The sequence below is a fragment of the Vidua chalybeata genome, chromosome 5 (assembly GCF_026979565.1).
Source record: "Vidua chalybeata isolate OUT-0048 chromosome 5, bVidCha1 merged haplotype, whole genome shotgun sequence".
Taxonomy (NCBI): domain Eukaryota; kingdom Metazoa; phylum Chordata; class Aves; order Passeriformes; family Viduidae; genus Vidua; species Vidua chalybeata.
In genome coordinates, this window is record NC_071534.1 from 25,874,166 (window position 1) to 26,162,523 (window position 288,358).

Here is a 288,358-nt window from a genome sequence, read left to right on the forward strand (position 1 = left end):
CCTTTTCACAGAATCACAGAATCACTAGGTTGGATGAGACCTGCAAGATCACTGAGTCCAACCCATGCCCTAAACCCATGCCACCTCAACTAAACCATGGCCCCAAGTGCTGCATCCAATCTTTTTTTAAACACATCCAGGGATGCTGACTCCATCACCTCCCTGGGCAAACCATTCCAATACTTTATCACCCTTTCTGTAAAAAACGTTTTCTTAATATCCAACCTATATTTCCCTTGCTGCAGCTTAATACTGTGTTCTCTGGTTCTGTCAGTCGCTGCCTAGAGAAAGAGACCAACCCCCACCTGGTGATAAGGTTGCCTCTGAGTCTCCTTTTCTCCAGGCTAAACACCCCCAGCTCCCTCAGTCGTTCCTCACAGGGCTTGTGTTCCCAGCCCCTCTCCAGCCTCGTTGCCTCCTCTGGACATGCTCCAGCATCTCAATATCCTTCCCAAATTGAGGGGCCCAGAACTGGACACAGCACTCAAGGTGTGGCCTCACCAGTGCCGAGTACAGGGGGAGAATGACCTCCCTGCTCCTGCTGGCCACACTATTCCTGATACAGGCCAGGATGCCGTTAGCCTTCTTGGCCACCAGGGCACACTGCTGGCTCATGTTCAGTCAGCTGTCAACCAGTACCCCCAGGTCCCTTTCTGCCTGGGCACTGTCCAGCCACACCGTCCCCAGCCTATAGCATAGCAGGCGGTTATTGTGGCCAAAATGCAGGACTCAGCACTTGGACTTATTAAACTTCATCTTCTTGGACTCTGCCCATCCATCCAACCATTCCAGGTCTCCCTGCAGAGCTCTCCTACCTTCCAACAGATGGACACAAAATCCCAGCTTAGTGTCATCTGCAAATTTACCAATGAAAGGCTCAATACCCTCATCCATGTCATCAATAAAAATATTGAATAGAACTAGCCCCAGCACAGACCCCTGAGGGATTTTAAATCCAATTAGCTCACATATGTTGTGTAATTTAGAGAAATTCCATATAAATCATACTTCCAGACTGATTTGTTTCTGTTAAATTGGCACCAAACTTGTAGTGCTGCTGAAGAAATAACATACCAGCAAGACAGGGAAAGGTGGATGGTGCTGCCTGTTCATGCCATACAGAAATGTATATTCTGTGCCAGATGTTAATACAAACATTTCTGGGATATTCTGTTTAAAGTAAAACAAAAGCTTGCAGAAACAGCTTTGTGGAATGTTGAGTTAATGGTTGCTGTAGGAAAAGCTGTTGGGATGTGGTTGTCAATAATCATGCACTAGACAGGAGACAACAGGAAAGTGTGTCACGGGAAAGAAATCACAGGATAAAGATCTGAGGATGAAGGTCAGAGAACATATGCTTTTGGCTGCTTAGACATCTGTGAGATCTTTTAGCCTAAATAAGGAGAAGCTTCCTCTAAACTGCATAGTTACATAATAGTGAAACTTAAACATTTTTTTTCAAATTTCTTCCTCTTTGGTAGTGGCAGAAAGGAAAGAAAGAAAAATAAGGAGCTAAATGTATTTTACAAAAACTAACCACAAAGAAAAAAAAAAAGGGAAAAGGCCACTTCTCCTTCAACATAGATTGAGTAACTCTCATTTTTGAAAAGTCTAGTCTTATGACTTTAACCCACCACAGACTTGCTCACACTTTACTTTATCTACTGTTTAGTTTTGTCTTGTGCAAAGCCACATTACCTGTTACAATGTTTTGTGTCTAAAAATTACCAGAAATATTGTACTGTTAAATTGCAAGAGCATAGATGTTGAGGAATGCACGCAGTGCAGGTAGGTCGGGTTGCAAGCTGCAGGTTGAGCTCTGGGTGCTGGGAGCCCCAAGCAATGAGAAGTGACCAGTCTCCAACCCTTTGCACAGCAAAGGGCACATGTGTGGACATGAGGGCCAGCTGGGTAACTGGACAGCCAGAGGCACGCCAGGAGCCCAGGACTCAAAACCCCAGACTATAATGGGCTTGGACTGTGAGAGTATAAAGGCCCAGGGATTCTTTTGTTTGAGGTCCCTTCTTGGAGGCACCAGCTCCAGCTGTTACTTCAGCTTGTTTTCAACTTAATTGTTGCTGCACCAAAATTAAGTTACTTGAAGGAACCAGAGGCCTGAGGCTGTGAAGGAGCCTCAGTCTCAGCAGTGAAAGCCTCTGGTGGTGGGAGTGTGACTGCCAGAGTGGCTCCTGCATGGTCAGACAGGAATTTTCCTCAATGATATAGTAGCCTTGCATACGCTGAGGTTTACCCTGCAGGCATGGGGTGATGTGATGGACACACTTGACCCCTACCTGTCCTTTGGTTCAGACTCACCAACAACAGGCCCAATGTCCTTGGGGTGCTCATGCAAGCTGTTAAGCCCCTGTCTTGCCTACAAGGGAGTGAAGGCATTTTGAAAATACATTTCAAAAGATGGTTTCAAGACCCAAAGGTTCAAGATAACCAAAGGTACAGAACAAGATATCAGAGCTAAGACAGAATATTTTTCTTGTTATTGCTGTTGACTTGCAGTCAACTACTTCACTGTACAAGCACAGACAGCCCGTGCAAAGCTTTTATCCCTTCCCTTTGCTGAAGCAGATGGCATGGCAATGATACCTCAATGATACCTCCCTGAGGTCACTCCTTGGGCTTGAGAGATCCCTTACCCATGACAGGTTCTCAGGAAGGGACTGAGAGCATGCTGAACTCATACTGTGAAATATTACTGATGTGTGTAGGTACTCAGGTGTTTGAGTGTGGGTAATTCCATGAGAAGCTAACCATTCATGGAGTCTCAGACCAAGACAGGATCCAGCTCTACCTAGGCTCTGGAAAGGAGGGAAGGGATCTACTCGACACCTCATGACTCAACAAAACAGTCCTTCTTACTCTTCATACCTCCAGTCCCTGTCTGAGCCATTCTAACTCAATTTTTCTTTGTATGTCTCCTCCATGCAGTAATTAATAAAGTGAACTTTGCCATTGAACTTCGTCAAATTCCATCAAACTTTGTCAAAAATCATTGTTCTACCTCAATAAAACATTTTACTGCTTCTCTCTTTTGAGTGCAGTGCATCCTCCTTTCATGACAGAATCTGCAAATATTTAATTTCATTTTGGACAGTGGATCTGATTTGTTAGCCAGATTGTCTCTAAACAGATGTACTTCACTATTATTATGAGCACAATAAAAGCAGTAGTAGAAGGTAGACATTTTATTCACCCAATAAAATAAAGATTTTCTCCTTCACTGAAAGAAATTCTGCAAGATTAATCAATAAAACTGTAATCACTGAATTAGCAGAGCAGAGTTTATTTGGGATTATAATTAGTCCTTTTATTATTCTAAGTTTCTTAATTGCTTTTTAACAGTTACTATATATAGTAGCAATGGCTCAAAATGGGGAGTTGCTTTTCAGTAATGATCTGCAGGGTCTGGGTCACCTTGAATCAAACAAATGACACCTTGTAATGTGGGGAAGAACTATCAGTTTTATTGATTGTGTCTGAACGTCATCGTATGAGCACATGGAACAGATTTAGTGCCAAGCACCCATCTCCTGACATACTGAGTTTACTGCAAGTTCTGGGGTGGATTCTTTTAAGCTCAGCCTCTTTCTCTGCCAAGAAGGACTTTATTTCATCACACTGTTATATGCTAGAATGAAAAGTTGTACAATGGGCATCGCTATTAACTGTTTTTCACTGTAGCAAGTATTAATAAATAAAAATAATTATTATAAATAAAACAAATTAAAAATTTGTTTCATCGGGGTGCCCTTCTCCCTCATCATAATTTTCATCAGACCTGACTATAAAAATGTATATATTCAGTTTGTTGCCTGCAGCTGTCCTCCCTTTGCAGGCCCTGTGACTCAGCATTCAGGTCATAGCCCTCTATGGTAAAAGTTAAGATCCATCACAAGCCTGAAAGCAGGTCAGTTCCATTACCAGAATATTTTCCTCATTCAGATAATCACAAACAGAAGGGATTGAAAATACTGTTTTTGTGTGGTGTAGAATGAATCAGCAAGGGACAACACTTTGAAAGAGATTTAAAGTAATACAAAACTGGGCTATGTCAGATGTTGTGATGAGTGGATGAAATTAGGCAGAAAACAAACCCCCTTGCATTCAAGCTTGTCCTCAGAGATCAGAGGGGCTGGGTGAGGCATGTTTTAATTTCTGATTGTAACCAATTTGGCACTATAGGTCGTGTTCAATAAGAACTTTCATGATCACAGATTAACAAAAATGTAGCTCATTCAAGCAACAGGTTATGGATTCTTGTTAGATTACCAGTGATAAATGCACTATGTCCACAAAATATAAGTGTACAGTGCTGTGTAGAGATGTTCCCAGGTACACTTCAATGCAGTTTGGTGGAGGTGCAGAGCATAGCAAAGAGGTGTTGCTGCTCTGGGGAGGACGGACCAGCCAGCCCACAGTCTTGTCTGCAAAGTGGGTTCATATTCTTGTTCTCCCAAAGTAGAGGATTTGAAATATAAAATTCATACTTTTGGCAAAATGGAGATGTGACTGTAGTCAAATATGATTGGTTCAGGAACATCGAATCCTGCAAATGCAGGATTCAATTCAGCAACAGCTGTTTTCTTGCGTTGATATTGGTGGGGATATTTTTAATATTCAAATTAGAGACATTGAGGGTCTTTGGTTACCTTTGGTCAAATGGAGTTGCTATAAATTGAGGCGAATAATTTGTTCAGCCTTTCGAGAGTCAATCAGAAATTTATTGGTTACAGCAAGCGATGGCAATCAAACAGCGCTGGGTGCAGCCGGGGAGTCAGCGCTCCGCCAACGGCTCACACTGTTTCCCCCTTCCCGCAGTCTTTTTATACTCTTTCTTCTTCCGTGTCCGCTGTATCTCTGGGTGTACTCTGCGCTTGCGCCCTCTGTTGCTAGGGGGTCTTCTTCTACTCTCTGGTGGTCGTTTGAGGAAGGCTCCTCTCTTCCTCCTCAGTGAAAGTTCACGGCCCTGTAATGATCTTTTCCATATAAGGTTAGTTATATGCACCTAAGTTCTAGTTGCACAATCAGCTTAAGTAATTAACATACTATCTAGTTTCTGTCTTGTGGTTTTCTGTTATCTACACAAGGCTTCTCCTTTCTGTCTTGTGGTTTCCTTAATGATGAACAAAGAGTCCTTTCTAACTTATCACAGAGTTATGTGACTTACAGAGAAACAAAGACAGAACAGAACCATGACACTTCAGCATCCTCCTCCTCCAGCTGAGGCAGCAGCAAAGGCCATCTGACCTTCCCCAGAGAGTCTTTACATCCTTATCTCCTCAAAGGATAAGAGTAATCACAAGGCTCCCATGGATGGGAGGGATGATGCTGGTACAGAGACCCTGTTGTTGTTCTGTGCTTCGCAGAGACAACACTGGGCTGTGAGGCCTCTGCTTCCTCACAGACAATGTTCTGTTGTTGAGCCTTGCTCCAGCCAGGTGCAAGACAAGCATGGCTTAGCTCATGTTTTTGGTCAACCATCCTCATCAGTTCTTCATGAGAATTTTGGCTGGCAAATCATGGCGATTATCAATCCTGACATAGCAAACCTGGCAGATTTCCACAAGTATCATCTAAAGAGCAAATCAGAAGTGTGGATGTGAGCATTTAGAACTGTTATGAACATTTTACAGACATGATGTACGCCTTTTCTACCCACAACACAAATTAACCTATATGGGTATGTTTTTGAGATGCCATTCTGGCACAAAGCACAGTAGGATGGTTTCCTAACTAATTTTAATCTCTTAAAAATTAAATGTTGACATTTTGATATGTTGAATACCATGGGAATCAACAGAGTCCCTGATAAGAGATCAGCTTACAGTGGGTTTCAGTGAAAAAGATCAGAGGGATAATTACATGATTAATCTTTGACAAGGCTGATTGTCAAATTATTATAAATATTTTAGAATCATGATAAGTCATAACAAAGTGATACATCTGCTCTAATATTAATGTTTTTAATGTATTAAAGATGACCTGCACTAAAAAAAAACCAAAACAAACCCAGTAAGTAAAAAGACTCCTTGTGTTCTTTTATTGTTCCTTTTTTTGATATAAAGGATTTCAGAGTCCTACCAAATTTGTTGGTTTGGGTTTTTTAACCTTAATGTTTTACCTTAAAATTGTGAGATAGTGATGGAGAAAGTCACCTAGTCTCACTATCTGGACCTAACTTTGCAGGTTTTTTGTTGTTAATCAGTAATTATATCTAGGCATCTAGGATTAAGCAGCTACATTGTGAAATTTATAGAAACTTGTAGGCTTGGCTAATCTTTTGTTTTAAGGAAAAGGGAGAACAATCCTGAGATGAATGGGCTGTCTGGATGAGAGCCATCAGTAGTGAAGTCAGCAGGGCTAAGCAGTAACTGAGGGAAAAGTAGTTCTGGCAGGGGAATTGTGACCACGGACCCATTGACCACCTCCTCAAAATAGACCCCCAATGCAAATGGAGGGAAGAATTGTCCATGTGGACTAATCAGCATCAGAAGTGAGATTTACAAATTAGCAAATACGGATTTGAATGCTAAATACTGAAAAGCTATGTAATTTGTTACTACTTAATGCCAAATTGTTTGTTTGTTAAAATGTATAAATAGTATAAAGTTTTGATGACTGGGGAGTCAACCCTTTGGGAGTTACCACACAGCTCCCTACTTTGTGTAAACTACAATAAAGTAATAGAAATATTTCTCCTTGGTGTATGAATTTGAGTTGCCTACTGGGTAATGACCCTTCATTTGGGACAATAAAAGCACAATGAGGACACAAAATATATGCTAAAACTAATATTTAGGGGCATAAATGTAAAAGTTCATTTCTAGGAGTAGTGATGGTCTTGTGAGGATGGAAGAGTGCTCCTCTGAAGTCAGTTGAACTGGAGATAGTCAAAAGATTGGATTGACCTTAAGAGGGTTTGGTCACAGGAAAGACTAGTGCAGCATTGTATGAATTGTGTAGGAAATACCCTGGTGAGAACTTACGGGGGTGACTTTGTTCAGAACAAACTGAGACAAACATGCTTTCAGTCCTCCACACATGCACCAGAGGTGTGTGGCGTCCAAGGAGGCTACCCAGGTTCCACATACCAGGGCCTGGGTGTTCAAGCTGTTATAAATGAAAAATGATCCAGCCAAATTAAAAAAAATAAAAAGAATTTATTTTAGCAATAGAGATCTAACTTAGCCAGCCACAAGGAAAAGGACAGTGCCGAGCCCGGGATCGGCGCTGGGTGCGAGACACAGAGATCAGCCTCAGCAGAGGTTTCACTCTATGCTCCCAACCCACCATCCTGGTACAAGCGATTTTTATAGGGAAGATTTTGCCTGAAGCCAGGATTTCGGCATCCAGTTCTTTGTTTCATTCAGAGTCCCATAAGTTGATGAGATTTCCTTCTCTGCGGCAAGGCAGAACAATTCGAAGTCCGGTGTCCTTGAAACCCTTGATGAAATTTACGGGAACACAGTATTCACATGTCTCGGCCCAGGGGGGATGTTCCTGATGTCCATCTCGGGTCGTTCACGCGATGATCAGTGCCTGGGTGTCTCCATTTCGCCTCAGATAAGGCCCATCTCCTGGCGAGCCACATCCTTTTGCTTGTAAATTGGGTTTCAACACACACCTGGTTTTGCCTGAGAAGGGGGGGCTTCTAATGCCAAAGGGTACATTCTAACAACTATTTAATATTATATATTTCATGCAAAAAAATGGCACGAATTATACCTGTTACATATAACAAAGCTGTGTGACCACCAAGAGGGCACCATGACACCATCCAGGTCTTATATCCAAGACCTGTTGTGACAGGGAGGACAAGTGATGCTAACAAGTACTCCTCAGCTCCTGTGTGGTTGTTATGTTGTTGACCATGGTACATAGTTTTGTATCTTCACAGTGGTCAATTGTGTTTCTATCTCTGGGCATCATCAGGTACAGTTCTTTGTCTCCATGATCTGTGAAACTGGATTGTTCTTGATGAGCTGCTAGTTGGGTGCTGTTAACACAGGGTCTTCTCCCTGATCATTACACTTGGCTCTCTCCATACCCAGACATTCCCACTTATGTTCCATTCACACCAATTTTAGCCTTTCTATTACAGTGCTCATTGTTAAACACCGGGACATAGTTGTTGTCAGCTAATTACGTTTCAAAGATAAGACCTAAGGCCAGGCCTACATTCCTTTCCTTTGACCCACAGCAGTGTTCATCACCAAGGTGGTTTTATTTACTTTGTATACACAGCTGTATTGACAGAAACCAAGAAGCCTCAACTATACTAACAAAAGAGTGATCCTGCCAGCGTACTTATGCCACTTGAGGAAACCTATATGAACTAAGCATAATTGTCTTCAGCTTTTCTTCACCTTTCTCTTATTTTTGTAATAGCTGTGCCCTGCTTTTATTATAGTCACCACATAGTGTATGTATATCTGTTGTGGGAAGGATGTCAGCAGTTTTTTTCCTTACAGTGATAACAGGACACTTACTACACATAGCGATGCTGATCAGTATCCAGAGTTCTGCACACCCAGTCCTGAAGAAGACAGGAATCCAAGCAATGTTTCTTGCAGTCTCACACCCACACTGCAGAGGCACTCCCACCTCTGCAGTGAGAACAGTTGATTTTTCTTTGGGAGGTTGGGGCTTTCTTTACCTTGGTGTCCTGTTTATCTGTAGATCACCCAAGAGAAAAGGGTAGCTAAGAGTCTTCATGCATTCTTGCTAATCAAGATAAGTTTATTTACTTCAGATGCAGACTAAGAGTCTTTCAAATGTTACTGTAGGTGTCATGTTTTCCTAAGGGTGATTCCAGATAGCCCTAATACCTTTTTTGTCTTGTATAGCAGTTTAGAATTCTCAAATTTCTCGCAGTTCCTGAATATTCCAATTACACATCCTTTATTATTTAGTTTACAAATTAAGCTGCAAATGGCTGGCAAATACAAATGTTCTTTCTCCTTCCCTGCCTTCTGAACATACTTTCCTGCCCTTTACTTTTTAAGTTCATCAAACAAAGCTGTTAAAGGCAAGGGAAATTAAATTGCAAAATTAAATTGTCTAAAAACCAGTTTGTCTGGCCTTCCTTCCAAACCTATTCCACCCTGGTCATCCAGCCTTTACCTTCAGAAATAATAAACAAGAATGAGCTTTGCTGATGAAAATTCAACAAACACGTGTTGAAAAGTTAGTTTGTTTTTCCTAACAAAACTCGTTTATTGCTGCCTGCTGATGCATTTCTGTGGTGTTCTGAAATAACATACACTGTTTGTGCTTAAAGCAGAGGAAAAGGTATGGGTGGCCTGAGAGCAGAAGTTCGATGGGAAGACTGGTCAATGACAGCTCCAGAGGTGAGTCAGCCCACACAATTTTTTTTCAGTCAGTAACTTGAAAATAATTGAATGGGAACAACTCATGACATTACGTAGGATCATATCATCATACAGACACACACTGACCATGCAATGGGAAAAGCCAGGCACAAGCCCAGGCAGAGGTGATTCCTGAAGTTTATGAAGTGGTATTTGGGTGGGTAATCACAGCTTTCCAGAGAGTGCTTGTTTGCCTGCCCTCTATCGGGGAAGGCCCCTCAGACTTCCGGCAGCAAAAAGAGACTCAGCCCTTTTAGAGAAAAGTCCCTTGACCTCTGTAGGGACCTGAGGGACAGAAGTATGCTGGTGCTGTGTCCATCTGCTCCATTCCTGTACTGTGAATGCATCTGTCCTTGGAGGAGGGGTACCTTGAGATGCTGCTTGTCTGTGAGGCTCTGCTACTGCAGCTGTACCTGGCAGGCAGAGCCTTGCTCCTCAGTGCATGAGCATGAGTCCCACTTGGCCTAAAAACAGCACTCAGGATCTGTGGCTTTCTTGTGCATCAGACTGTGTTAATGCAGCCCTTGGTATAACCTTTTCTATATTCCCACTCTTGATGTCTTGTGAAGGCTGACCTAGAACAGAGGCTAGATGGAGTTAAAGAATAAAGTAGGTATTTATTAGGAGACCTCAATGTATACACCTTGGGCTCCACAAGAGCCCAGCCAGGGCTACACCCAAGGTGAACCCAAAATGGTCACAAAATAGACAACCGGTCATGAGATCTCTCACTTTTATAAGTTCTGGTCCATTTGCATATTGGAGTTAATTGTCCAAGTATAGCTTTAGCCCATGAAGTCCCATCCTTCTTGTTTTTCTCTCTTAAGTCCACCATTATTTATACTCTTGGGCCTAAAACTTGGATCATTTGTCTTTGGTCCCCAGCTAGAGAAGGAGTTTTGTCTACCTACTCTGTGAAGAGAGCTTACTGTCCCCCAAAATGAAGCTCAGAAGGACACACTAAAGCAGCACAGAATTTGAAAAATACAAAAGCTAAAACCCTGTGGCATCACTCTAAGATGCAATAAAAAGCTGCACTTTTAGGATATTTCCAGCAAGCCCTTTCTGACCGGAGTCTTCTTACCAGAGAGTAGCAAGAACCCAGATTTCCTCTTGGGGCCACAATGGATAATAGGCTGGATGAGCCTGGCATGTGCCTTCCTGAGGATTATTGTCCCTTTCAGAAAGAGATCAAAGTGTGTGGGGAATGGAGGTCCTTGAGCCTGCCATTTGTGTAATCCAAGTGGAAAGGAAGATCTTTGGGAATTATCAAAAAGACAAACATCTAGTAGAAATGAATGGCACCTTTCCTCCCCTTAAAGTTGTATATAAAGAACTGGACTTGCTGGACTACTTCTCCTAAGACATGAACCTGTATAAATGCGTGAAACATGTCACAGCTTTTCCATGTTTAGAAAGTTCAACCCTGAGAAAGAAAGTTCTATTAATCTGCTTTTAATTCAGTGTTTGTGTCACTGTGAGAATATGTAATGCATTTTTTTGGGAAAGATCCTTCATTTGGCATAGAGAACATGACTGTATACTGCCAGTAATTTTGTTTATTAGTTAAATGTGGGAGTAAAAGACTGTGAGAATACTCTCTATATACATTTTGGTTGGGCTAGTCAATCTTTAAAGGTCCATTCCAACCCACTTTGATTCTGTGATTTTAGCATATGTGCCAGGCATTCTGGCAGTGCATGACATTTGATTTAACTGGGTTAAAAAGCAAAAGCTATCAGTACATGGATAGAGTAGAAAACACAGTTTAGCATAGAATAATTGGCTACTTAATCAATGTTTAAATTCTTGGGCTGTTTCTCCTTTATACCCGATATGACCAAATGCTGTTTGCAGGAGAAAAATATCCAGCTACTGATTGGTATTATTTTGATAGAAGTGCCTCCCTAAATACATTCAGTGATAATATGTATCCAGGAAAACAATGGGATTTTGTCAGTTTGTTCCCATGAGATGCAAGTAAATCACAGCTTCTCTGTGTGACCTTGCCTCCCCAGCTTGCTTTTCATTTATCCAGGCAGAAGGGTTTACACTGTGCTTTAAGATAGCAGGTAAGTATGAATTAGCTTAGTTGTCTTTTAATGAGCTGGTTATAGTCTGGCAAAAGAGTAGCTATTCACTCATGAGATCACAACAGGGACCATTGCTGTCTTCAGCACTACAGAAAACACGAGCGCAATAGCAGAGCCACCTCTGACACAGAGTGGTCCCACCAAATCCTACGAATTCCTGTCTTTCCCCAGCAGATGATCTTGGACTGAGAGCCATGAGTACATTCAGAGAGTGAAAAAATAAACATGGTTTGAGAAAATTCCTTTTAAATCGTACCTTACATGCTTGGGATCTCTAAAGTCATGGGTAGCAAGCTTGCAGGTTTAATGTCCAAATTCCCAGTGAGACACATAAACCACGATAGTCAAAATCAGGGTCTTACTTGACTGAATCAAATACAGGAATATGAATGCACAAGAGTACCCATTTTGCTGCCGGGCTCCTTAAAAATCATTGCTGGTTTTATGGGTTAAGAGTTGCTGCTTGGTATACATCCAAAATTGCTGGATTATGCCAGAAGGTCAAGATGACCTAAAGAATCAGAAAAGCATTCAAAAGCATACCTAGGAGCAATGACTTTGAAAGCCAGCCTATAGATCTTGGCTTCAAGGCCCAACTTAAATCAAGAATATGAACTACATAATTAACTGCTTTGACTCAAAACTAATGTCCTTAAAGAAGAAGTAATTCCAACCTGCAGGACCAGCTAGCAAACAATGAACAGGTATTAGGGAGAGAGAGGCAGATCCAAAGCATACCGTTATATATATATTCTTCAGACAGACAGTGTGCTAGCTTTGTGGAATTACCTCCTAGCACCCAACCTGAGTCTTCAGTCATGTAACTGACACTCCTGCTCCTGTTTGATAGGAGCTGTTTATCTGCAGCCACCCAACAGATCCCCGGTTCCCCCTGATAAGGGCTTGATGAGCAAGCCCATGCACCCGGACCCGGATGTGGCTCACCTCACTTCTAGCTCCTCATTTTGTAACAGCTGGAGTCAAGGTCCATTGTGTGGGATCGGACAGACCTCCTCTGCTACCTTCTGCTACATTATGGAGCCTTTTCAGACTTACTTGCTTTAACAGAAAAGGGCTCTTCATTTGGAAGCAGTGTTTGGGGCAGCACCAGCAGAGAATGCAGGTCCTGGGCTGAGTCACGAGTAGTAGATGGCTGCTTGTCCTGGGAACAAAAGGGAGAATCATTCCCTTGAAAGGCCACTCAGGGCAGAGGAATCGAGCAGCTAACAGCACTTTCAGCAAGATAAAAGCTCCTTCTAGCTCCAGGCACTTCTGGGACAGTGCCTGGAAGAGGAACTGCAGTGTCTAGAAAATTAGAACAATGATGATGTTCAAGGGAGAGTGAGCTCAAAACTTATGCTGCTGCTTAAAAAGTAATAGATTTGTGAGAATGAGAGTATTTTCTTGGAAGTGGTAGATTTGCTTTTGATTCAGGAAAAGGAGTGTTAAGATCCACCAGAATGATATTAGGATTCCACTTCTGGAATAATGTTAGGGTCTGATAATTGAAAGATGCCTCTGCCTGAATTAAGGTACAAACAAGATCATATTCCAAAGTCAATGGTACAAATTTTACCTCACAATAAATGTGAGGTAGAGAGGGAGATAGAAATAGGAAGAGAAGCAGGGGAGAAAGAGGGAGGGACAGAGAAAGATTATAGTCATCTCCACATGGGTTCTTTCTTGGAAACTTCTTGCATGAGAAGCGATATAAAATACCTTTCCATACCCTCCACACAAACCTTCACTTGCTCATCTACTCAGAATTTTGTGCCTAAATCTGTTCAAGTTATGTAGTTAAAACAGGTACTTCGTTGCCAAATTTATCTGCAACAAACACCATAAGATTATTTATATCAAATGATATAAAAGAACTCATCATAAATGTTCTGTATGACATAATGTATGTGCACATGCTTCTAAAAACCCACAGAAGGGCAGGGAATTTACAGAAGCAGAAAGCTGGTTGTACTGGTCATATCAGATAGGAGTTAATCCAACAGTCCTGAAAATCCTCTAAACAAGCACTAAATACTTACACTCAGAAAAAAAAAAAGCCCTAAACAAACCAGCACTAAATACCTATGCTAAAGGAAAAGGAAAAAAAAAAAAAAACCACAAGACACTCCAATGCCCTAAGGCTTAATCAATCAGAAAAGCCACAGCTTTAATGAACCAAAGGAGAATAAAGATTCAGTACCACAAAACCCAGGGTCTTCACCATGACTTTTGCATCACCCATGCAGGGTTCCTGCAAACTACAGCAAGCAGAAATAACTATTTGTTTGTCTTGGTTGATGTCATTAACCAACTAGATTGAAACTCTCCCAGAAAAGGACAGCATGGAGGTTTATGCCCTTCCATACCTGACAAAATACACGGTTTCCAGAGGAAGCCCTTTCATAAAATCCACTAATGCTTCAGGGAGTTAGTTAAACTGATTTGTAAAAAAAAAAGAGGTTATAAAACACACTTCATAGTACTAGAAAATCCTCAAGTTAATGGACATGCAGAGAAATCAAATCAAACCATTGGAAAAACCTGAAAGGATACAGTAACTGCAACATTTAAATCACCACAGATCCCAGAGGCTGATTCTCTACGAAAGCTGCAGCCAAGCTTAGCCTGTCTGAATCAATGGCTGAATGGCAAAGGTATCCCCTTCAGAGCTAGGGTACTCCAGGCAACCTCAGACTCTTCTCTCAAGAGACCAATTTGCAAATAAACAGGGCTCCAAACTGGCCTTTGAAAGGCAGCATTCTGTTTAGCATTTAGGTAGAAAGGAAGTGTGTTTAAAGAGGGTTTGTAGTCAGCAAAGGGACAGATCTCGGAATTACCTCTAAACCTAGTCCTGAACAGGCAAGGCATTACCGGTCTAGCTTTGGAATGAAACATTTCCATCAGACTATATCGTCACTGGGACTCTTGTGAAAATTATAGAAACTCAAGAGATAAGCAGAATAAATGTTGGCTGGTGCTGTAAAAAATCCTATCTCTGCAAGATAACCATCAGAACCCAAGAGTCAAGGCCCCACTGCGGAGAAGTGAGAACAAGATGACACCATAAATCTGCCAAACAAGGAGATAACACTGGAACAAACTGTTGATAAGGCCAAAGAAGAATTTTGGTTGCACTTTTGCGCTAACCTTTAGTTATTTGCATAGTAAAATACACAAAATAAGCTGCAGTATCCCCTTACTCAAATAAGCCCCTTCCCCATAAAGCATGCATGGTAAAATAAATGGTGCTGTGCCTTTACACGAAGGTGGGAAGATGTGCTCACATCTTGAATGAGGATGAAGAAAGACTGTTGTGTGTAGGGAAAATGTTTCTCTTTCATAGTCTTGAGGCAAGGGGGCTAGAAATTAAAGGGTGATTGATTATGAATAGCTGTTTAGAGGATGTATATCTGCTGTGCTTAGGAAGACAGGATGCTTTCTAAGACAAGAGGAGAGAATGCAAGGATATTCTGATAAGAGAGGAACTACTTGCAAAAGCAGGATAGAAGGAATGCCAGACTTGCAAGGCTATTGAGATAAGAGGGGCTCCTCCAACCCCAAACCAGCCTAAACTAGCTTTGTGTTTTGAACTGTGACCAAGAGACCAGAGAACATGCGCAAGAAGAGAAGGTGAAAACTTCATCTCCAAAGAAGATGAGGAAAACTCGTTTGCTTTCCTCCCGTGAGACCACTGGACTAGCACCAGAGAGCTCTGCACAAGCGCAAAGGGATGGATAAGTTAATTATAATACGAAGAGGGGCTAGGCAGGACTAAGAAATTAATATGCATGGCTGTATTGTGAAACTTGATGCCTATGTAACATTTTGGGGAATAAATAGAGGGTTATGTTTTTCTTCGGAAGGGGCGCATGTCTTTGTGGAGATCTCACACAGGGGTCCAGCGCTGAATAAATACATGCCTACTTTACAACTTTTATGAGTTGTGGAGTTTTTCCCTGTATCAGTCTGAAGTGTATAAAAGCAGGTAGCTGGACTACTGAGTGGGTGCTAGCTTTGGATTTACTATGTTGTACCCATCTCTGAGCAGACAGGAAGTAAATATCTTGACTCTGTGAGAACTGGCTTCTTGTACGCTGGGTAGAACCCGTATTTGGGGCTGCACTGGGACTGTTGTAGCTAGCAGTCACGAGCTTGGTTTTGCTCTTGTTTTGTCACAAAATGCTCTGTAAGGTCTCAAGTTCTCTGCAGTGCTGTGCATGACACACATATCCTCCAGAGAGGTGAACCAAGAAAACTGTAAGACTACTTTTAGGGCATTTAATACGTTCTGTTCTTAAGACACTACACAGTCCTGGGTTGCTAGATCCACAAATACTGAATATGCCATAACAACTTTTAAAACAGTGTATTAACCTATACTGAAAGCATCCTTACTAAAAAGAAGAACAACTGGAAAGCGTAACAGACAATACACCTCAGAAGCAAAAAGTTTTCCTATGGTGAGTCCAGCTAGAACTTGTTTGACAACAGAATAGACAAATACAACTAGCAATTTAACATATATGCATGATATTAGTGATTTATGGCTCTCAAATAGAAAACAAGTTGGAATCCTAATCTGCAAATGAACCTCAAACTTTTAGTTGGAACTTATGCAGACATTTGCATCTTGAAAACTCAGGTTGTTCTGGAAGAGAGAGTGGAAAGGTTCTTGGCCAAGTGGAAACATGAGAAGAAACAGTAGAACAACTACTAAAATAATGGCATATATAGTTATCTAAGGTCAGAAGTTCACCTAGATCACAGTGCAACCTGTGAATGGTTTCATTCAACGACCAGAGAACAAGAAAATGAAACCATGAGATAAGATGACACGAGTATGAAGGAACTGGGCTGGAGCCAGAATGGAACTAGAAAAGGAAAACAAAAGCAAAACACTGACCCAGCAGTGTTGTCTGAGGCACATATGCAACAAAACTAAATACTGAGATCACAGTAACTGTTGACTCTCAAGGGCTAACCAAAAGCAATTTGTTTTTAGCAATGAAGAGGAACTTAGCAAATGTAGACAGGATTCAGTACTGGCATGTCCTGACAACATGTTGTGCACAAACTCTACTGGCCAGATTAACTGGACACTCACATACTGATACTTCTGCTGGTGAAAATAGGAGTAAACAGAGTCAGCTGATTCATGAAGCAGAAATCACTTTCCTTATCTGTAGGGACTTGAACTGAGTTTTGTTTCATTAACTGCAATAAAAGTTGGCAGAGAATCCAAAGTGAGAAGGCTAAGGTGGGCAAATACAAAATGTGTCTGAAAGCACCAGCAGAAACAAGTAAAACAGTAGGGTTAAAAGAATTGTGACTGTTGGCAGCATAGAGACCAGATTGTTACCAAGACCCCAGAACATCAGTGAGCATACTGGGAAAATGAAGGATGGAACTGAAGATGTGGAGAATGGCAGGAAGATAAAGAACAGTATTTGATCCATAAAATCTCCAGAGGGAGACAAATGGAGGACTGTATCAGCAAAAGTGGTTCAGGAAGATTGGACAGGATGAAAAAAACCAATTTTACAGTCACTGCCAACTCCAGAAGTAGCTTGAAGAGTGAAAAGCTCATTCAAAAACCACTTGTTCTTCCTCAGTCAAAAGAGACAACCACTCTTCAGCTGATATTCCCTTATCATATTCAAGTCATCTTGATCAGACCACAGACTCTCTTAGTGATCTGGCCAAGACAAATGAAATATGACAGACATTCTTGGTGGTTGCATGTTTGATGCTAGAAGACCATGAATGTGAGTTAAATCAGTATTGTTTAAATCTCATTCTCATTTTGCTACATTAGCAGCAACACAGACTAAGTGATGAATTACTGAAAGAGGAAGATAAAAGCTCTGGGCAGGTTAGTTATAGGTGTTGGCTGATAATAAATAGGTTTAGAAATAAAAAAAGATAAAATAGAAATTGTGTGGTGGCACACCAACCTGAATATAACTGAAGAACGGGGCTTGGTCATTGGACTGATGATGGCATGGCACACTGCACAGACCCTATCCATGGTGAGGGTGGCCAGCTCTGTGGTCACCTGTACACTCCTGTAGTCAGTGCTTTGCTCACAATGTCTTCAGTCCCAATAGCAATCAGCTTTGTGATGTGGATTTAGCTGTGGAAACTCCCGTGGCAATACATCCTAATATCCTTATTGCATTAATAATCATACAACTCCTAGGAAGAATAAATGCAACTGGTGATCAAAGACACATGGTGTTTCCTACAGCCAGAAAAATATGCTGCACATGTGCTCATGATTAAACACATTGATTAATTACCCAATCTTTAAATTACACATGTTAGGCTCATGAAAACCATGTGACCATTGCTCAATCCTAACATGCGCACTTAATGAGTGGGAACGGGATCCTGTGGGGCTGCATCCTCACCCCTTTTTCTCTGGCCTGCTTGCATCTGCTCTATGATCTCAATAATTGTGGTCTTGGGCTTTGTGTAAGAGCTGAGCAGTGAAGTGTCCCTTGATCGAACTCTTGCAAGGCTGGGGTGGGGGCAGCACTGACCCTACCAGGAACTGCTGCTGCCTGGCCAAGGTGGGAGAGGAGAGTGGGAATAATCGATCATCCCCTGGCAGCCCAGAAACAACCCTTATCTGAATTATAGCCTGAGTGGAACAGTACTACCCCTACTGGAATTTTGAAAATTTCAGTAATTGCCAGTCTTGGATTGCAACCAGAAAATTTATTGATGACTGAAGCCAACCATCTCATGACCCTATAAACTGCATTCCTAAGTAAGACCCTTTCAGCTCTTCTGAACTGCAGTGTGTTGCACCAGCATCTCCCTCTGAGTGGGACCTCTCAGAGTGTGTGAACTCCCAAGTTTGTGAAACTTGGAGGACCTTTGGCTGGTAATGGGACCTGGGCTAATATCCCAGCTACTTGAGGCCCAGCCCCTGCCACTGAGAAACACCAAAAGGCATTAAATGTGAGTGCTTCACTCATTCTTGACGGAATTTTTTAATAGGTGCGCCTTTCTACATAGATATATATATCTTTCTGTGTGTATTGACTTGAACATTCTACAGCAAATATAGCATATATGTTATTATCTTGAATCCATAACTGTCATTGTTGTTATGATTGTAATTGATTATTGATTAAGTTAACATTTAAGGGCTGCACATCCTTTAGACTTAAACCATTGACCAAGTCCAAGCCCAAGTTTATATCCAAGTTTGTATCCAGCTGCACCCAGACTCCTCTCTGAGAAGGAGTTTAGAGAGGGTCACCCTTTACCCTTTTCTTCCTTACCCCTTTTACATCCCTGCCCTCCATATAAATCACTCTAAATTGGTTCTATTTTGCTGTTTGTTTATATGTATTATGCATGTAATAAGTAGTAGGGTGAACTTTGCAATCAAACTTTGTTGTGCTTTTGCAAATTCATATTGACATCTATTTTCACCAAAACCTTTGATGGTGATTCTTTAAGTAAGCAAAACCACTCATTTTGTGACAGGTCCAAGGGAGGAAGAGGCTGTAAGACAATTGAAATTGGCAACTTTTCAAGCTGCAAGACTAAACACGACAGATTCAACACCTCCTTCTTAACCACCATGCCAACTGCATTGCCAAAGGCAATAGTCTTGCCACAAAAAACCCCATCAGAAATCAAGCTGATCCCAGCTACTACCCCCAGAAAACCAATCAGCTGCAAATCAGGTGATACAGTCCATGTTTGGAAATGTTTAGATATTCTAGTAAATATTTAAATATATTTAAATGTTCTGGGTATATGTGGTCAGAGATCCTGAAATCCCCCTTAAGGCATAGCTTATCAGATTGACTGGGAGGAAAAAGTTTATTTGATTTGTATTGCCTGAACAAGGAAATACTCCTGAAAATTAATCTCTTGGCCCAAACGGTTGCATCCATATTATAACAGGCTTCAAGTGGAAGTAATGAGAGACAACACAAACCTCAGAGGTGTATTTGCCCTTACTAAGGTAAAACTGAAACAGACAGCATGATTATAGAATAGTAGTGATTGATTCTGCACACCTGATTCTGAGACAATGGTACCTGTGCTATCAGTATTCATTATTATATTGGAGTTATAACTGTTACCCTGCTTGTGGCATGTGGGATTTGTTGCTGTTGTTCCAGTGTTAGGTGTACATCTAAAGATGGTTCCTGTTCTGATACCAGTCATACATATCCTCAACAGATCCTACTCGTGGTCATGTTACAGGTCCCTTGTGCAATGTTTGAATTACAGGGTTGTGGTTTTCTTTGACATTGAGCTGCAACAAGTACCATTTTTGTGGACTAAAGAACTATGTTCTACTAGTACAATTTATTGCTTGCATAACTAGTGTCTTAGCAGCAAAGCACTGCTGTCAGTCTGGTGAGAATGGCAGCAACATGAATAGTTTAAATAATATAATTTTTACAGAAAAAACCATATTAATTTGCAGTTAAAACAGCTGTATGGAAACTTCCTAGTAGCTGTCCTTGTTCTCTGGTGTTAGAATCACCCTCCCAGTACCCCTCTGGTCCCAAAGGTTGACTGTGAAATAGGAGATTTGTTGGTGTCTCTTGTTCTTTGTTGGGAGAAATTTGATGCTGGTGGTGGAAACTTCCTCTCTCTAGGGTCTGTGCTTGGGTTTATTTTTATATATTTTGTAACACGCACCACATCTTCCTCTTTCTTCATTGCTTCACAATTTCTTATTATAACAAAATTCAATGTCTGTGGTTTATTTTATATTATGTTTGACACTTGCTCTTTGTTCTCTCCCTTTTTTTTCCTTCTCTTAAAACTGGTTTTATCCAGCTCCCAAGGCTACATTCCTTTAGTGACAAATAACTGAGTAACAGTAATATGTTTATGACCCTGGGGTCTCTGGTATCATCAAGTGCCTGGACTTTCAAGGCCTCTGCTATTATCCTGCACTCCTACTCTTCTAGGCAATTCTAGGCCACAGACACAGAATAATGACCTATTTGCACTAACCATAGTTTCATTTAAAAATTCTATAAAAGTATAGTGTACAATTGCACAGTTAACTAATGTCAAAACCAGTTAGATAATACTATATGTAATCTGATTGTTAGGCAACTGCTGTTACAGCTAAACAAACAAATGCAGAGCCCCTTGCAGGCCAAAACAAGCTCAGATAAAGCAACTCTTGGCAAATCTCAGCCTTGAAGCAGTGCAGAACTAAACTGCAGCCTCCTGCCTCTGTACCAGCAAACACAACACCAGTTTACTCGGGCTTCAAGGCTACACCATCAAAATACAGTGTCCCGACAGCATTTTAATTTGTGACTCCATGGGTTTTACATCTATGGAGATACAATGCCCTGGCAGCACAGTTCATGTTTTCTCTGATGCAACTTGATGTACCTTAATATATGGTATCTTGATAGTTTTATCTGGGTGTAGAGTTTTAATAGTCTTAGCTCACGCAACCTTCAAAATTCACTTTATTTTTAATGGTAATACAATAAAGGCATACAACACCTTTTTTTCAACTGCTTTTCCTTAATATCTGCCTCATTATGGCATATTACTGGTATGAGTTTAAATTTGATTCCATTCAGGTTATGATTCCATGCCCTTAGAAAGGAAGGACCAAAACAAGAATGCACAACCACTGTGAAAGAATACCATGTGGGTAGAAGGCTTTGGAACATGAATTTATAATTTCAGCACAAGCAAAATGTAGCTGGCTGTTGGAAGTTCAGTGTTAAGTGCATTGGAAGTGCAGCTGTGAACTCCTGGGCAGATAATCCCAGAATGCAGGCCTGACAGTGATTTTCGAGGTCATGAGGTGATAAAAGGATGAGTGGTTTGAGATTCAGGTTATTGACTGCAGGGATTATGATTCTGGGTATTTGCTTGAGCCAAAATGCGTGGAGAGATGGGAAATGGGAAGATTATTTCAATAAGGATCCCTGTAAAGAGATTGATAAATGGATGAATCAGTCTAGGAACCATTTTTGGATCAGATGTGAAAGCTCATCAGAGAAACAGGATTAGGAAACTGAATGAAAGAATGGTGAATATGTCTGTTAGAGAGACTGCCAGCCTGAGGCATGTGATGTGGTCAGTAAAACCAAACATCGGTGCCCAACAGAAACAGGAAGATAAAGAAAACAGGAAACTGGAAACTGGAAATACACCCCACATGTGTGATTCTACAAGTTACTGACTCAGCTGGAGGCCCTGGCCTCAAGGGTTTAGTGACCATGACCAGCCTCCAAGGTCTGAGGGTGAAGCAACAGCTGCAAGTGTTGACCTTCAGCCATCTTGACTGCATACGTGGTACAGGAAAACTGTTACAGAGTTGGTACAACGACAGTAGATGAGAGTGGGAAGAGCTGAAATCACCAGTTATCCTTGATCTTGACAGTTTTAAGAAACTCAGGTTGATTGGCATTGGGGATTTAATTCTTTGAAACCCTTTTCTGCAATGCAGATGCTGTTCATTATGCACTCAGCTTCACTAGAAATATCTTCAGAGTGAGATATTCTAACCTGGATAACTGAGTTGCATCAGGAATGGCCAGAGATGCAAAATAAAATAGGAAAATGCAAGAATAGAAATGATAGAACTGGAGGTGCCCTTTTGAATATGCATATATGCAGCTTTGTGTTTGAATTTTTTGATAGAACACAGTTTTCAGGATAAAGGTGAAGGTCCTGCTGTGACTATAAATAGGATGGGTCATCTGTCATAGAAAATCAATGAAATGCCATAATGAAAAATGAGTACTTGCACCACAGTTAAAACGAGTAAACTACTAAAAATATTCTGCTGGTTTATATCCCTTTGATAGCTGTGAAAAGTGAGGTTCACTCTCCTGGTAAAATTTAGAAGTTTAATAAAGGACAATAGGAGACGAAGATGATAAAGCAAAGTTTAACTGCCGGGGGCTTGGCATTCAGCCAAGAGCACACCTGCCCTTGAGACACCCTTTACATACCTTTTCTATTGCGTCAGCCTACTGCACATTCATTTACGATTATGCATATTTAGACTTTTCCCCAAACTAGTTTACACGTTCCGAGAACTGTTTAGCATGGCTCCTCCTCGGTCTGCCCTTTTAGAATATGAGTATTCCTTGGCTGTGGTTTTAGTCCATTCTTGTTATCACCTCCAGCTTGGGCTTTGGTCCATACATACTTTCTACAGATGGTGGGTGCTGATAGTTGGCATATCAGTAGCAGAGGTCTTCATCATACATTCATTGGATATTATCCCAATCAAACAGGCAGTTCAATTACCACAAGCAAAACTATATCAGCTATTTCACTACTATGTCTAAGTTTAGTTAATGGCAGAAATAAAACCTGTATCTTTATAGCAAACTTACTTTAACATTATACATATAGCATCCATTTTAATACTTGTGAAAAGCCAATATTACAATGAGTATTTATGACAATAGCCATGTTATTCACTGCAAGGGGAGGGCTTGGAAATATTGATGAGGAGTCAAGGACAGGGCTTAGTGTTCACGACCCAGTCTCAGTTCACAAATGCGAACATCCTGCGCTTGCTGACAACCATCAGTTCACAGTGACCCCAGCTCCTAATTACTGCAACATTGAATTGGTTGATGTGCAGCTGTGTGGGTGTGATCATCTGCTGTCAAAAAGGAAGGAGTGTGTAACTGTGGGCAGGGACAATACTGAGCTGAACCTTGGATGCCTTGCCCAGCTGTCTGCTTTTGCCATGGCCAGTGGGGCAGGGCTGGCTGCTGGGTTGGGCACAGCCTCAGCGTGTCTCAGCAAGGGCCAGGGATGGACCCAAATAGGGCCGTGATGTGGATCAAGGTAATAAAAAATGGATAATGTTTGACAGCTGTTACAGTGCGCTTGGGCTATGCTATTTCCCTTTTCAGGGACCCCTGTGACTGGAATCATATAAACAGGGTCCCTTCCTTCCTGCTCCCCTGGGGTTGGTGGAGAGCAAGAAAGCCCTCCCTGTCCAGAGCCTAGATAAGGCCATGACCCTTCCTGTTCGGTCTCTTTTTCCCCTCCATCTCATGGATTAAACAAGCTTGGAGAACCACATCAGGAATTGGAGCCTCTTTTGTATCTGTGTCCATCTCCTGACGTGCCTTCCCTCAAGGCCCTGTATATCTGGGCTGGCCTGGTGATTCGGGGGGCTGAGAGGGTAGGCTCGTCAGACAGCATCTCCAAAACAAGCGAAACACTGTTTCTTTCAGTGAAAACAGAATTTCCACCTATTATTAGCGAAGATCACGGAAACAACAAGTGTGGGAGTATGTCTGGGAGCTTCATTATTCTGAGAATTCATGTGTGCCTTCACTATTCTGAGAATTATGGAACGTCAGTGCAATGGATTGGTAATGTGTTTTGTGTTTCAAGATGCAGGGAACAATACTGTTAATGACAGTGGGCTTTGATTGGAATAAAATTAACTTTGTGCGGACTAAAAATCATAGTGACCTGACCAGATTATTCAGACTCAATCTTGTCAAAAATCAATTTAATGTAGAGCAATTATAAACAGAATCTAAGCAGGTAGATTATTTGAAACACACAAATAAGACATGCCAAGGACTGCATGTGAACCCAAGACAGAATGGATACTGAAACCAGAACATGTTTAGGCCATAGTACTTCCATTTTAAAATGCCACCATTGGTAATCACTCCCAGTCCTAGTGCCAAATGATCCCACCCTTCTTTGGTTTTTACCTCATATTATATCTAATTATCCATTTGCTCTTTTCACTGTCCCTGCACTCACCTGCCTTTCTCTGCCCAAATGCCTCCCAAAAAACCCAACACTCCCAATAGTAATTCCTTCTAATTTACCTTAATTTTGCGACTCCTGATGTTCCTTCTCAACCTGGTGTTTCCAACACTGTTACCTTGGCAATTTGGCCCAATGCAGTGTAATGCATATAATTGCTGGACTGCATCAGCCTTTGAGTACAGCATCCTGACGCCACGTTCCAATAATTAATTCATGGTGGTTATGTGTCATGGACTCCTTTACTTTTGCAGAGTGCTCTCCTGTCCACAGTTCAGCCATGGCACACACCAGGGCTCAGTATACCCAATTCCTGCAGAGTACAAGGTGTAGGTTTCCACAAATCAAGCACACAGAGGGACAAAAAGTTATGTCTTTTACAAAGTAAAATTCACATGAACCCATGCATAATCTTTGCCTACCTAAGGCATATTCTTTAGGGGATGTGATCTTACACAATGCTTGAGTGATTTGGGTGAATCTTATCAGTTAAAAAAAACCAAAGTTCTTCATTAAGCAACTTCTATTGTAAAAGTTGTCTGACAACATAGTTATGTTTACAAAAGGTGAGAAAATTCAGCATGGGGAGCAGCTAACTTGACTCACAGAATGCTGGTCACACCTCACTGTATTCCAGTTCCTGTTTGCACAGGATACTGTGCTAGTATACATACTTTACCAAGGGGAGGCCGTGCCTGACAGTGGAGGAAGGGGTAGGGGTGCCACACCAACAGCACCAGGCTGGGAGGTATGCTCTGACACCTTGGAATCTGGAGAATGCAAAGGTCAAGCATTCCCAAAAGACTAGACACTGGCTGGCAAGGAAACCATAAAGCCTTGGGCAACAAGTAAACCAATACCCAATGAGCATCCCAAGTGCATCTGCTGCAACAGACTCTGGATAGCTCTGCTGTGATGGGGTGTCGTGAAGTGCCTGTGAGGGTGTGGGCATGTGTGCAAGGGTAATTAGAATTGTAACATGATATTGAGTTTGTTTTAATTCAGAAATAAGTTTTAATTCCTTATTTGCACAGGCTCTTGAAACCCATTTGGCATGTTGAAAAGGATATTCAGGTCTGTAGCAGCTGATTTTCAGATGACAGAATCATAGTATATCTCAAGTTGGAAGGGACTCATAAGGATCATCAAATTCAACTCTCGGCCTCTCACAGGATTTTCTAAAACCAAACCATATGACAAAGAGTGTTGCTCTTTGTCAGATGCTCCTTGAATTCAGACAGACTTGTAGCCACAAGCAATTCCTTGGCAAGCTTATTCATTGACTGGACACCCTTTCAGTGAAGAACCTTTTCCTAATGTCAAGTCTGGACCTCCCCTCACACAGCTTTGTTCCATTTCCCATTACTGGTCACCAGAGGGAAGAGATCAGCACCTTCTCCTCCACTGCTCCCTTTGGTGGTGCATTCCTCCCCTCCTCAGGCTGCTCTACAATCTCAGCAATTCTCTTTAGGACTAAGCCTTGAGGTATGACTAAGGCAATGAAACTTCCCTCAATCTTACCAGAAACTCATGCATGACTATGGTGGGAAGGCACTGTCCTTAACAGAAGCTTCTGTTGCCTAACAAAGGACAAGAGATAATCAGCCTGCCCTGACAGCCTTGGAACATTACTTGCCTGAATCATCCTGGAGATTGACAGATGCCTGAAGCCATGTATTTTGCAACCCTGTAAGTAGCAGTCTTAAGTGAGACCCTCAGAGCTCTCCCGGATGTCAGCAGGCTGTGTGTCCCAGCCTCTGAATCTATGAGCCTCTGAGTGGGACACCTCTCAGTGCTGCCATCTCTCACACTTATACCTGGAGGACCATCTCTGAAAGCTGACAAGGGGGTCTGTGTTGATACACCATTCTTCAAGGCTCAGGCTGCTGAGAGATGCAAAGGCATTCCACATGAGTATTTCACTGACCTCTTTGTACATGTTGACTTCTGTCTGTGTGTCTGAGTGTCTGATTTGCTTTAGATACCCTGGAGCAAGTACTGTATGAATAGTGCCAACTTAGATTTATGGTTCAGTTACTTTGCTTATAGCAAACTCTATTGAATAATTTTGTAAGTGTTAAAATTATGATTAAGTGTTCCTAAATCCTTTAGACATAAAACCCTTGAGCAAGCCTGAGGCTAAGTTTGGCAAGGGGATCTGTCCTGAATATTGTGACCCAATGGGAATGTCTCCCTTACTCTTTAGCACTCTCATCCTTTTCTAACCCAAAGTCTGTGATAATTAGTTTAAATATGTTCTGATCCAGTTTTTCTTTATATGCTTTATTCTATGTGGTAGCAAACTTTGCCACTGAACTCTGTTAAGCCACGCTTTCACAAATATATATTAAAACCTCCTTTACTAATAACTTTGGTGATGATTCTTTAAGCAGCCAAAATACTCATTCATGACATCTGCCTCAAGGAAGTTGTAGGCTGCCATGGGGACACCCCTCAGTCTTCTCTTCTCCAAGCTGAAGAAATCAAGTGGCTTCTGCCAATCTTCATAAAGATTACAGCTGAGGCCATTCACCATTTTGGTCACTCTCTAGTAATTTGATGCTACTCTTATACTGAGGTGCCTAAAACTCACATACAACTCTCCCTACAGAGGCGAGGTCGCACCAGTACAGAGTAGAACAGGACAATCACCTCCCTCAAACAGCTCAAAGTGCTGTGCTTGATATCCACCCCAGGATGTGGTTGGCCCTTTTTGCTACCTGGGAACACTATTGACTCATACCCAACTTGCCATCAATCCAAATCACCAGATCTCTTTTCATGGGCCTGTTCTTCAGCCTCACATCCCTGTTAGTAGTGAGGGATGACTCTGGAGTCAACTACATGGACTTTATTTAACAACAAACATGAGGTAGAGAGATAGAAAAAGAACTAGAAAACAGAGAAGAGAGAGGAGGAAAGAGAGAGATACCAAGCAGATTCACCATTCATGGAGTCAGAGGTGTCCCATTGGTCCTTCCTCACCCTGGGCTTCTTGATGGTGGGGTGATTCTCATTCTTTTGGTGGTCCCACTTTTATACAGTCCAAGTTCTGAGTATGGATGGAGGCGTGGTGTTCCTAATTTACATGTGAAGTGAGGTCGAGTGTGCCTTCATTATGGGCAAAAGTGAGGGAAGGCAAGGTCCTCCTGAGAATGCTTCCTCCAAGGTTTTGAGGGGCTTTTGTTGGTCACAGGTACTATCTGTCCATAATATGGGGTGATCTTTGTTTGACCAGTGGTATGTGTATGAGCAGTCGCTTCCTTTCACACAGCTTGTCACAGCAGAAATTTTTGTCTGGATGTATTGACCAGGATGTGCTAACCAGATAAAGCCTCCACCAGGCCTGGAATGGGAGCCTTCCTGTTGCAAATTCCTTCTCTTTTTGTTTATCTTATTGCAAATCCTTCCTTAGCCTTAACAATGTTTCAGATAGGCAACTGTGTTTTTTAACTCCTTCAGTCTCCAATTTGCACATATAACCAGGATTACCCTATCCCAGGTGATGAATCAAGCACTTGCTCTTGATATATTCATAGGTATGGATGATTGGCAAAGCTCTCCAGACAATCTAGATCTCTCAGCAGGACCTCTCTAGAAGTGGGTTGTGGGATTTTGAGGATCTTTGGTGGTCTCAATGCTTTGGTCAACAGTTCATGCCCGCTTCTTGACCTCATCTCGGTGCTTGCACTGTCTTTTGTGTGTGTAGTCTCCATGGACCAGAGCAGGGAAGTGGACCCCAGAAAGGTGCTGCTCTTCCTACATGCAGACTTCCTCTCCTGCCACATGCTGTTCTACTTTGCCCACTTGCACTATAGTGGCTACTGCTGTTTGAGACACAGCAGAACATTAACTCCTTGGTGCCCAGGCTTCTACAGAGACCTAGCCAGGAACAGGACATAATGCTTTACTAGTCCAAAGAAAGGAACAGTGCATTTCAAAGAAGCAGATAACACAATGTAAAAGTAGACACATAAGATGCGAAATGTAGCTGGAACCAGTGGATAAACAGATAATGAGGGATATAGTGGCTTTTGTGGCACAGCCATGTAACAAGAAGCAACAGCACATGCCCTAAGAGAAGGTCAAGACAAGGTCATCTCTAACACTGTGGGCACTTGGTGAGTAGGACCACCAGCAATCCCTTCAGATAACCCTCTACAATCATAAGATGACTTCCAGTAAGAGGCAGATGTATGGAAATTAGTTCTAGGAAAAGTGATGTTTATGTCTTAGCCAGGAAATATACTGTAATCCATGTATGAGCATGGTAGAATAAATGCTTTGTTGTAAAGTGTCATGACACACCTAATTAGAGGAAATACCCTCCAGGTGACTAGCAATGCAATAAAGAATGCCTGCTTTCTAATACTTTGAAACTGATAGAAAATTTCTTAAAAAAAAAAAAAAAAGGACCAGTTTATAAAGTTAATAAAGTTATTGACTGCCTATCATATGTTTCTAGGCCAGCTTGCTCAGCCCAGCAACTTTGGATACCTTATCTGTAGTACCACTTGTTGGTTGCTTTATAAGGAAATTTGTCTGCCACATCCTCACCTGTGCCATTGTTCTTCACATCCTCGGAATGTCGTACTTCAGCATTATCCAGTTATCACCAAAATGCAGGAATAAAACTCCTTAACACCAATTTAGTTTTAAGAAGCAGGCATTACTTCATGATGGTGCAGGATGCACTGGGATAACTCCAGTGAATTTTTATTAGTCTCCAGTTGTATGAGCAAATGACATGGAAAAAACTTATCCTCCATCAATTTTATGTTGATAGGAAAAATATGTGCTAATGTCTTCACAAACAACTTGATGGGTGGGGGTCTTCATGAATGATAGAAGAAATAGGGTGTTATTGTCTCCAGGAATGACTGAAAGAACCAGTCAGGTTCTGTAAGAATGGTATGGGGGCCTTTAGGGGAAATGAATCTTCATGTCTCTATGAGCATCAAGCCAAACAAGTTACAGAACCCAGGGAGTTGGACCCAGGCAGTTTGATTTTCTGAGCTTTAGAGTAATAGGAGAAAGGGGTCTGAACAAAGTCTATTGTGGAACTCAGAAGGCCTGAACTTTAGGGGGAAATGACCATGCATGTTCAAGAGGGAATTTGTAGTAGGTGGTTCAGGAAGTCCATGCTTTCCTAATACTTCAGCCAATGGGGAAAGGAACGTGGCAACATGCGGTCAGGAGTTTAGGATAAAATGAGGCTGTGCCCTCCAAAACCTTGAGAGACACTTCACAGGGGTATTGCCCAGTACACTCTCTCCCTGTATTGGAATAAATTTGCTGGAGCCCTCTCTCTCCTTTACAGACACTGGCTTTTCACAGCATGGCTTTTCCACACAATGTGAATAAGCAGACACTTCTTTATTTTGGTGCCAGGAACACAGGGAATTACTCCTCCAAGCATGTTCTACTCAGTAAACAAAATCCATCAATTTGATATACTTTTCTGCTGGGTCATCGTTACATAAGTTCTTTTACATTTTATGCATAATATGCTTGCTCTTAAATTTAACCTTAACCACGACTCGTTTTGCAAGTTAAATAACTTCATCAATATTCCTACCCTAAGACAATTGGGGCATCTCTACTGATTGGAATCCTTGATATTCCAATGAAGGTAGGAAGGGTAGGGGGTTTCCAAGCAGCATAACTGCTCTGCATGATGGTCTCCAGAGTTTCTTGAATAAAGCATAAGACATCCATTAGCTTCTTGGCGAGGTTTCTGCTGCATATATTAAACACAGCACTCCTGACATTCCTATACCTTATACTTCACAATTTTCTACTTGTAATCATAACTACCTCTTTTACATTATTAAATCGATTATTTTATCAGAATATTTATAACATTCTTCTAACTGAAGTCTCAATTGGTCCTCAGTTCGTGGGGGGAATGTGAAAGGACCACTCTATTTTTCTTAAAAAAATGTGACGCGCTTGGAGCAAGGAGCTGTGGGAGTTCTCTGGAGAGCTGAGAAGGCAGGAAGGGCGCAGAGAAAAGGGGGAGGGAGGAGGGGCTTAGCCTGGAGGGATCCGAGGAGCAGGAGGCTCAATCTATCGCCGCTGGCCGCGGGTGAGCCCAGGGGCACCGCGCTCGCCTCCGCCTGCGGCCCCGACCCCGCACACCCCGCGCCGGGCGGGCAGGACGCGCCGCCCCCGCCCCAGCGCCGCCCCGGAGCTCCCGCCCCGCAGCTCCCGCCCCGCTGCCCGGAGTCAGGGTCTCCTTCCGTCTCCCATCGGGGCCGACAGTCGGGGCTCCGGACGAGTGGCTGGCTGGGCTCGGTGAGGACGTGCGCGGCGGCGAGAAGGAAGGAAGGAAAGGAGGGAGGGAGCGAGCGAGCGAGCGAGCGGGGCGGGGGGCGGCGGGGGCCGTGCCGGCCTGTCTTCTCCTCTCCTCTCCTCCCTTCCTCTCCGGCCGCGGGGTCGGCACCCGGCGGCTGCCAGGAGCCGCTCCCCGGGAGCTGCCGGCCCCTGCGGCGGGCTCGGGGCGGGCGGGCGGAGCCCTTTCCGTGGCCGGGCCGGGGAGTGGGGAGGCCTCGGGGCCGCAGCAGCGAGCGGGGCCGCGCAGCGCCGGGGCGGCCGCGGGGCGCGGTGGGGCGGCGGCGCGGGGGACCCGAGCGGAGCGCGGGGCCCGGCAGCTCGTCCGCTGCTCGTCTCGCTGAACCAATTACCATCAATTAGCGAGAGTCCTGCGGGTGCCTGAACAAGGACAATGCGATGCGCAGGCTCCGGAACACATCCTCCGCCCCGATCACCTTAAGGACGCAGAGGTTTGTTTGCTGTATTTCTCTGCAGGGTATGACAATGCAGGGAGATGCGGTTGAAAGATACTAAAAACCCCCAAAGTACCAAACAAACGAGGAAATCCCTCTTCCCCCCCTCCCCAAAACAAAACTGACAAGAGAAAGTAATCACTGTCAGGGTTAAAGACTGGATGTTTTGAGTGTCCTGTGTTTAAATTCTGCGATGAAAGTCCAGCGTTAGTGATTTTTTTGCTTCAGCCTCTCAGATAGGCATCACAAGATGTGCGGTAAGGAGCCAGTGCTCTGCTTTGTGTAAGAGGCATGCCTGCAGTCGTGTATTGTGGTGGAACTGATAAAACTGTTTATACTATTAAAGAAAAAAGAAAACAACATATTTAAAGAGGTATAGGCTTGCTGTTTCTGCTTTGGGTTGTCTGAGTAGTGTAGCTGATAGAATTAACTTATTTATTCCATCTGCAGAGGCAGATGGAAATGTGAGAAAAAAGTGCAAGTACCCCTGTGTAGCAACTTTCTTCCTGGGCTTTGGAAGATGTGCTTTGTTTGTCCGTGCCATCAATGAAAACCGGAGGCATCAGGTAGAACAGGAGTAGGTTTTCTGCTGGAGCACAGGATGTGTTTCAGAAGCCCATAGAAATGCTGGCAGTTGTTTTCCTAGAAGTTCTTAGGAGACTGACTCAACTCCTTCTAGGAGCTCTGTGGTAACTTTGGGCATTTCCCTGCTCTTAACTAGCCTCCTGGGAGGATTTAAAAATAGAATAAAACAAAACCAGCTCATCGTGACGCCTGGAAAATATTTTCTCCTGAGAAAATATTCATCAGAGAATGATGGGAGTAAAACTTGTTACAAACATCAAAAACTTCTAACTGGGTGCTTATCACCCTGTTCCCTTGAACTAGCCAAGTGATGTCCCAAAACATTCAAACAGATATTCCTGGCAGAGAAAACAGACTTGTGATAATGATTGCTTTTACATTACTGTCTACAAAATTAAATCCTTTACTCTTGATGCCTGTGCCAGCATAAAAGTTCCCCTGGGTCTCAAGGTGCAAAGTCTTGGAAAATTTACTGCGGTGGTTCCCAAGATGTTTACCAGGACCCATTAGTTCAGTGTGTTTGTGTGGCTCACTGCAGTGAGTTGGGAGGCAGAGTTCAAGGATCCAGCTCTCTTTGTAGTTTAAGCTTAAACAGTATTTTTTTCCCAGGAAATATTATATTGTCTGATGTTTTGGCAGAAGACAAAAAACATTACAGCATGCTTTATGTCAAGTCTGTTATGGGGTTTCTTTCTAAATAAAAGCTAAAACTTTCTCCGGTTCATTGGTCTGCTAGATTTTTTAGAAGTTTTATTTTTATTGTTATGGTTCTGATTTCTATTTAAAACACAGGTGCTTTTTTGCTTTTCCCCCTTCCTACTAATCTTCAAAAAAATAGTTGTAAATCATTAAAATACTCTGATTTGCAGGAGGCTGTCCCTCAAACAGACTCTTTAGAAGCCAACGAATTGCTGACTTGGCTTGTTTTCTGCAGGCTAAGGTGTGTTGGTAGGAGACTATTTTTATATATTTCTAAAACTGACACAAATCAGCCTTTCCGAACTGTTTTATTTGCCTTTTTTTTGTTCGGCTTCATTTGCTGCAGCTATGAACAACATATCAGTGGGTTGGGGATGTGAGACTGTCATAGCATTTGTGGTCTTGTAATAATTAACCTGTTAGTTTGATGTTAAACCTTTCTTCTTTGTGTTGAAGATTAACAGTTGTCATACACAGAGCAGTACTCCCCAGCCCCTAATTTAAAAGGCATGGATGAAGACACAGCAAAAGGAGTAAAAGAGGGAGCAGAAAGCCAAGAAGGTGCAGTTCAATTCTCTTGATTCTTAGAGGAGCTCCTCCTTTGCTAAGCATGGCCATGAAAACTTGTGAAAAACCTTAGAGCCTGCTGTTGACTTAAAAGGAAAGAAAAAAGAAAAGCAAGGAAAAATGGTGAAAAATACCCATTTTGGTTTTTAGCATTAGGTAATGCTAATCTTTGCCTTTTTAAGCTGTTAAAGTGCACTGATGAAAGGAGATTGGTGCTGCACAGGAAACTGGAATTCAAAATCTGATATATTACTGGTAATCAGGACATAGGAGACTCTGGTGGTATTGTTGGTATAGGTCATTGCTCCTTTGGTAAAAGCAGCACTTAAAGCTCATGGACTGTTGTCCCTTCTAGGAGCCAAGACCAGTGAGGAGCTCCTGTTCCTCCAGGGAGCACTCCATATCTGTCTGAAGAGACACACAAGATTGCTGAAGTAATCTTTTTTTCTTTTCAAAGTGAAAGTGTGGATGCCATTTTATTGTCTAGTTCGGTTCATCCTGAAGCATCACAAGTGGCAGCATCCGTGCAACTGAAGAGGTAGAAATGGGGAAGAAAATAGGGTTAAGGAAAATACAAACTTACCAACCTGTCTTTGTTACTCTAAGCATTTCTAAGCCATATTCAATACTGTTACATGCAATTTTTCAAAGAACTGTAGTGCTTTCCCATTGCTGACAGGGAATGGATTTTTATCTTTTCACACATTTGATTGCTAGGCGTTACGATAATGTTTCTGACTATAATTTGTCTTTCTGATAAAAACAAGCAATTCAAGCTCTCAGGAGTTTCAAAACTTCATAGGGCAGTGGAAATGTAGGAATTTATACTTGGAGGAATTTCAAGGGAGCTAATTTAATGGAAGGATTGATATTGTAACTTATAACAGGCAGGAAACTTCACCAATCAGAAGATTTTTAAAGACTTTTAAAAAACACTCCTATGATCTTGAATGTAGCGCTATGCCTTCATGCTGGATATAAATGGTCTTCATAAAATGCAAATATGCCAAAGAGCTCTTGTAGTATGTCCTTGTGAAAGATTTCAATGACTGAAATTCAGTTAACTTCTTAATTTGCACTTCAGTCAGTACCTGTACATAGATTGCAAACTTGTCTCCAATGAGTGGTAATTAGGTGTTGTATGATTAGGGAACAATACTTCTAAAAGGGGATATCTACAACTACTGGGGATGTAAGACAGTTCTTTAAATGTGCATTGAAACTTGAAAGGAATTTGGAAATTCCTCAGAGGCGGAAGCATGTTCATGGTTTCTCTGCATTTCACTTGTTTCTGTGAAGTACTGAGGCCTGAACAATAGGCCCTGAGCTGAACTTGACTCTTAATGAACCTTCCAACCAAACATTGTATAATATTTGTATCCACTTATTACTGAAAGATGCATGATTGTTAGTGAAACATGTAGTGTGATAACAATGTATTTTTTCCTTGTTTGGAGGCCAGTCAGGGCCATGAAATCAGATACCTGGCCTTGTTTGGAGGTACATGGTCAAAGCCAAATCCCTTGATTCCTCCTTGAGCCCTGGCCAGGCTTTGGGTGGAACCCAGGAGGAGAATGAAACCAGATGTTCCTGCACGAGAAGATCTGGAAGCTTGTTTATTCACCAGCATAAAAGCTGGACCCTCTCACAGTGAAGACTGAGACCTCACCTGCAGGTGGATGTACCTGAAGAATTTCCCAGTTACCAGGAGTGGCTCTCCAGTCCCTTGCTGTGGCTGGAGCTCCCCAGCTGAAGTGCAGATCTGGATGACAATAAAATATTAGGTGATGTACCTTTCTTAATTACTGTAGGTAATCTTCTGTAGTAGTGATTACGTGCATTGCTTAGTTTATCCTTTTGTAATTCTTTGCTGGTTTAAACTATAGTAAATTACACTTATTTCTTAAAGTTGGTGTTTGTGTCTTTTGTGCTGACCATGTCCACTGGCAGACCAGTGTGATGGTAAATAGAAATTTGCAGTAGAAGTGTAGGGGTGTAGGTATTTTCAAAAAAATGTTGTTCCATCTAAGAAAAGGCAGCTTAGGACTCTGCCTCATCCTTAGCTGACCTTCTTCCATCATAGTAATATTCACAACTAGAAAAGCATGAGCTGTAGATAATACTTATATCTGTGTGCTTCAGTTATATACAGGAACTTTTCTGCAGAGGCAAGGATATTCCTGTATAAAGGAGTCTGATGCTACCATTAGAAAAGCTTTCATCTGTAGGATTTCAAGTGGAATATTTGGTGATGTCAATTCATCTGATGAATCCAGTCCCTGTTATTAATGCCTTTTCCCCACAAATCTTTTATGTTGAAAATTGCTTTCTCAGGCTTACAGCTATTACTCAAAAGTGAACATTTTTTTTCTCATTTATTTCATCAATAAATGCTTGGTTGATACAATGAAGCAATCAAATACAATCTTGAAGATTTAATTTTGTTCTGGACAATGGCATCGCTTTTGCTGGTGTTGGTGTGTTGCTTGGCACCATGGAAAACTAGAATGTTGAAATTCTTTGTGAAAGCATGGCTCCCCCAAATGCCTGGTGTGTCCATAGTGCTTGTAGAAGAGTCACTTTTACATTTTAGAATAACCTCTTGGAGCTCAGTTTTGATGTTGCTTATGACAAACTCAGATTTTTTTTTCTGTATTTAGTGCTTCTGGTTGTTGATATGTGGTGTTTGTCTGCATTAGCTCATTTGTGGTGAGAAGAATTACTTCTTTATTCTTGACCCGTTGACTATGACCGCAGTTCCCATGACGCTTATGACAGTGTTGCTGGGTGCAATTAGTAGCTTTAGGACAGTGGATTGGGACCATTGCCAGATGCCATGGCATGCCTTTTCCTTGATTTTTTGCTTTTTGTACTATCCCCTGAATAATTCCATTCCTAAAGTGGAATTACATAATTGTAATTTCTCAACTGCAGAATTTCTGGGTTCCCACTAAGATTTAAAGCATATTCAGACATTGATGCTCGTTTCGTTGTTTTTCTAAATTTGTTTTGCCATGGATAGGGTCAGAAAAGACACAGACACCAACTTAAGGAGTAAGGGTAATTTAATATAATATGAAACTGCAAAGAATTACAAAAATATAAGATAGGATAAGCATTAACTGGGGGAAGCCACTGTCACCACAGCAAAGGAGTGGAGAACCACTTCTGGTAACTGGGAAATCCTGCAGGTGTTTCCAGCCGCAGGAAACAAGGCTTCTGACTTAGCTGTGAGACAGTCCCATTTTTATTCTGTTAAATAAACAAGCTACCACAACTTCTGGTGTGGGAACATCTGGTTTCTTTCTCCTACTGGGTTTCTTCCAAAGCCTGGCCAGGGCTCAAGGACAAACCATGGGAGTTGTCTTTGATCCTGTACTCCCAACCAAGGCTAGATTTGGCCTTGCCTGGGTTCTAAATACTGAAACCATGTTTTGCCAATGAGCAGATACATATAATATTTGGTTGGAAGGTTCATCTAGAGGTCAACTTTGGCCCAAGGCCTGTTGTGCAGGCCTTAGTACTTCAACATTTCCCTGTTGTTACCATGAGGTGTAATAAATAGAAATCTGCAGCTGTAGTCCTGCATCAAACATCCTTATTGAAACGGAATTTCAAAATTTTTTGACATAAATACTAAAATTGGAAACTTGTGAGCGTAACAGGATGTTCTTTATGTATAAATGGGGGTGCAACAGCTTGAACTTCACCCTACTTGCAGAAATCACCAGTGATGGAGGGGGGATGGCCATGTTGTTTTTGATGTTGAAGAATGCTGATATCAGTCTGACTGAAACACCTCAAAATTAAACAATAGGAGGATGTGAAGAAACTGGTGTTTCCTGATGGGAACTGGCACTGGCATGGATGTGGGAGACAGATGTTTCCTGATAAAAGGAACCAATGAGTGGTAGTACTAACCATGTATTTGAAATTAATTATGTTCTGCTGAGCTAGCCTAGCAATGTAGGACTGACAATCAATCACATTATCCTATAAAAGCCCAAACTCTCTTTTTTATGGTAGGGATTTCTAGCACACCCCTTCTAGGAGAGTGTGTGGAGATTCTTCCTTTAAGTGGGAATGCTTCTTGTGGTAACTCCTTGGGGCCGAGTGAAAGAGATTTGCCCATGGTCATGAGTGTGGGTGACCAAAACCAATCTCTTCTTGACAATTATTAAGCTAGTTTTGAGAATACCAATTTAATAAATAGTGCACTATAATAGCAATTACAGCCTTTTGTACTGAGGAAGGTCATGGAGCAGATCATCTTGAGTGACATCACATGGCACCTATAGGACAACCAGTGAATCGGGCCCAGCCAGCATGAGCTTATGAAAGGCAGGTCCTGCTTGAACAACCTTGCTTTAAGACAGTTTAGGGGAACACTCTAAAATGAGTTACTTCCCCTTAGTTTTAACCAATCCCATTCCACCAATAAGGAGAAAAAAGTAGAGGAGATATAAGTGGAAAAATAACAGTTTACTTAAAAAAACCCCAAAATAGCAACGGGCAAAACATATCAGTAAGAGCACCAGTTTTTTAGGAAGTTGCTGAAATCTCCCAGACTCCTAGGGAACAAAGAGAAGCTCAAAATGGTGAAGTGATGCCTGCCATGGGGGGAGATAAAAAGAAAATGGTGGCAGCCCCCCTCTCTCCCTTTATCTCTCTGGTGGTGGCAACTCTGGTGGCTGGGACATGGTCAAGGGCTAGAACTTGTGGAGGGACTTTGCCTTCTCCATAGCAGAAGACAGCAAGGCAAAGGCTCTGGGCTGGTGTGACTCAGAGCCTTCTGGCCTCAGCCGGCACTGCTCGTGGGCTGGGATCACCACGCTGTTATAAATGGAGAGGGGAGTTTAAACCAGGCCCTGCCTCTGCCCAGGCCCTCGACAGTAGACAGTAATGTAACTGGGGTGGCCAACACATAAAACTCACTCTTGTTTCACAAGTTCTTAAAAATGGCCGATTAGGTCTATTGCAAAATGAATAATTAATTGAATAGACCAAGGAAAGCAGACATAAGACTTAACTCTCACTTCTTACCACACAGGATAAACAGAGAGACACTGCTAGTAGATAGAAAATAGAGCATGATTGACATACCTATATTACAGCTAACAAGGAAATAATATAGATTAGGATTCAATATATCTGACCATCCTTGCTGATGGATTGGATGGTAAGATACATTGAATCTTACATCAAATCTTTCCCGTCAATTTCTGGAAAAGTGTCTACAAAGATGTGCCCAAGCTTCATAGGAGAAGCTGCCCTACATATTTCCAGGGAGTGTGTGAGAGGTTTCTATCTCTGTAATAATTTGTGTCACTTTTGTAGTTGTAAAGAGTAGTGTCTTTTGGTCAATGACATTTACTTTTATTAATCTCTTCCCACATCTTCTCTCCAGACCAAGATGTTGATTCTTAGTTGGGGGTCTCAGCCCTTCTGGCACCAGCAGTGACCCCCTGCCAGGCCTTTGGCCTTGAGTGGGTTATCTCTTCCATAGGCACCAGCCATCTGGGGTAGAGAGGGACGTCCTGCCACACACATGGAGTTGGGCTGCTCTGCTTCTCTGGGCACAACACTGTGGCTGCAGACAGGTGTTGCAAAATTTGATTGGGAAATGCAGCTTCTTGAGTTGCCATTGTTGACAGTAGAGCCAAAAGGCATGCCAAAGGCAAGAGAAAGCACCTCAACTTTTAAAGACTGTGGGAATGAAGTGTATTCACTTCATGTCTAAACAAAAACCCCACTAACAAACTGAGAAATACTGTTTATTCAGTATTGGATAACACTGAATAAAATCACATTAAGAGTCCTGGTGTTGGGAAGAGACAATGCTGAAAACAAAAAGGAAGGCTGGGAAGGACAGCCTGATGCAACATGAAGGCTACAGGAGTAAAACATAACCATCCTATAAACATTTTACTGAAGTCCAAAAAGATTCATGTACCAGCTTTCCTAGATCAGCTAGGTGGGTTACCCTGTTGTAGAAGGAAATCAGGTGTGACAAGCTGACTTTCCCCTCACGAAGCCATGTGCTGGTTGTGACTGATGATTGTTGTCCTCTGAGTGTTTTTCAATGCCTTTCAGAAAAATGTTTTCTATGATTTTACCAGACACTGAAGTGACACTGACAGGCTTCTACTTTCCAGGGTCCTCCTTCTTGCCCTTCTTGAAAACTGGGACAACGTTCGCCAGCTTCCAGTCAGCTGGGACTTCTCGAGATTCCCAAGATAACTCAAAAACCATTAAGAGAGACTTTGCAATGACATCAGCAGCTCTTTAAAGACTATTGGATGAATCCCATCAGGATTTGTAAGAAGTTGATAGGTAAAAGGGGGAAATACACTGTTGGAAGTGGTGGAATGGGAATTTGCAAAGAGAAGTGACTACTAGTCTACATATGCTTAAGTTTACTGCAAACATTCTGTCATTGATTTGCAGTCTGAGATTAAGGCAATTTCCAACAATTTATCTCCAATGTAACTGCAAAGAATTTTGGGGCAGGAAAACTCCTGTGTGCTGGTGCTGTTGTGACATCTAAAATGACACATCTAAAAAGTATCTAAAATACAGTTATAGAGAGGGGAAAATGAGAATTATGGATATTTATGTACTCCTTTCTTTGTGTGTGTTTGGTTGATTCAGGCTGTTTTTCTATAACACCATAAATCAGATGTGCTGAATTAGATTTAAATACTTTAGGTTAAATGAGACATGCTGCTACAAGTCCAGAAGTAGAAATAGGAGAGCAAAGTTTTGCTGGCCTGCAGCTGAACTTTTGTCCTTTCAGTTCTTAGAATTTTCTGTTTGCCGAACTACGTTCTGCAGAGGTACAAAATAGCTGTGACCACAGTGGCTGGTATTGAAGTATGTATGTTTATAGAGTTTTGGTTCTATTAAAGGGAGCTTTTAGCAGTGAATAAGAATATTTTAGAGCTATTGTGAATGCCTCAGTTACACTTGTTGCTGGAAAATGTGGCTGAAAAAGTGGTTTTATTGAAGTAAATTATGTAAAAGTGAGGCTTAAGAAAGTGCCCTGGCAAGGTTTAATCTTACTGTACACATACAGTAACAGTAATAATTCAAAAGTATTAATACATTATCCTAATGCCCTATGATACAAAGTTATGAACAATATCAATCACCTGAGATCTGCAGCTGGTAAAGGGTCTTTCAGCCTCGAGGAGGAACTTAGAGGTGACCCAGCTCAAGGAGAGGTTACAACCATGCAGCTGGGAGAGATCAAAAAAAAGCTCACCTGGGCTTTCATATTTGTGGAATAAAGTGGTTGGCTCTCAGTCAAATTAAATGCCATGGAAAAGGTAGGCATGAAATTCCTTGCACCCACAACTTCATTTGTTCCTTAGTAATTAGTTCTGGAAGAACTACCTGCTATTCATGTCTTATTCACTTGGCTGGTGTTCCCAACTCTTATGCATCAAAGCTCTTTGTGTCTCCCTGTTCCTATGTGGGTTTTCAAAGAATAGGTTGGAACTAGAAAAGTCCTTGACCTGGTCATGGCCTAGGCCTTTACTTCCTTATAAGCCTGAGCCAAACTGTCAATAATTTGATCAAGGAGTTGAGCTCATTCTTATGACTACAGTCAATCTACTTTATTGACTCTAAGAGTGGTAGTACAGTTACCTCTTGCCTCTGTCATCAGTGTGTGTTGTATTGCACATAAGCGGTGAGAGTACAGTTATTTGATGAGTTGCTTAGCTTAATAATTATAATTAATGCTTGTTAGATACCATTGCACAAACAGATGCTGATATCATTGAATATTTTTAAGAGGAGGAATGGAAGTGTTTGTGCCTCGTACTCCAGTCCCGGGTGCAATGTGTGCACAGCAAGGAATAGAGAGAGTAAGCCCAGCTGACTAAGACCTGGGCCTTTCATGACGGAAGTTTAGAACCTAGAAGGCTCGATATTTGCATTTGGAGGAGGGAGTAGATTGGGTAAAGAAAAAAGACTGCAAGACACTTTCAGAAATACCTTTGGTACTGGCATGCAAAAAGATTCTCTCAAAAATTACCCCAACACTTCACATTCTGGGCAGGACCCTGGCATTTACCAGGAAGATAAAAAGTTCCTGGTGTTCTTTGAGGGTTGAAATTTGGAATCATAGCTTGTGTAAGAGTCCCCTCTATATGTGCTAGGAAAGTCAGCAAGATAATGGTAATGACAGACATCAGGTGTGGGAGAAATTTCAGCTAATACTGCTTGAGCTACCTTAGCATCAATGGCAGGACTATGGCCGTAGCCTGGAGGTAAATGAGTAAAGGTATAATTAATGCCATTCCAAGTACAAGCAAAGTGAGCTTGGTAGGCCTAGTGCGTGGGACACTGAAGGAATGTCTTTAATGTCCAAACTGACTGTGCATAGATAAGAGGAAAGGTGGATGGCACTGATTGTTTTGGCAGCTTTTGTGACTGTAGTACGAGGCAGAGAGGGGGCAAAATTTATACCTAGGTAGCTGTCACAGGCAGAATGGAAGCTTCACACAAGGTTTATCACATGTACCCTCCTGTTGAGTCACAGGGTGCAGAAAGGATGCCCTTGCTTTCTAACCTCTTCCTCAGAGAGGAGTCTGGGTGTGGCTGGATCCAGTCCTAGCTCCAGACTTACTCAAAGGTTTATGTCTAAAGAATTCCACCGGTGTAGTTGAACCTTTATACAACTTCATCCCACAGGATGGAGGAAGGCAAACCAATTTGAAAAAAATATTTATTTATGTGGTGTTAATACTGATGATAATATTGATCATAATACTAGTTAGACTAAAGGACCTTAATCAGAATTAATTATTAAGCAATATAGATAGTTAACTGTTATTACAGTGACAATAAAGCTGACAAAATAATCAAGTAGAGATTGATGTTGCTCACTCATACCAATGTCTGTGGGCATATCTCTTTAACTCAGCCTTGGGAAATAACCTTGGAGATGTCCCCACTCAGAGGAGGAATCTCCACACACACTTCTAGAAGGGGGTATGTTAAAAGTGTTGGAAGAACATATAAAACAGTCAAGCACAATAAAACAGTGAAGAAAATAGCAAAGCTCAATATGAGATGGGGCCCACACATCAGAGCATCAGTGATTAGAGCAGACGTGGAAACCTGATGGAGGTTTTTGTTGCCATGGCATCAGGTAGGAATGTAAAGTGGGAAAGGATCAGTGCAGTCTTAATACCAGGAAATGTTTTGTACAACTGCTACCAGGTATACCTCCTACCAAGAAATACTGTGTACGGCACAACCACCAAGAACAGAAAATTTGACCACCCACAGCACTTTGCACAATAATGGCTAATAAGGTATAAAAGGACCCTGATTTTGTGTTTAGCTGAGGGATGAAAATTTGACATGAAAATTGCAGGGACACATTTTCCTGGCCCTCTGCAGAAGGGGTGCCTTTTGGTAAGACTTGTCTCCTCAGCTGTGCTGAGTGTTTTGACGTGAGAAGTTGAGCTTGTGATTGCCATTGTATTGTCAGGGCTATATTTAGCTGCTCTGCAGTTTATGCAGATACTGCTGGCACTGCAAAAGAGCAATGTCTGTTGCATTTAGTAAACCATAGTACTTGTGAACCTGGCTGGTTCTTTTGAATGCAAATAGACTATTGGAGCACCCAGTGTCAGGCCTTTAACTATGTATTCGTAACAAGTTTCTGCTGTTAAAAATTGAAACTGGGTTTTTATAGTACTCCACTGTCAGTCAGATGTTTCTGGGCTGCTGTTTCAGCTCAGCAGCCTTTAGCTCAGCAGTGTCATGTAAATTATCAATACTGTCACTTCTTGGTTGCTTTATCATGAACTTTGTTACATTCTCACATTCCGTGCCAATTTCTGCCAGGAAACATTGTTCCTCACATCCTCAGAATGTTCAGCTTTGGGATTATTGAACCAGGCTGGTCTTAGCATTGTTCTACACCAAGTGCACCATGATCCCCCTTCTCCATCCATCACTGACAACTTTTACAATTGGGGTATTGTTTGAGCTGCTTTACCCCCACGGAGGCAGAGTGTCCTGCTCCAGTAGCCCTGGTCAGATGCCAGGACCCACTGGACTTGTGAGCTGACTGGCTGGGGCTGTTAAAAGGGGAAGGGGTGCAAGTGAATACTCACTGTTTTTTCAGTGCTCTGAAAAGAGACATGATGAATTTTGGGGCTTGCAGGATCACAAAGTGTTAGCCTGTGATGGGTCACTGGAGGGAGGGAAGGTGCTTCTCAGAGTCCCCAAAGTAGGGGGAGTTTGATTCAAAAGTACCAGGAGATTGTATCTTCCCTGGAACATCGTGGAAGGTCTGATCTATGAGTGGTTCTGTCTGTGGAAGTAAAAAACCTAATGCCTCGTAGGCATTTGTAGGCCTTTCTAGTTAAGAATAACTGCAGCATGGCCTCACTGAGTAAGAGTGGCCAAATTATTGGAGTGGAATACTTGTAAAAGGACCTACTGTCTGCAGCTTATCTGAAGCAATCTGTTTGTTACCATTCTTGCTGGTAGCTTACTGCATCTTGCTTATCTGACATGTACCTGTGGTCCTGTGAAAAACAAGGCATGTAACACAGAGATATATAAATACAAACTCTGTCACTGCTCCAGCTGGGCAAGGTTCAACTCAGCAGAGGCTGTTACTTGGCTGCTCTCTGTGGTGCATAGCTCTGCAGCTACATGCAGTGATAAACTGCTGCTGTGCAGACCTGAATAGAATTGTATTGGAGTTACTCCACAGCAGAGGTTAGAACCTCTCAAAAACAGATCCTCAGGCTGGCTAGCTCTTAGGGAAGTTGCACTTGACTGACCTTGGGATGGGCTGAAGGGGCTTCTGTAACCTGTGGGCTACTGCAGAGGGTGAGAGAAGTGGTCCCCTCCTTTATGGTCAACTGAAGGCAGAATTTTGACTGCCATGAGGACACACAGATGATGATGCCATTGATGGTGGCATCTACCTCCAAATGGGAAGTTTCTGTGAGGTGTGCCCTCCATGGCACCTGAGAAGGATCATCAGGTTCTGTCTGGGGTGCTAACTGTATGTCTGATAAGTTTGGGCGACCAAAGGCTGGGGGGTTTCCAGTTGATGAAGTAATGGGAGGGGCACTGGGGCCCTTGCTTAAGCCCTGGTGGGAAAAGGTGCAGCACAGGGGCTTGTTGGCAAAAGCTGGTGAAACAAGTGTTGGGGCTCTGTGTGCCTGTGGAATACCTGGAGCTAAAGAGGCTTTCAAGATTCCTTGGGTCAGGACCCTTTAGCACAGGCTTAAGGGAGTTTTTAACTACACTGACACAAGGGGTTTGGTGGTAACTGTGGCTGCATCCTGACAGAGGAGGCAGGATGACAGAACGAGCATAGCAGAAAATAGTTGGTGGTACATATATGTAAAACCTTATAAAAGAAAGGCTTCGTAAAACATGGTTTAGGCCTTGCTATTTTGGCTAAGCTGGCCTGTTGAGTTCTCATGAGAAAAGAATCATAAGAATGAGAATCAGTTTGCATAACAATCTATTTTTGTGAGAGAACATTTTGCACCTGCAAAAATAAGGAGTCTATCCCATGAGAGTCCATGAAGAAAAAATATAAACATACCTAGAAAGAAAAAAGTTTGATGGACATGTACGCTAGCTGTTACCAAGCAATGAACTGAGTTTCAATGATTTGCTGACCTACTAGATTCCAACATGGTGCCTTCTGTTAGAGATGAGAAGCTTGACTCAGCCAATATATCAAGCAGCAATTCAATTTATTAATTAATTTGGTAACTTAGGAGCAAAGACAGCGCTGGGTACAGTGGTGGGGGTTTTCCCCTCCAACTGCACACTGATTGCTAGGTGTGCTGGTATTTTTTGATCATAGTCATGCATATTCATAAGCTTTCCCCAGTAGTTTCTAGTTCCCATTTTTACGCGAGCTTGCAGCAGTTTTTATTTCTACCTTTTGACGTCACAATTCTATACTTTAGGATTGTAAATCTATGATGGTGATGTCTGGTTCCTTTCCAATTTCTATACTCTATTGTGATCTATTCCAGGTTTCAATATCCTAGGATGTACATCCCAGGATGTGTGTCCAGATGGTGGGGTCCAGCTTCTATTTTCTAGGATCATTAATCTATGGTAGTGATGTCTAGCTTCCCCTTTTGAAATCATTAATCAGCAACCTTGATGTCCATCTTCCTTTTCCAGGAGCTTGGAATAGGATCACTTCCCTTTCTGTTTAAATCCTGTATACATTCTAAAGCTACAGTTTAAAATCCTTAATACTAAGCAACATTCTAAAGTTATAATTCAAAAGTTCTTATTGCAAAATAGCTTAAGACTTAATTGCAAGTAAAAAATTCTTATCAAAAGCAACATTCTAAAGTTATAATTCAAATACTCTTATTACAAAACAGTTTAAGACTTATAATTGTTATTTGCAACCAAAAGATTGGTTCAAAAGCCTTCTTCCATGCTTTCCTTGGTTGTTTATTAGAACTCATCTTTATAACTGTCCCATGGCCATGTTCCACACATTTCACAATTACAATTACACAGGTTGCCTTTATTTACCTGACACAAAAGTTTGTATTTCACTTTGTATTTCACACTTCTGATACCATATAAAATGAGCTGTGTGCAATGAAGATGCAGCTATTCTGCTCAAAGAAACAAGTGTCTCATCCATCTCATTCCTATCTCTAACTCGTGGTCATAGCAACAAGTTGGGACTCTGTGGTGCTGGGCACCATGTTAGTGGGCTCTAAGTGGGCCAGGACTCTTTAACTAGTGGGTGCTGCTGGGCCTCAGATGGAAACTCACAGGACTTTATCTGGTACACAGGGGCTACATCTAAAGAATGATTGATAACCAGCCTACTTGTGTTTAATCCCAAATTTGTGGGACTGCCCCAGGAAATAGTCAGGTCAAGGCCTTGGTCATCTCAAGGCCTTTATCTTTGAACATATATTAGTGTAGTTTATCTCAAAACAACAGGACCATTCTTGGGGATGGTCCTGTGTGGTTCCTCTAATAGTAATTCCTGTAATACACAACTCAGATGATGGCTTACAAGTATTTCAACTTATGTCCATTACAACCTCCACCCCTGCTCCTTTTGGGACAGGTTATAGGACTTAACATTGCAATGAACCCCTCCCCTTGTCTCGAGCCTGGCTTCAGCAAGGGCTTCCTAATTTTTTTTTTGGTCTTGACAGTGACAATGATTGGATTTTACTCTTAGTGAAGTTGTGTGCTGCATGTAGTCAAAGTTCCTCCTCTAGCAAGGATTTTACAGTTACTGATGGTTGGTATCTTTGTCTTGTTTGCCTCTCTCGCAGTTACGTGCCCAGAAAATGTAAATATCTTAAGTTTCCTCACAATTTGTCTAATTCAAGGATGTGATTTTGTTTCATCCCCAATCATTTTTCAGGAAATACCCAGTGAAACATTAGCAGCCTGAAAGCTTTACCTTGGATGCAAAAGCCTGTTTTCTTCGCTGAGATTCCTACATCACTGTAAGTATTGCCTGGACACTGATGTTAATGTTTTTTATGAATTTCATATGCCACTTCATTTTCCTGTCTTCTTTTGTTATTGGTATCTTATGAGAGCAGAGAAACTAAAAGAGTGAAGAAAGATAGAGCTGTCTTTGAATCTTGAAAATAACACCTACAAAATTATAACACTGGGTCCTTTATTTTTTATATGTTAGATATGAGTGATACTTTTGATTCTCAAAATTGAAATTAGAAGAGTTTTAAAATCTAGAAGAGCCCATGACGGAAAGTTAGGAGCCTTGGTGATTTGGGAGAAATGGCATGAAAGATTCTGCTTAGAGACTGTCTAATACCCTGCACAAAGCAAGGTGTTTGTTCTGTGCTAGCTGGGTTTGACCATACTGAGAAGAGCTTGTTGAGATGCAGACAAACATTCATTCTTGTAGTTTGTCATGGGGGCTTTTGTGCTTTTTTTGTGCATTTTTGAAGGCTGAAATAGTGTTTGGCTTTGAAAACGCTGTCTCTAAAAACTTCACAGAGTAACATGCTCACCCATTTGGGTTTGTTGGGTGTAGCAATGGGGGACAAACTACGTGGACCGCCTTATGTATCCAAAAGAGATCAATTTATTGTAGAAATCACACCCTTTTTATACCTTTAATCTCTACCTGACATAACTGAAACCAATCTGAGACCTAAGAGAACTTAACAGAAAGGCGGCACCGATTGGCTGGCTCAGCTGCAGTGCTGCTGTCCATGCGTCCTATCATCCAATCAGCTTCCTGCTCATACGCTGTCCACGTGTCCCTCCAGCCAATCACAGCCTCGCTCCCAACTGTCACTCAGCTGCTGTGGCAGTGATATCCCCACTGCTTGGCCCGGCCCCCAGTGACAGCTGTGCTATGGCAGTGCCTGCCCTGGGGGAGCCGCCCACCTGCTGCTGGCAGCCTTGTGCCTCAGAGGAGTGCGGCTCAGCTGCTTCTGCTGCCAGTGGCCCCGTGCTCTGGCCCCGTGCTCTGGCTGCTGCTTCTGGGTGGATGTACGATACAAATGTTCCGGTGGCAGCCACCGGGCCGGCTGTGCTGTTGTCACTGGGCCATGCTTTGTGTGTGACATTGCCGTACTTGATGGGCTGGCAGTCCCTGATGTGCCTGTGGCTGTGCTGCCATGGGGATAGGGCTGCAGCAGAGGCTTGCTTGGGGGGCTCCTGGTGCTGCGGGCCACCTGCAGCGAGCCGAGCACTGCCAACATGCCTGCCAGGACTGTCCTGAGCCCTGCTCACCCCGATCCCTGTCCTGGGGCCAGCCAGCTCTGACCCCTACATGTGTGTCCGGAGCCCAGAAGTGCACAGCTAAAGCTGCTGCCAGAGAGTTAGTTAGTTATAAGCAGCAGTTCCCACATTTCGGCATGCTCTGACCATATCTGCAAATGTGTCACAAAGATCACAAATATGTGGATTATGAACAGCAAGCCCTGCTTTTCTACAATCTTCATTCGTGTTTATGAAAGCAAGTTGCTGCCACAGAATAGTTCTGGCCTCATCATTGTTGACTTGTTGGGAGAGCGTGGCATGCAGTCTGTCCAGGAGCTGCATGAACGACTCCGCTGGATCCTGTAAAATCTTAGCAAAAGAAGATTAGGATCAATACCCGTCCCCAGAGTCGCCGCAGGGCCTGCAGGGCTAGGTGAGCAATGGTATCACGTACATCATGTGGGTAGGCTGCCTGTGCTGCAGGGACTGCGGAAGCATTCTCTCTGCTCAGCTGCGCAGTGGCAATTGGTGAATTTCTGTCCTGCAGCACTTGGGCTGTACACAGCTCTCGGTAATCGGTTAGCCAGACTGCAAACTGCGCTGCTGTTGGGGTAATTTTCATTATGCTTTTCCAGTTGTGGGGAGTGAGGACGTATGTGGTACTGATAGGTAGGTTAGGGCGTGATGGGAGGATAAGCCACTTTCTTTTAGTAGCATCCCCACTTCTTTAATTACTTTATAGTCTAGCTCTCGGTACGCTGCGTGCTGGTTTGGCACATATATTACCGGGCAGGCTGTAGCGACTGCGAATTTGCCCTCCTTCATGGTGTCTTCCCAGCATTTTTGCCATCGCTGGACTACTGTGTTGCCCTTTTGGGCAGGGAGTGAGCCCGCTGCCTCCTCGCGATGTGGGAATTTCACACTGAGGGGCCAGCCACGCAGGGATTTTTATCGGAGTAAGGCAGTTCTGCAGGGCTTGGGTTAATCTCAGGATAAGGCAATTCTGCAGGGTTTGGGTCAATCTTGGGGTCGTCTATGGGTTCTGGTGGTGCTGAGGGTTCAGGGGAATCAGCTTCTGAAGCTGTGTAATGGCTGACATTCGTGTGACTTCCTTTAATAGCTGCTGTGATTGTCCCTGATGTAGTGAAAAGTCTCTGTCCTACCGCTTGCCAGGTTTCTGATTGAAGGGGTCCATTACAGGGAAAATGTTTAATGTGATTAGACACCCAGTCCAGCAGGGGGCTTAGTTTCACATCAGCCATATTAGCAGATTGCTGATGTAGGAGCTACCGTACCTGGCCCAAGCTCCTGCTTTGTTCCAGGGATATTCCACCTTCCGTATTTGCTTCCACTGGTCTATTCACCGTCCAGGTGAGGTGTGCATGCTTTTATATTCCTGTGTTCCTTCCTGAACTCTTCCCAGATCCTTCCCTGGATCCTTTTCTGGACTCTTCCCGGCTCGTTCCTTGACCTAGTGGGAGTTGCAGCTGGAGCAGACTGCACACCCTGCACCACCTTATAGGTCCCAATTTGGGCCAGCCATTTGTAGCAGTGGGGAACAAAGTGACACAGACTCCCTCATGCAGCTGAAGGAGATCAGTTTATTGTAGAAATCACACCCTTTTTATACCTTTAATCTCTACCTGACATAACTGAAACCAATCCGAGACCTAACAGAATTCAACAGAAAGCAGGCACCCATTGGCTGGCTCAGCTGCCATGCTGCTGTCCATGCATTCTACCATCCAATCAGCTTCCTGCTCATATGCTGTCCATGCGTCCTATCATCCAATCAGCTTCCTTCTCATATGCTGTCCACGTGCTCCCCCAGCCAATCACAATCTCACTCCCAACTGTCATTCACTTAGCGTATTCTGGCTCCTAACTGCCTCTCACCCCTACACCAGCTTCCAGCCGTCCTGCCTGCAGCTGTCCCTGTCCCACAGGGCCTTCTGGGAAGCATAAGCCTTAACCACTTTGATAATTATAGCCCCACATCCTACAGTTGGTAATCCATGTGCATTCTGGAATATAACACATGAAGACGTAGAGATATGTGACTGTCAGCTCTCGAAGGTGTAAATACTGCAGTAGCAGAAGTGTTGCTGTCATCTCCGTGCTTTATGCCTTCTCCCAGCTGAGTAAGTTAATGCTACCAACAGAATTAGGGCCTCTTTGCTTGTAGCTCACTAGTGGCACAGTCATACTTCTCAAAATTAAACTAATGGGCCACGTTGTTATGAGAGATTTTTACTAAACTGAAATTAACTTTTCCATTTATGTTGTTGTATTTAAAGGTGAAATTGAAATTGAGTCTTATTGTCTGAAAACCCTGGCCTATATTTTATTCTAGGAAATTTATTCTATAGATATAGTTATTTTGTTTAGCTCTTAAGTATTGTATATTGTGTCATTTTATACACGTGCCTTGGGGTTTTTTCCATTGTTTTTGGATGAAGATGGTAAATAACAGCAATCTATTGTTAAATTGAAAGGCTGATAGATAATAGAATTAGCAGAATAATGTGAAGGTTTTGTTAGTCATTAGATAGTCAATAGAGTTGTTAGTTGCTTTTCTTTTTATACTTTAACTGTGTTCTGGGAAACAATTCATGCAACTTGACATTGACAATATTGATGTCCATGGGTTGTGCTAGTGGGGTTACTCTCCTACCCAGCAATTTAGGTTCAACAGTTCTGTTCATGATGCATTCTAAATCACTTCTTAGTAAGTGAAATAGGTCTTGATCAAAAGGCTGTAATTTTGTAATTTTTTTTTTGTTTTTAGCATTTTGATTTTTCCTGAAGAAAAAGAAAACAAGAAAAGATGGACTGGAATGTAAGGCCAGTCCAGAATGCTGATGCAAATACAAACCTGCAAAGTGAAGGAGCATGTTTCACTCCGTTACTTCCTAATGGACATGCCTTTCCTCAGACAAATGCCAACCCCTCTAAAAATGCATGCACTCATGCTCAAAATAACCAAATAGTGTATATGCCAACTGTCAATGTTGCCTTCCCTGCTGTAAATGCTGAAGGATTTAAAACTTCAGATCAAACCTCACCAGGAGCATCTGTAACTGGTAATAATTTTTTCATGTCAAAATACTCAGTTAAAAGACATCAACAAATGTACGTAACAGGTCTAAAACCTCCCATTCAGAATTCACCTTTGCGGCCAGAGATGACACCAACTTCTTGGCCAGTCTCTAATCCCTACAATTATCCCTGCAGAAATGTACCCCCCCTGTCCTCTCAAATGAACACGGGAAATAATGTAAGGAACGTACTTGGAGAGCCTCAGTACACCAATACCAGCGCTTACACCATGCAACCGGAAATGCTGCAGCATAATTCCCTGAGACTTGGAACACTACATCAAGGTGGCATTCATCCCCAGAATAATTCTTTTCCTCTTGGTACTTCCGGGCAACATGTCCAACCCCAAATATTTAATTCCAATAATCAGTGTAAAGTTTTGTATTCAGTGAATCAAAATACTGGGACAAATGTACAGATGCCACAATTTCAGCATAGTCAGACAGCACCTGCTCTAGGAGCAGAAGCTCCTAGAGGATGTTCTGCACCGTCTTTGTTGTCTGCGAACTGTGTTTCAAGACCTGCTGCACAATCTTCAATGGGTGTACCACAGGAAATGCAAAATGTACCTAATGGATACAACATTAACCAGCAGAGGTGCTCACTGGATCCAAAAAATGCTCCTGGGTATAACAGTATTCAGCAACACTGTCAGCCGCAGCAATCTGGAGAAGTCAGTCAATCCGTCAGGAATGTCTGTAATCCAAGTGGAAGTGTGACAGAAAATCGGTCTTTTAGTGAAAGTTCTGTGTCATCTCCTGGCATTCCCAAAGAACTGCTTGATGTTGTGAAAGAAATAGAAGCTCTTTCTTCAAAGCCACTGAGTGATCCTGCTTCAGTTCCAGAGAGTCAGACTAGTAGTTTGATGAATGGGCCTGTTAATGCTCAGATTTCTTCAGCGGCAGCAACACATGGAGTAGGAATTACAAAGGAGAGACTAGCCTGGGAGGCTGAAAAGCTGAAATGTCTTAAAAAAAGGGTTGTCCTGCTTGAAACAGTTCATAATTATAAAAAAAAAATCTATCATGAAAAAAATGCTCTTCCTCTTCCTCCTAGTTATCCATGTTCTCCTTCTAATTGTCTTCCATGTGTACCCAAACAAAATGTACAGCCTTCCCCATCTGAAGCAGTGAGGACAGAGAGGCCCACACTCATGGTTTCACGTGAAGAAAGAAATGACAAAAACCTTGCCAGTGCTGATAACAGAAGATTGGAGGTGGCTCAAAGTAACCCTCAGGTGAAGCAGGGAAGTCTTTCATCAAGCTTCACTCCTATTCCCTCTCAGAGCAAAGTCCCAGCTCAATTTAATAATCCTGAGAGCACTGTGGAACAAAGAGATGTGCACGCCTTGGCCTCTTCTCAAGGAACTGTGACTTCCTCAAACAATGCTTCGTGTTTTACTCAAGCAGGGAGCTCTGTCAAGACTGCATCAAAGACTCTGCAAATTGGCCCCGAGAACTCATCATTTCTTCAGTTTGTATTGAGCAGCACAAATGTGCTGAAAGAGAAGACAGCTGGTGCTACCGCTGATAAAATACTGACGAATCTCCTGTGTAGTGAAAAACCACTGCTCGATACATCTGTCTCAGGTGGAAGCTTGTTAAAAGACACTAGTGAGAAGAACGTAGAAAGTCTGAAAGGTGAGCAGGCATCTGTGGCTCACACAAAGTCTCCTGCATCAGAAACATCTGCATCTGGTGATGCTCAATTGCAGACTGAGATAGCTCAGCAAAAAACGCCGTTTACTGAAAATGCATCCTGTAGCCAGAGCAATTGTAGTTACTCTATGGAAGAGCTGGTTGCATGCCTGCGCTTGTGGGGGAAGTATCCACCAGAATCTGTAAGTGTGGAAAATAAACAGTCAAATGAAAGCCCCACAGCAAATCAGGTTTCTCCCTCCAATCAAAACACAAAAAAGGGAGAAAAAAAAGATGTTCTGGCTAGCATGGATGAGGCTGTTTTGCCCATAACAACTACCTCTGTGGGACAAAAACTTGATACACTGACTCCCAATTTGATAAAAAATTTTGAACCTCAAGTTGCAGTTGTCTCTCCTTTAGTACTTTGTGAACAAAAAACATTAAATGAGCAGGCAGGCAAGATCCCAACACCTGAAGGTAAAACCTATCCAGCGATCAACTTGGGGAGCACATGTAGCTTGCAAGAAGAGGGGGAAAATGGTTTAAGTGTGGCAAATACTGCCAAAGGAACAATAGAAAATGCTTGGTCATCACCCAGTGATTGTGTTCTGGAACAAAAAGTAGACTCAGATTTGCAACAGATCAAAGTAGGTGATGAAACCCAAAGGAAAGTTAGTCAATCTGCACAAGATGCAAGAAGAAATCTGCAGCTTGGATTACAAAACAAGGCTCCTCTTCCTGAATCAGGCATAAATTTTTGTAGTCAAATCTCTCAAGAAGGTACAAGAGACCATGAAGACAAGCAAGGTGTGTTAGAGGCAGGAGATACATCCACAGCTGTGCTGGAAAATGACATGTTTTGTATTTCTAGTGTATGCTCTCTTGTTGAAGGTGATAAATTTTATAACCCACAAATAGCAGGCATGTTCAAGTCAATTTATGAGACACAGGCATCAGAAGGAAATGTGTCTGGTGCAAGGCAAAAGGAACAACATCCGGAATTGAATAAAATTGAGCTGAGCAATAACATTGCCCAAAGAGAGAGCTTGCTGCTAAAGATGTTGGAAGAATCATCAAGTCATTTGGAGAAGGAAAGCGGTGGCAATCCTCTTAAAGCAGTTTCTACCTCTGAACAAAACATGTCATTCAAGGCATCTTTCAAGCATCCTGAAAATTCCTTAGAAAGTCTTGCTAATATAAATCAGATGTTAGCTCAAAATTCACTGGATTCCTCTAGCAGCGTAACTGCTAAAACAAATGCACCTGCTGTTCCAGGAGGCCACAGTAAACAAAATTCCATGCCCAGTAAAAATAGCACGGAAAAGGATGTGAACTTTTTTGGAGCAAAACCTAGTAAATATCTAAAAGATCAGCTGCTTGCTCTAATGAAAGAGTTTCCATATGGCATTGAAGGTGCTGATATGCTAACAAAAGAAGCAGCACAAAATCGTTCAGTGGCTGAAGGGACAGAGAATCAGTCTCAAAAAGAGGTTAAAATTTGTGACAAGAATTCTCATTTGAAGGACCCAGTAAATCAGACTAAAATTGTAGCGTTAAGATCTGATCAGGTTCAAGAACTGTCTCCTGGGCACAACCAGTGTCCCTCTAGTGACAGCAAGAGAGAAGTGAGTCAACAGTTAGAAAAGGCTTCAGCTGACAAGGACAACCTTGAAGGCAGTATCCAGCCTAGTCAGGATCTATGTGAGAAGGAAAAAACCCCACAAGAAACTTCTAACCCCAGTGAAAAAAGTGAAGATCGCTCCTTAATGGGTGGTGTATCTGTAGCTTATAAAACACCACATTGTCCCTCTCAATTAGAAACATCTGGTTCAGAGAAAAAGGATTGTCAGCTTTCAAAAGCTGAAAATACTGACTCTGCAGAGACAGAAGAAAACAACCGTCAATCTGATACCTTGAAAAAGGAAAACCGTGCAGTGGGAGACCTGACAATTTCTGAAAAAATCCCAGACAGTATTAGCAAAAATAAAGATATTTGCAAATACACTTCTGAAATTAACAAAAAACCTATGTTGAAGGTGGATAATGAATGCAAACTGCCTACCACACAGCAGGAAAAAACTGGACCAGTTAATTCCTTTGAAAACCTGGATGCTGATAAATACATAAGCAGCAGTTCGAAGGAACATCTGCAAATTGACAAAGGAACCCAAGTGTCAAGTAAAGAATTTAATTTTTTCAAAAAAGAGCACCAGACAGCCTCCCAGGAGTTACCAGAAAAAACTGATCATACATATGCAGACACCATGGCAAAGTTGTCCATAAAGAAGGAGAGAGTTTTCAAAACTGAGTCCCTTTCAAAAGATACAACCAAATCCGGTTTGACCATGAAATCCAAAACAGACATTCACCAATCTGTGAAGTCAGAAACTGTTGAAATTAAGCACTCTGAAGTCAGTCAAGGGCAAAAAATTAAAACTTGTGAAGAGAACTCAGCTGAAGAACAAAACTGTAAGGAACAAAAGGAGGTGCTTAGGCAAGACGTAGGAATTAGTGTCAAAGAGCAAGTGAAATTACCAGCAGAAATAAAACATAAAAAATTGAGTAGTTACCGAGCTGATGCTGTAAAATTCTCAGATAGTAGCACTGTAGGCTTCAAATCAAGACACACAAAATATTCTCAGCATAAATCTGTGAAAGTTCATCCTTTGCAGGAGCAGCCATACAAACGGAAGTTGAAGGAAAATATGGTTGGGAAGAGAGAATTTAAGAAAGCAAAGCTGGAAGAGGAAAGACTGAAACAATCCGAAGGGAAGAGTTCTAAGCAGCTTGCACATAATTGCTTGCTAAATGCTGACAAAGTTAAAAAACTGAATGGAGAAAATGGTTGGAAACCAAGGAGTTCCTTAGCAGATTGCTCTGTGCTTAAACTGCAGAGAAAAAGGGCTCGATCTTCTAGCATGTCTAAAAACTTCTTTTCTAGCAAAGAAAGACATCTTGACGGTCAAAACAGAGACAAGTGCTCTGAGAAAATGTTTCCTGATAAAAATCTTCTATACCTAAACAGAAGAAATAACAGACTAAAGCTGCATCTTCAAAAGGAACCCAAGAAACACTACCTGAACAGAGTGGCATTTAAACGTACAGCACAGGAGCGCATCTATCTGACAAAATTAGAGACATCACCTGTCAGACCTGTCTGGCATAGAACCACCAAAGTGTCACAAAGCAGCGACTCAAAAAAAGATGTGTCTGTCTCGACAGTTGAGAAATCATGCAAACAGGAAGTCCTTGAGTTCAAGCTGTGTCCAGAGATACTGTTCAGAAATCCAGCCCCTGGTGAAGAAAGCTTAGCTGCAAAAACTTCTCCAGAAAGAGATAAAGTCGTTGTAGAAGGTATGATGGTCTCTTAAATATTCATTTGTAAGTAATAACTATGTATTCATTTTTAAATTTGTGTTGCACAAAGCTGCAGACAGTGAAAACATGGGACTGTAGAGGCTGAAGGCTGAGATATCCTAACTTGCTCTCTGACAGACCACAGCTGTGTCTTCAGCTGAAAAAGAACATGGGAGTTTTCCTTCCATTTTCTGTAAGTCTTAGAGAATGAAATTGGAATACTTTAGAGCATGTCAGTTTCAAGTAACTTTGGGAGAAGTCATTCTGCAGTACTTGTAGAAGTTAGCTTGATATGGTTGTAGAAAGTAGATTCCCTTGGCATAGTTACCAAAGGTGATCTGATCTGTATTCACTGTTCACCTGGTTGTGCATAATCTGGCTGGTCAGAGGAGGGAGAGATCTTCTGTGACACTGAGGAATAGAGTGGGCTTAGGCCAGACATACCCTGCCCATAGTCCCCATAATCTTTGCCATCTTTGCTTTAAACATCCATTTTCCCTTCTTCCCTACCGCGTTTTTCAACATTTTACATGGTGCATTCTGAAGCATATTATGTCAAATGTTGTATTTTATTTTTCTTAAGCTGCATATATCAGCCCTTGGAGTCATTTTCATACCCAAAGGAAATTTCCTTTTGAGCGCGCTAGTATATGTGTTAGAATTTAATGCTGAATAGAGGCCAAAACTTGTGATAAAGGAACCTCAGAAACATTTTTTTAAAATTTCTTTTTAGGTGTCAAGAGTAAAAAAGAAGATTGGTTAAAATGTGAACCAGTGAAGCAAAAGAAACTGGAAGAGGTCTCTACAGGTGAAATGACTTCTGAATGTCCCATTTGAAGTACAAGTTAAATCTTCTTTGCTTGGTTTTAGATGTTCCTTTACAGTAGTAAACTTTAATAAAGCATTTTAAATTATTATTTACTCATTCTCCTGATTAAATGGATACGACAGAATAGACTTAGAAGTCTCAAAGATTTGTGTATCTTTTTATTGCTTTATGAATATGTTGGAAATGTTGAAATTTTCCTGTGCCATTAACTTGGATGTAGCACTAGTAACAGCATTTAAATACAGTTTTAAATTGTATATAAAGACTCTTTCATGCTTTAAAATATAGAAAGTGATGTAGCAGAATCTAGTGCAAAAACAGAAAGTGATTTTTTAAATAAATCTGGCTTTCACAGTACGTTGCTGCTGTCCACACATAACACCTGTGCTCACAAGTTCCAGGACCTGTGTGTCCCAATAGTCTGGACAAGATAATCTGTATGACACCCAGAGGAAAAGTGGGGCCACTATTACATCTTCCTCATTTCTCTTGAATGGAAAATTGCTTTTTGGATGGTCTTTTATACCCTCTAGGAATCAACTGTCACAACAGTGGCAACTGTCATCTCAGGATCTTGTTTGTTCCATCCTTTGTGAATCTTGGGTGAGGTTGCTCCCAGCTGTCCTTGTTTCTTTGCTTTAGGTACCTCTCTAGCTCTAGTTTTGTTTTTCTAGTGGTCTAACAGGAAACAAAATGCATTCTGTAGCCTTGTTGCTATCTGCTTCTTAGCTTTAGAACAGAGGGCTTGCATGCTGATACTTGTGGTGTTGCAATTAACATAGTTTGCAACCTTTGCATCTTTTGTTGCTGTTGCCTGTGTCCTTGGGCTTTGGTCTGCCATCATTTTAGCTCTTCCTCTTGCTTCTTCTCTTCCTTTCACAAATGCATGTTTTCTGTCGTACCTTTCTTAATACTCTCCAGAAATCTCTCCTGTGAAGACACCCAAATAGCCAATTTGTGCTTAAAGATGCATTGGAGATTGTTTTAAATCTGGAGTGCCTGGTGCTTTAGGAAGGAAGTTTGTGGCATCCTTTTTGACACTGGAAGGTCTTAGGTGCCACATGCATAAGGAGTAGAGTCCTTTGAGACTCTTGCTTTAACATGCTTGTCCTGTCTTGCAGCTGAGGACAGTATTCCCCTTGATACAGCTATACAGATCCTGGAAGGAGATGGAGAGACTCTTCACATTCCTGTCAAAGACTCAAAAGAGATGTTTCAGACCTACAGGAAAATGTATCTGGAAAAAAAGATGCAAAAGTCTTGATAGCACTCCTGTATCAAAGGTCTTACTGAGAAAAAAAATGCCAACACTAAAGATGAATTTTTTTCTGTTTACTTCATGTTGCTTAATAATTGTAAAAGCCCACAGTTTTATGGTGGGTGTTAAAAAATTCCTTCCCTTTTTCCTCATATTTGTGAATAATTACCATCTTATTCTGTATTTATTGTCCAAATATCCTTTGGTGCTGTAAATGCTGATTTAAACGTATTGTTTCTTTTGGCATTTTTGATTCTATTTTTTTTTTTTAAGATAGAGTAGCTCATTGAATCTTGACCAAAAAATAACAAACTCATTTAAACTGTCATAGCCTGTTTTCTTTCCTGATTCTCAAAAACTTCTACTTATTATACTTTCCATTGCTGGCAGTGGGAAAATACTTCTGCTCCTAAGGGACTGCAGTGGATTCCCAAGCATTACGATTCTGTTTCCCACTCAGAGTAGTCTGATGGTTTTGCTTCTTAAAAAGGCTTTCTGTTTTTGTAGAAACTTTTTTTTCCTAAGCTGGGAATAGAAATATAAACCCCTCAATGCAAGCATACAGATCAGGGGCATTTATGAAGTATTTATGCTGCTACCCAGTTTTGTTACATTTGTTTTTGTGGAGCTTGTATGGACTGAACTCTGAGTTCTTAGTTTGAACACAGTGTTGCAGACCGTTAGTTTACTGAAGACTTCTCTTGCTTGTCTTTCTCTCTTTCTTTGCACTTTTATTGTTGAAGTGCAGGGAGTTCGAATTCACTCTTGTCTGGATTATGTTGTTGAGTTCAGCTAGACTGTAATATAATTTCTTTGTTTATAAAGTGTTAGATAATGTTTGCTTACACATTCACTGTGACATAACAGTTGTATTTGTCATTGGCTATCTTTTGTTTAAGTGCCTTTTCACTGTTATTCAAAATTTTAAATCAAATCATATTTTTACAGAGATTTGGTACTTGATTCTATCTTACTAAACCTTTTCGCTGAACAAAAAACCTGTAGATACTTTACTGAACAATTTTTATACTTGAAATAAACTTTTGAGGACTACATCTTGTCTTTTTTTTTTGTTTTAAAAATATGAAGTTGTGCTTATTGCAGTTAGTTAAATAGGCATTGAAGATATTCCTGTAAGGGAAATGCAGCTTTAAAATAAGTGATGGATCTTCCTTGTTAAAAGGAGGTAGTTGCAAGTTTATTAGTTTCTTTCTCTCTCTGGATGCCAAACTATTAGTCTGTGAGGAATGTTGCCACTGGAGGATTTTGTAATAATGTTGTCAACTCTGAAAAGGTTTTTCATTTTCTTGAGAGTTTAGTTACATGTATTATACTGCCCTCATGAAGGAAGATTTATTGCAGCCTTAAGTGTACCCAGTACAAGCAACACAGAATTCCTGTCAGGAATTAATTCTGAGTTTTGTTCTGCATACTGATACATGAAGCTGACATAAATGCTTGAGTGAATTCTTTTCAGTAGGAAATTATTCAACCCATTGACCCATGATGTTTATGTTCTAAATATTTGGAGAGGTCTTCTCACTGATCTTGTGCATCCAATAAGCAAGAATGCCAGTTTTGAGTCCCAGTGGAGGCAGCTGTGTCTTCTTCCTCCCTTATACCAAGAAGTAGATCTCTGTGACAATGTTTACATGGTGATTTGTGCCTACACTGATTTGGTATGGCTGGGATCTTTGGGATAGACTTTTTGCTGATACTGGAATCTCTTTGGTAAATTGCTGTGGTTCATAAGTTGGCCACTATCCATTCAGACAGCTGCTGGAAGGAAAACATCTGTAAGGAGCAGTGTTAGGGCTGCAAGGAGTACCTACAGAGAAAAGCCTGGAGACCATCTGCTCCACAGAATGAGCACTGTGGATCTGTGCATAAATGTCACATGTAAACACCAGACCTTATAGTGGTCATGCTGGCTTGACAGACAGATACAGAACAGATACAACGGTCTCTAGCACTGCCTGTTTCACCTGTGGGCATCTCCAGCAACTACAAGATAAATGGGCAGTCACAGGAGCCAACAAGAAAAGCTTTCCATATGCTGCATCTCAGCGTTTCTGCTCTTCATCTCATGCAGCTATGGTTGAACCTGTTCTGATGTGCAAGTACATCCAATGCAAATTTCACCCCTGACAAGACCTTATGTTTAACAGCTGCAGACAAGATGCATGAGTCACTAAACCTTAAATTTTGAAACGTTATGATAAAAATATACTTTTTATAGAAAGAGTATGGGAAAGAGAGCACAGGACAAAATTGACATGTTTATTATTTGGAGGTGGCTATTCAATAGACACGGTAAGTTCTTAGGGTTTAATGGCTCTGTAAACTTCACTGATTTTGTGGACTTGCACTCATTTAGTACTGTGATGATAAGTTTCCATACACAGTGTAAAGAAAGGCTCTCAGGGATTAGAAAGTGCAGTAAGATGAGTAGCCCCACTGCTGCCTGTGAGGGAGGCACTCTTCTGGGTTAGTGCAAGGGGCTTTCAGCTGTTCTGTACTCCTGGGAGGCTTTGTGGCAAGGGAGGTAAGAAACTGCAGAAAGCTGTTCCACAGTGTTTTCATGAAAGCCTCACTCACTCCATTGTTCTGTGTGTTGGGAACAGGAGAAGGGCCAAATGCATAGTTAATGAGGACTAGACATGGAAACCTGCAGGTGCTGTTTTCTATATGGAGCTGGTCAGAGGTCTTCCTGGGATTCCAGCAGAAGAAATCCCTGTTGTCTTTTTGTAGCCCTGCTCTGCCCATTGCCTCAATGAAAGAACTGAGTGTATTGCACCCTGCAGTGATTGCAAGAGGGGGAGAAGAGGTGCCTGGGGTGATGGAGTGAAGCTCGGCTGGAATGGGGGAAAAAAAGTGCACCTGTGCATAAATATTTGGGGTTTTTTTTTTTTTTTTTTTTTTTTTTAAAGAAAAATCAAAATCACTGCTCAAATGTTTTTAATAATTGGAAATTAATTAAGTTAAATTCCCTGAGGCAAGTTTCACCATGTAGCAGGATGCTCTGCCTAGAGTGTGAGTAAAACAACTCAAACATATTTGGAGAGCTCTCAGTGGTGAAGGCAGAACAGGGTGTCACACTGCTTCCCCCAAAAATGAGCTTAAGCACAAGTACCAAAGTAAGTATATCTACTTGCCTTACTTGGGAGACTTAGGCTGTGTATCCATGATAAGATACAGAAGGAGAATTCTGTTCTGAAATAACTGTTCTCCTGTCCTGACTTCTGTTACTCCAGTGACCCTTCCAACAGGGACAGGTTTCTGTTAAAAGCTTGGTGACAGGGTGGATTAGCTGTCATCTCCAAGAGAGTCGCTGCCTGTTAGCAAGGTCTAACACAGACTTGATTTCCAGCAGTTGTTGTTAGCTCCTAATTCTTTGTCCTTTTTGTGTCATGTCCTTCTTCATTTGCTTATCATAATTTGAATCTAAATTCTTGAAAATTAATTGCTGAAGAAGCCAATCCAGGTTTCTCTAGAGAAGGTTGACTGATTCCTGCACTCCCAGCTTTTATTTAGGAGTTAGCCATGAATGTGGCAATGGGTTTCTTTCCCTGTTACGTCAATACTGTGGCCTGTGGAAGATACCTCTCCTTTTTTTTTTTTTTTTTTTTTTCCCAGAGGCTCATTAAAATTATTATTAAACTGAAAATTTGTATTAAAAATAACCCCTGCACTCATTCAGGACGTTTTTGATAGAGCCTCTGGTATGAATGCAGAAGCACAGATGCAGAGAAGAAAAGCTCGTCTGGAGCGTGGTTTGTAAACTGTTAGACTGAATGTTTAAAGTTGCATTTCTCCTTTCTGCTGCACATCAATGGCCTCATGTCCTTTGTTTACAACTTCTGACAAATCCTTTTCCCTTCTCTCTGAGTTTTTGTAAGAGAAGCTGCAGGCAGTGGAGGGTCACAGAAAAGGGACCATTGAGCTGAGATGGGCCGGTGACAAAATTGCCAAAGCAGCACAAACATATTTAGCATTTCTTCTGTAGGACAGAGACTGGTCAAATCACAGACTTACTACAACTGCAAAACGGTGAGAGAATTGCTGACCTGGAGATAACATATTTAGCTAATTGCTGATTAAACATCTGGTAAGGCCATAGGGTTGATGTTGCAAAATCCTAGTGCTCGAACCAGCTGCAGAGCAAGAGAGAAGGGATCAGTTGTCTCTGGGTGAGCCTGGGGAGCTGACTCCTCAGGAAGGCAGCTGTGGGATGTGGATGGAGTGGGGGGCTGCCTTTGGGACAGACTCAGAGCTGACTCCCCAGGAATGAGGAGCAATCTGGCTCCATAAATGAGCAAGTACAGAAGGTCACAGGTCACTGCAACCTAGAGGATGAAAGGGAAAATCAAATACCAAGAGGTAGGCTTAGCAAAATAGGATAGCATTGAAAATCCCACTGTCTGGGAATCCACAGCTACAAAGAGAAACACCTCCATGCCATCTTGACACATGACCTATCATGACCTATCATGAGCATGGACCCAACAGCTGCATCTTGCAGACCCTCTTGAACTGGGACAACTCAGGATTTTGGGGTGCTTGTTATACTCCACTTTGCTAATATTTATCATACCTGGACACTGCTAGGTTTATCATAGTTCCATACTTGTTAGGTTTAGGCAAACATAACTGGCATAATTGTGTTTTCCTTGTGTTTGTAGTACTTGAATTTATCTGGCAGTTTCTCAGAGCAGGAACCTGCAAGCTGTGGGGCTGGAGCCTGGAGAGGCAGAGGCACTGTGTAGCTACAGAGACCCAGTGTGTTCAGCCTGTAGAGCTGTCTTTGAAGCCTGGAGGGGTATCAGAGGGCACTTACATCACTCATAATAAATCTCTAAGGGCATTTATTCTGCCCTGCACAGACAAGGAACATATTTCTACCCTAACTTAAGGAAAAGCTAGAGTCTCCTAAAAGAAAGGGAAATAGATTCTGCAGTCACTGGCTAGCAGTGGGGAAATAGTCTGCCTGGGAATTACAGTAACCCAAAGAAAAAGGCATTGTTGTATTAAAGGCTTAAAATTATGAGAATAAAATTATTGTAAAAGGAGGATTCAGAAAGGAGAAATCCCAGAAGAACTGGATGAGAAAAGGCAGAAAGTATACAGAAAAAAAAAAAAGTTTAAGCTGCTGTTATGTTCAATGAAACTACAGTGTAGTATTAAACTAAGCACTGGCTATCACCACTAAATCCACTAGATGACAGTGTGGAGACTGCATTCAGCACTACAGCAACATCTGTCTGTTCTTTAAGGGCCTGTTGTCACTGTCTCGCTGCTAGGAACCCAAAGTTTGCAGTGTGCCTCTGCTCCCACCCAAGGGCTTCACCCCTGTCAGCGGAGAGAAGGTCATCTTGGTCAGTACTGTAACACTGGCATGAAAGAATTGATCATCATTTCTCTGGCACTGGCTGTTTTTTCCAAAGCCTAGAGCTCCAGGGACTTGGATATGGGGAGTGGTAAAAGAAAGTGGTCTGAAGGATGGAGGGACACCTGCCATCTCTCTGCTGTGCCTTGCAACCACGCATGGAGGGGGACAGACTTTTTAGCAGAGCCTGTTGTGACAAGACAAGGGGCAAATAAAGGAGTTTTAAAGGGTTTTAAAAGGGAGAGGCTAGATTCAGACAAGATAAAAGGAAAAGATAAGCGTGGTGAGACACTTACATAGGTTGCCCAAAGAGGTGGTGAATGCCCCATCCTTGGAAACATTCAAGGTCAGGTTGGATGGGGCTCTGAGTCTCCTGGTCTTCGTGTGGTGGCCTGCCCAGAGCAGGAATGTTGTGGGCGGCACACACTGCTCAGAGGGCACTAAACCATCCCATTGCTGGCAGTGAGGCTTAGCTGATCAGCCCTTCCCTTCTGCTGGGTCTCTCCCCTGTTAAAAAAGATGCCTTAGTTTGAGAGATAGGAAATATTAATCTGTTGTGCCATTTATTCTAGTGCAGCTTACCATCCACTGGAACCTCAAAGTGCCCTGAATTTTGTCTTAGCCTCTTACAGATGCTTGAAACTGGCATTTGGCAGTTGTCCTGGTGATTTTATAACACCCAGGATTTTAGGATTTTTGATTCATATGCTGCATAAACTTGGCCTTATATGGGATAACATGAAATTCCACAAGTGAGAACAGATGGATTTTCTTTTGCTCTGCTTTTTCTTTCCATCTAAGGGAAGATTTGTCAGTCTAATTTTCCTTACTGCCTTTTCTGTGGCTAGAAAGAGGAAAAGAAGTGCCATGAGTGATCTCACTTAATAACAACCAGTCTTTCATGGCCTTTGTATCAGGCAGCTCTGTTGAAAAGGATTTAAAAATCAGCATGTCTGTGAATCTTTCTTTTCTTCTAAATTAACCATATATTACAATTTCATAAACAATTATTTCAGTCTCTTTATTTCTCAAACACAGTATTATTTATCATTAAAGGCTGCTTTGAACATAAAACTATTAGGATGCCCCTTATTAGAGTGGCTTACTGCAGCTCCCTTTCTAATGAATTTTTTGCTTTATGACTTGCTGGCTGAGTTTGGGCTCTTACTTTAAATCACACAATTGATTCAGTGTTCAAAGTCAGTTTATCAGACCGTATCTTCATGAAATTGCCTGCCAGGAGAGTAGCCAAGGCAATGAAAAATTAGGATGGAAAACAAAGTAACCTTGTTTTTATAAATTGTCAAATGTTTGGGCTTTGCTTCTGCAATCCTTAAACTCAGAAGGGTGGGGAGCTTCTGACGCCAGCCCAACAAAGCCAAAAACAATCCTCTGGAGTGGCACTGCTTCCTTCTGGAAGGGACAATGGACAGCCTGGGAGTGGGGCAGCTTCTCTGATGGGTTTGTCATGTGGCTGGCTCCTTTTTCCTAATTTTCCAAAGAGATGTCTGCAAATGCCTATGCTGTAAATTCATTTTGTCAGTGGAGTGTACAGGGAAGGTGTCAGGCCCCAGGAAAGCCATTGCTGATGCTACCAGCAGTGCATGTGAGTCTCCTTACCTGTCATATAAAACTATGTAGCAGCAAAATACACTTTACAAGATATCACAGTTGAAGTGATGATGAAAGTCATCATTGGAGAGGATGAGGTTATGGTGGATACTTCAGGAAAAAGGTTTGTCTTTTCTCAGCTAGGCTGGTCTTACCTTGGTGAAGCAGAAATCGAGGGATGCCATGAGGGAGACATTTAAAATTTTGCTGGCACAGAGCTGGGGTGGTTTGTACATCAGAGATCTGAAGTCACAGAATCATGGCATCATTTAGGTTGGAAAAGATCTTTAAGATCATGGACTTCAGCCATTAACCAGCACTGCCAGCCCACCACAAAGCCACGTCCCCAAGTGTCACACCTACAAATTTTTTAAAAATCTCCAGGGATGGTGACCCAGCCACTTTCTTTTGTTCCTAAAAGTCAAGGGCAAAAGCTCACCTGCCCAGGGATCAGACAAACATCTCATCACCTTGATAATCAAATTTATCTGCTTTTATTTTTCAGTGCATAAGTCACAGCAGCTCAGCTGGGCCAAGCTTGGTATTACACATACCTCAGTGGTTTGTACGCAGGGACAGAATCTGACCCTTTAAAATTCCATGATGTAAAATCTCTTGGTACTTATGGATTAAGAATTACCATGGTAAGTACTTCCTGAATGTGCAAGTGCTTAATTTGGGTACTTGGACAAAAAAATCCTTGCACTGTAATGCAGTATAAACTTACAAATACTTGACTGTGCAATGCTGCCAAAACAATTTGTAATTGTCCAGCAGAACAAAGAGTTAAATAAGTAACCAGGAAAAATCCTGATTTTGAAAGAAATATCTCATTTTGCATCTTCTTCTCAGAGAACATTATTCATATTAAATATATGTCCGATCTTTATACAAGTTTTAGTCACTTTTAAAAATACAAATATGAAGTGTTTTCCCTTTAGGGTTTTGTTCTGAAAGTGCTAAAAGTTTGCATCAAACAAAGCAGCTTGAAACTGAGCAAGGGAAACACAGTTTGCTCTGACTTTTCATGAAACTACAGTAACACAGACCAAATTTTGGTTTTAAATGAGGTAGTGCAGCCCCACTTGGAGTCAATTTGTTGTGACTGCTAACAGAACTTGATTCTATAACCAATGAACGTTGCTGCACTGTGCAATAATCACATGAATAACTTCATAGGACCAAGCCATATTATCTGAAAAATAGTTCTTAATTTTAAAAATACTTTAGAGTGATTTGTCACATGAAGCTTTTCCAACATTGTGCATTGCATCTTGGATGTTGCTTTTGAATAACCTGAGATGCTCACTATAAATATGGTCAGACACATTTTCCATAACGCTATGAAAATCCTGTGGCTCCCACAATGAAATATTCATATTTTTAAACTAAAGAATGCACTGGATTGTGTCAAGGAAACCAAGACATTAAGAAAATGGACATTGACACGCTAATTTGTATCATACAAGATGCTGCAATTGGCATTTGCAGTTAATTGTAGAAGTCCTTCAGAATGAAACATTTTGAGTAATTTGGAAGAAGTTGAAGTTGAACTTCAGTATATTCTTCATTGAGTACAATGAAGATAATATTTCAATTGTTCTAATTGTAAACAAAGTTTTCTTAGTGGAAAATTTCAATTCTGCAAAAGTTGTTTTTATATTCGGAAAGGAGCCAACTGTTTAATGCCAAAAAGACTTTTAATCAACTGTTCAGTACAGGGTCCATATGGCAGAAAATAAGACCTGTAGTCTTTGATCTTATTTGGGTTTCATCACAAAGAAAGAAACATATGATCAAGACTACTCTGAACTGTAATTAAATGTTGTCCTCCTGTTGACCCAGTTATCAGAAGCTACTTCTTCATGTGAGCTGGAAAAATCCAAGTCAGATTGGTGTGACAAAGTTATGCACCTGGGTTGGAAACAAGAATGTAGTAACTGTGCTGCTCTGATGGGCCAAAAAAGGGGCAGAGATGCATTAATTGCTACTTTGATGGTGCTTGATGAAAAATACATATAGCAAAAGCAGAAGGGGTCATAATGAATTACTTTTAACTGGAACCTTAGATCTTTGGGTGTTGCTTTAATATTTTCTGTGGAGCAAATAAACAAAGATCTAGTTAAATTAATCTGAATAACTTTGTCTCCCCTCTGGTAGAAGATGGCAGGGCTTTGTTAAAAAAGGAGTTGTTTGATGACTGATTTCTGAAGAGAGTAAGAAGGTAGAGATCTGGCCTGGAACTGGGTGGAACAAAGCTGAAGCTGCTTGCCCAGAAGTTGAGGACTGGAGGTGTGGAATATGGAAAAATGATGAGGAAAAGAATTTCTTGCAGGCCTTGCTGTTAGCAAGCCTTAGCTTTGTATAATTTCTTGATCCGTTTTCAGAGTAAATCTGGTGTTTAGATACTCCTCTGAAGGCTCTGTGAGGAACTTGCTCTACCACATCCCCCATGAACAAAAAAGCCAGACCCAGCCTGTGCTCACAGCCTGGGGTACCCTTGGGCTGTACAGAAGCTGCAGGTAAGATATGGATGAGCCAGGAGTTGCTTTCTAGGTCAGGCAAATTAAATACATCAAATTGGTGGCTACAGAGCATTTATTTGGCTTAGGAACTGAAAGCACTGGATCTGAAGGACACAGGACTCATTAACAGCCCCCTGTTAGCACAAGATACAAGGAAAAGGAAGTTTGGGCTCAGCACTGTAACTTTTGCACATGAAGCTTATCCAGGGCTTTACCAATTGGATTAAAGTTTATTAATTCTGGTAAGCAATAGTGGGGTAGATGATAAATGGAGGAAGAGACAGGAGATGGCAAAAAGCTATTAAAATCTGCAAATCATTATATGAGTGCCTGTTCTGGATTTAAATGTGTTAATATAAATTAATTATGAACTTGCAATCAAAGGGAAGAGTGGAGTATTTATGGAAGGGGTACAAAGTAGCATAATCTAAAAATAAAGTAGTTTGGGCTGAATAAGAGAAGAAATGGGGCCAAAAACCTTCCAGTCATCTATCTCCAGCTTCCATGTGTTGATGATAATTTGTCTGAGTTTGTTCTCCGGTGCTGCAGAATATTACAGGATCCAAAAGCCTGACCCATATGGAAATTTCTGCCGGAAAATAAAAGCTATTCATGTTGCTTTTCTGACATGAGTGAGGTCTGACAACAGTGCAAATCACAGGAGTACGGAGAAATGCAGCTGAAAAAAATATTTTAGAAGAACTTCTTCCTTTTCCCATAAGAATATACATGCACCCTTTTGTCTGGGAACAGACACCAGGATACAGGTCTTTGGGGACAAAAAAAAAAAACCATGAAAAAAAGCTGATGGAATTTATTAATTTTTAAGACTATTCCCGCTTAAAAAAAAAAAAAAAGTATACATGACCATCCCCCCAAGAAAAAAAATCGGAAACATTTCAGTTGAAATATGCTGAAAGAAAACCAAATAAAATATTTACCTCTACATCTAAGTTTTAGACTCTGGAAAGATTGAAAGATACACAGACATTAAATGGAAGCAAAACTGTCCTTTTTATCTGGGCCAATTAACTTGATGTTGCATTGTATTGAGACACTACTTAGATCTTCATATCTGGTAATGTGATTTAATTTTCAGTAAGATGTGTAATACCAAGAATTACAAATAATTACCACCTTTGAGCAGCAACATTCTAAAGTTGCAAGACTCAGTGGGGATATAAAGAATCTCTATATGTACCTGAATAATCTGCAATAATTTTTAGGTTGAAATACTTAATCTAGTTGTCCTGTGATTGGAGATGGACATTATCATCTTTCCTGGGCACGTATAATTTGAAGAGTCTTTTCTCAAAATCTGTTAAAGAGGTACTGATGTAACCAGTGCCTCTATAGCCAGTAAAACCAGTTCATTATTGTTGCTGAAGAAACAAATTTCTCTTCCAGCAATACTAATTTCTTACAATACCTATCTGCCAAGATGGTTCTGGTAATTATAGTTCTTTATCAAAGTGAAAACCAGGTCTCTTTTTGATCAAATTCTTAATCTATCTTTGGCACTTGCTGGGATGTGAGCTGGAAGGAAATTAAATGCTGATGCTTAAGGCAACACTTTGATTTAAGCCTGTCTCAAATTCCTTGGCATCGCCTTTAGAAACTATGTGAAGAAAAATGACTGGTTGTACATGAGTGCTCCATTCTTTATTCTTCTTATTTCTCTGCATTTCCTGAGTTTATATGATTTGACTACCAAATTCGGAGTTCAGTCAGCTTTTAGAAAAAAAAAGTCTAATTTTTCCTCCTACCCCTGATTAGGGAGAAAAATGACAGATATGCAAATGTCATCATTTTGCCCTATGGACTCCTTGCAAAATTTAATCCTGCACATGAAAACAATGCTGCAAACAATTGAAAAGCTCACAATTTCACTGGAGAGCAGATATCAACCTCACAGGAAGTCTACGTCATTGCGTTCTCCATTTTTCCCCTCACTTGTGTAAATTTCTATTGTTCTCATGTCTCCACTCCTCCAACTTTAAAAGTTTGTACTTTACGATTCAAGATACATAGATTTTCTTTAAGGGAGAAGTAGTGTTGTTTTTGTGTGTTTGATATAATTTTCCATTTCTCACTATATGTAATTTTTGTAAATAGTCATTCTGATGAAATAGAAGACAAAGAGCTGTACTATATACATATACCCCATCTGATGTGTTGTCTTTCTACTACAGCACTGATAGAAAAGAAAAAGTCATAAAAGCAATCTTGGATTCATATTTTTTCCAAGATACTTCTCCAATTTCTAGCAAGTTTTAGTTTAGAAACTTTCTCATCTAGAAATTGTATCTACGTAATGTTGTCTAACTGTCCCTAACAGACCTTTCCTTCTAGGAAGCCATCTAGTAGCTTTCAGAATTTATTTATACTTTGGGCATCCAAACAAATCAGGATTTTATAAAATAACAGGATGCTATGTCCTGCAATACAATTAGGCACTACATGTGCCAGTGTTTTTTTTTTTTCATTTGTCTTTGACCTGCTGCTTGATGGTTTCACGGAGTGCTCCATGGTTCTACTCTCATGAAAAATAATGACTAAGCATTCCCTCGCTACCTGCTCCACATCAGTTATGTTTTTCTAGACCTCTATCATGTCTTCAGTTAATCTCTTTTTTCAAGATGAGGAAACCAAATCTTTTTGATTTCTTCTATAGCAGAGATGAGTCAGAAATAGGAAACAATCTGACTCCCCTTATCTATATCCTTTCTAGTTGTAAAATGTCATTTTTGCAGTGGCCAGAGCCTCTCAAAAGACTGGGTACACCACAGCCTTATGGAGTACCAAAAGATAGTTTATATTCCATTCCTGGTCTTTTTGCTGCTCAGGGGATAGAAAGTTTCATCTTGCAAATGCCGTCTGCAATGACGTAGGAGAACGTCTGGTGAAAAAAGCTGTTGAGAATGTAGAATTAAGGTCACTTCACCGTGTGCACTACTCTGCATTCATCTGTGCTGCTTTTCTCTTGCTGGTTTGTTAGCTGGGCAGTCCTGCCAGATCTTTCTGTAACTCCTGGCTAGCAAGTTAAATGCTGTCTCTCTGAAGCATTAGCCCTCCTGGATAAAAAAAAACCCAAACCCAGCAGTGATAGAAGTTTACATGCCACATCTCTTTGAAGGTTTTTTTTGCTCACCCTCTGTTTGCTTCCAGTTGTTCAGCACCCTACAGTGAAAGAAAGAAAAATAAACAGAATAATTCTTTTTTTTCCAACTTACTTTGCCTTCCAAATTTTCAGGCAAACCATTTCCTTCAGTTATAAACTGAAGGCAGAGACTACAGGTAGGTTCCCTGACCTACCTGTCGAGTCTCCATGAGCAAAATTTTCAAAACCAGACTATAAAGACAGCTGTGAGAAATGGCAGAATAACTGCTGGGAGTGGGAGGTCTTTCTAAGAATTACTCTGATGTTGCAACCAGAAAAGCCTGAGACATGGGATCAATTTGTTCACAATGAGTCCTTGCTGGCTTTGGCACATTTCATTATACAGAGTGAACAATAATTGGTTTCATTGGTATATAGCTCTTTTATATGTGTTTTTAAGGATGGAGATACATCACATGTGTATTTTATCAGTGCTCTGTCAGCACATGGCAGCTGAACCCAGCAGCAATGACAGTATTATTTAGATTAGAGTTTTTATATAGATATGCTGTAAATTTTCACTTTATTAATGGCTTTGCAGGACTTCTTGTCTTCTATGCAGTATAAATATGAAATTAAATCACATAAAGAAGTGTAGCTTTTGTTGTACAACTTCATAGTATCAGTGGTAGGGTGGCAGGAGAAACCTGAGGAAAGCAGAGAATATAAAGGGGAATGGAGAGAGCACAAAAAGAAGAGGAATATGCAGAACAAAGTGCTACATAGTGTTGAAGGTGGATTTAAGAAAAACAAAGCTACTCAAAGACCAAAAAAGATTTTTTTTGATTCCCAGGGAACCAATTGAATCTTCTTGGGAACTACTGACATATAAACCTGTGAGGAAGAACAGAGAGCAGAAAAGTAAAACATCCATGCCTATGGCAAATAATTCTTGCAGTAGGCATGAGCTGGCCCTGCCTGCTGTTCTTTGCTCTTCAGAAATGTCTGCAAGTGATGCAGTGGGAAGTGCAGGAACACATCTGGAATGTACCACAGAAACCTGCCCTGGCCATTTGAGAAACCAAACAATCTGGGCACTGCACACCTCTGCTGTCTCTGTGTGTCAGTGTGGAGCTGTGTTATTGGTTAAGATGATGAAATAGTCTGTGGTGCAGGAAAATGTGATTTTCCACATGTATTGGCAGGTCTGCAACATCCAGCATGAAGGATTGTTTAGAGACATACTCATTCCAGATCTCATTCCTAACTCAAGGAATAAACACCATTAATTCAGAGGCATTCACTGAAAACATCAGTTCTGTGTGATGTGCAGAAAATGAAACAAAAGACTGCAGAGACCTTTATCTTTGAAGGGTTTTTTAAAATTCGCACTGACAGTCAGTACCTCACGCTCCAAAGACTGAAGCATTTATTCATGTAGAGGTTAAGTGCAGTCAGAGGAAGCAGTTTAGCCATGCTCAAACTAATCCAGAATTGGGACAGCCTGTCAGTTTAGATGGAAGGGTGTCTGGGGAGCTGTGCCTCGGGCATTGCCTGACCCCAGTGTCCCAGCATCCCCATCCTCCCGGCTCCCTGAGCCAGCCTGGCAGCTGTGATGCTGAGCACTGAACAGGGTCAGGGAAGTAATCCACCAGCAAATTTTGGGAACCTGTAATACATTTTGCTTTTCTCTTTAAGCAGATCACTGGTTAGAAGGAAAATCAGGAGTCTCAGAGTGGCTAATGTAACCTCTACCTACATTTATTGTATCCAATCATTACAACCACAGCTTATTAATAGCAATAATTGAAAAGAAACTTTGCTTAATAGTGAGGTTTCTTTTCCCCTTAGGCTGCCAAAAGCTTTCCCGTATATAATCTCATTTTTCAACATCATTTCATCTATCAGGCTGCCTATAATAAGTATTTTACTTCATTTTTTAGTGCTTAGTCACCCAAGTAAATTTTCTTCTGATATTTTTGTTCAAGCTCCTCTATTAAGACAGCAGAATCTGGAGCACACACAGACCTAGACTGAAGAGAGAACTGCACAGGGGAGCAGGCAGCTGGCTTGTCATCCCTAGCAGTTCCTTTCCTGACATCCATTTCCCATGAGTATGGCAGCAGCAAGGTACTGTTGGCTGTGTTTTCCGAAGGGACAGGAAGGGAGGACCCGTTTCACTCTGTGGTCATATCCCCAGACATTACTGACAAGGATCAGATGGCAGATTGCCATCTCTGAGAACAATTCCCTTCACCCTTGGTTCTGTCTCTGATCCACTGACAATTCTCAGCCAGTCACTGAAGTCTCACACATTTCCCATACACTTTCTGATTTTGTTTTTTTCTTATTGTCATATTGACAAAGACATCCTTCCATCCCTCTTTCTGTTTCCCCCCCACCTCCCACCACTATTTTTCTAGTTCCCGTCTACCACAGGTGAAAGAGAAACACCAATCTGATACTGTCAAACTCAGCCTACTTAGTTCCCCAAGCTGGGGACAGGCTGCATGGGGAAAATGCACCTGCAGGGCTCACACATGAAAATTATCTGGGATCTTCACCATGCCCAGTGAGTTGGCACAGCCAGTCCTGGACGAATGTGAAATTGCTCTGCCCAATCTGTCTCTCTGTTGGGCGATGGGTAGCACCTCAGTGTCAACATGTGATGGTCCCACCTGAAGAAATCTGCTTCCATGAGATGTTGGATGTTTTCAGAACAATGCCTCCCCTTAATCTCTGTTATTCTGTATTACGCAGGGACTTCTGGCTGGATATCAACATAGGCCACCAGCAAATTTCTCCATGATACCACCTTCCCAGCAGTTTCAGATACTGTTCTCCAGTGGCTTTTTGATCCATGGCCCATTACAAGGCTCACCTCACTATATTTGCATTATCCTATCAAGCTATCATAGCTCATGATGCTCATAGCTCATGATGCTCAGTAACTCAGCCCTCGGTCAAGGCAAAGTCATGATTCTCCTCTAATATCAGTATTTATAAACAAGTGTAAAAATAAATGTATGTTTGTGTGGGTGTTTAAGTCTTGTTTTATATTTACTTAACACCACATCTCAACTGCTTCTTGTAAAAGACAATGAAAAAAATATTCTCCTTGCCCTTTTCTTTGGATAACCCTGGAGTATAAGTGTGTGCATTCTGTTTCAGCTTTCTGTGGATTGGTGTCCAAGAATGCCAGCTAAGGGCCAGAGAAGTCATTCAAGAGACTTGACTGCCCTGACCATTCCAATGTTCAAAACAATTCCCTCATCCTGCTAATTCACTTTCAAAACATGTTCCTACTCTGACATGACTCTCTCTCTTGCAGAGAGAATCTGTGACAAGCTTGCAAATTAAGCTTCCCCTCTGCATCTATCAGTAAATTGTCAAATCCCTTAAAATGTAGCAGCTGCCATTTTCTCACAATACTAAGGAGAGGGATTGCTCTTAAAGAAAAGGAGAAGAGGAGGGTTATTATTTGATTTTCTCCTTTTAGCACAAGCACAAGGCACATGTGTTGCCTTCTCCATAGTGGTGAGTCTTCTTATGGAAGGTGTTTCCTATTTCTTCAGTTACCTGTCAGTGACAGCTTTGGGTGATCTGCAGCTGACAGCACAGCAGCTGTCAGGAAGGCAATCAGGTGCCCACATTTATTTTTCTGTGGTTGTACTGAATGCTCCAGACCACCATCTTTCTTACAGGGAAGTTGATGTCTCCGTGTTTGCAGACATTGTTCCATTCATATCCCATAGATAAATGTGATGATAGCAGCTGCCTGTGTTCTCAGACAGCCTGAAAAGCAGAAAGATTCATGAACTTACTAATTTTAAAAGGAATAATAAATGGTAGTTGTCAGGCATCAATGTTATGTAATATCAAGATATATTACCTCTGCTCATCAAAGCAGGCAAGAGTGAGAGGTGATCAGAGATGATGTCAGTAGCAGAAGTGAGCTGTTCTGCAGGACTGTGCAGCCTGTGGCATTCACATTCTCTGAACAGAGAGACATAATTCTCTCTCTCAGGATTTTTCCTGGAGAAGCACAGAGAGAAGGATCAAAACAATCCTTATCTCATTCGCTGTGCCTGTGTTTGTCCCCATGTGGAATGTGTTTGGAGATTGTTTACCCAAGGTGATTGCTTGATTGGATTCTGGAGATGGTTGTTTGGATTCATGGACCAATTGGATCCAACAGCTGTGTCGGGACTCTCAGCAGAGAGTCACTGGTTTTTCTAGTTAGTGATAGTTCTTGTTAGTGTAATATAGTTATAGTATAATATAGATTAATAAAGTAATTAATTAGCCTTCTGAAATCATTGGAGTTCAGAGCTCATTCTTCCCATGTGTTGGGTCGCTTTTATGATATGCTATCACAGCTACTGTATGACTTGCCTTGCAGCCAGGTTTTCACAAACTATTCTCACTCTTGTGTTCTATGTGGGACATCAGGGAGCAGCTGCTTTGCATGCTGTCCTATATAACTGAGTTGCTTCAACTTTTCACAAGCCTATTTTGGGACTTACCAAGAGCTGAGCAGAAGGATAGCTCTCTTCTCATAATGTCCCCTTCCACAAGCAGAACTACTCTCTCTTCCATCTTCTCCCATGCGACCCACACTCACATTTGCCTCTCACAGCCTGTTTCTGAAGCTTTTCCACACAGTATCTCTAGCAGCTCATAAGGGGGAGCAGTAGCAGATGGGTTCCTTGGTATCAAAGGAATTACCATCTGTTACTTCTCATTTTCGTGCACTGCTGGCAAAAATTTGACTGTTTCTCCTATTCTCCCTTGATCCTCTGCTGCCCAGTTGGGCAAACAAAGGTAGGCAAATAGCAGCATCCCTCTTGCCTTTTCCCCTACTTGTACCAGGAACTGTTGTGAGCAAGGGTAGCACCCAAAGGTGGCTATATCCCCACTTCATATTCTCCCCATGCCAAGCTCCATCTGCTGTGCCTTCAGAAACTGCTGATCATTGAGAAGGAATAAAAAAGCCTAGCAAGACAACCTCACAGAAACTTCCAATTAACTTTATCTCCCTCCCAAATGGTAGCACATATCAGGAAAGGCTCTGGCACTACAGGATTGGTTTACTCTCATCTTACACTGTATTAATGTTTCCCAGCTAGTTACATTCAGATAGCTAGTGTTAAATTGCAACACAACCTTCCTACATATCTGTACTGATGAGATTTTCTTTTGAAAGAAAAATTTTTCACCCAAAAAGACCTTACCATGTTCCCCTTCAGGAGACCTCTAGGAATTCAGTCATGTTTTGGGGACTGTAAGGTGAGGGTTGGAAACTGTTCCATGCTCATGATGTTTTTCTATTTTGCAGGTTAAGTTAGAGTCCATCTCTCCTGGACCTCAAAAGTTCATAAGTTCATTAAATAATCTGTTGGAAGTGTTTTGTTTGTTTCTTTGTTTTTGTTACTTTGGGTTTTTGGGGTTTTTTTTTTTGTTTTTTTTTTTTTTTTTTTTGGCTTTTTGGGGTTTTTTTGGTTTCGTAAGAATAACACTCTTGATTGTAAGGAAATCTGGAACAAAATACCAGCCAGTCTTGATCTGGCTCAGAAATCAAAAGGCAAATGAAAGTAGCCCAAAAATATTACAGCAAAGCAAACCACAAAGAAAATACCCTTAGAAAGTTTTATGGGTTTCAATTTTTTTTAAAGGGTTAGATTTCACAATACAGAATTCACATTAAATAATTTTATGCAGTATCTGTTTCAGCTATTGCAACCAGTGTCTGTAGGTTGAATAATGTGATTATTATAAGAAGAAGCATTTCTAGTATAAATGCAATTATTGAAAAAAGTTGTAGAGAGGATTTTAAAGTAGTTAAGTTTGCAGTACCCTGCTTTGTGATAGAACAATCATTTAATCCAAGATGCACCAAAAGTGATTAGGAAAATTCTCACGGAAGTCAGTCTCCAGTTCAAGATCTTAAATCTCCTAATTGGACTTTGACTCCTCTCTTAGCTGAGGAAAATAATTGTAGCTTTGATCCAGATGCCTTCTTTGTAATCCATTGTTTTAGTGCTTTGAATACACACCACCCATTCCGTATTAGGTATTTTGATAAAAACCTAACAAAATCCAAGTTTATAGGATAGTGCCATAAACCTGGCATCTTTCCCAAATGCCACACTCACTTAATAGAAATGTACTGTAATTTTCTTTGTGTTGTGTGCTCTGCATTCATTGTAATGTGTGTTTAGAAGCTGACTAATGAAATATTAGCTTAGAGCTCTTGAAAAAAATCACTAAATCGTATGCTTTTTATAGTATCTGAATCCAATTTTCTTCACATTATCAACACAGTGTTACAATTAGATTCCACATAAAAATTTCAGTTTCTCTCTCAGTGATCACTGTCTGTAAATGTTTTTAGTCATTTATACACAATAAGGAATGTAAGGCAAATGCTAGCTTTAGCAGAAATAAGTGCCTTTTGAATCTCTATTTAATAGGTGCACTGTAGATTCTAGGCTGTCAATTTCAAGACAAGGCACATTGTTATACAGAAATTCATTCCCCCACACTAATGACTTCTGAGGAGAAAAACTAGTCAAAATGGGATCATAACCTGCAGTCTGGTTCTTATTTTACAGTCAGATCACATTTCAAATGTGGGATCTACCTGTTATTCTGGTTTTGCCAGCTGCTTTTGCCCATGCTGTGGTGATAGGAGGAAGCTGAGGAACTGAGCAGCTCTGCACATCCACTCAGTATAGAGCTGTTGGCGGTGACTTGACATTATAAAAGGAAGAAGGAGACTGGAGGAATAATGTATAACTTCATTTCACTTCCCAGAAAGACACTAAAGATGACTGAGAAATTGATTTGTGAGAGTCTGGAAAAAAAACACAACAAACCAGAGGGTTTGAAAAGTGCCAGAATAGAACTGCCAAGAAAAGAGGGCATTGTCCTGTGCCTTTTGGCATTGAGGGCAGCAGCTGGCTGGGGGGGTAAGCAGCCATGAGAGGCTTTGGGCATCTCTGCTGGAGCAAAAAGCCTCTTCTCTGTGTGTTGGTGTTCAGGAATACATAATCACAGAATATGATTATATGCAGATTTGAAGAGCTCTGGGAATCAGGGGTACAGACCCAAATCTGACTCCGACATGGTTCCCAGAAGAACATGTTTTATATTCTATCGTTATATAACTACATATTAATTATTAAACTTATATTGTTCTATTGTATACATTGATCTCATCCAAGCATGGATTTCTTGTGATCCCCCCCAAACCCCTGAACATAGTTTCTCATGATTCTTGTTATGATTAAACAATAATTATATCTAATTACTAAGCAATCATCACATCTAACAATCATATAATTTATCATATAATGATTACACAGGTGCCTTTTCACATGATCTAGCAAAGATAAGGCCTAACATTTTCCCAGGGCCCATCAAGCCCAACTTTCCTTCCAACTCCCCAAATTGCCCATGATTTTAGAAACCTTTTTACTATCATGTGGAGGGACCAGGTGTTCCAGACAGAAAACTCCCCTGGTCATCCCCACAGGTGCCTTACCTACCTCAGGAGGGTCCTTGCTGACAGCTTGGCCACAGTGTGACAGCTTTACCCAGGGTGTTTGGCAGCCCCTAAGTGCCCAGGTCACTGGTTGGGGGGTGTCAGTGGGGCAGAGCCCCCAGGCTGTAGCTGAGCTGATGGAGACTGAGAGAAGATGAAGTGGGAGGGAGTGGCCATTACAAAGCAAGGAGAGCCAGGGACTGTGGCCAGCAGGAGGACTCCAGCTACTTGCTGTTTTTGGAGTACTTCTGCTCTATATCTGAGATAAACCGTGTTCTCCCTTCTCCTCCCAGGTTTACATCTGTTCAGTAAGGAACACTGTGACACTAATTTATCTAGGCTAAATTGCTGACAAGTTGTTTGGACAAAGGATTCTTAGTGGGCAGGTCTTCCTTGTGTCACAGGAAAGTGCTTGGTAGTTTAAATAGGCATAATAATCCTTACTGTGCTCCTTTCAGCCATTTTTTTATTTGTGTTCTGAGTCTCTGCATAGAGTGGAAGAGCAGTGTCCTGAATCTCGAGCCTGGGGGCAATGCTATCCATTAAAAGACTCAACTTACATTTGTGGAGCTGAACCAAGACTCATGTGCAACACTTGCTGAAACAACACCCTTTCAGGCTAAAATTATTTATTCAGTATAACAGTTATAATTCACATTCTTTGCTGCAGTCTGTGGGTTTTCTATATGCAGTTGGCTGTTTAGTTATTGCTGACTTTATTTTCTAAATGTCCTTATACTTAATTTTTTGTAGTTTTCTTGTATAACTCATTTTTGATTCTCTAACCCCTGCTCATTACACACAAAACATCCTGCCAACCATTTTTGTGCAGCCCTTTTCCCCGATTTCCTTGTTGAAGTGTTCTGTTTTACTCCATTTTCCTTTCAGGTTCTATATGTTCTACACAAGTGGTTTTCAACCTCCAGCTTTTTGGAGCCCAAAATTATTCCGGTGAAATTACGGTTTCCTGTTTATCACATTTAAGTCCACCTGATAATAGGCTTAAAAAATTATGTACCTTTTCAGATCCTTTAAAGGCAGTTCACAGAGGACTCACATAAGGACACAGCTGTTTGAAAGCCTCTCTTCTGAATGCTGACACTCATTAATCAGAGAAACATCATTACTTTTTATTATATGCATTATTGCTTATTAGCTGCTGTGTTTAGTTTCTCTTAACATTCTCCATAAACTAATTTTCTTAAAACCTATTACCATTTCTATTGGACTAGGATCTCATAATATCTTTTTAAATTTCATTTTCTTTCCAATGTCTCCCTTTTATCTCTAGGCTGACCATTCATTACAAAGGTGGTGTTTATATTCAGTGCTGGAGAAAGATAAAGCTTTGGCAGTCTAACAGCCACTTGTTTATTTCCAAACCAGACCCAGCACAGTTCCCATAGAGACTTCTCTCAATGCTTTTCCCTTCTTTTCCTCTTCAGGAAATCAATGCTATTTGCATTAACAATGACAGAGTGGTCCTCATACCTTTCTTTTTCTTGTTGTTTTTTTTCCCCCCTTTGGCCACTCTGGTGAGCCTGCCAAACAGTGCTATTTAGCAGTTGCTTAGATTTGGGCTCTGGTGCTCTGAGATGCTCCATACAAATGGACTCACAGGGATGTCTGTGCATGCTGCAGGTGCAGATTCAGCCTTCTGTCATACAGTACAGGCTGCTTTTTCAGCTGCATTGTCACTAAGACATAGAACCAATCATTCATTTTGTATAGGTCATTAAATGCTTCTTAAATGATATGAAATTTAAATAATCTCTTGTGTAAGATTTGAATTGTGTCATTTTCCCTGTCCTGGAATATCTGATTGGTTAAAAAAATGTGTAATCAGTACTGGAACCTATTATCCTTGGTTTAGGAATCCATTAGTATCACATGTCAGGAATTCAAAGGAATTCAGTTTCATGCCCATGAAATGGATGCAGTCAGAAGGAAGCTTGTTTTATGAATGTATGTGGAATGACATGTAGACGAAATTACTTGAGACTTGTTTGAAATATTCACGTGAAGGTGGTGCACAGGGCAAAATGAAGGAGAGGTAACAATGTAGAGTGATATGCCAACCTTTATTAAGACCAGGGCATGCTTTTTGAGCTTGGGGAGGCAGAAAACCTAAGAGCATTGCAGCAGGACTTAAACCAATGTGAGGTGATCACACAAGGGCAGTGGAATTATTTAAAATGCCAATATCACTGTTTTAGGGCTAGCTGCACTGAGGAGTGAGCTCCTAAAGGTACCAGAATTGTGACTGAGACCAGAGCTTTGCTGGCACCACTGTACAGTAACTTGATTCCATAGTTTATCACAGGCACGCCAGAAAGCCAGAGATCTCCATCAGAGGAGGTCCCACTGCCTCTGTTATGAGATAATCCCTAGGGAATGACCAGCTTTGTGTCATGCTGCAGCACCTCCTTCTTTAATGAAGACTTTGGCTAAAACTTAGATGCTATTTATAATGTAAGATCATCCATCTTTTCTCATCTCCACAGAGTCAGAAATGAGGCGAAACCAGAGCTCCTGGTAACAGGGAAAGGACCTTGAATATTTTCCAGATCCATCAGTGATCTTAGTAGTCCATTATAAATACAGATGGAGGATCTTGACAACAGAATGTAGGTGCTGGTTTTTAGGCCTAAGAGAGATAGAGAAGTGAAAGGTGGGATTCACTCAATTAAATATATATGTCTGAAGGCATCCACATGTGTGCTGCCCAGCCCAGGTGTAGTCAGTGCAGAGAAACTGACAACTGACAACAAAACTCCCCTGACAACTGGGGACTTTTCAAAGAAGTCTTTTAAATAAGTAGATTTTTAAAAACAAAGACAAATATCACCAAAGAATCCAGGTTTGATATTGCTTACATTCAGGAGGCAAGCCCTTGGCTTTTGAGTGAGATTGCCAATCAGATGATGTTAAGTGGAGTTACACCAAGGCTTGATTAGCTGTAGGCATCCTGTTGCTTCAGCCAGTTTCCACACTGTCCTTGACTCAAACATTCATTTTTAGCACTGGTCTCAAAGATGTTTGTTTTCTGATCCATTCCTGTGGTCAATAAACATTCCCTTGCACAGTGGCTTAGGTGCAAATTTGAGAAAGACAACTAGACTAGAACTTGTAAAAGCTCTTGAGACAACATTTTGCTTCTTTCAGTTTTAGGCTTTTTTTTTTTTTTTTTCTTCTGATTTGTGGAATCTCTCATTGTCTTTTAAGAAAGGGGTGTTGAGGTTAGCTCTATAATGGGAATTACAGGTGGGAAACTGGTGTTCTCGTCTCTTTTGATATTCAGTCATCAATGAGAGCCACTCACTCTTCTCATATATTAATATTCACACTTGTTTCTTTCATATTAATATTCACACTTGCTTCTGCAGTAGAATTTATTTAAAACGTGCATTTTGGAAGCAGTTTTCAAGCTAAAAATTGACAGAACTTCCATAACTATAATTGCTTCTTCCATGAATGCTCTCTAGTCAATGAGAAGTGTTTGTGCAGGTTGGATTACAATGTATTAGTTATGTATGCATGCACATATATTTATAAAATTGATATATGCCATATACTGTATGCATATATTGTATAACTAGTGCTAGTGCTTCCATTTGCAGATCTCAAAGAACTTTGCTGAGCAGTCTAATCATTTTTACCTATTTCTTAGTCATGGGGAAGCCATGGTAGAAAGAGGATGTGGCTTGTTTAAAATGACATTATCAGGTCAGCAAGAAAGGGAATCTCTGATTTCCAGTACAGTGCTGCATTGGTGGGCAGTGACATCCATCTTCTTACAGGCAATTTCTATTTAAAACACTTCCATTTGGAAATTCTAATTCAGTTGTCAACCTCTAAAGGAGTATATTTAAAAATAAAAAAAGTCTGTAAAACGTGAAAAACAGGTCCTGCTGGTACTTAGAGCAAAACTTGACCAATATCAATTCAATTCTATTTTCCAGGCCATAGTTTGAAGAAACAGTAAATTGGAGTCTAAGACTCCGAGTATTAAAAAAAAGGCTATGACATTGATCCAGGATAAACTCACTCTTCCACTTCAAATATGTAAAATGTGCCTAATCTGGTGTGTTAACTTTTTACTGGCAGGCTTTGTAAGAGATCAGTTACTGTCTGTCTGCATCATTCCAATTTTATGCTGTACAAATAGCATCTGTCTTTCTGCAGTCAGGATAAAGCCAGCATATAACTGACATAATCTATGCATCAGGTCCTCCGGTTAATTTGACAGAGAAACAATGGTGTGACCGCATCTCAGCTGAATCAGTTTTGTCCTGCTGTCTAATCAGTGGCACCGAGACCTTGTGCTAATGGTGATGGAAGAGCAGCCCTAGCCCAATGCCCCGACCCCGCGGCTGTTTCGCATTCAGGCTGCCTTGATCATACCCAAACCCACTCATTCACCGGGGGCGGGGAAGAGAGCAGGTAACTCTGCTTTCCCAGTTTCCCGAAATAGCAGGGGAATACTTGCTGCCGCCCCCCGGCTCCCGCAGTTTGCTGGGCTGCATCTCCCTTTCTATTGATACCCGCACCGCCACCGCTGCGGCCATGGCTGCAGCACGCTGAGCAGAACCGAGAGGCGCTGACACGGCGGCAGAGGGGCGGGAAGGGACCGGCAGGGAGGGGGCCCGGGCGGGAGCAGCCCCGCAGGCGCAGCGCCGACATCCCGGCGCGCCGGGGCCGGGGCCGGCTCCGCACCGCTCCGGCAGCTCCGCCGCTGCTGCCGCGCCGCTTCCCCGCCCGCCCGGCGGCAATGCCAGACCTGAGGACGCTGTCATCTTAAAGAGCGCAGGGGAGGGACCGTGTGGAGGGGAGGCGGCGGTGCCGGCGCCGCGGGAGGAGGCGGGAGCCCAGCAGCAGCATCTCCGCGGGAGCCGCCGCACGAAGGCGCGCTCCCGGCCGCCCCGGCCTCCAGCGCGCCGTCGCCTCCCCGGGCAGCGGGGCTCGCCCGCCCGCTCGCCAGCCCAGGCGCCCCCGCCGCCGGGGCCGCCGCAGGGCCGGGGAAGACGAGCGCGGCCTCGCCGCGTCCCGGGCGGCCGGCGGGGGAGGAGCGGACCGCGCTCGGCGGCGGCTGCCGCAGGCGGCCCCGACCCCCATCCCCGTGCCCGGCGCCGCCGCCGCCCCGGGCCGGCCGTGCCGGTGTCGCCCCTCGGCCGCGCCCGCCCCCTGGCTGCCTGCTCGGCGGCGCGGCAGTGCCGGCGGGGCTATGGCTGCGGAGGAGGTGCTGCAGGGCGCAGACCACTACAAGAGCGAGATCGAGCGGCTGACCCGGGAGCTCTCCGAGACGACCCACGAGAAGATCCAGGCGGCGGAGTATGGGCTGGTGGTGCTGGAGGAGAAGCTCACGCTCAAGCAGCAGTACGATGAGCTGGAGGCGGAGTATGACGGCCTCAAGCAGGAGCTGGAGCAGCTGAAGGAGGTGAGCCAGCCGGGGCTTTTGTCTCGCCCCGCCGCCGGGGGCTGCGCGCAGGTGCGGGGCGCCCCACGCGTGTCCCTGCCCGGCTCCGCGCCAGCCCTGCAGGTGGGCGAGCGGGGACGCGATGCGCGGGCCCCGGAGCGGCTGCGGGCTCCGCTCTGGGGGTGGGGAGGAGGGGCTTCCCGGGGCCGAGGATCGGCCGGGACCGTGGAGCTTAAGGACGGATTACACGAGATCGCAACCTCCTTGTGCTGAGAAATTTCCCCGAGGCCGCGCTCCGGCTGCTGCCGCCGGCAGCCTCAACTTGTGAGAACAGGCGTTTGCGGCAGGGGAGGGTCCCCCCGGTCCTACCTGCACCGCATCGCCCAAGGCTTGTTTAGGAAGAGCAAAGGAAACAGTAGGATGCGAGCTGGGCCAACGCAGTGCATAAGGAGTCGGGATCTCTGTAAACAGCTGTCTGCAGTGCGTGAGGAGAGAGACAATTCCTTTTGAAGTTATTTATAGACCCGCTTTAGCCTGTCAGTGAGGGGAACCGCTGCCATTTGGGCGGGGGGGCGGGTATACAACACTCTCGAGATCACCCATCAGTGGAAATTAAACTTCTGCGTCATGCTGAAAGGGTGAAATATTTCACTGGAGGAGTGATTTGGGGTTATCTTTCAAATGTGTTTTTGTAACACTCAAAGTATGAAGTAGGTGGGTGTTACACCTTGCCTTTCAGCTCTGCTAAACATAATTGACTCCGAAAAATCATCACCCTCCATGTGTTCATCTTTAAGTGGAGTAACTTGAAGCTGATAACAGTGTACGTACATGGGAGCTACGGAAAGGCTGTATGTGCACACGTATGCAGCACTCACAGCTCTGCACTTCGTGCTGTTTCTATACCATCTCAGAATGTAACTGACTAGGCTTTGTAAACAGAAGGTAAAGCATCAAGCAGATATTCCCCCAAATTTAGAATGCATACTTTTGTTCTAGAAAAAACCCAAAACAAAACCTCCTGCTATATAGAATGTGCAGAAATTCTGTTAGAACTAATGACATTTCTATTAGAAGCCATGAACGTATTCCACATGGAGGAAATCCACTTAAAAAACTTGGATTATTTATGTTTATATACATTAGAATACTAACTGATGCCCTTTTAGAAGTGTTTTTAATAAAATAAGGGTTTCATTTTACTTGCAGGTAAATGAGTTATGCTACAGACTTGGTTCAGTGTCCAGAAGAATTGAGAACATTTTATTTTCAATACGAAGAATAAAGCTGTTTTTCAGAAAAACGTACTGATCTCCTTAATCTTGATCTCTGCCTCCCTGCCCCCCTGAGCCTTTGGAGTAGGCTCAGGACTTTTGAAACCAGTAATCACAGAGTGAGGGATAGAGATACGTAACTTGGCACTGGCATGAAGGCAGTGCTGTTTGAAATGACCTGACAGTAATAGAGGAACAGAATTAAAAGGGGAAAGTGCAATGCAAATTTTCTAGGGAAAAAAAAAAGAAGAAGAAGAAGATGATGAAGAAGGAGATAAGCAAGGCTGCAGCTAGCTGTTATTTCACCATAATCATGTATAAAAGAAGACTGATGAGAAGCCAGGATGACACACGGGTGCACATGGCCACAGATAGAAGAGACAGTGCAAAGAATCGAGTAATAATGAAAATTATGAAACTAGAGGGATTAGTCAATGCAATTAATTGAAATCAAAGATGGGCACAAACTCTCTTCCTGTTTACCTCCCCTTGAAATCAGTGGGATTGCATGCCCTGCAGCCCAGAATATCTCCTGTGGGGCCATGCCTTCATGCTGTGCCAGCCACAGCATGGATACTGGAGGGATATTCACAGAGGGAGGAACAGGAGAAATCCCTCAGCTTGCCTGAGGCCAAGCAAGAGTGGAGGTTCTCCAGTTTCCAGTCCAGACCCAGGGCTCTCAATTCCAAAGCTCTCCTTGGCAGCAGGTAGGGCATTTCCATCCCCCACCTAGGCTGCAATCATTTCCTTGCTTTTAACCTTTATAGCAGAAACCACACTGATTCTTACTGCACATGCACTCTGCAGAGGAGAATTTTCTCTTAGCCCTTCCTGTTGCTGTAATCTATTCTCTACTTCTGTGTTAGCACCTCCATTATGAGAGTTCCCTCAGCACAAGTCAGACCTGTAATGGTGAGACACAAGCAAATGGTGCTTCTGACAACACCAGTGAGGCAGAGTTCAGGTAGTGCAGGCAAATTGTCCTGTGGAGTGTAGATGTGGGGCTGTAGAGTTCTGTTTGAAAGTCCTTAAGGGGGCAGAGAAGTCCAAAGAAACATTTTTGGTTTAGTAAAGCACTATCCAGAATGTCTGGAGGAGGGTTTTTGTATCCTTCCTCCAGCAGGCCCTTGCAAGAACGTGCTGCCCAATGGTAGGAGATCAAATGCCAAGACTGACTAACAGGAATCTGTCCTTTGCTCTTACTTCACTGCATTTGCATCCTCTTGGAAGCCATTTTGGGGCATAGGAATTAGGCCTCAGGTTTGTGCTAGAATAAAGAGTTTGTCCATTCCCAAGGAATAGTAGATGCAAGAGGGTGGCCAGGATTATTTTGGGACAATTCTCCTGCAAATCTCTGAACAGATTCAGTTACTGGGATTGACTTTTTTTTGAGACAAGTCTTAATTTTTTAACAGTTTTGTGTTCTGCTGTTAGGACCTCGTTGTATTTATTACTCACTTGAAGAGCTGCCTCTCTTTAACTTTACTCAGCTGTGGTTTGGCAGACTGGGATCTGAAGTCTTCTCCTATCCTCCTTGGCAATCCAAAACTCTAGTGGACTTCAGCAGTCCTTTTCCATATAAATGTCAATACCTCAGCTATACAATAATTTCCATCATTGGAGAGTGAAATGGGAAACTAAGGCCATTATAGGATGTTGACGTAAAAGAAAATTATAATATATTATATTAAATATTAATACTTGTGTACAGGATATATGCTATCCACCCTGCAATATGTGTTTCTTCTGCTGTGTTCAGAGGTCTCTGCTTTAGCCCAAGATTTTGATGTTTTGGGCCATGAGATAAATTTATGTTGCAAACCTACTATTTTTATTTAAAACTTTTTAAAATTTTCATAGGGTTTGGATTGGGGTTTTTTTTTCAGCCTGAAAATGATGTTTCTCCAGTCCATTACATCTCAATCTAGTAGAATTTCGGATCTTTGGTGAAACACTATAGTTTTAGGGCCCCTGTTATGAATGTTACTCTAGCTGATGTGCCTCTACAGTCCATAAAAATCCAGAGACTAGGACTTGTTGCTATTAGTCATGGGGTTGAAGGTAGCTTGTTTTCATTGTCTTGCTCAGTTGGGAGTTTACTTACCATCATATTTTATGTTAAACATCTTCAGTGGTTTTATTATATCTGGTCTTACATGTTCACATTGCATTTGCTGTGAGAATAATGTGTGGTGTTAGTTCTATTTCTTTTAATGGAAGTGTAAAATGGCTTCATATTGATCTTCTTGCCTGTTCACTGTAGTTGTCCCTGCTTTAGCATGGGGGTCCCTTCCAACCTCAGCCATTCCATGATTCGCTGATCAGCCATTGGACCCTGGTGGTCCATAAAGTTTTTAAAGCAGAGAAATATCAGTCACATCTGCTCATGATTAAATAGGGATGGAAGGCTTTGGAGTCCAACTCTGCAAGAGTTAGGCCTGGGAAATCCTAGCAGAGATTTCTTTTTGGGAATCAAATAATGAACATGGCATCTGTTCCTCTCCTTAACTCCCTCTCTGACTGACTAACTTAGACAATATCTCACTTGGCTTCTTGGCTTTTATGTATTTCATTCTATGGAGACAAACTCTTCTGCTGGGTTGCACATGGCACTGACTATCTGATTTCCAGGCAGTTTGGTGCTTGCTTTACTTAAAAGCAAATTATCCATGGTAAATGCCTGGAAACCAGGCTAGTGTAGTGGTGAGTAGCCCTGTCCTTGGCAGGTGTTTGTTTTCTTTACCTCACAGAAATGTTGTGTCATTTACTATGAAGTGCTTACTCAGTTTAGTAATAGGGCTTCCAGAAGTAATTCTTGGTCTGTGTCTGAAAGGGTTTTTTGAGTAGAGCTGAATCTCTGGCACCTTCTTTTGTGTTCTGCTCTTCCTTGCACTATTTCAGCACAGGTGACACAATCTCCATCTCTCTTTTGAGGTGATGCTGCCCCTCCAGCTCCCCCACTGTTCTCCAAAACCTCTCGCCCTCCTGCTACTTGAATCACCTCTGCCTCTTCCCTCTTTGAAGTGTACTTCTCTGGATCCAAAAAGGCCGGAGGAGAGGTACACTCCTCCCAAAAAGTATCTCAAATACAGCCCTCTTAAATATGGATTCTTATACACACTTGTCTACATCACAGGATGCTTAGGAAAGTGTGAAGTGGCTCATAAATCCCACTGAGATGTTCTAAATTCTCCCCAAAGCTGAATGTGTTCCAGATATGGAGCCTGGGAGCTGTGAACTGCTGCCATCTCAGTATATCTTTACACCTCCTTCCAGTGACAGCATCTGTGGGCTTGTGTTGGATGAGGTGAAACATTTTCAGTACCTCATCCTGATCTCACCACTTTGTGATCCTCATATCACCACTTGGTTCCTGCTCACGTTGTGTCAATCAGAAAGGCTTTGCTGCCCAGCACCCAGCTCAGGGATGAGGAGTGATTCAGGCTGGGGACTGACTGACTGACTGGAGGTCAGGTCTGTGGCAAAGGATTTGGGAATCCTTGAGGACAATAAGCTGATTGTTGGACAGCGGTGTGTCCTGACACTGAGAATTCTACTGGCATCCTGGACCTTCAGTAGCAGAAGCAGAGCTGGTAAATTGAGAGAAATGGTTTTCACTTTCAAAGTGGCAGTTGTTAAACCACATCTAGAAAACAGCATCCAGTTTGAGTTTCTTCAGCCTGGAAAAGAGAGGGCTGTGAGGGACCCAGCATCAGCCTGTCCATACACACAAAGTGCATTGAGGTATCAGAGCCAGGCTTTTTGCAGAAGTGCCGTCTACCTCTAGTTGGAGGCCTGTCACTAGTGGTGTCCCCCAAGGGTTAGAACTGGGCCCAGTATTGTTTAACTTATTCATCAGCGACTCAGATGAAGGGGCAGATGCTTCCTCAGCAAGTTTACTGCCGACACAAAGCTGGGAGGAGCGGCTGATATCCCAGAGGGGTGTGAGCCCTTCAGAAGGACCTCGACAGAGATGGGAAAGATGGGCACAGAAGAACCTTCAGATCTTCAGAAAAGGCAAGTGAAGGATCATGTACTTGGGGAGGGATAGCCCCATGCACCTGGCTGGGTGCTGACCTGCTGGGAAGCAGCTCTGTAGAGAAGGACCTGGGGGTCCTGCTGGACAACAAGCCATCCATGAGCCAGAAAAGTGTCCTTGGGGCAAAGAAGGCCAGTGGTGTCCTGGGGTGCACTGGGAAGAGCACTGCCAACAGTTTGAGGGATGGGATCCTGTCCCTCTGCTCAGCCCCAGTGAAGCACATCTGGAATGCGGTGTCCAGTTCTGCACTCCTCAGAAGAATACAGACATGGAGCTTCTAAAGCAGGTCCAGCAGAGGGTGATAAAGATGAAGGGCCAGGAGCATCTCTCTTACAAGGGCAGGCTGAGGGAGCTGGGTCTGTTCAGCCTTTAGAAGAGACAGAGAAGAACTTATCAGTGTCAATAATATCTAAAGGGAGGGTGTCAAGAGGATGAACCAGGTTCTTCCTGATGGTTCTTGAATCAGCTCTGCATCTTCCATCTTTGAAGTGTACATTTGGTGAGACTTCTCTGGATCCAAAAAGGCTGGATAGTATCCCAAATACAGCCCTCTTAAATGTGGATTCTTACATGCACCTGTCTACAGGTAGTAGAGGCAATGGGCAGAATTGTTGCACAGCAAGTTCCACCTTAACTTGAGGGAGAACTTACTGTGCAGGTGACCGAGCACTGGAAGAGATTGCCCAGAATGATTGTGGAATCTCCTTCCCTGGAGGAAGGGAGGCTGGACTAGCTGACCTCCAGTAGTCCCTTCCAACTGCAGCCGTTCTGTTATTCTGTGAAGAGTGGGAAGACAAGACATAACTGACATAAATTGAAACTACAGAGGTTCAGACTGAATTTAAGGTAGATCTGTTTCCCCATGAGCATGGGCAGTCCCACAGGTTGCCCAGAGAGGTCATGCAGTCTCTTTCCATGGAACTTTTCAGCCCCAGCTAGTTACAGCCCTGAGGAACCTGGTCTGAGTGCAGAGCTGGTCCTGCTGTGAGAGGAGGTTGCACTAGGGAAGAAAGGGGGCAGACAGCAAGGGGCCTTGAGCTGTGCAAAGTCTCTTAAGGTGCCCACTGTGCACAGTTAAATTCAAGGGGCATGTTGCTGTGAATTACCCTATACGCAGTCACGTCCTGCCTGGAAACAGTGACTGTCAGCAGGCCCACAGCCTCACTTCGTGCTTGAATTTCATTTTCTCTTGCTTGTTATTAAGTCTGCAGTGACCTGGGGTTACTAAGGGTGGAGTTTGATGTGCTCATCTCTCAGCAAGACAATCCTACATCTCCCTCTGTCATTCCTGCCCCTGTTCTGGCTCTCAGCTATGCAACTGTTCATACTGTCACAGCAGGGTAGGAAACTAGCCTCAGTTAAAAATAATTGAGGATGGGTTGTTGCTGTCTGTAACCCAGATTGGTTTCTTCATCTGATTCACAATACCTCCCAGTGAACTGTTTTACCTTTGCCTAAAAGTCAGCACCAGGAGAGGAATGCATGCAGAGGGAAGAGGGGGACGGGATGAGCTGCTAAAATGGGTACTGATGTTAGGAGAGAGGCTCATCAAGTTACATCAGGATTGCTTCCTCCAAGAGGAAATGAATCCTGTGCATTAGCCTACAGAAAACATAAGCAGCTGGAATCATGTTAGGGGAAATTAGGACTATTGTTGGAGCTTTGGCAGCATGCAAAGAAAAATGTAGATGAAGCTTTTGGGTTTTTTTCAGGAACCTATATTCCCAGTTGCTCTCAATAATTGTGTTGTATCCTTAGCAGGCAATATTAGTCCTCCTGTAATAGCCAGCCCTTTAGCAGGCATGGTCAGCTTTCAACACCAGGGGCTCACATATTCACAAAATAAATCTTAAGACACTTCAGTTTGTTTTTTCCCAATAGTTTTTTTTTATTTTATTTTATTCTTTCATCAAATAAATCTCTCTCTAATCTGAGCGATTCTGATTGAATCAGTCATCTGGGTCGAACTCCTCAGAGATAAATGAAAGTTACAGCTGATTTTATGTCACGGAAAATTTCCGTAGATTTTCTAGGAAATACTGGGTTAGTGCCAACTCTAATTTGACTGATTGAGGTGTTAATGGGTGAACCACACATTATCATTATCAACTACTTCCTGTGTAAGGCTTACAAATGTAAAATTGGGGGTCACAGGAGAGATTTTAATCTGAAGGTCCACATCTGTTTGGAATTAGGTCTTTTTATAGTGGATTAGAAAAGAAATAATTTGCTACCATCTTTTGACCTTCCTTTAGGTGAAATACTTTTTCCTTCCCTTCTGTGCTGCCTAGTGGATTTTCTTTCTCAGGGTGTGTGTGTGTGCACAACAGCATTCAGGGCGAACACCTGTCTTTATTGAAAGTGCAAGAGGGGCAAAACAATGCTGGAGAAAATAAGATCTGGCATAAAACAGTAATTTGTGAGCATTCATCATGGTAAAATGAGGAGCATCTTCAAAGTCAATTTGCACCTGGGCAACTTTTATATACCTTATGCAATTGGCAGTTGGAGGAAAGTACATGCAAAATAATTTTCTGGATGTATTGAGGGCTTCTAGAAGAAGAGCTTTCTTCTTGAGATTGAATGTGGTTTTTCTTCAGTACCTTATTCTCTCCTATGTTTCTGTATCAGGGATTTTTCCCTATGGACAATGAGAGTAAAATCCGAATCTCCCCTTGCTCCTGCCTCCCTTTTGCCTCTGTTATAGATTTCCCTTCCCTCTTTGCTGATACCTGAGGGGATAATGTTTAATTCAGTACAATTCTGTACTGTACTTTTTTTTTTTTTTGGGGGGGGAGGGATGATTTTAAATTATAATGGCAGAGACTGAAAAGCATGCATTCATTTCTGCTGAACTGTCTTACATTCATTTCATGACTTTCATAGCCTTCTTTCCTCATTTCCTTGAGAAATCAAAAACACTCATTTTATGTGGGAGGAGAGAGAGTATTTTCCTAATTTAGAGGAATTGGTATAGTGTGTAGAGACATGAATGTGCCCTTTGTCCCTCTATCACTTGCATCTCTCACAGCAGATAATTATGAGGAGAAACCAGCAGTTTTTTGTACTATACTGTGAATGTAGTCTGTGAGTACAGACCAGCTACAGATGGAAGTAGCTGGGACTAGTCAGAAGGTGAAAAATGTGCCTGAGCAAGGGCAGGTGCCTAAAGCTGAAGTCGGCAGGTAGAAATTAAGCTAGGTTGCAGATTAGTGTTTTGTTGGAGTTTCTACTTCTCTGCAGAGGGTAGTATTAAAAATAATTTTGAGATTATAATATTTATGCTTCTGAATTTCTTTTACCATCAAAGTTTAATTAATTTGGTAGTTAAAAGAAGGAGCAGGCCACTGTCCTAAATCTATGGTTTTGGGACAGACCTATGAGACACCAAAAGGCTTTCACTAAGACTGAAATGCATCCAGTCCCATTTTCTTCATCTCTCATGGGGTTCCTCCCTCTCTCTCTGCAGCCTGGTTCTCATTCTTGTACAGTGCTTGTCTCCTGCTCATGATGGTTTATGTACTTTTACATTTTTTTTCAATCTTCACCCTATATCTTACTTAGTGTTCACTTGCTGGTCTCCAAGATATGGAACTGAGTTTTTTTATATTAAAGAACCTTTTTGTCATTGTGTGAAATTAAGAAATCTGGCCATTTTTGGTAGATTAGACCTTCCATACTATGCTCAGATATAGTAAGGACATGAGGGGTTCCTAGAAATACTTTGAAATGTTGGTTTAGCACGGACTGAAAATGAAACAACCAAGGATTTGTCCCCTCTGCTTTGCAGCAGCCTCACCATTAAAATCATCCTTGGAAAGATCACTTTTAGGGCAGCTTTAAAATCAGGTTGGCTGTGTGGATGTGAAGGAAGAAGACACTTTTCCATAAGGCTTTAGGAAACTCAACCCTCTTTTAAAAAAATAAATATTGTATGGTTCCTGGAATTATTGTTTAAGCCCAGACAAGACAACTGATGCTCAGTGAGGTTAGATAATGCACTCAGACCTTTTGATCAGCACTGGGAATGGGACCCATTATCCACATGTTGCTGCCATACCTTCTCCACATCCTTGCTCCCCTGAATCACCCCTAAGTTACCTCTACATTGTCTTCAACCCATCTACACAGCCAGTAGTCCTCTAGCAGTGATGGAAACACTATGCTGAGCCAAGAAGCATGAAAGACATCCTCAGTGAGCAGAGTTGGTCATCTTTCACTTCAGTCAATCACCTCTGGGGACATTCCAGCTAAATTATATAAACTTCACTTCCTGGTGGTTTGGGGTTTTTTTGGTCTGTATTTGTTTGTTTTTAATTCTGTGATCTCTCAGAGCTCACAGGTAACACAAGGTAGCAGGGGCAGTGCTGTGCATTTGATTTGTACTCTGGGAAGTCTGTCAGCACCAAACAGGCTTTCCTTGGATGCCTTAGTCACTGGATGGATTTAAATGTCAGTGTGCTGAGAATGAGCTGCACAGTGCTGTTTGTCATCACTGGCTAATAACTAATTCCCACGGAGGGAAGCTGGAAGCTGCTAATAGCTGCAGTTCTAACTTCTGTTTTGGATACCTAGAGGGGGAAACCCAGCTCCTAGTAGTTGTAAAGCTCAGATAGGAAGACAAAAGCAGAATTTTAATGATAAAGATAGGAATTTGGGTACGGCAAAAGGAACAGGTGGCTTGGTGAAATAATTAATTTATAAAAGCTTGGCTGTTGGCCAAACATGAACACAGCTTGATTTGGATTTTGTCTTCTCAAATGTGAGTGGAGTATTGTCTACTCACACCCACAAGGCAAGGTGCAGGATGCCAAACTGCACTGAATCCTGGCCCTGTCCAGAAAGGTAGAACTGTCAATCTTTTGGCATTTGAGTGTTAAGAGAACTGGAGCATTTAGTCTGGAGGCAGATGGAGAGTTCACAATTGGGTTAAAGAGTCTGTGTAATCATTGCCTCTGGTTCTCAATTTAATGGCTAAGCCAAGATACTTAAAAACTGTATTGTCCAACTTGAATCTGTGATTCTTTTTATTAAATATGGGCTCTCAGTAGCTTGTAGTTTCTATAATAAATAGTATTAATAAATTTAATACTATTAAATTTATTTTTAATAATAAATTAAAAATAAATTTATGTGGGGCTTTTTTTTTTTAGGTGAATAGGAAAAGTTTTGATCATACCCTGAATACCTCATAGAGTTTTTACAAAGCATTAAAAATTTGCTTGGTTCTGGATAATTCCAGGTGACTGCACAGCAATGACAAACATGCAGAGCTCACCTAAGTTTAGTTGAAGGGATTGTCCTTTCTTTGGTAACTGCTTGCAATTCCCACCTACAAACACTTAGGAAAGGTTGGATTTAAGCATCCCATGTGAATAATGCTATCTCTAACAATGTATTCTCTATTCAGGGCTGTGCCTAAGGGTCATTTACAGCAGGTATGACTCAAAGACCAATGCTGAAGTCCTGCCTCCATGGGTAAGTCAAAGATAACAGGGGGCAATGATTTGTTGTTGAATCTCTGCCTACCACCTGCTGGCAAACAGCAGTGTCATCAAGATACAAGTGATAAAATGTGTTACAAACTGAGAATTCAATTTGTTTCCCAGCAAAGTGGGGAAGAACTGACATAATCATTATTATTGTATCTCAAGCATGTGATCTTGTTCTTGCAGTTTAATGAGTTGTCATAACTCTGCTGTGCTTCTGTGACTGGTCATGTGCATGCACTTGACCAGCCCCAAATGTGTAAGAACAAGGTGAAAAAAAACCCACAGCCAAACACAGAACACAGCAGAAATCTGAAGGAAAGAGTTTTCAGCTGACATGGATCTTCCATCTGCAGTAAGCTAAAAATGTGCACTAGATCAATTACTAATCCATAAAATCTTGGTCATAAATCTGGGTCCTTGGTGACAAATTTTAAAGTAAATTGTAAGGATATGGTACCAAGGACTCCTCTGTGAAATAAAGTGTATGATATATAACTTTACAGAAGAGAAACAGAATTTAGATGGAATATAATTGTCTGTGTATACCAATTAGGGAGATGGAGGCTTGTGGCATTGTTGGGAGTATATTACTTTGGGCATTAGGTAATTCCATTTCTTGGGCATTAGGTAAGCCTTTAATTTCTCTGCCAAAGAAGGGCTGATGGTTGCCATCTGATAATAACAAAACTTTCACTTAAGATGCTGTAAGCTCAGCTATGTAAAAATAGTAGCAAATCTGGAACAACACAGTTTTTCCAAATGTGCTGAATTTAATTTTACAGTGATGATAGATGCTTTCTATTCACAAAATAAAATCCATATTAAAGTAACAGAACTGATTTACCAAAGTCTGTATTTCATTTGTATTGGGAAATACTGGGTTTGCTTTATTAAGCAGGCTGAGCAACTTTACATTGAAACCTATAGGACTTCTTTTTGCCCACATACTTTGAAATTACAGATCACATACCTGGGTAATTGATGTAATACACACATAGGCTCCTGGCTTTAAATACTTTTGCTGTAGTTAGTTAATACTGCATCATGATTTGTAATTTAAAGTATTTTCTGTCTAATTGCTTGTGGAGAGATATTTATTCAAGGAAAGAAAATGCAGTGATACCTCGATTATAGTTTTAGCACTTGTATTTGAAAAGTACTTTACTCACTGTTCCCTGGGCTGATGTTTGAGACACTCAGAGTCATGCCTGTGTTTTAATGGTTGTTGAATTTGCTTTTGTAGCAGCTTAGACTGATGGGAAGACACTTAAAATGAGCCTTTTTTGGGTATAAATAACCATTTCCCTGGGTATAACAGGCAGAGTTGCAGGTGGAGACCATGCTGTGCTCACTTTTTATTCTATAAAGGTCTCTCAGTTGCAAGATGTCTTGAAATGTGCTGGTTTCTTAACCAGCCTGAGGTAGGCACCCCCAGCTGATGCTGGGCTGGGTACTGAGAGCTGCTGCTTTGTTGCCATTACTCAAGGATGTGCTTGTTAAACATTCCAGTCTGAAGAAGTGGGTTTGGGAAGGGGGATCCTGCATTCTTCCCCAAAACCCAGCAGCAGATATTCTTCTCCTGCCATCAGTTATTTTTGTAGCAGAAAGTAATCTACCCCTCGAAAAGGTGTCCAAAATCTGATAAGCAGCACTTTTAAGAGCCTGCAGTCCTATGGTTTGTGCTGTCTACGGAGGAAGGAATTGCAGCTTTGCAAGTGACAGTGTAATGAATAGTCAAGCACTTACCAGAGCACTGGCACTGGATGGATGCAGGGAAAAGCCAGAGGGAGTGAGTCAGCATGACCTTGGCTGCTGCCAGAGGGATGAGTATCACATCCAGCCCTCTAGGGACACTGACATTGGTTGGGGCCTTTAGTGGAAAGAGACTCTGGTTATAGTAAAAATGTGGTGAGCCCCGGATGCGGGAAGAAATTATGATGTCTGCTCCAGATCAGAAGGCTGAAGGATCTGCTTTATTAAAACTATACTATGTTACATTAATATACTATTTAAAGAGATACTGTACTATTCTACATACTTACTTCTTACCTAACCAACAAACTCGTGACTCTCTGCTGAGAGTCCGAGACACAGCTGGATCCGATTGGGCATTGAACCCAAACAACCTTCACCAGAATCCAATCAAGCAATCACTTCAGGTAAACAATCTCCATACCACATTCCACATGGGGAAAACAAAGGAGCAGAGATAAAGATTGTTTTCTCTTCTTCTCTCTGTGCTTCTCCTGAGAGACAGAATTATGTCTCTCTGTCCAGAGAATGTGAATGTCACGTCTGGTGAAATAAAATCCGCTGCAATAATTAACCACTATTCGTCTGAAAAGCGTCACTCGCACACAGAGTAGTGTGCAAAAAAAATCAACTTAAACCAGTTGTAGTTATTCAAAGGTAGTTTTGTTAGTAAGGAGGTCTAGTTCTTTTTTACCCTGTGACAGCACAGGCTGCACTCTAGGAAAGCAGAAACAGCCTGAAAATTCAGAGTGCTGCTGGTTCTGTGAGCTGCAGTTTGGCACACTGAGTCCCAGCAGGGTGGGATAAATTGTTATTTATTGCATGAAGGTAACATCTGGGCATTCTGCAGTGAGGCACAATGAGTTGCAGGTGTATAAATAGAAGAATAGAGATTTTACTGTGAAAGTAGGACTTTGTCAGGGATTTGGTATTAAGCTATAGTAATGGGAATTTACAGATAAGTAATATAGGTCCAGAAGCTGTGGCGGGGTAGGTTGTTCAGCCATAATTTCAAAGGAAATCTGTGAATAAATAACAAGGAAAACATGGATTTTTCTCAGATTCAGTCCAATCATTTATCTTCCAAATCCTTCCATTTAAAAAAGCTGGTCAACCAGAAAGCAAAAGCAATTAGCTGCCTTGTGCTCACTGACCAGGGTGTACACTGGCAGTGTCTCCCACTGGTGCCAGGGTGACTAGTAAGGCCATTTAGGAATGGTGTTGGGTAGTTTAGTTACTTTATCACAATCAAAACTAAAGGAAAAACGAGGATTAAAAAAACTCAGATAAAACTCTTCAGTTTCTCAGTTCATTATTTGGCAGTGTTTCAGTGGCAAAAGCCCTTGTCCTTAGATCACCAGCACCTCATCAGAGCACCCTGTCCCCTGTGGGCTGTACCATTCCTTTGTGGTCCCACTCCCACATACTCTGCTGATCCAGAGCACGTGTAAAGTGCTGCTGTCTGCTCCTGGCTGCTGTCCCACAATTTGTTACAGTCTTCCTACTCCTTCCCACTTACCTCTTCCGGAACCACAACTCTTCTCTGCTGGGACATCAGCATTTACTAATCCCAGCAGCTGGTTGAAACTCTTAATTTTTCCTTTGCTCTTTCCATACACCTAGTTGTTCAATGCTGGTGGGAGAAACCGAGTTCCAGCCACCTCTCCCTGCAAGGAATGCATCTCGCCTCTCCTTGCCTGCTGTCTGTGGTAGCCTCACCCCACAAAGTATCCCTTGTGCCTATGGCTGCATGGGGAAAAGTTAAGTGACAGGCTTTACTGTAGTGAGATCCAGGATGTGGGATGACCTTTACAATGGGAATACATGGGAAAATCTTCATTTAAATCTGTGAGGTGTGACTTTTGCAGTTCTTTGGGAATTCAGGCTGGCTAAAATCTCCTGGGGTGTATTGAGCACTAGATGAGGCTTCTTGCAGAGCTGGCAGTGGCTGACGTGGAGCTTGGAGCAGGAGTTTGCAGAGGGTGAGGTTCTTGGGGCAAGGCCTGCCCTTGCCCTCCTGTTTGTACTGAATGAACACAGTGAGCCTCTATTCTTGGCTGGGACAATTAGGTTCTATGGCAATATGAGTAATTAATAATAAAACGGGGCCTCTTCTGTGCATGGGCTGTTAGAAATAATTTCTTTCTGCCAGTTACTTCTCTAGAATGTGGTTTTGAACTTTGAGACCTGAAAGAGATAGTCGAAACACAAGCAGCTGTCACAAACCTTTAGCTCTGTTTGTGTAGGCAGTGGTGGAAAATCACAAAACTAAATTGTTGGATGGTTCGCTGGTTTGTGCGTCTTTTGTTGTATCATCAAGCTCTTATGCAATGGACCCCTGTTTGATTAAAGACTCTTCTCACAAAAAGTGGGTTTCAACTGTCCAGATTGTTAATAAGGTGAAAAGAAGCAAAGCAAACAACTGATCTCCTGGTTGCTCTTCACCCAGTTCATGTATGGCACAGACAGAATCAGCTGTGCTGTGCTGGATCAGGGTGATCCAGCTGCTGCAGCTGCAAGAGGCAGGCTCTTGTTTGCAGGTGTGGTGGATCTGAACCCTGCCTTCTCCCATGTGCCATCTGGGGCCGAGAGGTGGGGGGGTGAAGCGTTTGGTTGCCTTGTCACATTACAGTCCTTCAACAGCTGTTCCTCATCCCCTGGCAGCAGGGGTGACACCGATCCTCCTGTCCACATGGCTCATCCAGGGCTGAAGGCTCCTCCTGTTCATTTTCTTTCCCAGATATCAAGGAAGCTGAACTGTAGAGGCCTTCAGAGGCTTCTTTCACAGTTTTCTTTTTATTCTTTGCTAGACTTCTGCCAAAAAGATGGTGATGACTCTGAAACTTAAACTTAGGTATCCAAGGCTACGTTATTCCTCCAAATTTTTTACTATGACTAAAAAGAAACTTCTTCCTTCAAAGCTGACATTTTCAGGAAGCTGACAGCTGCTGCCATGATGGTGAAGATGACTGACTGAGAATCTCAGAATGTCAATCATGATTCAGGGGTTTAGAGTACTGGGCTTCCACTAAGCAATGCAAGAATGCATTGTATCTATGGTAGGTTGTATCTAATGAGGAGGATATTCATCCCTGAATTGTTTTTTTTAAATTAATGTTCTATTTCTACTCTGGTAGCCATAGTAATTACACTGGAATTTTGTGTTTTAACATATTCATGCCCAAAAGCTCTTCTGGTGGTCAGTGTATAAAAAGGTCATGTTGTGGCCTGCAGCCAAAAGCACTGGTGCTAACACAGAATGTGATTTTTATCTGTTCTCACTAGGTATGCAGAGCCAATTACTGTGAATATTTTTTCAGATTGTTTTTTCAATAAGTATATTGGTCTCTGTGACAGCAGTGTGAATTATGATCTGAATTCTCTGCTGCAGCACCTCTCCTGAAATCAACAGAATTATGCTGGCAAAGAACTTGGTTCTTCATAGTGTCAAGTCACACAGCTCTGACAGTGACTTCATTATGGCATTCCCAGAACTATAAGGTGTTTTGATGGGAGGACTTGGCAGCAGACTGGAAGCACTGGTGACTCAGTGCACAGTGCTCTGCCTTCTGAGTCAAAAATGACCTGGTGTCCTGGCAGTGTAGTTTGTAGTTTGGTTTTCTTGTTGTTTTTATGAGATGTAAACCCCTCTGTTTTAATGAAATTACTGCATTTTACCTTTTGAAAAGGAAAATTAATATTCTTGTTGCTTGTTTTGGTGGGGGAGGAAATTTAATATCAAGATAGCTACTGTTGGCTATCTGTTTTTACAGAGTTGGTAGGAGCGATTAATCACCTTTGCAATCCATATCCTTTAGTCAAATTTGGTCATAATTTGCCATCAAGATGTTTCAAGTTACTCCATAGGAACCAGGGTAAGAATTGCTCTTTGTTTGCACTGGATAGTTAGGCCTAAATTTGTGTTTCTGAACTTGGCTCACCTTCCATGCTGAAATGCAGATGACCTCCACAAGTCCTTTCCTCTTCAACTGTGGTGTGAGTCTGAGTAAAGGAGTTCTTAAAAGTGGCTTCAAAACTCACTGTCTACATGTGAAATCTATGGAGGATCTTTGCTTCTCTGTTTGAATTGAAGGTGAATTAAAGGAATGTAGAACAAGAGGTCAGATTTATAAAAGGAGCATCTCACCAGACAAGGCTGCACGCTGGATTATCCCTAGCAGAGTTAACTTTTAATACCTGTGGAAGACCTCCTGAACTAGCTGGAACTGGGATACTGGTGTTAGATGAACACAATAAATTAAGTGGTTTTGTTTTTATGAACTCATTGCTAAAGGTTGGTTTAACCATATCTTTGATGGAGAGTGCTGGGTGTGTCATTTTTCCTCGTTATGCAGTAAGGAGTGTAATCTAAATATGAAACTTGGATGTATGCAGGCCTCTTATCCTACAGGAACAAACAGCATTCATGGACCAACAGGATCCCTGAAATCTCCATCCTTCCCCCTGAGATACACAGGGCTGGATCTGCCGTGGCTGTAATTTGGTTTGTTCTGTGAGGGCTGTGAACCACCAGGAGAGAAAATGGACAATGTTGGTTCTCCTTCCCTCAACAAGCAACAGTAAATAAACAGCAGCTCTCCTATCCTCTCTGTCTCCATGCACACTGATGTATGGAAGTATATAAATGCCAGCAGGAACTGGAATGAGATGGCACCTCAAACAAATTTAAAAATCTTAGTTTGCAGCAGTTGCTGTTGTATTTGTGGTCACAATAACTTTGGCCATAATTTATGAGTTAGACTTGCATCTGTAACTGACTGAAATGAAACAGTTTCAAAATTAAGCTTAAAACAATTTGAAATAAATTGTGGTTTTGCCTTTCAGTTCCAAAGGAAGCCTTTTTTTATTTCCCAGGCAGTATCAATTTTGTGTAAATATATATGTCATTCAGAGTCAGTGGGTTTCTATCTTCTTTGTAATAGCAGTACAAAGTAGTTTGAAAAAACATGGGGGGGGGAAGGGTTGCAGTAGGTATTAATTTCATATTAAACAATTATTTGTATCTTCTGCAACATTTTTTATTTATTTTTTTGTTATGTTTCGGCCATAATAATGTAACACATTCCCAGAATATTTCTCTGTGTTTAAATAGTTTTAGAGAGTTGTGAAGGAAAGTGAACTGCATTGCAAGGCTGTTTGCTAGGATAGTCTTCATCAGATGTGCCGGGGAACATGCTCTGTAATGGATACAACAGAGGGCAAGAAAGCAGCAGAAAAGTAGCTGTAATTTACAGCTGGTAAATTGTGCTGCCTCTGTCAGCATCAAAAAAAAAGCTGGTTTGTTTAATATCTGCTAAAGAAATAATCTAATCAGTTACAGTCTTTATAATATTGACATTTTAGTGAAGCATTGCTCTGTAAACATCACATTTTGTGCAGTGCTGCATACCTGTAGTAATTACCATGGCTTAAAGAAGTCTAGTTCATAATTTATGAATGGCACAGACATTCCCACAAATCCTGAGTGATAACATCTTTGATTCGAGTTATACACAGGCACGAAGAAGCTCATTTTGAATTCACAGGGATTCAGTACTGGGTAAGGTGACAGTTTTAGTGCCAAACATGCCATGAAACAGGAGAATTTTTGTACATGGGTACCTGAAATCTGCTGGTGGCTTGTGCTGCATTGCTGGGTGCCTTACTGGAGGTGAAACCATTCATGTGCTGCTAGGGCTGGGTCCCCCATCTTCTGCATGCAGAAATAACTAAAGAGATGTTGAATTTTGACAGCATTTTTTCCAGGGAAAGCACCTCAGGATAAGAGGCTGGTTTGGAGTGTTTGAAGAAAACTGGGCTGACCCAGTTTTTCTGCACATTTGGCGTTTACAGGAATGAATTTACAGCAATCCAAAGGGACCAGGTAGTCTCCCTAAAGTCCCACCATGAGAGCACAAGAATAATTAAGCCTGCAGCCATACACGTTATTCCTGCTGTTGTTTTGCCAAAATAAGGGATTACTGTCTTTACTTGCTCACCCTTACCTATGGAGGTCTTCCTTATTGCCCACTGCTGATTGTTCTTTAATGCAATTCTGGAAATATCATGTGAAAAGGAAAGTCTCCAGTTCTTAACTAAAAATTTTTAAGTAATATTGTGTAGAAAAGACATATGTAAGAAAAGAAATATGTAGGGGATTAATTTTTTTTTCTTTTTGCATGGCTTAGCAACAGGATCAGCTGCAAAATAAAATAGGCTATAAAGGAGAAGGGAAAAGAGGTAGGTCTCGAGGGGCAGAGATGTCCTGTGGTTACAACAGAGAAGTCATGGGGATTCTGATTAAAGAGCTACAGACTGATCCTAAGTAATATTCAAGGAACTATTTCGCTGCCTTATTTTTCACACCAGAGTTGGTAACTACTTCTTTGATCTGTATGTTTCCAGTGCCATGCAAAGTAGAGAGCAGCTGGGTTTGAAAGCTTCAGGCAGTCTGTCTGCTTCAGCTGTGTCCCTGAAGGCTGGGCCAGCTCAATAAGGGCCAGCTGACAGCACAGGAGCTGTGATCAGGCTTTGGCTAAGGGTCTGCTATGCTTATTCTGAAGGTTTCTGATGCTTCAGGGAGGTTGAAACAAATAAATAAACAACTCTGCCGTGTTTGCAGTAAAGAAATGAGATGGACCATCTCCCCAGCTGCCTGTTCCTGCTTGACCTCCCCCTGGCTGTGCTGGAGCGATGCTGCCTGGCAGGGAGCAGCATGCCTGGCTCCTGCTGCAGGTGGAAGTGGGCTCACACTGATGAAGGGGGCTGTGCATTCTGCTGTCCTGGGGCAGGGCTCTTGGGGCAGTTGTGTTGGTTGGCTGTGCCTGTCCTTTGAGGACCTATTTCCCTGCCAGAGAAGAGGGGAGCGCCCAAGGAGAGTGGTTGGGCTGGCCAAGCTTGCAGCTGGGTGAGTGCCAGGGCAGAGGGGTTTGGCTGTGCTGGGATATCTGGGGAGTCTTTTCAGGGTTGATTCCTGCTTACTTTGGGAGGAGATTCTGCATTTTTATCAGTGTGTGCTTACCTGGCTTTGTATTGTTTCCTGTGTGGTTGGGAATACTGGCTGTGGGAGCTGCCTGGTTGTGTGTAGCCTTTCTCTTTGCTGTGCTGTGTGTCTGTCTTGACTGCGTAAAATGTGCTGCTTCTGCTGGTGCCTCCTGAAAGACATCAGAATATTCTCAGCCCTGGTTGGGTAAGCAAGGGCTTAAATAATACTGTTTCTTCTGTCCTGCAGTTTGAGTAGCTCAGCATGGAACTGTAACTTGGGGGTGGTAACTGAGCTTCTGGAATCCTTTTTTTCTGCAGCTGTGTGGGAAGGGGTGAACTCTGTGACTTTCTTATCTGTTGGCAAGTGGTTGGGAATGGTATTTAGAGAAGTCATTTTTTTCTTGTTAGCTCTCCCATAAAATTCTAAGTATAGAATCCTAAAATGTCAAAGTTTTTATCTCTTTTCTAAGGGAAAGACAGACAACAGTAGAAGAGAAGACTTGGTAATTTCAGCACAAAACTATGCTTTTATTTTGGCTGCAGTCTGAGTTGATCCCTGAGTTGGGCTAACCCAGGGAATCAACTCAGATGTGATAGAATTGAAATAGAGATTGACTCTTGCTTGTTAGCTGACAATTTAGTGATGTTTCTGTGTCAGGCAATGCAGGAATGTGAACACTTGTAGCCTACTCTACAGGAGTGAGTGTATGAAACTAAATATTTTGATGGTGTTTCCTTTCCCTCCTGCATTCTCCTGCCTTAATCTGATGGATGACGCTTCTGTGTTCCTTAAGGTGCTGGGTGGGTTGGTCAAAGGACTCGAGTTCAGTGTTAAGGGTTCTGTGTTGTGTACCTCCCCTTGCCTGAAGAAGTTGCTGGATGCAGCCCTCAGTTCATCATGGATGGTCTTCAAAGAGATTTTAACTGATAGTTTAGGGTGCAAAATTTGTTACAGACATAAAGTAGCCTGGTCTTTAGGCCTCAGCCTTTTACGATCTGTGCTGTTTGTCTCTGCCTGCATCTATATATTAAATATGTAAGGTTTGCCTTAAGGATAACACAGGCTGTTAAGTTTATGATGATTTTTGTGAAATAAAACAGGATTGAATGCTTATAAATATTTAGGTTTATTGCCTAGCAGCAAATCTCTGTGCTAGTGGCTCTGATTAAGTGGAAATTGTGCTGAAAAGAATGATCTTCTGCAGTCACATTAACACATTTCTTTATTAAGAAACTTCTTGATTAGGCAGGGTGTTCCTAGTAGCAATCATACTGCCAGGTTATGGTTTTATTTTCCATTAATTAGACCTGTGTTTTAGGAGGATCGATAGGGAAGCTTGAAATTCTAGTCTTGTCCTTACTATTTGCCTGGGTGGATCAAACTACTAATAGAAACCTAAAATGCCATTGTTGTTCCAAATTATTGTTTAGGTTTAAATGTCAGGGGGCACTATGGAGGCCACTAATACTGGAGGTATGAATTAAATTTAAATTCATACTGGTTTAATTTCAATTGTAGCAGGTTTTTCTAAACACCACCTAGCAGGCAATTTTTCTGTTCTTGGGTGTGACAGTATTTCAGTGCATTGTCTGAATTTTTTACTACCTCTCAAAAGATGAGAGTTTGTGTGCTCAGTGTCAGCTTATCATCTTGTCACTCTTTTCAAGCTACAAATGTATTTTCAAGGACTCTAAGAAATGTGTGGATTTTTGTGGGTGTGAGTTCGTCTGGTTTTTTTTTTTTTTTTTTTTTTTTTTTTTTTTTTTTTTTGTGGTATTTTTTTTTCCCCCTTAATTGTAGCTGTATTCCAAAGCTCAGGGACTAGAATTAAAGAGCCTTCCCTGCATGGGTGCAGAAATGTGCCCTCAAAACCAGGGGACTGTTAACAGAGCTGAGCTTAACGGATAACTGTAATTTTCATGTTTCAGACCTTGCTTCATTTCACTTCCTCTGGCCAAAGACAGACCTATAGCATGCTCATTTTCAAACTTGTAATACCCTCTATCTGTCCTTTGAAACGATCTCTAAGGATCATATAAAACATGCTTCTTGCATGGTTTTAAATCACAAATAATTGCAGATGCATGTGTGTTATCTGTCCTTTCTTCCTGCTGGGCCACTTCAGTCTCTCTAATTTCCTGTTCTTTAGTGGCTTTATCCTTTTTTTCCAATTACTAGGATTTTCTTTCTCAAGTGTCTGGAGTAAATCTCTGGAAAACTGCATCATGCACAGGTATTTAGATTTTCCAAAATATTTCTTTGGCTTGTATTCAGATACTATTTAAGTGGCAAATAAATTAATGAGATTCTTTAAGAAGAGGAAACATTTCTTCACTAGCTATTTTACATATGTAAAGGGGTATTTAAATTTTTGTGTTTGTCTTCCTGAGCTCTGATTGAAATGAGTAACCAATTCATGCTTTTGTCTTTAATAGTGTTACCTCCTGTCATGAAAGCTTCTGTTCCTCTTGCTCACCTTCTTCCACCCAAATGTTAAGTGAGTAGCCTTTGGGGCTGCCCCCTTACCTAATGGAGGTAGAGGGAGGGACAGACACTTGGGCTGCAAGAGGTCAGTTCTGGGAGTGCCACTGCTGTGAAGAGCTCCTGGCTTGTTTAGGGTGGCAAACTTTTAGATGAGTTCATGTTGGGGAAGATAAATCCCAGCTGAAGTACTTATAGCTGCACCATTCAGATTTTCTCTTGTCTGGGTGAGCAAATTCATGGAGTGCAAGGGTTAAAAAGTGCTTAGGGCTTGTGTAGTCTGACCTGGGGAGTAAGAGCTGGAGTGTAACTCTGCTTTAGCTTTGTGCTGAGCCCTATGGTTTGCATTTCTCTTGTGGGCATCTCGTGAAAAGGCATCCAGTCTGCATGTGAAGAAATTTAAATGAAGACTTGACTGTTTCCTTGGCAATTAATTTTAGTAGCTTACTCCCTCTGATTAAAAACTCTGTACCTTATCTCAGATTTCAATGTGTTTGGTTTTAAATTTAAATTATAGCTGAATTTTTTATATGCTTTTTTTTGCTTGAATAAAAAGCCTCAAGGACACTTAAATTTCTGCCCGAGGTGATTTTCTTCTTTTTACCTGATGATGTAGTCATATCACCCAGCTATCAGCTTTCCTCTCTGAAACAGAGCAAGCTCTTTACCCTCAATGCTGAGTTTTCATATAACCTTGAGACAGAATTGTAATTCTCTGCATCATCTCCTAAATTTTGGTGTCCTTTTTAGTGAATTATTGGGACTCTTGGTTAATCCTACATCCGTGCAGCTGATAACTCAGTAGGGGAGAAAAATTGCATTCTTGCTTCCCAATTCCGTTCTGTACATCCGAGGATTATGTTGGCTCTTTCCTCACAAAGAATCATATAGAGACTTGTGCTGACTTGCTCATCCTCTGCTATGTCTCATTTCTCTTCAGGGCTTTTGCAGCTGCTGGCATTATTCATAAAAATACTGAGTAGCACCAGACCTGTGCTTTGTTAATTAGGAACAGTCCCTGCAGCCTGTAGTCTTCAATAGGAAATGGTGGTCAAAGTTTAATGAAAAAGCATGTTTGACCCTCTGTTTCATCTCTTGTATATCATCTCCCTGCAGTCACGCAATTTACCCTGGATAATACCATAAAATTGAGGAAAAATGAAGATTTTTGATAGCTAATTTCCAAGATCTTTTTGTTGTTCTTCAAAAGACTGAATTATGAAGATAATAACTGCTTCATATCTGAGATCTAATGGTATGAATCTTGCAGTAAAATCTTTCAAAGAGCAGCATGAAAAATACTGTTTCATGTCTTCATTCTTTCTCATTCCATAGCTGCAGATAATGATTTTTAGATTTTTTTTTAATAATATTGTAAAAAGGTTGTATGTTGTAGAGTTTCTTTTGTAAAGCTACACAAGGAATTAAAAACCACACAAACCAACCCTGTAACCTCCTCCAAAACAGTGGTGTATTTATCTACACCATTATATCACTGACAGTGTATCACACTAAGTTAATTAACTAAGCTAAGAGGAGCTTTTTGGGTACTAATGCACTTCTGAACCAAATCCCCTTTAAGATGGGGGTGGTGGTGTGTATCTAAATCTGTGTGTTCATATAATGTCTTTGAATGTCAGTCTAAAATAATGAACATTATCTGGGGCTGTTTGGACAAAAGAATTCCATTTTGGGAATGCTGAAGCTTAAATCAGGACAAATCTGAGTTTTCTGAGCAGTTAAATTTATTTAGCTGGGAGAAAAAATGTCAAGTGAGCCAATGCTGTCATGGCTTCATCATTCCCAGGTGATCTGAAAGGTCTGGAATGCTACACTTCAAAACTAAGCAAAATGCCATTGCTATCCCCTTTCATTTTCTTTGTTTGTTTGTTGTTTTCTATTGTTTTTGTGGTTTTTTGGGGGCTGGGAATCACCTTTTACTGAGGAGGAGAAGAGATGAGCTGAGGGCTGAAAGAAGTTTTGGCAGCTCTTTAATGAGCAACTTTGTGAAGAGCAGGTGTCTCAGTGCTCTTAAGATGCAAAAGTCATTTTTCATTGGCACCATATCTGTTTCAAATCAAATCTGCCAAATTAAAAATTATGGTTATTTAATCACACTTTCTTAAGCAGCCATTCTCTGTTTTTCTGAGAAGAAATGAACAGGAGCACAACTTGCATTGTATTTACACTGAACTCCTTCAGTGCAATCTAACTTTTCAGTTTCCTCTAGTTTTACTCCCAGCCAGCTTGAGTACTTCAAATCAATGGTTATGGTAACTCAGGTGATTGTCAGGATTCTCCCAGAGGGTGAGTAGCAGCTTACTGATCGAAACCCTGCACAGGACTAGGAGATCATTCATGTCCTTGAGATCATAGAATGCTTTGGGTTGGGACTTTAAAGATCACCTAGTTCCAACTCCCACTGGATCAGGTTGTTTAAAGCCCTTTACAGCCTAAAATGTGCTTCCAGGGATGGGGCATTCACAGCTTCTCTGGGCAGCCTGTGCCCGGCCCTCACCATCCTCACAGGAAAGAATTTCTTCCTGACGTCTAATCCAAACCTTCCTTCAGTTGAAAGCAGTCAACCCCTTGTCTCATCACTCCACACCCCTGTAAAAAGTCCCTCTCCATCTCTTGTAGCCCTTCAGGCACTGGAAGGTGCTCTAAGATCTCCCCAGAGCCTTTTCTTCTCCAGGCTGAACAACCTCAGCTCTCAGCCTGGCTCCATAGCAGAGGTGCTCCACCCCTCTGAGCATCTGGATTTGCTCCAGCAGCTCCATGTCTTTCTTAGGCTGGGGGCCTCAGGGCTGGATGTAGTGTCCCATGTGGGGCCTCACCAGGGTGGCTCTTCAGACTATGAACCAATGGTGACAGTTTTAATGGCTCGGGTTTTTTTGTATGAAAACACTTAAATTTTGTTGAAATAGTTGGATGAACTGGAAGCTGAGAGGAGTCTCACTTAAAGAGAAAAGTGTGTTTTCATTTGGAAACAAATTCAAGTATACATTTGATTTAGCAGCAGAATAAATAAAATACATTTTTACAGGCAGGCACACAGGTGTTAGGGTTGGGATTCTATTGAAAAACCTTTTTCAAACTGATGCTTTAGTTGCAATGTCACTGCTTACCCCTCACCAGCATCACCTTCCCTAGTCATACTATTTTGTCCCAAGAAGTGAATGGAAGGCTGCAGAAAATCACTTGTCCTTGCAGGTCATTAGAAAGTAGTTTTTGTTTTGTTATGACAGGAATTTCATCGAGGCATCTGTCCTGTTTCACAAAAGTTTGTCCAGAGAGGGGTGTGTAAGTTTGTACTATCTACTTTGATACTTAGAAAACTTAAAAATAAAAGAACGTGCTGTGCAATCTAATGCAGAAGGAAGAAAGAGGAAGAATCTTGTGTAAATTTAGAACACAATTTTCCAGGGTAAAAGGCTTGTGGCCATCATTAGTCAAGGTGTAAGCGTACTTGGAGAAGGGGACAACAAGCTCAGTCTTCATGGAATTCCTATTTGGATATAATGAAGGCATAACAATTCCATTGTGCTTTCTGTCACGGGACAGCACAGCTGGAAAGAAATGATAGGAATAATTTGGCTCAGATTCCAGGAGAATTTTCCTGTAAGGGGCTTCAGATGGAAAAATTATTTGGAAAGTGCCAAGAGCTCTTTGGGAAGATCTTTTTTAAGTGACTACACAGGAGCAGTTGCTTCCCTGCCTGAGTTGTAGAAGGGGATAGAAGCAGAAATAAATCTGTAGAGTTTATGAACCCCTGATTATTTACCCCTTTGAGTACTGGTAGTTCTGTACTGGGATAGCTCAGGTTTGACAGTGCAACCCAATAAATTTATATGCAGGTGCAATTTAGCCTGTGAGTCTAAAGATAACTGCCTGATTTGCTAACACCGTGTGGAAACTCTGGGATGTTTTAAGTTCTGTAGCTAATGAGCTTTGCATTCAGACCATAATTTAAATCACATAAATGTTATCTTGTGGGTATTTTCATGGGATTTTTTTTGTTTGGTTGTTTTTTTTTTTTTAAACCTAGCATTCAAATCTGTCATTAATTTAAGCCTAGCATATTAACTAGAACACTGCTCTGTATAGCCTGTAAATCATTATTTGCTAAAACAGGATAAAGTATTGCAATTGTTTTGCTTCAGTAAGGATGTAAACAGTCTAATTAGAAACTAATTTCTAATAGAAACTAATTAGTTACTAGTTTCTGGGGTGATGTGTTGTTGATCAGTTAGCAATCCAAGTGCTGCTATTTCTCTACATTTTGGTTGCTCCCTGATGTCCTGGAGATTAAATGCAGGTGACCCAGCGTACACCTTTTTGCACCAGTAGTTCTTCATGTGTCCATTGTTTCTAAAATATCTTTTACAGGTGAGTGCTGCATACATATATTAATTAAAAAATTAATGTTGAGTGGAAAAGTACTCTTCGTGTATGTGGGTTTTGGTGAAGAGGTTTGATGTACAGCAACTCTTCAAAGGATTTCACTGGCCATGCAAACAGGAGTTGTTGATATGTTTGCAACTCCTTTGTTGTGACAGACAAGAGGTGCTTTAGCTTCTTCAATTGAGATTACCTCAATTGGAAGTAGCACATTTGCTGTTTTTGTTTGGTTCAAGTGCAGCAAAAGGAGGTTTCACCTTGGCTGGTTTAAAACTTCAGAATATTTTAATTTGGTTTTGATTTTAGGGGATGGAATGGTTTGCCAGTACTAACAAGCAGCTTTCTGTCTTACTCCTAAAATAACATGGTTATTTCAATGACTAATAGCATTGCACAGTCTGTTAGAGTGATAACACTGGGCCACGTGATAATAGTTTATATTTTTTCTTCTGCAGTTTCAATGTTTCTGTTTATAATTATTTTTCCTTTCAATTTTCTTTTATGGAGACATATGTTGCTTATTAAGCAATCCACTACGCAGTTAAGTACAGAACTTGATTATTTGCCAGGTTTTCATCAGCAAGGCTGATGTTACAAATATTTGTTAGGCAAAACTACTGCGAGCTTATTCTTGCTACCCTGCTTTGACAAAATTAATTCAGTAGCTTTGCCAAAACCTCCACAAAGAGCTGCAAGCTCTTCTGTTGGGACTGTTTATCTGCTTAAAGGTTGGCTTTTATTGAAATCTGTGATGGATGTACTTGAGGCAGAATAGAAACTGTTATGAAAATAAAGTATTAAAGCAACTGCATGCTAGATTGTATACTGTAAGTTAATACAAAATGAGTCTGCAGAGCAAATGGAGATTTTGGTACTGTGAAAGGAGAGAATCACAAAAGGGATCACACATAGGTGTGGTGGTGGTGGCAGCATCTAAATAAGCAGGATTGTATGCAACTCCAGTCCTTCCTTCTTTAGGCTTTGGCCAAACTGAAAGCTTTTAGCCTGTGAGGACCATGCCATCATCATTTAGGTGAGAGAATTTGTCAGCACCAGGAAAGACTCTGGTCTGTGAGGCTATGCAGTGGCTCTGTTTTGAAGGGTGGTGTGAACAAAGTGGAAGATAACAGGACTGAGTGAGTAATGTTTTAACAAGTTCGTATTTTTTTTCTTTAATCAAGACAGATGATAAAGATGCTCTTTTTTGTGTGTGGGTGATATTGTATCATTTCTATGCTGGAAGTTCTCATGCATCCAGGCAGAGGAAATGGGCTCTAATGAGTAGATCTCCAGTCAGACACTGGCTTAATGGCTCATAATGGGAATTGAGTGCTTCAGATTTCTTATGGAAAAGGCAGAATCTGTAACAGCTGTTCTTTGAAATACAATTTTTCCTTCCAGCAAGATATGAAAGAGATGAAGAAAAGAATGTGTGGAATCAATGCCTGCCAGTTCAATCTCATCTCTTATTGTATTTTTTTCTGTATTGAACACCTTTCAATGGATGGTTTATTTCTCCAGCATAGCTGCACTCTTACATTTCCTCCCCAAGACTGTTCCTCTGTGGAAGTACCCCCCTCTTTCTATCTGTAGCCATGCAAATGGTATTGGAGGGATAAGTCAGGAGGAATGTCTGAATTCATGGGAGATGGATGGGACAACAAATCTGCTTACAACTCCTTTAATCAAGCAGCAGATGGTTGTGTGATGCTGGAGCCAGTGGTTCTGTGTGTCTGCATGAGGCTATGGAAATGGGGAAGGTAAAGCAGTCATGGCAGCTTAGCCTGGCAGTAGGTTTTCTATTTCTGTGTTTCCTACATAATTAACTAGCTCTGCCTGGATCTCTGCTCAGCATCTGAACAGCTGATTTCCTGAAAATGCTTCCAGTTTTGTTCCAGACACCTCCAGCTCTCTTGTTTAGATGTTTTTGGAAAGGAGCCCTGCCCTAAGCAAGCACTTTAGAATTAACCGGAGTGGTGGTGGTGGCTTCCTGCTGGCACTGGAGTCCTCCGTGGTGACTCCTTGCTTCCCACACTTTCAGCAGGCCTTTGCCAAACAAAGGGACAGCTCCATAACACTGCAAACCTGGTCTGATCAAGCTGCTCTGGAACAGAGCAGTTATTCTGGTCCTGTGATGCCAGCTGAGCCAGTCACAGGGTTGCATGAAGGAAAAAAAGCAGCTTCTGTCTCATGGCAGCAGCTTTTTCCATAGAGCATGTGCCTTCTGCTTTTTTACAGACTGGCTTGTGGAAAGAGGGAGAATTCAGCAATAACTGCCTTGTTTACCAAAAAGTATTCATGTATTCAGTTGTTTAAGCCATTTAGACTCAATCTGGTGAATGAGTTGCTTGAAGGAGGATGATGAATGTATGTAAATCACATGGTCCGGCTGAAACTTGTTTACCACACTGAAATGTCAACATTATTTTCTGCTGCTATCTTGGAATGTTAGAATTTCTGTCTTCATACAATGCAACGTTGCTGGAATACCAATGAGGAGTCAGAGGACCTCTGAAACTCCTTATATAAATCCATGTCCTTATATAAATCCATGTGTAAAATTCACTTCATACCTGTCATTTTGGGAAATAATGAGATTTTGGTGCATGTTTATCAAAATACGTGGTTTTCTCTTCACTATTTCAAGTGTCTTTATCCACATAAGAAGGAGTAAAAAACTTTATGGAACTTGTAATTAGTTCTTAACTAATGGATACTAGGATGTGACTTACGACTGACAAGTGGGAAAATAACATATTTGTTTAAAATCATAGATACTACCAAAAGTGTTTAGAGTCTTAAGTGATGGTGCTGTCTGTGAAAATCAGATTTTTTTGTGGTGTGGAACAAGCCAATAATTACACACTGGAGAGAAACATGTATTATTTATTTCAGAGTTGTGCAATCCAAAGTGCTTGGTGGATTTCCACAAATGAAGCACATCAGCTATCAAAATGTATTACTACTTCTACATTTTAGCAAGGAAAGAGCAGTAGTTATTAGGAGAGCTATGTAACTTGTAGCCAATGAACACTAATTCCTGTCACCTATGGGTTAATGATTCTCTTGCTTCTCCTGCTGATTAGTCCACGTGCTCAGTCTTTCAGTCCTCTTGGGTTGGTGGTCCTGCTCTCCCCCTGCTGGAATTACCTTTTACCCAGTTGCAGCTGATTTTACATTGATTTTTTGGAGTACAGTTGTTCTCTTGGGTTTATCAGTTTCTTCCTTATCTTGAAAATTCTGCCTGAAGACTTTGTGGCCCATAAATTCTTCATGTCCACTATCAGTGGTCATCCTTTTTCCCAAGGTTTGTTAACCTACCCCTAGATCTGAGGTCACTGAAGCATATCAAGCCTTGAACTTTAACAAAGCAATTCTTCCAACAAGTAACTTGTTTTTTTTAACACATGGAAGTCACTTAGAGCTTGCTTGTTAGCTGCTGTTTCATGGATTAGATCTCCATTCTTGTTGATTAGGCTAGTAAGTGTGCAAAGATCAAACAAAGAACATCCTTTCTTAAGAAAATTTTTACATATTCCCAATTTTGCAACAGTGGAGGTTTTTTTTCATTTATTACTTTTAAATTGAGTCTTTACCCTGGTTTTAGTGACAAAACACAACTACTTAAGCCTGAGCCTTGAAGATACAGCCAGGATATCTGCAAGTACTTGTTTGCGGCAGCAGAGTTGGGAACTTGTAAATATCTTAAGGGCTCAGTTATTTAAAGGCCAGCCACTTTTTGACTTGTCAGTGCTTTAAAACTCTGCCAGAAGTAGTTATGCTAGTGAATGTTTGGTCACAAAGGGTGACAGTAAAATCCCAGTATGCACCAGAGCAGTTGCTGCTGCTGTAACCAACTTGTCTGTCCTTATGGATGCAGAGGGAGGTACCATGGAGTGTCTGTTGGAATTTGTTGATATCCAGATCCCAGAAGGGAGAAATGGGGTCTGGGGACAGCGCCCCATGAGCCTGGAGGAGCATGGCTGGGGGCAAAGGCTGTGTGTTGCTTCCTTGCCTGGCTCTCTGTACTAAAGCCACCCCAAGAGGCAGAGCTTCTTGCTTTCTGGTTTTTACCTCAATGCAAAAAAAAGAACTATTGTGGCAGAGTGGGTGATGTGTGCACTTGCTGCTCATTACCAAATAAGAGGCCAAGGGGCAAATGTGCCAAGACCTAATGAGTCAGATGCACAGGGAGTCAGAAGAATGGGTACCTTGAACTGATGGGAAATAATATTTCTGGAGATCAATGCTTTTGGGAGGGCTGAATGGGAAGTACAGGCTAGAGAGGAAGCATCTTAATTAGCTGGGGTTTTCTGTAGATTGTTCAGAAGCTTTGGCTCTTCCACAGTGCTGGATAATTTTCTGACATCAGCCATTACAATAAGGAATTCTTTGCTGTGTGATATTTTAGGAGAATTTTAAGCAATATCAAAAATTAATGGCTCATCCTCACTTTTAATTTATATCCTCTATAAAAGCCTGTTATAATAGATAGTTTGAATTCTAGTCACCCTCTAAGATGTTTTATTGTGTATCTGATCTGGGGGATAGATAATGATGGTTTGTACCGACAGTTGTTATCACCTGTATCTTCCAGGCTGATCTGGAGGTGAAAATCAAAGCGGTTTGGAATTTTCTGATAAGGGTTTTGGAAAAAGGAAACCACATCTGAAGGCTGAGCTGAAGATTTGAGCCCAGTCTTATCCACAGTGTATTTTTAAATCATCTTGGAGCTGTTTACAAGAATGGTAATTGTAAATTTACAAGCTCTAGTGCAAATGGCTGTATGAGATTTGGTCCTCTGCCTCCAAGTCCTGTCCTAGGGCTGCAGGGTGAATCCTCTACCTGTAAATAACACTTGTAAAGGGAGAGAACAGTTGGAGAACCTCAAAATCCCACAGACAGCACAGCACCTGTGTTCTCTGGAAAATTCCAGACTTGCATTATGTGATCTCATCCTGAGCTGGGGTTTCCTTGTGTGTGTGTGTGGTACCTGAGATGAACCTGGTGCTGCAGAGGAGATGCTGGAATGTGGTTTGAGCAGCACAGCTGCTCCTGTAGCCCTCTTCAGGTCAGTCTGCTCCATAGCAATCTCAGATGTTCCAAAATAAACCCTGCTGGACCACCTTCAGCTGAACTCAGCAGTTCTAAAGGCTCTGAGGGTCTCTGGTAATGCTTGTTAGCTCTAAAGAGGATTCTTGATTGCTCAGTGCTTTCACTGCTTTTGTGCTCTTAGCCTGCAAGCCTTACTGAAAGGACGGGGTGGGGGGGGGGGAAGGTACAGCTCAGTCAGTGAATTAACTTAGAAAATGCATATTTAAGAATGATGGCTGTCAGGGAAACCTCTGCCTCTTGGAAAAGTCTCTTAGAAATCTCCAGGAATTGCCACTTCAAGATGTTTCCACTCTAATTGTGTTCTGTCCATACTTAAACCTCAGCTCTTGCTCTTAGGTGCTTTCATGGTCATTTTAGGCAAAAATCAGCATATGTGAAATTTGGTATTCTATGCAGTAAGGAGAATTGTGGGCTTCAGTGGTCAGAAAACATTGTTTGGTTTAAACATAAAGATTTCATGATCCTTCTTGGATGTACTATTGTTGCTTTGTTTTCTCTGTTAGCCTCTATATTTTGATAATTCGTAATGAAACATGTGATGCTTTGTAGCTTAGTATTTTTAAAGAGTATCTAGCATAGCAAGAGCTTTGGTGTTACAGTGATATAGCTAGTAACAATTAATAAAACTTCCTGAGGTTTTTCCAGCTTCTCCTTCCAAATGCCCTGAGAGTCTGAGCCTTTTAAAAACTCATTTATGGCTCCTTCTTCCATTATTCTTAATATAATATGCCTTTGCAATTAGTAAATTGTTGTCGTTGTGGCTAGAAAATAAACTGATGAAACAATTCTTGAATTGTTGATCTGCACTTGGCTCCTCTTGGATAAGTGAGTTTGCTTTTCTGAACTGGAACATGGAATACCCGCCCATCAGAAAAAAAGAAAGGCAGGAACCTTAGGGATGGTGGCACACTGGGATTTAGTTTGCTGTCTAAATCAGGATATCTGCAATATTTGGGAGTTTGGATTTGAAGGTTTGATATACACTGGCATTTTAAACTAAAAGACAGAAAATATGAGGAACTAAGAGGGAGAATCTAATTAATGTTAAATCTGAAGCATACTGCTGTGACTAATCCATCCAAGTTGTGCATGTTTGGGTTGTTGTGAAGTGACTTTTACAGCATTTGAAGGGCAAAAATATTTGGAAACAATAATTAAAGCTTTATATTGTGTTTTGGCATACCTAATACACTTTTAGTTGTGCATTGACTTTCCCAAATGAGCTACTTTCTGTGTTACCAGCCAAAAAAAACCTCTTCCATGGCAAAATTTTCTCTGCTGCTTATTCCCTGTTTTCTTGAAAGTGTGTGGGTTTTTTTTTTTTTTTTTTGTGTTTTTTGTTTGTTTGTTTGTTTTGTTTTGTTTTTTTTCAATTAAGACAGAATTGGGTAATTTTGTGTCGGCTACAAAGGGTTTGGCCCAAACTACCTAAAGGTTTGATGGTTTGCATTCAATGCAGCTATGTGTGGTAACCCCAAATGCTAGCTTGGGGAATGGATGTGTTGCAGGCAGAGTGGAAAAGCTTCACAAGTTCATCAGGGAGAGCCTCCCACTGAGTCATGAGGTGCAGAAGGACCCTCTTGCTTTCTCAACTCCTCCTCCTCACAGAGCAGTCTGGGTGCAGCTGGATCCAATCCTAGCCCCAGACTGAGTCAATGTTTATATCTGAAGAGTTGTGGAGTATAATTGAACCTTTATACAACTTTGTCCTGTAGGATTAAGGATGGCAAATCAAATACTTTTATATAAATTATTTCAATTGACTATGATAATGATTAGACTAAAATATGTTAATCAGAATTGCAGAGCATCCTGCTGCAGTGTTGATATGCAGCAGGTGATGTGATCTGTTTGTGCATCTGTCCAATTATTTATTTAAGAATTGTAATAAGCTGAATGCAGCTTCCTAGAACTCCTCTGATTTTCAGGAAATGTGGCAAAGAAATTGCTACTATGAAGCTAAACTTTATAAGTAGTCTTAAAAAATAAGTAATCCCACAGTGAGTGATGCTTATGCTTCTGGCATTAGCCATGTGTGCACTCTATATCCTGACCTCAGCAGTATTATTGGATTTGGAAGCTGCAGAAAAGAGCTTAGAATTTTTAGTAGGTTTTCAAAGTAATGGTTACGTTGTAAGGCTGTAAGAAGTGAGGCAAGGGAGGAAATGTGATAACTCTAATAAGAGCAGAAGAACAAGTGGTGAAAAGTAAAGAAGCTTTTCAAGGCAAGGAAGATACTTGTTTCATCTGGCTATATTTTGTAGTGCTCTGGCAAAATCAGGAGCTGTGCTGAAGTCTTTATTGTAGACTGCCTTCATGTGGCCTTGAATTTGATGTTAGCTGAAATCGAGGTAATATTCTCTCCATAAGAATACGTGAATTTATTAAATTGCATTCATTTAATAAAAAAATTAAATATTCTAATACACCTAGGAAGCTTTCAGAGTATATTTAGATTTGTTGCACTTTTTATGATGTCCATAGGTGAATTGGATAATGTATGTTATGCTTAGATGTGTAGTTAATTGAGGAACCTTGTGATTGGTCTGAATAGGAAATTTTTAAAATGGGCTTCTAGGATCTAGGAGAAAACATTCTTGCTTACAAGTATATAATAAAGCCTGGGCAGAGAGCAAAGCATAGTTTGTGTTCTGGGTGGTTTTTTTTTTTTTAATATTTTTTTTTTTTTTTTAGAGATGGCAAGAAGAGATGTCTTAAAATTCCATTAGTTTACATTTCTGCCACAAATACATGTAATTTGTGAAATTCCAAATTTGTCACTAGGTCTGTTCCTAGGCTTTCCAAGGGTATTGCAGCAACCTGCAAAAAAAGCCATATACCTCAAAAAAAAAGACTTTGTCAACCCTGTGAGCATATTACCAAGAGACTTTAACCCAATTGTTTGGGTTTTTTAAAAATAATTTTTGGTACTGTGCCTGCACTTCTTTCTGTGTGGAGAAGTGATAGGTGGAACTGTAGCATGGCTGTCATACAGGTGCAGCTTGTGCTTCCACATTTCTTAGGTTGAGCAGAAGCCCTCTGGAAAATGAGGTTCAATCATTTTATAGCCTTTGTGTTTAACACATCATGTTAAATGTATTTGTCCCTGTCCTTTTGGCAGTGATAAATGGCTTATTGGATCAGAGGTCTGGGATAAATCAATAAGGAAACTTCTCCTTCAGTATACACGTGTCTGCTGGTACCTGAGGGATGTCACTGAGTATCAGAGATGAACTAAAGAACTCTCTAACAAATGGCAATCTGCTGTTTTTATCAGATAAGCCCCCAAGAGTCTCGGAGTTACAAAAATTTAAGCAATTTAGATATAGAATAGGTAAGTAACCACTTCATGTGCCATCTATCCAAGGGTAAGACTTCTTGCATGGATCTAAAAGCAGAGGTTCAGTGTGGCTAGTGGGGACTGGAAAGCATCTCATCCAAGCAATCACCTGTGTCAGCACCTCTTCCTGCACTCAGTAGCATGAATAATTTAGTTCTTTGTTAATGTCAGTAAGAACTGCTTTCAAAGATTCTTTTACATTCACTTTCTACTCTTGGTACCTGGGCTTCCCTCCTGCACCCCAAAATGACTTACATCCAGGGGATGTCCTTTCAGGATAGCATCATTGCAGCACCAGTGTTGCAGAGAAAGAAGTGCAGTGACAGTGAAGTAAATTCCACTCCCATCCCTATTCCTCCAAATTCCGATGGCAGTGAAGAGTTGTTTTCTTACAGCACCTTGACCATGCCTGTACATTGCTCCTTAGGATGATGTGTGGAGGATGCGTTGCTGTGTGCTTTTAGGGTAGTTTTATGTTGTTCACAACGATGGAATGCCCCTGTAATTTTTATGAAAGGTTCAGTGTAGGGTGTCACTGGGGATTTAGGAGTATCTGCTGCCAGGCAGAATCAGGGGTATTTAATCACTTCCATGTTTGTGCTTCTCAGTTTCCTGCTCTGACTTTGCAAAACATGGTTTATCTTTGCTTCTCAGAACAGCTCAGGGCTCTGGGAACCAAAGCTCTCCTAAGCCAAGGGTGGCTGATGTGAAGGAAAGCTGGGGAATGGAGGGGCTCGCTGACACTGCTGTTTCTGGAGGTGGGGGCTTGCTTTTGGGTCAGCAGTGCTGGTGCTCCTGAGGGAAGGGGAAAGGAGCTAAGGGCCCCTATGTCAGGGCTAAGGGATCCTATCTCTAAAGCAGCAGGAGGGTGGTGATTTGGTGGTGAGGCAATTGATTGTGATCATGAGTTCTTCTCCTTGTAACAGGTGCCATTGGACTGAAAATATATTCCCAGATTTTTGAAGTAGAATGAAATACTAAATTAAGGGGAAAATATTAAAGCCAGCTTGTGTTACTCAAGAAAGGGCTGCCTGGTGAGGCACTTGTTGGGCACTGGGGTGGTGGTGGGCATGACAAGGTGTTTGGACAGGCTCCTAGGAAGGGAAGAGGAGCACTCAGTGGTAAAGACATCTTGCCTGTATCCATGGTGCAGTGAATCCAGGGATTCTCGAAACAAACCTTAGGCAGTAACTCCTCAGCCTTGCTCTGTGTAGGTCCTGTGTTGTCCCTTACCAGTAACTAGGTAGGAAACAGAAGGGTGGAACCCAATGAAGTGCAACTTAAACATGCACAGAGGAAAACAAAATGAAAATCTTCTGATACATGTCATAAGTATTTCTGCATTAATGCCAAAAGCCAAAGTACTAAAATGCACAACTAAATGTTTTTCTTTAAAAGAGAATACTGACATAAAATGCATCTTAAGTGTGGCAGGAGGGTGACAAATACTGGGATGATGCAGTGGCAAAGTACAGAGAGAGCTGGGGTAGGCTGAGTTGGCAGAGCATCTGTGCTGTATTTTAAAGCTTAAAGTCAAGTCAGATCAGCAGCCTGACATAGGTATCAGAAAAATCCCAGTGAGTTCAGGCATAGAAAAGAAAAAACACGGTAATAGGGTTGTGTTATCACCATCAGTGCTGTGGAGGAAAATGGGGGAGACTGTAAAGGGATGGGGGGCAACAGCTGTGTCCTATTGCAGGATGGGATGCTGCAAATAAGGCTTTAAACACTGTCAGTGGCTGCTGCATAGATCAACTAGGGAGGGAATTTGTAAGGGGAGAGGCAGCATCTGGTTCCTGAGCATGCACAGCAATTTCGAAATGTCACAGTAAAGCTGCCCTGTGATAGTAGCTACAGTGTGCATAAATTCAGCATCTCTGCAGGAGCAACAGAAGTGAGAAGGCTCCCCCCCTCCAAAAGCTGAAGACAACTCTGAGAGAGCAGAAAAGGAGGATATTTGCTGCAGGAGTTGTTTTTGGTTAGTGGTGTTTGTTTTATGGTTGGTTGTTTTGGTTTTTCTAAACAAATACTGAAAGGAGTAGTTAAGGGTCAGATCTTTGTGGTCATTTGAAGACATAGTGCAGGAGACTCCAAGAAAAAGAGTTTATCTAACAGACCCTTTTCTGTGATGTGCATATCTGTTCTTTTTTTCAAACATATTCAAAGAAGTTGGTTACAATAGTAAAATCAAATTATTTTATCACTTTTGCCATCCCAGTCGAGAATGTGGGAGTTTTAAATACCCTGAAATCTCCCCTATGAGGGAGGCAGGTACCAAGGGATTTGTCTTGGTGCCTGTAGAAAAGGTGACTGGAGGAATAACATAAATAAAATAGATTATGACATATTACTGTAGTGTGGTTTGCCTTGAAGGACAGAAAAAATTACTTGTGATCTGTAACTGCTCACTTTAATATGATTCACTTAATATGATTTTGCACTTTCAGAGGACTGAAAGGATGGTAAAAGGCAAGAGGGAGGCAGTTTCCAGGGAAGCCCAGAAAGCCCATTGTCCTTATCTGGCAGATTGAGTTTACTTTTAATAATAGAATTCACCTTTGGGTGAACATAATAGATAGCAGAATAGTCAGTATGGCTTTTGCAACAGCAAGGGTTGCCCTATTTGTTTACTGGAGTTCTTTGAAGCACATGGTGAACATGTGAACAAAGATGATGGTCAGGTGAGGTGATATATTGGGATTTTCCATAGGTAGCTGACAAAATCACCAACCACACTTCATTTAAAACAAACAAACAAAAAAAAAAAAACACCCAACTCTGCAATAGACCAGCAAGGTAAATCTTCAAATGAATTAATAATGGATGAAAAATGACAGAATGCAGGAATCAGTAAAATGGGCAAATCTCATGGTGGAAATCAAGCCACCAGTAAAGGATTGCAGAGGTCTCTGCTGGAGCCTGTGCAGTTCGATATATTGATGGGTAACTTGGAAAAGACAGGGAACAGTGAAGTGAATGAGCTGCTGATGATACTTAAGCATGCAGGGTAGCCAGACTGGGACCTAACTGAGAAATTGCAGGCAGGCTTTATGAGGTTGAGCAATTGGACAGCAGAAGGTCATGGGAAAATCAATGTATTGATTTGAACTGCCAGTTTACCTTCAGCAGTAATGCCTTAAGATTGTGAGAGACATTCTTATGAAAACAGCCTCTCAGTAGTGGTCAGAAACCCCACCCCAAACCTGCAATCAAGAGGTGTGGTCATCTGTAAAATGACACAGTCTAACTGGAGGAGATGTAGACAAGAGCAACAGGGGTGATTAAAGCAAAGAATGACGTCTGAAAGTGGCATGATGAGCTGCAATTAATTCTTCAGGCTGCAAAGGAGCTGCAGTGGCAGATATGATGGAGGTCTGTGACTGTCAGGCAGGGGACACCTGGGGAGTGAGTGGTGCTGTGCTCTCCAGCAGAAGCGCTGGCAGTGTCCAGTGTAACTGGTTGGCTGCAGGTTTAAAGCACAGGGAAAAATGGTTTTCTGCGCAGTGTAGCTAGGCTGGGTAGCTGTCACATGGCCCTCTGCATCGGTTCACAGAGTGACAGAATTGGTTTCAGGAACATCAACTGGAGGCTGTTAAATAGGGAAAGGGTATTTCTGGCTCAAAGCCCCAGCCTCACCAGTTAGAGTGTGTTCTGAGGACATGGTGGTGCATGCTTTGCCTCTTTATGAGCAGATTCCTTGGGGCTCTGCTGCTGCTGGCTGTTGGAGAGCAAAATAGGCTCTTGCCTGGCTTGTACAGCCTTTCATACCTCACTGAAAACAGAAACCAAGCGATGTGTGACAAATACCTGTGAATTACACTGCTATTCTTTAGACTTCGGTTTATAGTAGTAAATGCCAACAAATCCTCTGGTCATCCCTTGTGTTCCTAGGGCTACTTTTAGAGCTGCTGGCTTGAAAGAAGCAGGTGAGAGCTGTACTTCTTCGTAGGTAAAGCAGGTACGGCTCTAGACCAAGCTTATTTGACCTCAGCAAATAGTAGAGAGGATCACTGGTGACTGAAAAGGGAATTTAAAGCTTCTTTCTTTCGGGTTTTTTTTTTGTGTACTGGGTTGGCTTTTTTGGATCACTTATCTGGCAGTAAGCACAGTTCCATGCATCCCACTGGTGATGGAGCTGTGGTGGAAGAGGAGGAGTATGACCAGGGAAGGCTCTTCATGGAAGCAGATTGATCTTGGCTTATTCTGTTAAGCTGAGCACCTTGGCCTGCTTGTGGATGGTACAATCACACAATCTTTGCTCAAAAGTTGTATTTATTCAATCAGAATTGCTTTGATTTTTGAAAACTGGTATGAAATAACAAGCAGGGTTTCATAAACCTATCTGAACCTGTTGGCTACTGGCTTAGCTTACATTAGCAATTAATAGCTCTAAAACATGGCTTAAAAAAACCCAAATTATAATTAATGACAAGAGGTTTTGCAGCAGTTTTACAACAGGAGTTTTAAAATAAGTAATTTTTTTTGTTAGGTTTTAAATACTTGGTGTCTGTATTGCCACAGGGCTCGGAAGCTTCAGGAAAGCTTCTTTAGAAATCTTTTATGCCCTTTCGTTGAGAATGTGACCTAGCAACCGTTTAAAGAGCTGGACTCTTTAAATGATTTCTATTTGGAGTGTTTGCAGAGCAGAACAGAAGGATAAGCTGGTACCAGGAAATAGAGGAAGAGGCAGGCCCCTTATTTCATACAAAATAGGTCAATGCTCCCCACTGCCCCGGGGTTACTCTGGGTGCCCCAGAATATCAGCTGCAGAGAGGATGGGGGTGTGAAATGTGCATCTCCCTCTTGGCCCAGGGACTGAAGTGGCTGGGAAGCAGAGAAGCTCATCTGAGGATGGGTACTGCGTAATGGAAGTTCAGTGGTGAGCTTAAAGAAAAGTTGAGATGGACAGAAAAGACACACTGAGAAATGTATCAAAGGCTTTTTTTATTGCTGCCTGTTCTCCTTTTTTATACATTCCTTAACTGACTGTGTTTCTTGACAAAGTGTGCAATTAAATCATTGGTCACAATAAAAATCTCATCATGTTCATTGGTGCAAAGCCATCTGCGTGAACATATCTGGCAAGCATTTACAAAAATCCTGAAGGCACGTGTTAGTTTTGTTTCTCTAACTGCAAATATCCCTTGCTTATCTCTGTTCTCTTGGTTCCCATGTGAATGACCTTGTCTCCTTCCTTTCAGGGGTAAACATGAATTTTTATCTACCTCTTCCGCTAATTTGGCTCACAGACCAGCTGTGAGCCCCCCAACAAAGTTGTATGATTTACTGAACCTCATAGTGCTTAGCAGTGAAGCAGCTTTAAATAATGCAAATACTGCCAGCAGCTAATTAGGAATGGTGATGTATAAAATCATGTTTTTTATAGCAAAGTGTTTTCCAGTACAGCATTGAAAAGCACGTTGTCATCCCTCAAACACGTGGTAAAAGTCTGTTCCTGTTCATATGGCACATGGGAATTTAGGGTGCTGGAAACTGACCTGTTACATGGTATGTATGTGCAAAATGGACAAGCTAAAAATCCTATTTTTGAACTAACCTAATCGCCATAATTTGTTTATTTGAAAGAAAACAATTAAAAATAATATGTAGCTCTTCAAAAGCAGAACTTTCAAAGTAATGCATAAATGCAGATAGCATTTACTTAAAGGTAGTGCTAATAATGAAGACCTACAGAAGAAAATATTAATTGTCCAGATTTAACATCATGAATTACTATAATGATTATTTTAATGTTCTTAGTAGCTAATGCTTGACATATAATCAGCTTTTTTGTGGTTTTTCACTAATTCTCCTAGCCTAATTCTGTGTATATTTAATTGAGCTAGCATAGCTAATTCAATTTTTTATCAACTCTACCCATGGCAAAGGTCTGTTAAGCTCTTTACATTGAGGGAGACCTTTCCCTTTCCATAACCTCATGGGTTCCTTTACTACTGCAAGGTGCCCTGAAACCCATTACTTGTGCTGCAAGCTACATCTGGATTGAATTACGCTGCTGACATTTCTGCTTATCTGAGCTCTCTTGCTCCTTTTTTGTTGTCCTGTGAAACTATAAGAAATATTTTCAGGTTTTGCTTTTTCCTTCCCCTTGAAACTGTGATTAAAAAAAAAATTATTAATCTGGTTGCATGTAAAATCAGGGAAAAAAATCTAAGTACTGTGTGGCAGGAGCTACCTGATTGAAAGGTTGAAAGCAATGGAAGCTCTGAGGAGTTAAATAGCAGGAGTGAAGACTGGTACTGCAGTAGATGGATTTTTTTTTTTTTTTAATTTTTAAGTTAGACTTAAACTTCCTTTACTATAGAAAAACTGTGACTCAGCTTCATAAATCATGAGGGATTGAATTTGTTTATAGAATATTCTTGAATAAAGGTTCTTGTTTTATGAATGACTTAATTTTGCTCTAGGTGTGCTGACTCTGTCATGACCCAGACAATCCTTTGTACAAAATAGTCCAATTATTTTTTCTTTTTCTGTGCTCACTTCAGTGAAAAGGAAATGGACTCTTTGAAACACTTGAGTTGTGATACAAAGGAAGATCAAATCTCACTGGTCTAACTAAAATGGAGAGGTGGAGGGCATCTGAGGAATCACTGGTGCTATCTCCTGCACAGCTGTGACAAAAAGCCCAGCCCAAATCAAAGCACTAAACTATCTTCAGGTAACTACAGATCCTGGAAGCAGAGATGGTAATTTGTGAATATTAGGATGTTTTTGAGATTTTAAATTTTCCTACTGAGAGGAAAAAAAGACTAAAATGGTTCAATAAAATCACTTTTTCTGGACATCACAGAGGATCTGTGGTTGCAGGTTTTATGCTTGCAGCATAAACCTTTTTCAAATGCATCTTCTCTACAGCATCTTCAGTGATAATGTAACAATTTGGATAGCATTTAAACAACAAGGCAGCTATTTTTTCAAGTGTTTCCTAAAGTGTACCATATCAATATTAATACTTTTACAGCAGGAACTCCTGGGAGTAGTGAGACTTTGATGTCCATAAAAACAAGCAAAAAAACCCACCAAAACTTCCTTGTGGTTAGCCAAAAATCTATGTCCTATGTGAGAACATGCTAAAATTTGACTGTACCTGATCATTATTCTTCAAAATTGTCTGCATGCATTTCTGAAGAAAATAGGACAGCTTATGAACGCCATAGTCTTTTTTAAGTACGCAGAAGTAGTTGTAGAAGAACATTAACATAGTTAACTTCCCTCAGAGGTGAAATATGTCTAACCCACTGCATCTTTCATTTTGGCCATGTGGCAGAGGTCCCTCTACTGATGACCAGTAATGGTTTTTACCTCCCAGGCTTTTACCTGTTGGCAGCCAGGTAAAGCATAAAGAAAACCAAGTAATCTGAATTTGTTGTGAGGCATCATCAAAAAATAGTCTTCTGAGCTGTAGAACAAGGCAGCTTACAATTTTAGAAGAGACTTGGCAGGAAAGGAAAGTTGTGTGATTTCTAAATGAAGTTTCCTGGCTTTTTGACTCTGACAGATGGGGGTATCATTTTTCAGCATTGAGTCATCTTGTCTATTCTAACTATAGTTATAACACTTTCCTGAGAGGCATTTCATAATTTATTCACTGTCAGGAGTTATCACAGCTGTCTGCCAGATGAAGATTTTTCTCAGCACTTAAAGAAATAGTTGCCCCAGTTTAAGTGGGATCCTGCTCTGGGGCCAGCTCTGGATTTCAGAAACAGAAGCAGGTGGACCATGGGTGCATTGCTCTAGCTCCAAGCCTGCTGTGGTCTCTGCTGCTTGCTGAGAAGGCCAATGAGAGGGGTAGCATGTATCAAATGTGGGGAAGGAAGTAGGGAACAGCCCCAAATACATCATAATGAGATAGATGGGATTAAGCAGAAAACTGGTGAATAACAAACTCATTTGCTTGTGCTTACAGCACAAAAGGCAAAGATGACGAATAACCACAAATGCTGCTGTCTTTAAGACCTAGAAAAAACACCGTTCTTTAGATGCTTGATAGGGTTGCATCAAAAAAAGTTTAACCTCTTTTTGTTATTAGAAACAATTCTGTTTAATAATGATGATACAAGGTGCCTGAGAGCTGGCTGTGATTTGAGGGAGGGAAAGGAATTGTACTACTAAAGTTTGTCGTTGTCCTACGTGGGATTGGGAAGAAAAGGGTTTGGGTTTTGGAGTTTAGTAGCAAAACCTTTTGCCACCAGAATTTGCTGGATCTCTGCAGTTAGTTCTGAGCTTCCTGTGTCTGCAGTGTGATGACAGAAGTAACTTGCCTCTCCCCAAATTAGTGGAAAATGGTGACTGTTCAGCATATTTAAATTGGGCAATCTTAAAATGTTATGTTAGCCATTTGATGGAAAAAATAGTATTTAACTTGCATAGTGAGAAGAGATGGAAAAAAACCCAAATATTCTGACCGCAAGAGCCCTGAAGTGAGAACTGAAATGTTGATTTAGTGTTGCAACACCTGTTGTACCTCCAGCAGCTCTGCTGGCCTTCCTTGCCCCCTATCTTAGGACATGCCTGCCATGTGGAGGTGTCTGTTCCTTCAGTGATGGAAGACCAAATGACTCAAATTGGGCATGACCAGCTTTTCTCTTAGTGCCAGTAATGTTAGTGACTGCCTTTGAATGCAGGATTTTAAATATCTTTCCTCCTTAAAAAAAAAAAAGGCAACAACAAAATTCAAAAAACACCCCAGCAACAAAACAAAACCTTCATAATGATATTGGCTGTTGTCCTGCATGACCCTGAGTGTAGTTTAGTATATAACAAATAAGTATTTTGCTTCCAGATGGCAGCATGGAGGAACATTAGCGAAATCAATATTGCATTAAAGATTCAGGCTGCATTAGGTTGGTATGACAGATTATTTTCTCTGGCTGCTGACATCATGTTTCGTTATGTCTGTTCCTGGATCTCCATGAGGTAGTGTTGGAGCTGACTCAGCCCTCCTGAGAAGTTCAGTCTCTCAGGAGATGTCCTGCCATGGTGCTGTACTCACCAGTGCTATTGCCTGGTTATCTCTTCAGCCATGGGGGTGTCCTGGCACTGCTGTCTGCCCTGGCCATGGTGCTGCCTGGGGTGCTCCTGGAAGGCCTTGACTTAGCCAAAAAGGGGAAGGTAGGTGGGAAGAGGTGTGTAGAGAGCCAGCAGAGGAAGGGTGATGCTGGGGAGATCAGCAGGACAGGGCATTTCTCTGTTGTTGTATGCCAAGGTGTGTTGCAACAGCAGGGTACTGGAGTGAGACTGAAGAGCCTCAACTTTGCTCCTTAGTTACACCTCTGTCTCTCTGTGGCCTTGACAAATTTGCACCCAACTCTTCCCATAGGTAAATCAAGAAAATAATGCTTATTTATCCTTTTATGCTACTTTGAGATACCCAACAGAAAGGTGGTGAGTATTGTTATTCATAGACTCACATCTTTTTCCAACTTCTTGTATTAATTTTTGCTCCTCAGAATTAAATATTTACATCTCCTGGTCTAGGAAGATTAATTTCCCACTTAAAGGTGATGTTTCATGCTTGCCAAATTATTGCTTTAATGATAATTATTCCAACATGCATCAAAGGAAAATGCCAACATAGTTTGGGATTCAAAGGCACAATGTTTTTTACTGTGTTGTGTACAGTGGCTGGTAGGAAGGGACATCCCAGCTATGTTTATAGGAAACTGTTGGTCTCAATCAACAAAGTGCCTTCAAAGCCCAGGAGTTAAAATTTGCATTGTTGTTCATGCAATTAAAGAGTTTTCCTAATCACATTAGCACATCTTGGAAAAACTTGGTCAAGTAGGGGAGGTAAGGTGAGAGTTTGTAAAGCAGCTGCATAACTCTTTAGTCTTCAGATCAATGATTTAAGTTTCTAATTTGATTGTTTATACTCTCAGTATTTAATTTCGGATACACCATTATGAAACTTGACTACAAAATGTGATTTTAAAATGCCTAATCAGCTATTCCTCCTTGAATTTGATTCTCCATCAATGCAGAATTACATCTTCCCCTCACTAATGAAGTAAATAAATCAATACAAATAACTTGCAGTCATAAAGTCTGCTGAGTTATAAGCTTATGCAGCACCACCAAGTCCATAAATGCACCATTTTAGTGCCTGATCCTTGGCTTATAAAGCAGCAAGTTGAAAAGGGATGTAATAAGGCTGGTGGGAAAGTTATTAAGGCAAAATTTCCGTTCTGGAACAGTCCATTTTGGACTCTTTGCTGCTGTTCTGTTTGGAACATTCTCGATGGGATTCCCAGTCACTGCTGTCATCCTCCACAGGGAGTGTGGGCTGGGGCTCCCAGGTCCAGTGGTGGTTTCCACACAGACTTGCCAGCCCTCAATGCTCTTGTCCTCTGCTCCTGCTGCTTCTGCCCTCCTGCTGGCAAGTGTGCTTCTTTGTCTTCTTAGCTCCTGGACTTTTCTGTCACTTTCTGCTTTTGGCAGCACCCTTAGTGGTTTTTCCTTTGGAAAAAAGGAATTGCTTCTCTACAGAGAAATGGATTTAACAGTCTGGAGGAAGCAGGTGACCAGTCACCTTTATATATAGTAGAATGCATATGAAACATATGTATATCTATGTAAATGTTATAAGTTCTAATATGCAATATTTATAAAATTGTAGATCATAGGTGTCAAATGTGTATGGGCTGCATATATACAAGTATTTGTATAGATAGATGCAATATTTATAAAATTGTAGATTATAGGTGTCAAATGTGTATGGGCTGCATATATACAAGTATTTGTATAGATAGATGTACAGTTATGCAAATATATATATATATATATATATATATGCTGTATATAAATAAATAGAAGGTTTTAATCCTGTGCAGAAGAGGTTTAAAAAACTGCTCAGATGAAGACTTGTTCTGTGATACAAGTTATCATTGTATTGTTAATAATGCATTTATTTTTTGTTGGATCCTGCAATCTCTGCAAGTTTATGGTGTTGTATAAAATAGATGGTAATCCCTTCAGGACAGAAATGGAATAAACAAGGTGAATTAAAGGCAGAGGAGAAGTAGACATGGAGGACCTGGACTCTGCTGTTCTTTGCTTACAGCTACTTGTTTTTGTAGGTAAAAACATTAGCTTCCCAAAATCAGAATAAATCATAATGGGTTGTAATATGGTAACAATTCTTTACTAACATTTTTCTGTTGTAGTAAAAGGGATGTTTGGTGGTGATTTTTTTTTGGCTTTTTTTTTTTTTTTAACTGCCTGTCAGTAAAGAAACAAACCCCGATGTTTTGGTTTTGGAGAGCAGTGTGTGTTACTCTGCTACTTCTGGCTTTAAAGACTAAATCAATGGGAATTATGTTGTGCTCTTCGGATCTGATAGCTGGTAGTAGCCAAACAGAGACCTAAAGTCTGCCCAAGCAGTTTCACACCTGCATAAGGAGGTGGAGCAGTGCTGGAGGTGGAACCCAGCAGTGAGGCTGTGGCTGTGTGGCTCTGCTAGTTGGTCATGGTCTGCTGGATTTCAGTTTATGTCTAGATCAGAGGCAGAGCTGGGAAGGAAACTGACTTTTCAGTCTCATTCACTTAGGAATCTTCAGCTTGATAAGGACTAGGAATAGTTGGGAGCTCATTTTGACTCATGTTCTGATGGAATCAATTGTTTGATAGCCTTGTCTGAAGGCAAATTCTCATTGGTTTAGCATGATGTGTGCCAGGAGAGCTTGGGCTGTGACTGCTGAACTGCAGCAGCCCTACTCACTCTGTCTGCAGATGAGCTGCTGGCTCCTCTAATTTAAATTACAGATTTTGTTTCCTGAAATAGATGTTCCCTAATTTCCTAGGGCATGGTTGTAGGAGTTGTTGAGAGATGCTCCTGTTTGGCTGCCCTTTGAGTTTCTTCCACTCCATGGCACAACAAAGTTTTGTGGCCTCTTGTACACTGCCACAAGAACTAAACCAGACGACAAATTGAAAAGGAATGCTGATTTACTGAATTCTGATTAGGAAGAGAAAAATAAACCTGGGATGCAAAGGAAATCACTCACTACCTCCCACCATCAGACTGATAAGTGATGGTTACCTGAGGCAGACTGTCCCCAGCTTAATCCCAGTTTGGTGTTCTGGGGTCTGGGTTACTCTTTGGGTGGTTGGGGTCAGCTGTCCCAGCTGTATTCCCTCCCAACTTCTTGCCCACCCCACTCTCTGAGGTGGAAATTGGGGAAGAAAAGGTGACCTTGATGCTCTGCAAGCACTGCTCAGCATTTGCCAAAACACTGGTGAATCACCAACAGTGCTTTAGCCACAGATATAAAACCCAGCAGCATCTGGGCTGCTGTGAAGGAAGTTAACTCCACCCTAGTGTACCACAATAGGGTTAATTTGAAGATACATCTTGTATCAGCATCTCAAAGCTAATATTTAATTAAGGGCAGTTTTTAATGTTAATGAAGTTTCATTTCACTTACTACATGTAACTGTGGGTAGCAGGTAAAATGAAAATATGTCCATTTTATTGCTCTCTGAGATGCAGAATTGAAGCAGATGAAATGTAAATATTAGAAAGAAAAACTGTTTCCTTTTAATAAATGCAAGCTTCATACTTTTCTTTTGCCTGCAATTTTATTTGCTGGAATATTTTTTCATTCTTCTTTTTTTTGGTACAGATGATATTCAGATGGTTTTGTAAAAGACTTTCGTGTGGAAAGGTTCAGATGCAGGACACCTATAACACCTTCTTTAACACCATATTAATTCACTAGGATGGAAATTTATCATGTCATATAAAATGAAACTTCCTCTTGATGTACATTCCATTCATGGTAACACCTAATATATTGTGCTTCAGTGACAGCTTTAGTGGGAGTCTGTTTTCACTCTTCAGTTTTCAGATGATTGTGGGTGTTACAGCTCCCTGCATGCATTCACTAAGAAGCTAAGATGCTGTGGTCTGACTCTGCTTCCTTGGTTAGACACGGAGTAAGAGTTAAATTGGCGTTCATTGACGCAGAGGATGTAATGCTGTGTTCAGCAGCTGGATAAACGTTTACTTGGAATATTGAAAATGTTTTCTGGAAGATACCAGTATGCTTTTCTCCCTTTTATTGTTTTTGCTTCTACTGCAGTAAAAAAAGGAATTTGCATAAGACTTCAAAAACATCATGATAGCTCAGAATTTATGTGAGTTTGGAGAGTGAAGTTGAGGGTTTTTACAGAATTTTGCTTGCTCTTTGATCTGTGTTTCTAAAGATGATCTTAAATGCAGCAAGTGCCGTGTCAAAGGAAGCATAACCTGTTGTCTGCTCCTCCTTGTTGCACTCTTTTAATTCTCTTTGGCCACATCTTTTTAGGCCTCAGGGATGTGAATGGGTGATTTTGACGTGGAGAAAAGGTGTGTATTTTGTTTAAGGTCTGTAAGAGAAAGCTGCTTCTTGAGAAAACAAGAGGAGGTTGTGGAAAGGGAGGAGGTGCATTTAACTTCCTCCCCTGCCTGATTAGGGCTACAGGGCAGGCTGGTGCCCTGTGTGTGCAAGAACCTGTTTTCCTACATCTGTCCTTGCCCTGTTGTTCATTGTTTTACTACTCTTATGTGAAGGGCTCTCCAGACTTTGGGGTTCTTCATCTGCTCTTGGGAAGACTAGGGAGGACATCATGTGTGTCATGGGCACTGCAGTCTGCAAGAACAGTTCCATGGAGGAGGTGATTTTTAATACAAATTTGGGGATAACACTGTCTTGATGGCCAGTCCTACAGATTGACTGAGGCAAGATCTGGGTAGCTGAGTAGTCTCTCATTTAACAGACTGTCTAGCACTTCCTCTGTTGACCTAGTACAGAAGAGAAATGATGTAGGAAATACAATGTTGATCTAATAATTATATTATTGATCTTCTAACAGCAAAGAAGTGACATGCTGCAAGATGAGGAAAAACGGATGCAGAACTGCTGGAAATCTGGGTTTAGCATTCTGATAGGTCTTGGGAACATGCACTTTGAAGGTTTGCATGCTTCTATATGGTTCTGCAAATCATTTAAGAAAAATTGATCAGCTTATTTTCAGTACTGTATGTGTGTAACTGGTTCACTGTAATGATGCAAGAGATTCCTGGAAATAAGGGCTGGTTCTGCATCCACTAAAGCAAGAAGAACTTAATGTCAGGATCTGTTTGATACATTTCTTAAAGTAGTGCTTTGAGTCCTGTGGAAAGATGGGGGCAGTATAGCAATGCAATTAACGGGAGAGGTAGAATGATAAATTTCGCCTGTTTAAGGATTTGTGTAAGTGTTGCTGGTGAGGTGCAGCTCCATGGTTCTCTGCCATCTATGATATAATCACTGTGCTTTACCATGTGGTTGGAGGAAGTCTGCTTGTTATTTCAACTTCATGAGGATGTTCTACTGCTACTTCAAACCTTGTATCCTCAGTTAAACATGAGAATTTGTTCTTCTTGCAATCATAAGGTTTAAAATGTTAATCTTCTACGTTTTTCTTCTTCTTTCCTCTGTAGTCAAGTTCATTAGCATTATTCTTGGCAATTAACTGTTTTATTAGTAGGCTTAATGAATGCCCTTAATTCCCTTTTAAGCAGAAACAGAATGTCCTGGTTTGGGTTGGGACAGAGTTTTTTTCTTCAGAATAGCTGGTTTGGGGCCGTTTGGGTTTGTGACCGGAGCAGTGGTGATAACTCAGGGTTACTGCTGAGGAGGGCTGACACACAGTCAAAGCCTTTCTTGCCTCTTGCCCACCCTCACTGGTGAGTGGGCTGGGCTGCACAAGGAGTTGGGAATGGACACAGCTGGGACAGCTGATCACAGCTGACCCAAGGGTATTCCAGACCATAAGGCATCATGTTCAGTGTATAAACCAGGGGGGAGAAGCAGCAATGTGAGGGGGAGGATGTTCAGAGTGATGACATTTGTCTTCCTAAGCCAGTTATGTGTGATGGAGCCCTGCTGTCCTGACCATGGCTGAACACCTGCCACCAATGGGCTGTGGTGAATGAATTCTTTGTTGTGCTTTGCTTATGTGTATGGATATTGCTTTAGTTGTTAAACCATCTTTTAACTCAACCCATGAGGTTTTTTTTTCCCCTTTTACCCTTCAAATTCTCTCCCCCATCCCACTGGAGGGCAGTGAGAAGGCAGCAGTTTGGGATTTTGTTGCTGTCTGGGGTTAAACCATGACACAGTCCTAGATTTAAAACTGTAATGGCAAATAATAGAATTAATGGGAATTCATTCCTTCTGTCAAGGGTGGAATGATTTGTCTTTTGGGATAGTCAATAATAATGCTGTCCCATGCCTTCAAGTAAGTTTGAGGTGGTCAAGTATGGAAACAAAAGTCCTGCCTCCCTTCCTCTCTATCTGTGGGAGTGCTTGGCTGAACTTCATCCACCCACCACTCTTGTTGGCTCTGCCTCTGAGGACAGCTTCAGGTGATGGGACTGAGGTAAAGGCTGCCTTTCAGGATTTAGTGGTTTGACAGTTATTTTGAGATTAAAGTGCAAATTTGACTTTCTGACATTTTCTTGTGTGTGTCACAATGTTCTCATGCTGAAAAGATGCAATCAAGCTAGTCTTTGATCTCAGACGTTGTTAAAGCAGATGGAAATTATTCTTTTAGGGGAAGCTGGGAGTTACAGGAGACTAGCTGTAGGTGAATATACATTTTGCATGTGTGTGTTCTTTAAACATAATAAATTCCATTTTTTAATACTCTGAATAGATGTTTTTATCTGTCATCTGATAGCCAGATCTCTCCATTTCATCTGTTCAGCTCACCTGCTGGCCAGAGCCAGCAAATGAGGATATTTGCAAGGACAGCACTGAGGCCTGAGTTAAGATTGTCCAAAGTAAATCAAGGGGTTCCTGCTGGCATCCACAATCTCTTCATCAGGGTATATGCAAGCAGTGGTGATATATGATGTGCTCTAGATTTAGGTGAAATAAGTGGTTTCAGTGGCATTTTGGAGTGCACCTTATTCTGTATGGCTGAAATTTGGGTTTTGTTTGTTTGTGTATGTGTGCACAGACACTGTTGCGTATCTCAGTACTGTTTATACTGAAGAATCTGGGTCCAGTTAAAAATGCTTTTAAATTGAGCAGACAAGTTCCATAGCTCAGCCCTTATTTTAAATTCTAGTAGTGTTTTTCAAGTGGTTAAAAGAAAGAGAAAACATTTTCATTACCGTGGCCTGAAAAGGAAAAAGTAATCTCTTGATCTAAAAAGAAACAAAAAGATTATAATCAAAATCCAGTCATAAGTAAGTACAAAGAGCTGATTTTCATCTCTCCTGCCTTTTTAAATCAAAACTATTTTTGCCTGAGTTCAGTCACACACTTCTACAACAGGAAGGACAAAAGGATCAGGCTGAGGACAAAGTACTGAGAGTGTCATGGGGTGAAATCCCTGAAGCAGCAGAAGCACTTGAGGTGCTCTTGTGACAAGAGAAGTCCTGAGGATTGGCAAACTTGGAGGGCAGGGTTCAAACTCAGGCAGGAGCTAAATACAGATTGGCAAACAGAGCAAGCAAGAGATAATTGGAAGCTCCAGGAAGGGTAAGGGCAAGGGAAGGCAGGAGCAGTGTAGGACTGGAAGGACCCAAGGGATGCAGGAGTCCTTCTGTCTGAGGGTGCTTGGAGCAGCAGAGCTAACATCACCAGGGCTGCCAGCTCAGATCTGAGGTCCCGAGATCATACCATGCCTGGATTACTTTGTCACAAGCCATCACTGCAGAGCATCAGGAGCTGAAATTGGATTAGCATTTTGTCTTTAGTGAGACTGCAAGCTTGCAGTCCTTATGAATGTGAAGATGGCTGGGACTTGGGATGTGGAGAATATGCAGGAAAAAATAAAAATACTTCCTAAAGAACAAAATGACTGGATTTTAGGTTGGACTTCAAGATGGTTTTCCATGATGGTTTTTGTGACTAATTAATGTTTTTAGCTGAGGGATCAGTGAAGAGCCAGGTGGAAGCCTGCCCTTGTCATTGAACAATCCTTGGCAGGGCATTTGATCTTTCCTTAGTCTGATTTCTATATGCTGTAGAGGAAAAGATTTCCAGTAGAACAAGAAGGGACTCAGAAGACTTTTTTTTTTTTTGAGTGCCAAATCTATCATCTGCCTTATTAGTATGTCATTTGCTGTGTTTACTGAAAACTTCAGCCATGCTGGGAGTTATCCATCCGATATGATCCATGTGCTGTGGCTCTTTCTCTGACTAAATGTGTTTTTTATCAGCTCTGTTTGCAAGATGGAAAAATCATGCATCTTCTGCTGAAGCCTTTACTTTGAGTGTCTCAGTCAAGGTACTGGAAATACCAGTTCTGAAAGGATCTTCAGGATAAAAAGGAAATATGAATTTTGTCTTTAGGATGAGATAAAAACAGAGCTGTCAGAGCTGCAGCTAGTATAGTTTATGCATTTTTTCAGAAATAATAACTAAGAGTTTAGACATAAGAGGGTAACTGTATGGGAGAGGGCTGCATCTTCAACAGACTGAAAACATGTCTGTATTGTCATGGAAAGAATCAGTTTGAGGAAACAACAGGCTTTGAGAGTAACTTCAGCTGTATTCCATTGTCATGACCCCCTGAAACATGTAGAGGAGGGAAGACTGAAATACCCAGCTCCTCATCAATAAACTAACTGCAATAAGAGTAACTTGAGGGATTTTTGTGCAAGAAAGTAATAGCTTGTTTTATTTTTTCATCTATGTTACTCCAAGCTTAAGTATTCAAGGACTGTCTTTCGACTTCAAGACAGATGGGGCTGCAACTCCCTTAAGGCAGGAGTTTATGCAAGACAGTATGTGTGAGATGAGCCCATCAGTGCTGTCCTCATAGATGTGAATCCCAATTATAGAAGGGATTGATCAACCACTCCACCAGCTGTGGCAGATCTGTCCCCTGGACAAAGACTGCAAGGCTTCTTCCTTGTGTGCTCAGTTTTGTGCTAGCTCAGGATAACCCAAGGATCTTCACCTGGGCTGTAATACCCTTACTGCACTGCTTCCCTCCTGATTGCTATCTGTGGGTTTGGACACTTAAGTTTGTTAAATACCTGACACAGCAATAACCTTATCTCACCATCAAAACCTTGGTAACAGAAAAGCTCATTATTCAGTGTATTATCTCCTTTTTCTTCCAGACAGAAGCACTGCCTAGGAGTTTCTTGTTTCATGTCTCTGTACTTACCATTATGACTTCTTAAATCTTCCACTTCTGCCAATTAAATCAAGGTTTATGTGTACAGCTTGGTACAGGGCTCTGGGTGCTGTAATCAGATCTTTTTTCCTCACAAGAATGAATTATATTTCCATCCTTATTTCTGTCTAGTGCTTAGACTTGTCACAGAAAGGAGCTGACAGGCAGAGGGCACTTTGCTGCTGTGTTTTCCTGGCTGTAATTGAATTATGTCCTTATGAAGTAACTGATGGCAAAGAATCTCTGCTCCTTGTAATCAACAGGTGTCATACTGAGTGTGTCTCATGGATGGTATCTGCAAAAACAGATTGTAGGCACTGGGAGGGGTTATTTTTTGGTGTTTTTATATAATCTCATGTTTCTAGCATTTTCCTCCAGATATTACCTGTATATAATTTTCTTTTTCTTAAACTGGCTATTAATACAGATGTGTATCACTTTGAAGTACAGAAGATTTTAGTTCTATATAAATGTGTAACATGTTTGAGTTAATAAAAAACTTGTGTTCTTGACTTTGAAATTAATTCCACCCCCTAAAACCCCCACACCCTTATCTTCTGTTTACTAGCAAATAGTAACATCTTAGTTGCTCACGTGTCTCAACAGTGTCATCCTGCAACTGTTGGCTGTGGCCAGACTTGGGGGCCAACCCAGTGCCTTGGCTGGAGTTGGCTGGCTGTAACCTTAGGTCAGAATTCAAAGATGGGTTAAGAATAGCAGTATAGACTTTTATTTCCTTCCATGAGCCATAGCAGTAAAACAATGAATATTAGTTATGTTAATAAAGGCATAAAATGTTTGCAATCAGATTAACCTGTTTCTTGTGAACTGGAATGGTGAAGTATACAAGAGTATTTGAAATGTAATAGATGCTTTTGGAGTATGTTTGACTTCCAAATGAGAGAAATGGGTGCATAGGCACTCTGTTACTTGTTCTACACTCCTGAATTAAAGATGCAAATTATTATGCTTATGCCTCCTTGGAAATATTGAGGGATGGTGATTCATTAAGTGTTTTCTGAAGAGAAAGCTTTTCAGATTAGGCAACTGTCAAACATATTGTGTCTCTCCTGAAAGAAGTTGCAAAAAAAATTACTTTCACTCATGTATTTTGCTGCATTTTTAATCAAGGAGGGAGAAGAGGAATTGTAGACATGTGCCAAAAGTATGCAAGTTGAGTGAAACATCCTGCCAGCTGACCAGAGGCTTTCTCTGATCCTGCTGGATGTGTATTAGTAAAATCAATGCAAATATATTTCTCATGCAATTCTCTCTCATAGCCTCAGTTTCTGTGATTTAGCTGACTGGAACACTGGAGCAATTACAAAAGAATAAATTGGACCAGGGAAAAGCTCTCATCACAGGTAGTGTTAGTTAATTGAGTGGTGCAGCAGAAAGAATCCTTGGACCACGATCTCCAGGCAGTGGCTGTCCTTTATACTCACCCTTATTGATTCACAGAGCTACTACATTTTCCACATTGCTCACTTTAAATCTGCTGTAGTTTGGCCTGTAGGAGGAGTAAATAGATGACTGTACCAAAATAAGGAACCTGATGTATTTTATTTTTTATCTTATTACAGGAGAAGTGATTTCAGGTTGTGCATGGAAAACAGGAAGTTTCACTGAGATAAACAAGCTTGGATTACATTAGAAATATAAAATATTAATTGGCTATGTTGATGTGGCTTTATTCTAGGGGTTTATTCTGGATCCCCCAGTAAATACATAGTATTCACAATGAGATTTTCTTGATAAAGATAATGTTTGGAATTGTTTTTGTTACATACAATGCTTCAAAGTACTTTGTTTATTGTTCTTACTGGAAGAAGCCATAGAGGAACTCTTATGCAGCTCTCTCCTCAACTGAGAGCAAAGTACAGAGGTTAAAATAACCTTTTGTGCATTTGAAGAGAAGTTGGTTTAGATTGGATCCAACAGCAAAAAGCTGTCAGATGAACATTCCTAATAACAATTTTGAGTCAAGATTGGGAACATAGCAGGAATTTGTCATGTTTAAAGAAACAACAATTTACAGGTATTTATATACACTGTAACATCCAAGATTTTTTAATAGACACTCCCAAAAGTCCATGCAGTTTATTGCACTGTGGTGTAGGTGCTTCTTTTAGTTACCACCAGAATATCTGTCTTTGTTTAACAGATAACCCAAGTTCTATCCAGCTGAACAGTGCTTTATTAAATTTACTGTCCTGGTTAGACAATTGCTATTGATTAAGTTTTCTGGGGTGTGCAAGCCTATGAAATGGCTCCCTTGATGTACCTGCAGTGTATTAATCAAGTTTTCTGGGGTGTATAGTTTTCTGTGACTTTAACTCACTCCAGATCTCTCTTGTTCTATGATACCTACTTCATCTCTAGTTACATGACAACCATTAAACAGTTCTTTATTGAATTTTGTTCTTTGGCTATTAAGTTCTCTAAGGGGTATGGGTCCATGGAGTTCCTTTCTGCATGCAGTGAGGCAATTTCTCAGGGTTTTCAACTGACACTCAGCAAACACAGATCTAAATCAAAACCAGATTTAATCAAAACCAAATGTTCTTTAACTAATTAAACATAGTTCATTATAAAGTTTTTAAAGAAAGTCTGTTTCACTTTTATTTCCATTTAGCATATCTGCTCCTGGGTAGTGTTTTGGGAGAGAACTGAATGAGGGAAATTATTTGGAGCTGGTTGGCAGAGCGAGGACCCTGAAATAGTGCTTGGCTTTGGCTGTGATGGCACAGTAGGACAGGGTGGGTAGAAACTTGAGTGCATGTTTTGCTCAGGATTATACATTTCCTAAATTTGTTGCTGCTACTGGAGGAAAACAAATTAGCTTGTTTTGAATTTTTATGTTTACACGGCTTCAGCTCTTTCTTGCAATGGAGCTGTGCTAAGTTATGCTTTTGATACTGCTGCAGATGGCAAATAAAGCTCAATTAGTCAAAAAAAAATACCATAATCTTTTGAGATGATTCCCTAATTTGCTAATGGCATGGAGTTTTGTTACAAAGCAGGTGTGCATTTGTCTCTCTGTATTACACTGAACCCTGTGCTTCACTGGAGGAAACAGATCAAGAACACATTTCTTCTGTGAAATATTAATTACTGCCTATTGCTGTCTCTAAAACATAGCTGGAAGATTGGCTGTTTTGAAAGTAATTACCCATTATCTGATTCTTCAAAAATACTACTAGGGTAGATTAAATATAATAGAAGTACTCAGAATTGTGTTACATCACCTTGTTTTAAATGCCTTAAGAAGATTGTTTATAGATGTCACTGTGTTACTGGTGCATTTAGAGGTGATGTGAGTTTCCCTGAAAACTTAGTTATCCCCTGTAATAACTAAGAAATTTTCAGTTTTAGAATTCTGAAAAGCACCCAGAATAATATATTGGTTTGCATATCTGACTGATCTTTTTTTCAGGCAATAGTGTATCTGTCTGTGAATAACCCAGATCATATTCAGCCTGAAATAATTACTTGAGTAACTGCAAGGAGAAAAGGAGTTCTGTCCCAATGCAATGAAACATCTTTGTTATTTGTTCCGTGGAAACCTGGAAGCCTATTTACATGCTAAGGCTATCATGTGCTTTCCTGGATTTAGAGCTCTTTTGCATCTTTATTGAAAAACTACTTAAAAAACAACTGGATCAATCTCGTTGCCATTTTGGCTCCTAAAACAGGTTTTACAGTGCTGCTACTTTTGCTCTACTAATGCTGGATCTTTTTTGCACTGCTTTTATTGTTCTTTGTGACTTGAAGTGAACCTGATGCCTATTTTTTTCAGCCCTTTTAGGGTAACATGGTTTGCTTACACTTAAAGAACAATAATATTGCTGACAATGTCAGTGCAGGGAACTTTTTTAATGTTTACATTCATCTAATATGCTGAATAAAATCACTACCACTTCATATGGCCATTAAGTTTTTATATTTTATCAGGTAGGAGAGTAAATCCGCATCTTAAAACATCAGCTGAGACGTTTTGAGCTTCCATTTGAATTTGATAGGGCTGAAATTTATAAAATCCACTTTAGTCCTGAGATGCTTCAGGATAGTTGTCATTCTCTACGTCCAGGTTAAGATAAAAATCATGTTTGACAGAAACATTAGTTGTATTTGGGGCAGAGGAAAATGCGGGATGAATGAAAAGAAAGAATGTTTAGGTTTTCTAATGTGCTTCTTAAGGACAACATTTTACAAAATTAATGTGTATATACTTATCCTTACATCTTGAGCTGCTAGGGAGTTCAGCAGCTGTTTCACTATGCAAATTCAAAGCATAAGTAGAGTTCCTAGTCAAGATTTCTGAAGGGTGTATGTGCCCTCACCTGTGATTAATGCTGGGCCTGAGGCAGTGGGATGAATCCAGCTCCCTCTAAAGACTTTGATCAATGTGTTTATTTAACTGAGTGTAGTAATTGCTATGTCTTTAGGAATGAGGTTTTTGTATCACAAAAAATGTATCTGTAAATCATATCTATAGACTAGGGGCTGTTAGCAGTTTCTGTAATGCAGAAGGAACGTCTTTAATGGAAAGTTGTATGATGGGAAGGTGTGTTTGTTTGTGGTTGGGGATTTTTTGGAAGGGCTGAGGTAAAGGTGATCTTTCCCTTCGGGGAGACCCTGCCTCTGGAACAGAATTAATCATTCTTTAAGTTGTGTTACCTGACCTTAGAAATTATTCACAGTCAAACTTTGTTTCATGACCTAAAGGAAAACATAGCAAGATAAAATCTGTGGATCCCAGTAACAACTCTTAAAGTCTGTGTAATAATATTTCACATAATCCAACTGCCTAAATGAGAGCTTGTGAGTGGCTCTGAGTGCATGATGTAGGAATGTCTCACTGTTCTGAAATTACTTCTCTTAAGGGGTGAGTAACTAACCTAAATATAGCCTTGATGTCAACTGACTTAAATTCATTCTGCAGCAAAGTTCTTACAGGTACCTGGAAGAAGAGAAATGCAGGAAATTATCTAAATTGATTCTCTGGAATCTCAGAAACCCTATGGGTAAACCTCTATTCCAAGATAGCAGTATGTGAGGGATGGTAAAAATAGTCTTGAATAAGCAATGAAGACATAAAATGGGCAGATATTCTAGTTTCTTGTGTTGGATAAAGTTCATATGACTATGAAATCCATTTTTTGGCAGGGATGTTTTCTCATGTAGGAACAACAGCCGCCTAGTTTGATTCTCAACCTTCTGTCTTGGCATTCTAGAGTGAGTTGGAAAAGCTTTGTTAGAGACATCATTAGAAATTATCTTGTTCTTTCCTTGCCATTACCTTTAGCTGTTCTGTAGCATAGATGACTTCAGGTGGGCAGATGCATTTCCTTTTCTAAGGTTAGGCATCTCAAAATCCATGTATTCCTTACCCTGAGCTCTGTAAATGCAGGCTGTAGGTATGAAAACCTGTAGGATTTATATTTTACTTGAAACCTACTTTACCCAAGAACCTGGAAACATCTGAGAGTTGGAGGGGGAACAGTACAACAAGCAAAGCTCAGTTTGGTGCCTGAGTGTCTTGGTTTGGAAAGACAGGCATCTGCTAAGGAATGAAGGAGCGTCCCCTGAAATAGAAAAAATGTAGACACCCCCCCTTCCCTCCAAATTGTTATAATTTGGAAACTAAGGGGGCTCTCAGGCAAAGGTATGGGAGCAGGAATAACAGTTCTTTATTAGGGAATAAAACAAAAATAAAATAAACAATTCAGTAATACAAAACAACATTGAGTCAGAATGCAATCTGACACCCTGTTGGTCAGGGTATTGGTAGCAGTCCCATTAAATGGTGGCTGCAGCCCTCTTGGAGTGGCAGATGTGGTTCTGTTGAAGCAGTGAGCCTGTAGAAGGGTGTAGTCTTCCTCTGAAGATCCAGTTGTTGTGTAGGTGGGCCTGGTGAATCCAGTGGAGAAGACAGCTGCTCCTCTGGGAATCCAGTGGAGAAGCCTGCTTGTGGTCTTCCAGCTCTCACAGTATATCCAGGTAGGAATGTTTGGTTCCTCCCTCTAGGTGGAGCATCTCACAATGGGATGCTGTAACTTTTATCAGCCATGCAGTGACACTCACTGGCCCATTGACAGAAGATGTCTCCCCGGAGGGAGGATGGGTTGTGGAAGAGATAAAACTGCCCAATTAAGAGAAGATAACTGCCCCATCAGATAGGAATAAAATACACCCCCCATTTCCAACCTAAGAAACTGAGCTAGCTTATTCCCAGCTAACTGGGTGCATCTAAAACACTGGGCAGTGTTTTATATCTCACTTTGCTGTGTGCTACAAGTGATGTTCTCATGGACCCCATCCTGTTGGTGGAGGCTGATACAAGGACAACCTGTCTCTTTGAGCTGTAAGAAGGGCTTTTGTGTCATTCACAAGGTAGCTTTTATCTTTTTGTCTCTGAGATAATGTAAAACAATATAAGATCTCAGAACCAACAGCAAACGAAACACCCAACCCAAAGCAGAAAAAGGCAAGTGTTTTTTGCCCAGACTCTTCTTTTCTAGCTAAGAAACTGTACTTTGAGCATATTGATGTTGTGCCAGATTTTTATCTGTGGGTGGCACTTCATGTTCACTCTTCCCTTGGAGCCTGGAGAATGTTCTTGGAGGCTGCAGCTGTTGCCAGTGAGGTAGGTCAGTCTGCTCCTTGGCCCATGGGTCTCCCTCTGCCTGCCTGAGGAGGCACCTCTCTGAGCTGCTCTGGGTTCAGTCACTTGTTCTTCCTAGAAACACTTCTTGTTGGAGATGTAAGCAGTAGAGCCAGTACCCCCTCCTCTAGCTGTGTGCTTCTTAGTCCACCCATGGCCAATGCTGCAGCTTAGAAGTAGGGGACTGACAAATATCACAGGCTGACCTTCCTCCCCTGGCAGAGGAAAGGCTGTGCCCTCTCTTCATTTAGCACTAAGATATGTGAATTAGTTACTTTGTAACATTTTTTGATTCAGAGCAATTGGTTTTATTTCCTAAGTTGTACAGAGCTATTTTTTTTAAAACTGCCTAATTCACTGAAGTATCATGTTGGTTTTGTCATCTTATTTCTTTAGCATCTATCAGTAAAGAAAATAATTTTCTTTGCCCTATCTTCTTTTCTGCAATTTATCACAAAGGTCATTCAGTCATGTTTGGTATTGATGGCAGCCACAATTCCCAACTGCATTTTTTTTTCCCCCTCCTACTTGTGTCCCTAGAGCTGGTCTGTAGCTGAACAGAAGGCTGATAATTCCCCACTGAATTTCCAGGACTGCTGAATGAATAAATTGTGTAGGGGAGTGAGTGGGAGGGAAAACGCTTCTTCTTTGTTGTGGCTTTTTTTTTTTTTTTTTTTTAATGAAAAATGTATTCTTTAAAATAGCCAAGCAAATAACTATAGAAGTGAGCAGCACCAACTATAAAATGGGCTTGAAATGTGTAGGATATAATGTCCAAGTAGGTTTGTTCTGTAGATAAGCCATATGATTTATTTTCTTTTCCAAAAGAAGCTAAAAGCGATCTGTGCTTAATATATGCATGGAAAATAATCTTTAGTATTTCATTAGGCTACTTTATATTACAGGCTGTCAACTTGGACAAAATCCAAGCAGGGAGGAGAGTTCTTAAAAGCAGCCCTTCCCCTGCCTCCCTCCCCCATCTCAATGAAGTACAAGATCCAACTACTTTAAATGTGCTTGCATGCTCACTGCATTAAATATCCCTATTTATAATTGCTACATGTGCATACATATCAATGCATAATACCATCTATGAATATTGGATAATGGTATTCCTTACCATTGTCATAAAGCAGCTATGGCATTTCAGCACAATTTGACGCTCAGAAAATACAGGCTGTGCAGGCATGAAATAATAGGAAAGACATTTTGAAATAACAGGTAGAAAGGGATAGGTGATTCAAACCAGCTGGTTTAGTCAGGGAAGATAAATTCAGCCCCAGACCATTATAGAAGATGTTGTGAATAAACCCAGAGGCTACCTGCAAAAGGAAAGGAGATGTTTTCTGGCTGATAGAGTAAGCAGAGTAATTAGGTGTGAAAGTAGACATATCACAAAGTAGCTTGAAAATATAATTGATGGGTCTCTAACTGGCTCCTAGCAAGGAAAGAAGGGACAGTTAATAGAAAGCAAAATACCTGATTGTTTTCGGTCAAAGATGTTCTGATTTTTAGTGTTAAAATGATAGATTGAGGCTCACTTGCCCAATATGCTGACACTGTGGGCATATGTTATATGTGATAATTTTCCACCTGACCCTGATATCAGATGCAGTTTTAATGTAGGGGAATGATCATCTTTGTAGGAGCTTTTCATTTTCCTTAGTGTACTGTGAGATTCCAGCTTCATGCAAAGTCCTTGGCATGCAGGAACTGAGTGGCATTTCATCAGTAAAAGCAGAAAATTGGTCTGCAATTGTTAGAAATGTGCTTAGAATTACTGAATGTTTTTCTCCTTATGTTTTTTTCTTTTGGTGTTTTCAGAAATGTGGTTCTGCATTGCTTTTCAATAGGCTAAAATCAAAGTTGAAACCTAACCAGCCTTGAAACTGAATTTCCTTTAGCTGTCTCTATCAGCACCTTGTGTGCTTATAAGAAGCTGCCTAGCTCCCCATCTCTCTGAAGTGTTGAGATGCTTTTGTGGATGAAGAAATGTGACTTTAACTGTTTGAGCCTCATTCCTTATTTTGCCTCAAAAGTAATGAGTAACCTTTGCTAAAGAGGGATTAGGTGTAAAGAAGCAGTTCAGGATATTTCCTTCAGATGCAGTTTTAGAAGGGGCAGCAGCTTTGTTCAATAGCATTGATCAGGCTGTTAGAATGCACAAATATGCTGCTGTCTCTGCCATGTCAGGAGATTAATTGCTATTGCCATGGAAGAGCCTGTGCAAGCTGGACAAGCAGTTTGCTCTTCTCCAAAATGGGTGTTAGATGTTCTATTAGTGAGAAAATGGGGAAAGCAAATATCTGGCCTCTGTAAATTCAGTGAACCTTTCTTTTGAAGTCAAAGCTCATTTGGGTTTCTCACAGCACCATGTATCTTGGGACTCTAAAATTAGGATTCAGCTTGCTCAGAGCAGATATCACAGGAGTGAAAAGTTGAGGATCCAAAAGAATCTCTGTCTTGCAGTACTGAGGTTCATTTCTTCTCTTCCCTCCCAGCTCCCATAGCTTTCCCACTGATTTGTCTGTTATTCCTGCTACCTTACAACTGATAGAGATAATTTCCCATGGGACCAGGAGATCTGGGTTCTCCTGCCATGGTCACATGTGCTGAGAAGAAATTTGGGCCAATGCTATTGATCCTTGTCCATGAAGAGATAGAAACTAACAGTCAAAATGTATATATTCAGCCAAGCAACCTATTTAAAAAAAAAAAATTATTTGCAATCCTAATGAAGAAAGTGAGGCATGTCTATAGCTGGCACCCCTGGAACTCTGTCCTGTTAATAGGTTCAGGCTTTTGGCATTAACATCTTTTTAGCCTTCTAGAAATAGATTTACATGGGGGTATGTGTATATAAATACAACATTGTAGTAGCATTATCTAGTATTTAAACTAATGCTAGTTTTTTAGGCTCTGATTTTTGTGACTACTGAATACATGGCAAAGACTTGTGCTAAAATATTTAAGTATGAAATATCATTTATTTTTTCCCCATTCCCCTTTCCTCATGACTATTACCTATTGCCTTCTTAGTGAACTACTTGGAATGAAAATAAAGCAATCTAATGCAAGAGGAATTTAGTGAAAAAGAGACTGTGTTATTTTATAGAATAATGTCCAAAGATGAGTGATGGAAACTAATTTCTGCTTACTCTACCTAGTTTTTGGGGTGCTTTGTAATTTCAGCTGTAAGCTGTCCTTCACCATAAACCGAGTTAATGTCACAGAGCTGGCTTTTAACACATGCTGTCATCTCTGATCTTTCAGGAACCTTTGTAAAGCACTTTGAGATTGCTCTAATGGGACCTCCTTATTACAGGTAGTGTCTTATCTCAAAATACTTGTAGTAATGTACTGTTATTAACATAAGGGTTTCTGTCTGGTTCAGCAGAAATAATAGGACAAGCACCCTAGCCATCATTCACTGTCAGTGTTTTAACAGCTTAAAATCTAATTAGTTTATCTCAGAACTGCTCTCTGTAGTAGGGATTTGCCCATTTGAGTTCTGTGTACAGAAATGCACTAACCCTTATGGTTTGAGTAATAGTCACAGCTGACAGGCACAGTACTTCGGGGGAAAATCAGGGATATTTTCTGCAAATTGTGAGGCTATTTCAGCAGCATTAAAATTGGCTGGATAATTTTACTGTTGTGTTTTTGGGGTTTCTTTTGCCTACTGGGACCACAGCTATTTCAACAGAGAATCACAATAACATTTCTGTCTTTCTTGATTTGTAATTTACCCTCAAAGATTTGTGGATTTTTCTGAAGCATTTTGAAAAGTCAGTAAAAAGACACAATTGCAGCATCAACATGACATACACACATAAAGTACTTAAAAAGTAACATTTTTTTGTAATTAGAGGGAACATAGTTTCTGGCTTTTTTTTTTTTTAAGCAAAATGGTTTTGCTATCTCACTCAAAAAGAGCCTATAACTATTCCTTTAGTGTGTAAACACTTGTAAATTGCTGTCACTGCCATTAATAATCTTTATAGCATGTGTCTAGTCAAAAACAGGCTAAAAACTTCTGTTTTGGGACTGTCCTTAACAGAAGTTCCACATCAAATTAAGCAACCAGTTTGAAAACATTAACCTTGCCATATCCTGTTTGATGATTTGAACAACAAAATCCCAGTATCTGATAATGGTATCACCTCTTTTGAGAACTAAGGAAATGCTTACACAGCCACAGATTGTCAAAATGAGTGTGGAGAATGGATTTGGATTTTTTTCCCTTTATCAGATCCCAGACTCTTCAGAGTGAAAGGTTAATGAGTTTTTTCACATTTAAAAGCAAGAAGTGTCCTAGATAGAGAAGGGTTTCTTTTCCAGTTTTTGAGGGGAAATATTAACTAGCATTAACCTTTCCAGGAAGCTTCCAAAATAACAACAGCAATTAATTACTTATGAATGCCCAGTTTGAAACAGGTTCCAGGGGACTTGGTATTTAGAAAGCACCGAGTGCCTGGCTTTTAAAATTCAAAGGCCTTTGAGGCACAAATTAGATACTTGCTGCTCTTTGGAAAAATGTTGGGTATTGCCTTTGCTTCAGTATTGAAAACCATTATCCAAATGATGTGGTGATGTATAAAGCCATGATTGCTGTGGTACCTACTTAGTGTATAAATTAGACATTGGTCAATCTCTACCATCCTTCTGACCCTATGAACACCACATTCCTGTCAATAGGTTATAATTTATTCATACTGAAGTGGTATCTCTAAGTTGCAGCTATCTGAGGAGGAAGAAGTATTTTTGTTAGTTAATGAATAATTAACTTCGTTGAGTAGTGGAGAGGACTGATGCACACAGAGTGTGGTGCAAAATGAGTGTGGTTACAGAGGAAGTTTTCCTGCATTTACAATATAGTTTCTTATTTCTTTTTTGCTTAACTTGTAACTCCTGTCTCACTTTTAACTCTCTTCTGTGAAACTCATGGATATCTGATTTCTACATGGAAAGCATTCTTTGCTGTTGAATTATCTTAATATCTCAGCTAAAAGATAGGCTTTTGAGGATAGTGACAGTGTCAGAATAATTATGATATTAAACTGTTACTTTCAGTTAACTGGAATCAGCTCAGTAGTTACCAGTGTAGGTTCTTCAGTGTTAAATTTATAAGAAGAGAAAGGTTAATGAGCTTTATACAAGTATGTTTTCAAAAGGCCAAAACTTCTCAGAGATGAAGCTCTCTGTTGGCTGGAAGAGACTGTTGTATCAATTTTCTCAATTTGCTATTAAATACAGGCAATAAAATTTCATAGTAATTTTTTTTCTATTGAATTTAAAAGCTTATGTCTGACTAATGTGTTCACAGTGATTTAGCTGCAAGTCAAACTGTTTGTGAAGTGGAAAGGTTTAGGGCTTGTTCTATTGGATTTGGGACTATTCTGTGTATTTTGGATTCAATCTCCTGCTTGTTGCATCACTGACCAGACTGCAGAGCTGTGTGTGATGCAGAGCTGCTGCCTGAGCTGCTTTCTGTAATTAACTGCAGTCCCTCCAGCTCTGTTAGGTACCTGTAGTGGCACTGTGGAGCTTGACCAGTGACAAGTATATATCCACTTGGACACTCCCACCTTTCTGTTTCTTTTGGGTTGGGCACTATTATTGCCGTATTTGAGTAAATCACAGAATCTATTGTATCTATTATAATAGATTATCACTTGAACAGGCTCTTGTTCATCCTTTTGAAAAAAGCATACAAAAATTCATCGCAGTCTTCCTGTAAAATGTTTCAATCTTTCAGAAATTATCTGTAAGTTCACCCAAGAGAGCTCCTTATATCTGCTGGAGTAATGGTCACCTTTAAAAGGTTACTTTGTCCTTCTTACACTGTTACTTTGAAGCTGTCTTAATTTTAATTATGTTTCCGTTTGGTTTTGAGCACAAATGCAGCTACAGTTCCCAGCAGTCACTTTTTTTTGTGAAGAGCAGTAAGAAAATGTGAGATCTGAGGGATGTACAGCATTAAAGCAATCTTGATATTATAGCCAAGCCTTTAAAACACTGCAGGACTCATCAAGTCCATCTTATTAGCTCATTTTTAGTTATTAGATTAGCTTGCATTTCTGAATTGAGCCCAGCCCTGTCATCTATTATTCTGGTTCCTTGAGCAATTTGATTTTGATCTGTATTTTACCTTTCCATTGCAAATCACTCATGTCTCCCTGTTTAAACACTTAATGAAATTTGGTGCAGTTTTAACTGGATTAGCATCTAATTTCATTTCAGTAATAATTTGCTCGTTTCTGCTTTGCTCATGATCCATGGCTGTCTGTATTTAATAATATGCTCTTTCACAAAGTTTTTGCATTTGGGTTATTTGTTCCAGTGGTGTGTGGGGAGAGCATGTATGCTGTAAAGTCCTGCAAGGTGTGATGCATTTTAGGTGTTGCTGTTCTAGCTCTTTGAATTTCCTTTAACTTCTGTTGCTTCTGTTCTGAAGCAACTGCTGTGCTTCTAATGGAGGATTTATTTTGCCCTTTTTCTGAGACAACAAGAAGGGGACCTTTCAATCTGCATTTTCAGGGTATTAGTGGTTAGGTTACTATCCCCTGGGTAATTTCGTAGCGCTCAATCATGTAGATTACTTGAATGTTTCCAAATACCTTGCAGCGAAACAGTGAAAGCAAAAGATTATAACTAGTTACTTCTATCAAAGCAGAAATGAAAAATGGGCTTTTCCTTGTTTTTTTCCATCCCCTCTTTCATACAGTGATAGTCACGATACAGTTGAAAAGTTTGGGTTTCTTTCAGAGGTGTGATGGACAGAAGGTGGCCAGTCACAGGACCTGAGTGACCTCTTCAGTCCATTTTAGGGACTTGGCCAGGTCCCTGCTGAAACAGGCTGGTAATTCATGTGCAGTGCTGCTGTTTCTTAGAGAGATTGAGTAATGTGTTCCCAGGTATTTAACTTGTCGTCTTCCACAGCAAGGAACTAGTGTTGCTGGACAAACTTGCTGTCATTGATGACCCCTCTAAAAGAAAGCTAACAAATTACTTTTTCATTAGAGGTGCACTTCTGTGCCACCATTTGAAATCTTTTGTGTAGGAAATGATTCCAGAAATATAGGTTACAACTCTGAGTCATTGAGTTTTTAATAGTTGCTACAGAAGTTTGATCTAATCTTCTGCATAGCATGGGGCATATGAAACCTTGCTCTATGTTGAGCACATAATCTTAGTCTGAATAGAAGCAAATTTTATGCTGATATCACAAGATGAAATCTTGACATTTCTGTGATTTTCAGTGTTTTTTGTTATGAGAAGCCCAGCCCAGCTGAGCATTCAACAAATGGCATTGCAGTGTTTCTATACAAAATATGTTGTCTTCTTACTCTGACCTTGCCAAAATCCTTGACCTTCCTCTCTCACATTTAACTGAAGTTAAAAGCTCAAATACCTGTTTTTCTCTAGATACCTGTTCTTTGTCAGTGAGGGTTGCTGTGTGCTGTCATTCTAATATTTGTATTCTGTGCTGCATTGCCAGGGTCAGCAATGAAACATGAATATCTTGGGATCTAATGAAATAGTTTCCTGCCTCCTGTAATTATCACAGTGGCTCAGACATTTAACCTTTTCATCCCTTGGGACTAGCCTCATAATAAATATACTGCTGTGACAGCAGAGCTGTCTTGATTGCTTGCTGTATTTACAAGAACACAGATATTTTAAACACTTGAACTTTTTGCTTTTCTTTTAATCCCCCCGCATGATGGGGTTTTTTTTGAGCACAGCCTAATAAACATGTGTTCAGTTTCAGTCTTAGTATCTACATGAGTTTTAGAGTCATAAATTGCAGTATGCCAGGTATTGTCTGGAAGAATTTTTAAAGGCAGGAATTCAAATATCTTCTGTTATACTACATGACTGCTGCTTCTTTTTTTTTTTTTTTTTCTTCCCATTTCCCATTACCTTTGTTATCTTTGTCATTAGAATGTTGTGGGTTTTACCCTAGACATGGCTGTGATGAGGTTCTGGATCCTTGATTTCTCTCCCCTTTGTGGCTGTTCCTGTGATGTCTCTGGGCATGGTTTCATCATGTGCCTGTGTTTCTCAGCTGTGAGATGGCAGTGCTGGCCCAGCTGAGCTGTAACATGCTGCTACCAAATAGACCTGCATGAATTTACATGGAGCATGTTAGTAAAAATGGATTGAGTAACCCTAAAAATACCCCAATGAGTTGCTACTTTCAAAGCAGTTTTAGAGTTTTGGACAGTCTTCTAAAAAAAAAAAAATAGTTACCAAAAATTGGTAAAAAGAACTCCTTGACACTAATGTCGCATTAAGAAGCAGGAATTCTTTATTCAGTGCTGGATGCATCGGGGATATTTCCTCTGTAATATTGTGCATGCTGAGGCCAGAAAAGGCTCCTCTTCCTGTACTGTTTTTTACATACATACTGATAGATTTTCCCAGAAGAAACATTCCTATGATAACCATTTCCCCATTGGCACATGTGTTCCCTTTTCCCAGGGATACCTCCAGTGGTTCCTGGTGACCCTGAATTTATACTTTGACAGCCCCATGAACTCAGTGCTGCTTTCCCAATTAGGAGAAAAGCTGGCGTAACTGGTGTAGTTCATTAATTTGTGGGTCCTTAGATCAATGAAGTGTCGTTTTACTCCTTTCCTTGGTAATGTTTATCATGGTTTTGATTGTATGGTTCCACAGGCTAATGATTTTGCAAAATGATTGTTATATTAACCCACCAGGTGCAAACAATTCTTCATCTGGCAATAAATCAATCTCCATCTTGGAATCTTCTAAAATCACCAACACTGGTGTGCAATTAGGTGTATGTGCAGGTAATTACACAGCACAGTGTCTTTGTGCTATTTCTCTCTTAAGCAGCAGAGTCATGATGTGTTAAGTTATCTTTTTTTCCCCTTGGAATTCTGTCCTAATTTATTTCTTTTCAGAGATCTAGCACTGTAAGTCTGAGTTCTCCATATTGACAGCCTTTTAAATTTGCATTAGGGCAGAAATGTACGGTAACCTTATACTAGAAATTTATGAAAAATAGTTCATTCTGTTCTTCTTTCCCTGATGTTTTCCTTCTAAATTATGCTGATTGTAGTTCGACTGAGATGTCATCTACACAGATTTTTGTATGAAGTTACCACTGTTTTTAGAAGTCTAGCTTACAGATTCACAACACTAATGGTTGTTGCAACTATATTTTGACTCAAGGGAGTATCTATAAATGCATTGCAAAAGCAATATGTGGTTTGATGACACTGTATTTTCACTTAGTGCTTCTTTTTCTAATGATGTGTGTTCCGTACAAATTAACTCATAGATGTGCTACAGTTCAGAGGTTCAAGTTTAAGACAAACCAAAAAGAAACCATCAAATCTTTCAGGAATTGTCTCAAAGTGGGAGTCAATAGGGAGCTCTTTGTCCCTCTCAAATATAAAACACTTCAATTAACTGACATATCTTTCCAATGTGGATTTGTCTGACACTCTCAAAAAGTTCTTTGTAAAGCACTGAATTGAAAATGAGCATCCCTATAGCAAGCTGCATCCCTGTCAGGTGTCATGTTGTAATAGTATTTTTTCATCTAAAGAATCACCAAATGTGATGCAGTATAAATTGCAAATGTAGATTAGAAATGCTTTTTCAGTAATGGAAGTGTTTCATAACACAGAGTATGAGAGGCTAACAATAAATGGAAGTTGCTTACAGCTTGTTTTGCACTGGTTCTTTTGGGATCCAGGTAAGAAATATCAACAGCCATTGGGGTATCTAAGTTATCCAATGACAGATGGGAATGATGGTGAGTGATAAGAATCTTGCATCCCTCCTGATGCTGGGACCCTGCCTGCTGTGTCATTGGATGAGTTAGGATGGCACAGAGCATCCTGTGTCCCTTCCATCCATGGTGGATGTCGCCAGCCTTTCTGTTCACCTGGAATTCTTAGGGGGTCTTGATCATAACACATGTTCATCAATCACTCGCAGTGGTCAAGGTTGGAAGATGGGCTTTGCTTTGAAAGGTCTCTTGGATGATTTGCTCCACTATCTTCTATCAGTAGAATGATAGCTCTTGTACAGGTGCATACAATATTTCAAGGACATGACAATGCATGTACATAGACTTACAATTGGGTATATATTGTACATATGCACATTGATTTTGTGTGCTCTAATTATAGTATTGTGTAGAGCAGCCACACAGTATCTGAGGCATGCACAGGAGCAGCAGTGGTGGTTGGTCTCCCATGGCAGGGTGGTGTGATATACCACAGGGACCACACACATGTGAAAAGGAAGAAAAGTTGTGTGTCACTGACTCAGATTACAGTTTTCCAGCTTCACCACTCACTAAATCACTGGAGAATGAATAAAACTTGTGAATTGTGAGGTGTGCTTTTGACAAAGTACTCACTGTGTTACCTGCCCAGTGAGACAGTGTAGTTCTGGTAGTATGAAGAGGTCTTGCAGTGGGTCTTTATGGTTAGAGAGATAGACTTTTTTAAATTTAAAAGAAAGCCATATCCCAAGTGAGGCAAACTATTTGTCCTTTTGGAGACCTTCTGGAGTGTGTTGGTGTTGCTAATTTTACAGAATGAATCAGATGTCTGACTTCTGCCTTCCTGCACTCCTGTTTTTACAGATTTCATTCTTTCAGATTCTTATACATTCTTACTCTCAAGAACATGTGTGTGCACAGGTGGTTACATCAGGAGCATTTGTGTGATAAGGGACAGGGGACATCAGGTCCTTAGCAGGTGTCTTACTGACTGCTTATGACAAACTAGTTTTGTGCATCAAATGATGAGTTTGATATTGTGCATCATATTTCATTTCATACCTCCAGAAGAGTGAATTTCGCGGTTGTCTTTATGTGGATATTTTATGGTTCCACTCCTGCTCTTCATTATCTTAACACCTTATCTTTGGGTCAGCTTGTTCTTCCTTTTCTTTTACACAAAATCACATCTATGATACTGTAGCAAATAACTGCTAACTTTCCTTTTAACCCCTGTTCTGCTGTTTTCTTTGGTGTGCGTGTGAGCACATGTGCAGACATGCATAAATGTCTTTTTGTACTTCATTGACACTGATGTTAATAGTTTTGCTTTAAGTCTCTTTAGAAAAGCAGGAAACCATACACCTCTATTTGTAGGAAGTGTTGATATTTGCATTCTGCTGTTGCAATTGTGCAAATGGCCATCAACCCGTGCTGTGATGCATTCTGTGACAGTTTGCTAAGTATCAAGTTCAGAGACGTGTGAAAACTTCCTTTCTGGAAAAGAAAGGGACAGCTCCCCATCCGGCGCCGGGGCAGATTTAGGCAGCCAGCTAAGCACTCCCTGGCTGGCTGCTGACTGAGGTGTTCTCCTATCTGTGCCGCTGATCCTCTGCTCTGCGGGCCACCAGCCACATTCCTGTGGATAGGTGTAAAGGGAGGAAAGAAGACTTCCTATTTAATGAAAACTGCTGCTGTGAAAAGCAAGATTGTAGAGGGAAAATCGTGGTGATGCTGAAATGGTTTGAAAGCCTCTGAAAATAAGATGGTTACTGAAGGAGCCGAGAGTGACAGGTTTTGCTGATTTTCAAAAGTTTGTTGTTGAAACGGTTTGTAATTTGCTGGCAACTTTCACGTGAGCAAATGCAGTGAATCAGGAGCCAGAATACAGTGTCAGAAACAAATACAGAATCTAGAAATAAATACCCAAGGAGAAAATCTGGGCTTCACTGAAGCCAGTGAAATCTCTGGTTACTCTTTCAGTAGGACTGGGTAAGTCATGGATGCTCGGTTTGCAAAGGCTTCTGCAGTTGTCTTACAGCTGGGAAGATAAGTCACCCTGAGACAAAGCAAAAGCATATTATCCTCTTAAACTTGTTATCCTTTGTTTTTATTATTCACTACCAGCTTGACTTTGCTTAGACCATTCCTAAAATGCTCTAAAAATGTGCTCTGACTGTGGAATGTGAGTTTACATATGGGGAGTTAACGTGAAATAACTAGAATGTCCCAGCAGGCTGGCAACTCTTAACTGGATTTTGGCATTAATGCTTTGCTGCTTTATTCAAGCAAGCACAGGAGAGAGAACAACAATTATTTCAGCCATTTCATAGTTAGAAAAAGAGAAGAAAATCACTTAGAAAAGAAAAAAAATGAAATTTTTGTAAAAATGGGGTTTTGGTGCTCAGTGCAAATGTAATAAGTCCTCCATGGAAGGCTGGTTTCATCTCTGCCTTCAGGCACTTTTTGTTTAAAGAAAATTTAAAATCTCTTGACAGTCTTACATGCTTGTTCTGGTAGTGCTTTTATTAGTTTTAATTGACATTTTGTAATAGCTGGGTGTTGGTCTGATAGTAATTTGTGCAAAATTGTAAGCCACCTTATGTTTCATTAACAAGATATGAATTATTTTGTTTATAGAAATAATTTAATTATTTGCCATAGGAATTTTGAACAGAGCTGCTTTAGCATTACCAGCATGAAACTAATTTGTTGTGTTGTAGATAAGTGGTGCTCTTTGTTACAAGCTTCCCCCTTCTTGTGTTTTCTGTGCCTGGAGGGAATGCTTAGGGCTGGGGAATTGAAATCCCCATCTAGAGTGCAGTTAAAGGCAATTAAATGGAAATTCTTATTCACTCTCCCTTTTGCTGGATTGCAGATGAACAATGGATGTTGGCATTGAATGTTCATTTTCATGGTAGTGCTTTCTTCTTGTCTATAAATATTTCCTAACTATCACATTTAGGAATGGTTTTGTTCCTTATTTATAAAAAGGCAAAGTGGTTGCCTGAGGCCTCACATATTAATGAAAATCAGCACACTGTGTACTGGGACTGCAGAAGCATGGCTGTGTCTGTAGTTGAGCTGAATATAAATTTCTCTGTGTTTTCTGAAGGCTTTGTTGATTAGCATCTGATATAAGAATTTCAAGAAGACTGTAGATACTGAAGAGATCCGCTGAGAACAAACAGAAGCATCTGTGTTGTTATTTTACCCAAATCGTCCTTGGGGAAAAGCCTATGAATTGTTGACATTTGTCCTATTGCTCTACATCAGTAAATAGACTCAGGATTAGTTATGTTTTCCATGTGTCTGATCTCCTTAGCATTTCTGGGTAAAACCTCCATCACCTTGGCTTGCAAGTCCCTTTTGCAAGTGAAATCTCTTATGCAGGTATTGACTTACATGACTTTATCATTGCAACAGCATTTGCATTTTTATTGGAGAGAGTTGAATTAATAAGCTGGTATTTGGAGATAAAGCTAAATGCTTTTTGCCTTTAGGTGGTAGCTTCTTCAAGTATCCTTTATAGATTTCTCAGTTGCCTGTACCATGATCATAGAGTCATTAAGGTTGGAGGAGATCTCTAAGGTGAAATCCAAACTTTGACCAAACGCCGCCATGTCAACTAAACCATAGCACTGAGTGCCATGTCCAGTCATTTCTTAAACACTTCCAGGGATGGTGATTCCACAGCCTCCCCTGGGCAGCCTGTTCAATGCCTGACCACCCTTTCAGAGAAGAAGTTCTTGATGTTCAATCTGAACCTCCCCTGGCACAGCTTGGGGTGATTTCCTCTTGTCCTCTCACAACTATAGTATCTTTTATTTCAGATCATGAATGGATCTATTCTAACATCCTTTTCACTCAACAGCAGATACTCTCCTCTACACTTTTCAAATGGGAACTTAACCTTCCTCAATCATCTGTAGCAAAGCATGAATTGAAAAAAACCCTGTCCTTTAAAGTTTAATTTTCACTATTTTCAAAAGGCAGAATGCTTGCATGAGAACAAATAAGAAGCCCCCAGTTTGTTAGCTTGCTTCATATTGACTGCAAAACATTTAACCTTTTTTTTTTTTTTTTTCTGCAAGATGGGGCCTATGAAGTAAAAGGTATGTTGTTACATTAGGAAAATAAAACTGAAATACACAATCATATTAATATTTTGTTCCATAGAGCATAAAACTGATCATCTTGAGTCTGGAATTTTGAAACTACCAGTGCTTAGCCAGGTGCTTGGGTACAATGAAATTTTGATCAATTGTCTCATTCCTTTTGACTGGGGAACAGGTTAAGTCTAGGAATCTTGTTTCATGTTCTGAGCTGAAAGCTAAATTAGTGATGAGATAGATGCTCAGTCTTCTGCCTCCCCAGAAGAGTTCAGTATCCTGCTTTGCTGAACACAGGAAGAATCAGACAATCAGCTGTTTTCAGCTAGCCTGCCAACCCAGAAGTTCATGATCTAGTTTTCTTGCCTATAAACCCATGCTGATTCAGGCTGTAATCTCAATCTGGTTTTGAGTTTTCCATCTGCTTCCCTGCATGCGCTGTCCATCTCACATGCACTATCCACACAATGACTGTTAATTTTTTTCTTCTGTCATCAAGCATAAAAACTCTGCCTGTGTTTTGATTGCAATATGCCAAGTATTTGCATTTGAGAACTTTAATAACTTCAGTATTGGCTTCCAAAAGGAAACTATTGACCTGTCTCAGCCATCTTAAATGAACATGAGAAGGTCGTGTCAGCTGCGCAAAGATTTAGTCTACGTTATGACAAAATCTAGAGGTCTAAAACTTGGGAAACTTTTAAGAAAGCAGATATAATATGACTAGAAAGCATCAGTCACCTCTGCTGAGAAACATGTTGGATTTATGGTGCCACATCATGAGTTATGGAGGAAGCAGCTTTGTACCAACTGGGTTTGAGGGAAGGAGCAGATCCTGCTCAGATGCTGCTCCTCTGCTCAGCCTTCCCTAGAGGGGATTTTCTCACAGACCTTTGTCTGCCACTGATTGGTCCTTAGCAGAAAAATTTCAAAGAACCCTGAGCTTTTTGTCAATGAATTTTGAAAAAAAAAAAAAAAACCAAGAAAAAATCCCATATATAGTAAACTTAAAAAAAAAGTCTTATCTGAGGGACACAGAATTGCAAGTGACTAAAGGAATATTCGGTGATAAATGGGCATTCAAGTTGTGCAACAAAATAAGGCCTGTTCCTGGAATTAACCCATAGCAAAGATTTCCATCTGTAATGCCGTACTGACATTTGATGAGGAAATATGCTACCCTCTTGGATAATCCAGGCTGTTCTTTTCCATGCTTTTATGCTGTGAATGTGGAGGTAACTAATACATAATACATTCTGCTTTGCATCAAGTTAGCAGCTCAAATATGTAATCATTTGAACAAGTTCAGTGCTGTTGCATTATGCATCAGAAAAAACTACAGTCAGCGTCAAAGCCATAAAGGTAGGCTGCCTGCTTGTCCTGATAGCAGTCAGGTTGTGTTTACTGCTTATTAATCATTCCAGAGTAGAAGAATGAATTTCTGTGAAGCATTTCAGAATTCCAGCCCCAGGAGGTCCTTAGTAAAAGTGAAAGTGAAATTCAGAAATATCAGCCTTCATTACCTATTTAAGTTTTAAACTAACCTTTTGCATGTGTGTGGCTTTCTACACCTAAATTAGAAATCCAGCTTCTCTTTTTCCTTTGTTTCTTGAAGTGCTAAATATAATTTGTTTTAGACATCATTTTATATCACTGCACATTACCTTTCTACTGCTGTTTATATTTATCATATGAATATGACATGTCTGGAGCAGTCATTTTTCCTTTGATCCTTTGTAGATCTGTGCCCATTTTGTTCACAGCATTATTTGTGTCACACTTGTTTGCTTCTGACACTGGAATTCCCATCTGGGGTTACTTAGAGTTCAACAGTAAATGGTGTTTTTCCTCCAAAGTTACTCCTTTCTGCATGATCAAATTTGACCTCTTCCCTGTGTGCACTCACTTTTACTATCCTTTATCATGACCTCAAATAGTGATCATTATTTTATTGTTCTTAAAGTTCAAATTTTAAGGTGCCTATGAAAAATCATGGTAGTGTTACACAGTTCTGAGGTTTCAGGAGATGCATGTGTATACATAGTTTAATGGTGTCTTGTTACTTGAGTTTTACAACCAATTTATAAAAAAAAATCATCTTCTAACTCAAGAGCATCCTTTCAAACAAAATCTTGATGGGACCAGTGTAAGGTGAAAATCTGACTGCTCTCTGTTAGGACAGTCTTTATTGAAGCAGTAAACTTGCCTCAGTCAGTCTTTGTAGCTGATTTGAGCTATTGTGCCTACTCCTACTCTGGGAGGGGGTTTCTCAAGGAAACAGAAGCCCTGAAGGACTACACAGCCCCTTCTGGGTCCAAACTTGAATCTGGAAGATGTCAGGAAATCCCCATGCTGTGATTACTGAACCCAAGAGCCAACAAGGGACCAATAGTGATTTCTAAGTGGTTTTAATGAGGAGTCCCACCAAGCAGCATGCTGAAAGGAGCAGTGGTGATTAACTGATACATCTGCACAGTATGGTACAGCACCTCCTCAGAATGCTTGAGAGCATTCTATGAAAATATCAGGATCTTATTCAATGGTGAATACAGGGAACATCTGCTTTGCTTTTACTTTGTTTTTCCTCTCCCTTGATGTCATGCCACAGGAAAGCTGTTTCTCCACTCAGGCTTCCATGGCAGGCTGGCATTCCCACATATATCATAAGATCTATTCAGCAAACGAGTTGGTATCCAGCACATGACCTAATTGCAAGTGAACTTCTTTTTACTTGCAGTGCAGGTCATCACCTTCTCATGTGAGCGCAGTTACTTGAAATATTTCACATCATAGCAAGGTTGTAAGGTCTTACAGATAAGTAAATGTATTAAGCAAATTATTAGAACATAAAATCAAAATAGAACAAATATTTGGCTACCAGCTGAAAAGTGTTGATATGTGATATAATTTAAAAGTGATCAATCTTGTGGAAGACTTTAAGTGGACATGTCTGGAAAGTTTAAAAAGTTTTTTGGTGTTCTGTACAGACTATGAAATAGATAAGCAGAACTTTTTGCTTGCTTATAATTAGAAGGTATTTAATGTTCGTCTCCTTGTTGGATAACTACCATCAATATCAAGAGTGAACTATGCTTGCTTGCTTTCTTTCCCCTGATTTTAACATCTTGATGGCAGTTTAAGAAAGAAATTAAGTATTCTGATATGGATGAGTTGGGACAGGCTTGACCATCAAAGAAATGAGTAAGAAATTCTACTGTACATGTGACTTAGCACTGGGACAGATTGCCCAGAGTTTATGGAGTCTCACTGGAGCTATTCAAGAACTATCAGGATGCAATCCTGTGCCATGTTCTCAGGGATGACCCTGCTTGAGCAGGGAGGTTGGACCAGATGACCCACTGTGGTCCATCCCAAGGTGACCCATTCTGTGATACAGTAACATTCAAACTGGTTTAATAGGAAAAAGTTTATGTATTTTCTGTAGTCATACATACAAGGAAATGTGGAGTGCACAGTGATTTTCTACTATGTTATGTACCCCCCCCTTAAAACCTATATTCATAGCTGTTCTCAAACATTGCACATGCTAAAAGTGCACCTTCGAAGTACACTAAGCAAAATCTGGTATGCATGTGGAAGGCTGTCATCACTGTGTACTGGTGCTGAACTCTGGTTCTCTGGTAGAGAGTGCTCCAGGTAACAGTTATTCATGAGCTTCTCCACCCCTGCAAGTCCTACCTGCTCTTCTGCTGCGTTTTGATTTTACCTCTGGATAAGTGGCCTTTACATTTGTCTTGTAGGGTCTTTATTTGACTGGTGCTTTTTGCTCAGTCTCAAACTGGGAAAAGTGAGCCATAAGTATGTAGAGGAAGATAATTTATTAGCAGTGTTCCCAAAATAGTTGTCTTAGATTCACAGATATCAGTGCTTAACTGCTGGGTTAATACATTATTGAATATTTTTAGAATCCTTTAATGCTGAGTTCACAGGATTCTCCAAGTGAAGTAGACTTAAAAGTTGAGAAGTTTTTGAAGAGAGTTTTCCTTTGAAGTTTATAAGGGTTGCTTCAGTTCTACTGCCAGTGAAGCTTAGAACGTGTTCTGAAAGTCTATAAATAGCAGCAGTAAAACAATGGATTTAATTTGGCAAGGCTTATCGATGGGAAGGCAAAGGAGGCCACAGCTCACAGTGGGTACAAATGTGTGCTGTGGTTCTAAAGAATTGGGTAGGTATGAGGCTTCTAGGGATAATTTTTCATTGAAATAGCATGTTACCATACTCAAATTCCTCTCATGTATTAGGAGAAAAAAAAAAATTGTGATTTTTCAGATGTGTTCACTTGGATTTAAGATACATGAGAGAACTTCTGCCTGTGTTAGGCTAAAGATTCTTCACATTAGAAGCCCTCTTTGGTCTTTCTCCAGAATCAGGTCATGTCATTTTCAACTAAGTGTCTTTTTCTAAAAGGTAATACACTCAAATCAGATTTTGCTTTTATTTTATATTTTATTGCTATTTTTATTTTTTGTGTCAATTATTTTATTACATTTTTTTGTTTGTTTTATATTTTTGCTGGGTTTTCCCCCATTTTTTGTAGCTAAATGATATCTCCATCAGGTCGACTATCATGGCTTGTAGATTGCTTTCTTTCAGGTTGCTCCAGAGCTGTCCAAAATAACATCAGAAATTGTCACTAAGAAATACTGTCTTATTAAATTGATCAGTGTAAGCCAGTAACAAGAAGACAGGCACTGAAGTTATCTCTCTGTTTAAACACTTCTCAAACAGTTAAATATCCAACAGAAGCAAAAACACTGAGTATAAATGAAATTAAGGGGCTGACACACTGTGTTTAGCATCCCAGAGGTGTAGATGGCCACTGCTTGGTTCTCAGGTAATTTCTTTTTCTTCCAGGTTTTAGGAACATTTTTCCATATCAGGAGATGAGCTCCTATAGGAAAAGGTTGTTGGAAATGGAAAGCAATTCAGTGAGATTTGTCAGCTATTTATGCTCTTTAAACCAAAACAAACCACGCGTTTATTTTGTGGAACCAGAGAAGAAAGGAGTTGATGAATTATGGGCTGGCCTCCTGCAGGAGGATTAAACATTGGCACTAATTAATGGCCAGTCAGCAGAGCACCATCTTGATCTCAGTGGAGGTCGACTGGATGGGGGCCATAAATCCAGACTGCAAACGGGAGCAGCCTCAAGATGCTTCTTCATTCCAGCTAAGTGGGATGGTGGCCCTCAGTTGCTGGGACAGTGTTTAATAGGTCAGAGTTTTGGATTTGCAGATCTATCCCATTCCTGCTGTCTGTGCAGCCGCTCAGTACTGTTGTTAATTGTTCTAGGGCTTCAGTAGGTTTTTACAGTGCTCTGTTTTCCCCTTGCAGGCTTTTGGCCAGTCCTTCTCTGTTCACCGCAAAGTGGCTGAAGATGGTGAAACACGGGAAGAGACTCTTCTCCAGGAGTCTGCATCAAAGGAAGCCTATTACCTGGGCAAGATTTTGGAGATGCAGAATGAGCTCAAGCAGAGCAGGGCTGTGGTCACCAACGTTCAGGCAGAGAATGAGCGCCTCACTGCTATTGTCCAAGACTTGAAAGAGGTAAATGGGGCTGAATTTCTTTGGCGTATCATGGTGTCTTCGTTTGAAAAGACAGGTGTCTGCTAAGGAAGGCAGGAGCCTCTTCTGAAATGGAAAAAAAGTGTAGACTCTCTCCCTCTGAATGGTTATAAATTTGAAATTAAAGGGGGCTTTCAGGCCAAAATATGAGAGTAGGAATAAAAGTTTTATTAAGGAAGAAAATAAAAAGATAAAATAAACAATGCAGTGAATCAAAACAACACTGACAGAGTCAGAATAAAACCTGACACCCTGTTGGACAGGGTGTTGGCAGCAGTCCAATTGGAATTGTGACTGCAGTCCTCCTGGAGTGTCAGGTGTGGTTCTGTTGGAGCAGTGATCCTGTAGAAAAGGTGTAGGCCTTCCTCTGAAGAGGAAGCTGTTCTTTTGGGCAATCCAGTGCAGCAAAAGCCTTGCTGGTATTCCAGAAACTCACGATTATATCCAGTAGAAATGCTTGGCTCCTCCCTCTGGGCAGAGCATCTCACAATGGGATGCTGTGACTTTTATTACTCATGCAGTGACATTCAATAGCCCATGAACAGAAGATGTCTCCCCTGGGGGAGGATTGGTTTGTTGAAGAGATAAAGAAAACTGCCCAATTAAGAGAAGATAACTGCCACACCTCTAACAGATGACAATTGAATACATCTTGCCTTGCAATCTAGCACACATGGATAATATGGCTCTGAGTAAACAAAATATTACAGGAAATGAAAATGCTCACCTCCCTATCTGTGATATTCCCAGAAACCACATGGCCTGAGAAGGCTACAATTTAGAAAGGAGAAAATATAACTTCCATTGGTTTTAAACAACACCACCACCTTACAAATATAATAAAACCAATTCAAGAAGCTGTAATTGCCTAAGCACCCTTAGCATTTTGCACTGTATTTTATAGTACTGAATTTTACATCAGCACATTTTCTGCACACTTCTGATATTTATGCAACTTTTCTTTCTTAGCATTTACATAATTTCACAGGTATTCTGGACTGCCTAGAATTAAATGAAGCTTTTGCTGGTTTTCTTCTACTGTAAAGCAAAATTAAAATTGCATGCTCATGTTGAGAAAATGGGCAACAGTAAGGAAGTCAGATGTAGTTATTGACCATGTGAGACATCAAATAATTTTGATGGAGAATTAAGTAATATTTAATAACTTTTTTTTTCCCATTGGAATCTGGAAATTATGGAATGTAGCAGAACAACTACATGCAGGGGAGGGCAGCACTTGGAAATGAGCCCACATCTTGCCTGCATTCTCCAGGAATGTTTAGACATAAGGATTCTCCCTACTGTCCAGCTGCTGGAGGAGATACTTCCTATGTGATTCTTGAAAGTGATTACTTAATGCATTAATTTGTTAATATTAATGGTTACTATGTTTTCTGTAGCTGAATGGAATAGCATCCTATTAGCATACAGAAAGCCCTGGAACAGGGTGTCCCTGCAACTGAGGCCTTTACTCCCATTGAACATTTTTATTGTACTGGACTTGCCCATAATACAGATCAGGTTTCAGGAAGGAGTACACACATTCCAGTTGTTCACATATTCCACTTAAAGTATGTGATTGCAATTGCTGTTGCAGGGATTAACAAAAGAAAATCAAATCTATTTGTAATTATTTTTGATCTACTTGTCCTAAAATCCTATCTTAAAATATTCTTGGTGGCAGGCAGCCAGCTGCTGACAGCCCTACCTGCTTGGTCTAGCTCACAGGTCCTTGATGACTTGGGGTTCAGATACAAATGAGCAACCAAGTTAGAAAAAATGCACATTTGTCTTTCTACTCCATTCTTTTCCTCTGAGATTCCTTCAAATGCAAATCTCCCTTCCATTTTCTATGATGGTTATTGATCTGCAATTTGTTCAGGAGGCAGTTTCATTACCTGTCCTCCCTGGAATATTGATTGTCCTCATTTCTTTGCTGATAATAGTAACCCCTAGTGTGAAGCCAGCTGCAATTATTTCCTGCTCTAATGCTAAATAGAATCAAGCCATAGTAGTTAATTAAAATGCAGTAAAGGAATTTACTTGAATAAAAATAAGGCTGATAAACTGATTGTTATTACTAAGATGATGTTGTACTCCAAGTATCAAATCCTTGACTATGTGGAATTTTTATTTTGTGTTACTACAATCAGTGTAGGCAACATAAATAGAAATAGTGCAGTCAGTTCATTACACCACACACTATTATGATTAATTACTTGAATAATAATAATAAGAGATAGAAGGTGATTGGCACTTACTTCAGGCTCTTTGTGATTTTTTTCTCACTGAATTATGCTGGTATTTCAACTTGTGCTCAAAAAAATCTCACTTGTGCCCAGCCTGGTATCCCTTGGTCCTGTAGCTGTCATGTCCAAGTGCCTGCAGAAAGGACATGACCTTCTCCTGTAAGTGTTTATGAATTTGTCTGCTTGGTTCTGCCTCCTGCAAGCAGGAAAAAGCAGACTAAACTTACTCCAAATCTTGACAGCTAAAAAGGTGAGGAAAAAAATTATGGAGTGTCTGGTATGTTTTGGGGTAAAGCCAGAATTAGGTGCTGCCATGGGTGGATTGCTACAATGAGGAAGCAATTTGTCTCTTTAGGCAGTAAATCTGGAAATCTAATTAGAGAAAAAAATGAAAGAAAAAATGTCATTTTTATGTGGGTTTCTGAACTGAGTGATGCAAAGGTAGATGGGTAGATTCTGGACATAAGTAACCTGATTGTGTCCTGTCTTTTCCCCTCCTGCCCATTACCTCTTCCCCTCAAGAAAAACACGCTTTATGGCTGTGTTTTAGGCCTTAAGATATTTAATAAACTAAACTAACAAGCAAAAAAAATAATTCCTTTCACCTTCAGCCTTACATAAAGGTTTGAATAACAGCTGTGTGGTTCTGGGCATAGTGTTTTTGCATGGATGACACAAATGTATGGTAGTTTCTCCATGCACTCATCCACTTAGGGTACTGAAGACTTATCAGTCTTCAGTAGATAGGTGGGTTTTCAACAAATGACCCCTGTTATTGGTATCACACTCCTAAATAATACACTCAGTGCTTCTCCACTCTGCAGCTTGTCATGGGAGTTATCTGATGAATTCATTGTGCTCTTTGAATTTGCACAGAAATCCATAGTCATATGAATGTGTATGAGCATTTTCTGAACCATCAGAATGCACTTACATGAATGCTGATGGCTTTTAGCAACCCTGGGAATTCCTTAGCCCTGGAGTTTAAAAATTCATACATTTTAGCAAGTATCTGCCTTACAGTCACAGCTGATGTCTGCAGGGCAGCTTGACCTGCATCTCCCTTGCTATAAAAGGGAATATATCAGGCTCAAGTCTCTGGAGAATTATGCACCTCAGACTGCAAAAACAAACAAACTGATTTCAGTACCCATATCTTGGAAAAGGTGCTTTTTTGAGAACTTGATCATGTGCTTCACCCTGATGGGCATTAATGAACCAGGAATCTCTGAACATAGATAGCTTTCTACTTCATGTTAAAATGATTAAAAGAGTAAAACACCACCAGCTTTATTTTTGATGTAATAAAAATCCCTAGAATGTTGGATAGGAATCCTATTAACTATCACCTAACTAAATAAAATATACACTTTGAAAAGCTGGTAGATTTTTCTTCTCCCACCAAGACCTCAGATAGGGAATGTAGGCTGTTTAATTTGAACCAAAACTATGCAGATTTTAAAACTGAGACTAGAGATACAATATTTTAGCAGTGAGAGACTAGATTTATAAAATCTGTATGTTAGGCATCACACAGTTTATGATGGTGGCCTCTCTGTATGGTGAGATCATTATGGTTATTAAATCATGTAACCTTCACTAACAGTATATAAATTGCCCTCATTTATTATAAATGTTTAAAAAATACTTTGAAAAAACATGTCTTTAAAAGACAATATTTTATCTTTTTCTAATTTTCTGGAATCTGTTTTTCTCCTGTTTAAAAGCACTGTTCACTTATAGCTGGGAGATGAGTAACTTTTTCTCATTTGTGCCAGTGAGAAAATCTCTTCTCATGATAACCATAACTTTTATTGGTGTATAGAGATGAAATCACTACCTTGAAGCTGATAACTGGCAGATATGGTTATGAAAGCCCAGATGACCCAGCTCAGAAGCTGGAGCAAGTTTTTCCATGCTCACAGACAGGAAATCTCCATATAGAGATGATGTCTGTATATACTCCTCCATCATGGGAAGGCTGAACACCTTGGAGCTGGGCATCTGACTCAAAACAAGTGGCAACTGGAGGGGAAAGAGAATGAGGTAAAGATTGAAGCAGGTGACAGTGTAGAAAATGGAGATGAGTGGTGATACTGTTCAAGATTTGTAGGTGTTATGAGATTAGGCTGACAAGTTGTTTGGGGTGGGTGGGTGAATGTCTTGGTGTCTGAAGGGGCTGGCAGGTATGGACCAGCTCTTTCTTCCCATTAAGACTAGTGAAAAGGAGAAAACCAGGAAGAAAAAGGGTTAAAACTCCATAGGCTCTCTACAAAAAGCCACTGCAGCAGCTGCATGAATTGCAGAAAGAAATGGGCACCTGGGTGCCTGCAGCCCATGAGATAACAGATGAACAGGGGGCTTTATGTGATGACAATATTAATGGGCCATGGAAACAGCACACACCTGGGTTTCTGGAGGGGAAAAACAGGAAAGAGGGCAGTGGAAGAGTGGGTGGAGAGAAAAATAGAAATTTGTGATGTATTATTTGCCAAAAGCAGGTGAAAAAATGTCTAAGGTGAAGTGCTGCCCTGCTGCCCTTGAAATCAATAGCTAAACATTGATTCACTTCAGCAGTACAAAAATCTTGCATTTCATGCTAATCAGAAAATGTGTGGCCATGGTAGCCTGGATTTTTTTGAGGGGAACTAAGGTTTGAAAACAGAAAAAATTTACAATCATTGTCTTCAAGCTGGCTTTCATCTAAAAAGTTATATATTAAGAACTGGACTTTCTATATTAAACGTGGCTTAAATCAAAATCTGCTGTTTCCTATTTAGAAATTACATTCTTTCAATCTGAAAAATTAGGGTTTTTTTGTCTTTTACAATTTTAATTAAAACTTGAAACTTTTAAATGTGAACACATATAGTCAATATGCCATAGTGGTGCAACCAGAGCAAACACACCAATTTCAGATTCTTGTTTTTCTGCTTTGGGTTTAGATTTGGGTACATAGTGTATCCTGTATAATGTAGGATGCCCTTAGATCCTTTGTACATTCAATTGTCATCTACTGCTGGAAGCTCCCACAGGTATTAGGTGCTTCAATTTCTACCTTTTGTAAAATTTTGTGTCCATATAAAGGTATGGCTTGGCCTGAGGTCTGTCACTACCCTGTTGAGTACAGCTGTAGGAGCTACTGGGGTCTTCCAAGGAGAGGTTTCCCAGCTGGCCACCTCACTGAGTGATTTCCTTCTATCTGGTGATTGTGGTGGTGAAGTTTGGGTCTCCAGTTTATTCTCTGTCCTGGGATTTGTGAATCTACTTTGTTCTCTGAAGAAAGTGCCCTAGCAGGTGGTTGGCAGGCTCTTTGTTCCTGCAGATGAAGCTGTTCCACATTGTTGGGAGGTAGTGTTTTGTGGGCCAGGAAGAGTGAGGCTGAGCAAGCTGATGAGAATGACTGTAGCCTAAAGGCTAAACCACTCAGATGGGAATAGGGAACAAATTCTAGTCCCCATATCAATTAAAGTTGGATAAGAAGTACTTAATATTAATTGGGTCAGAGAGCAGAATCGCAGCCTCTACTCTGTGAGGTGGCAGCCCTCAGCACAGGCTGTCTCCATCCCTCAGAGAGAGTGTGGTCTGCAGCCTGGCCCTTCCACGGCAGGTGGCCTAACTGCTGAGCTCTTGGAGGGAGGTACTCTGGGTAACCAAGTGAGGTGACTTTTACCAACTCTGCATTGAAAAAAGACAGAAAAGCTAAGTCTGGGAGAGGAATCACTGCTAGGAATTATGTGCTGCAGAAACACCTTTTAGCTGCTTGGCTGTAGTGACAAAGCTAGTGAACTCTCTTCACTTTTGTTAGCTTGCTTTTCTTGTAGTTGTCTAATTTCCTTTGTGCATAGAACAGGAACCCTGTGGTTGTGCTCTGGTGTTTACCCCAGACATTGAAGTGATTTAAGTGACTGCAGTGTTGATTCTGACCATGCAGGATCCCTACATGATCTCATCTGCTCCCTTGTGGTGTTGTCCCGTGCTTTCCAGTGTCTGCATGCACAGCCTTATCCCACTCAATCTATGTGGAGTGGAAGTTTGCTTTGGCATCTACGCCAGTCAAAGAAAACTTGCATTATAAATATTTATCTCCTTGCTGATATTAAGGTGGCACTTGCAGCAAGAGCCTTGTATCGTGACCTGGACAAGGGGATCAAGTGCACCCTTATCCATTTTGCAGACAACACCGAGTTGGGCAGAAATGTTGTTCTGTTGGAGGGGAGAAAGGCTCTGCAGAGAGATCTGGACAGGCTGGGTTGATGGGCTGAGGACAAAAGAATGAGGTTCAACAAGGCAAAATCCTGCATGTGGGCCACAACAACCCCAAGAATCACTACAGGCTTGGAAGACAGTGGCAGGAAATCTCCGTGGTGGAAAAGGGCCTGGGGGTGCTGGTTGACAGCAGCTGAACGCGAGCCAGCTGTGCCCAGGTGGTCAAGAAGGCCAATAGCACCTGGCCTGTACTAGCAATAGTGTGGCCAGCAGGACCAGGACAGGGATTGATCCCCAGTACTCAGCACTGGTGAGGCCACACCTTGATTCCTGTGTCCAGTTTTGTGGCATGAAAGATGTGACAAGAAGGACATTGAGGTGCTGGAGCAAGTCCAGAGAAGGGCAGTGGATCAAGGGTCTGGAACACAAGTCCTATGAGGAGCAGCTGAGGGAGCTGGGGGTATTTAGTGTGGAGAAAAGGAGGTTCAGAGGAGCCTTTATCACTGTTTGCACCTTCCTGAAAGGAATTGTAGCGAGATGGGTATTGGTCTCTTCTCCTAAGTAACAAGTGGTAGGACAAGAGGAAATGGCCTCCAGTTGATGTCAGGGGAGTTTGGATTGAATACTAAGAAAGAAATTCTTCCCCACAAGAGTGCTCAAGCATTGGAACAGGCTGCCCAGGGAGGTGGTGGGGTCACCAGCCCTGGTGGCATTTAAGAGACACATGGCTATGTTATTTGTGGATGTGGTTTAATGGTGCACTGGACATGCTGCGTTAATGGTTGGACTTGATGATTGAGATATTTTCTAACCTGAATGATTCTGTGATTTTTAGAAGGAGTATAATTAAGAAAATATGCTGAAGTATTCAACATGGACATTGTTAATGGTGTTTTGATCCTAATGGACCTTAATGCAAGCACTGCTTTTTCAAAAAAAGCTGTAGGAGTGAGATAGAGTGAGCTCTAGTGCTGCTACAGCAGCCAATGGTCATGACTCATGGTCAGCCTCATGGTCAATGAGGGGTGGGTGTCAGGTGTCTGAGAAACAAAGTGGAGCTGGGTGTGATAGAGAAACGGCAGAACTGTTCTGCCTATCAGGAGAGTGCTCACATCTCAATTTAGGGCATTTTCAGCATAATCAGTAGAGTTGACAATATTTACATTCCTTTGTTTTGGAAGTTATTGTCAACTGGTTAGAACCAGCTCTAAATTAGGCTTATAATATGTGTTATTTTGCCCACTGAGAGGTGTTTTTATTTTCTCTCACCTGTATTTAGAAAAGCCTGCCATAGGGAGATTCTGCCAGGCCACCCTCATAAGTGTTTCTCTCTTCTTCGCTGATAGTGTTAATGGGTGATGTTTTTGCCTTAAGAGGCTGCAAAAATGGCTAAAAATATATTGTTTCCATCTGCTTTCAGGAAAAACTTCAGATGGAGATTAGTCTGAAAGCTTGTTACATGGTTTCCTCTGTACATGTACTTTCCCTGTTCACAGGACTTCTGGAAAGAAACAAAATAATTTTCTTTATCTTGGAGACAAAAAGATACAGCAAGCTGCGGCTTGCAATCCTAACAAATCTCTCTTCATGCTGTGAAATTAATGGGTATACTAATAGACTGATGCTGTCTCTCTGGGAGAGAAAGAGCTTTGAGTACAGGCTGCAAGACCACTATCAACTGCTTCGGAGTGTTCCTATTAACAGACAAAGATTTAATTACAGATCTGCTATTCAGCTCCATCTTCTGACTTCGTTGCCACCAAAAGCTTTCTTTGGATTCTTGCTTCACAATTTGGCTGACAAACCACTCAGGTGAAACCAAAGGTGGCTATGGAAAGATTCACCTTTTGTTTCCTGAAATGTGTTTTGTGATCCTACATTGCTATAATCACTCATAAGATGGTTGTGTTTCTAAGTTCATACTCCTCATAAGCAGCAGCTGTAATAGGAATAGGAAGGTCAAGAGTTCAGGATAAATACATTTTGTTGTGGCATTGTTTTCTTAGGGTAACCATCTCATTGTTTTGCTGTTCTTACCCTCAAATATACTTGCAAGCCACCAAAAGCATCTTTGAGTGGTTGTGTTTCCAGTTAGTGAGCCCAAACAAGGATTTTGGATACAAATTTGGGATTTGATACATTCATGACACTGTTTTCTTTGGCAAGGTTCAGGCTTTTAGCTCTGCTGGGAATAGCAGAGTCAAACAATGGACACTAGGGAGGTCAAAAAAAGGCCAAGTGGGATAATGGAGCATAACCAAGGGACTGTTGCATAAATACAGAGTGCCTTATTAAAAATACTCAAACTCCCATCTCCTTCTTTCAGAAAAGGGGCCTCAAATAGAGAATGAAAGAGGGTGCACTTTCACTGCCCTTGGTAATCTTTGGGCAGTAATTAATCAAATCGGGATCTGGCAGTGCTGGGTCTTACATAAGTTCTTTGAAAGAATGACCCCTTATTTGTGCCATGGTGGTGTTTTCAAACCCTTTGTGTCCCGCTTTGTGCAGGGTATTGAGTGAGCACGTGCTGAGAGGACAGCTCTGGAAGCCAGAGGTGTTACCTGGGTTTAAAGAAGAGTGAGGCATGTTTCACAGAGGATTGGGCCATCAGTACTTCTGCCACCTGAAGATCCAGTCCAAGTGCCCAGGGCTGATAGGAGATGCCAGGGAAAGCATCTTGATATAATATCCTTGTTTCCCAGTATCCCACTGGTATCACACACCAGTGGCTGCTTGGATATTGGACTAGCACCTCTCTGAACTTGTCAAGACATTTTGCTTTTTCTTGTGGCCTCTACTTTTAAAATGCGTAACTTTTCTGCCTTGCTTTTGTTTCTGGATGAGGAAGCCCTCTTAAGAACTTCTTGAGCTGACTCATTCTTTTTCAGTACTAATTTGCTGGTTAAAAATTACTTGGGCTTTTTTCTATTCAAGTGGTGTGGAGTAAGATGTTTTTTGGTATTGCTGGGATTAGCTGCGCTGCCAGTTTTTACAGAATCCTTGCAATGTGATCTGGACTCTCAGGAGCAAGAGCTCAGGAGCTGTGTTCACTTGTACCTTGTGACTTCATTCATTAGCCTGGGATTAAGTGAGAAAGGAAAAATACCCTGGGTGCCAGACTTTATGAAACTTGAGTCCAAAACCTTAATAAGTAGCCTTCCAGATAAAGTAAAGGCATAAGGAAAAGGAGAAATTTTTGCTGGAAGTCCTCACTGCCTGCCTGAGTGCATAAGCAAATAGGGCATAAATTGTGGTGACATGTGTCACTGATAAAGAATATTAAACAACAAATGAAGGTAAGTTTGTTGCCCCTGTTCTAATTAGTTTCCTTTGATTTTTTTATTAATATCCTGAGCAGTTTTCAGTTAAAAAAGAAAAAAGATAATTAAAGCTTCCCTGAGAGACTTCTTCCCAGTCATTCAGTGTTAGAATGTGCCTGGCAATTGTTGAGTGCTTTAAGCCTTCAGTACTCATTGGGATCTCACTGGGATTACAGAACAGCAATCTGGATGTATTCCCAGCCATCAGTACACAAGGGTCACACTTCTCTCCTGGGAATTAACATATGCACTGTAGCCCTGCATGATTGTACCTTCTGTTGTTGATTTTCTCCTGTTCCCTGCCTATGGATGCATCACTGCCTGTTTTCCTTCCTCCTAAACTTTTTGCTCATTTTTAAGCAGTACAGAATGGATGGCACTGACTGGTCATTGGTTCAGAGATGAGATCCATCAAACAAAACTGAAAAACCCAGTGATCTCTACTGGAGCTGTGATTAATTACTTGGACCTTAGGGAAACTCATGGGTGCTAATCATATGTGGACAGTAATTATCAGCCAAGGTGCTTGAGCTTCAACATCTGCTCTTATTTGTTCAAAACCCACGTTTATTTTCAGTCTATTTTTTTTTTTCTTGTCTTTTAATCGATACAAATTTGTTTGTAAGGGTTTCTCCTGGGATTTAGTAGGTAATTTTGGGAAATGGGATTTACCTTTTCCTGGGAATGTGTCTTGGTTGCCAGGACATGGAGCATTGCCTGTGACCTGACCCCCAGACCCCAGAAGTGCGTGATTTGTGAGGCGCAATCAGAGCAAGATGGAGCAAAACACATCTGAATTATGCCTTTGGATTGTAAGCAACTACTAAAGAGGTTTTTGGCAAAAAATCCTCCCCCCCCCCCCCAACAAAAAGAAAGAAACCTTGTAGAATCAAAACCTCTGAAACCCTGAAAAATATGAGGAAAGTCAGCATCTTTGGGGTTTATATTTTTATGCTCTTTATGCTGGTATTTCCCCATTAAGACTACATCTTACAAAACTGAAGTCTGTTCTGTGTGGCAACCTTGAGGCTATCCTTAAATGTGGTCCTCTGTGGGGCAGATGCTTCTCTTCAGTTCCCCACTTCTGCCTCAAAACCTCAAACTCATTACCACTTTGTCATTGGTATGAAATCATTAATAAGTTCTTGGCTCCCATCATCTGTACTAATTGTGCTTTCTACAACAAGGGGAAAATTTATAAGAGGAAGGTGACAGAAGGGTGAACAGCAAGAGCCTCAAATGTGCCACCTCTTTTTCTCCCTTTGCCCTTATTACAATATATGACACAAGCTGGTTATTTTTAGTTTTAGTTATTCTCAGCAGTCAGTGCCAGTCAGCATCCAGGAGGTGGGCAGCAAGTCAGGCAGAGGTCAGACAGTGTTATCACCCTTTCATTGTGATGGTCAAATCCACCCTTAAGCTTCAGGATTGAGAGTAATGCACTTTTGCTGGCAAACGTTTTAGATGTGTACGTGCAGATGCTCATACATAATCAGAGCTTGTCTGCTTCTATGATGCTATTGTTAAAATAAACCCCATCAAATAGGTACGACTAGATATGAATGCAATTTTTGCCTTTGCTGCTCATTCATTCTGCCTGTGCAGCCTTTCCTCTCCTCCTGAAGCACAGTGTGTTGGCTCTTTCAGCTAAATGTGCCTTGAAGGCATCCTCGTAGAGCTGTGATTTTTGAGTTCAGTGAAATGGTTGGGCTGTCTGCTCTGACACTCACTGTGAACTCTGCCTGAAGAGTGGCTGTGGCATCACAGTGTCAGCTCAGAGTGAGCTGGGTTAAAAATGGGTCATTTCCCACCAGTCCTGCACACCTAGTCATGAAAAGGGCATCCAGAGGCAATGCTCTTCACTAGTGCAACACTGTGAGGTTTGGCTCATGATACAGGGGGTTTTGCACTTGTTTCTTGGGGTCCCTTGTGTCTTGTTTTCCTGAGGGAAGTGGCAACACAACACCAGTGAGAAGACACAGGATTCTGCTTCTTTGCTTAGTAGCTGGATGTGATTAAAGTGGCAAGGGCAAAATTCTGGGTCAGTGTGGAGGAAGGAAAGTGTTTCTTTCACAAGCAGCTTCTCTCACATGCTGTGACTATCTGCCCTTCCCAGATAAGGCGCACAGAGAGATGCATGAGAAAAGCGGGGAAGAAAGAGTAGAAAATTCAAGAAATAGGTATGGATGGGGGTTGGTTGTCAAATAAATGGGAATATATTAAAGGGAAAACTTGATAGTTTGGTCTATATGAAGTCACTCTGCTGGTGTGGTCACTCTGTTGGTGTGCTCCACAAATGTGAGAGGAAAACGATGTCCTTGGTCAAGGCAGAAATGCAGTGAGGAAGTATGGAATCTACAGACCCCTTTGCAAGATGTTCATAGGCACTTTGTAGAGCTCGAGCTCACCTGATTTTGGCAGCAATTCCCATTGTCATTTTACTGCACAATAAGTTGCTAAGCAGATAAGACATAGCTAGAGATGTAGATTTATATGATTGATGTGTTCTTGATACTAATTTTATTGAAGATCTTTGAGCCATTATTGTGAAAAATGCATATTATATAATTGGCTCTTCACAAATATTAAAATGAATACTATTTGTGTTATGTTGGAAAGTTATGCTGTATTAATCTCTTTTAAGTAGTGTGGTAAATATAGTTTTTAGACTATAGCATAATATTAAAATAGAAACTATGTGATATAAGATAATTTTTGTAACTAGCTCAAGGAATGGAAAAGATAATCAAGAAATGCTTTGCATTATCCTATCTGGATAGACATAACAGCAACAGCCACCAAGATTCCAAGAGAAGAATTATTGTCTTCTCATTGGGAAAGCTCAGACTTTGAGGAACCAAGAAGGTTGATTTACAAGATGGGGAAGGGAAGCTAAAATTAAGCAGAAACACTCTAGTTTGAAAGGAATGTTTGACTCATGTATGAGATATATGAATATGCAATAGGCTATTGCTTTTAAGGGGTAATCCTTTGTTAGCAAGGTGTGCTTTTTGGTGGAGTGCCAGGCACACAGACATCTGTAATTCTTTGCTTTTTATTGTCTCTTAATGTCCTACTTTTCATTACTAATTTTATTACTATTAAACTTCTAAAATTTTAACAAAAGTGAATGGTGTTTTTCACAACCATCATCCAAATATTTGAGCTTTGGAGTCCAGGATGTAGAACTGTTTTTTGTGCAACTTGGTTTGCTAGTGCTCTGTAAATGTCAGTGGTGATTTGAAGTCAGCCCCTTGACAGCTTTCACATACTCTCTTTGCATTTTTGTTTTTATCTATTGTAAATACTTTAACAAAGCCAGTTATGAGTTTTGCATTGCCACTTTTCTTGCCCTCTAGAATTTATTACTTATCTTTCTTCCTCTTAACCTACCTAATTTCTTCCAAGCAAATCTGCTATGAGATGGAGCTTTATGCCAGAGTCATAACTGCCACAACTCACTTTTAAAATAAATCACTTTATCTGCTAAAAGTGAAATTTAATCTTAAATTGCTAATAAAATTCAAAAACACTTCTGTATTGTTAGTCCACTTGAAATTATATTAACATTTTCAAGGGAAAGAAGTAATGACAGTGCATGTTTTGAAGCTCAAAAAGTGAAAAATTTTAGAGTATTAGGAAGGAAAAATAAAACTAGGTGGGTCTTTAAACTTAAAATGGGAAGTGCACAGTCTTGGTGGTGCTTCTTTTTAAGAAAATATCCACCTTTTAGCATGTTATCAAGAGTAATGAACTCTTATTTTGTGGTCAGCTCCAGCACAGGGCAGCTGCACCACCTGTCTTGTGCTGCATTCAGGCTGTGGATTGCCTGGGTGAGCTGTGGACCAAATGTCAGGAATTCAATGCATGCTGTTACCCAGCTTCTCACTGCAGCTATCAGAAAGGCAAGGCAAATCAACCATCAGCTCAGCTTCAGCAACATTTATGTAAATTAACCATTCTTTTGCCATATACTTTGGGGAATATTTCCTTTTCATATCCACTAATTGCATGTTACAAAGTGAAATGCTAACTTACCCTACCAAAGTATATAGTTTTATTTTTAGCTGCATTCAGAAATATCAAAAATACTAATTCTTTGTACAGTCAGAATAACCACTTCTACAACCTCTGTAACTCTGTGCCTTGAGGCACAAAGTGCCATGATCACCTATTTAAAGACAGGCTAGCTAGCAAAAAAATGTTTGATTTTGACTGCAACTGGAAAGCTCCTTGCTTTCCAGTTGCAAATATATTGGAGATTGTTTCCATCCCTGTTGTCATTTCATTAAAAATCTTGGCAATAACTCAGAGTGAACTGGAGAGGTAATCTTTCTTTCCATCAAGAAGCAAATGCAAAGTCTGGTTTATCATTCTGTTTTTCGTATCATATTGCACTGACCTCTTCCTCAGGGATTGTAAGCAATTCCAGGACATTAAAACCAAAATAGGCTGGTTTCTTCTTTATTACATACCCCTGCTTAAGGAACTTTAGCCATGATTCTTTCTTTTCTCTTCAATACTGCTGCAAAATTTATAAGCTACATCATCTTGCAATACTTGTCTTATTGCAAGAAACCTAAAACCACAGTCAGTTTTTGTTACATGTTTTTGAGCATTTTTCTTTAACAGTTTTTTTTTTTTTTTAATGCTGAGTTTTAGAAGGGAATCACTTCTCTTAGTTGTGCCTTGTAGTAGTGGAGCCAGCTCCAAGCATCATTCCCATCTGGGGGCTGGAAGGTCAAGTTATTTTTAAATCTAGTGCTGCAGCTGGAAAACAGTTCAGGCACTGTAAAGGTGTAATTCAATGGGATGGTAAAATGGGTTGTGAAAACAACAATAAAGTAAAATACACACATGTCACTTCCTCCACTGAAGCACATAATTCAGGGTCTGTTGGGGTGAGAAGCCATGTGCCTTCTCCTCTTCTGGCTTTCTCTTTCCATGTCCTGTCTGTAATCCATTAGAGACTTTCATTATTTCAGCATGATTGGGGTTAACTTCTAAACATGATTTATTGCTGCCTTCTCTCATGAATACAGAGATGGAACTTGTTTTTTCAGCTAGGATATTCTCCAGCTAGATTGAGATTTTCTTTTCCTTGCTGTAATTTTCAATTTATCATGTGGGGTTTTATTGCACAGCCTTGGTTCCTTCAAGGGTGAGGAAAATTAATTTGGTTTGAGAGAGGTTGTATATGAAGTAGACATTTTGATTTTGGTTTTAGGAAGCACTTTCTTGTTCTCCAGAAGATAGACTTAAAAAAAAAAAAACTATTTAGCATTTTCATAGAGGGTTAACTACTTTTCATTTAGAAAATACCAATAAGCACTGAAACAGTAATTTGACCCATCAGCAAAGTGCACCTGTAATATGAAATGTCTCTCACCTCACGTTTCCTCCTGTGCTGCAGCTCCTGCTGATGTGTGTGGTGTTCATGCATTTGACCAGCTAAACAGCATGTCCATTGCAGTACCAGTATCCAGAACTGCACATACCTTGGAGAGAGAAGCTTTGCTGAAATATAAAAATGCAATTTCTTTCAAGAACTTCTGCAGCTAGATAGAGAATAAGCAAATTATTTTAATAGCAGAGATAGTTTTCCCAAGGTGAACATTTTCTCTGTGCTTACCTACCTAATTTTTCTCAAAAGAGGCCTCAAACTGCCTTTAAAGTAAATTGTTCATCACATATCATTGTCACACAGTCGAAGTCACATCTCACACCTTAAATCCAGCCAGATTTTAAGATGTAGCTGTCCTGGGAGGTTTACCTGTGATGATGGAGATGTGGCTGGGTGTGCTGAGCTCCCTTGTGCATGGCTGGGCTTTCAGAGGGCACTGATTGCCAGCAATGTGGTGCTAACAGATTTCCTGTGCTGTTGAGTGGCTGGCAGCACGTGGGGCTTATTTGAAGAAGATTTTTCTCCCAGAGGAAATGGATGAGTTCCTGTGGTTCCAGAGTGGCTTTTCTGGGAGTGGATAAGCAGAACAGCAGTTGACTTATGAGGGGACATGGATATGAAAGAAAACCAGAAGCACTAGTAGAGCATCTTTCCTGATGAAGATAATGAACATGAAGAGGTTGTATCTGGGCCTTGTCTCTGGACTGATGAGATGCTAGGCTTTTGTTTGTCAAGATTGCTGCTGTGTAAGGTAAGTAGGATTGGAGTTTTAAGAGGAGCTAATGGAAAAAAAAACCCCAACATTTAAAGCTGATTCCAGGTCTTTTTTTCAGCCAGGAAATTACTTTTGTAGATGTCACTTGCTGTTGTTCCTGAGTAAAGGGAGAACTATAGATATGTCTTCTCTTGTGGACATTTTTTCTGTGTATCCCCTCCCAGGAGAACTGTCTTCCATTCTTTACCTGTGTGTTATTGACTTTCAGTGTACTTTACAGCCTTATCCTTTTAATAATTTCATGCCTTACTCAGGCCAGATATGTGCATTTCAACTACTTTCAGTGTAAAAATCGCCTGAAGGCAAACTTGGGCATGTACTGCATCTTCAGCTTGGTTAAGAATGTCCTTATTCAGGGAATGCAGTGGTTATGCCCTCCAGCACCGTGCCATTATAGAAAAATCACCATCCCTCAGCTTTGTGCACTTCCCCTGCTTCAAGGGTGTTAAACCTCACAGTTATTGTCAAAAAATGAATGCAAGAGTTGCACTGGCCTAAAGTTCTGCACCACAGAAAGCATTTCCAACCTCCTAACACTGTGAGAGTTGCCCCAGAAGGCTTTTCTTTCCCTTAAGGTCCAGCCAGCTGGCTACAAGAAGCATCTTGGTGCCAGACCAGACATGAGAAGCTCTGCTCCATTCTGTGGACTTACTTGACTTATACTTTTCTAATGTCTATATGAGGGATAAGTTTTTGAGACTTTAAGTGTTTGTGCTTTTTCCCCCTTCCTCTTTGGCATCAGCTGAACCATATCTAGCATATATTTGCCTCATTGTTTGAAAATTGCTACTGAAAATTGCTCTGTGTTGCTGTTAAACCATTTACATGATGGCTTGCTAAGTCAAAGGAAAAAACAACCACATAAACCCTCAGTGCTTGTCTTTTCCATTCTGTAGAATTGAATGAATTTTTTTGTCTGTGTGCAACACTTCACTTAGAGCTCACAAATGGAATTTTTAGCTGTTAATGATTATAGTGATAAAACCAATTATTTTTTTTCTGAAAAGGCTCTGCAGTGCTTTGTAGGCAGGGAAGTGCTTCAGTAACTGCTGTAATTAAAACCTTTCTCCTTTGGAACATATGGCAGGATGGGATAAACAGGCAGGAAGAAGAAAGCTTTGTATGAAACACATAGTGGGGAAAAAGTGCTTTGGTTGGAGACAGAAGCAATTTTATAAATTCAAAAAGTGCCCAAAGCTGCCATGGTTTGCCCTCTGTGAATGCTGTCACACATGTTGTGGCTGGGCACGCTAAGCATGCTCTACACTTGTCTTTTTGATGGGTAAGATGAAGGTGGATGTGCAGTTCAAGATAATCTTCTCCAAAAGAACACCCTGCCTACAAAGAAACCAAACCCAAGGTCGCTACCAGCAGACAAATTAGGAGAAATTAGCTGTCTCTGTATGGGATTTCCTTTTAGAACCACTAACATTACCATGGTGGACAGTCCATAATCTTTGATTCCATGGGAAACAAAATATTTCTGCCTCACCCTCAGAATGTTGTATTCATTTCATAGGAAAGTAATTTTCTAATCTTATGGTAGTGATAAAGATCATCTCTATAAGTGAGGTCTAGTGATGCCTGGTGCTGCCATCTGTTCAACTCCCTGCCTACTTGGTGAGATAATTTTACCAGTCTGTTCCTATAGCACACACTTATTTTACTCATATGAGGGATAAAATACTGTGGAAATAAATCCTGTTTGCAATAATACTATTTTTTTAAACCAGGACATATTTTGCCAATTTCCCACCTCTTTATATAAAAGCCTGCATTGTTTTGACTGCCAATAGAAAATCTGCACTAATTTAAGGTGTATAATTTGTACAGATTTGTTATAATGAGGTGATTTTTTTTTCCTGTAATGGGATGTTTAGCACTGAGGCTCAGCTTTCCATTTTTAGTAACTGGCTGCCCTCTTGCATTTTTTTGGTCTCTTTGACACTTGGTGATCTATGTGAGATGAGGGAGGAAGTTTGGATGAAGAGGATGCTGGTTGCATCCTAGAGCTCAGAAATTCCTGGGATTCTTGTACTCCTAACACTAACTGAAGTGTAGTGCTTACCCTACCAAAGTTCAAAAAATTGTAATCTTCTTTCCAGTGTTCCTAATACTGAAGAGCTTTTGACAGAGTTAGTATCAATCTGTTTGTTTCTTCTTTATGTATTGCAAAAGAGAACACAGAATCTGTCATGTAGCAACTCTCACATGTATATTGTGTGTCTAAACATGGAAATCACTAGCAACATTCAGCACTTTCCCTGATGGAGTATTTTAAGAATTTCCCATCATTTTTTGGTGTGTTATTCATTTACAGGGTATTACAACTGTTTTCCTCTTTAAAGAAAGGTTTTTTTCACTTTTAAGAAATCCCTTCTACATAAACTCTTCTGTTCCATTTCCCATTTACTTCCAAAGCTGTGTACCAATGCTAAATCCAAGTTTCTAATTGATATTCTAGGCAGGAAAAGTTGTATCATTGGCTTTTGTTCTCCTGTGAAAGCCCATACTAATGGAAACTGCCTTATATAAAACAGTCCCCTTTCACCTTGGGAAACAAAGAGGAGTTCCTGTCTGAAACAAATACTGTGGTATTTCAGTGTGTTCAGAGAGCTGTGCTGAGCTTTATCCAGAGCATTGGCTGTCCTTAGCAGCATGATTCACACTCAGCACCGGTGTTGTGGTGATGAAATAAATGGTACTGCCACAGTGGGGCCATCTCTGAGCCACTGGCCAGGCTGGGAGAAGCCCTCGGGCTTTGTGCAGATCCTGGCAGAGAGCTGGTGCTTGACCTCTGGGCCAGTGCAGGAAAATAGCTGTGCCCAGGCTGATGTAGGCTGTGAGACCTGCTGCCCTCTTTACCCTCCCTTCCAGTCTTGCACTTAGCAGAAACATGGGATCCTCTTCAAAGCTCACCAAATTGACAGTGTGTGAAAGTTTCCTGTTTGAATTCCTCCCCTGATTGTCCTGGATTTGGGTCAGTCTTAGGATTTCTGTGTGGAAGAAAGGGAATGATGCTGGAGCCTGTGGCATGGGGTATCTCTTACCACAGTCAGTTACACCTGTTTAGCTGGAGTTCTATAATAAGGGAAAATAAAATTTGTTTGTGATTAGTCAAGTTCTGACTAGTTTTGATTTATTACCCTTCATCTGAAGCAAACATTCAGGGCCTTGCAAAAAAAACCCAACCCTATTATAATATATATAACAGGACATATGTCATATATACGATGTTATGACTGTTTCCATTGTATGCTTTTAGTGTGGGTTGATTAACACACACTGGCTGGTATATGTTAAAAATATGTATTCTCACCCTTGATCTTAAAATGAAGGGAAAACTTGGGAGAAAATTTTATTAAAAAAAAAAAAAGGCATTTGATTGCAGAAGATATCCTGAGGTTCGCTAGGATTATTAGAGACTGGTTTGTTTCTCTGCCCCTGAGACAGACAACAGTGACAGAGACTGCTGCTATTGGTCTGTTTCTGGTTTCTGTTATTGGGGCATGATATTTTCTTCTATTTTAGCAAATGAATAAATAGCTTAAAACATATGTCAAGACTGAGATATGAATGCATTTTATTGATCAGGTTTGGTGAAGGATCAGCCTGCAAGATTAGCAATCTTTAATTTCTTGCAAATTTGAATTTAGCTATTAAACATTATTTGTATGCTTTTAATTAAACCCCTGTTTAACCCGAATGTCTGATATTGGGGAGAAATTAGCATTTGATGCAAGTTCAGCACACTGATGCCTCTGTTGAAAAAAATAAGAAGTGAAGGTTGGAGGGGCAAAAGAACAAATCATTTTGACAGTCTTTAGTGGGAAGAAGAAGGACCAGAAATGGTAGTGAGAGCAAAAATGGAATTGGTGGTGATGTTGGGGTGGTAGGTTTTTATTACTGAGTTTAGACCAAATCAGGGCAGGAAAAGCTTTCAGTACTATATTTAGATTTTAGAAAATATTTACTGGAATTTCTCTGGGTCACCCAAACACTTCCCTGAGAGAATGAGAAAAAAGAAAATGAAAGAACAGCAGCTCAAATCCCTTAATGGGATGGACTGAGGAAAATATTTAGGCTTTATGCTGCATTTCTTTACAAAAATGGTCCTGGTAGAAGGGGTTGTGATACCATATTGTGCTGGGCTAATTAACAAGAGCACATCTGCATTCTGTCTAGATGCTCCTGAATCTCAGCTGATCTCTGAGGGACTCAAGAGTATAGAGGGAAATAATTTAGGGTTCAAAGGCTCATGTCGTGTCCTTTTGTTGCTATGTGAGAGCTGTCTTCAAAAGCTTCCCATTTAGTGATGATGGCGGGAAAGCTCCACGGGGAAAGTGATGGTTCCCACTTTCTGAGGACTGAGGCCAGAAATGGATATTTAGCTTAAACTTGAAGCTTTGAACTACGCACAGAAAGAATTCCTTACTTTATGGAAATGCAAGGATTTTGACTTGGTACCTCTTAAGGTGCATAATCAATGTCTCTGATTTGTAATGGAGATTTTCTTTTACTAGAGCAGCTCAGCTTTCTTCCCTGTGCTTGCTGCAGCTACAGCACTCCTGTAGCAGGCACCAAACTGCTTCAAAGCCATGTCCACCCTACTTTGGAACATTAAAATGGGTAGCACTTTATTTTCATATACTGGGGCAGTTTGGCCACTTGATCTTAAGGAGCCTCCATTAACTAAGGGAGGATGAGGGCAAAGAGCAGACAGATGTGGCTGCAGGATTAATTTCTTCTCCTTGTTCCTTCTGTCCTTCACAAGAGGTACTGTACAGGCTGAAGAAAAAAATACCTATGTTATGGAAGTTCTGATGTGATCAAAGGCAGAGACTATTAAACAAGGGGAAATGCACTGCCAAAAGCTGTGATTACACTGGAAGTTCTGTTTGAGGGATTTTTCCCATTCTGCCCTTGTATTTGGCAATGTCCTACATTACCATGCCCAGAGGGAATGGTGCAGATGTGCGGTGTATCCTATGATTGATCCATACATACATTTGTAGGGAGACACACAGGGTCAGGAAGACGGCAAGCCAGTTCTCTGGTTGATATGCTGGGTAAACTCACCCTCAGTATAATAATTAAGAGCCCAAGGAATTGTTGCAGCCTGGATTGTTTTCTCTATAGACACTGGTAGCAGTATTTCAGTGATGAAAAACCTGACAGAAGTCCACAACTGTGTAGGTACGACATAGAATATATTGATCAGTGAACAACGGGGAGTTCATGAAATTTCATCTTATTCCTGTTGCTTGTCTGAATTCTGACCTGGTTCAAGTGTGATGTTGGTTTTTTCTCCCTGAGGTTGGCTGTCATTTTATTAGATTGATTATTCTGCTGCACTTTTCTTAGTGTATAACAGAGTTCAGTTGTGCTGTATCAGGCCATTGGGTGCATGACAGAATCAGAACTAGAAAACTTGCATTTAAGTAGTTATTTGCTGAAACTGATACTGAATGTCATTAGTAATGATGGCATGTTGAGGCCATGGTTGAGAGCTTTAAGAAGTCAGAGAAAAATTAAGAACACTGAATTCGGAGCCATTCTCTAATGTTTTGTTGTATTTTATATTAAAAATAAATTAGAAAAAAACCAAAAGGAGCTTAAGCTATCAATCAGCAGTGGTCTAATGGGAGGGTAGGAAGCAGAGGGAGCCATTAAGATTTTGAACTGCAGTCCTTCACTGCCAGGGAAGTTTCTGAGCAGCACCTGGAGATTTACAGTCTAGCACTTCCCTGTTATCCATGGGTGCCCTTGCACCTCGGGGGCATGGCTGAGGGCTGGATGGACAAGCTGTCACACTGCCCTCATCTCCCCGGGCCACCAGCGGGGCCAGTCTGGCACCCCATTTCACCCAGCTGTCACTGGCAGGCTCGAAGGCTTGAGAGAAAGCTCAGTTCAGAATTTGGAAACACTGATATTGCCATAGATGAGGCTTAGGTGAACAATATATTTGAAATTCAATGTTTTCCCCTCTGCTTTTCACATGGATGTATTTTTCTAGATTTCCATAAATCTGGAAAGAAAGTAGTTCTTCATTTATCAAGGTCCTTGAACACAGCTTCAGCAAGGACAGGAAAACTCCTTCCTTTTCTTGCTGCAGCTGAGCCCCCAGAGCTGTTGAGTCTGTTTGCTCACATGTGCTATACTGATCATCAAGATTACTTGATATTTGCCACTGTCCTCCTCACGCCGCAAGGTCTTTATAGAAAATTAACAGTGCTTTAGGTGGATTTATCTTTAGATTTCTGAAGGGCTGCTTGCAGGGTTTTTTTGTGTGTGTTCCCAGTTAGTTTTTATCTGTATCTTATTAATGTATTATTGATCTGTTTTAGCAGAAGGTTTCAGCTGTCAGACTAACACCCATTGTGAGCTGGGTTAAAGTCCAGTAGAAACAAATGGTGACAGGAAAACAGCAGTGGTATTAAGGGGGAACACCAGAGAGTAGAAAAAAATATATTTAAACATAATTTTTATACCCATAGCTAAACAATCCCATAATTTCCTTGATATTTTCCTCCCTGAGCAAATACAGAATTTAGGGCTTTTTTTTCCCATTTTGATGCATTGCAGGCAGTTAATGATAGTGTTTATTCAATTCCTGAAGGAATAATTTGATTTTAAGGCTGTGCAGCCATAGGCAACATACTTCAATGTATGTAAGAACTGCAGCATTAATAGTCAGTCCTTGCACTGTGTTCTTATGGCATGTATTACACCTGTATTTGTCCTGCATGCTGAGCAGCAAGAATCTCGTTTGTGCAGCATTAAAGGCAAAGACAGAAAACTGTCAGCATGAAAATTATTACTGTTCACTGTAAGATGTATATAAATATACATTTGTATAAAGTAAATGTGTGAAATTTATGCTCTGTATTAGAATAAAAAAAAAGGCAGATTATAAAAGCCAAGATCAAGTTTCAAACCAATTTATATTGAACAGTGACGAGTGTTACAGCCACACTTCCTGAGTACAGGTATTTTTACTGACCAAAAATACATTCAGGTAACCTTCAGTACAATTTACTTGACCAAATCTTTTAAAATGAGGGCATTTGTATTCATGAATCACCATGTATGCTGTAATGAGTAAAAATTTTGTCTAAAATTCAGTCCTAAAAGTCGTGGTTTACAGACAGATGAGGTACTTAACTTTGACTTTATTTGCTACCTAGGTCATTCAAATATATGCTTTAAAATAAAAACCCTAAGGCTCGGATGAAAAAAAGCCATTAGTCATCAAGGCATGTTCATCTTTTTAATATTAATCAGCTGGTGTTTCTGAATTGATGTTTCTGTTCATGCCACAGAAGAATTAGTGGGGGGTGGGTGCGTGCTCTGCACACAAGGTCAAATAGGCTGCAGAATGCTGTGCTGCTTTTTGCAGCAGATGGGTAATGTTACATGGACTTCAATTACTGCAATTGCTCCTGACTTTGAGGAAGTACTCTCCCTTAATAATGACAGATTTGGCCATGTAATTATATTTAAATTCTGCGGCTCAGATGTGTTTGTTTAAAGATGCCATGCCTCTGCCCATCTGGAGAAGAATAATTAGTGAAGTTTAACTTTCGTGTTGTTCCTCTTTTCATAGAAACCCTTTATACTGTATTGATATTTTTCAAGGGGAACTTGAAAGAGCCTGTTGTCATTGGGAGGGTGGTGGGTGTCAATTCACAGAGCTTTTAAAACACCTCTGCAGCCAACGATCTGCAGGAATAATTTTGTTGAGGGATGCTCTGCTATGAGCACGGGCTTATAGAGCTCCTTTGATGTTGAGCTCTCAACAGCTCCTCTGCAGCACAATAGAGAATGTGCCAGCAGATGACCCCTTGAAATAGATTTGTACCTGTGAAGAGGTTTTTTTTTATCTCCTTTACCCACTTTTTCACTCTACTTTTTAGAAAGTACTAAATATCTCTTATTTCTTTCAATGTATTTCTCCTCCAGTGTGAGGAACAGTGAAGAACTACTGTGTTATTTGGGGTCTCCTTTTATTTTTCCCCCCTCCAATATGTACTTCTTGTTGTAGTTCATTGCCCATCTCCCTGCATGTCATGCAAGGGCATCTAAAGAGTTTGCTCTGTGGTGGAAACTATCTGGAATCCTCATTTCTTACCTGCTTTTCTGGTTGAAGAGGCTGAGAGATAGCTGAAGATGGATAGAGTGAGCAAATGGAAGTCTCCTACAGGGAGGAACAGATGCATTTATTTCTTTCCTTCTGTGGGCAGGAGAAGAAATACTGTTTTTGTCTTTCAGTGTGGAAGACTCTGCTTCAGATTTGACATTCAAAATAGATCTATGGCAAAAGCCAGGAAGCAAGTGTCTGGGAAAGTTGATGGGATTGTTGGAAGTCTTTAACAAGAGATTAGATGGATATCAGGAATGGCATAGATGTAGTTGCTCTTATCCTGGGAAAGATAAGTGGACTACTAGATGCTGCCCAGGGGCCCCTTTGAGATCCATTTTTATTACTTTTATGATCTTTGGTAAGCTAAGGATCAGGACTAGTTACATGTCTGATTAATTTGAACTCAGCCCTCTACTAATTTAACTGCACTGACCCAGGGACCAGGTTTATTGGTACTGCTGGTACTGCTGGCCAGCCCTGGGTCTGCATGTCAACTCCCTCATCTTTCTGTGCTCTCACCCAGTCCTGCAGCACAGCCTATCCACAGCAGGGGAGAGCAGAGGCACTTGCTCACAGACATGGGTGTTGCAATGTCTAGCTGGTGTTTCCAAGACTAAAGATTGGTTTAGTGTGGAAATTGGAAAAAGCAGAGCTTGGGTAGTACTTCAAGGCAGGGCAGGTTGGGGAGGCTAAGCTGAGAGCTCCAACCTGGCACGTGCATCCCTTGGCAGCACAGCTTGATTACTGGTGTGAGGAATAGAGAGAGGGAAGGTAGGACTGAGCTGGCAGCCAGCTGTAATTAAAATAGCTCCAAGTCCTGAGGAGGAGTATAGTAAAAAATCTGGTGGCCCCGGATGCAAGGAAGAAATTATGATGTCTGGCTCCAGATCAGAAGGCTGAAGGATCTGCTTTATTAAAACTATACTATATTGCATTAATATACTATTTAAAGAGATACTGTAGTATTCTACATACTTACTTCTTACTTACCTAACTCAAACTCATGACACTCTGCTGAGTGTCCGAGACACAGCTGGATCCGATTGGGCATTGAACCCAAACAACCTTCAGCAGAATCCAATCAAGCAATCACTTCAGGTAAACAATCTCCATACCACATTCCACATGGGGAAAACAAAGGAGCAGAGATAAAGATTGTTTTCTCTTCTCTCTGTGCTTCTCCTGAGAGACAGAATTATGTCTCTCTGTCCAGAGAATGTGAATGTCACAGAGGAGGAGCAGTCACCATGGGGAACAGAAAGCTTACAAGGAGCATAGCTCTGTGCCTGAAACATGGGACAGTGGAGCCACTGCCCAGCATGCCTATGTTATGAATAACTGTGGACTTGCTGGCTTTCGCTATTATGTACTGGCTCTTGCAAATTATTATTAATCACAATAGTTTTGATATAGTACAGTTTATAATCACTTCTAACCGCTTTAATATAGCGTAATTAGTCAGCTTTTGTGGCCAATATATTAGTGTGATAAACATATAGTTTAAGCTTTTGCAAAATACTAAAATAGAGACAATGTGTTGTGCATTGTAATGTTAACTTTTGCAGAAGTAGCTAATGCTTTTTTTGTGTAACTAACTGACAATTGTAAGAATAAATTAGGTAATGTTGATTTAATGTACTTGAGGAGTATCTTATCTGTATGATAAGATAACATTGAAAAGAACCAGGAAAATAAACATTGAAAGAAAGAATGCAGGAGGAATTTACCACTTTCTCTCTGGTTATCAAGAACTGTCAAATCACAAAACAGGGCCTAATGAAGAAATAAAATATATAAATTTCTCTTACAGTATGGCATGTACTTTAAGAAGAGAAGTCAAAGGTTGAACCAAGCAAAAGAATTCCCAGAACATATAAACTCAAAAGAATGTTTGAATATGTATAATCTGCATGAATATGCATTAAACCAATATAATGAAAAAATGTATAAGAAAATTGTTTTAAGCTAACTCATGTGCCTCTGGCAGTTGCCAAGCACCCAGTGTGCTATTTATTGTCCCCTTTTATCCCTTATTAAGCTTTTAAAATTTTTTAAAGAGTGAGCCTTGTTTCTCACACCTGGAGACAGGTTACCACAGGAGCCTCTGAGACCATCCTGACAGCAAAAGTTAGGGAAAGAGAGAAGAAAGCAATGTGAAAGCAAAGAGCAAATGAACAGGGATGTATTTTTCTATATATGCCCAGCCAAGCATAATGAAGCCTAAAATAGTAGAGCTCACCCCTCTTATTTGGGTGTTTTGGTGTTTTTTCTCTTTCTTCCTTTCCACCTTTAGGCATTCACTTTACTGGCTCTTCAACGTTTCAGTGCATATAGTGAGATCTTAGTCCTGCTGAAGGCTATATTTAATTTTATAATTTATATCAATAGGGCTGGGTTTCCACCTCTGGAACTTGGAACAGGTCATACAGTTGTTGCTGAGCAGCAATCATACCCAAATTAGAAATGACATGTTTTCCTATTCCCTACCTCCTGCTAGCACCAGTGCCTGTGTATCCAGCCTGTCAGCAAAGTCAGGGAGTATAAGCACCATTAAAATTATCTTTGTTTGTTTTCTGGAGTGGCTTGCTGCCCTTGATCTGGCTGGTGATGTGGAAGGTAGCACTGGCCCAAGGGAGGGTCAGAGCCTGGGAACAGCAGCTGTGGGACTGATGAGCTTAAACTGATCACAGCCCCACACCCTGTTAGCACAACTTTTCTTTTGTTGGTTAGCCAGTGCCCCTTTTGGGTCAGGAAGGAAATTTGGCATTTTGGACCTGACAGATGGCCTCTCAAAGAGATACATATAACTGGCAGATGCTTCTCCTAAGTGATCAGTTCGGCTTTAAAACCAGCTCTTGGCCTCTTGATGAGCTTGAAAAGGCCTGTGCAGTTTCTTCATCAAAACTCTGCCTTGAGGCATTGTCATGTAGAATTGCTGCTGTTGGCTTCTTAAATTGTATATAGAAAGTGACAACAAAAAAAAATCCATTCAGTCCAAAATGCCCCAGATCCACTCTTTTTTTTTTTTTTTTTTTTTTTTTTTTTTTTTTTTTTTAACTAATCTGTCAAGAGCAAATTTAGGTTTGGTATTTTTATACTACTACGCATCCTGCTGTAAGGTGATGTGGAGTGGGCAACAACTCCTGCTTCAGAGAGTGCAGACCTGAAGAAAAGGAGGCTCAGGGGAGACCTCATTGCTCTCCAGAACTACCTGAAAGGAGGTTGTAGCCAGGTGAGGTTCAGGCTCATCTCCCAAGTAAAGATTAATAGGATAAGAAGAAATGGCCTCAAGTTGCACCAGTTTAGATTAGATATTAGGAACAAATTTCTTCAGCAAAAGGGTTGTCAAGCACTGGAACACGCTGCTTAGGTAAGTGGTTGAGTCGCTGCTTAGGGAAGTGGTTGAGTGGCAAATGCTGGAGGTAATGAAAAGATCTGTGAATGTTGCACTTATGGATGTGGTTTAGCAGTGGCCTTGGCAGTGCTTGAAGTGATGGTGATGGAACATGATCTTGTCAGATCTTTGGTCTTCATGTGCATCCTCCCTCCTCCAGCACCCTCTCTCCCTTGCCATCCATGACAGGCAATGTGGTTTATCCTAAGACAAGTACATCAGGTAGGAATTGCAGGAGGGCCTGTCTGGATGCTCACATAGCATCCACAGTGTTCTCTTCGTGGCAAAATTTGTTGCAGCCAATTGATATTTTGCTATTTGCAATGATCGTATGTTCATGCATGAAGCCATTCCACAGATATGTAGAAAAATCATATTAACTATAACCCTGGAGTCTGAATTTTCTCTCACAGTCTTTTAATAAAGTCTAATTTGGTGAAGTTTCTCATTCTTTGAAGGGATGAAGAATATTATAGCAGTGTTTGTTACAGAGTGCTGATATTAATTATAAATAAGTATAATTAATACAGTAAGAGATAATTTATGTATAATTAATGCACTAATAGTAATCTATTAATTGCTCTAAATGCAGTCAAATCAAACCATTATTTTTCAGATAATATATATGATTAGAGATTTGTGGTTCATACAGTCTTATTAAAAAGTCATCACAATATTATGTGGCCATGATACTGAGCAGAAAAATTTAATACCTGAACCACCAGAGCATTGCTTAGTTCTATCTTTTTATAATTATACATGAAAGTCAATAAAATAGCTACTTTGTAGTGATTTATATGGGGCAGGATTTACAGTGTTAATTATGATGGGTTTCAAACCCTGGGATAAGTACATAAATGGGGCATTTAATTGCCCTTGATACAAATTCACCCTACTTCTTTAGATTTAGCTATTCCAATTAAATGCACTGAGCATTTCAGATGATTAAATTATTAGATGTATTGTAAATGCTTTATTTGAGATCTAATGCTGGTGAAGGAAGTTGAAACATACATTATCATAATCTGCCTTCTAATCTGTATGCTATAGCCAACACATATATGGCTTTTTTTCATCCTTCTCTTTGATAGTGCTGTCGTTCTGTAAGACTATCCACAGAAGGGAAAGATTGTAAGTACTTATGCTATGCCACAGATACATTTTCAAAAATATCTTATGGACAATAGCATTTATTGTTTCCTGGGTTTTAGACAGTGAATGATATATCTAAAGCTAAGGAATGTCAGAATTGTACATAATTTCAAAAGTTAGTGATTTCTGGGTTTGGACAATAGGAGCTGAATTTGTGTTCTTAAAGTAGGATGCCAATACAGCTGCTTAGAGCAGATACAGTATCATGAAGTCTAACAAAGCCACCTGAATGAAGCTTTTTGAAGGATGAGTCTGGAAAAATTCCGGTTAAAAAGGAGGATGCAGACTTCTGACAGCCATGAAGATGTCTTTGAAATAATTTATTTTGGGATGTAAAGATACCTATGTATTAATTCTGTAAGAGATAGTCCAGCCCTGCTCAGCTGGACATCTGCATGTATGAATCAGAGGGATTGGGATACAAATTCTGCAAAAGGGTCAGATAAGGTCACTTTACGTCATCAACAAAATCCCTTAATGTTTTTAAATATACCTGGAAGCATGGAAAATGCCATTCTTTCAGTTCAAGTTGAGTATTCCTGTATATGAGGGAAGGAATCTTCAAGGCTAGTGTAGAGGACTCTGGGGACTTAAAAAACTTGATGACAAAAAAAGAGAATGTTTTTACTCTTCAATTGCCTCTTTCATTCTCTCTTCTCTCAACCCCTGTTAAATTGAATTTTCTATCAGTATTGCTGTTCTTCATAAAAATTACATCTTTTATTTTCCTCTGCAGAATAAAGTAAACATGGCACACAAATTTACAGTGAGACTGTCAACAAACACATAAGATCATGGATACTAGGCTGAGCATAAACTTTCTCTTATATTCAATTTACTACTAGTGCAATAAAAACTGTCATGAGATCAAATGGGGTTTTATCCTGCATCAGCTAGAAAACAATGCCATTAAATTGGAAGTGTACAATTTTGGTGTATACCATATACCATAGTTCTCTTGCTCTCTTGTGAGTTATGATGAAAATTAAAAAAAATTATGCACAGTATCATGCTATGACTTGCATGTTCCAACATATAAGTAAGGATTTAGTCTGGGTAGTTCAGGGCATATAATTAATTGATGATTTATAAGGCTGTTTTTCAGTGTGAAAATAGTCTGTTTTACTGTAGTAAGGACATGAAATCTCTTAATGAACATTTGTTTGAACAGAGTGGATGGAAAGAGCCCAAACATTAGTTCCACAATTTTTGGGGGGATATAAAAAGCAGTAGACAAAAAAAAAAGTCCTTTATGTGCTTCAGCTTGGGAGGGGGGGACCAAAATAGTTAATGGGAATGCATTCACTTTAAAAAAAGCCTTCAAAAAAAAAAAGAAAAAAAAAAAAAGGTTGCTGCTTTCCCAAGAAATTCAGTCTATTTTTTCACAGTTCAGGAAACCAGAAGCCATTGAAATTCACTTCTCACCTTGGAGATGAGAGTACTCAGCTTTAGGCGTCCCTTCCTTGCCCAGTTTGGATTTTTTATGTGGATTGATAGGCCACAGGAGCACAACAAGTGGCTTCCTAGGGCAGCACTTGGGAATGTTCTGACATGAAAATTGTATATTTTTTTCATGGTATTCAGCATTAGCCATTTCCATTCCTTCATTTTAAAGCAGCTTCTCACTTGCAATTATTTGATATTACACAATGTATTGCAATGTATCCACACATGATTAATACAACATGTTCTGTATGTGGCATATGAAATAAAGCATTTTGAAAGTCTAGGCTGAATCAAAAATGAACAATATATGAATATATAGTACATTTAATTAACTAAGAATTACAAACTTCTGTTATTTAATATTCTCAGAGCATATATTATGTTTAATTTGCTAAGAAGTACATACTTGTATTATTTAATATTCCACTGATACTCAGAAACCTGTCAGGATTGATGGCTGGTAGTATACGGATGTGGTCCTTGCCTCTGCAAAACCTAGAGGTGTCTTTCACTTTTCATTTATTGCAATTCTGAAAATATATCTAAGTACCAGTAAATAGGTGACCTGAACAGACTGAGCCTCCTGTTTTTCATTTTTCATGGTCTGCTCTGTGATGTGTATGTTCATTAGAGGTGCTGTGGGGCTGACATCTTCCACAATTAGTGCTCACGTATAATGAGATGCATTGCTGACAAGGACTCTCTTGTTTTCTATAGTTTCACTGAGAGGCCTTTTCCTTCTTCCTTGGCACCAATCCATTAAAGCTGTTGCAATGTGTTCAGCTGGTGGCTGGGATTGAAAATAATTTTCAGCCATTAAAACTTTGCTTGTGTGTCATCAGCTCCACCTCTTGGATTAATTTGGCTTTTGCAGACCCAGTACATAGTTCATAAGGGAATTCTCTCTGGGAATGTAAAAAGTCCTGAGGCAGTGCCCTAGTAAAAGCATCTGGCTCAATTGCTTTGTCCTGCAAGTTCAGTGCTTGGTGAGTAGCAAAGTTTAATTATGAATTACTTTGCTAATAATTTGGGTTACATTGTCCTCTAGTGGCGCATGTAGATAACGGCCCTGCTGGCAAAATCCTTTTGCCTTGTGTTTTTAAATCCTCTTATATTCTTTTCATACACATCCACCAAATAAAAAGTTTGCTTCTTGTTGCAAGATCTCTCCTCTATAAGTGCAGATGTTTTGCTTAATAAATGAGTATTTTGAGTTGTTCAAAATAACAATGGGATTGTGAGAGGTGAATATATTTAATCAAAGCATTTGATGAAAATGAATATATCCTTCATATCAACAGTAAAAGGGAATAAACTCAACACGATTTTTTTTTTTTAATAGGTTCAGGACTAATTTATTTCTAGAAAATACATAGAGGTCTTATTTAAAGGAAATGAGAATGGCCCTCTACATGTCCTGTGGCTACTCACTCGTAAACCTCAGAAACGCTGGGTTTTGGACCTGTGGAATGGAATCGCTGCCTTTCCTGGCAAGCACAGAGAGCACTGGAGTGCTTTGCAGCTGGGTGTTTGCCAGCATAATGCAGATGTTTGCAAGTAGGAAGGGAGTTCTGAAGCATGGAGAATTACTCCTGGGTGTTTCCAGTGACAAAACACACATTTTATATTGCTTTGCAAAGGTGATGCCCTGTTCTATAATGTGCTGAGTTGGTTTTTCCCCTGTGTCAGAGCAGAGGGACTGCTTCCAGTAGAGGCCTTGGCCCTGGCCATAGGAAGTGTGGCAGGCAGTGTTTGGGCAGAACATGGCACATGGGATCCTCCAACAGGCGAGTCTTCCTTTTTCCTGCTGTTTCTTCCTTGATGAAATGCCATGAGCAAGGACAAATAGAGGCTGCACTGCAGAAAGAGTTTCTCTGTGTGTAAGAAGAGGAGAATGATAGATGGTTCTGTTTATATCTCCAAGATTACTTAGGAAGCAGCAGTTATAAATGGTGAAGAAATGTGGTATCTCTTTTAAAGAAATGCTGGTGCACTCCAGCAAGGTGATAGCTCATGTTTTCTGTTGCAGTTTTCAGTGACAGGAGAGACAAAGGAGTACTTGTATCTTACAGAATTAATTTTCAAGGCTTTTTCAAGCTACTCTGCCTTGTAGTCTATCAGGGAACTACTATATTGGGATTCTGTAAAAATTCCGTGTTCGTGTCCTCCATTTCTGGCCACTTTTTTCATTTTTCCCTTTTAGAATCACAGAGTCAGAAAGTGGATTGTGTTAAAAAGGACCTTAAAGATTGCATAGTTCCAAGACCCCCACCATGAACAACGACACCTTCTGCTAGAGCGGGGTGCTTGAGGCCCCATCCAGCCTGGCTTTTTGGGGAGGCCCTCCTTTCCCTCAGCAGTGCTGATGGCAAAGGCAGTTTGGATCATGAGCAGATCTATCCTGGCTGCTGCTGCTGGTGGTCTCACCCCAGTGAGGTGCAGGCAGCACCTCTGGGAATGGCTCACTGAGCTCTTCTGGGATCCTGTCAGGATGCTCCCTCTCCCAGGGCTCCTGGCAGTGTGGGATGGATGCCAGCCAGCTCATTCCCTGGGCTGGTCGTCCTCAGACACTGGGAGAGTTGCAAGGCAGCTTCATTTGCCCTTGACACAGTGGAGTTGCACATTTGGTGTTGTTTCCATACTGGCTCAGAGTGGCACACACTGCCATAGCTGGGAATAGGGCTGGGCTGGTAGAAACAAAAGGTATAAAGGCGACCTGGGGGTATAAAATGCCTTCACCTTTTGAAATCATGTGGTGTTGCTCTTACAGTTTGTTCAGAGGTTTATTAGGCAGTGATGGATGCAGGTATATTTACGTCTTTCTAATGCTCTCTTCTGCTGGGAATCTTTTCAGTTGTTTTCAGTTCAGAAATCAGGTCGTTTCTTCTTAATTAGCTGCTAAGAGGAGGGTGATGGTTTTTAGTTTTCTCTAACAAAAATTTTTCCTTTTTAAGAACTCTTTTGTCAAGTCTTGCATCAAAATGTATTTGTTTCATGCTTTGTCAAGTTCTTTTCCAGGGGGTTGTACTTATTTAACCAAGATGCTAAGTGAAGTTCTGTTTTTTCCTTAATTCAGAATGTGGAGTTTTATCCTTCATGTACCATAGGGTGAGTGGTGCAGATTGATTGATTAGAGCTCCCTGACTACAGTTTCTGCTTAAACATTTTGACTTTTTTTCAGGTATCTATCAGGCCAGTGGTTGCCCCCCCCCCCACAGGAATCTTTTACAGAAATTCATTATTGCTTCCCAGGTCTGCTCTCTCTGGCATCCCTGCAGTGAGAGGGCTCTGCCCCATCAGTAAGGTCTCTCCACCAGCTGCTGTGGCAATGCTCAGGATCCTCCATCAGGAAAGGAGATGTGATTGACCATGCCCATTTCTCTTAATCAGACAAATGCAGGCTTTTCTTCAAAGCAGGGCAGGAGGTTGTTCCTCCCAACCAGCTCACTGTTCTCTTCCAGCTGTGTGTTAACTCCACCTTCCTGTAGTGCCTTTTACATCGTGGTTATGCCAGCAGAGTCTTTCCAGAATAACCTCACCCTTAATGTCAAACTCAGTCAGAGGTAGAATCTGATGGAATCGATTTTTGGTGAAACTGATCCCTCATGTTCTCTCTCATAAGGCTGTCTGGGCACTGTATGTGCTAATGGGAAAACTAAAATGGTGACCTTGTGTGTTCCTGGAGTGCTGGGAGTGATCCTGCTCAGCACAGCCAGGCGTTTGTCAGGCTTTTAACAAGTGCCTGCCTGTGAGCCTCTCTAGTGCCTGCAGATGCAAATGTTAGTGCACCTTGCTCCCTAGCAGATGTCTTTAGAGAACAGATGTCAGTGCTCACTGCTTTTCTGTATGATTGTAAAATGCATCCTGCTGTGGAAAACAGGTGGTAAATTTATTTAAATCCTGCTCTATTGTAGAGCAATGAAACCAGTGAGATATGGTACAGCCTTTCCAGGGTTTCCATTTCAATAAGCCTCTAATCTTGAAACTGTTTTAATCAGACTTCTCTGTCTATGAGATGTTCTCATTTCTGCATTGCCAGCACCCACCTGAAATGATTGCTTGCCCTTAAATTAATAGTGATGGTGTTTTGATGGTGCACTGTTAAATCATTTCTATTTCAGGATTAATTTCTGTTTGGCCTTTTCTGAAGGCAGTGTTCAGCATTAAAGTGGCTGTGTGTGAATTGTAATGTACTTGTGTTATCTCGCGTCAGAATAACGAAATGGTGGAACTGCAGAGGATACGAATGAAAGATGAGATTCGAGAGTACAAGTTTCGAGAGGCGAGACTGCTGCAGGACTACACTGAGCTGGAAGAGGAAAACATCACTTTACAGAAACTGGTGTCCACACTGAAGCAGAATCAAGTAAGCCTCGAAAGATTCAAGGCACTGTACTGTAAATTGTCACTATTTTCTCCAATTTCCATAATGTGATCCTGCAGGGCAGTTTGACAGAAGTTTCTTTGTATGTTTGGAGTTTTTTTTCCCCCAGTTGGGTTTTTGCTGATCACTTATTCTAAAATAGTGTTGCTGGCCATTTTTGAAATATGGGGAGGCTCTTACCTGAATTTTGAAAAATTGTGCTGGAATATTTCATTGCAGAACTATGGAATCACGGAGGAATTATTAAAAGAGATGTATTTTTGCTTCATGCTTTTCCCCTTCCTCAGGAACTCAATGCACAGCAGCCAGCTGTCCTTTAAAGTGAGCAAAAGAGATCTGGTCTCCTGTCAGAAGAGTGATGATGAAAATTTAAATATCCAGGTTGGATGGTATAACACTTCCTGCCTTTTAGATGCTGTCTAGACCATTGTAACATTGCACTTCATAACACTCCCTCCTCACCTGCCCTCAGAGGGTCACAGCTCTGCACTGCAGCCCCTGGTTGTGTCCTGACCTATTGCCTGGTGCTCTTGGGGCTTCTGTGGAAGAGCAAGCCCTGTCACAGTTTCTGGTGGCAGCCTGGGAGCAAAGCTGCCTTATTCCTGCAGGAATAAGCAGTGCTATTTCAGCTCTCTTTTACTGCTTTTTTTACTGCTGCAGCACCAATGCAATTGAAACACTTAAAACAACAGAGCTGTGCTGCAGGGAATACACAGGTAATAGAAATGAGTGCATAATTCCCTTATTTATGAAGATGCCTAGTCTTTCACACTCCTGAAATGGAATTTATAGCAGATCATCTTTTTGCCAGAGTTATTTACCCAGACAGCAAATTCCTCCTTTGAGGCATGTATTTTTTTCTCATCAACCTCATAGGAGACATTTTCACATTTTCAGGAAGTAAATGACCCTTTATGGACTGTCCTAGTTTTCTCTTAAAATGAAATCTGTTTGCAAGTGTATATATTTGTCATAATATTTCATTCTAACTGAAACTGAATGCCAATAGTCTATGGAGAGAAAAAGCATTGCCACATTTTTGAAGGACTTTAAAAATCAGTCATTTTGCATCACAGATCCATGCACTTGTGAGTCCTAAAATTACTTTAATCTACAAGATAAAATTTTAAGAGCATTTTATACTTTAATGGTTGAATTTACAAAAACGTGTGTTATAAATCTTGGTTGTAAAATGTCATCATCTACATATTGGTTTTTTTTTTTTTTTTTTGTAGCTTTTTAAAGTAAGAGTCTATGAGAAGGTAACCATAGAAATACAGACCTCTAGCTTTTATATGTATTTAAAATTGAAAAAGTGTTGATTGTTTTGTTGGGTTTGGCTTTTTTTCATGTCCTTAAGTTATAAACATAGCTACTTGATTGCATTTCACAATTTTTCCAGATGGACCTCTTCCTTCAGTAAGGAAAAATATTAAATTGCCAAATGTAGATTTGAAACTTGTGGATTTTCCTTTTCTATTGAAGAATGCCCAATATCACTTCGGGCCTTTTTTGTTGTTCAATATCTTTCCAGTTTCTGGATTTGAAGATTAGTGCTTTGGTTTTTAAGTTTGCCTTTCCAGAGGTTTATGAGTAGAAGACTTTTCACAAGTTGATAAATATTCTACTTCAGTAGGAATGGTGGATATTTTTATTTGTGCCAGAACCTTATTTTAGTTTGATTAAAAATCCATGTATGTCAAATAGAAAAAAAATCTATACCATGCATTAAGATTGCAGATATTAATGTGTTTGAATTATAAAAGCATCAACTGCAAAAAATGGTGGTTTTTTAAGAAACATGAAAATTCAGTATTTTTTTCCTCTTTCACCAAACTATTAAGTTATTTCACCTGATAATGAGACTTTTTTTTTCATTTTGACATTAAAATGCAGATGAGAAACATGATTAGAAGTAAATTTAAAAAAAATCAAAGTGTCTTGATTTTTACCAGGAGTGCTAGTCAAGTGTGGACATGGACCTTGACAAACAAAGCTCTTCCTTTTCATTGCTGTGGGGTTTTCCAACAGTGAAAAGGAAGATGAAGAAGGACAGCAAAGGGGAGGCATTCTGCAGTGGGGATCTCCTGCACTGTCTAGGTATTGTTGACCAACTGGTTTTGAGCTAGGCTGGGTTTTTCCAGGCTTTGTTTCTTGTGAGGTGAAATGGCGAGGACTGAACAAGAGAGCTGCCTCTAAAGGACAGAGAAGAAGCTGCTGTTTAGCTCAGCTCACAATGCCCATAAATACCTTGATAAAATACCACACTTTGGTGTGGGGCAGGGAGCTGCCTTTGGAGAAGGACAGACCAGTGAGCCCCTCCAGTGCTAACCAAGGGGTGTCACTGGGACACATTCCAGGCACTGTGGTTGGAGCAACAGGTTCCTGTATGCTCCAGAGGGACAGCCCTACACACAGTCCAGGGGCTGTGGGGGGCTGAATGAGCTCTTTGCTGCATTCTTCTGGTAGTTTAAGAATCTCTAGCAATTTTGGGGCATCTTAGAGTTTAAACTGACTGTACAAATAGATTCCTGTTTAATTTTTAAAATTAAATGCCTCTGGGGTAATGGAGAGCCTTGTAAAGTATAGAGAAGAGAGTTGAGGCTCTTCTACTGGTTTTGTACCCTCATCCATATTTTTGAAAATTGCCAAGATATACTTGAGAGTATCTGTACCCATGTGACTTTACATCCAGTAGGAATTGAGATATGAGGTAATCTTCAGAATATTTCAGGCTATCATATATCAGGCTATGTTAACCTAAGATCTATGAATACCATGATATAGCAACTTTGCTTATGGCAATTCATAGTAAATCTGCTATTACCTGGACATCTGCTAATAAACAAGCCTTCTTCCCATGAAATTTCATTGCTTATCATAAGTTATTCAGAAAGGGGTTTTCTATTTCTTGAGTCTCACATGCTGAAAAAGTGAGCACCGGATTATTTAATAGAGAGAGCTCCACTTGCACTTTTTGCTCAGTCAGTTCTTTGCAGCAGCAGGCAATGTCTGGTGTTCCAAACCATAGTTTCTCTAACACCTATCTCAACAGGGCTGATAAATGGCAGGTTTCCACAACTCAAGTTTTAGTATTATGAATGTTCTTTGTCTTGTCTAATTCAGGTTGAATACGAAGGCTTAAAGCATGAGATTAAACGATTTGAGGAGGAGACAGTGTTGCTTAATAGCCAGCTAGAAGATGCCATCCGGCTGAAGGAGATTGCCGAGCATCAGCTGGAGGAAGCTCTGGAAACTTTAAAAAATGAAAGAGAGCAAAAGAACAATCTGAGAAAGGAACTGTCCCAGTATATCAACCTCAATGATAGTATGTATAATAACCATATTAATATATCAGTAGATGGGTTGAAGTTTTCAGAGGACGGGGGTGAGCCCAACAATGATGACAAAATGAATGGACACATCCACGGGCCTCTTGTGAAACTCAATGGTGACTACAGAACTCCCACGAGCAGGAAAGGAGAATCTCTGCACCCTGTCTCTGACCTCTTCAGTGAGCTCAACATATCAGAGATACAGAAACTGAAGCAGCAGCTCATGCAGGTAAGGGCTGAATTTAATGTCCTGGAGTGTTTCAACACATCCTATGAACCTTCGTGCCAGTTTTGCAGTGATCATTCCTTGTAATGTTCTTGACCACAGACTTCTATTTTCCAGACTTCTGCTTTGGTGTTTTTTCATATCTAGGTTTTGCCAGAAATATCCCTAGTAAGCCGAGTACATGCCTGCACAAAAGTCAGTGTGACCTGAGCAGATATTTAGGGCAAAGGGGAGAAAGGGACATAGATGCTAGGGTTACAGATAGTTAGATTCCTTTTTTCCTGCTTTCATAGTGGTAAATGTCCCTGAAAGTGCAAATGAAATAAGGTATTCTTCAGTATGACTAAAGCTATCCAGAAAAAAATTCTCATTAAAATACTGCATCTACAGATTTGATTATGGTCCCTTGCAAGTCAGAGGGAGTTTTTGGCGTTAAATTCAGCTCGAGCAAGATTTGGCAGGCGGTCAGGAGAGAACAAAAGGAGGGCAGCGCTCCTCTCAGCAGCCGTGCACTGGCAGCATTTGGCGTGTGGGCTGTCACAGAGCGCCCTTGTCCCGCTGGCAGTCCCGGCGGGTGCGCGGGCTGCAGGGGGTGCCTCGGGCCGGGACTGCCAGCGCTTGTTCCCTGCTCATCCGTGCCCAGCCAGAACAGGAGCCTGGGATGCCAGCCAGAGGAAAACTCAAGCTGCCAGCCCCAGTGTTGCCATCATCTCAGAAGGGGTGCGGTGCCATGCAGAGAAAGGGTCCTGCTGCCCAAGCTGTTGAGCATCTTGTCTGCCACAACAGCATGAAAGGTTTTGGCACCATCAAGGAAACACCCAGCATCTTCTAGCTTCGGGCTTCTGAAATGCACCTCTTCTAAAGAGAGGAAATATGAGCCCTTTACTGCTTGAAATGTAAAAGGTTGTTTGGGAGTGAAGTAGAGCAAAACCAGTTTTCAGTGCTTGCTAGAGAACAACAAACCCCTCTGTAGTCTGTCTTGTTTGCTGAAGAGTTAATTGTTTTATTTATCTCATTGCCAAATTCACTGTGGGATGTTTTGATCTGAGCTGTGACATGGTGAACATGGATGACGTCTAGTGTTTTGCACCAATAACTTTGACACAAAGCATACATCATTTAAGTGTGAAAGCTGGAAATACAGGATTTTATTTACATGAAAAATTCTGTTAAACTTTTCCAGTTTTAAGGTGTACACAGAATGTATATTGTTTATATATGCACCTGGGAGAACATATACATGTATATATATAATATGTGAACATATACATTATATGCAGCTTCTAATTTGATTCAGAAATACAATGTTAAAATTTTAAAAACACAGTTTCAAAAGAAATGCCTTGAAATGTCCACATTTCAAAATACACTGTGTTTTAAACCATAATTTACAATGAAATATATGCATAATAAATTTTGAGTGAAAGTTGCTTAGAAATTAAAAGAAAGGGTTGCTTTGAGTATGCTTTTGCTTGAATTAATTAAATTAAATACTGAGCACAATGAGTTAGCAAACTTTTGCTTGAAGGATACTGTAATTGTCTTTATCTTCTCTGAGTTAAAAACTTATATTCCCTTAAACAAAGAAGCAGCCTTCTCACAGTCACTAGGAACACACTTAGAACCCTAAAAAAGAAATTTTAACTATTTTTGGTCATAGCATTTTTTGGTGCTGGGCCCCAGCACATCTGTGCCAATGGTGGCCACCATTGTTTGGCATTTACATCCTGATAAAAGGTTCATGGTTTAAAAAGACAAGACTAGACCTCAGTGAAAGCCTGATTCCTTTAGATAATGTAAAGAGTCACTGCAAAATGCTGATGTTTTACAAAGTGATCTCCTCTCTGTTGAGTTACATCAGTTCACATCACACAAATTAAATTTGGATCATACAAATTAAATGTGAAAAATTCCACCAAAAGTTTTCTGTGTAGTAGATGTGAGACTTAATCAGGTTTAAAAGCTGACAAAAGGTAAATCATCAGCAAAATTGCATTTTTTTTTCCTCTACAGTGTCTTTGCCATACAGTTCATTCAGCTGTAACTCAATATTTGGTATGAGTTCCTCCTATTTTCTGTGAAGAGGCTGCACTAGGACAGAGTTTCTGAAGGAACTGATCATTTATGGGGAACAATTTTTTGATTATAGGACATAAGATTCCTTTTTAGGATAAAAGTAAACTTCAGATTTTCCATTTTGTAAGGGTGTCTGGCAAATTTAAATTGTTTTTGCTCCTCAATTTCATAGAGAAGACTTCACTGAAACAGTATGACAAATAGAATTCCTTCTACAGCTTTTGGATGCTGTTGCTTCATGGGCTGTGCTGGTCTCTAGGAGAGATTTAATTGCACCTACTCCCTTTCCATATATATATCTGCTGTGTAGCAAATGTTCTGCTGAAAATTTTCTTATTCTGAGATTTTCTTAGGAAAGCTCAGGGCTTTGTGTTCTTCCTTCCCGTTTGTTGTCCAGTGGAAAGAATTCCTCATCTCATCCTTGAAGTCTAGGACTCCTTTTCTTCCCATAGTCATGCTTTCCCTTTTTCTGAGGCCAATATCACATTTGGAAAACTTAGATAAAGTTCTCTTAAAAAGGCAGAAAAATAAAAAATCCCTGCAGCTCAGTTTCTGACAGTCTTTTTCAGCTGCCTTGTACTCTTGTGGCAAATATGCTATATCTGAGATTCAGGGTTCTTGAGATGAGTTCTCCTGTTAATTTGTTCCAGTCTCCCCCAGGAATTGTTGACTGAAATTCTGATGTTGAAAAAAAAAAAAGGAAAAGAAAAAGGTGAGGACATAAATGGCTATGGTTAAATTGCTTTCCATAACTGCAAACTATAGATGCAATTTGGGAAGGAAATTTTCTCAATTTGAAATCTCTGAAGGGAAGGATGAATCAAAAAAATAGGTATAGCTACTTTTATTTTCATTTTAAGATGATAAAAATCCTTACTGCAGCTACGAATTTCAGTGTCCAAAAAATGCACCAACTGGGCTGAAAAATACCTGGAATTGCCATAAGTTTGCTGTGGTGGAAATAAGAGTATAGTATTGTCTAGAACAGGAAATATTACCATATTTGGGAACAGCAGCCTCATTAATATGCAAAAGATGTGCTCAGAACTGAGCTGTAGCTTTGGGGTTTTTCCCTTGGCAGTAGGAGCATGTATTTATGGTTTTAAACAGAAGGGGATTAGCTTAATCCATTATTGCTGGTCCAGAATTAATAAAATGGAGTAGGTCTGTGTATTTCCTTTTGCTTGCTGTGCAAGTTGATACAGGGGTTTTAAAAGTTTAAAATGTTTTCTCTGGAAAGAATCTTTTCTGTTTGAAATTAGTGTTTCCAGAACACATTTATGTTCAGAAGAGAAATTATCATCAAGATCCAAATTAGCTCTGCTACAGATTTTCTTCGCAATCAGGTATAATGGCTCAGATCAGTAGTCCTGCAGGATCAATTCTGTCTGATTAATTTAAGTAGGCACTGAAGCACTGTGCTGCTTTAACACACAGGTGTTTCCCCAAAGGAAAGGCTTTATTATGATAAATATTATTAAAAATAAATATTTATATTTACATGGGTGCAATCTACAGTGAATTGGCTTCTTTGGTGTGAACATGCCCACAATGGACCCATACACTTTAATAAGCCAACTGCCCTTGGTGTGTAGTATGTGGTTCTTTATTATCACTACAATTTCCCACTGTAAGGTGAGAAGATCCTTTAATTAGCCAAAACCCAGATTTTTTGTGCATATGCATAGCTCACCTTACCAGCCTGAAGGAATAAATGCCTTCATCTGCTGAGGGCAGTGTAGCTAACACTGAAGCCTGCTATACCAAGTGGTAACAACTGGAGTTTAGCTGGAGGTTTCTAGGGAAAGCAGACCTGGGGCAGGCAGCTTGATGAAAAAAAAAAGAGGAAAGCTGGTGAAGAGACTCCTGCTGGGTTGATCTCTGAGGGTCCCCAGGATGGGCCTGACCAGGAGATCTGTAGAAAGTGTTCACTTTTAAGAAGATGCACTTGGCAAAAGGGAAGTTGACCCTATTTTGGATTTTCTCAATAAGAGTGGGCTGACATGGGGGCTGAGCAACAATTAGAGTGGCAGACATACTGGGATAGCAACGGAGGAACGAAAAATGGAGAAGGATACCAAAATACTTGTGGTTCTTGGCTGTCCTCTTCTGCACTGACGATGTAGTGCCAAAAGTGGAACACTTCATATCTAAAGAGAGAGACTCTTCCTGGATCATAAAATAATGATGAGGTTTTGGCCCTGTATTTTTAATTCTTAAGGCATCAGTCCTCTGTATACAAGAAAAGTAGGCTGATTTTTTTAGATGTTTATTATGGTGTCTATTTTTATTTGTACATTTCTGCCTGCAGTTGATTGCAGATCATAGTGGAGGCCATGTTTTGAGAGCCTGTCTGTGAAACCAAGGGATCACTGTGTGCTCCAATGTCTTAGTACTTCTGAGCAGCAGCCATGGCTCAAAAGCCTGGTTAAGAGGAAACAAGAGTTTGAAGCACTGCTTGGAACATTTTGTGAGATGGTATTAATACCTTCTCAGTTTCTCAAAGGCTTTTCTTTTCCTTTACTAAGATTTGTGGTGGCTAATTTGATTCTCTGCCACATACTACTGATAGGGAAGGAAAGCTTGGGTTTGCTTATTTTTATTTTTTTTTTAAGGTTTCTTCATAACTGAAAACTTTAAATTCTCAGAATTAATAATTCCAGCACTTACCAAGGGAAATGCCATTTTCACTGCATGTGCTGAGATACTGCAACAGGGGGAGAGAAGATCAGTAAACCTGGTAGGCTCAGGGTCTTAGTGTAAAAGTCATGAAAGGAAGAAGGATCTTATCTCTGTAAGCATTCCTCTTCTTCCCAATTCACACCTCAGAACAGGACAAAGGCACAGGAAAAAGTTGGAGCATTACACTTAAAACCTGGAAGTCTTTCAGGGTTGTTATGATGAGTAGCAAATACCTGAGCAGATCAAACTTGTCTTGTTCACCTGCTTTAAAATTGCTGTGCATTAAAACTTCTAGAGGTGTCCATCCTGATGTCTTCTGTTGCTCAACATCCACTTTTCTATGTGGATATTTGGAAAGAAACTTACTAGGTCACTACCTGTGGGTTGTTAGTTAACACTACAAGTCCTACTTTTTCTGGCTTGAATTTAAACAGATGGATTTTGCTTACAGATAAGTGCTGGGGATGGGCAGTCCTGGGAGTTGCATGTGCTCAGTGTCCTGATCTGTGCTACATTTCCACACGGTAGGTTATTCAATCTGTGGAAATGTACACAGCTAGTTTTTTACTGCATTTGCCTTAATGAAAGTGTGCAGCAGTTCAAAGATATAAATGAATATTGTGAAAGATTGGTAGAGCTGTTACAGGGAAATGTAAATTCAAACTCTATTGAGAAATGGCTTACAGCTGACAGTGATGCAGTTTCTGTGTTCAGGGAACATACATCCTAATAAATCCTGTATCATCACTCTAGCTGATGAGACAGTGCTTGGGCACTTGGTAATTCTTCAGTGGGCAACATATAAAATTGTGATCTAGTGATATTGGAAGTTGTAACAGAGTCTGGGACTTTCTAAACCTCTGAGAGTTACACAGTGCTCTATAAATTAATTTTATGGTTTAAGTGTACATGGCTAAAATCTCTTGGAAGCCCTCAAGCTGAAGGCAGTGTTGGGGTAGAAGAGATGACTGTGGCTGCAGAGTTTGGTGCTCAGCATGGGTAGGATGAGATGCTGGGTTTCTCACTCTGACTCTGTTGCAGGTGGAGCGGGAGAAGGCCATTCTTCTGGCCAACCTCCAGGAGTCCCAGACGCAGCTGGAGCACACCAAGGGAGCCCTGACAGAGCAGCACGAGCGCGTGCACAGGCTCACGGAGCACGTCAATGCCATGAGGGGGCTGCAGAGCAACAAGGAGCTGAAAGTTGAGCTTGACTGTGAGAAGGGCCGAGATTCCAGTGAGGAGGCACACGACTACGAAGTGGACATCAATGGCTTGGAGATCCTGGAATGTAAATACAAAGTAGCTGTTACTGAGGTGATAGACCTTAAAGCAGAAATCAAAGCCTTAAAGGAGAAATATAATAAGTATGTGGAAAACTACACTGAAGAGAAGGCCAAGTATGAGAGCAGAATCCAGACGTATGATGAGCAGGTGACAAGCCTGGAGAAGTCGACCAAGGAAAGCCAGGAAAAAATGGTCCACATGGAGAAGGAGTTACAAAGGATGACAAGCATAGCAAATGAAAACCACAATACCCTTAACACTGCCCAGGATGAGCTGGTGACGTTTAGTGAGGAGCTGGCTCAGCTCTACCACCACGTCTGCCTGTGCAACAACGAGACGCCCAACAGGGTCATGTTGGACTATTACAGGCAGAGCAGAGTCACCCGCAGCGGGAGCCTGAAGGGGCCAGATGACCCTCGAGGTCTCCTTTCCCCACGACTTGCCAGGCGTGGGGTGGCATCGCCTGTAGAAGCCAGGACCCTGACGGAGCAGGTGACGAAAGAGGCTGCAGAGCCCGGCAAGGAGCAGAGCCCAACAAAAACACCTTCCATTTCTCCTGTCATCACAGCCCCTCCTTCCTCCCCTGTCTCTGATACCAGTGACATCCGCAAAGAGCCTATGAACATCTACAACCTCAATGCCATAATAAGGGACCAAATCAAGCACTTGCAGAAGGCTGTGGATCGGTCGCTGCAGCTGTCGCGCCAGCGAGCCGCAGCCCGTGAGCTGGCGCCCATGATTGACAAGGACAAGGAGGCCTTAATGGAGGAGATCCTGAAGCTGAAGTCGCTCCTGAGTACAAAGCGAGAGCAGATTGCGACCTTGAGGGCAGTGCTGAAAGCCAACAAGCAGGTGAGGCGCTCCTAAAGCACTCAGGAAAGTCTGGTATTTATAGAGGTCAGTTACAAGCTTTCCCAGGGGTATTTTGGAGGAGAGGTTTTACTCACAGGTTATTTAGCCTCTCGCTCACTCACAGCAAGGACACACCTTCGTTCCCTCCCCTCCCAGCCTCCTCTTTAAGCACCTCAGTTCTGCTTTTCTCAGCACCCTTCATTCACTCAGCAGAGGTGTAGGCAGGGGCCAGCTACTGCCCAGGCATGTTGCTGGTATTATATCACAAACTGTTTAAGATTACCAGGGGTGGAAAACAAAATAGAACATCCCTGGAGAGCGTTTCAGTGGTATGCTTTTGTATTTAGGAAAATAAAAATCTTCAAGGAATTATTTTGAGTTTTTTTCAAATCTTAAGAGAAATTCATTCAACCACTTTATTTTTGATGTTTCACCAATGAAAAGAAGAAAATTGTAGTACTTGATATCAAATGCCAAAAGAAATCCATCTTAATGTTATATTTTTCAAGAGTACTGTCAATTTTCTTTGCATAGTATATCTACCAAGCCCTTGGCATCCATTAGATTCCAGGTTTGAAAACACTGTAAAAAAATATCTAAATTTAAACATGTAGTTTTATTTACTTTGATGCATCTCCTTTTGCCCAGAATTAAATCTGAATGTAAAAGGCTGCAGTGGCAGTGGTTTCATTCTAGGTTGCCTGGCACTTTCCTCATCTGAAAACAGTGCAGTGATCACCACATGGTGGCTTGAATCCTGATTAGCAGCTTAGCACTCTTAGCTGTTGACAGCAATGGGATTTCAGTGTTAAAATTCCCAATAGTCAACTATTCTGAAGTTACAATTTCAAGTTTAATTGATTGGTGTATCTGTAACTGCATAGGGTACTGGGGAGTTTTAAATTGCAGCAATATTTCAACATATATTGAGTCTTTTATAGCATTCCGCCCCCCCCGATACAACGCATGTTAAATATTAACTCAAGTAATTAAATACCATCTCTAATTAAGCAATAATAGCTCTGAGCAATTATATGTAGATTTTCCATGTAATAAAAATGTAATTTAGATGGAATTGATGTATGTGGGTATACATTCTGTGATTCCAAATTAAAGATTTTTCCCATTAGCATAGAGCTATCATTTATTTTTTTGCTGCTACCGGAAGATCTATCTCAGTCTCACTCTTTTATTGTCAGAAATAATGCAATATCCTAAGGCATGCTCACTGAAATGGAAAAGATAGATTTGCTGACTAAGGAGCTGCTATTAACTAATATTTTATTTATTAGATAGCAGCATAGACATTGGTAACTGTACAACTGGGTACAGAAACTTGCAATACTTGTTCATGCAAACCTGATACCAGCTTCCTCAAACTTTCAAGCTAAAAGACATAGTAATGTAAAGGGAAGGAGAAATTTAGCGTTGGAGAGGGGAAGAATCATTTATTATGTGCCAGCCTCAAGTGGTGGGTGTATCCCAGAATGCAAATTCATGTTTTGACTCACGTTCGAAAAACAGGAGTTAAGATTTACTCTCTTGAGGTCTTCCCCTTCAAAAGAATAAGTTTCTAAGCAGCAAAAGGCTTGGGATGTTTTTCCCTTGTGGGCCCTTCCTCGGGTCTGGTATTTTGGGTTTGGTATTTTGTACTTCAGTGAAAAACCACCCTTAACTAGGGAAGCACAGTTGGTATGTAATGTTGGTCAGTAGTATTTGCAAATAAGCATTTTTATTTTATAAATAAATATTATTTATAAATATTATTTTATTTTCACAAAGCTCTAGCATGGAAAAGAGAGCAACATTTGGTGCAAGAAGATGCAAACCTAAGTCCATTAAAATGGATTATTAAATCAATTGCCCAAGAAAGCAAGGCACATAGATCTTGCTTGGCTTGCTTGCTTACCTTGTCCTGATTTATGTATCCATTTGTTCATAGCCCAAATTACTGTGTTGGCACCTGACTGGTGGAATAAGCATTAACAAGTAGCATAAATGAGAAAGTAAAATCAAATTAATGATGCAGTAACTTTTAGGACTGGTTCAATAATGGGTTTGATTTTGATTTCTAATAGGAATCAGAAAGCAAAGCTGCCTATGAGGGGAATTTAATACCCTGAAGTTCTGATGGAAAGCAGATCAGTTGTTTGGCAACCTTTGGGCTGAGTTTGGGCAAACATCTCTTCTCCTCATACAGAGGAGGGTGGAAAGGACCCTGTTAGTTCTGGCAGTGCTTGAGGTCCTGGCTGTGTGCTCACCTCAGCCTGTTCACCTCCAGGGCTGGGCATTGGGGATGGGGAGGGAGCTGAGCTCTGTGTGCTCCTCAGCTCTCTTTTCCTCTCTGGTATTTCACACCCTGCTGGAGTCCAGGCCTTGGAGCTCTCTGCTCCCTCCTGGTGTTGCTGTCAGTTCCAGGTGACTTCTTCTACAAGGTAAATGCACAGTGAGCCATCAGTCCCGTGTCTGCAGGCAGCTGGCTGAGAGCCTGGGTACTTCATTTGCCCAAGTCCTTGGCATGACTGGTCTGACAAAAGAGTGTCATGAGCACCTCCGCTGTCTTATTGGATGATTTACTTTACTGAAGAGCATTCATGCTTTTTTTTTTCTGTGTTTTCATCTTTTTTCTTGTGCTCCCTATCTACTTGTGTGTTGTGAAATTGCATTTTTATGTGGAAAAAAGTTCTCTAATTTTTCTGGCTGATTTTTTTTTTTCTTTAACCACAGCTTTTAAAAAATGCCAGGTCTTGGCATCTGCTTCCTTGTACCACCCACTACTTGGAGATTAAGCCTTTTATTTATCCCATCCTTCCTTTCAGAGAACGCTCTGCATACACTATTCTAGATTACCTAAATCTAGATTAGCCTATGGAACTGGCACCAGGCATAACTAGGCATATATGGCTCAATGGGTACAATTTTGGAGATTGGCTGAGATGGGGAACAAATAGAAATAATTTCATCAAGAGCTGGCACTGGAGGGGGAGTAACATGAAGCTGTGTCTTCAGTTCATTTTGTCCCTGTTAGTTTGGCACAGTGTGATAGTCCAGCTGAGGTGACCAGACACTCCAAGTGTCTCTGATAGATGGAGGCTGAGTTCCTCTTCTATCCTCTGTCTCACTCTCCATTACACATTCAGGCTTCAGGGTGTTCTCAGGATTCAGGCAAGTTTCCTGTCTCTTCAGGCTCCCCAAATTTCCAAGAGAAGCTTCCTCAGCTTGTGCTCCCCATCTTTCTTTTGCTACTAAACCCACCTTTTTTGTTAGCTTTATTTGCTTCTCTAGCAGAGCACTTGTGCCCATTTGTTCTTCACTTTCAGGAGGGAGATCCTCAGCAGCTTGGCTGGTGCATGGAGAGACATGAAGTATTTCCCATAGGATTTGCAACTTATGCTTTGTTTTCTCTATGCTGTTTTATAGGAAACTTTAATAGGAAGAAAAAAATGTTTGAAGATTTGACACAGTTCTTCCTCTGTTACTTTTATTCACCGAGTAAATGATATTTTCATCCTCTAGTGTTGCATGTCCATTAACTTACCCTGACATCCAAACTAAAACATGGGGATCATGATGTGTCTGATCATTGTGCAGAGTTTCAGTGATGTGTAAATTACTGTAATTTTTGAGTGCACATTTTTGGTCATGGCTGAAAACAGACAAAAAGCTGATTATTTCTGCTTTATCCTGCCAAGACATAGGCTGGTGTTCACCATCCTACACTGCACCAAAGCATATATCAGCAAGGCTGAAAGAAGCAGAATTGATTTAAATAGATCACTAAGTGATTGATAATTTTAACATGTATTGCTGATGATTTCAAATTCTGGATTGGAAAAATGCACCTATTTAAAATGATAGGTGGTAACTACTGCCCTTTAAAAATCTGTTCTCTTAATGTAAATTGGTGTGAAAGTAAGAAAATATTATTGGTGAGTATACAATTTAAAAAAAATAATTTTTTTAATGTTGTTATTTAACAAGACACAAATGAATAAAGTTGTAATTTAGTAGGAGATTCCAATGTGCCCTTTTGTTAAGTGACATTGGGAAATGTATTGGGTTTTGGAAAACTGAGTTTGCAATAGGTTTCCAACTGTTTGGTCATTACCATCCTGTTCCCTTGCTGGTTACTTCAACCTAATGTTCTTCTAAACTTCTCTCCCCTGGTGGTGGCTCAAGAGCCCATAAGATCAACAGAGGAAATTGATTGCAATTTATTGTGCACTAAATGAAGTGCAAAAAACAACCATAAAACCCTCTGAATAAATGTAAAAGAAGCAAATTTTTCTTCATTTCATTCAAAGGCAATAATTTCTCAAGCAGCAGTAGGTATAAAGCCTGTATAAAACTATGTATTTTGAATAACTTCAAAATGATACTAAATTCATAGGTAAAGCAGAATGTTCAAGTCTTGCAGAGATAAGACAAATGTAACTATTATAAACAGCATAGTAGTAAATTACAGAAATTTAATAGATGAAATTGAAAACAGAAAGAAGGAAATTTAGGAATGGGACTAATACAAAGCTTTGCTTTCCTGTTAAATTAAAACTGTAATTTACACTTTTTTATTCTCTCTCTCTTTTTTTAGTGGTTAGGACTGGTAAAATAATGCTGGTTTGCACAGCAGCGATCATTGCCGGTTCTCAGGCATAAATCAAACTGGCAGGTCCTGGCCATCCCTGTGCCCAAGGAAAGCCTCAGCCAGCAGGATGCTTGAGGCAAAACACGGTGATTCAGAGCCTGGCTACTGAGGCTGAGCCTCATGTGCTCTGTGTCCTGTTTGCAAAGTGGCCAGGGGACACACTTGGTTGTTTATTGCAGCTCAAACAATGTGGTAGCACTTCCTGTAGTAACTTTACTCACTTGCCTGAGCCCTCCACATATGGCTGCACAGTTTTGCAGAGATACTGGAGGTGTTGAGTTGTTGTCAGTTGCTTTTGAAATGGGCTTTGTCCTTTCAGCTGCTTTCTCCTCCTGGTTTCATGGAGTACAACTTAAAAGAAGTTAAAGTGTGCAGTCCAGTGAAGATCAGGTTTAATTTCTTTTACTGTGTGAATGAAGGACATCAAAACCAAAATCAAGCATGGGATTTTCACTGTTCTCAGATCTGTGTCTCATAAGCACATATCCTTGTTTGTGTTTTCAGACAGCTGAAGTGGCACTGGCCAATTTGAAGAACAAATACGAAAATGAAAAAGCAATGGTGACTGAGACCATGACCAAGCTACGGAATGAACTAAAGGCTCTGAAGGAAGATGCAGCAACCTTCTCATCCTTGAGAGCAATGTTTGCAACCAGGTAAGGGAAACGGTGTTACATCTGGCTTAGCACTGTAAACATGTGTGTGCTAAGTGAGAACACACTTAGCTGTGTATGTGGGGTGCTTAGGAGGATAGAGAAATTATTTTCTGCATGGTCAGGGTTTTGCTGGATGAAGGTGAATGAGTCCTAGCATGCACACTGTGCAAAACTTGCAAGCTTTCAAGTGCTGCTAAGACGTGCGCCTTGGAAAATAAAGCTGAAGAATAGCAATGTCAATACAACCTTGAGCAAAGTGTTACAAATGGCAGTATATGCCTACAGAATATTTGCATTTATAGGGTTTTTTAAAGTGGAAATCAAATAGTGGATTTTTGTGGCTGATTTTCCCATTCAGAAGTACACAGTGATTCTGTCATGTAAAGCTATCGTATGGTTAATGATGACCTTCAGAACTCCACATTTTCATTACAGTGAGATTTATTACTTACCAGTAGTAAAATCTATTTAATCAACCAGCCTATGCTGTAATCCAGTGCTAATAATGGTAAGGCCACTGTAATTTCCCACTCCAGCATAAATTCTTATTTTCTTCCACTGTGATGTTCAATTTATTATCTTCTCTTTCACAGGATAAAAGCTTCACTTATCTTCTGTAACGTACTTCCTGCTGGCAGGACAGTAATTAATCAACTTTCAGCTTTCCTTCTTCCATGTTTTCTTCAGAAGAGCTTTTGGCTTTACATGGAATCACAGAATCAACTAGGTTGGAAAATACTTCTGAGATTAAGTCCAACCTATGACCCAACACCACCTTCTGATCCAGACCATGGCACTGAGTCAAGTCCAGGCTTTCCTTAAAAACCCCCAGGGATGTGACTCCACCACCTCCCTGGGCAGTTCACTCCAATGTCTAATATCCCTTTCTGTGAAGAAATTCTTCCTAATGACTGCCTAGACCTCCCCTGGCACAGCTTATGATTGTGTCTTCTCATCTTAGCTCCTTCTTAAAAAGTTACCTAAAAGTTTGGTGGTTTTTTTTTGTTTTTTTTTTTTTTTTTTTTTTTTTTAAAGCTCCAGCATTTTCATCAATAAATTCTTATTTTGGAAATACACACGAAAGATTTCCGCCCCCCCCCCTTATGGTCAAACATAGTACAGATTTCTTGTTTGTGCTTTAGTCCATAAAGGATAAGACATCTTTGTGCCTTCTGCCAACATCTCTTCAGTGCTGCTGGCAGTGCCATCTCTCCACTTTCAGCCTTCTAAGGTGCTTTTATGCTTAGGGACAGTGGCAGCAGCAGCTGGGAGAAGTGGGAAGGAGAAAAGGGGCATTTATACGTCGTAACATTGGTGCTGTGTACAAATTCATCATAGGTCCATCGTCAGAAGAGCACATGTAGCGACATAATGGAAACAAAGACCTAGCTCAGCAGGTGGTGTGAACCAAGGTAGCCTGATTGATTTCATTGGCATCTAAAAGTTTTCTTCCAGAAAGGAGAGTTGTGTGTGTCTGTTGGAAATGCATGTGGTGACTTTTCCGTGCAAGCTCCTTACTTGAGGAGACACAGGGATGTTCTAACTCTGTAAGAACACATGGAAGGCAGGTAACTCTGGAGCAGAGGAGTGACATCGTGAGCATAAAGCAAACAAGGGTCTTGTATGGGCCATAAATCATCAACATATGAGGTAAAAGTAGCTTTAGATGTTAATTAAAGGGCATGTTAGATTGTTGGTGTACTCAATACTCCTTACCCAATTTGGGCATCCTGAGTGCAGACTTCTGTTGGGTTCAAGGCACATCCTGGGAGGCAGCAGCATCCCCTCCATGAGAATTAGGCTTCACTGATGCCACTCATCCAGGTATCTTTTCTAGATGCCATGTGTGTAGGATGTAAAGAAACTTCGTTTCCTCTTCTATGAGCTATAAAAGGAGTCTGTGTGACCTGCTGAGTTACACATTTTTAATTTAAAAATTTCTAATGTTAGTAGCAATAAATCCCACCCAAAGAATTTACTACTGTTGGTAAACTCCATGTAGTAGTGATTAAACACTCAATGTATGGCCTATGGGACATATCCCTGCCCTTGACATCCTAAGTTTTGCCCAGTATTCTCTGAGCACAGTTATAAAAAATTATTCACTACAAGGTCTTCCACATCATTATACTCCTATAGATTTTTCTGTTGTAAAATATTCATTTTTCTTCCCTAGCATGGAGTTTAATGGCCTTTATAATTAAATCAATCTTCCTAAATGGTCAAATCATTGACTCATTCCAAATAGTCCATTTAGAAGAGCATTTGTTTAAATGACAGAGAGTTGATATACTCTACAAGTCTTTTGAAGAGGAGAAATCTGATTGAAAATACAAGGCTGTAAGATTTTTGTGCGGTAACATTAGATGCAGTAGCAACCTTCAGCATAAAAAAGCAATTGTTTGGTCTTTAGTTGAATAAAACAGTGGTTTCCATGGTTATAGTGCATTACATGGTACTTAGTCCTTAATTTGTACCATAGGGAGATCAACCTACTGATAGCGGAATCGTATTATAGATTTGCAAATGGTTGCTTATACTGTTTGATAGAAGAATATCCTTTCTCTTTCCATAAAGCATCATTTTGGTCCCCAAGAGGATGTTCATCTGGTGCTGAACTGTATGTTTCCTTCCTCAAATACACTGGATAAAGGTCATAGCACACATCATAAGGAGAGCCCAGCATCTGTTTCTGGTCTGAACAGCAAAGTTGACACTTTCCTCCAAAGCTCCCCTGTGCAGAAAGCAGGAGCCTTCCTTTTTCTGTGTTTTTCCTGACACTGTTCATCCTTCACTCCTTAAGTTCTTCTTTCAGTTCCTTGTCTCAAAGTCTTTCTGTCCTGCTTGTCCCTCTACTTTTGCCCTTTTTCCTTCTCGAGCAGCTTATTTGAACTAAAAATCTCTGAGATTCTGATCTCTACAGCTTCCTCCTTCTCTTTCATTAGCCTTGTGATCCCTTTCTAGGATTTATGAGCTTTGGACCTGTAAAGAATATTTCACCTCTCTTAGAAAAAGAAAGCTACAGCATATAAAACCTCTTTTGTGGGATTCAAGGGGTTGGCAAAGCAGAGCTGACGTTTCTGTTAGATGCCAGTGCCATGAACAGCCTTTAACCTGCTTATTTTGTCATGGGCTGCTCCTGGTATTCCCAGAGAAAAAGAGGAATTCCCAGAGAAGCCTTTCCTGCCCCTCCTGTTGTTTCCCCTCACTCTGAGTTGCTGACCCAGGGTAAGAGTGGTGTGTGTTTGTGAAGCAGCGAGCAGCACTCATCCAGAGGAACAAGAAATAATTATTTAGAACATTAGTTTTCCAGTCTAGAGTAGCTGTTGCCCTATGAGAGGAAGCCTTGTACTGAAGGAGAGAAGGAACTACTTTTAAACAGGATCCTTAAGCTATTCAGGAAGCAAACTTCACTGAGTCCTTACACTGCTTGCTTTCCCAGCCTAAATAGAGATATATAACAGGAGAGAGCAGAATTGCTTGTATTGCCATAGTCCTGACACTGCATGCATGGATTTTATTCTTCATCCATCAAAATATTTTCTTATGATAATTTTAAAAGAAAAATGTGTGCTGAAGAGACTGAGTAAGAAGATTGAACAGATCCTGGAGCTGGGAAAACATTTTTGAACAGAAGAGAATTATGATTATCTGGTTAGAGCAGGGACCTGTCACTGTCAGTGTCACTGGGTTTTATCTCAAGCTCTGCTATGATTTATGTTACCTAAATTACACATAAGCCTGATTTGGTATTTGGTTTATGTTCCTAGACGAGAGGGATGGATGGAACCAGAAATCCCTTAAAATCCTTTATAAGCTGCTTGGATCAGTTCATAAAAAATAAGTGGGCTTATGTGTCTGTCTGCTTCCTTTCTGAGATGAGAGAAATGAAAAATAGGTGAAACCTTGACTTTTGCTCTAAGTACACCAGCAGACAGCAAGAAGACAGTGGTGTTTATTTAATTGTCACTTGCAGCTTACAACCTCTCCTGGGGCAAGAGGGAAAATGGGGAAGAGTTCTGACTCAGGAGAGCATAACCTAACTTTTGCTATCGCTATTTGAACCCTCCTGAAAGACCCATACAGAGCCCTGGAGTATCCTGGAGCCCTGCAATGGTCTCTGCCATGCCAGAAGTCATCTTTCCTAGGAGCTCTTTACCTTTTTCTCTTAGGAGATCCTTAACATTTTTCTTCCTTCTGTGAGACGTGATGAATGTTTATGAAATGTGTGGGTGAAAGGCAATATAGATGTGTGAAATGCTTTTTTCTTTATTAACTGGAAACATTTCTCCTTTTATCCCACACTTGCACATAGCTGGGAATATTTCAGTGAAGAAGAGGAAAGCAGGAGAGAATAAAGGACATGGACACAAGACCCATCTGGTTACAAGAATGATGTTTTAAAATTCTGATAACACAGACATTAAAGTAAATTAATTTGAAATAGGAATTACTATAATAGTCAGAATGCTGATTTCATGTCTCTGTCTAGGAAACTGACTTAAGCATCAACAGACATCTCACAGCTTGGAGCAGAAATAGGTGTGCAAGTTGGCTTTAAGCCAACTGGCATTTCATAAGTATCTCTTTTCCTCAAGGCTTGAGTAGCAACAATCATGCTTATTAAGGTCCTGTAGAAGAAAGATAATACTGAAACTGTATATGAAGCTGTATCTGACTTAGTAATTTTGCTTGCAGAGCCTGAATTGTTCAAAAGGGGTGTGCAATATATATATATTAGTATTACTGTGTGAAGAATAACTAACTACACATTTTCAAGGATACTGTGTTTCTGTTTCCCAAGAGGAAGATTAAAATTTCAGAGAAATTACTTTCATCCCTCAGTTCACAATAATCCAAAGGTGTATTGCATCACACATTTTGATAGGGAAGACTAAAATAGTTTTCTATGCTTGCTTTCGGTAAGTGATACTGATAAAATTACATCCTCATCCATTATACAATTGCAATTACACAGGAAAGCTGCTTAGATTCACCCAGATCTTGTGGGAAGGAGATCTGGTGAAGCTACATCATTCAACATGAAAAATCCTTGGGTGTTTCCACAAATGTCTGATGGCCAGGCAGTACTGCTGTCTGTGATGCATCTCACTGCTGGGATACATTTATTTTTATTGCTCTTGGTTCTTATTGATTAGATGGTCTATTGCTATCAAACTGCAGCTATTTCACTTCAAAAAGTGTTTTAAGACAATTTTGAAGTGCCTTGCTTTTCCTGTTAACTTTGGGAAGTATTGATAAAAGCAGAAATAAATTGAATTTGGTTTTAAATAGAATAAGATAATAAGAAAGGTGGTTTTAGATCTCAGAGATCTAAAGCAAATGAAAAGATAATTTTTCATGTGGGTAAAAAAGGCTGAGGATTAGAAAGGAGTAGATGACCATAGTGATGAGCACACCTCCAAGAGATTCAACAGTAAATGTGAAATATCTTCCAGGTGTGGAGTTTCCTGAATAGTATCCTTTTAATTGATGGGAACTAATGGTAATCGTGATAATAAGTGGTTAACAAGGGTAAATAATAGAAGGTTTCTCATTTCACAAAATCTGATATATAAGTGTTCAAACTACTCGCAGTCTTCTTTTGTAATACTTTCTTGAAGTGGATATTACTGCCTGTGGGAAATAGTATTTTCTAATTGGTAGACATTATTATCCATGGTTACTTACTGGAAGAAGCAGCACCCAAAATTATTATTTGTGGTCTGAACTGGAAATAATCCCATACCTCCCCTCTAATTGCTTTTTGTCTGTATCAGAAACATGTTACATTGTCATAGACTATGTTAATATAGGCACAGGTTGTCTTGCTGAATGGGAAGTGTTGACATTTACATCCAAGTCCAAATTTATTCAGAGTGGGAACAGAAGAACTCAGGCTGCCTGCTACCAGGGTTAGGGTCAGCAAAAGCTGACATCTGAGTCAAGCTCTGTAACTGAAGCCCGGGGATGTGCTCATTGGTAGAGTGGGTTCTTGGGCCATTTCCCCAGATTTCTGCCCTGTTTTTCTGCAGGTGTGATGAGTACGTCACACAGCTGGATGAGATGCAGAGGCAGCTGGCGGCTGCGGAGGATGAGAAGAAGACCCTGAACTCTCTGCTGCGCATGGCTATCCAGCAAAAACTTGCCCTGACCCAGCGACTGGAGGATTTAGAGTTCGACCACGAGCAATCCCGACGCAGCAAAGGCAAGCTGGGAAAGAGCAAGATCGGCAGCCCTAAAGTAAGTGAGGAGGCATCAGCCACCGTGCCAAGCATAGACACTTTCCTCCTGCATAGTCAGGGCCCACAGCAACCAAACTTACTGGTCAGCAGTGGCACTCAGAGGAAAAGGTATGCATGCAGTGATCTTTACAGTACAGTGCAGTAGCCAGACTTGCATTAAAGTCGTTCACTGAATTATAAACATGATGATTCCTTTTTTTACTCTTATTTTTTCTTTCTGTCCTTTGACTGGGGAGGAGGGGAGGATATGAGTATGAAATTCAAAGCCTGGCAACATGCGGTTCTGATCCACCTACTCAGTGTTATTTCCTCCTTCTGAATGCAGTGTTTTGAACTATATTCTGTCAGTGTCTCAGTGCATCTTGTATGTCTTTAATATTAAATGTGAATGTATTTTCTTTAACAAGTTTTCTTTAAGTTTTCCCTATGGTTTTCCATAATGATCATCTGAAATAAAAGAAGGATTGTGCTCTATGAGCATTTTAGTGCTTAACATGAAAGAAGCTGCATTTCTTTGTTAAGCTCTGGTGCTCACTTGTTCTTTATCAGTGTGAAAAGAATATGGATGTGTTCAGATCAATTTTTCTACATGGGAGCAAGAAACCTTTTGAAGGGGATGGCTGCCATTCATAATCTAATGCAAATGTTTTGCTGTTCAAGCTGTGAGCTCATGTCTTGTGCCTGCCCCTGCCAAAACTCTCTAGGTGTGGGCAAATCCATGGTTTTGAAGATGAAGAGGACTCTGTTAGAGAAGTCCTAGATAATCATCCCCTTTTCTTGTTATGCTCTAATCACAATGCAAAACCAAGAGAACAATCAGGGAACCTTGTACAAGCTGACTTGAGGATGCTGAGATATAAACCAACCTCATCTCCTCCTTCCCTAAGGTGAAGGAGGATTTCCAATGCAGACAAGGGGTCCTGCTCTGGAAATGACATGGGGTGTCAACAATAGTTGATTTTTACCTGTTAAGCAAGTTAAGATGATATTGTCATTCGTGAGGCTTTGAAAGGTAATTAAAGTAAAACTCTTTTGTTTCCATATGTATTTTTCTTGGATCTCCTGCAAGACTATTCTCACCTTCCCTTTGTGATCAGAGCCATCCCAGGACTTCAGGGACCTACCTCCAGAAATTATTAAGAGCCCCCCCTCATCCCGCCTCCACAGAATCATATCTTCTGAGGGGCCCCCCTTCCATGAGTGAATTCATCCATGGGCACCGTCTCAGCAAGGAAAAAAGGTTAACCGTGGCCATACCAGGTAAACATTTTTTCCTTGGGTGCATGTGGTGCTGAGTGGTTAGCTTAGCAGGGGACCCTCCCAGCACTGCAGATGCAATTTAATTTGGGCAACTTCTTGAAAAGCAAAATGTCTCCTCCTGTGTTATGGGTGGCAGGAGATGACATTCCGCTGGCAGCAGCCCAAACTGGTTTCAGATGCAGTGTGGAAAGCCCTGCTGTGGTATATGTGGGTGCAGTCCCACTGACATCCACAGAGGCTGCACCCCTGTACCTGGGTGGAGCTTAGCCTGGTGGTGGCATTGGTAGTCCCCCTGGAAGACACAATCCCACAGGACAGAGGAGTCAGATGTGTGAGGAGCAGCAAGGGAGCGGCTGGCAGTGTGCAGGAGCCTCTGCAGCACTCCTCTTCTCACCCTGGAGCATTCAGTCAGGTTTTTCCAAAGGGCGGTGTTCAACTCACAGAAGGCTTGGTTTATACAAATTGAGTCATGAAGTTAATCTGTGCAGGAAGGTTGTTCTTAATTTCCTGCCAAAATGTAGTGTCTGCTTCAAATGAGGCGTAGAAAGGAAATGCAAACTGGGATGACATTTCAAAGGTGTGATAGCTTTCTTCTGCTGAGAGAACAGCTAATAATTTCTTATCTTATGTACCTGAGCTTTATGTACCTAAGGACCTTTAGCCTTTAACTGGGCACAGTCTTGTCTGGTGGTAATTTTGTTAATTCTTTGTTTTGAAATATGTTATACACAAAAAGCATAAGTAGAAAATATGAAAGCTAAAACCCATAAAAGTAATTTCTGCTTAAGAAAATGTTTATTCTGGGAAGCTGAGCAGTACCCCTGTAGTAGGCTATATTTCTCACTTAGTGCCATCAGTGTCACAGCTGCCTTTGAGTAGTGCCATACAAGTAACACCCACACAGAGGACAAGTGTAAAACTGCAGAGTCTAAACAAGACATTCTCCTAGGGTGTGTTGCAGTAAATAAATCAAAGAGCTGTCTCTTGAGGAGAAAAACGTGGGAGTGGGGGGAAAGAAGCATCTGGTATCTCATGGAACATCATGGATGCGTGGACCACAGATTGAGAAATGCTGACACAGTCTTTTTGTCCAGTAACAGAGACCAAAGGATGAAGCAGCCTGAATGGTAGAATTGTCCAGAAAATTATGTTTGTCTGGAGTCTTACCTGTCACTTTAGGTACATCTCTACATATTTAAAGTATAAGGGTCTTGAGACAGGGTCACTGATTTATGTTACAGTTGTCCTTATGAATTTGCAACAATCTCAGCTTTCTGAATGCATTTGTCAGAATTTTATACCATCACATAGCTTTAGTCTCAGCCTGTGAGACTGACAGGTCCAAACCCGAGATTTTTCTGAGCATTCAGATTCCGGTGTTGGCAGGACCAGGTTAGTATCAAGTTCAGGATTAAGCAGGGAATTATTCATCATTGTTTTTACCAGTTTCTGGAAGACTTCTTAAGCTGTTGTTAACAGATGAAATGAATGATGCACCAAGTAGGATTTTTTCACCATCTGTCTTATTATCTGTTTCCTGAAAGTAAGGAAAAGTGAAGAATGTTATTCTGCTGCTTTTATTGACAATATTTAAAAGCCTTGTCTCACAAAGAGTTTCTGTTCTCAGGTGATTTTTGCACTCAAGCAAGGCAGCAAAAAGTGTAGCAACCCACACCTTGTTCATCAGAGAGGGTGCAAAAAAGTAGCATCCAAACTCTAACACTGTGGAGCAAAGTGTAGCTTGGTTTGAGGCTGAGTCCTCAAGAGCAGAGTAAGAATGAATCAAACCTACATTAAAGAGAAACACATTTTGGTTTTGTTCTTTTAAATTTGTGAACTATTTCCTTCACAAGAATTTTTCACCTGTGTGATGTGAGAGCTTCTCTGTCCTTTCATGAGCTCCCGGGGATGTGGGGACCGGGAGGCTGTAACTGTGAATGTGTTTGGTTGGAGATGGAGACCAAGAGCCAAAATAGCTGAAGTTGGTGGTGGGACAAAAAGGACAGGTTCCTCTGCCCCATGAGCCCCGTGCAGAAGCAAACTGTGTCTGTGTTTTTCTTGCTTCTTCTTCTGGACTTGGTGCTTGGCAGAAGAGGCTGTCTTTGGTTTGACTGCTGCTGGGTACCTGGAGAGGCAAAGATGGACTGCTTTTGGCAGCCTTCTTCAGAGGAAGACCAGCTGAATTGAAGACCTCTTAAGCAAGAAATTGTCATGTCCTGCTGCATTTTCACTTGAATGCCTTCAGCTTTAGATCAGCATGCAGGTACCTCTGACACAAAGCTGTGACAGCACGGACTTGATCTGGGCTTTCTAATTGAACTAATGGCTCTTAACTGCCCGCAGGGGCTAAAAATACCACTCGGTGCTTTTTCAAAGTATCATGTTCCATTTCGCCTAGGTAATGGCATGCATGTAGCTTTGTTGTTTGTTTCTTCCTTGCTTCTGTTCTGCTGACTTGTATTTTTACTCTTTCAAGTCTTTATTCTTCTGGTAACAGCCAGTATGTGCCCAGCACAGTCAGGGGATATAGAAGGCCTAGTGCTGGGTTTGGCAGTGTGTAACACTGAAATATGATCTTTCCTTTGCAGTTGTGCTCAGACTCCTTGAATATGAAGTCACTAGGTGCCTCTTAATATACCACAGTCCCAAATACAAAATATGGTTCTCTCAACCTCTTCAAGGAAAGAACAAGACTAAAAAGGTCTCCTGTAGTATCTGCCTCGACAGCACTCTTTTCTCTGTCAGATACTTTAGCATGGCAACTCCAAATGTTGAATATAAAGTTCTGCTGTTTTAGCTTAAAATTAAATCAAGATCCTTATGTAGAAGATGTACCTGAAGTAAAAGGTTTCCCAACAGGTTATGAGGAGGACAGTTACCAATGGCTGCAGTTCTCACTCAGGGTCAACAAAAAACCACCTGAGAAGCTCCTTTGTTGGAGCGCTCTCCTAACAAAATGTGGTGGATGCTTCTTTCCCCTATTGTTTATCCTTAGTATTTAAAATCCACACAGGAAAACACTGTAAAAAACAAAGTATTTAATATTTTGATGAATACAGATCATGAGATCATAATGAGCAATCCTTTTAGAGAAGTCTGTATGGTTGTATCTATTTTATTTTATTACAATAGAAAAAGGAAGGTAGCAGCCTTAAATGTAAGCCTTAAATAAAATGACACATTTCCCTCAAATTCCAAGCCCACCTGAGGTCAGATATTTGGTTGACCCAAGCTAGGATAGACCCATGGATTTCAACAGAACTATGCTAGTTTGCTAAAGTTTGTATTTTTGTAGTGTTTAGATTAATTGTTCTTCATTGTTACAAACCATTTCATAAAATGGCTCTTCTAAAAAACTGTAAAAAACCAAACAAACCAACAAGTCTGCAAAATTAGGTGGATTTGTAGGGTTGCTAATTTCTGAAAGCATGTTAAACCTGAAAGCATGCTTGCTCTATCAGCTGTCTTTCAAGAGTGATTTACAGCCTTGCATTTAATTCCCACAACAAGAGACTAAAGTGGAAGAGAAAGACGGCACAAAGAATGCCACATAATAGTAGAGCAACTGCTCAGGCACCACCTACCACACAAAATAAGAGTATATAATAGTTACTGAAAAAATAATCCAAGATTAATTCTGATGTAGCTCTATACTTACAACAAATCAAATATGAATCACAATATGATACTAATAACTAGCTCTTGTTTGTTGGTTTGCATTCTTACCATAAAATTTAACTTCATTTGTAAAAACTCTATCCCAAAGGCAATTCCTACAGTGTCACCAAGAACTAACTTACAGCATCTGTAGGTAGAAAGTATTTTTTAAAGCTAGGGAAATGTTAGCTTAACAAGGAAAATGTTAGCTTTAATAAAAAATCTCGATGACCCAAATGCTGAGGTCCTAGGCAGTCTTATAATTAAATCTTTAAGCTGGAGCTCAAGGGAAATTGCTAAAGGGTTGTCTTTGGTACTTGCCTTTATACTGAGAGTGGTTTAAAATGTGAAGAATAGGTAAGGAACCTGGGAATGCATTAATCTGTTAGATGTAGCACAATCACAGTTTAACACAACAAGGAGCAGAGGGTCTTCTGAGTAAGGTGGTTCTTAGTGTTATAGTTAAGGGAATTAAGGGCTTTTGATAGGCCATGTGAGGTTTTGAGTAACTCCTCCTGGCTCAAGGGGTGAGGAATACACATTCATGCTATTTTAAATTATTTGTTCTTTCTGGATTGTGAGCTTATTTAAAGTGCAGTGACTTTCCACAATATTCTAGAAAAGATTATTCTTTGTGTAATCAGAAGCTAATGTTCCTTCTGTATTTTTCTTTAAATAACCTTAAATTGGAACTTGGCATCTGGGGCAAGATTGTTGGTTTTGCTCCTCCTTCTTGCTTCATCTTGCTTAAGTAGTGTGAAGCTATGGGAAATCCTCTTCAAAGGGTGTGTTGTGAGTACAAGCTGCCTTTCCCTCCCCTTTTGGATGCAGGGGTTGGGAAAACGAGCAGAGATTTTCAGGCTGACACCTCTCTGCACAGAGGAGGCTGTCTGGAGAGGTGTGCCAGTGTAAAGGTCAGGGAAATATATTTTTGATATCAGGTTTGTGTCTACTTTCCTTGTGTGATGAAAGCGTTTATGTTCAAGGTCTTTGAGGAACACTGTCAGCTCAGAAATGAATTTTGCCAGGGGTTGCTTTGTAGATCTTTGTGGTTGGTCAGGTCTCACAGTGAAGGATTTTAAATATTTCTTACTTCTCCTTTGTGAATGAATTTTATAGATTGATGAAGAGGAAAATCAATGCGATTAGGATCTATATACTCCTTTCTGCACTGATTTTAAGATAATTTTATACTGAACTCTTAACAATGTGGGTTTATTTGTACTTTTAGTGAAAGAGTTTATTCTTAAAAAGCAGGACAAGTGGTTAACCAAGCCACCAAGATTATATAAGATATGCAGCCATATAATATTTAATTAGTCAGTCTGGTCTGTTCTGAATTGTTCTCTCAGGAAAGTTTGATTTGCTTCATCCAAGCAATCCAAAGCACAGAAGTTCTTCAGAACCATTATTTTTTAAAAAAAACACCACAACTTTTTTTCTGGTAACACAAATTTATTCTGAGTACAAATTGCCCTTTTCTTCATTAGAGATCCATGGACGATTCTTCTAAGAAAGTACATTGTATTTTTACTTACTGGGAATGTACTTGTGTTGATGATGATCCTGTACTTGCAAGATGTCTCTGGGCTTGGGCAATCAGACAGGCCACTGGCTGTTGTGAGACTTCATGCAATATTGGTTTAATCTGTCTCTGCTCTTCATGAAAAATGGATTTTATATGTTTTTAGTAGGTTTTTAAAAAAGTCATGTGTTAGGGTTTTTTTTTTAAACCTGAATATGATGCTCTTCACAAAAGGGATAATTCAGTCATTATTTACTTATTATCTGTGTTCTCTTTTTTTTGTTCTGCATTGTCCTATTTTCTGTGGGTTCTGTAAACATGCCATTTTTGTGTCTGTGTGTATTCATTGTTTGATGAGTGGTGTCAGTGCATATATACAGATCCATGTATATATCTTCCTGCTCTCAGGGCCATGTCCTGCATCTGATATGCTCATTTAGCTCAGCTTAATGAGCATTGCATATTTATGCCACTTTGAGCATGGTGTCTTGTCCCTGTGGAGGCTGTTTTGAATTTAAGGAACAGTGTCCTTGCCAAGGACATTGGTTGGCTGTAACTGATGAAGAATTCAGCTGGCTAAATGTACTTTTACCTCTTGGTGCCACTGTGAACAGGACCTTTTCACTCTGTGCTTTTCCTCTCTTGCATTTAGCTTTCCAGTTGCCACTGATCAGACCAAAGCCATACATTTCATGCTGATCAATATAATTTAGCTACTTCAATATGATTTAGCTATTATGGCATGAATTCACTGCAGTTCTACAAGTTTAGTTTATTTTTTATTTTTTTTAACTCTATAAAGAAAGCAATCCTGAAATAAAATCTGTTTTTCATAGAAGCCCTAATTTGTTTGATAAAACATTAAAAATAATTTAAAAAAAAGACTGCAGTGAGTCCATGCCTTACTGCTGTATATTTCCATTAGAAGGTTATTGACATTTTTCTCTCTCTATCTAAGCTATGACATCATTGCTGGATGGAATGGTTTACATTAGCATCATTTGTTGAAGTTCTTCAGTGAAGTCTTATTTAGACTTCTGAGGTTTTTTCCTAGCTAAACAGGTATACAGGTATACACATCAAATCTTTAAGGCATTTTACCAGATATTTGTTGCTTTCTATGAAGATTTTGGGCTTTGGAATCCAGAGAGTGAAATATCCTTACAATGTTGGTGACAAAAGTCATCTCTCTCTATATTCTTTTATGACAAGGTTTAGAGTGGTTTCATGACTTGCTGATTTTTGCCATCAAATACACAGGAATATTCAATATTGTGCTTTTTGCCTCATAAATTAGGCAAAAGGGAAGTAAGTCTGTTTAAATTAGACATGCTGACATTTTAGCTCTCTAATAGAGCAGTTCCTTGGGATATTGTGTTTGGAGGAAGCTCACAGCAATTCTTTAAACAAGACTAGTGTCCTTGATTGTAAGTATCTCCCTGTCTACATTTTTTAGGGGCATAAGAACTTTATAATTGTAAATTATGTTGTTTCTTCCAAAGCCTACTAAAGTTACTGTTCCTGCTGACTTCAAACTTTGGATCAGGCCCTTCTTTATCCATATAATAGTGCAAGTGATTTTTGCTCTGGATGATTTTGTGACCTGAAATGTATCCTTATGTTTCCATGGTAAACAACAAGATTGAAATGTGATGATTTATGTAATTTTAAGACCTTTTTTTTCCTCTTTTGAAATGTTTAAAATGTGTGTGTCTTTTAGTAAGTGTTTCATGAATCATCAGACCTTTCTAAATGTGCTTTTTATTAACTGTATATGAAAGAAAGGAACTGAAGATATATTTTTCAGCTTGTGCCATTTCCATTTCTGCTGTTTTACTAACCCATTATTTAGCTTCTCAGTAGATTTAATGAGGAATTATTTAAAGCATTCACAGAAACCATTTGAGAAATAACATAAGCATGTTGTGATATAGAAAGTGTGAAAAAGGCTACAGAGCTGACAAGAAATCTCTTAATGTTCTGAGCCTGTAACTGGAGAAAAATGTATTTCAGTAATTTATACAACAAAGTATAATTTCTTTTTTAAAAACTATTCTTAATGTGAGCTACAGGAAAAGGCAAGGCTGGGATATGGCTTTATCACTATACTTTGAGCTAGCAGGCACATTACCACTGAAACAAGTGGACTGATGGAGGAACAGCTCTCTAGGTTTGGGATAATTAAGGTCTGAAAAGAAAATACAGGTGAAGTCACACAGATTAAGGAAATTAAGAGTAAAAGCACTCCATATAGCATAGCTGCTGTGTAGATGAAAGAACTCACTAGGACATAGCCAAGAAAGCCCCTGAATCAGTGACCTACTAAACCACGGTTGTCTGTGCTGCATGCCAGGCAGTGCATGAAGTGGTTAGTGATGGTCCATGAGTCTGTGAAAATCACCAAGACATACAGCATTTCCCTAAATGCCAGAAGAAAATAGCAGTTAAACTCCCTACCTGCTCTTACTCTTGAGAAGCATTTGACAGCAAGCCCTCTGTTAGGTTAACTCTGCCTGACTTTGTCCTAAAGCGCACAGAAGAGGAAGAGAGAAGGAGGGCCTGTGTCAGGAGCTTGTGATTGTAGAAACAGTGGGACATTCCTGCACCTGCTTTGCAAGAAAAAGAAGATTGGCATGGGGAGATGACAGGAGATGAGGATTTTAGATGCATCCTACTGCTGGCCTGCTGCCTCTTAGGGCAATGTATAGATATTGGTAGTTAATGGGAGTTCAGCAACATGCTTTCATCTCTTGTTCTTCAAATGTTTTTTAAGAAGACTAAGAAATAAGTAGTGGTAGAATTAATTGTTGTTGTAACTTCTCCAATTAAAAGTAATCTAAGCTATTAAGTTTCCTGACTAGCAAGCTTAAGATGTGAGTTACCTGTGTACTTGCACTCTCAACACGGGAACTTCATAGTAGATTATCTTTACCATGAAGAAAGCTGAAAATTATACTTGGTTGACACATTTCTTTATCTCTAATCAGTGACCCCTTATTCAGTTTAATGGAAGTGAGGTAAAATTCAGACAGTGAGAATTCACAGATAATGTGGGTGCTGGAAAATGTGTAGGAGCTCAGCAGCACCTGGTGAACTTTATTTGGCTGACGGTGTACAGCTGTGCCAGGAGAGGGCTGGCCCTCAGGGAGTGGTAGAATGGCTCTGCACAAGGGCCAGTCCTCCTGCACTGCTCCTTTTGCTCACAGGCCAGGACAAGCTGAGTCAATCCTGCTCTGAGCAAGCTGGGGTTAGTTAGGCCGGGCAGGCTCCAGATGGGACCCCAGTGGCTGCTCCACCACAGCCCTCTCCTTCCAGGGCAGCCTGCAGAAACATAGAGCTGAATCCAGTTTTCAGCTGACAGCCTGATCTGCTGGGGCTGTGTGTAGGGCAGAGGTAACTGTGTTATTTACAGACTCAAACTGACCCTGGAAGCAGGAGAAGGGAGAGACTCTTCTAATCTTTGACCTGTGCCATTGTTTGTGGCTTTTTCTGAAGGTAAGTCACAGCAGTCCTCTAACCAGCTGTTCTTTGTGATAACTACTGCCTCTTTAAGTTCCTCTTGGCCTTGAGGAAGGTCAAAGTTTTCTTGGCATTCATTAGAAAAAATGAAGATAAATTTTAAGTGAAAACAGCTGTCAAATAATTGTATAAACTTATGTCCTTGTCACCCCTGTATATAAAGAGTTTGAAGACTTTTCTCATCCTGTCAGATTGCAGCTTGAAAGCATTTCTACAAATCTCAGCAAGGAGGGCAAGCATCTTAGTACCCTCTGCCCCATTCTTCTTGACATCTCACATTTGTCTTTTGGTTTGGAAATTTTCCTTGTTTCTCACCTTTGAGCAGAGAGGATTGATTTATTGTCTTTGTAGGTCTTGCTCTGTGGTGTGACACATTTTTACATCTGCACAGCTAGAAGGCTACTGATCTGTTCTTTGCCCAGTACTTTCAAATCATGCTATTACTCTTTCATTCTTTCCCATTAAATTGACATTTCAGGGATGAAAACAATTTGTGACAATATTAATGGAGACAGCTTCTCTTTTCAAGTAGATTTTCAATAACAGCTTCACAGACATGTTATCAAATTCCTCAGACTTGGTGGAGCAGGTTCAATTGACATTGGGTAGAGTAACACAAAGTCAGATAGCCTGAAAGCTTTTACCTAGGAAAGAAGGAGTTTCTGTTGGCCTGAAGGGATCAATGGCATGCTAGGAAAGGTTTGTTTTAACACTCTGAAAAAGCCTCAATCTCACATTTGGTCATAAACATTTATTGACAGATTTTCATTTATCAAGAACAAATTTTCCCAATGTTTTCATATCAGAAATGCAAAATATGATTGGTTTGCTGTTCGGCTCTCAATTTTACTCTTTCAGATAAAAGAGGAAAAAACAATTCATTGATTAACTGAACTAAATGCAGTTAAAAGTCTATTATGCTTGTCTTGGGATTCTGAGTAGTCTTGCTGCTTGAGAGCACTGTGTAGAAATTAGGAATTTACTGAGAGTCAAAATGTGCTGAAACATTCATTGCAGTGTGCTGGGTCCTGAGCAGGTGGGACTGGAAATGCTTGCATGTAGATTTTTCACTGAGGACTTTGCTGATGTCAACAGAAGGCAAACCCCTCTCAGACACAAATACTGCAGTAAAGCAGACCTGTGTTGGTTAGAGTCACCCAGCTCACAGACTGGAGGGCAAAGCCCACCTTGTGACACCAGGGAAAGGTGTTGTTTTTGTGGCTGAGCCAAAGGGAAGCACAGGAAAATACTGTCTTTTTGGTGAGATTTGCTCTCAGCAGATAATTTATAGCAGCACATTCAGTACTCATGTGAGCAGATGCAGTTTCTCTGAGCCTGGTTTTTTTTAAATGCTCTTACATCAGGAGCTGATTAGTCCAATTAGGACTAGGCATTAGGTTCCAAAGGAAAACCAGCAGTGGCTAATCTGTGAGAGAGGAAATCTCTGAGCCCTTTATTGTGCAAGTGGCTAAAATGTCAGGAACTGAAAAATTGAAGCAGGACTAACATATAGCACAAGTCAAACCTCACATTTTCAATAGAGCCAGTGGTAGGTGTTGTTGGATAATGTCACAAGACTCTGCAGGCACAAGTCCTGCTGAATTCAGTGAAAACTGGCATGTGAATTTCTGTGTACAATAGCTCTTCTTTGCTATCTGTGGTTGAAATGAGCATTAAAATTAATTTCTTTCTTATAGGTTCATGGAATTGTAAAAATACTTGAGATCAGCCAACTCATCCCCTGCCCCAAAGTGGTTTATTTCCTAACAGGAAATGAAGAAGAAGAAAGATAGGAGAAATAAGATAGTCTGTATTTAAGAACTTCATTGATGATTTTCTTGGTGGTAGTGTCAGAAGACACAGCAAAAAGTGTAATCTGTGTCTGTACCCCAAGTACCTTCTGCATAAATGACAGACTGTCCTTTCACTCTGTAGCTTGACTGACAGGCCCTGATATTTCACAGAATTGCAGAATAATGAGGTTGGAAGAGACCTCTAAGATCATCAAGTCCAACCTATGCCTTAACACCTCAACTAGACTATAGCACCAAGTGCCATGTCCAGTCTTTTTTTAAATACATCCAGAGAGGGTGACTCCACCACCTCCCTGGGAAGACTATTCCAGTGCTTTATTATTCTTTCAGTGAAAATTTGTTTCCTAATATCTAACCTGTACCTTCCCTCACGTAGCTTGAGACTGTGTCCCCTTATTCTGTCAGTTGCTGCCCGGTGGAAGAGACTGACCCCCACCTGCCTACAGCCTCCCTTCAGGAAGTTGTAGAGCAATAAGGTCACCTCTAAGCCTCCTCTTCTCCAGGCTAAACAACCCCAGCTCCTTCAAACGTTCCTCATAGGGCTTGTGTTCCAAGCCCCTCACCAGCCTCGTTGCTCTCCTCTTGATACCTCTACTTTGAAAAGTACAGGTATCAATTCTTTCAATGTGATTTTAAAATTTATTTTTAGATTTTTTACTAAAAGAGAACATATCTTTCTTACCCTGTCTTTATGACATGTGACATTAGAATTAGTAAAAACTTTTTTGAGGCTTTTAACCTTCAGCAGAGTATTTCAGAAAGAAACAAACTTTTACTTAATACATGCAGGAGTTCCTTAGTAGAAAAGTCATTTTATGATTGTCATGACATTAGAGAAGGGTGTTATAAATCCTCCAAAATACTTAAAAGAATTAAATATAGAAGGAATAAAGTTAGCTCTCGCATAGCTACTTGGACATAAGTAGATAAGAAGCTCCTTTGAATTTGAAATGTGTCTGTGTAAGCCATATGCATTTTGCTTAGCTCTTTCCTAGCATAATCCTCAGAAACTTCACTCCCGAAGGATGTGGGAGAACGACTCAGTCATCTTAAGACATGTGGATCATTAGATCTGGTCCTGATGGGGACGTGAGCCAGATTGCAAGAGCTTTGCTGACGCCAGCTAGAATAGTGTTTCACACAAAGTCAAGGGAGTATGCTCACTGAAATAGTTATTACCTAGCTTGCATAATCCTCCCAGAACCTGGCTCGCTATTCAAGCATTCTGCCAAAGGTAGCAGATCAAGATGCATCATGAAATATTCACACTATGTTTGAGATCTTAGAATAGGTTCATAAATCAGGCATTTGTGTTGTTCTGGAAAAGCCTGTCAGAACAATTTCTTCTGTATTAGTGAAACCTTTCTGCCCCTTTTCATCACACGGCATTCTGTCCTGTATTTCTTTCCTCACTGATGACCTTGTATACCCTGTCAGGCATGACTTTACTTTGGACTTCTGCTAATGATTTTGTTTAGAATAAAGCATTAATTAATTTTTTTTTTGCCATCATTTTCTGTCTGCAGCTAGCCTGATCTCTCTGTTCCTCAGACACCTCTTATTTTAGTTGAGCTTTGTGCTGAAATGACTTTTATTCATGACTCAAATACATTGCCAACTCTTGCACTCCTCTGCTGAAAAATGCAGTGAGGACTATAGTGACAATCCTGGTAGATGGGAGTGGCAGAGTATTCTTTCTTATTCTTATTTCTGCTTCTGGACACGCTAGCGCTGGCACAGACTCTGCACGTGTTTTTCTAGAAAATAGGTCCAAACCCTTCTTCTCTTGCTGAAGCAGGAAGAAACCAGTGATTTGGGTACACTTGCTTCTTACCCACTGGAGGTCAGCACAGATCTTCACAGGAACTAGGGAGAGGCCCTTTGGGCTGGTGTGGAAGGGAAATGTTATAACAGTGGATATGATGCTCAGTGTGCTATGAGGATGTGTTGCTCTGCAGTACCTGATGTTCATCTCAACACTCTTGACAGCAAATTACTTGCATGTTCTTCCATTGATTGAGACAAAGAATAGAAGGGGGGTTTGAAACACATCTACATTGTAAATTAATGATTACTGGCATTGAGCTTTAAGTAGCAACCAATTAAAAAAAAATCAAATTCTTTCCAAGTACGTGGAGTTCCCTTGTCTCATTTATAAGGTTTACGGAAAAATAACCCCATTCCATCAAACAGGTTGAAAATCAGGTTGAAGCAGTCAGGAAGGATAATAGGTCTGCGAGTCCTACTGGAGGCAAAAAGTAATCTCCAGCAGTTTTTTGTAGGGTCAGAATTTCACCCGTAGATTCTAATGTTTGAAAAGATCCTGATGACTCTGTTGTGTGACAATCTGAATCACACAGACAGTGGAATGAAAGGCCAGAATGCTCTAGGGAAAAAGAGCAGATCTTGAGATCTGGAAATCTCAGTAAACACTACTGACTTAGAAAGCAGGGTTGCCTTGTTCAACTACTTCCATGAAGCCCCACAAGTATTATCCAGTCTAAAGCTGTCTTCATATTTTGAATATCACAGGAAAACATAGCAATGAAGGATTATTTGGCTTTACTGTTATTTAATAAATTAAGAACCATAATACAGCTTTGCAAGTGATTAATGTGGAAACTTCTTTCACAGGGAATTGATAAAATAATTGAGACAAAACAGTGAAACAGACTGTATCAAGTTCTCCCTTTTTCCTACTAAAAACCCCAATCCCACAAGCATTGTTCAGAAATTGAAAAGACTTTCTCACAGCTCTTTCTTGTATGTTGTAATAAGATGACATAATTGGTTTTGTATGGATATAAGTTTTTTGGGTAAATTTTGAGTAGCTTTATTGACACTTTTCATATTAGATGTGAGCAAAACAAGATGATGAGCAGAAGAATGAGAAGTACAAGGTGTAAACCCAGATCCTGAATACAGCCCGTTACTGCTGTCCGTTTAAACAAAAATTTGTCAGTGCTAAGGGAAAACAAACAAAAATGTTTCCAATGCTTCTTCTGAAAAGGAGAAAAAGGCAACAGCCAATGTCATTGCTATCAGAAAAAAAGGTGTTTCTGTCAGATAAGGCACCAAGAGCATATTCCTCACTAAATCTCTCCCTGAGATGCCTAGCCTGTGTAGTGCTGTTACTAACCCCTTGCTCTGTAATCTCTCTGTATATATGTCTAATTTATCAGTTTCTTGTAGATTGTCAGCAGCCTGCTGCCTCCATACCGCCACACGGCTCACAACTAGCCAGGGGGCCAGATTGCCAGACTGTCAGGTAAACTCCACTAACTCTCCTCTCTTTGCACATAGCTGCATGCACACCTGCCACCCCCCTCCTCCTCCTCCTCAGACAAAAGCTCTTCACTTTTTCTCTAACAGCAAACCTTTAACAGCTTGAGGAACAGTGGAAATTTCTGCAGTGACAGTACCAACATGAGTCACAACATTCATGCGCTTGCTTCCCTGTAAAAATACAGAAAAAATGCCAAGCTGGATCTTGCAGCCCTCATTTGATATTTTGATGCAGTTTCTCAATGATGCCAAAGTAGCAATGAATTTGTTTTGTTGCTAGAAAGATTTACTTAAATGGGGGACTTTTAACTTCAGGGGTAGGTGTAGGCTTCCCTTTTGTAAGGTGGCATTTTAGAGGCATTTGTGAGATTTTAGCAGACACTTCTAAGTTCTCCCTGACTGGGAAACTCAGACCCAAGGCAATCAGTTATTAATCTTGTTTTTAAAAGTAAACTCCTGGTGTCCTTCTCATAGGTGGTGCAGAGGCCACATCACGCTTCTGGGATGGCTGAGTTAATCAAGGCACAATGCCAAACCTAAGCAAAGAAAAAGGACATTACAATCAGTGCAAATATTCACTCATGTCCATGCTCTCATTTGAAATAATTCACTTTTCTTTTAGGCCTTTGCCTGAACTGTAGTGACCAAGTTAGTGCCTCTCTTTTATTGCCTACAAAGTGGAAGTACTATTATCTTCTTTACTATGTAAGAACAATATGAAAGTTTTACTGAGAAGTTAGTGTAAACTCATTATAATCAGAAAGTATCATTTACTGATTTACAGTTTGGAGTTCTACAGCTCACTGAAAATAATTGAAAGTGACATTTAAAATCCTTAATATGCCAGTAAAGTGATGCTGCTCTATTTTAGATGTTAGATCAATTTGAGATTAGCAATAGATACTTTGGAAACATGGAAGGTTAATGTCAACAAGTCTTATTTTAAGCTTATTTAATTTAATTAAAGGCTATTCTGTTCCTTCCAGAGCTACTCTTCTAGTGGAGAATATGCTCAAATACCATCCCTCTCTAAATGCTAGCCAACAATTGCTTCTGTAATTTTAAAATATCTTCTCAGAAATCTGCAAACATTACCTTGTTCTGATAATTTAAAATATGGTTAACATTTAAAAAACTTCAGATCAGTCATCCTACAAACAACACACGCACACTTAGCTGAAAAATTGACTTTCAGGTGGCTATTGTTTTTTACCACTAGATTTGTACTCATCTGGTGATGTCAGAACAACACTGATTTTGATATATTCCCACTGCTGCCTTGCTTGCCTCAGCCACATTACCTGCCCAGCTCTATAAAGGAGTGAAGCATAACAATAGATTTGATGCAAGTCAGCGTGATGACATAAATTGTTGAGTTGTTTAAATAAAGTAATTGGAATCTAGAGTAAAATTTGAGGGCATTTAAGGACCAATTAGACTTGCTGAGGTTTGGATTTTCTAAATGCAGCAGAGAAGGAAGCCAGGAGCTTGTCCCACCATTCCTTGTCCTCTGACTATCCCTGAAGTCATCCATTTTAAGAGAGAGCTGTGCTTGTTTTTTAAAGTCTCCAACACAATTCTTGCAGTAATGTGATCTCTCAGTGGCATTTCATCCAGGACTAAACAAGAGCTGGTTAAGGCTTGTGCTTCACACAGATGTTTTCCACATCCTGTGATGTCTAATCGTGTTCAAACCAGTTAATACACCTGACCATAGCACAGGTAGATTCACAGAGAGCTTTCCCTCATTCATTATCTATACTATGGTTTTTAAGTGGGACTTGTATAACTCTGGCATTTTCAATAACTGTGATTCCAGTGCATAGGCTTTGGTAAATCTCACTAGATAAGCAATGTAGTTTCAACTAGTAGTAGTTGAAACTCATTTGTAGTTTCAGATGAGAATCCAGGGCAGATCTAGTCAATTCATTTTAGCTTTACGTTGGTCTTTTTGCTTGAATCTGCATGTTTCAACTGAAACTTGATTGGAGGATCTGTGAGAACTTTCCTTAAGAGATTTTTTAAAATTAAACTGAGGCACCAGTGAACAAAAGTCTCGCTCTGCCTTCCACACATCACCTCAGTTTCTAGGTCTACGGATGTGGGGCAAGCAACCAAATCCAGGCCTGCCCTGACAATTACTGGATGCTGTTCCCCCTTCCCAGCACCTGTAGCTACCTGTCTGGTGGACTATATTGGACAAGACTAAAATATTGCCATTATCCAATATTAAAAAGAGCATGTCCATGTTTGGATTGTATTCTGGTTTCTGCTGAATGCAGAGAAAACCTCATTTTCATTATCAGAGGCCAAAACTCTAGGCCCAAATATCTATTAATAAAAAAACAAATCACAACTCCCCAGTACCTCTGTTTAAATTAATATTGCCTTTTAATATGAAATAATGCTTTTATTTCTATAAAGTTGGAAATAAATTTTTAAAAGGGTAAAATATGCAACTTAACACATGCAAAATTTCTGCATTCTGAAAATATCTTTGAGTCTGTTTATATTTTCCTTTTCTGACTTGTTACAGTTACAATCAATGCCAGACAATGTTGCATGTGAATGACATCTGTAAGCCAGATGTCAGAACAGAATACTTAGAAACAGTGAAGGGCTTTGCACACCATTTTCCAGTTAATTTTAGAAATATGTGAATAGTATTTTGAGTGCCAGGGAAAAAAATAAAAGAGCTGCATAAAGCCAGACAACAATACTAACACAAAAAAATTGCACAGACTTTATTCATCAACTGAATGAATACATCCCCAAATGATACCAGCATTTAAAGAGATGTTCACAAGAAATCCATAAAAACCAAATGTTTTTAAAACTACACCTATCCCATTGGGTGAATGTCACAGTGTTCTTCCTTATTCTCTGTTTATAGTCAAAAACTTGACTTCCATGTCTCTGTCTTGCTTTGTGTTATTAATCTGCCCTGCCACCCTCTGCTGTCTGTGACTGCCAATGTGTCGGATAGCTCAGCTCCAGGACCTGCTGCCACCAGCACCTCTACTGCCATAAAAAGCACATTGAATGCCATGTGTCACTTGTGTTTCTGGTGTATTTTTAGTTTATGTACTGCTACAGCAATTTGCATTAATGAACTGGATGAATTGTGTTTCTGAAGAGAAGAAGGTATAACAGCAGAGCTTTAGGAAAAGATTTCAATCTATTGGAGCTACAGGTGATGTGGTTATATATGCTGCTATAAAGGTGCCTGATAGCCTTGACATTTTTTTTTCTTTCTAGTGCCCTTAATATTTATTATCGGTTGAAAAGGAAATAGCGAGACAAATTTTTCTATTTCTTCTGTGCACAAAGTGTGCTTGTATTTCAAAGTAAGAAGCAATGCAGAATTACCAGGAAAAGAAAATTAATATAACTCTAAGCATGGTGCTTAGAATTGCTAATCTGAGCATAGTCTGGGATAGTCTGCAGTACAGTTTTTACACTCATGGCTGGCTTTGTACTGAAGGTCATGCCATAAAGTTGTTATGGTTGTTTATATTTCTGTAAAGGAGAATCTTATGTGTCTCGAGGAGGTTCTTTAGGCCACTGATGCTGTACATAGCTAGTTGCAACTACAGCCATTTCCTCACCCATCCTCTCCCTCGGAGCATGAGCATCTTTTGTTGCTTATTTTTAAAGTTAGGAAGGAAGCCCCAAAAGACAAACACATCTCTGCTAATGAGCAAGGAATGTGTGTGCTGAGTTTCTGTTCCTCTCTGGCAATTATAGGAGTCCTCTTTAAAAAGAAACAAGGCAGCAAGGGAAAAGAATAAGCCAGTCTTGTAGGGTTGTGTAATCACCTCCTTGTTTGTCTTCCCCAAATGGGATGTTAAGATTCTAATTCAGTTTTCTATCTCTGAAGGAATTAAGGCTAGTGCTTCTCCTAAGCCTATCTTGAAAACTTAGGAGTCACTGAAGGCAGGAGCTGGCTTTTGATGAGTGGATAAGTTTGAGAGTAAATACAGAGCTTTTGCAGTCACTCCTGACACAGTCATTGGTGTGGAGCAGGTAAAGATCTCATTAACATCTCTCTGTGGATGCTGTATCTGCATCTGCATGTGGCAGAATATGACAGAAGGAAAGGATGGATAATAGCCATGGAAAGAATTACTTCTTCTGAGGGGTCATAGTCCAAAACACTACACATTTTGGGACTGAACTATTAGACAGCTGGGCATAAGCAAAGCTTTTGGAATCCTGAACTTCTATGACCCCCTCTCACCACCCAGTTTGCAATCAGGAAACTCATCTTCAGGAGCTTTAATGAGAATCAGAATCTAACTTAAGATGTGCAATTCTATGATCTTCAAATAAGCCCAGAGGTGCAAGGACTGTAGCTCCTGTAGAATTGTAATATCTGTGTATTTTTGGTCAAAGCCTCCCAGATTTCTCTGATTTGAAAATGTGAACATTGTCATCAAATTACTTAATGGTGGTGGTAGACACTTCTTTCTTTCTTCAGTCAAACACAATATCATCTCTCTGTTTCCTTAAGTAAATGCTGTGTGTGGAAACTAAAGACATTTTCAGTACCATTGGCATTTCCAGTAGCATTTTTCCAAACACCTCTGTCATTTCAAATTGATTCATTTCCAGCAATAGGCTAATTGCATTCCTTCAGCCATAACTCCAATAGTCTGTGCTGCAGAGATAATATGTAAAAGCACGGTTTCTGAAGAAGGAAAACAGAAAAGGCAAATTCTCTTGAAGACAGAGACATAAATGATGGTGCTTTATCATACATCACACTGTTGAGCTTGGAATAACTTCAACACTGTAGAATGTTTGAAGCATTAGGGAAAAAAGCTCTTCCCAGACACATTAAAGAACTGGGGGTTTTGGTATTTTTCTCTCTTTTTTTTTCCTTTTCCTTCTCTTTATAAATGAAATTTTCTTGCATTTTGTTTTGGTATCTTGTTTTACTACAGCTCTGCACCAAGAAGTGGGGTGTGTTTGTGTTAGCTGTCCCTTTTCTTTGCTGCTACTCCAGCCCCTGTAAGCTGGTTCAGACCTCTCTGCACTATGTGCCAGTGAATGCTATAAATGCACTCTAGACAGGTGAATTAACAGATGAATGCTGTTATCAGACAAATTGTTCATGAAAAACAGTCAAATGACAGAAATATATGACAGAATTAAAAGGATTCAAAACAGCACAAAAGCCCAAAGAAAACAAAATATAATAAGTCCCCACACTTCAGCAGTGTAAATTACAAAATATTTAATTGTTAAGGGGCCTGATGAGGAAGGCTACACTGTATTTGTATAAATTAACTAGTAAATAGGTCGAATTCTGTAAGATATCACATTTTTACAGAGCTATGAAACCTGATTTCTAGCCTGGCACTGTCCTTCATTTCAAACTCTGAATCAGCTGCATCTAGAAAATCTTTAATGATCATGTAAAGAGGGCACCTGCATCTTGTCCTTCAAATTTGCTCTCCCATTTCACAGATACATTTTTTCTCCACACAATCTTTGTCATCCCAGCATGCAAACAGCAATTGTGTACAGGAACTGTGAAGTGGGGTGTCTGAGCCACCTCACAAATGCATCCACATGTCATTGACTTGCTGTGCACTGAGAGCTTTCTGTATGTATACTGTGTGTCTGAGGATATGGATTTAGAGATGAGGCTTCACCCCCTTTTAAAGTTCATTCCCAGCCCTGTACTATCTACATGCTTGTAAAATGTTTGCCTTGTATTTTAAGCACTTTTTCTCTTTTCTTTTTAATTTTCAGTCCTAATGCTCTCCCAGAAGAGCAGCCACATTCCAGCTCTCAGTGTGCCCCTCTCAACTGTCTCTCTAAGCCTCCTCCTTACCCCTAATCTTCATATGCAACGTAAGAGAAAATGCAAACAGAGTGGAGCTCATGCAACAAAGGTTGGGGTTGTTCCCAGCAAGCGGGTAGACAATCCTGCCTTGTTACTGCATTGGCAAGTCTGGATTCATATCCCCTGCTCTGGCAACTGAGGGAAGGTTGAGAAGAAGAACACAAAGCACAGAGCCCAACCTATCAAGAAGACTTTTTATGGTTCCTCTGATTGTACTCAAACTGTGCTATCACAATTGAAGTGTAGTGAAATTTAACATCTCGACAAAAATGTTCCTCCCAGCTGCTTGGCTTTACGTCTGAAATGGTAAAGAGAGACTTAAGCCAATGTTAAAAAAATATGTTACAAAAATCCTACCCTCACATCCTCTAAGTTCAGCCATAGGAACCAGTTCAAATTTCTTTTTGTCTTCAACAGTGTGATATTTATTTCTTACTTTATTTGCACCAGAATTTTGTGTTTATAAAATAGTCTTTTTTTTTTTTTTTTGTGAGAGTTGTATTTAACTAATTTTATTTTTAAAATCCAAGCAGAAATAGTTTCAGTGAAGAATGACTGTGTTAATATTAAAAAAAAAAAGGCTTGTTGCTTTGGCCAGCATATGGCCAATTTTTATTGCACAAAAATGTTGGAAATGGGTTGAATTGGAATGTTAACAATGACTGTATATTTTGCTGCTGCACTGATATTGTTTATGCACTTGTTTTTTTAATCCCTATTACACTAGCTTCTGGTTTTGTTCTAGCTCTTCACTGAAAGATAATTATTAAGCCTAAGAAGGAGATGAAAGGATAATGTACTGATTTGTTTTCAGTTGTTTGCTTGCATTGTAATTATACTTCTTGCATCATGAATTGGTGCTGTTTTTTGGGATTACTTTCTATTTGGTATCTGAGAAAGAAAATCTAAAATAAGTAAAATGCTGTGTGCTAATTGAAAACATTCTTTCCTCCCACTCCCATCTTCAGGATCCTAGCTCGAGGCCTTACCAGGAAAGGCTAGTTTGAGTGGGGAAGTGGTGTGCATTTTGTGTGAAGTATTCTGTGGAGAAAGAACTCATGCATTGATGGTGTAGATCAAAGTCAGCAGGACTTTAGTGCATTTTTTCCTTGCCAAAAATCAACAGACACAGAACCTTAGCTCATGTCAGTTTATGACAAATACTCAGGTGCTCAACACTACGCAGACTCTATCGCAACAGTGCACAGTGTTCCTAGTTAAAGATTCTTTCCTGTAAAAGCTGAGTAAGCCTGTTTTTTTTCTTAAAAGCAGTGTGTTTCAGAACAAAATCAAGGATAGAGGAATTTATTTTGCACAGTACCTGGCAGCAAGGAAAGTGGCTAACAAAGGGTTGTGGTTCAGCATGTGTGGGTTTCCCGTCCGGTCATCAGCTGAAGAAACAAGTCTGCAGTCCTGCCTACTTGTTGGTAACTAGCAGGCTCCTTGTTTTGTTAGGTGGCCTTAATTTATGTACAGAAAAGAGGCTTGGATATTTCTGCATGTCTTTATTTCTTCTCTGCAGCACATGTTTGACCAACAAGTGGGAAACACAGTACAGCCTAAGGTACAGGGCAGCTGGGGAAAAAAAAATTGTTGCAGGTGTGGTTGGAACAATTCTTTCAAATTTTGCCTGAATCTGAGAGAATGAAGTCAGTTTTTTTAATAACAGTGCTTACCAAATGTTACAATACAGAAAACATCAGCAGAGGAAAGAATCGGTGACCACTCAGTGTGCCTAACAAATCATTATTACCATAGTACCAAGAACAAAGGTGCTGTAAATAGAAATATTTTATGTCATCAACAATGTCTGTCGTGTAACCTTGGCAAAGCAGCTGAGCTATAGTAACAAAACACTCAGAGATAGAGAAATAGGAACAAACTGATACCCAGTCCTGATCAGATCAAACAGATAACACTCAGCAGTGTTTTGACTTTAGTTTCCATGGGGTTCATGTGATTCTTCTCATATGCCTTTGTATCAAAATTCAGTATCATAATTAAACTGCCTGTTGTCTTGTCATAGAAAGGTCATGTGAAATCTTGTTCAGCTCCATCATGATGTCTGATACTGAGTTTACCTACTACTTTGATTTTTTAAAAAATCCCCACAGTATTTTGTCTGAGGCAAATTCAGCTTTCAAAAAGCATCTCCAGATTCTTGACCTTGTCTGACTGGTGTAAGAATATCTGTGTCCAACAAAGACAGCTACTGTATATTGTTAATAAGAGAAGGAGCTTGCATAGCACTTTGAAGGCAGTTACCACTGACTGCACTTGGAATAGTTTTTCCTATTTTCATATCCAAATCAAAAGCATTTTCCTAAACTTTAGTTAAGCAGTAGTTCAGTGAAATACATTTCCTTTCTATATAGATACAAATTTATTGGGGGGAAAAAAGGTATCAAGACAGTTTAGAAACATATGCATGTCCATGTGGATTGAGAGTTATGAAAGAACATCCAGTGGTATAAAAGTTGTAGCCCTGTTTTATAGAAAGAAATGTTTTTATTCTCTTAAGTTTTAAATTTTTAATTCCTAAGTTTTCAATTTACATTTTTTATATGTAATAAAATGTAATTGTTGGAAATGTGAGAGAACTAGAAACAAATCAACTTCAATGTACAAATGGTTGTAGTTACTGCATTGTAAGTTACAAAACTCTGTAGGTCCCTGGGACAACTTTTGTCAGTTAACCAGTATAAAATAAAATAAAATACATATCTTGATCTTAAGATGAAAACCTCTTCTTTGTTATATATTGATTGATTATATAAGACTTTGTGAGAGATTTTGTAGGAAATATTTCCATGCAGACAAAACCAGAAACAAAAGCCTGGGGTTTTTTAAGGGTTGCAAAATATTACATTTTGCCCAATCAAATTAGTTTATATTGTGTTGATATCTATTCTGATTTTCAAGAATTAAGAAAAAAATGATACCTATATTTGTAATGGTTGAGTATACTTAGAAACACAACTATGTTTTCTACCCAGTACGGAAGCAATTCAAATCCTGCTCTGACTTTTGTGTCTGAAACACAGCTTTTGTTCTCTATGATGGCCTTGAAATTTCTTTGGATTTGAAATAGCCTACTCAAAATAGGGTCATTTAGGTCAAAACAGGAGCATTTTGGTTTGGGTTTTATTTTCTGATGTAGTGAAAAATTATTCCTTGTTCAGTGAAATGATCTACTTGTGGAAATCCAGCTTATAGAAAATGTGTGAGGAAAAGAAGAAAAAAAAAAGAAATAGGAAAAATACCCCCAAATATAAAGGGAGAAAAAGATGAAAAATAAATTGAAAAATGTAATAGTGTGGAAAAATATATTTTCTATTAGTCAGAACATATATGGAGGTTTTAAAGAAAGAGGACATAACTGTTTTTCATGCTAATTGTATAGAATTTTCTGCCTTCTAAATGGAGGCAGTGGTGATATTCTTTCTGATTGATCTGACTGACAGGTTTGCATCTCTGTGCTTTCTCTAGCCACATTTTTCACAGTAAATTAATGTCCTCATAGCTATACAGCAGAGTTTGTAGAATGAAACTATAATTAATGCTGCAAGTTTTAATGCCAAGTGGATTTCAGTTTGTTTTTTATTTTAAAAACAATGATCAAGTTGTTTAAGCCATTTACCATATTAATGTGTGTACATAAAGGAGATTATGTTACGAAATATAACCTCACTTATGAAATATGACCTCACCTATGATGGCTGCTCACCATAATTATGTTGGAATTACTTAAGTAAGCTGTTAGTAAAATCTGACCCATCCCTATCTCACTGGGAACGACTCTCAGAGTCCGGGCCCTAATTTTGGTACCAACCTTATCGTTCATCCTGCAATGCCAAAGTCAGTAGCTGTGCTGCCAGCTCCACTTATGGCTGGACTGATCATCATCATCACAAGGTATAGACCACATCAGCCTTTCTGAGGTCTGTTCCTTTCTTTAGCAGAAGATGCATATCCACTGAGGTTACAGTAAATTTCTTTCTTTTGTTCCTCGGAAATCTTCGTTTGAGAATGGCAGGGACTGATTGTTTTACCTTTGAAGTATGATAATTGCTATAGTTACCTCTTTAAAAATTCCAGTCATGACTTCTTCAGTTTTCCTTTGCTGTGTGTGCTGTGAGTCTGAAAGGGATACATGCTATTCAGACATTTTTTAACCATTAAGGGTTTTTTTTAGTGTAATTAAGCATCTTGTGGAAAAGAAATAAAAAAGCAATTGCCTTTCACCTTCAGGCACAAATACATCAAAATATGCAATGGAAAATGTGTGCATGATATTGTTAACATCATGTAGTTTTTCTCCATATCCATAACTAAGCTAGGAAATTCTTATTTCTTGTGTGATATGCATATTCCTTTTGCTAGGAGTGCAAGAGAACTATCACAGAGAGTCTGTATCTTTCATTTGGAGGTGCACAGCTTAAATCCTGATTGGTTTTTAATCTGTTTCCTGTGGAGTTCTTGAAAATCCCCTTTGTGAAATGTAATGGCAACCAAGTGACAATGTGACAAAAGGTAAAGGAAAAATCCAGTATTTCATTCCTGGAGTTAATGTGTGGGCAGACTCTGGGTGATAGAGCCTTGTATTTCAAAAATGGTTTTCTACAAAGCTATTTGTTTTGATTATCATAATTTACTGTAAAAGAGTGGATAAGAGTGTATGTTTTTTTCTCAGTGTTAGTAATCTGAGTTTTTATTGAATACATGGTTGCTTGATTTCAAAAATATTTTGGAAAAATCAATAAAGAGAAGCCTTTGATAAAAGTTTCAAGTAGACTGGCTTGGTAGCTAGTTGGTATTTTGTCAGCTATGAACAAGAAATAAGAGTAATCTAGCTTATTTTACTATTCTTTCTCCTGTTCACAGATATGGCTATGTGTGCTATGCCAGTGGTTAAATTAAGTCAATTTTATTACTTATTGCCCTATTGATTTTCAGCCCTGTGGTTTGACTGTTAAAAGGTTAATTAACTTGATCCTTTGTAAACAATTAAAAAAAAGAAAACTGATGTTTTGTGACTTTTGTAATCTATTGAATGTTTCCATTTGCATGATGTTCTGTATTTAATGAACCATACAGATTGCTGTGTTCCTTTCAAAAGAGTTTTAGCATTGGTGGAGTTTGTGACAGACACAAATTTGTATACTGTATGTTTACTGCTGTAATAACTCAGCTACTCCTATGTTGAATTGACATTATGTTGTCCTGCCTTCTTGGGGTTAAATGATGAAGTGCTTCTAGGTGGTGAAGAATATAAAAGTATATATGTTCATTTGCTAAAGACTGAATATTGGAAACTCTTCTTGTTGCTACTTTATGCTAAAAGCAAAAAAGTTAAATAATTCTTGTTTCCAAAAATGCATCATTTATTTTAAAAATTGAAGTAATTCTCATGTTAACTTTTCCTTGTCCTTGTAGACAATCCTAGATTAATACCTTGTGAGGGATTCATAAAGTCTGTGCTTGTACATGTGTAATATGATCATGCAGTCAAATGGTTGGGAAAAACACTCTAGTGCTGAAGAAAATAATTAAAAGAAGCTGATATACTGATTCTTACATCTTTATGTTCCAATTAAAATTACAGTGTAATGCATAACTGTTCCAGTGAATAAACTGGCCATTTTTGTTCATTTAACACCATTCTGTCTGGTCTACTTCTATTTACAACAGTTTGCAGTGCTTAGACTTAGAATTTCACAATCATTTCATTCTTAGAGATCAATGATTGTAAGTTTAAAAGATATCAAAGAGGAAATTAAGAAGGGAAATCAGCATTAAAGGAAAAGGGAATTAAAGCCAAGATGCTTCCTCTGTTTTCTGAGTTTGAGGCAGATATAAAATACGGTTTCCCCACAGTGTTTCCAGCGGATTTGAGTGATCCCTGAAATGCTGCAACATCTGCATAAACTTTCAGCACAAGAACGCTCTGTAAGATGCAGATCTCCATCCTCAGGGGATGTGGAAGCAAAAAAGCTAAAGTCAACAAAAATTTGGCTTGGGAACACTGTACCATACCTGCTTCTTTACAGTAAGAAACATCCTTTTCCCTTGCAGAAGAGCCATACTCTGAAAGCAAAGAGGTGAAAATCACCCCACACTGATGCAGGAGCTCGGCCCTGGCAGGAAGGTGGCTGCTGCAGCTCCTCCAGTGAACCTTGCTGTTCACAGGGTCCCTGAGGGGTAGAAAATGTCCAGCTTTTAGAAGTGGGTCAGGAAGATTGTGGAGGAAGGATTGCATCTCCAAGCTTGCTGTGGTGTTTGACTCAACAGGAACTGTTGGACAGCTGGATTAGTTTTTGGGGAGGTTGGTCTGGCTGGGGAGGTGCTTTGGATAGTAACACAAATTGTGCATGGTGACACAAATGGAGTCTGAGGGCTGTTACTTGTCTATGTTCTTCCCACTTGTCTCTTTTCTTCCTTTTCTCACCTAGCAGGGGTTCTCCCACGTTATCTTTGCTCATTGCAGAAATGCCTTGGAAATGCAGTGTTCCAGGATCATTTAGCAGAAGTGTGACTGCTAGAATTTTTTACACTGGTACTCCTCTTTTTCAATTTTGAATTAAGAGTTTTTGTGAGTTGAAAAAAGAAGGGGAAAGCAGACTTCTCTTCTTCAGTGTGTTTTGAAAGCAGTTTCACAGAGGACTACCCCTTGTGGGAATGTTCTGATTTCAAAGATGGTTTGAGAAACTTCTAACCCATATTGCTCCTTCCCTGTCTTCTATGTCATCCCTTCAGCTGGTCCTGTGCAGGGCTCTGAGAGGCAATGGTATTGAGTAAGGTCACTGAAATAAAATGGGGGAAAAAAACCCCAACAAACTGAAAAAACCCTCAAAAATATAAGTTTTGTTTTCAAAGAAAATGTCTATGTAATTTCTGCCTTGGGAATAAACATTACTCCATGTTCTGGAGCAGGAGGTAACTTCTGACCATTGAACTGTTGGTTTTCTGCTATATACACCTCAGATTTTAATGGGAAAGATCCTGAAGTTAAAGTTTACAGTGACTGTCACAGCAAGTCTTGGTTTCAGGATACTTCTCTTAATAAATCCAGCAGTTATGCATAAAGAAATTCAGAGCACTTCCAGTTGTATCTAAAGGCAGCAGGAGCTGTGGTTTGACTCTCCTAACACTATAAAACACTGACAGGGCACTGGCAAGTGAGGTATGCAGGAAAAAAATTACAGCATAATTTTGAACAATGTTGAAACCTAGGTTTTATTTGACCAATAATAAGAACAGAGATACTAATTATGGAGAGGGCCTGACATCTTCTAGCCACATCTTCTAGCAACCTAGGAATGACAAACAAGGAAGATTTTATATATAGAACAAGATAGAGGGGGAAAATGGAACTAAAATAGATAGTCATAATTATGTGCATCCTGGGAAAAATTATTTGGAATAAAGCCAGTTCTCATCTATTTGTTAATGGTAAAGGCAGAGGCACAACTGCTTTCTTTTCAGTAGAAGGGTTGAGTGATTGCCTGGATGGAAGAAGAAAGTCTTAACTTTGCACAAAAATAAGGCTCAGTGCTATAGTTGTCAACTCAACAGAAGCTTAATAAACCAGTAAAAAATATTGACCTTTGCAAGACAGATTTTCTTTCCTTCTTGACTAGAGTGGTATATTAGAAAACACATATTTCCTTCATTATTATTTATATATTCTCTTGTATCACAGTGGAAGTATCCAACTTCAGGAATATGATTTCTTGGCAGGTTTTAGAGAAAAAAGAAGTTTAATATATTGTAATAACAATTTATGAATGAGAAAATATTATTTGTGAGAAAGCACTATATGGGGGGGGGAAAGAAGGACTTTCATATCCCTTAACTGAGTTATCAAGGAACTTTGGAAATAAATAATGAGACCATTGTATCCATTTACATTAATTCATAGGATTTCCTACCTGTGGAGGGCTTTAATATTTTTAAGCATTGATTATGTCTCTCAAGAAAATTGATTTTTGCTGTTCAGTGCTGTCATATTGCTTGAAGTATTAAAACTGAAGCTATTGGAATCATGTTATGGGAAGCGACATTGACTGCAGAGCTTCCTTGAAGAGCAAATTCTGAATGTGGAGGATGTGAGCCCAATATTTGGTAACCATTTTAATACCAACAATCTCAAATTCCTACACTACTGAAAAAGAAGATGCCTCTGTGAAGCCACCATGGCTTTCAAAGGTTTTCGTTATCTTAGACAAATGCAGGGTAAGTCTTTTTATCTTCAAAGCACTCTATGCATATTAATTCTCTCCCAAAACATCTCTGCAAATTGGGTGCTGTTATCTCTCACCTACAGATCGGCAAATTATGTGATGGGAAAACATCAACTCTCAATGAAGTTATTACATATAATGCTTCACCTCTCTACATACCTCACCCTGCACACACTAAATACCAAAGTGGTCTTAGATGTGGGCAGGAAGGTGAGTTACTTACTCCATGTGGTACATACACTGCCCCAGAACCTGCATTGCTCAAGTGCTGGAGTTGGTTCAGACCTTTTTTCCTGTTTCTGCAGTGCTTAGTATTGATAGAGACTTACTATAAATAGCTGGAGTTTAACATCCTCTTGCTGGTTTTAATTTCTGTAGACCTATGCCCTCCTTCTGACTGTCTGCCAGGCTTGTAAACCAAAATGGCAATTTGACTCACCAGACCGAAGACAAAAATAATGCCTGAACATGGGAAAACTTTTCTTTCCCCAACAATGATAGCTCAGTAAAATATAGATGCTCTTATTCTGTTAAAGAACATGAATTTCCTTTTAAGTGACTACAACCCATTAAAAGGGTGTTCAAAACCATGAATATAAATCTGTAACAAAACCCAAATGGAGATTCTGGAGTTTCTGAAGTTTCAGACCCCTCATGTGTGCAATTATGCTTTGTTTATCTTTGCTGGAATATAAACACATGGCAAATTTCAGTATGGAAAGGTACAGCCATTTGCAGTACATAAAGGCTTGCATAGATATACACTGTAAAGATTGGTTGAAGTACTAAGTTCCAAAATTAGACAACGTTAGATCTCTGGGGGTAAAAATAAGTTTCAAAAATTATAAGTATGAATAGAATGTTATTTTTTTAGATTCAGGATAAAACAGCAAGTTGAAGTGGAATATGAGCATCATTTATATCCTTTTCACAGTCATATAATAAAAACATTTTATCCCAGAAACATCCAGGGGATTCTGTGGAATGCAGAACAGAATGGAGGAAAACAAGGGAGGAAAACTTAAGAGGAGTCTGCAAATACAGCAACAGCTTTGAAGTCTTTCTGTTTTAAGTCACCATAAATTATTAAGAAGTATGCTGAAATTCCTGTGCATGTACCATATGCCTTTTTAGAAATAACATGAAGTATGTGACAGCTTGGTTTTTACAACAAGGAAAAAAAAAAAAAACAAAGGGCAGTATTGCAATATTGAGAGTGGTATATTTTCTTCCAGAGCTGGAAGTTATAATTAGGCCTTTATTTTCACAACATGTTTTATCAGCCATATGCTGCTCTACCTGTGTTGATTTGTTAAGCAGAGAACCAAACATTTTGCTTTACTGTTTAGGTAAGCATTCACAGAGGGACAGTGGTTAATATTTAATGTATCCAGCACCTTAGCAGTACATGACTCTTCAAACAAAGCACCTCTCCTATGGAGACAGACAGAGGGAGTTGGGGTTGTTCAGCCTGGAGGAGAGAAGGCTCCAAGGAAATCTTAGAGCATCTTCCCACTAAACCCCACTTAAAGTGAAGTGTCTCAAATGACCAGGTCTTTTTATTTATTTTTTTTTTTACCTCGATGTTGATTGTCACTACAGAATAAAAGATGAAATAAAAAAGTAGAACATTTTCTGGAGCATAGCTTGCTTTCTCTCTCCTTTCTGCTAACATGACCTTATGGAAGTTTGTTTTCATCTGTAGTTAATGCAAATCAAAGCTAAAGCACTGTTGCTAATGGTATCTAAATATTCTGACTTCTAAAAGCAATCAGTCTATGTTAAATGAGTGCTGTTCTGCAAGACTTACCTAACAAAACTGATTAGAGGGAGCAATTATTCCCTCTAAGCAGCAATCCTTCAGTAAAACTAAGGAATGTGTTTAATACCTTTATCTCAACCTATTTTCAGTAAATTCCAAGAATTTGCTTGCAATATACCAAATGCTTCTGTGCTGCGAAAAAAGGGGTGACACAAAATTACCAACAGAGCAGCGTGTAGCAGGGATGTTCCCTCCTTTAATTATCATACTACTGTTCTTGCAAAGCTATATGTTAGCACCCATCTGTGTGATAGAGGGAGAAACCTTGGCTCTAGAGGGATATAAATAGGATTCTTTATTACAGTAGCTGGAAGTGGAGAAAACCTGCTTCTGGATAGTCCCCATCATTATCTTCAATGGGGCCCAAAATGCCAACATGGAGAAAGATTAAAAACAATATTGTTCCATCTTACACAGTTAAGCAAGGCAGAACAGAAATTTGTATGTATTATATTACAAGCATGGTTTGGATGAAAGAAGCATGCCATGGATTTTCTTCTGAGGCTATCTACCCTTCCAGTTTTGTTCCAGCAGTTAATACTTGGGATTTGTCTGACCCCTCTTAGATTGTTTGTCATGGGTTACTTCTGATGTTTGACCCCAATTCCTGCTGCTGACTCTGCAGCTCCTTCCAAGATATGGCAGTAAGTCACAAAATAGCCCAAGTACATTTTTTGGTGGAAACCAGCATAATGACACACATTGAGGCTCCCCACCCTGTTCTGACACACACACTGGGTGCTGTGCAGGGAACAAGCACAGGTCTCAGTCCCTCTCCTCTCTGTAAGCCACTCCCCAGGCTAAGAAGCAGAGCCTGCAGCCTCATGCTGAAAGTCACATTGTGCCTCTGAGTGCTGGATCCTGTGTTTGCCTGCATCATGACTTGGGGGAGGTCAAGTATCTGCCTCAAATTCACTTGCTTAGCCTGTGTATCAGTGTCACACACTGCAGTGGCTTTGTGCATTGTAGCTGCTGCTGCTATTGGAAGAGACTTTTCCTCTGGAATGTGCATGAGGGTCTGAGATGAGTGAAATTCTTCTCTAATTAGTATCCTACTCAGTCTTCTGCTCTACCGGTTCTTGTTCTTCATTATACTTCCCTGCTGGCAGAACTGGTTTGTGGCTTAAATGCAGTTCACAGAAGATTCAGACTGTCTGATGAATTAAACAATAACTTGGGCAGGACTTGGCTTGGTTGCCTATGTATTTTAATATGCATTTTCTATATTATAGCCTATATTCCAAATCAGTTTTTATTTGGAGTTTCATACCTAACAGAAAGGCAGCTTTCCCTCAGATCTCTGAGAAGGTACTGTCTAAATCAGTTGGAAATAAACTATAAACAAATTGGTGTTTTTAATGTTTAGAAAGATTTAGAAATGTTCTTGTGTTAGGTGCTGAGTTCATGCATCTTCTCTCTCAGGGTCCTGTGGATTAACACTCGAAAAATATGTCACTACACAGATTTTCTGTGGGGTACAGCACAAGAGAAATCCGAGAAATTTCAGAGAAATCAAATCTAGATGCCTTGAACTGAATCATGGAACAGATTTATAGTGCAACTGTGGAGAAAGTAAAGTTAAATTCCAGTGGAAATAAAGAATCTTGACTAATGGCAACAACAGAAATGGTCTCCCTCAAGGAGTTAGTAAAAATCAAGTCTTGTGAAGGTTGCTTCTGTTAGTAAAAGATTAATCCAAAGAGGTTTACATACAAAGTGATGCTTTGTTTTCTGACAAGCGGAACGAAGATTGCCTATAAAGTCCTGTTTCCCTGAATGCTTTGGGTCTCCAGAAACACGAGATGAATGCTTCCAAGACCTTCACACACCAGAAGTGCTCTTTCAGCTTTTTCTTGAGGCTGTCTTGCCAGCTGTCCTTGCTCTCCTTCTCCACTTCTGTGTGCTTCTGCAGGGCTCCTGTTGTTGCTCCCACATGCAAATAAGGTACAGTTAAATCAAGTCTGCACCACTGCGTTTCTTACCACTCCCACAAAAGCCTTGGAGCTGGATGGCCCAGCTATTGCCCGCACTGTGTTGGCTGTGGCTTGCTGGTGACCAGGCACCAGAGGGGTGTGCAACTCCTCCTGCACTTTTCCTGGGGTGGGAGGTGTGCTGCAAGGCTCTTAGCCAAGCAGTGCCATTTTCTGACCTTGATATATTTTAAGTAGCATTGGCAGTACTGTCTACATGTAAGCTTATTTTTTCTGTTCTCAGATCCCTTCTCCAGTTATCACACTAATCTTTCAATCATTTAGAGTGATGTTTTCCAAGATGATACTTATCTCTGATTGACCTTTTACGCTTAAAATGGTTTTCCTTTTGCTGACGTTGCCAAAGGGCTCTCTGTCTATGCCCGGAGATGGAGAACAAGAGGGATTGAGAGTGTACAGAAAAGGAGGAAGGTCGTGCCAAAAGGGGCGGAAGTTTTTTACCCTGTCAAAGCAGGCGGAACAGAGCAGTTGCTGGTGTACAGCAGCTCAGAGCCAGCTTGAACCAGCTGCTCCAGGTCTGTGTGTAACTAGCTGAAAAGAAGAGAGACAGTAAGCTGCTCTGGGAACCCTGCGCCACACTGCACTGTACAAATGCTTTGCAGTTACTGTGAATTTACTGTCTGCCTGGATTTCTTCTATCACAGGCTGTCACCTCACTGCTTTAAATATGTCAGTGTGCTTCAAGGGGATTTTCTCAAGAAAAGGAGCTTTTGTGACCAATTTTCCGATTCCATGGAGTTGGCATGAGCCTCTTTTCTGAGGTGACCTTTATTTTCCAGAGTGACACAGTAATAAGCTACCACTCACTGATAACATCGCAGAGAACAAAATTAGCATAGCTCCTGGTTAAGATTTGGTTAAGATTTGTAGGGTGTGTTTGGCCTTGCTTCCTTAGCTGCTTTCCTTCCAGGAGCAAAGCTCTGTGTTTAAGGAGGTAAGTACAAAGTTCAGTAATAAGTGATACATACATGTCCATATGCCCAGCCCTAGTCAGGTGACTGAAGTCAGGACATAAATCAGTCTTTTATCTCTGAGTCACTGCTTTTTTTTGTATGTTTACAAAAGTCAAACCTAATGTTCGCAATTGCAAGCAGACAAAAAGGATCCAGGAGGTGATCTGGCTGGTGCTTTTTTATCGGGAACTGAAGGGGATGGCTGTAAGATATCAAGCCTCTTCTGGCAGAGAATGAGTGTAGAGATCAAAAGAGTGAGATCATTGGCACATGGTGGCAGATGTCTAAGCTGCACCAATTCTTCCCCCCTGCTCACAGCTGACACTGCAAGCAGAAGATCTACTCATTTGGCTTCCACCTCATGATCCTTCACTAGTGCATGTGTGGTATGGGAAAACCACCACATCCTCTCTCTCCTGCCGTGCCTCCCAGGGGTCACACACTGCTGGTGATTCACACAGGTGGTCCCCTGACACCAGAAGGTGGTGTGTTACTGTCCTGCATGACGAGAAAGCTTCCTGGAAAAGACTCAGCAGGATCCTCACCATGTAGCACAGGACTTTGGAGGAAGCTTATGCCCCATCTCATGGTTCCCCCCTGCACATGTGGCTGCACTGTACGCATGGCTCTGTGGGTGCTGACAAAAGGTATCCTTGTCCCTTGGGACTCAAGGAAGTTGTGAAGTCAGCAGCTTGCCTGAAAAGTCCATAAAATCTCATTTTGGAATATATAAAAGCCTAAGAGTGGCTGTATGTTGTCAAATGAAAGGTCTTGCCTGCCCACTTCCTATCTCTGATAGTGGTCAAAAAGAGATGTAAGAGCAGGGTAAGTACAGAGGGGTACTTCCCCAAAATATTCTCTCAAGGCCCAGCAATTCATGGTTTCCTGGCAACTAAAGGTTGTGTTGGACAGCTGCCAAACAGATACCATCCCTGGAGTGTAGCTGACTGCACTCCTCTTTTGTGAGGAAATCCTCCAGCTACAGCTGATGGCAAATGAGGCAGCATGCTCCAAAACAGGAGGCCAGTTTTAGGGAAGCCCTAAAACCTTGGCTTTCCAAAGGTGAGGAAATCCCTGTGTAGTGGGAGCACTGTTTCTCAACTGGTTTGCCCCAAACTGCACCACATCAAGCTCCCTGACAGACTTCAAAGCTCTCAATAGGCTTGCTCTCCCAATGGCACAGGTGGAGATGTTCTTCCTCTGAACATTGTGTTTTGGTTAACCAGGTGCTTTCAGACACTGTTGCTGTAGACGTGATTGTAATCTCAAAACAGCATAGCCTGCTGATTGCCTTTCACATTGATGAAAATTTAGAGACTTTGGCAAAGAGGCAAGAGCTTTGGCCTGGATGGGATTATTATTGCTGCTCCATCCCTGGCATCAAAACTCACTTTTAAGTGCTGGGACTCCAAGATGCCTTTGAGAATGTTCTCGTTGGACACGGGGGATTGGGCTAGGGGCAGCTCGTTTGATGTACAGTGATGTCAGGTGCAGTGTCTGACAGGAGCGGGGCCTCCCCTCGCAGGGCAGGCATTGCGGAGGTGAGCGGGGGCAGAGCGCGCCCGGCCCAGGCGGCTCTCCCGCAGCCGCCCACGGGAACGGGAACGGGGTTGGGGTCTCCCGGCGAGGCTCCGGGAGGAAGCACATATGGTGCGGTGCCCGCGGGGGGAACTTGCGCCGTGGGCACCCGGCTCGGATAAAGTCACCGCGCATCCCCGGGACGGGTGCGGAGGGCCGTGACTCGCCATGCAGGCGGGGAACCTCGCCCGGGGCCGGCGGCCGCTGGGCAGGTAGCGAGGGCAGGGCTGCGGGAGGCGGTGCCCGGCCAGGTGCTGGCCAGGGAAGGGCGGGGAGGGGAGGGGAGCGGCGGCAGGTGAGGGCCAAACGATGCAGGCGGGCGGCGATGGAGGCGCTGCCCTCGGGGCAGTGCGGGGGGCCCTGCGGACCCCCCGGCCTCTCCCCCAGTCCGCATTTCTCCGTTTCTCCGCTGCCCCGAGGACGAGCGGAGCCGAGGGCGCGCACTTCAGGAGGGTGGCGATCCGCAGGAAATCCAGCGCCGCTCCCGGTGCCGGCGGAGCAGCGCCCACCGGCCCCGCGGGAGCCCCCGGCCGGAGCACGCCCGCAGGTAACGGGGCAGCGCCGCCGGGGAGCGTCGCTCTGTCCGCGGGGTGGTTCCGGGGTCTCCCGTGGGCTTCCTGTGCCTGTCGGGCAGGAACAGAAGGTGCTGTTCACCTGCCAAAGCCGGGGAGCTTCGCCTATCAACTTCTGCCGTGCGGGGCTTGTGGCCGGGGCGGCTGCGGGGCCGCTGCTCGCAGGGGCGAATTCGGGGGCTCATTAGGAGAAAGCCCCCCGCGCCTTCGGACCTCATACTTTCAGCACGAAATGTACTCAAGTTGTACTTTTTATTCATATCCACGTTTGTTACATTGTTATGTATTAGAATATTATAACATATATTTTTTATCTAAGAGTTTTGTACTAGCAGTTCTTAGGACGGCAGGGAAGCAATGTTCTCCCTCTCACAGACCATGTCTTGCACCTGCCCCTCCCTAGTGCCTCCCTCTTTTCCCCCTTCAGCAACAACCTGGGCTAGACTTGTTTGACACGTTACACTTCGGAAAGCAGCTGCATAATGTTGAAAGGGACAATCAGGCTGGTTACCTGGGGTGCCTTGGCCACCCTGAAGAAGTACTGTGGTAAAATCTGAACTTTGGAAAGTTGTCCTCTATCAGCAAGGTAACACACACACTCATTTCTAGGTTTGAACTCTGCGATGTGGCAGCAAGTGTGATGTGCTGTCCTCATGCTTGTGGTGTCACGACACCTTGGGTGTTTTATGGGTGTGTAGGGGCAACCTGGGTGAAATAAAGCTTGCAGTCTCTGCCATATGATTGTTCTGATGTTGGGAATTATGACATGTCAAATACTAGGATGGGGTATTTTGCTTGGGGACAGTCATTCCATGACTTCCTGGGCGAGAGGCCTGCTTAATATAACAATGAATATGCACAGAGAAGAACAGACTACCACAACGCTGTTCACAGGATCCTTTGGCGGTGGGATTTTTTTTCCCCAAGGCTTTATGTGTTCGTTTACATTGGGAAAGAGGAATTCATGTTCATTGTCATGTGCAAAGTGGCAATTATTTTTTTAACCTGTGAGTTTGAAAAAGCTTGGTGTGTTTAACTGCCTACAGGACAAAGCAAAATTTATCTCTCATTAGAAATTGACATTAATTTAAAAGTTTAGGCAAAAGAGTACTTGAATCTTCAGAGATACTTTGAAATTGATGGTAAATGCCAAACCAGGTATCTGGAGACAGTTTAGAGAAAGGCGTTGTGTGGAGTAACATGATTAACAATCTCGTTTTGAAGGGAATAACTGTTGTGGATTTGGTGTATTTTTTTTTTTTCCCTGCTGAATTAGAATTCAGAGTCTGTGTGACTTGAGTGAATTTTTACTTCAAATGTGTGTGTGCATACTAACTCAAAATTAGCCTCCCACCAAGAAACAGGTGTTCCACAGCTTGCTTGTTCAGCACTTTCACAAGCCAAGAGCTCTGCAAGATGTGAGTGTGGCACCACTTGGATTCTGCAGAGTATCAAGCTGTCCTAGGAGGTTCTATCTCCACCTAGCCGACTTAATCAAGGTGTGAAGTCATCACTCAGAATACAGTGATGCAGTAACTCACTTTCATAGCAAGAAATAGCTTACTCCTGTCATCAGCACAGTCACCTCTGGCCTTGCTGCACATAAACTAGATTAACTTTTGTGGCATTCAAATCTTGCACCGCTTCCCTGGCTTTGCGCACTGCAGTGCAAATTTTCACCCTTTCTGGAAAGTTTTTCTCTGACCATCGACTAAATGCACATCTGCTGGCTCTGTGCTGTCTTTTGGCAGTCTGAGACATTGCCGAGTGCCTCGTGGGGAGCTGAGGTAATTTGCATTCAGGACAGCATTCACTGCAGCAAGGTGTCTTCTAACACTGACAGAAAAAAAATAGTTCCCTGATGCTGCTGTTGTAGCTCTGCCTGTAAATGTGTATGAAATGATGGGATTAGGTTATAGAAGCTTCAGTAATCTTTTGGGTTTCCACCTTGCAGTAGGAGATAACTAAATGAGACTCTAATAGCATGCTGCTCTAGTCTTTGAAAAATGTCTTTGTTGTTTATTTTTTAAATGCTAGAAGGATAACTGTGCCCTGCCTGACAGTTTCTCATTGTTGTTGTTTTACCTTTGAAAATACAGTAATGAACATTGGATTTTGATTCTTCTTGTTCCTGGCTTTGTATAATGCACTGCATTTTTTTGACTGGTCTACAGTGATTGAAAATTTGCTATATAGTGTGTTCAGGGGAAACCTATACAATCATTAGGGCTAATCTTAGCAGTGATTTGTATCTCTAGGTACATTAGAGACCACTGACAAAGAAAAATAGCTGCTTTACAAGCGTTCCCGGAGATTTGAGGCTTTTTGTCAGTTTTCTAAAATGGAGCTTTATCAAGGAGTTGATACTTCAAAATGTTGAGAGAGGAAGGTGAATAGGAGGAAACTGCTTCCAAACATTCCTCTCCCTTCAAAAAATGAGGGAAAGTAAAGCATAACAAATTGCTTTATGCAGAACTTGCATGAAAATAATTTCCCTCTCATTAAAGAGCTTCCTGTTTCTGTGGGCCAAATCAATCACCTCTGCCTCTTATTGAAGCAAAGGTGGGGAAGGGCCAAGAAATGGAACTTTGCTTTTACCATTTCTTTCCCCACTTCTCCTCCAAACATTTATGATCAAAATTATCCCCTTAAAGCCAGTAAGAGTGTACTGTTTAGTTCATACACTATCCAGTCATATCTATATGTATTTTGGGTTACTTTGATGTTTCTATTTAACTCTTGTCTGACAACGTCTGCTTTTCCCAATAATTCTTGTCTGCCCTGTAATATTGACTTCCTGGTGATCTGGATGTTGATTTCCTGAAATAAATTAAAATTTGTATTCACTGATTGACTTTCAAGTGACAACACACAAAAGATTTCAAAGGAGAGTCACAATTGACATGGGTTTGCTGAAACTTGCCTGTTCCTTTCTCTAGAAGCTTCTTTTCAATATAGCCTGAGAGGCCAAAATCACTGAGGTTCTGATAAGTACAATTGCTGAAATGCTTCTAGACATTGCTGAAACTTGGAAAGTAATAATTTGCACACCCAGTACAAATTTGTTTGTTGTACAGGATCATAAAGCTGATTTCCTTTGTAGATAAATTAATAAATGTGGTTGGGAGATTTCTAGATTGGAAGAAGAGAACTTGTTCAGGGAATGTGTTACCTTTAGGTAACAAGTAAAATCAAATATTGACAAAGGAAGCTGTTAATAAAAAAAACAAACAAACAAACAGTGATTTGCCCTTGGCTATTATTTTGTTCCTTTTTCTGTCAACACCCGTGTTGCTGGAAACTGCAGTTATCAGACTTTCCCCCCACTTCTTAAGTCCCAGTGAGAGACTATCTCATCTCCCAGCATTCCAGTAAAAATCCTGTTTATAACTGGGCAGTATTTGGCAGTGTTTGTCAGTATGTCTTGGGTACAGTGAGATCTGTGATAAAACCCTCCAACTGCTGTGTTTTGCACTGTTGTGTCTTAAAGTAGTGTTATGCATTTGATAGATTGTCTTCCCAGGATGAAGGATGTGTCAGAGGGAAAGGAAAAATATGAAGCAAGAAAATTTTAAAATGAGGCACTTGTGGGCTTTTTCCTCTAGTTCTCTTAATATTGGGTAGATTTTCTTCAAAACATTTCTGTCAATTCAATATTTTAATCAAATTACTGGTTGTGAATTTTGTAGCTGAAAGTCTATTTCTATGAGAGGAAAAAATGGCTTTCTGTTCCAGAATGGGGTGCTGTGTATATTAGCTGTCCTAAATATAAGGCGATCTGGGATGAATATTTAGACTCAGATGATCAGAATGATCCTTTTCATCTGTGTTAAATCTGTGAATAAAGTTTGCCTCCAGCTATTGATGGTCAAAACATTTTAATCAAATGCATAGCAGAGGACAGCTCAATATATTCATGCCATTGTCAACAAACTCGTGTACTCCTGACAAAGGGAGAGAGAATGCTGCTTAAGGAGTGTATCCCCAGAGCACCAGGTTGTGTAAATAACCTGAGCATAAAGGAGGAAACTGAAAGAGAAATTTTTAATGGTTTCTTCACCTAGCTGCCTTGGAAATAGCATTTTAACAGAGATAAGCCTTTAGCAGAAGAAAAGACTTTTGAAGTAAATGTATGGAAGGGAGGATGGGGCTCTGTTGAAATGTTGGCAAACCATGTAGAAATCAGATGTGGTCCCAGGGTGCAGATACACAGCAGTAAGGTGATATCAGAGCATATGGAGAATGAGTAAAAACAGGAGAGAAGGAAAATAACTGCTACAGTATTCTGCAAAATTAGGCATGTAAAGAAATGTGTTTCTAATGAGTTTCAGAGCAGTTTGGCACCTCTGATTGCACTGAAACTCAGTAAAATGGATCATAAAATGTGTTAAAATTAGAGGCAAAAGACACTGAGTGGAAGGTAGGACAGAGCAGTGAAATAGCATTCATTAAAAGTATTAATGCTAAGTATGTCAGATGTTAATGTGAAACAAGTTAAATAGCCTGGAAAGAAGGAAAAATGTGGTGGAACTGTAGTGTGACATGGGAAATTCTGTGATCTGTTAATGACTTCTGAACAAATGTCTTGCAGCACAGGTGATAATGTATCTTAGAGGTGCAGCCTTCCCCTCATGGGTAACTGCAGGCACTTTCCTTCCCGCATACATACTGGTGTGGCCAGAATTAGACGAGGCTGGGAGAGAGACAACGGTGAACAATGATTAAAAGTCACTGGTTCAGTGGCTGAATTTCTTCTGACCTTTTTAAGGGTTTGGCTCTTTATTAGCTGAGCATGTGATGTTTCTGTGCCAGGCTTTTGGCTCTGCTGGTTGCTGTTGGGGACTTCGTGGCACTTGAGAAGCAGAAGTCAACAGAGAAGTTTTTAACTGCATTTTCGGTGTGTCTTCTGTTTCTGTGAAACATGAGAGACCTCAACCTGGAAAACTTGAGGGCAGATCCCCCTGTCCATTCCTGGTGGCTTCTCAAGGTGGAAGAGCTAGGGGAGAGTGCAGAGCTCCCTGCACTGCCTCTGCTTCTGTCTGAGCATCCTGACCTGATCAGTTGCTGTTCCTTTTGGGGACTGTCCAGCCTTTAAGCTCCAGCTAGAAAGGTGGGATAGGATGACTTTTTATTTATTTACTTAAGGCTTCATCTTCCTACTAGGCTGAGACATTTGGTTGCTTAAGCTCAGGAGTCTGTCATACACCACATGACTTTCTTGAATGCTGTAGTATTGCCAACTCACAGGAGAGCAGGCTCCTAGTTTCTCTTCTACCATGAAACAGGTATTCTAAATCAAAAATCAAAGTTAATGTCTACAGCAGACTTAAAAAACTCTAAACTCTGCAAATTCCCTGAACTGCAAAAGTTTTAAAGCAAATAATATTTGAAGACAGATTGCTTTTTAAATATTTTGTCTTGTATCGCAAAGGCTTGATGACAACTTGTTGCAGTGAATTATTAGAATGTTTTTCCTCTTTGCCATCACTTACCATCATTCACTATCTTGTCTGTGATACTTCACTTCCTTAATTAAATACTAGTACATATGCATTATTTATATTAACATCAGTAACTGAGTCAGGAAATTAAACTTACTGGCTGATTAGGTCTCTTTTCAGAATTGGTGAGTTAAGAATCAAAGCAAAGTCACTGATACAGAAAAAGTCAATTGTTTTTGATAGAATTGATTTTTTTTTCTCAGTTTTATGCAATTATACTGCTATCAGCCTTTTCTTCAACTGGCTCTTGCTAAAATGTCCCTGTCTTAATACAAATATACTGTGCATGCCTATTTATTCAGTCTGACACTAACTCTCCTTATTAAGTGGTTGCATTTAATCTGTGAGGGTAGAATCCTTTTGTACTTCAATTATTCTCCTATGGATTAGTGGTACTAAAGCATTCAAGAAAGTAATGTGAGATGAGGCACCTGGGGATGGCTTTCAAAAACCTGAAAATTCTTAATTCTTGAAACTTTAAAAGAGGGCTTTTATGTCTTTACAACAAAAGCTTGGAATTTTTTGTGTGAAAATGTGGTTCTAGGGAAGGCTTTGCAAAACACCTGTTTTTTTGTGGTATGTAGAATAAAATCAGAATTGCTATCAGTGCATAAAATTATTCAGCACTTGTGTTTTGGCTTATTTTAATTCTAAATATAGAGCAATATGAATTTTATTAATATGTACTTTAAACTTGAGAGCAAGTTGCATCAATCTACTACTAAAAATCATTGTTCATTTTAGGAAGCAGAGTGGTTGTAGTGCAGCATCTTAAGCTGACCACGCTCTGGTAATCTGAGCAGACTGTTGCTCTGTAATTACCTCTGTGTGCTCTTGAGTTATGCATGATAATGTAGGAAACAATGTTCCTCATAATTTAGTAATCTATAACTGATCCAGGGGGCAAAGAGGCTCACCAGACCTGCAAGTCAAGGGCAGGCAGGTGCCTGAGCTGGCTGTTAAGGTGCTCTTTAAGCCTGCCAAGGTAGGTGAAGCAGCAGGGGGTTATTGCCGTGGCTTTTGTGTTTGTGGAGGGGTCAAAACACAACAGCCCAAGAGGTGGGTTGTGCACATGCTTCTAAACTCCCCTACCTCCTTTCCCTGTGCTGGATCAAGCATAGAGGGTGTCCTTAGAACGACATTCCTGACATGCAGTCAAGGGTGAGAGAAATATCCAACTGCTGTGGATAGCCAGCAGGAGACCTGGCTCATGCTGGTGTGGGCTGCCCTTGGTCTTCAACTTCAGCATGCAGAATTGCCACTTTAACTGTTCATTTTATTTATTTTCTGTATAAGGGCTGCTTGTACATGGGATATATGAAAAGCTTTTTGTTCATAGAAATGAGAACAATATTAACATTGTGTGTGTTAATAAGGAATTTAAAGGAACTTCAAAACCCAAGTGAGTTACCTCTTCAAAGGATTTTCATGGAGTTTAAACAAACAAGTGTCTGTTCATCATAACTGTGGAGAATTATTACTTCCTGGTTTTAACAACTGCTACCTTTTGACACTATTATGGTTGCTTTTCCCAGGTGGCCAATGCCAACTGTAAAGATCACTAGTTTTTTATGGGATTTTTTGGGGCTGTTGCCACCAAATGCAGTTGAGCTGCTGGAGAAAAGTAGGCTTACCTTTTTAAAACCTGAGTAATATCAGGGTGTTTTAACGTGGTATATATCATGTACCTTATCACTGTGGATATTGTGCCTTCTTTGCTAGGTCCCAAGTGCCATTTAGGTCTTGGATGGGACTGGATCCTGATTAAAATGAATCTTAATTGAATTTTGTGCCTCTTGTACCTTACAGAAAATGTTGAGATAGGACAGTGGTAGGGTCTAAATGAAAAAGGGATCAAGGAGTTTCACTCCTTGAAAACAGGAGTGTTTTAGGGGTGTTGTGTGCATCTCAAACTGTCACATTATTTTTTTTCCCCCACAGGGCTAAACAGCTGTTGATTAAAGGCATCTGCCAAGCCCTTTATTGATTGCTTGTGTTCTGCTGGGGTCAAGGCATCTGTGACCAGCATTTATCTGAAATAGCACGCAGTATATGACAATGGACCAGGATTCTGATATAGGAGACATCAGAAAGCCTTCACAGTCTTCTAAAACTACTTTTGTCTAGATATTTCAGACTCTTCTTCTCTAAAAACTCATTATTTTCACTATGGTTTTCTTGGAAAATATTAATATCCTTTCAAATAACAAAGAGATTTTAAATTGGACACAGAGAAAATGACTGGTGTCAATAATTGTGGGTTGGTAATGCTGCTGAAATACCTGCAATGGGGAGCAGCTCCAGTTTATAACTATTTTCTAGTTCATTTGTTTAGGTGTGATATTAGGAATACTCAAATATGGTGAAGTTACAGAATCCAAACCCTCACTTGCAGAGAGGTGACTCTAGAGCAATGCAAGCGAAAACTCCAGTTACTGTGCTGACACCCTGAAAGTGTCACAAGTGCTCCTTTACAGCACCAGCCTTTCCCATTGTTTCTTTTTGCCTAGAGGTGGAGGTAGTTAATAGATCAGGAAAAAAAATTACAGAATTGCGTGTCAGAGTGTCTTTTGGAGGGAGTTTTCTGCAGGAAAAGGAATTCCACTCCATCTGCTGCCCTGTGGTGTACAGTGCTACTGCTCACACTGTTGCTGGCTAAACAGAAAAAAAAAAAATCTTTCATTCTTTCCTTCCTCTCACTGCAGGGAAGGAGATTAGAAACCTGAGCAGAAGTAGATGAATTGTTCTTTGTGGACACCATGAGAGTGCATATATATAGCAATCATCATTTTCCACAGTGCTCCACTGAGCTCCATTTGCTCATACAAAAGTACTTACGGAAGAAAAGAACCACTCCTGCCCCTCTCTGCTCCCCATACATTCATTTTCAGGTGGTTCTTTGTGCCCCTGAATCTCTAGTTTGGGATGGATATGGAGGAATTTCTCCAAGTACTTTTCATCCTTCAGGAAGCTAAACAAGGTAGCTGATTGCTGTCAAATGTTAGCTTCAGTTTCAGGAAGGAAAAATGCTTTTTAAATATGAGAAGTGAGAATATATTATCCTTCCTGAGACTGACAAGGACTACATGCTTATTATTGTCAGTGAGCTGACAGGCAACACTAAATGTAGGTAAGGCTAGCAGAGCTGGAAACTGAAGTACACAGAGCTGGGGGATCATAAATCCTGCAGTTGGATTTCTTTTTTTGTTGTTATTGTTGTTTTGCTATGTGTGGAAGAGCACAATATTTGCTGTGGCACAGGGTATAGAAGCAGGATCAGCTTTCGGATAAGGAGTTTTTTTCAGGTATAGTATATACAAGGGATTAGAAAAGCAGGAGCTATTCAGTAACTATGGGGAGGACTGCATGATGCTGAAAGGACCCTATTCCTAAGGATTTTCTTTTTTCTTTATTCTTTTTTCTTGGTGCATGGGCATGCACTGAAAGAAGGAAGGAGAATTCTGATAATTAGTAAGCATGTTAAATTCGAAATGAAAACTTCTGAACTGCATTACAGTGTCTGCTAGCAAGCCACATAAAACTAGATAATGAAACTCTGATCATGAAGAAGAACCTCCATTTTTACCATAACCTTTTGAATGACATAAGTGCAAATACAGAACCAAACTTTGTGTGGAATGTATGCTTCTCCCCCTATCCTTTTTTTTTTTTTCTATGTGTCAATGTTATAATTTTGAACAATGTGCAGTTTAAATTATGATTGTGTAATTAATTATTTGGTGAGTGTAGAAAATAAACTCTTTTACTCTTTTCTACTTATTAACTTGTCAGTGTGGGATTTTGGGTTTGTGAGGTGGGTTTTTCTTTGTTTTTTATTTTTAAATACTATTCTGTTCCCTAACTAGGACTTAGCAGATACATTTAGGAATATACAGGCAAAATAACTTTTTGAAAAAAATGCATAATGTTTGTTTCCTGATTAGTGCATTGTGGGGAATGACTGCATATCTTCTCTGATTCATTTATTTGATATTAAAAATGAAGCAGGTGTGAATTCTTTCTATTAATTCTAATTCAGGTGTTTGAATTTAAAAAAATAAGATAAAAGCACACCTGTATTTTTCAGCTCCTCAGAGATTAAAAGGAAGGTAACTGTAATAACATTATATCTATGACAAGAATCTGAGTTTTTAAATCTAAAGCAGAATTTTATTCTACTTCTGTTAAGGTTATTCTAATATACAGTTAGTAAGGTAATTTATATTTAATAACTTTATTCTACTTCAGTATCTTTGAAAACATTACCCGTGTTGGTTTACCCACAGAATTGTGCCCTGTGTTGAAAATGTGAAAATTCAGTCTTAGTACATGAAAGCTATGTAAACTTAAGACATGAGCAGCTGCATATTGCTCTTTATTGACAAATATCAATAAAACAACATGTAGGAAGTCTTGACACATGAATATTTAACTCCATGTTTGTACACAGACTTAAATAGGGATCCTGAGCTTATTAGGCTCAAAACAGGCAGGCAAAGTAAATGCAGTAATTTCTTATATATATATTTTGTAATTGAATTTAAAATCTTATTTCCCACAAGGCATCTCACGGATGCCTTTACTAAGAAAAGCATAATAAATTGCTTCTGTGCTGGAACCAGGGAGGGAAGGCTGCACCACAGCAGCTGTGAACATGCAGCAGTGGGGATGGCAGGATTTAGAGGTTGGACTCTAAACCAGAGTTCTCCATCCTGCTGCCATCCCTTGGGCTGGAGCTGGGGCTGTGGCAATTCTGTGCTCTAGCAGCAGGGGCTACTGCTGGATTTCCAGCTGGCTGTGGCTCAGCAAAGCTGGTCTGGTTTTCCTTCTTGGACTGGCTCAGGCTACAGACAGTGGTTGACTTAGCAGAGTTTAGGGGTATAATATTAAACTCCTTAGAGGTTCTGAGCTTTTCATGTTCAGGGAAAAAAAAAAGAAGCAAAGTGATAACAGCATTAGTAATGTATGGTTTCCTCTATCTTCTTTTGTATGTATCTTCAGATGGAGCTCCCCACTCCAGCATAGTTTTCAACAAAACTTCAAGCTGACTTACAGCTTATGGAAGAGAATTTAATACGCAAACTGATAGTGATAGGACAAAGGGAGCAGTTTTGAACTAAAAAAGGGAGAGATTTTGGTTAGATGTTAGGAACACATTTTTTACTCTTGAGGTGGTGAGGCACTGGCACAGGTTTCCTGGAGAAGTTGTGCTCAAGGCCAGGTTGGATGGGGCTCTGAGCAACCTGATCTGGTGGACGTTGTACCTGCCTATGGTGAGGAGTTGGAATTAGATGATCTTTAAGGACCCAAACCATTCTATGATTTTATGGATGTTCATACACTGAACTTTTTTGAACTCTTTGAAAATCTTGAGTACTGACCTACAGCCAGTAAATCAGGTTTGGTTTTTTTAAGGTTTAGTTTAACTGTGAATTTTTTGCAAGTATGCTGTCCCTGATATTGCTGTCATTCAGTAGAAATGGTTGTGCTGAGTAAATTGGCCATGACATATGAAAGGTGAGGGGATTTCTGACCTGTCTGCTGCATATTTACATAAAATCAAAAGACCAAAAACTGGTCTTTTTCATGATCAGGTGAAAGAAATATGATCACGTAGAACACAGGTTTGTTTCCTACAGACTTCATTCAAAAATGTTTCTCTGTCACAGATTAATCTGTGATTAATTGCAAAATGGTTACAATTAGCAAAAGCTAATTGTATGATAGTTTTCTATCCGTATTTCAAAGTCTAGTATGAAAACAGAGCAATTTATCTTCATATTTCTTTCTTTGAGAATGGCTACTTGTGAGCTGGAGATCAATGATGAAAATTTGGAACTGAGGGTAAATTGCCAATAGAAAAGGATAAAAAGTAAAACATCCTTAACTTTTTAGTGGTTTTGCTGTAATTCCTACACTATGCTTTTCATATCTGCAGTGTGGTTACTTATGCTGGGTAGTGAAACCTTTCTAAAACTCAATTTTGCTTTCTGCTTCCATGGCAATAGATGCTCTTAAAAAAAAAAAAAGAAAAAACCAAGAAAAAAAAACCCGAAGAAAGAGCAAATGCACTTCTTGTTTTCCCTGTGTCTGTGCAACTTAACACTTCATCTTCAGAAACTGCTCTAAGGGCTTGTTGAATGCCTCTCTGAATCCCTTAGTGACTCTGCTGATGGTTGGCAAAATTTGTCTCAACAATTTTTTTCCTGTCCCTCCTCTTTGTGACTGAGCAGCATGATAAGAAATTATATACAAGTTATTTGCTGTAATTTTTCAGACATGTGAAGCAGATATATTTGTCAAATGTGTTTCCATCTAAATAAAAACAAATGATTTCTAGGACTGTTCTGTCAAATTGTAAGCCAAAATGCTGGATCCTGTACTATACTGTGTCCAAAATTTAGTACATTTTTGTACATTTTTATTTTATTTTCAAGCAGCCCTGTATAGCAAATAATTTAGTTTTGAATGGATTGAGGCTCTTTACAACCTATTTTTTCAAATCCGTAATGTTTTCATTTGTAATGTTCTCATTTGTATATGTATTTTTCATCTCAGGAGCAAATCATCAGCCTTCAAAGGTTTTGAAAGTATTTCCTTTGATAAAATATTTTTGACCTATTTATCTTAGTCTGTGTGATAAGTGTAGTTTTACCTTCAGAATTGTCTTCTCTGCAAAAGAAACTTTAAAGGATCAGAACTCCATTTCCCTTCAAAAAGAGGAGGCAGCTACTATGTTTTATTTGATTGATATCTCTATCTTATTGGACAAATAATTATTAAAGCTTCGTATTGCTGTATAAACCACTGGAAAGGACTACGGAGGAGAAGATTGCAGGTGATATTTCTATATTTTAGGATGTCTTTACGCCAGACTATTAAATTAGAGAAACAGGAACTACTTATCAGATTATTGCTTTTGGCCTGCTCTGCTGATACTGAGATTGCTTTGAGAGCAGTGCTGTGAAGAGACATCCTTCAAAACACTGACCCAGTGTGAAATGAATACAGAATGTTTCAGCTGCAGGACTATTCCAAAACTGTTTTATATGAGCTTATTACTGTACTTGCAAAACTGAGAAGCAATTGCTATAAACTGAGCATTCTTTGTGTCCCAGATCTCAAAAAAAAAAAAAAAAAAATTACTTCTGCCTTCTACCAAACAGCTGGAAGTGTGAAGTGTATTTATGACCATCTCGTAAGTATTTTTTATGTGGATGCCTTGCTTTACAGATAAACTGGCAAGGATTGGGTATGGGTGACAAATATCCCACTTTCTATTGATGTCAGCTTGCTCGTTCCTGTGGGAAGGATGGGGAATGCTCAGCAGGCAATGATACAGCTCTGCAGGGAATGATAAGTGCAGTCTAACAATATATTCCTCTGGTAGCCACAGTCCTGTGCTTTCCATTTGTCCAGGCAGAGTTCTGCTATTGACTGAAGTTTCTGCTTTCTGGAGGAAGTTATGCATACAGAATGAACAGTAAGCATGAAGTGGAGGTGTTCTGAGCTGTGTGGTGTCTTGCCATCTTTCTCTGCATCCACAAATAAGAGCAAAAAGTAAGAATAAAGCTCTCACTTTAAAAACATTTTCACATATTCATAAAAGAACTGAAGAGTGCAATATTCTGGTGGAAAAAAAAAGGCTCTCCCCCTCGTTTTGGCCTTGAAAACCACAAAAGGAAGTGAAAGAGACAGCGAGCCCTTCAGTGAATAGGTTGTGCAGCCACCTTGGGTGGTGGCTCTGAGGATATAGCACAAAGTCAGCCTGGTGTAGAAAGAATCTCGTTTGACCTAAGGAGAAAATGTGAATCCCTAATTTCCTACCAAATGCTTGTAGATGTCTTCACTGGTAAGTAAATAAATTCCTGTATGTAGACAAGAATCCTTCAGAAAAATAGGGTAGGGTGTGTATGTCGTAATTTTCCATAGAACTTTCCTTAAGGCAAATATTTAATGCGGCAAATGTTTAAGTGAAAAAGTAATCAGGGATTTGTTTAGTGAGAAACACTGAAGGACAAAAAGAAAGGGGGGGGAGTGGGATAGAAAAACAGTATTCTATTCTGCCAACAATGTGATTCAGAATTAAATTCCTGCCTGCAGTTAATTGGGATTGATTGTCTGTTTCTAAATTATGCATAGGAAAAACAAAGGTATTACTCAGTGGGGTTAATCAGAGAGTTGGGAGAGCAAGTTTGGAGTTTTCCATTCTGCAGCCAGGATTTTACATGCATACATAACAGCCAAATGTCCTGTTTTTCTGAGATATTGAGATTGAGCTCTTCTGAAAACTGCTTCATTAATTTACAAGTCTTAATATTGGATTTTTATTTCTAACTTTAGACAGGTAAACCAATAGATTCAGGTATCTAATTTGGTGGATTAATATCAGTAAGTATATTTCTAAGTATTTTAACTGTTTTTGGAAACCCAGAAGTGCCTATGTGTAAAACAATGGTTTCTGCCCCTTTTCAGCATGTGAAATTGTCAGAAAAGCTAAATGTAAGCTGAGCAAATGGCTTCTGTGGACAGCTGAGGTTTGTCCTGCAGTGAAAATTCGAGGTCTAGAATGCAGTAATTAGAGAAAGTAGTCAATACTTGTTAATGAAGGTAGTGCTTGTGATCTGTCTTTGAAAGGGGAGCAGAGCGGCGCTGCCCTTCCTGCAGTGCCTTATTGACCTGCTGCAGCAGCCACTCTGCTCATCCATGGAACAATGGACATGCTTTCTTTAAGAATAAATAACCGCTTTTCCAAAAAGTGCTGGAAATAGTTCAGAAAAAATGAAAGGTGCTTGGGACTGCAAGGTGTATGGGTACATAATGTGTGTGTGCAGTTACAAGGGATTTTGGTGGGATTTACAAGCTTCAATAAGGGCTTTTAAGAACAATTTCCCTATTTTTTAAATGTGACTTTCATTTTTGTTAAATAGACTACTCTAAAGGGTTTATGTATAGCTCAAATGAGGGAAATTTAGTCTGTGAACAACTTGCTGCTGTGAAAGGATAATAAATGAAATATGAAGTGTTTGGCAGACAAGCCTCAGAAATGTTTCAGTGATTTACTTCTCTGGGAAAGACTGTTGCCACGTAATTCCATTAACTGTATGACATGGTTATGCAGTAGCCAAGCGTGTCACTGCCCTTGAATTTCCATTTTGTTCACTCTGTTATTTGTGCTGTTCCCATGAACTGTTTTCCTGCACCTTTCCTGGGGTGCCAGCTTTCGGAGGTGATCAGAATAGCCAGCTTGTGGTGGTGACCTCTTCTATATTGCAGCTGTCAGAGCGAGTTTGAGAGGATCAAAGATGGAGAAAGAGGGCACTATTAGAAAATGAGTCTTTGCATGGCATTTCTTTCAAGGCTATTCTAAATCTGGCTTAAGATGAACGTGTCACTGAGGTCTCTGCTATGCTATTTAGTTCCACAATTATGGAAGAAAGTACCAAAGATGGAGAGCTGCTCATTTTCCCATGAAAAGGGAAAGCTACCACTTACTTCCTTTTAGAGTAAGGCAAATGAAAGGGAGAACTTTTGGGAATTCTCCTGTGAAGTGTTAGTACATTGTTTTAACCAATTTTGTTCAGTGTAGATATGTTGCCATGCATGGGAAAGACATGTACAACCCCCCAAATTCTGCTTCAATTTATCATGCTTTTTTATGGTTATTAACATGATTTGATAGTGATCAAGGCTGTTCTCAGAAGCTCTTACAGCACTCTATAAACATGCTGGGTAAGGTCCTGATATCTCACAGTACTCAGAGCTGCTTTGTATAAAGTAAAACATTCCTTCCTTCTGCTGACTCCTGGGCTCACAATGTTCACGATTCCCAAATCTATCACTTGGAAGCCTGTGTTGGCCTATATGGATTGACTTATTTTCTTCTTTTAAAATGCTTCAGTTATTGAAATTATTTCTCAATTACTATTGGGAACAATGAACATGTAATATCCTACTACTGTTGTAAAGGAAAAGTCCTTTTGGAAGTGACTTCTGTCAGGACTGCTCTAACTTGGCAGTTGCAGGATGGTCAGTGGCAGACCACTGGTGCTGGTGGTGGGTTTTAGACTGCCATCCGAATCCAACGGACATTTAAAACTTCTTTGCCATGGTGTTTGCAAGATGGCCACATAAACCTGAATGGGTTTTATCTGGTGGTATATTGAAACCACTTGTTGACCTCTATTTAGCAATGGTTTTCTTTGTAGATGACTTATGTACTGGTGTTCACAGTCTTTTACATTTTTTGCACTAAACTCAGTGTGGTGGGACCTGAATGTGGAGCCCACTTCAAACACCACTTCTGTGCTCAAAGAAAGAGGGTTACAATTTCAACCAGGCCAGAGCCATAGGAAAGGCTGTGTCTTTTACACTAGTACATCTGGGCAGAGTAAAAAGGGTAGGAAGTCAAACTTTTGAGTATACTGAACACCACCAAAATTGAATGCTGCTTTTCAGACTTATTTTTCCACTTGTTCTCTTTTTGGTAAATCTGCTCACTGTACTTGAAGTGTAGTTTAGTCTTGTTTGGGAAAGCATAACCTCAAAGCACAAATCTTATATGATTAAAGAGTGAGCTACATTGGCCTACCTGTACTTTTTGACAGATGAAAAGCCTTATTTAGATATTTCCTCTCTGCTGTCTTGCTGGAACCATGAAGTCCTTCTCTTTTGATGGAGCTGTGTGTGATTTGAAGCAAGGAGGAAAGAAAATGATTCTTTAAACAAGGCATTTGTGTCATTGTAGGAGTTCTGGCATCACAGTGTAAAGAACTGATGTTCTGTGTATGAAATATCATTTCCAATGGAAAATGTTTGCTAAGAAGAAAGTATATTAAAGTTACTCATTTCAGTTCTGTAAATTTTACAGAAGCCAGGCTGGAGTAGGAGAGTCCAGTTTTGGTTTTGTAAGTCCAAAAAAACAAAAGCACAGATGACTGCTTACTGCACTTACTGTTTCTAGCTGAAGTGTTGTCTGTCACATATTTGAAAAAAATCAACCTTCCCCTCTTCCTAAGCTGCTTCTTGTATGTCTAAAGTAACCAAGACAAACCAAGCCAACTACAATCAGAGAACTGTGATTTACACATGGTGAGGATATATGACAATTTTTGTCTGGGTTTTAGACTCACTATCTCAGTTTCCGTGCTCAGCCCAGGTGTGGCTGAGCCCTTCCTCAGCAGGGGAGGCTGATGCAGAAGGTGTGAGGGCAGCCAGCTGCTCCTGTGCAGCTGATGTCTCTCAGGTTCTCCCAGAGACACCTGTTCTGGAAAGTTGTTTGCTAAGTTGGTTCTGTCATGTGCTTATTTTTACTGTTATTTCTTCTTTCCATCTGATTTTCTCAATGATCTGAGCTGACCAGACATGGCTTAGGGCACTTTCTGGTTCAAAAATTTCTATTCTCTCCTAGCCCCTTGGACATCCTTTTATTTGAGATATCTGCCACAGTTCAAGGAGTCCTAGGCCTGTGCTCTTTTCTCTACTACCTTGATATGTGATCTTCCTGTGAATTTTTTTGTCTTTAGGATCCTGACATTGCCTAGAAATAGCTCACGGTAATTCTATTTTTTTTTTTTTTAATCAGACTGCACTATTACTGTAAGATCTGTGGAACATAAAGGCTGTGACACACAGCACTGTAACTGCAGTGAGAATCTAATGTAATACAGTCCTTATGTAGTGAAGTTTCCTTATGATCACCCAGATATCTCAGAGAATAGCTTGGGTATTTTGTGAAACTTGTGTCCATTTTTAAACAAAAATTTAAAATATAAAAGAAAACATGAATGTTCCTCATTAGTATTTTATGTCTCTAAAATAGTCAAAATGAAACTGGTGAGCCAGTGGCAGTGTCTGCAGTTAGGTTTATTTTTAAAACTTCTGTCTTTCTCTTGAATGTATTCCAGATATGTATTTTTATCTTCGCACCTCCGGAAGACACAGTGAGTATCTGACAGATAATTATTAATCTGATAAACTTTCTTTGCACTTTTACACATCTTGACACTTGAACTTTTAAATATCAGTGTTGTATATGTATTAGTACAGCGGAAAGGATGGGCTAAGAAACACATATTTTGTTAAGAAGGCACTTTTTAACTGACTTTTGCACTGTAAATATTAATTTACATTTTTTTAAAATTTAAATTTCTCTTGAATGTAGTCAAGCCACTCTGTACTTATGGAAAGCTTCTTTGGTGTCCTGTCCTGTCTTTAGTTTTTCTCTCTCCTTCTGTGTCCCTTGATAAGACTTTTGAGACTGAAGTAGGATATTGAGGTTCCTGTTTCATGGACCAGTTTGTTCTGTAAATAGGACAGTAAATGGTTGGCTGGCTACTTTTTCATCAGGAAGTTTATACTGCCTTAGAGATTTATCTGTCACTGAAAGTAACATCCATGCTGATTGCTCTGAAACAGCAGTGAAATACAATAACTATGATTGAATTGCTGCTGTTGGGATAATGGTGGAGGGGAGCACTACAAAATAATGAACTCTCAGGTTCCAGTAGAAATCTGCCCTTTTTTTAGTATAATGTTTGTGGTTTCCAGTGGCTTCTACTTTTTGTCATGCTTGCTACATAGGTGTTTAAGCTTGTATACCAATACCTGATGATAACCATCTAATCTTTTGGCTAATTATCACTTTCAGTGCAGAGTAGCTCCCCACACACATTGGGTACTACTCACCCTTGTTATTACAGAGGAAAAAAAAATTGCATCTGCTTCTTCCCTCAAAAGTGGTGAATTTTAGGTCATTTGGTTGCTTCTGATTCAAGGGAAAGGGTAGCAGAATTTCTGGCAAAAAGTTTGTAATCTGGAATAAATGTTTCCTGGTTGTCTTGAGTGGTTAAAATAAATGTCAACTGATTGTGGGGGTGTTAAGGGACGTGATACTGTGCTTATGGAGCTGGGTTTCTTCCTGCATGTGTCTTTTCTATACTTTTTCCAGCTGATACTCTGTGTGATATGTTTGAAACCTAAGTGCAGATGTTATACAATGAATCACTTTTTGTTGGTTTGTGCACCTTTACATCACTTCTTCCTCCATCACCTGTTTAAGGGGGTTTCTGTTAAACTCGCAGAAATATCACAATGGTAATCCTTCATGTCTCTTGATATCAATGCTGTGCCATACAGACAGATTTTTCTCTTAAAAATACTTAATCTGAAAAAAGTAGTTTAGTTTCAAGCACATTGTTACATGAGGAAAAACTTGCTGCTTTTTTATTGTTTTTTTTTATTTGTTCGGTTGGGGTTTTTTTAACTAGATTTAGCCCTTTAAAGTCCTAAAATACTTGTGAGCTTATTAACAGTGCTTCTCTAAAATATCAACAAATAGTACTGCTGAGAGCCCTGTACATGAATAATCTTAAAATACCGAGAGAAATGTTATATCTGCTGTCTTCCCAGAAGCCCCGTGCATCAGCCAGTAAAAATAGATTAGTGATATAGTAGTAGCAACAGTCTCAGTCTAGAACTTGTTCCCTTTGGAGTGGGATGTGGAGAACTAAATCCAGACAGGCACATGGGAGACTGGCAGCCCTGTGGGTAGGGATGTGAGTGGGGAAAAAAGCAACATTGGTTGCATTTTTGGAATAGCTCTTTTGATGCTGAACCTGGGAAATCATGAGATGACTTTTTACAAAATTCCCGGGATCCTGGAAATTTGCTGTCTTCTCAGTGGAATTTTTCCATACAAGGTCAGTATCTAAACTCCCTAGTGGCGTTTTTCAAATATACTTTTAGAACAGCTAACTCTTTAAACTTGGCAAAGACCAGCAGCTGCAGCCCTAAAATGATCCTTGGCAACTGATTACCACTTTGCCCAGCTGGCAAGTTTTCCTGTTGTTTTCCTCTTCCCTTTTGTGTCAGGCAGTTGGTGATATTTATTTGTCCTCTAATGAGAAAGCAGTTTCCTCTATCCCATATTAGAACAAAGTCTGTTTTTTATTTTGATTCCTAAGGCCCTTTATTTTTTTTCCTCTCACATGCAACTGCCTAAAACCACCATGGGGTGCCATCAAGAACTGCATGTTCATTTTTCTTGCCTTATAAATATCTGCACAGCCTCAAGTAATTAATGATTATTTCTTCCTCCTGTGTTCATGGTCAGTGGGATTATTAATCCTGGGGTTATGCACACAGTAGTCTGCACAGAGAATTGAGCAATATGGTGAGGAAAAAATTCATTGTAGAGATAAAGATTTTGAACTTAGATTTCTTGAAGCTTCAAGGAGTTTACCATAGGAATTTTTTATGTTTTAAGTTCTCCATGCAGGATATCATCATAATTCCATCATTGTTTGGATTGCCACATTTCCCACATTTCTTCAGTAATAGTTTTCTCTTTGTTTGGTTTTGTTTCTTTTTTCCTTTTCTTTCAAAGCATCTCTGTGGCAAATGCAGATAGCTCTAAATAGGTGTTGCACTTGAAAGTGAGAAGGACACAGCGGTGAGAGTGAATTTTCTTCTTTGAAAAGGAGTAACATATCAGTTTCTAATGGAGCTCATTTATCTCATAGGAGGTGAAGCCACCTTTCTGAATGGAAATGTTTTTTAAACTAACTTTACATGTTTTCTATGGTGTCTTCTTGATAATCTATGAGCTCTTGTCTAGACTTAACCTCTCATCTAAACTTAATCTCTCTTGCCCAAGAGTAATCCTTTAAGCTATTCCTCTCCGTCCTAAATAAACTGTGCAAGATTTAATGGTCAGCCAAAAGTAAAAATCCTAGATGAGTGAAAAAGAGTTCAAATTAGTTTTTTTCCATGGTATGAACTGCATTGTTTGAAGGGATATTTTAGCAGCTGTGCTTATTGTTAGTTTCTAAATTCCCTAGGGCACCATATGTGTCACCAGTTTGCATATGACTAGCTAACGTTCAAGGTGGTGCTGCACTTCATCTATGGAAATTATCTGCCAACTTTTTCTCTGTGAATAATGATAAATTGATATTTCTATTATATTTTCCTAATCCCTGCCCCTCTCTGAATAAAAGCCAAAGAGCCCAAACCTAACATGTTACTCTGACATTTATTATATCAATTTATTTTTATACAAATAGCTGTGCCATGCCTTCATACACCAAAAATGTAAACATTCTTTCCATTCTGTGAAGTTACTGAACTCAAAAGCTCTTCAAAGGACCCTTGGGAAAGAAACCCACCAGAACAGCTTTGCAAAGTTCTTCTTGTCTCTTTCTTTGTTTATGCTTTCTTTCTGTCATGTACACAAACAGTTCAGGGCAAGGAAGAACTTAAAACACTTGAAACGTAGCAGATGGAGACAGATAGTGACTAACAGCTACTGATGAGATTCTTGTACTTTAAATTCTGCTCTAAGTAAAACAATTTGCCCAGAGGTAAACTGGTATTTGAGCTTAGAGGAAGAACCACACCTTATGCTGTTGTACTTAGATTTAGGGAATGTTGCTCTTTGGGTATGGACAGCATGGTCAGACAGTGATTCTGGAGGTGGCTTTGGGTCCCAAAGCACTTTTAGTAATCCTTTAGAAGACACTGGTCAATTGATTGGCCAGCCAAATGGCAGACAGGGAAAGAATCACAGAATAATGAGGTTGGAAGAGACCTCTAAGATAATCAAGTCCAACCTATGCCTTAACACCTCAACTAGACTATAGCACCAAGTGCCATGTCCAGTCTTTTTTTAAACACATCCAGAGATGATGATTCTACCACCTCCCTGGGAAGACAATTACAGTACTTTATTATTCTTTCAGTGAAAAAATTTTTCCTAATATCTAACCTATACCTTCCCTGATGTAGCTTGAGACTGTGTCCCCTTATTCTGTCAGTTGCTGCCCGGTGGAAGAGACCGACCCCCACCTGCCTACAGCCTCCCTTCAGGAAGTTGTAGAGCAATAAGGTCACCTCTAAGCCTCTTCTTCTCCAGGCTAAACAACCCCAGCTCCTTCAAACGTTCCTCATAGGGCTTGTGTTCCAAGCCCCTCACCAGCCTCGTTGCCCTCTGGACACGCTCAAGTGTCTCAATATTCATCCTAAATTGAGGGGCCCAGAACTGAACACAGTACTCAAGAATAGGAATTCCTTTTTCCTGGGTTAACCCTGACATTGATACTGTTCCATATTGCTGTGAACTACCTGGACAAAGGAAAGCAGAGCATCTTCAGCAAGTTTGGGGATGATATTACATAGAGAGGGAGCAACTGGGTAGGGATGCTTTTCAGAAGGACTTTTTCAGACTGGAAAAATGGATTGAGAGAAACACAATCCATGAAGTTAATTATGGGCAAAAAAAAAGTTCTACAGTCCCTGATGGAAAAATCTCTGTGCAATAGCAGAAGCTGGTGCTTGTAGAGCAATGCAGATATGGGGAGTTTATGAGACAATAATGTGCCTTTGTGCACCAACTTTGTTGGGTCATGGAAAGTGAGCTTGTTAGTGGTCAGACTACAATCTGGAATACTGCCTCCAGTTTTGGTGGATATTAAGAGGAGATTCTTTACTGTGAATGTGGAGAGACACTGGAAAAGGTTGCACAGAGAAGCTGTGGATGCCCCATCCCTGGAAGCATTCAAGGCCAGCTTGGATGGGACTCTGATCAATCTGATGTGGTGGAAGGTGTCCTTGCCCATGGCAGGGGGCTGGAACCAGGTGGTTTTTAAGGTTTCTTCCAACTCAAACCTTTCTATGATTCCTTCAAAACTAAACTACTGCATGAGTTGAGGCAGCAGGTAGTGCAGCTTGATCCAGAGGGGGTCTGACAACACTTTCTTGCCTGTTGTGATCTGCAAATGTTCCTCTAAGAGTTTAGATGCCTGGCTGTTTAACTGGAAATATAAATGGCCCAAAGCATGGCCTGCTGAAATAACTTTTATTGTTGGTTGCTGTTCTTTGTAAGGCAAATAAAGTAGTTGTTTTGCCTCCTAAAGGAGAAAAATATGCACAATCTGCTTTGTCTTGGATAGCAAAATAAATCATATTTTGGTCATGATTCCTGCTTCCTCTTGCAGCTACATACCTGCAAGAACTTAAGTTATATTCTCATTGAATATATCATATAATATGTGGTATTGTATCTTGAGACATCATCCTCATTTTTTAAGTTACCGTGAGCTTCTGTCCTGAAGGAACTATAGACTTAAGATAGAATTTATTCTTGAGTACTCATTTTTCATTTTTCCTTCTAAAAGTTTGGTACGTAAAATAAACAACAGATAACATGATAATGAGCTCCAGCATCCATATCTTGCAAAAATGTATTCTTCAAGGTAGGACAGCAAATACATGCCTGTTGTAGCTGGGTATTTATTTCCTTGATTTTTAATTGATTTCCCAGCTTCATGCATCTGCTTTGAAAGTCTTATGAGAATGTCATCATTCATATAAATAGTTTCAGTTCTGGAAGAGGTAAAAAGCCATAATTTCCACCCCCACCTTCACTGCCTCCCCACAGTCTCATGTCAGTCATGGTAGCTGGTAGAAACACTTAACAAAAAATACTCTGATGAATGTCTTGGACATGGTGCAAGGCAATGAAGATGTTCAAGCCCTGTACAGAAGAGATCAAATAAATCCTTGGAGAAGGCAAAACTGAACTGTTGTTTGGTTGGGTTTTTGTTTGTTTGTTTGTTTTTTGGTGGCTTTTTTTTGTGGTTTGTAAGCACTTCTGTTACTTTTAGTTTTTAAAGGTGTAAGTGTATACCACAGAGCATGTCTTTCTGTGTCCAACTCATTTCAAGAGTCATAATGAGCATGCCCCAAACCATAAAGATTAGGAAGCAACTAAAGAATAAGTAGCAGTGTTTGCAGTGTAAAATGGTGAGTCAGAGTCATGAGTGCATGTGGCCATGGACTTGGCAAAATGCTGGGCAATATGCAGTGAAGGGAGAGGGACCCAAATTAAAGTGTGTATCTTTTTTTTGTGAGTGTAGGTGTGCTTTATTTTTGTTTTTTTTTTTCTTCTTTTATGGCATTGCTTATCTAAACACTTCTTTATTTAAAAGAAAATTGAGAAAAAAAAAATCCAGTGTGCACTGGCTAAATAATAATATGGATAGCATGAAGATTTTGGCACAAAGCAAACTTAGAGCTTTTGTTCTTGTTTAGCTCTGTGACTAATTTCCACTTTATTTGCCTCTTGCTGCATGAAAATATCTTGTGTGCTGCCACTGCTGATTAATATTTTATCATTTTAATTCATAGGGACATGTACAGAATGTACAAGTGTAAGGGCAATCAGATGTTGACAACCTGATGTGATTTGATCATGATTAATAATAACTCTGCAGGGCCTGGCTTGTTTATAGACTTCAAACCAACCAGCCAAACAGCCTTACCACCAGCACTCCATCCCCCAATATTCTCACCTTCTCTGATACTAAAAAACTTCTGTGCTTATGTGGATGTCAGTGTTCTCTAGAAGCTCCTCTTTCTACTTTCTTGCTTGCAAATCTGAGCCAAATTATGGATTGTACTGGAGGAATTTCAGTTTTGTAATCAAATTTTCCTGTTTCAAGGAGTTAGCCCTTTTTTTTTCCTGTTGGCTGCTCTACTGAAACTGGATCTTGAGTAGATGAGGGTAAAATTCTGCTAAGCTACTGTTTCCAGAATGTCTGAAGCTTTGTCCCTTTGCTGTGAGATAGTGTATGAGCAACAAAGTCTAACCCCAAAGTACTCATTAATTTTAGTTGTTTATTTAAAAATCATTTTTAAAAAATATAATCTAACATAGCTATTGTTCTGTTATATTCCTGGAAATGGGAGAGACCATAGTGTGAACAGGGAAACATTCCTCTGAACACTCATAACAATTTTGCTTATTTTGGGTTAGAGGTTGGTTGCCTTCCTAAATCAGCATCCAGCAGAGATCCTTGCTGTCAAAGAGGAGAGAGTAAAAAGCAAATGTTTACCATTGTGTACTGCACTTAATGCATAGGCTTCCTGTATATCCCAAAAGAACTTCTCAAACCTTTTTGCTTCCAAATCTAAGCATCATAATCCCTCAGCACTCCAGAGAGATCACTGGGGAAGACAGTAAGGCCTCCTGTGGCTCACAGTGTCCTCATAGTCTAAATATTTGTGACTAGAATCTCTTTCAGCTATATCATTTGTGTTTTTCAGTCTCTTTGTGAAAACAAAATTGATGGATTTTCCCTTTTCAAATCAAATATTGAACAGCCTCTCCACTGAATAGGAAGCATAGGTGTGTCTAGCAGCCAGCTGCTGCTTTAGAGGGAGGTGGCAGAGGTACAGGATGTATGTTGTGTTCAGAGGAACGCACTCGAGGTCAGCTTGGCAATCATCCACTGCTGCTGTGCTGTGTTGGGTCAGCTGGAGTATTTGTATCCATTTTTCGCATCACTTCTGATAAATCACATATGTAGATGTCATTGCTGTGACAAATACATGTCCTAAATTTGCATGTGACTTCTTATGAGTTGGGGAGTGGATGCATTTTGGATATTGGTTGTTTTGGATCATGTAGGGCTGAACTGAAAATCATTTCTGGGGTGCTTTGTCTTAATTTTGTAGCTGTATGAATATCACAACTTATTAAACTTTCTACTTGTTATGGACTAGAGGGACTGATTAACAGCTGAATCTGAAACCTGTTAGACTACAGGTTTTGCTGTATTGTGTCCCATGATACTGTGGGATTGCCTTAAAATTAAATATTAGATTACAATTTACCTAAGCAATAGAAATAGACTATTTCAAGAGCAAAAAGTCACTTCCCCCCCCCCCAAAAAAAAAGTCCTAGTCTTACAATATAGCCTTAATTATTTGTTATAAAAAGCTTAATAAAAGCTTAAATAAAATAACATAAGTTTAAATAAATGACAATGTACTATATAATATAATGCTACTGAATTCTAAGTGACTGGAGTACAGATGAGTAAGTGCTCTTTGCAGATTGTCGGATGCAGCTGTTTTCCTGTTGATGACAGCATTCACTCCTAATGGTTATAGTGCTGAAGTCAAAGGTAACTCTGCAAACCACAAACTCTCAAAACCACAATTTTTCTTTCATTAATTTCTATTCAGCTATCTCTTCCTTCTATAACCTGTAATTTTGAGACAAAAGAGTGTGATGTAATGTAATGTAATGTTTCTGCTGTTACAGTTCCAGGAGGTTGCTAGAAGTAATATGACCAAAAAGATCATTATAATTCATACTGAGCTTTCAAATTATAGATTGAGAGCTTGAATGAAAAAATCAGAAGGGTTTCTGGGTGAAAGAGGGGACAGTATTGAGAGATGGTGATGCTTGAGCTCCATTTTTTCATGAGAATGCTGAGGATCTTTGCCCTGCTGGTAGTTAGGAGAAAATGAGAGTGGTTGATTTACACTGGTAGCATCAGACAGCTTTCAATTGAAGAACCATTAAAAATTACTGTATTCTTCTTTCTCTTCTATTAAGCTGAGAGAGGTATAGTTCATACTTCTGGTGATGTAGTTTTCTCGTATTTATCTTCCCAGGATGGGTTAGACATGCCAATTATGCTTCAGGGCTGGGTATTGTACCATGTAGTCTCCTGCTATGTCTTCAGTTTGTGTATTTATAGAACTCTTATTGATCATTAAATATAATTTTCTCATGTGTAAGTTATCACGCTTCATGAAGCAATAGTACAGTAGTTCTAACCCTTTTTGTTAGAACTCTTAGCTCCTCCTGCTTAAAAAAAAATCAAATTGAGGAATGGACTTCAAAAGAAGCTGCATGGAGTGGGTGCTGTGGCAGGTGAGTGTCCAGCTGTCTAGAAAGCTGCTGGCATCATCCATGCCTGATGCAATGGGATCTTATCTTAAGTTTTTTTGTTGTTGTTTTTTGGTTGGTTGGTTTTATTTGTTTTTAATTGAGGCATGGTGGAAACTGTCAAGTCTTTTTATTTTGCCTGAAAATTCTCTCAGACTATTTCAATAATATAACAGTCAATGCAGAAAGGAGTCAGGAGCTTTTTGCAATCAGTGTGTGCTTGCTTTCTGCTGAATTTTGCATGGTGCAAATGTGTAGCAGTAGAAGGGTTGGAGGCCTCCTGCTGAAGTTGGGTATAAAGACCACAAGGATGAGAAGCAAAAACAGAGGAGCAATTACTAGACCTGTCTTTTTTACAAATTTCCTGCTACAGGAAAATAATAACTTACTACTTGACAGTTTATTACTGTAAAAGAATAGTGAGGTTACAAGTGAAAGTAACTCATCTAAATCCTTTTTCTGAATTTATTTATGTGTTTCTAGTTCTTAACAAACTAAAATACAGGACTGCTCTTCTACAGAGTAACAGATAGTCTGTACTGCCAGAGTTGCTCATTATTTTCTTAAGTGAGAGTTCCCAAAAGGCCTTAAAGGTGAGATTAGAATATAGCTTCCATAATGTAGAAAAGAAAACTATTCTTGACGGCACTGAGACAAACAATTCCTGATGTGTAAGGATTTTTTTCTTTTTAAAGAGAAATTTTAAAGACACATTTCCTTTGATATAGGTGCCCACTCACACAATCTGCAGTTAGTATGTGTTGAAATACTTCTTGTTGCTTATTTCCTGAGCTATGTCACTAAGTTATGAAATTCAGAACTTCCTTTTTCATAGAATGACTTGATAATGCTCATTCTGTGTCCACTTTAAAGATTGCCTCCCAGATAAGTAGATTTACTTGCACAGAATCACTGGAATTTAAGGATTTCTGCTTGTGGTACTGACATTCCTTTATAAGGCATGGGTAGCTGTAAGTAGCTGTATTTTGTTTTTGTGGGTTTTTTTTCTTTAATAGTTTACTGGTTTTGAAGTAACTGGATGAACTCTAGGAGAGTCTCACAAATATTTGAAAATCAAAATATACACAGTTTTTTTCATCTTGGCCTGTAGCTGATACATGTATTAGATCTCTCTTGAAGAATTAGAACTCAGCAGGAGGCCAGTAACTTCTCTAGTAGCCTGTGGCCAAACTTTGTGTGCAGGAGAGAATCTGTGGTCTAGATCTAGTTTTTCTGCTGATATCAAAAAGAAAGCTTGTTTCTTGCTGTTGTTGAGGACCAAGCCATCTGCCAACGTCCAAAGGCAGTTGCACTAAACTGAATTCTCATGGCTTGGGAGAGCAGAAGGAGAACAAGAATGTGTTGATCCAAGGCAGTTACCCCTGCAAAGAGAAATAGAGGCTTGTGACCTTCCTCATTGCACACCATGGACTTGTTTTCCAATTTGAACTTGGTTTCTGACATTTTCTTGACCTTTGCTTCCTATTTTTTTCTTGCATGCAGTCTGAGAATAGTGATGAACTTTGAAATTATGGACAGGAGACAAGGGGTGAGTGTCACTATGGCCCCATCATTACTTTGCTGTGCATTGCCAAAGGTTTTATTTACCTGAAAGCAAAGTGTAGGTAATACATTTACTAGACTGCTATTTAAATATATCAATATGTATTTATAGATATATTTCTAGATATCAAAATATCAAATATATCCTAGCTGTTTAAAATGTAAGTACAGGCAGACTGGATAGAAAATACTTCATTGTAGTGCATATATACACTATATATACACATTTGCACTATATTGTATTAATTAAGGAACATTGAAATGCAGTTAATTATTCACCCCTGCTGGTACTGCATTCTTTGGACTATTTTTCAGACCAGTTCAAAGACAATCAAAACTTCAAAAGTGTCTCCAAATTTTATTTTAGTGAACAAGATCATTTTAGTAGCTCTGTTTTGTGCACATGTCAGTCTTGCCCATTTCTCAGAATGTGGAGTCTTTCTTTGTAGGTGTGTCTTGGTTTATCCTGTTTTTTTTCCTTTATCCTTATGTATAGCAAGTGCAATTAGAGGCAAACTATCAAAATTTTAGACCTTTTAAGGTACTGCAGCGACACATGTGTTAATATTCTTTTGTGTTTCCTTGTAGCAAAATAAAATCCTTGCAAGATCCCTCTTTGTTGCATTATATGTTAGTAGCAATAATAATACCAATCTTCACAAGATGCCAGCAATACTGTACGGCAATAGGCTGTACTGAGCTGATTACTTTTAAAGAAAATGATCTGAAATAGAGACAACCTGCTGTATGCCTCTAGTACCATATATTTGTCAGGAGTCCACCTGGAAGCCCTAACTGTGACCAAGACAGTTTCTGCCAAAGCCTCTTTTTCCTTTCTTTTCCCCCCCCCGCCCCGCTGTGAAACTTATGGGAGGAGGTAGACTGCAAAGAAATCTCCGAGCCATTGAAATATAAACAAAAATAAAACCCAGGAGTATTTTGGGTGGCTCCAGTGGAACACATAGCTACTGTTGGCCTAAGTGGCCCTGTAAAAAAGCTAACTCTCTTGTGTGAGCTAGCATGAGAGGTGGGTGGAAGTTTTAGGTTTTGTTGGTGTTGTCTCGTCAGCTATCAGTAAATCTTGTGATGCTGCTTTTCCTTCCTATTGTCACTGGAGCTGTCAGCTGTGGGCATGGAAGGAGCATGCTCCAGGTTTGCCTTATCAAATACCTTCCAAAATGAGGTTTCTTTAGATGGCTTTGTGCTCAGCCAACCTGTGGAAGGAGCTTTTGGGTAGAGAAAGGCAAGGTGTATTGTAAAATGAATGTGGTGTTGTTCTCAGAACTGCTACAGACTGCCCAGAAAAGTGCTTGTTTGGGTTGGATCTGGCACTGGTGTCTCTAGACCTTAGAAATCTCTGTCAAAGTGGTGCCTGATGAGTTTGGACAGGAATTTAAATCAAATCAATGTGTATCATATGAGTGGATCTGCTAAATGCATTTCAAGAATATTTTCTGCATTTTTTGCCACTAATAAGTTATCCACATGCAGTGGACTAAGCATGATGTAATATTTAGTACTGCTCAAATACCACTGCTCCTGCTGTACCTCAGATTACTTCTGCAAAGACTTAAGTTCAAGTTCTGGAGTTATAACAACCTTTTTTCTTTCCAAGTTTGATTGATGAAGTATGAGAGCTTCCTGTATCTACATGGAGGAGACAAGCTCACTGAATACCCATAATGTCGTGAGTTACTTCATTGTGGTTGCATTGGTTTCTCTACATTTCCTTATTCTCCTACTGGTTTTGGTCCTTCCTGTAAGAGGAGGGAATGTACAGGCTATTCCTCTTCCAGCAGTTCTATCTTTGTTTTACCAGTTCTATCTTTGTTTTGCCAGTTCTGTCCAAGAGCAGTCCTTCAGTTCCTGTATAGACTTTTCAGAAACTCTTTAGTGAAGCCTAAGGAGAAAGGAAAGCCCTGTGGCCACACATGTGCTGCTCTGATGTCTGCTCTGCTTTCACTGGGAACTTAACTGGTAAATAAAAAGCACAGAGCAGAACCCCTGGGGCTGGGCTCTTCCTCAGAGCTGGATTTAGTCTTGCATTGCTCCGAACAACATCCAAAGAGCTGTCTGTGATCTCTTTGAGCCTTGTGAGTCTGAGCTTTGGCTGGCTCAGCTGTCAGACGCTGAATGTCAAACCTAGGAGGCTGCTGCTTTTCCATGGAAACACTCTGTGAGATTGCAGAAATAATCAGGCACGTCTGCTGGTTGCTGTGCCCTATTGTTGGGTGCTTCCAGACAGTGAACTGAATTGTCCTACCTAGACAAACTGAGTTTTTAGCTGAAATCTGCTCTACTTTTGTCATACCTCTTGCTTTTTTTTTTTTTTTTAATTGATTGCATTAGTGTGACAGCTTACTCTGCTGTTGTGAGGCAAGCCTCTTGATGTTGGCTTTCCATTTCTCTCCGTTCATGCACAACTTGCAAAACCAGATCCAGCCCTCATGCTCCTGGGTAGGTAGTGCCAATATGAGCTGTTTCATGCCTCAGAGGTGCAAGGCCTGAGCTGCAGTGTGCTCTTGAGGGAGCCTGTGCAATTATACATTCTCCGTAGCAATTCTTCTGTGCGCTACATTTTGCTGTTGACATAAAAATAATTCAGTGTTTACAACGTAAAATTCTGTTAATTAACTGTGTCTATTATCAACCGTTAGCAAGAGGATTTTCTTTACTAGAGGAAGGGGCTGAAATCTAGAGCCTTTCGATGGCTGGATTTCTTGAAATTTGATTTTACATCATTAAATTTCCCTAATACTTTAAAATTATATTTATCAATGTGCCTGAATAACTCTAGATATGCTTTAGTATTGACTTTAGGAAGAAACAATATCCTTACTACAGGCATTACTAACTTGAAGGCAGTACGGCTACAGCTCAGTGGGAGAGGTGCCATAAACTGCTTGGAAATGAAAGCAATTCTAGTTTACAGAATGTGTTTCAGTATACTGGGTTGGTGCTGTGCCTGATCTGAAAATAACTATCTTTGGAGACATAACAGTAAAAGTCTTGTTTCTTATATTTCTGTAACTTGAATGTTATTCTGGAGAACTGCCTAAGAAGGAAGGATAACTTCCAGGCTTGTGGACCAAACAGATAAATAAGATGGCCTAGTACAACTTCTGCCCATATTTCTTTGTTGTCATTTAGTGATAGTTGCCAAAAATAGACATCCACAGGAACAGCTGTTGTAACATTGGAGGAAGGATAGCTGCAGGGGATGGAGACAGTGTCATTGAGGTGGGGAGAAGGAGATAGCTCATCTCTCTGCTGCAAATGCCCCTTCTGTAAACAGCAGCAGTTTGGAAGGGAAAGCTTTCCCACCCGGAACACTGGCATTGTGTGAATCAAACGCTGCCTGTCAGAACAAAAGCAAAACAGCTGCCCTTTTTTCCACGCCCAGCACACATCTCCTCTCAGGGCACCCTGTGAAAGAAAAATAAATTCCATAGTCTTGTTTCCTGTGGCACTGAGGAGCATGTGCAGCCTGAAATCGCTGGGGAAGTAACAGGAGTGCAGCACACCAGGCCTGAGGTCTCCTTTTGCATCTTCAGAGCCTTTGCGTTTGCTTGCGAGAATAGATGTATTTTTTTATACCCTTAAAAATGTAGACATCCTGTTTCCCTTGAGGTGCACTTCTTCAGTACTGGATGATTTGGAGCTGAAAGGAACACATGACCATTTTGTGCCCCTGTGCTTGGCACTGGTGTGGCTGCACCTCTGGGCCTCTCACTATGAGAAAGACACGGAGGTGCTGGAGCGTGTCCAGAGAAGGACAGTGGAGCTGGTGAAGGGTCTGGAGCACAAATCCTGTGAGGAGCAGCTGAGGGAGCTGGGGGTGTTTAGGCTGGAGAAAAGGAGGTTCTGGGGAGACCTTATTGCTCTCTACAACTCCCTGAAAGGAGGTCATAGCAAGGTGGGGGTCAGGCTCTTCTCCCAGGTAACAAGTGACTGTCCTTCAGTTTGCACCAGGTTTAGATTGGATCTTAGGAAAAAATTCTTCACTGACAGGGTTATCAAACATTGAAACAGGCTGCTCAGGGAAGTGCCGGAATCACCATCCCTGGAAGTGTTCAAAAATGTGTGGATGTGACACTGGGGGACATGGCTTAGTGGAGAATACAGTGATGCTGGGTTAACAGCTGAACTCCATAATCTTGGAGGTCTTTTCCAACCTAAACAGGTCTATGAGTCTATATTTATATTGAAGCTGATTTCTCTGTAGAAACAAAGGTGATACTATAACAGAACTGATCCATGTTCTATTGTTTTACTTTGTCTGGCAGTAAATGTTGCAACTGTCAGGAATTACAAGCCTCTTTCAGTAGAACTCTAAAAAATGGTATAACAAATGGGCAACAACTTGAAACCATCTGTGTGTGAGGCCTGACATGTCACTTAGATGCTGTGGTTGGTTTTAGTTAAAGCTTTCAAATCTTATGCAGACAATGGTGACTAACTGCTGTCTGTATGCCTCATTCTAAACTCACATAACTTGTTTTGGGTGAATAGATTTTTAAGTGGTCATTACCAAAAAGAGACCCCCGCGCCCTTATCCAATTCATAAAAAATACATTTCTAAAGCTTAGTTTTAGACTTCATCAACCTGAATAACATGGCAAAATCTTGGTCTGTCAGATAGCAGCTGGGACTGGAAAAGCTGAAGCACATGGTGTCATTGTTGTGAAAGACAATCCTTTCAATGGAATCAATTCAGGACACCGGATGTCAATATGTTCTTTCTTTTCCATTCATGTCTTCCAGCTAAAACCAGTTTATTCCTAAACTTCTGCCTCTGAGCCAAACAAGAAGGAGACATGACTAAATTTTCTTTTCTTTGCCCACCCCTCCTCAGAATCATTTTGGATGTGTTGTTTTCCTCTGTCCCTTTCAAAGACCTTGAATAAAACTTTTGTCATATGAACAAAGGATACTTTCTTCAGCGTTGGTCCATATATGTTACCTATTGCTTCTATCAAAGATTGTAATGTGTCCCATTGTCCCTTCCTTTGTGTGATGGCTGCTCCATGTAGTTGATTGTTTTCCTATTGTGTCTTAACCTAATAATTAAAGAAATTCCGAGTAAGAAATTGAAATGGATTCTGACTGTTGTTGCCCTTCATTCTGCTAGCAATCCTTCTATAATGAGCACAGCTAGTTCTTGCTCAAGAACAGATGGTCTAAGGGTTTTTATGGTGTATGGAACAGGTTTTCCAATGCCAATATGGCTTGTAATATTTCAGTAAACAACTTAATTTTTAAATACAAAGTTGGAATTAACATAAATCTAGAAAACTGTTTTGTAGGAGGTGTCCCTTTCATGATGGAAAAAAGACTGAAATAATTTTGCTAAGAATTGTAATTGCTCCATTTTTTAACCCCAGAAATGCATAAATGCGTGAAAATATCTAAGTAC

At 40.4% G+C, this 288,358-nt stretch overlaps 2 protein-coding genes and 2 long non-coding RNA genes across 18 annotated transcripts; 2 read left to right on the plus strand and 2 right to left on the minus strand.

Annotated features, from left to right (window-relative positions):
* Positions 1-9,681: 9,681 nt before the first annotated feature.
* LOC128788162 (uncharacterized) lies at positions 9,682-22,490 on the minus strand. 2 transcript variants are annotated; one of them, XR_008430975.1, is made up of 3 exons: positions 22,453-22,490; positions 17,434-17,674; positions 9,682-12,641 (listed from the first exon to the last, which is right to left on the minus strand). It is a non-coding gene; the product is annotated as an uncharacterized LOC128788162 (long non-coding RNA). The 2 variants fall into 2 exon arrangements; XR_008430974.1 differs by lacking the exons at positions 17,434-17,674; positions 22,453-22,490 and adding an exon at positions 14,317-15,694 and having other exon boundaries at positions 9,682-11,990; positions 12,536-12,641.
* Positions 22,491-29,851: 7,361 nt separating this feature from the next.
* RESF1 (retroelement silencing factor 1) lies at positions 29,852-58,861 on the plus strand. Of its 9 annotated transcripts, XM_053943014.1 has the most exons (7): positions 30,880-31,038; positions 32,496-32,566; positions 39,048-39,225; positions 46,307-46,391; positions 50,414-55,718; positions 56,455-56,529; positions 57,672-58,861. In XM_053943014.1, the coding sequence occupies exons 5-7, from the start codon at positions 50,453-50,455 to the stop codon at positions 57,812-57,814; spliced, it is 5,484 nt and encodes a 1,827-aa protein (XP_053798989.1). In that variant the 5' UTR covers positions 30,880-31,038; positions 32,496-32,566; positions 39,048-39,225; positions 46,307-46,391; positions 50,414-50,452; the 3' UTR covers positions 57,815-58,861. The 9 variants fall into 9 exon arrangements, with proteins under 9 accessions (XP_053798992.1, XP_053798988.1, XP_053798991.1 ...); XM_053943013.1 differs by lacking the exons at positions 32,496-32,566; positions 39,048-39,225 and adding an exon at positions 30,454-30,550 and having other exon boundaries at positions 30,950-31,038; XM_053943015.1 differs by lacking the exon at positions 39,048-39,225.
* On the minus strand, positions 46,554-49,448 carry LOC128788161 (uncharacterized). The gene is made up of 2 exons (XR_008430973.1): positions 48,080-49,448; positions 46,554-47,994 (listed from the first exon to the last, which is right to left on the minus strand). It is a non-coding gene; the product is annotated as an uncharacterized LOC128788161 (long non-coding RNA).
* Positions 58,862-83,162: 24,301 nt separating the features above from the next.
* BICD1 (BICD cargo adaptor 1) lies at positions 83,163-240,165 on the plus strand. Of its 6 annotated transcripts, XM_053942899.1 has the most exons (11): positions 83,163-83,413; positions 162,358-162,570; positions 196,894-197,046; positions 200,191-200,628; positions 206,425-207,519; positions 212,669-212,820; positions 218,856-219,173; positions 220,135-220,325; positions 220,486-220,494; positions 234,033-234,108; positions 239,886-239,973. In XM_053942899.1, the coding sequence occupies exons 1-11, from the start codon at positions 83,201-83,203 to the stop codon at positions 239,971-239,973; spliced, it is 2,946 nt and encodes a 981-aa protein (XP_053798874.1). In that variant the 5' UTR covers positions 83,163-83,200. The 6 variants fall into 6 exon arrangements, with proteins under 6 accessions (XP_053798874.1, XP_053798872.1, XP_053798875.1 ...); XM_053942897.1 differs by lacking the exon at positions 220,486-220,494; XM_053942900.1 differs by lacking the exon at positions 220,486-220,494 and having other exon boundaries at positions 218,856-219,063; positions 220,163-220,325.
* Positions 240,166-288,358: the final 48,193 nt, after the last annotated feature.

Bases quoted from the DNA above. Each gene is read 5' to 3' on its own strand.
- RESF1 (XM_053943017.1), top strand. From the start codon at position 50,453: ATGGACTGGAATGTAAGGCCAGTCCAGAATGCTGATGCAAATACAAAC. The intron at 55,719-56,454 runs GTATGATGGTCT...ATTTCTTTTTAG, and splicing joins AGATAAAGTCGTTGTAGAAG to GTGTCAAGAGTAAAAAAGAA. The intron at 56,530-57,671 runs GTGAAATGACTT...CCTGTCTTGCAG, and splicing joins ACTGGAAGAGGTCTCTACAG to CTGAGGACAGTATTCCCCTT.
- BICD1 (XM_053942896.1), top strand. From the start codon at position 83,201: ATGGCTGCGGAGGAGGTGCTGCAGGGCGCAGACCACTACAAGAGCGAG. The intron at 83,414-162,357 runs GTGAGCCAGCCG...TTCCCCTTGCAG, and splicing joins AGCTGGAGCAGCTGAAGGAG to GCTTTTGGCCAGTCCTTCTC. The intron at 200,629-206,424 runs GTAAGGGCTGAA...ACTCTGTTGCAG, and splicing joins TGAAGCAGCAGCTCATGCAG to GTGGAGCGGGAGAAGGCCAT.